The sequence below is a fragment of the Harpia harpyja genome, chromosome 3 (assembly GCF_026419915.1).
Source record: "Harpia harpyja isolate bHarHar1 chromosome 3, bHarHar1 primary haplotype, whole genome shotgun sequence".
NCBI classification, from domain to species: Eukaryota; Metazoa; Chordata; class Aves; order Accipitriformes; family Accipitridae; genus Harpia; species Harpia harpyja.
Genome location: NC_068942.1, coordinates 27,473,014 through 27,716,806, shown reverse-complemented (window position 1 = coordinate 27,716,806; position 243,793 = coordinate 27,473,014). Strand labels below are relative to the sequence as shown.

Here is a 243,793-nt window from a genome sequence, read left to right as displayed (position 1 = left end):
GGCAGCTCCCCGCACCGGCCTGCCGAGCCTCGCCGAGCCCCGCCGGCTGCCCCGGGGGCTCCGCGCCCAGGCCGGGGCAGAGGGTGCCGCGGGGCGCCCCGAGCCGCCGGCGGGAAAGAGGGAGGCCTCCTCCGCCTTCCAGCGTGCGCCATGATGGGGGCTCTGAGGAGAACGGGGCGGCGGGTGGGAGATACCCAAGGGGCGAAGCCCGGGGTGGGTCACGTCCCTCCCGCCGAGCCGCAGGAGGAGCCCGACCCGCGGCCGGGCCCGGCGGGGCGGCAGGGGGAGCAAGAGCCCGAGGCGGGCGCAGCAGCGGGGCGAGCCGGGGGGCTGCGGCCGCCAGCTAGCCGCCTCGGAACCGCGGAAAGCCCGCCGCACGCAGCCGGGGATGCGGCGGCGGCCGCCGGCGGCCTCTGCCTAGCCGCGGGCGCGGCAACGCTCCCCCCCCTTCCTCCTCCTCCTCCCCCCTCCATCTCCGCCCGCCCCCGGCGGCAGCTGCGAGGCTGCGGCAGCTGCCAGGCTCCGGCACCCGCCAGGCTCCAGCACCCGCCGCCCCTCGGCGCCGGGGAGCAGGAAGCGGCGTTCGGCCGGCTCCCAGCGTCCAACCCCCCCACCCCCGCTCGCTCCCTCCCTCCCTTCCCGCTCCCCGCCCAGCGCAGAGCGGGCGCCGGCGGCACGGGCCGCCGCGGGAGCAGCAGGCGCTGGCCTCGGATGCCTGCGCTACGCCATCCCGGTGCTGCCGCGGCCTGGACTCCGCGGGGAACGCGGGCGAGGAGGAGGCGGCGGCCAGCGGCGGCCGCTGCTTTTGTGTCCCAGGTCGGTGCCGGGGAGCGGCGAGGGGACGCGGGGCGGTGGCGAGGCGGGTCAGGGGGCTTGTTTGTGTCGGGCCGACCCCTCACCCCCCCACCCGGCTTCTTCTCCACCCCCCCCCTCAAACCCCCGTCCGGGGGTCGGCTTGTGGCTGGGGAAGTTTTCTGGCCGGGCAGCGTTTGGCCACCGTTGTTGATTGTTTATCGCTGTGAGGCGGCGCCGAAAATAGGTCAGAAATCATGTCCACCCCGTCCTCCGCCGTGGAGTGCCCGCCCGAGTACCGGCCGGGGTGCTGGGGCAGTCGGAGGCGTTGCTGCCCTTCTCCCTCGTTGCCTTCCTGAGAAATAACCGGGTTCTCCCTGGGTTTGAAAACGCCGTTTGGGGTCGGTTTGCTTGCTTGTTTAATTTATTTAGTATTTTGTTTGTCGTGCGGGGTGGAAAGTTGCTGGCCGAGCGGTAGGAATAGCTCCCAGCTATTTCCTGGTGCGCGGAGGGCGGCACTGGCGGCTGCCCCTGCCCGGGGGGGCCCGGCCGGGCTCCGCTCTCCCCCCCGCGGCGTCCGAGCGGGGAAAAAGCCCGTTCTCCCCCCCGAGGCCGGCCGTGCGTTGCAGGGTGTACGGCAGGGCATTGCAGTCGGGTGCTGCTCACTCCTGTTTCCATCCCTAGGATGTCTTTAGGGGTGGATTAACCTTGGGACGCTGACGGCAGAATGCGCACGGTCAGTAGGCGCTCCCGTGGAAATCATCTTTCCTTTCTGTCGTGTGTTATTTTAAGCAAAACTTTCCACAGAACTTGTTCGAAAACTGTATTTAATGATTATATGTTGCAGACGTGCCACTTTGGAGAGAAATTGCATAGCGTAACGGATTTTAAAAAATTATAATTGGGGGGGGGGGGGTGATTTACGGTCATGTTGCTATTACAGCTAAAGAGGTATTAGTCCCAAAGTGTTTAAGCCCACTTCCCCTTTTTCCTGGTCGGAGTAGATCTTTCTGATTGAAAGGTAAACAGACTTCTGTTTGAAGTCTTACATTTTATCAAGTAAGTGGGCGTAAATGTCTGTTTTGTTTTACGGGGTTCTGCTTTGTTTTTTAAGGAATTCAGTCAACTAGCTTAATGTGGTCTTATACGTGGGCAAAGCCTGAACTGAAATCCACACACACATACCACCTTTTAGTTTGCTGGGCCGATAACAAGTAGAGAATGCTACTGGTGTGATCTTTATTACTCTGGAAGGGAATGTATTACGTTTTCATCCATAAAATATCTCTTACTTAGCGTTTTGATTGCGAAGAAAAAAACTACTTGGCCCTTGCTAAAGGATAACTGCCAGAGTCCAAACCTGGTTCAGTAAAGCGGTGTTTTGCTGGAAACGGCTTTTTCAGGGTGAAAGAATTCTGCGTTCATGGAGGAGCAAATTAAGTACTTCGGCATAGTTTTTATTATTCCATTCAACAATTCATTGCCCATTAGAACGGAAAATACTGCTTCGTAGGAAGTGAACAATAATCCAAGCTCTGGCTGGATCTTTGTAAATACTTTAAATGAATGAAACACAGGATCGTCATCTTGCTCTGTTTCTTCCATACGACTGTGCCAGTAGTCACAGTCTGAGTACCTGCATTTGGTATGTCAGAGCACAGCTATAAATCTTAGTCTATGTTTTCCTTGGATGGACCAACTTGTTTTTCTTTTCCTGCCTCTCATTTTTTTCCCCCTGTAAGTAGCATAAGTCAATTCTTCGGCTTTCCTTCAGTAATCAATAAAAAATCACAGAATATGAATTCGAGCTCATTCTTTGGAATGGTTTAAATTTCCCTTATGTGAAATACAATCCTACAAAACTGGTAAGAGTTGACTGATATAATATGTGAAAATACTAGTTTTGTTCTTAAATTAACACTGTATTAATACAATTGATTTGTTACCTTCACTTTAAATTACAGTCGGGATGACTGGCCTGAGTAAGGTTTGGCATGAATAGTAATCAGTAATAGTAAAGCGCGCACAGCAACCGACATCTGTCTTCAAAAGTGTGGTTTTCAAAATGTGCCAGACAACCCAACACGTTTGTTGATTCAGTTTAATTCCATTGCTGTAGAATTTAGTTCTGTTTTGAGTTCAGCAAAACCTCAAAGATAACACCTTGGGTTCCGTTCAGGTTTTGGAAGAACTAAGCCCTGGTGTCTCTTCTGAAACCCCAGTGATGGGGGAGTGAAAGTGTTAGCTGGCACTCTAGGTTTGTGGTTTTAACATTTCCCTTGGAAGTACCTAGGTTCCACAGCTCGGTTCTAGGATTGTCTCTTCCATTTTTATCCCACATAGAAGAATTAGTGCATACAGTTCCCAAGCAGGGAGAGGTGTGAAAATCGAGATCCCTCGCTCTCTCTAGCGTTCCCTGTTGACTTTGCTAGTCAGTTCTCTGCTGAGGAAGACTCTGACAAAGTTCTGGTGGACTTGACTGTTGTGGTTTTAAGATGTGAGCACCCTGTGACAGGATGTTTCTGTCAGTATCTCACTCTCAACAGGTTACGGTCTGCTGTTTGGTGCGAGCTTCTCTTCGAAGGTGCTGGAAGTGATTAGGATGGGATACGTACGCCGCAGCCGTCTGGCTGGCTGTGGAAGTGGATAGGAAAGCAAGTTCTGCCAGAGGGGTGAGGCAGATTACTGTGGGTGGCAAGGTTTTGACTTACTGCAGGTAAAGATATGGGAGCCCTGTCTGAGCTCTGACCCTTGTACTGTTATTTTATTTCTTTGAAGAGAACCTACCTGTCTACACCAACCTAGGAGGCAGGTACATAAATGTTTATTAATGTAAGGCTGAGAGTACTGGTGCCTGTGTGTCTTTCTCTTGGCCTGGGTGCTGTCCTGAGCAATTGCGAAAGTTAAACTGGTACCAAAGATGGACCTCAGTGTGAGAATTCTAATAAATGGTTGTGAATTCTTGCTACTGTTGACCTTGTTTCAGTGTTTGAAGTTGTTATTGATACAGACCAGTGCTTCTCATCCTTGCTTGGTAAATGATTCATCTTTAATGCTTTGTGTTTTGTCTTGAAATCCTTTTGTTCTTTTTCAGCCCCCCAATCCCTACAGACTACGGGCTGTAGGGCTTGGCAGAATATACCCTCTCTTTAACCATGGAGGAAGAGTTGCATTTTTGTTGTGTGGGGTTTTCCCCCTCCCCTTTTCCTCCGTACGGAAAAATACAGTCTCTCTAGTGCTTTAAGCGTTATCATGACAGGATAGACGAGTAGCATCTGCGTGTTGACCAGCAATTGTTTGTGATGAATATTCATTTTGCCAGTTTACTGTTGTATGTCAGGTACCTCTGACAGGCCATTGGCTCAGAGAGCTTGTAGCCAAAATAAGTATTCGTGTGAAGAACCAGCACATTCAATTTCTCTTTTGGTTAATCTATGAGCATAATTTAAGAGTTTCTTGAATTACAAATTACTTAATCTTGCATTCATTTTCCCTCCTAGTGAAAAAGCTTGGAAAATGTGATTTTTTTTTTTTTTTAAATTTTTTTCTTTTTTATTTTTTAAATGTGAAGTTTGTTCATATAGCAACCTTCACATGCTTTATTCATAGGATATAGGATCCTATATAGGAACCTTCAAGTCACAATCTTGCTGTTTTAAATCAGGAGCGAGAGGACTGGGTTTGACTGGTTAAATCCGCTCAAAAGCCACTTTTTCTTGTCCCTGTGCGCTTCCTCCAATCTGACTATGTTTCAGAATAGCTACCTCTGTTTTTTCTGCCACAACTAGGCAAAACAGTAAAATATGTCCTTACACTCTGTCGACGTTCATGCACTGTGTGTTTTCTGTGTGGCAAGACACGTGCTTTTACGTTTGTTGAGCATCTGCTGATTTTAGCCTACTCTAACATTTTTACTAAGCACCTTTTGATCACGTTCATTCATGGGCTACATCTCATGAAGTATTGTGTATAGAAAACTACATCACTGTAGAAGTATGAACATAGCAGTTCAATGTTTATGCATTCATTTCTAGCAAAAGCAGTTGGTATGTTGGTAATGCGGTGTCGCTGATATTTGTAGAAGTCTGTCGTACAAATTGTCTTCCTCAAAGAACAATACATGGAACATTTGTGGTAACAAGAGTATACAACAAAGAGTATACAAAAAAAAAATATCTGAAAGGGAGGAAATAAGTTTGCCATAGTTTGGGGTCAGGGAGAAGTCAGGTGAGCAAATTGTGTTTACTTCAAGCAGGAAATCGGTGACAATGCTATTCTTGGAAAGAACAGGCAGAGAAATAAGGAACAGAATGAAACCTCACAGAGTTCAACTTACAAGCAGAACAAAAGTTGAAAACGCTAAAGCAGATTGAAATTACGTCAGTTCTACTTTTCGTTAGATGGTTTCAGTGCTATTTTTTTAAAATGGATTTTCTTTGGAGGTTTTGGAATTGGGAACATTTTCAGTGCTAAGAATCTTGAACTTTATATTTTGCAAGCAATTTTGTTGGAAACAAGATACAAAGTCTCCCTTATCAATATTTCTCACTAAAAATAAATTAAAATTTTCCTCATTTCTGAATTGCATGGCTTGTATCAGGAAAATTGAATGCATATACCTTTTACAATTTTTAATTTTCAAGTGAGAAGTTACAAATTTGTTACCTCTAATACTATATAATTATACATATATATATATGTATGTGTATAGTTAATCACAAACCTGCGCACGCCACACCCCCAAATTCCTAGAATTAAGAAGAAAAAATTTGCAGCATTCATCAGTTGTGCAGGAAGCCTTAAACTTGACTTCTGACATTTTGAAATAATAAACTGGCTTGTTTCTCAGATCTAGCTCTGCTTACTATAATCACAACCTTGCCCACGTGTTGCAACCTCATGAATCTATCCCTGTTACTGATCATGACATAGATCATTCATTACCTGTTGCACACAGGATGTCAAGCTAGATAATGCTTATCACGCTTTCTAGCTAGAAAAGAAATTGATTCTCTTTATGCTTTAGTTGATTTTCTAAAGTTAATAAGCAAGGTTTCCCTTTAAATTTTGGTATCAGAATAGCTTGCAGTATATCTTTTCTCTTCTTTCTATTTAAACTTACAAGAGAAATGTAATAGTATTTGCTCTTCTGCAGGTTTAAGAAGTATTACTCAAAGAAACTGTACTTTCTTCCCAGGCTGTCAGTTCAGTTGTCACTTGATGATTTTTCTGCATAATGATTGTATATTTCCATGTAAAAAAATTCCATCTAAATAGTCTAAGTAATGCTGGTGTCTTTTAGTAGTAGAGGTATTTGCATATCTAGTACTTTTAAACTACAGTATATATTGCTTGCCTGCCTATTTATATGTGGCCCATCTAGCTTTCTATAACTGCATATGTATATATTTTAAAGATTTTTCTGGGAAAATTCTGAGATTATACCAGCTATCAGATAATTCTAGGGCCTATGCTTTCATGCACCTCTGACCTTAAACCCCTCACCTCAGTGAAATAATTCAGATCAAAATGTGCCAAGGTATTGAGGATATTTTAAGTGCCAAAACAATGAGGCATAGGTAGTAGAAAACATACATTTTACTGCTTTAGATGTAAAACAGCGTAGAGGAGAAAACCTTAAAACGGTTGAGGTCAATACTAGACCTATGAGTGGAAGTCAAGACTCAGATCTCCAAGTTCGCGGCCATTCTGTCAGGCTGGACTTCTTTTTCTAATGAAAGCCCTTCCTGCTGGAGCAGAAGCTCTGAGCCATCGGGTTTTACCTGATGCTAATTTTACTTTGTGTATTCTTCAGATACGACCTCTTCTGTGGAAAGTACGTTGTATGGCTCTCAAATTAATTTGAATGCCAGCCAGCGCTACAAACGTTTGGTCTGAATTTGGGCCGGTGACTAGAACCTCTAGCAGATGGGTACCTGCCTTTTGACTGGTGAAAGGTGTAAAAACTGACGGAGTTTAGGTGGAAAGATGAATTTTCACAGCCAGTCAATATGGTCAGCTGTTGGTTTGTCCTTCTCGGGTAGGACAGGAGGGAACAAGGACCTGTTTGAAAACAAACCAGCTACGCTATCGGCAGCGTAGGGAAAGCCTCCGATGGCTTTGGTTCCTGGTTGTTGGACCTTTTCCCCCTGGACGTGCTATGTTGTATTTAGTAGGTGTTTTTGCTTGTTCTAGTTGTAGCAAATTTGAATGCAGCGTATAAGGGATTTAATGATTACAAAACGTTGTTACAAGAATTTCTGACTAAATATGACAAGTAAATGGTAGGAGAAAAGGAGCGAACAGAAACTGTTCCATATAAAACATTGTCAAAAATTGTTTAAATAGCATTGGTGACGGTTCAGCCTAATTCAAAAATCAGTTTACTGCTTTGTTTTGATGTAACCCTTCAAGTCTACCTGCTGAAGCTACTGAAGGTGATCATTAGACTTATGTTATTTTGAATGCATTATTTCAGAAACAGAGCGATGCCATTTTAGGTTTGTGTCAGTTTTTTTAGCAGCTTCTCACCCATCAGTGTTGCTCTGTCAGTTAAATGCCACATGGGGAGGGGGAGGCAAGAGGGGCAATAAAGCCTTCAAGCTGCAAAATAAACAAAAGCAAAACTTGAATTTGATAAGGCTGCTACATTTGTCTGTTTAGTAGGGACTCTCTAACTTTTATTTTAGCACTGTAGCGAGGGGGGAAGCAACGCCAGCGCTGTGAGGTTGCAGCTCGGGGGGGTGCCGGGCTGGAGCAGGCTGTGGTGACCAGGGTGGCCCTGTCCCTCTCCTCCTCCGTGACAGGGAGTGGAAGAGCCTTCTTCAGCAAAAATTGTTCCTGTCCCCCGACGCCAGATCTGTTGGTCGAGCGGAGCGTGTTTCTGGGCCTGTTGGGACAAAGCCGCTGGAAGCTGCTTGGCTTTCCAGCCTCCTGTGCCTCCTTCGGGAAAGAAATACCCCCGGTCCGGGTGGCCGGGGAGGGTTCCTAGGTGAGCGGTTGTCTCCCTGGGAAGCCAGGCCTGTGAGGAGGGAGGAGGACACGCCGTGCCGAGCCGGGGAGAGGTTGGCCTGGGCTGGCACTTGGGCTCTGGGGCTGTGTCCTTCCCGGGGGGGGGGCAGGAGTGCTGTCTCCTTCCTCTTCCAACTTTCGAAGTGAATATAAGGGAGGAACGGAGCGTATTTTACCTCAGGAATGGCCGTGAGAAAGGGGCAGTTTCTCTCGCTCTGCCACTTAAACCTGTTCGCTTTGCCGCGCCTGGGCCGTGGCTTACGGAGGTGGGCGCGCTGAGGGGACAGCTAGCCAGAGGAACCGCTGTGTCGGGCCGCCGCTCACCTTCCCTTCCCGTCACTGCGACGGCACTGCTATTTGTGGAGCTGTGCTTTGAAACAGGATAAGGAAGTGCTCTGATCAAGCCCTGCAAAAATAGATTATTCTAAAATGGTAACTAATTCATTTTAAAATGCTGTCCCACGAGCGCTGTGTTGGCAGTGTTGCGGGGGCGATGTACTGATGCTGTGAAGATGGGAATGAGCACCTGGGGCAGAAACTTCTGAAGCTGTTGCTGGTGTGGAAGACTTTGTGTAGTTTCACGGGCAAAGTTGGCTTAAATTCTTGGCATGTCCTTGCTCACTTCTGCAGGGTTAGGTACTAATATTGGCGTACTCTTTCAGATGTATCAGTGCAGCTGTTTGTGGAGCTGTGCTGTATTTAAATCAGTGAAGTGCTGCAGTTTAAATAAAAAAAAAACAAACCCCCAAAACTTAACAAAGTAACCTCCAAAATACCTGTAAAGGTTTGTTTTGGTGGTGGTAGGTTTTTTTCCCCCCTGCAACTGCCAGCACAATTGCAGAGGTAGCTGTTTGTGGGGTGGGTGGGAGCAAGTCCCCAGAGGTATTGGAGGGAAATCCTTTAAAGACTTTGCTGCTGATAATATAGAATGTGCTATTTTCTCATGGTGCTTACTGACGTCCATTCTTTCTATAGCATATATGCTGAGCTCTGCTCAGTTTGTTCAAGCTGCCATCAGTTGTCCACCACTACTGATCAGCGTCTTCTTTACTTGACGCTTGTTTCTTCAGAAACTTCTCGTGCTGAGCATTTGTCAATCAAAAAGCACACACAGTACTCTATGTACTGTGTTTAGTCCCTATTCTTCTAAAGCAGATAAAGGAAAGCAGGGAGTGATTTTAATTTTATTTTGGGTTTGGGGGGGGGGGGGGGGGGCTGTTTGTTTTGGGGTTGGTTTTTTTTCTGCTAGTAGCTATTGGGTCAGCTCTGGTTTGCTCCAGGCTTCAATGGTAGAAAATAGAGTAGGGGACATCAAGGATAGAGCATTAAAATCGGTGCTTGACTGGTTTTGGAAATAGCTGAGTAAACTTAAAGGGTTAGATATGTTTCAACTTAACTGCTCTTAGATTTGGAGACGAGCAGGAAATAAGTTGCTGGAGGTGCTACCTGAGGTTGCAGAGAAAAGTATGGCTCTTCCTCACCAGGTCAGTATGAAGATAAGCAAGCAGCAAGAGCTTAAAGTCTTAGACCAAACTGACATGCAGATGTTTGTTTGCTACAATATGTTTTTGAAAAGCTTTAATGGACATTCTGAAATACTTTCCCATGACCACATTAGGTTGTTGCTTGCAATGGCAATCTGCTTAATTGTCCTTCAAATTTACGCTTGTGTCATAAAACAATAACTAAATTGCACTTTGTACTAGAATAGTACAGATTTGACTGTAAAATTAATGCATGTTTTGCGTAACAGAAGAGTTGCAGGGAGGGTCTTAGAAGACCTGTGGTCAGAAAATCAATAAAGGAAGAACAAAATAAGAATCTGTGACATTTCTCTGGTGGGTATTGAATAAAGGCAGTGGACAGAAATTACAAGATAAAAACAATGTTTTATATTTCCAGAGTTTTTAGATTTTTTTTTTGGCATTGAAAAGCAAAGAATCAAACTTTTAACCTAAATTTATGTGCTATAATGCTTGTCCTGATTTGTTTTGTTAAAGTGGTAGGAAACTGGAAGCCAAACCACAAGGAAAAAAAGTGAAATAAAGGATTATGTTTTTAAAGACGTACTGTAAAACCAGCCCCAAATCAGCTGACTTTATATTAGGTTATTAACATTAGGTGTTGAAAAATAAAACAGGCTTTGGTACAGTACTGCCATGCGTTTCTAAGCTAGTATCTGTATGAAAGTCCTAGCAGAGTCACTGTTTTTCCATGTTGGCCCACCCAGCCTATCACCACAGATGATATTAGTGTAGGAACTACCAAGGAAGTGGTTTTGTGACCACTGATCCTGGATCAGATTTACTATCAGATTATGTCCTAATGTAACTTTCATCAGGCAGGCAAACTATCACGTTTCTTAAGTTAATAAAGAGTACGCAATGTATCATTTGCGCTGACTTAATGCCTACTGTGGGAGGAAAGACAGTAACTATTTGGCATAAAGCCTTCCAATACAAAATCAACCGGTCAAATCTAAACTGTATTTATTGTCTTATCAAACCATGACCTCAGAGCAGATATTGGAACAATGACTCAACTCTGTAAATTGTGCTCTGTTTTATTTACAGAAGACAATAATATGGAATTATTACCTATTAAAAATAATTTACTGAGCATGTACAGTTAGATTTATTTTTATTTCTCTTGAAATCAAAGCTTTATTTTTTTGACAATAAGTTTACTTGAGGTGGGTGAGAGAGAAGTTGCAACAACTTCTTTTGGACACACTTCTGATTCATAAAATATGCTAGAGTAATGACATTAACAGTCATTGCAGACATTTTAATGCCAAATTCATCCGTCCGTGTGAGAGTTATTTTTCATTTAATGACATTGCTTGGGCCGTGGAATTCAAAGAGGTATCACTTTCTTCCTTTGTGTAAGTAGGAAAATGAAGTATGTTTTAAGTACACTCCTTAATATTTTATGAAGAACCTATTCACTTGGGCAGAATCATATTATTTTAGTAAGCTTCCCTCTCCTACTTTATTAATTCTTAGCTAGTGCGTCCTTCATAAATTCTTGAGATTATGAGAAGGTGGATGTATTAAGCTATGCAATTTGTTCTTTAAGCCGAAATACTACAGCTTGCAATTTATATTTTTTCAGTTTACTTTAAGATGATTATATACTTTTTACGTAAAGTTCCAGAAGACTTTTAATTAAGTATTTAGAGTAAGCACTTCATTTTTCTTGTTTTGGGTTCGATATGAGAAGAATGTTGACTCTATCCCAGCTGAAACCAGGACACCCCTATATTGCTCTTCTGAAGAGATTGTTAGGAAAAGATTGATGGCATTAATTGAAAATTATAAGCAAAGCAATTGATTTACAGATGTATTTCTAGATACATTACTTCTGCTTTAGTTAGAAGTATTTATTTTCATCACTGTTGTTGAGGTAGCTTGATGGCGAATGGACAGCTTAACTGCTGATTTACACTGTCCACTCTCCTTGGTTCTTAGCATGAGAGTGTAGTAGTATTCGGTTCTTTTTTCTTCCTCAGCCAGTATGCAGCACTGAAGTGGGACAAAGGGCTGGCTTAATGTGGTAGCACATACCCTGAACTGCCACTGCTTTTCATCAAAATGCTGCAGTTTGCTGGTTCTGTCTCAGACAGTCACATTTGTGCCAGTTATTTAATACCCTTTTAATCATAACTTTTAAAATGTGGGTTTTCTTTTTAGGGGAAGTCTTTGTAAACAGCAAATAAAACATTCAGTTTGGTTTGCTCATGTTCTGTTTCCTCTTTCTTCACAAATTAGTGTTGAAACCATTGCTCAATTCAGCCTAATGTGGAAGAGGAGAAGGGACCTCGGAGGTGATGAAGTTTTTGTGTAGTGTGAATTGGTGACTGAAGAGAGAAGACACTGAAGTTAGTGCCCATACTGGAGGGAGGAAAATACAGAAAGTCAGCTAGCATGAGGTCTGTTTTGCAGCAGCTGGCCAGTCGCTGTGGATATAGCTTCACTGTACCTGCGGGATGTGTGATTTTTTGCCTAGTCAAGGGGCCATTAAAGGTAGGAGGTTATCGTGGTGGAGGGAGGAGGACACATCGGTAGGAAAGCAAGCTTTTAACTGTGCTGCTCACAGAACTTTTCCTGTTAAACTTTTTAATGAGGAAGCTTAGAAATAACATGTCATTTGTCAGACAGACAAAGACCAATGCTAGGCTAGAAGGGAATAAGCCTAATAAATGTTCAAGATGAATTACTGTATCACATACGTGATCTATTAGTAGGGGAGAAGAAAAGAAATAAATGCAACATATTAATGAATTCCATGCTCAGTGGGAATAATCAAGTTGTCAGCTCAAAGTAGTGACTATGTTGTTTTTATCAGTGTGCTGCATAGAGGACCAGATATTGGTGCTAAATTTAAAGCAAAAAGTAGGAAAATTTGAATTTTAATGCTTGATTAAGCTGGTTGTTTATCTAGCCCATTAAAATGTCATAGATATCTTGCATTAGCTTTGTTAGAAATGGTGAATCAAACCTTGTAATGGCTGTCTGGGAAGTAATGTAGGCTTAGAGAACCAGGCAAGAAGAAAATTGTAATAGTTGAGTTTTGCCCTGAGCCCATGAAATTAGGGCATTGTTTAACTATATTTAAGTAACTGTGGTTATTTACATTCATATAATTATTTATAACTGTGAAGCTTTAAAAAGAATTTAATGAATAAATCCTGACATAAAGCAGTCTATTCTGTTGTCTTTTTCTGAGTGATGGTCATGTTACCTTTTTAAGATGGGGATAACAATTTGAATAAGGTATCCTAGATACCTCCACTTAAGCAGATTTTTTGTTTGTTTGTTTCCTTGTTTTACAATGTGATGATTATGCAATCCAAAACTAAGTTAGCACTTCTTTTCCTACCCCATCACCTTTTTAATTATGGACAGCCAGGGTTTATTTGTAGTGCTGGGAAGCTCCAGTCTTCAACCAGAACACTGTGATACCGGGTGCCGCACAGCTGCGAAAGGATTTCAAAGGAAGACAAGAAGGTTACACTTGATGCAGTAGTCCAGGCTCTCTCTGCAGGGGATGCAGAGAGAGAGGTGACATGATCAAAATAACAGGCTGGTTCTTTGCAGCACCATGCTGAACTAATACATGCAGTGAATTATGCTTTTTCAGCCTCACAGTAATTAAAACAGAAGAGGATATTAGCTTGGATGAGTTTTGGCTGTATGGATAGATGGGACGTATTTCTAATCACATGCAGAAAAATTTGGCAGGTCTTGTTCATAGGCTTGCCAAAGTCTATGAGAACCCAGAGAAAACTAAATGAAAAATACTGTCTGAGTTTACAGTCAGATTATGCTATTGTGCACGCTCAGAAAGTAGGTATTAGGAATAGCCTTGCAGGTCAGGTCAGGAACTCTCTGTTTTCACCACATTGTGTTTCAGCTGAAGGCTGTGTCCAAGAAACAGCTAAAATTGGAATTGAAGACAGTTCTCAGGTGGGGGGACAAACCTGTGAGTCATCAGCACAGAGATAGATGGTGGCTGAATTTGTGTTGGCAGGTGCTGGATCTCTGAGCATAAAGGAGAAGAGGACAGGGAAAAAAAGGTCAGGGATGGAGGTGTACAAAGCTCCTACAGCAACTTAGAAGAAGAAAATTATCTGAAGACTGTATTAAATGAGCAGCTAGAAGAAAAGTGGAGGAAAATAAACATTTTGTTCTATTTTCATTTGTAGGATTCTGTATTTTTGCTTCTGACTTCCACTGAATATAAAATACTAAATCTAAGGCTAGAACAAGTTCAAGAACTTAGTCCTTGTTAAAAGAGAATTGATATGACACAGGCTGTATTGCATTGTTAAACAAATGGAATAAATGTCGGTGCCATTCTGATGCAGCATTATGGTATCAGGATTTTACCAGTGCATTATTGATAAGTTGTGGTATCAAAGACGTAGTATCACACATGATGTGCACAAGTGATTTCTATTTTAAAAAATTCCAGATAATGTATTTTTTATGCTCCACTTTCTCAGTTTTCTTCTCTCTGAAGCTAAGGCAAAACCAGTTTAGTTTCATGGCTTGCCTGCACAAGCTGTGATAGATTTTGTGTTTGTATTTCTCTGAAACATAGGAACGGAAAGGATGCAAAGTTCCTCTAAGAAGGGATAACTAAACATTCTCTTTTCTTTTGTGTCCGAAATCTAAAGGTCATCAGATAAAAGGGAGACTTTGGTTATTTTTTAGGGTATTTTTTTAAATACCCTAATGGTTTAAGAATACAGGGGAGATAGACTGATTCTTAGCAAACACTTTTAAGGTAGTGGTTTAGCAGGAGCTTCAAGGAGAGTTTCAGAATATTAGGTGGCACTGACCTACCTGTAACGTTTGCTCTTAGGAAGTGGGTTCTTAGTCTTAGGGCTCTCCCCCTTTTCCCCTGAATTTTGTCTCCTGAGAAGGGGGGACATGAGATTTAGCAGGAGAATTTCATCTGACCTATTCTTGTAAGTTGTCTCCTCCCTGGTAGCTATGTAGGACTGCGTGGGGGCATGAGCTGTATTTGATGACTCAGGCCAGAATATCCTCCCACCTCCTCCTTGCTATGTTGCTGGTGGTGAGCTGAGAGCCTCTCTGGAGATTGGGGAGGCTGTGGGGTGGCTGTGGGTGTACTGGAGTCCTCCGGGAGCTGGATTTTAGAATTCCTTGGTGAAGACAGGCATAGTTTGGCTGAACATGGCAGTGTCAGCTTTGCCAGAGCGTGGGCTTCGTGAGAAGTTCTATTTATTTACTTTATTTTGGAAAAATAGGTATCAGACTGCTACACTTGCAGAAAGCTGAAAACTGCAGTGCAGGAACCAAGGGCAGATTGGAGAATGCTGGTAGGTGGTACATGTATGATTGTTGGAGAGGACGGGATAGGGGCTGTTATTCAGATGCAGGAAAAGAGAATGAAGAACATGAGTACTGAAAAGTTCTAGAGATACTGCTCTTAGTAAAACATTTTTGTTTGTTTGTTTTTTAGTTCAAGCAGTATGTTTTTGACAGCAATAGTGAAGAACTGGAAGACTGGTTAATTAACATACTAAAATGGAGTATTTACCAGTGGAGGTAAGACATTCTTTGAACGTACTGCGGTTTTGTTTCTTAGCATTGTCTTGCAGTTCCCAATACAAGTAGCTAGATTAATGGCACTGTTACACAAGCATTTCTCTGAGAACAAAGCTGGTTTATGAGGTTTCTGTACACCCCCATCTGTCTTTTCATTGCACTCTCAGGTACTCTGATGCAGCAGCTGTAAAGTATCACTAAAATGATCAATTTAGAAAAAAACAGAATCAAGAAACATTTTTTCCTTCTGATGGTCTTTTAAAATCTCATATCCTGTGATCCATTTTGTATTGTGGCCTCAGAAAAGCTTGGTTTGGATAACTGAAGACATGGTGAGCTAGTGTGGGGACAGCATCAACTGGCTAGGATATGTAGGAGACTTTCTAACTTAAGAAAATAGATAAACCCCCAGAAGTGTGAAGAAAAGTAAAGTTTTGGACCTCAGTATAGGATCAAGTGGCTTTAACTGACATTTTAACTATTGGAGATGTTCAGTCTCAGTGCTTAAGTATTTTTGAATATGGAAGTGCTGTTTTGATTGCAAGTGTTAAGTAACTACCAAAAGTTACGAAACCCTCTGTTCTAACCTGTGTATTGGGGTGGTATTCTCATTTATTATCAGATCTTCTGATACATGTTTATATGCTGCATTAACCTCTGTTGCTCATAGGTAGAGAGCTCCTGCTGAAGGATTCTTCTGCTTCTTACAGGCAGACAGAGCAAACGTGCAGTTCAGTAGCTCAGTTTCTGAATGCTAATTATATACTTTAAAATACAACAATAAACTCACTAAGTATTGAAATGAGTTGTGAACATTTATTGTCATTGAAGTTAGTGAAGTTTAGCTGTAAATTTAAATGGAATCTCTACAAATAAATACTTCTACATGAGTTTAACTTTTTTTGTTGGCTTTTATATGATTAGCGTACAAAAATTAAAGACATTGTCCAAGTTTGAGTTTCTCCTTTAAAATATTTAATCACTGCATAACACTTTCTATTATATAGTTCAAAGAACACTGTTTTCCTTTGCACTGATATGAAGGACTTTGACAGAAAAGTAGTGATTTGGTTTATGTCAGCCCAGGGCAGTGAATGCTCCCCTTCACCCAGGTTAAGATGCATGTGGAACAAGCTGATGCTTGGCAAAGAAAAAGCCATCCTCAAAGGTCCGCTGATAGACTGCAATCCCGGCTACCTGTGGTGGCATGCAGCATTGCTTTCTGGATGCACCATTTTGTGAACTGTAGCTCAATATTTCTTACTAGTTTTGCAGTTGATACTGAAGCAAGGCATGGGTGCCACTTTTCCAAATACTGTTGGTAGCTGAGCAAGGACTGTATTACTGGATTAAAACACATGGTGCTGTGTTGTGCAGGACCCTGTGTTTGCTCTGCAGGGATCGCCTGCCTAGGCAATTATTAGTGGGCTGGCTTGGTATACTAAGTCAGCTCGACAAAGGAGGGAGGGAGTGGCCCCAGCTATAGCCCTGTTAGACACAATAGAAATACCACAAGTTCACTGGACAGCCCTTTTGGCAGTAATGCAAGATGTAGCTCTCCTAGCTTTTTTTGTTGCATTAACTCATTCATAAAATGGACCTTTGAACTTGTCTAACTGGGCTAGTTCTGGATTGTTCTGAGTTTTCCTACTGGGGACTTGAGGGATCCTGAAGCATTTGGGAGTGACTGCTTGGCCCAACAACTGCTGCAGGAAGAGTTTTCCCTTCTCTTAGTGGAGGCAAACTGTTCAGGGATGTAGACAGTGCTGCTTGTTGTGCTGTGGAGTCAGAGGGGTGTGATGTCTTCCTCCCTTGAAAATGTAGTTTCATCAAAATGCAGGCTGGAGGAGACTGCCCCATGGCTTCCTTTGTCTAAGTCCTTTTGCTTTTTTCCTGAGTGTTTTAACGTGGGCTCCTTTCTGAGGCATTGGACAGTTTCGTCACAGGTTTTATGCACAGCCCACAAGGTTTGTTGCTCAGTGGCCAAGTGTCATGACAGGTCTTGGATCTCTGCTCAGTGGCAGGTCAGGTTCCATTTACAGAAGATACGCTTGCATTTTGGTAGGTGGTGCACATGTGATAATGCAGTATGGCAGCCCCAGAGAATTAGAGTGCAGAACTTCTTGATTCTAGCTTTAAAGACCACTGAGGACATCCCTACACAATCCTATAGACAAAGCAGTGGAAGAGGGAGCTGTTGCAAAGCCTGTAGGTTATCAGTGACAGTCCTAACGCTGCATACTGTAGCAAAACTTGTGGCATCATTCAATTAATCTGTTCAAGTCCCTTGATTGAAATTTGAATGATGACAGGATTTTTAGACAAGCTGGGTTAATAGCGTCATCTAGATGCTGTAGTTTTGATCTTGCAGTAAGGGCCCTTGATCTGAGTTCTTCATATTGTCCTAACTCAGCTTCAGAAGCAAAATTCCTCTTACCCTGTCACCTGTTACTTCACTAGCATATGCTTCTGTGTTTTTGTAAAGTGCTTGCAGAGTCCTTGTATTGGCTGTTAAACCAAGGTCAGAATTAACTTCTTGTTTATAGTTAAAAATCTAGACCTGTGCTATGGTGCTTGAAACTTTCCAGCTCCTCTAGAGTGAGTACAGAAAGGTAAATCTTATCTTGAGTCATATGCCAAGATAATATACTTAGTAGGCTAGAGGTAGTCCCTAAAGGCACCTTTGCTTTCAGGTGAGTGATAGCTGCTGTGGTGATGACTTTTTTTGCCAGCTACTCTGTTTCAGTCTTGATAGTACTGCCTGCTGCTTCACAAACACCCAAATGCATGTTCAAAATTTTGGAAACAAAAAAACCCCATAATCCATTCAAGCTCCAGCCAGGCTAGCTTTTTTATGTTTACTGCTTCTGCATTAAACCCAGAAGATGGACTAATGTGCACGAAGGATAGTCTGGTTTAGGTATTTTGGTTTGCTTTTTCCTCAAACCAGACAGTGCTTGCAGGAACTGGGAAGTTTGAAGACAAGTGTTTGCAGAAGTGTTGTCTATTTTATTAATCTGGTTGATATTGTTGGAGGAAAAACAGTGGAACTTGGTGAAGTCTTGTTGTGGTTTAACCCCAGCCAGCAACTAAGCACCACGCAGCCACTCTTATCACTCCCCCTCCTCAACTGGACAGGGGAGAGAAAATACAACAAAAGGGTCATGGGTCGAGATAAGGACAGGGAGAGATCACTCAACCAATTACCATCACGGGCACAACAGACTCAACTTGGGGAAAATTAACTTAATTTATTGCCAATCAAACCAGAGTAGGGTAATGAGAAATAAAACCAAATCTCAAAATACCTTCCCTCCACCCTTCCCTTCTTCCCGGGCTCAACTTCACTCCTGGTTCTCTCTCCCCCCTCCCCTCTAGCAGCGCAGGGGAATGGGGAATGGGGGTTGGGATCAGTTCATCACAGGTTGTCTCTGCCGCTTCATCCTCTTCAGGGACAGGACTCCTCACACTCTTCCTCTGCTCCAGCATGGGGTCCTTCCCATGGGAGACAGTCCTCCACGAACTGCTCCAGCGTGGGTCCCCCGTGGGGTCACAAGCCCTGCCAGCAAACCTGCTCCAGCGTGGGCTCTTCTCTCCACGGGGCCACAGGTCCTGCCAGGAGCCTGCTCCAGCGTGGGCTTCCCACGGGGTCACAGCCTCCTTTGGGCATCCCTCTGCTCTGGCATTTGCCGCGCAAACCCAATACAAGTCTGTAGGATTTTAATATAAGTATCAGCAGGCAGTTGTAAATTAGCAGGAAGGTGCCAGTCTGTGACTGTGAAGAAGGCAGTGAGAATTAACACTTTAGTGCTAACAAAGACTGACTGAAAATGGGCATGTTGCCCTCCTTAACTCCTGCCTTCCCTCTAGGATCTCTCCATCTAAAGCCCTACATGACCTGGTCTGGCACTTTTTCTGCACTGTTTGGCCACACTGTAATTCAGCTGTGCCTGTCCTCATGTAGAGTTGAGGCACTGCTGCCTGCACAGTCATTCTGCTTCAACGAGAGCTGGAAGCAGACTATGCTCTTTTTCTCCTTGTCGGCAGTATTTTTCCCTCTCCAGCCAAGTGCCAGAGCAGAGCTGCAGTACATAGGTATCAGTAAGTGCCAGGATTGTATTATGCTGATGGTGTGTTGTGATACTTCTCTGATAACATTTGATTCCTTCACAACAAAGATAGAAGTTATTGTGGGCCAGATTTGGTACATCCTATATTCTTGTTTACCTCAGGGCCTGTATATTTAAGGAAGCTGCACAAAATTGTGTATAGCGTTGTCCTTTTTAAGGACCAGGTAGGCATTATCCCCAGCTTGTGTTCTAAAAAGTTTGTTTTCTGTTTGTTTTCAGTAACTAAGGTGCTGACAAGTTTTGACTTCTTCATCCTCATAAACATGAGTGAAGTTCAGGCTATGGTAGAATTCTCCGTGGAGCTCCACAAATTCTTCAATGTGGATTTGTTTCAAAGAGGGTAGGTAGTGCGTTCTTTCAAACTTAACTGTGATGGATGGCTGATGTTTGAAAGACTTTAATGGGTACTGTCATGTAGCGTTGCTTCATGTATTATTGACTATTTCTATAGTGATTTGAAAAATTTTTATTCGTTATTGGAAAGGCATATATTTTCTAGGAATTAAAATTAAATACTCAAATAATTTGGCCTAAAACTTAAGTTGTAATAAAACATTTTTTGTCTAATTGGTGAGGAGGGGAAGCTCTGTCGATTTGGAGGGTAGATTATATTCTTACCCAAGCCTTTACCCTTTCATATCTTAATTTCTGTAATCCCTTTTGTTTGAAATACGATAGGTGTTTTTCTTGAATCTTAAAAATGTTGCTGCCCCAATGAACTTATTCATTTATCAGTTTGGCAGTGGAGAACTTCACCAGCTTCTCTCCTCTTCACACTGTGCTGTGCCTCCACAGTTATAGAAGACTCCATACTGCCTCATTAGACTCTCCTGACCTCTTCTTACTGCACCTGGTCTCTGTAGAAGGCTTTTTCACATTCCTGTCATTATTACCCGATATTACCTGATTGTCCCCAGATTATGTTCTAAGGTCCTCCTTTCCCATGGCTATGTAGGAAATAATCCTTTGTAACTTATTTTCAAGTTATTAAAGATTATTTGTCATCATGTTGTGGTGGTACATTGCCCTTCTGTCAATCTTCTAACGGACTACTGTAAAAATACATGTCAGTGTTGCAGTTCCTATGATGTTTGTTTTAGATAAATCTGGTTGAGGCTGTGTCAGTGTTTACAGACAGGGAACAATATATATCATTGTTGATTTATAATAGCTCATTTTTCCAAAACATTGTAGAATAACTTTCCTTGGAAACATTTTAGTAATAGGAAAATACATTGTTTTTTTTAACCTTGTCATAATTCAAGGCAGGTGGGGGTGGTTATTGGTTTTGGTAGGGCTGGGTTTTTTTGGTTGGTTGTGGGGTTTTTTTGACAGGGTGAGTTGATGAAGGTAAAGTAACAGGAAAATTTCATTGCTTTGGGATGCACATAGTTCCTCCACCTTGCATTAACCCTCTGAGGTGCATATTTTGGGGAAGAGTAATATAAAAAAAAAGGTGGGATTGGGAAGGAGCTCAGCAGAGAGAGGCATAAAATACTGTTATAAAACATATCTTGGCTAGCTAGCCTCTATCTTTGCCATGTTACTGTTAGTTTTCATCTATATTTTATAAAAGCTAGCTTTTCTCTGAATTTGACCTGAAGCTGGTACTGACAGAAGTGATTACCCATTACGCTTGCTACTGTTTGCAGTCAAAGAATATGCAAAAAACTGTCTATGTGCTCTTTTTAGGGAAAATTGTAATTTCACTCTTTATTGGAAGAGGAAGATTAAGGAAGGCTTAAGAGGTCTGGGAAAACGCTGAGAATATTCTAATTACTTCAACAAAAAAGCACAGTCTGTTGAACTGTAGCCTTTTTTAATCTCTGAAATCGATGGGGAAGGAGAGGGTAGACTATGGCAGCATGTTAACTCTAACAGAGAAGAGCCTGAAGAGAAGAAAGTCTTTGGGTTGTCTTAACCTTACAATTCAAACAAGTCCTCAGAAAGGCAGTTGAAAAGCAAAGCACAGCAGTATAATTAGCAGTGCTCTACTTGGCATGTTTCTTTTTAGCTTACTGTTTAAAAAGCAGTGAATTCACAGGGCAAGTTCAGAGAGGTGGAAAGCTGACATAATGTGGAAAGCTGACATAATGTGGAAAGCTGACATAATGTGGAAAGTGACATGAGCAGATACTACCTCTCTGGTTTCAAGCTGAACCTTTAACTCTGGACACGTTCCCTTAGAAAACAATGTTGGGAAGGAGAGGGAGCTTCCAGAATAATTTGAAAGAGTGTGTAATGTGACTATGGAAATAATTTCTGTCAACTTGGGTAAGTTCTAGTATTTTTCTAGGGAACTGTCTTTGTATTTATTGGAGACAGGATGTAATATTTACATTGCTGGAGGAGCTCTTGGATGATGGATTGAATCAGCAGAACAGGAAATCTTTAGTTTCATTGTTAGCCTCCTATTTTTGAGCTACCACTGTGTTTAGCATGGTTTCTCTCACCAGAAGTCAGGTGTAGAATTGATTGTATTCTGGGTTTGTTTAGGATTGTGTGCATTCAAGCCTACCCAACTTAGCATGCCTGTCTCATGGTGTTAGAAGCATAATGACCTTCTGAATTGTTTAAAATAAAATGTCGGCTATCACAAGTAACCACATCAAGCTGATCAAGCTCCTTCTTAAAACTTTGCAGATTTCTATCCAAACTGTTTGGCTGGAGAGTGAGTCCAGATTCTTACTCTTCTGATTATTGGAGACAGCATAATTTCCAGCCTAAATTTCCTTCTGTTCAGTTTTTAGTTGTTTTTCTTAACAGCTTTGTCCTATGCTTTGAATTACTCTTATCAGTCTGAGTGTTCACCCTGATGTATTTTTAGATGTCAGTCTTTTGTCTCTTTCATTAAATATGAACTAAGTCAGTTTTGTCATTTGAATTTGTGGCACATTCCCCCCCCCCCCCCCCCCTTTCTGTAGAGTCCACATATCCCAATAGCCAATCAAAACCATTATTATCTCTTCACGGTTTTATAACTATCTGAAGAAATGTGCCAGCTATGGCATCCTGGGTTTGTATCTGTAGTGACACTATTGCCAGAAGCACTTATGAATGTGTTTACATTAACAATTAATTTGGTACTTTAGGAATTAATTACTAGAAGCAGTGTTGACATCCCTATATCTATGTGGTTCCAGGGTTACTTCAGACTAGATTTAATCTCATCCTCTGGACCAGATGTTTTGCATCGTGAGTGTATTTTGAAGTTGTTCATACCAGTAATTGGTTCAGACCTTTTTGTCCCCTGGGGGTTGAAGTGCATTTTGTGACATGTACGTCAGAGCCTGTGGTTTAGCTTTCTCCAGGAGACATCTAGGTTATATACACGGAAAGCTCTCAGTGAAATGGACCAGCATGCAGCAAGCCGGGATCATTGGGGAAAGTGCCTCAAAATGACTCTGCTGATCTAAACCAATCAGTAGTGTGGACTCAGCCAAAATTTCTCATAGTATTTCACTTAAGGGCAAATTTACCTGAAAGGTCCTCTAACGAACTCAGTTATAACCATGTTGTTCTCCTAACTGACCCTTTAAAGCAGACTCTTTATTTTCTTTACTTTTAGATAACTGTTGTTATTCTAAGTGGAGGAGAAATACACAGAGCAGACACTTCATTCTAATACATGAGACTTGTCTGTATGTGTGGCTCCCTGCTTCTCGTCTAGTTCAAGAAAGGTTGTTCCTATGTCTGTGGTGAGTCTGGTGGTTAGCTTCTTCTGAAAGTTGCTCTGTAGCTGTAAGTTGCAGAAGTATGTGGTATAGTTAAGTAGTATCCTTATCTAATACAGCTATTTCATTACATTTTCTTACAACGCTATGGCACTTCCTTAAAACCCAGCTTGTTCCAGGTAGCTCTGTTGGTTTATTTTAATCTGTTGTTACATTCAGATAAGGCTTCACATAATTCTCCTTTTTGAACTAGTGGGATGGGAATTTTTTCCCAAACAGTGATTGATATGTGAGTATTGTGTGACAAAATGAATAAAAGAAATGCAGTTGTTTGGGACCTGTGAGAATGATGGTCTGAGATAGCGAGGCTTCAGGCTATTTTGTCATCTTAGCTCATAAAAGCTGCAGTTAAATTTGGGCTCCGTAGTGCTGACCTTTTATAAATACAAAGGGAAACGTAACATAGCTTGAGTGAGATGTGGACTGCAGAAGTGGAGAATGAGTTGAGAGGAAAACTGGTTGGATGATTGGGCTCAAAGAGTTGTCAGTGGTGCAAAGTCCAACTTGCAGGTGATGACTGATGACATCCCTGATGGATAGATACTGAGTCATCAGTTTAGTGTTTTGATTAACAACCTAGACAGAGTGCCTTTTCAGCAAGTTTTTGAATGATAACAGATTGCGGGGAATGGTTAGATACCCTGGAGAACAGAGCTGCTCTTTGGAGGGATCTAGCCAAACTGGAGAAATGAGCTCATAGGAATCTCATGAAGTTAAGGGCAAATGCAAAGTCCTCCAGATGGGGTTGAATAACCCTATATGTCAGTGCAGGCTGGGTATCAGCTGGCTAGAAAGCACCTTTGAAAAAACAAACAAACAAACACCTGGGGGTCCTGGCAGACAACGGGTTAACCATGAACCAGTAGGGTGTTGTGGCAGAAGGCCAATTGCATCCTGAGCTGTAATAGCCAGAGTGTAGCAGCAGTCATAGTTTGGAAAAGCAAGGTCTCCATCCTTCCTGTGTTTTACTGCCTGACTCCTACCAGCAGCTTAGCAGTACTGTCAGGCTGTATTTCCCACTTAATCAATTTTCAAAGCAGGATACTTGTCTCTCCGTACTGATTTTCCTCTTTGAAAAATCTGCAAAATAGATACTCAATACGTTTGTATTTTTTGCAAAAATATTGTCACATACGATTGAGAACTATTAGAGATACAGGGTTTCTCTGTGCTGAGACCAGAATCTGGGATTTCTGGACACGTATGATCAGTTTAATATTACTTTCTGTGCTGGAGATGGGGAAGAGTTTGGGGTTTTTTTTTTTCTGTTTGGCCAGTATCTTTGGACACAAGCTGTTTCCTGAAATAGTTTTCTGCCACACTGACAAATACTGTGTCTGTGTTACTGTGCTTCCCTATTTATATTTCCATTCACATGTTGTCTCTTATTTCTGTAAGTCCTTTAGCATAAGGACTCTTCTCTGTTTGCACAACAGACAGCTAGTTAATTTATTAGTTCATTACTGAAAGGCCTATACTACCTACTTATAATAATCATTAATAAGAATAACCTTTTAATACTTTGTCGACAAGCTTGTTCCAGGGAACTGAAATGAAAATCAGTTTTGGACGTAGAACAGATGACAATGTTCTCTTGAAACATTTTCATATGCACTTAAGAGCATTGCATGCGTGTTTTTTGTAGCGGTGATGTTATCAGCTCTAGATGGACAGTTAGAATATATGATGTCCTGGTAATGTGATTTTCACCTGTATTTTCCTGATGTTTAAAAGTTTGTGTGGGTAGGAGGTTGGGGGACACCAGTGGCAATTTTAGCACTGTTTGTAACAGAAGTTTGGGAAACTTACTTCCTACTTAACCTCCTGCCACTGCCTCCTGATGATTATGAATGTTATTTACAATGCTGTTCTTCAAAGATGTTACTGTAAGAGCAAGTTGTCTCTTACTCATTTTTCTGTTGTAGACTGTGGGTGCTTACCCTCCACATTTACATGCGTGTTTTGTATGTGTCAGCATCCTAAACAGAGATGTAAATATATTGAGCATTTCTGAATTCAAACAACTGGTTATTGAAAGTGCCACAGTACTTTGTAGTGCTCAGTTTAAATTGCAGTGTTCCACCACCCAATGATGAATTGTGATGTCTAACTTGGAATAGTTACACCTTTCTTGTGGCTAGCAAGAGAAGTTTCCTGGTAACCCTCAATTGTGAGAAGATGAGGTTTTCATTTCTCTGGAGCTGTGTGTTGCTTTTTCGCCTGTGAAATGGCAAATCCAAAGAGCTAAAGAAACTTAGCTGATGATTTGTAATTTAGCATTGCGCACACATTGCTGCAAGATCTGCTTTGAAAACAGCTTTAGTCTACATTTTCCCTCTCTCTCTGCATTCTTATAATCCCAATGTTAAATTCTTACTTTGTCACTAATCATTTGTTATTTTGTCAGTAATATACATGTACACAACTGGCCAAAGCTGGATTTAGACAATTTTCAATATTAATGTCTCTATGTATGTGCTTTGTCTTTATTTTTTGTAGCGGTTTTCTTTATGAAGTAGAATATCTGCTGTTTCATTGTGGGTTTCAGGAGCAGAACTTGGTGATGGTTATTTCAGCTAAGTGTGAATTTGTTGTTAATTCAAGTAGACTATGAACGGTGCAAGTAAAATAAAGTATTGACAGTAGCTCTTTATTATAGCGGCAGGTTTACATTCGTGCTCTCAGTGTGTCTAGTTTAATCTGTTATTCGACTTTGTTTTGGGTTAAAAGATTCTTGCAAAAGCATATGAAGAATTTACATTAGTAATGTAAGTCTACCACACTTTTTAAAGTGTTTTTGCTTTATAAGTACTGGTTAACAGATGGAAGAAGAATATTAAATACCTTCCACAGAAAAGACTTTAGCAGATTCTAACATAAACCACATTTTGGAGGCGTATGATACCTGAAATTAGGTTATTGGTAAGATTTCAGTAGCACTAAGTTGCTTGTGAACCTAAGTCCCACTGGAAGTAAAAGGAATTTAAGCTTCAGAGACTACTGGAAATTTAGTCTTATGGTATTCTTCCGTTCCATAGATTTATGTTTTTTCCATGTGCAGATACTTACTGATAATGTCTGAGAAGCATTGACATTTTATGCTTCCATGTGTGGTTGCGTAATATAGCGTAAAAGAAAATACGCTCAATCAGAGTATGAATTTTAATTAATCTTAATATGATTACACAGTAATTTCATGAGAAATAATGCACTATATGAAAAGTTGTATTTTTTTCTAGATCCAGTGAGTTGTCTACATTAGTTTTATAATTTGTTAACAGGAAATTAACATTTGAAGAGTACCCTTATAGTAGAATCACTTTTCTTTCTTCTGGCTACATGAGGAATGAAAAGGTTTTGTCCTTAAATAAAGAAGTAGCCTCTGCTAATGTTTTGTGTTGTTAGCATATTATCAAATAACAAACTCTTAATGGACAAGGAACATTCAGGCTCACCTGTTTGGTTTTCTTTTTAATTCATACTGCCCAGTCATACTTTTACTTTCAAACTACGTTTCTGTATGACATAGCTTTCTGGAGATAAGTGGTGTGAATTGCCTCCTGACATGTAGCTTATCTTCTGAAGTATTGTACTGTGATCTTTACGTAATACAGTCTTTACGAAGGGAGAAGCAAGCTGTCAAATTTGTCTTAACAGTTGCAAGATGAGCTCTGTTCTTCAGCTTATGGTTTTACAATCATACAAATAGCAGTAATACAGGTTTAAGATTTGGAGGGCTGGGCTGTAAACTCAAGGGAGTAGTCTGTCTAGGAAAAATAATGCAAATACTTTTCTTTTGGTTTTATTTTTATTTTTTAAAAGTGGATCAGTTTCTGATTTCAGTTCAACAGTGGATGCACACACACAGGTCCTGCTTGCTTCGAGGCAGGAGTGTGTAAGACTGGGAATGAGCAGTGGGGAAGCCATATTTTAAGTTGGCATTGCTTCAGAAGTTAAAAGTTAGTATCATCAAATATCCCATTCGCCCTTCTTGTGCAGGATGTCTGAGAGACCAGTGGCATGGTCTGGTCCCAAAGCGCAATAACAATTTGAAGTACCATATGATGGTACTTCAGAATCTTGTCTTCTAAAATAAAAAGCCTTGTATTTGTTGAGAATAGGAGTTGGAAAAGTAAGTGGAAAATTAAGCACTGCTTCCTTTCAGTTAGCTGATAAATTAAGGCTTTTGAAGTATACTCTGCCTTAGCTATGTGAGTGGAACTGAAAACATGGGGAGGTTGTACTGCTTGTCTGCAGATATCTGAGTACAACGTCTGTATTAGGAGACTTTTAGCCACGCAGGGAAGCTTATCTAGGGGTCACCTAGAGCCCTTGTAAATTGGGCTTCTACTCTGAAGCCTAGAGAATTCCCACCCCTCCCCACCATGTTAATTCCTAGAAGACTAGCCTCCACCTTAAGAAACTAGATCAGATCCTGAAGCTACCTGTTTTAGGTATGTATTCTGATGTGTAAAGATGATGGTACAGGTGCTTTCTTCAATCATTATTCATAGATGTATAGCTAACAGTTGGTAATTGTAGTTGTCCTGGAGGTATGTTTTACAAAAACTTAGGTGGTTTGGGTTTTTTTCCTGCATCCCCCCCATATTAGTTCAAAAAATAACCTTAAATTTTGTCAAATGTTGATGGGTACTCATTGCATATTCTAGACTTCTCAGATATTGGGTACGAATTCCAAATCACCTGAATTTTGTTCAGATTTTAGCTCTTAGACCCATGTAGTACTTTTGGAAATTTTATGGCCCACCGTTAGCACCATGAACCTGAACCTGTTGTGAAACAGCGTTCTCATCTATGGATTTGTAATTGGCTTGAGCCAGTACAACTGCATGTATCTGCCAAAAGGTGTGACATGCATGGTCTTCTCCTGTTTTGTTTGCTCTTGCAGTCGTGCAGTTCTGTGGTCAGTAAGACAGGCTTGCTTTTGGCAGCAGTGTAGTCGGAGAGTGGGCTTAGGCTGGCAGGAACACTGGGCCAAGGGTGTAGTAGATGTTACAGGTAGGGAGATCTGTTGGATAGCAGCTGCCTGAACAAGGTGGTCCTGCTTCTAGTGCTTCTTGTGTGCCTCCAGTAATGCTCTTCTACCTTATGGTTGGTCAGCTCAAGACGATAAGCCAGCAGAAAAATAAAAAAAACACAGAATATGATTCTGGTTTTGCCAGTTTTATCTCCCTGGCCCACATCAGGATCAGATATTCTGTCAGTGCTGGTGCAGGAGGAATATGAAATACACAGGAGGAATGGGATCCCTACTTCTGTTACCAACTAGCTTTTGGGTTGGTTTAACTGTAATGCGGGACTGCATGCTGAGAGAAATGTCCGTAAAAGTTCCAACTCCTGTGTTAGGAAGACATCTCTTGAACAGGAGAGGCCATTATGTCAGTATGATCTGCTGAGTGAGAGCAGCCCAGCGATTAGTATGTTTTGAAACAAAACCTCTGTTTGAACTTCTGCCTTCATCTCGGTTGGCATCCCCGCCCGTAGGATACAGAGTTATGACAGACGTCAGGTATGTCAATTCTAATTTCCCTAAGCTCTCATGTAGAGATACAGAGCTTGCCTGGCAATGCCAGTTTGCAGAGTTTCTGCCTTCTTTGCTGCTGGCTGCTTCGTGCCTCTGCAGTGCACTGCCCTATCGGTTGTGCTGGCTGAGCCGCTGTAGCGGCCTGCTGTAAGTTGAGCTGCTGAATCGGTCCAATTTGCAGAATTGCTCTGCAAGTAGTGCATTGGTGTAATTGAGAAAGGTGGCAATGTATTGCAGCAGAGGGGCAAGAGTGAGTGCCTGGGAGGACAGTGCAGAGGAAAAGGGGAAAACAGAACTCCTTAAACTTGATTTTTTTCAAAAATCCTTATATTGTAAAGTATTGTAAATATTTTAAATCCTTATATTGTCATTTTCAAGACATTATTCTTGGTATTTCTTTATTATGAGGAGGGGCAGGATTTCCCAGATGCCAGCTTGCATGAGTTACAAAGAGAAGGACTCGGACAACTGCAGAAGACAGAGGGACCCACCCCTGATATTTGCTGGGAAAAGGCCCTAATCACCCCCAGAATGCCAAATCCCTTTCTGTAGGTCAGCTCTGAAAGGAGGAAGGAGGAGAAGATAGAAAGGTGAGTCTGCAGGCATCCAGAGCAGCAGAGACCCCTCAGCTTCCAACTCCCCAAGGAGAACTTGGATTCTTCTTCAGTGGGTTTTACAGATCCCAGCTTAGAGGGAGCAGTGGTGGGAGGTCAGCCTCGTAAGGGGAACACAAGGTTTCAGATACCCATCCCCATGGAAAGATTGAGGCTCCTCAGTGTACGTATACAGTAAATCATACTATCGCCTTGATGATCATCTCTGCACTTCAATCCTATTACTGTGGTTAGTGCTTCTTCTATGGACTTTTTACCTTTTCCCCATCATACTGTTCTGCCCTTCTCAATTTTCATCTCGTAGTATTTTTGCATGCCTAACCTTCAGCAATTTGTTTCCTACCTTTCCTGAATACGTTCGTACATATAACTTATTTCAAACTATTTTGGATACCAAGTTTTCTGCAATGCTCATTACAGTTTTCTCAAAATAAAAGCCTTAGACAAACTGTAGACTTTAGAAAAATAATTATGTTGTTTTGTTTGCTTGTTTCATTTTTCAGACTCGTTGAGCAGGTTCAGTGGGCACTGCGTGTCTTTGGGGTATCCAGCTTGTGCAACCTGGTAGGAGAAAAAGGGGTTTGGCTACTTAGTCTCTTTGTGCCCATGTAATTTGTTTAGTTTATTTAAACTGGCATCAGAAGATTAACTCTTTTGAGTTCAGATTTTTAACTTTGTTCTTCTAAGGATATATTTGCTGTCGTGTACTAGATGGGGTAGGTGTTCGGAGATCGAAGGTATTTTTGTTGTAGGAGGTGGCTCTACCGTCTGTTCAAGAACACCAACTTTTTCCTTTTCATGAAGGGGTAAGAAGTGGAGTGTTTGGGAGTCTCTTGCTTTCAAATCTTGAATGCTCACCTTACTCTTTGACATTCATGAGCTTTTAGGATCATCTTAATAAGAATGTTAATTTTGGAATTTAGAGAAACAGGTCTTGACTTCTGCTGCTAACTTTTCATAGCATGCTTGTAACATTATTCTCCTAATATTTTTTGAGATTATTCCTTAAGAATTATGTTAATAGTGAATGCATAAATACAGTACACAGTGAGCAGATCTGCTTCTCGCAGTCTTTTTAAACTCTTGAAGTTGAGGAAAAAAATAATTTACAGGAAGTGGCAGTACAATTTCAAATTATTTCTGAACATGGAGTCCCTCCAGTAGCTCAACCTGACCTAAGCCCGTGTCATGTCACTGAAGGGAATGGTCCCACTTTCTTCCCTGGCTGTGCGGTCCTGCCTTCTCTAATAGCCCCTACTGGATTCTTTTTCTCCCTTTCCAGGTGGATGAGTGTGTTGATCTGATTTACTGTACAGTTGCTGGAACGTCAAAACTTGTTTGAGGAGGGGCAAAAACATATAAAAGGGGGTTTGGACTGCAAATTGCTCCTACTGGTGGCAGCACTGTCTTAAGCTGACTTAAAAGAATCATGAAACTGCGTCTTGCTTGAAGGAAAAAAGATAGATGCTTCTGATTCTGAAAGACAATTTTTCTTTCTTAGTGTCCTAATAACATCCCAGAGCAGTATGTTATATTTGAAACTATAGTGATTCAATTTAAAAAATTGAACTAGAGGAGCTAATGTTACTTCCTTGAATGACGTAGCTTTCTATAGGGGAAAAGATGAAGATGTTGTTAAGGGATAAGAGTGATGACCTTTATTTGATGTATCTTGCATAAGACACAACAGTTCACATGGGCTTTTTTGTCATGATTTTTTGCAACAGTTTTCTTTGTCGTACCTGAATTTGCATCTCTGGTTAAGTGTAGGATGTATTTGCTCTTAAAACAGAGATCACCTTTCATTAAAATAAGCTTTAAAGTGAATTGTAAGGCTTGTATACGTGATTACTGACAGATGAGAGGAACAGAATTGCACAGCTGCAAAACTTAAAAAATTGGAAAGACCAGTAAATGCCAGAAAATGAGTTGTCAGACTTGTCTTCTGGTCTCCCATCTGTTGTGTTTGCTAAACCTTGATTTCAAAGTTAACATGTTATGATGTGTCTGAGTATAAACTGCTGCCTGTTTGCAAGAGGTGGGACTTTGAAAAATTGTGACCCTGGTTACCAGGAAAACCTAATGTCCCATACCTTTGTCCCCAGAAAACTGAAATGTTCAAGCCACTCAGTGGTTAAACGCTTGTGATACGTCATTTGCTAGTGTGCTGAATCAAAAAGTCAAATGAAAAATACTTTCAAGCTAAATAAATAGAGCTTAAAAGTTGTCATTTAAGAGAATATGGGAAATGATTAACCCTGAAGATGAGTTTCACAGAGCTGTTATCATTTAAAGATGCAAGGTAATTTAGTATGATTTCTTTCTTGTTCCCTTCAGTAATAACAGGAAATAAAAGAGAAGCTAAAACTATAAACATAGACTAATATAAGTTAAGATATATTTGATTAAGTAAGAGCTAATCTAGTATTGTATGTTTATATGGCTCTTTAAAAAAAGCAATACTTATTTGAGAGTATTCCCCTTTCAAGTTTTTAAATAAATGTTCATAACCACTGCAGGAGTTCTGCCTGAGCGTGCCTGTCGTAAGAACATGGAGAAAAGGCTTTTGTAATAATAAGGCAAAATCCCCAGCTGCATTTACTTTCCCCTCTCTCCTGCCTTATGTACTTAATACTGTTTCATAACAAGCTGCAGTGACTTATTTGAGGTATTAGTCTCCCAAATAATTCCCATCGAACTTTTGGTCTAATAACTCTTTTGGTTATATATATCTTTAATTGTCAGAAGTAATGTGTGCCATAGACATGTGAGGTACTTTTGAAAAGTAATTCACTTTCAAGAAAACTTGCTTTCAAATAAATAGGAACCTTTTATCTATTTCCTCTAAGTTTGCCCAGTGTTTTATTTATCTTAATAAAAATATGTTAGCCAGCTGGGAAATACCTGCATTTTTCATAGAAGGGAGTGATAGAAGATCTTAAAGTCTTTTGGGCATGATAATTTTCCTGCTGCTCGAGTATCTGAATTAGAATTTGTTAAATGAGATAAACCCCACAATTATAGCCAAGTGTAATCTCACATTGGTCCATATTAGAAGTACTTATTACAAAGTGATTGCAAGATAAGAATCTTTTTGTGTGTTCTATACCTGTGCTAAATAATTCCTTGTCTAGATAAGCCCTGTAACTAGTTTGGTGGCCATTTGGTAGTCTGTGGGCTCCAACTGGGTTTGGTAGGATTAAATTTTTATAGATGACTCTGCATTCCTCCTGGTGGGGAAAATTAAGGAACAAGTCTAACCAATTATCTTCTCTTTTTACATTTGTTGCTTTGAGAATCAGCATTTCCTTGTCTGTGCTTTATTCTGTGTCTTCTTATATTCTCTTATTTCTGTTCCCTTACACCTTATTTTACTCCCTTTCTGATTTTCCTCTTTGCCCCTTATTTGTGTGCCTTTGCCTGGATTGCCTTTTTGCATAATACTTATGAGGTTACAAAAAAACTCTGACAAATTTGTGGTAATGTTTAAAATAGAGTATTTGTGTTCCACAATCATTTGAAATGCTTGAAACATCAGAATGATACTCAGATTGCCTTGAAAAGTGCATGGATGCTGGCATTTGTTGGTACAGGCTTGTGACTGGTTGTGTGAAATGCTGAATATCTTTACTGCTTTTAAGATGGATTTTTATAAATCCGTGAAAGAATTACTAATGTAGCGTCTCTGCAGTAGCAAGGGGCTTAGCTTGTAGGAGAGAGGGATGTTGCACAGAAATAAAAGAACGTTCTCTCTCATTGGATACTTTCAATATTTTGCTGACTCAACCTCTCACCGCAGCAGGAGTTTCTGTTAGTACATGTTTGCTTCTGTGGGAAGAGGTGTGATCTGTCAAAGATCTGTAGAAGACACAGCTCTGCCAGGATCAGTCTGACACAGCCATTACAATGGCATTGCTGCCTCCAGAGCTGCCTCTTCCTCAAGAGACTCACTCCTCTGTTTTTCTCGCGGTTCCTCATTTCAGTGCCACATTCTGTATTTACAAAGCAGTGCTGCATCCCCAGCTCTGTTTCTTCGTGCGCCAAGTGAAGCATGCTTGCATGAGCCGCTGCTCACCTTGGAAAAAGGAAGAGAGAAGTCTTACTGGTGGTCTGCAGCAGAAGGTGTGTTTTCAATGGGGCCTTGCATTCAGTAGATCCCAAGAGCTCTCCTGGGGTTTTGCCTATGCAGGGTCACAGCTGTTCGTTGATTTGGTGACCTGATAAATTTAGAAGCCGCCCTGCAGGTGACCCAATGTGCCTGTGAATTTTGCAATCCACCATGTTCAACGCTTGCTCTTGTTAATGGGACTAGAGCGTATTTTAAGTGTGCAGTGAGTGCAGTGGGATTCAGGGAAGAGGAAAGGTCAGACTCTGCTGTGTGCGCTTCTACCTTTCCTCTGCCTGGCAAGAGGAACTGCAAAAAGTTTCACCTCAACGATGAATTATATTATGAAGCTTTTTCAGGGCATACATTTCCCTTGGAATGTACTTTAGCTGGCAAAGTAAGTGGTTTTTCAAGTAAATGCTCACGCAGCTATCTGTAAAAGCACATATGCTTTTTTAATGCATGAGATTTATTTTTTTTTAATAATGGTTATCCTTTATGACTGCATTTACACACATTACTATCTGTGGTTTCATGTGAGAGCATTAAAAATTCAAATAACCACTACTTCCTACATTTCCTTTTTTGTTGGTAGCAAGATACATTCCGGTTATTGATAAACCTACTTCTTACTCAGATTATAAATTATGTTTTTCAACAAATGTGATGAAAAAACTTACTTATGACCATCTAAATGATGATCCCAGTTTAAAAAGAAACCTGTCAATTTTCCTGTGTGGGAAAGCATTTTCTGGCACATGTCAGATTTTGAATCTTCAAGATTTTAAGGCAGCTCAATGGAAAAGATTTAATCCTTCATACAAGACAGACAGTAGAGGTCTCCTCTGCCTACAGGAGAGCAGTAATTCTAACTACCTTTTTCAGAAGACCTTTTCCTACAAGGTCTGTAGGAAGGACGCTAAGCTCCAGATATCCTTGAACCTTTTAATAGCGTGGTTATGGATTTGCATGTGATTATATCGGGGACCAAATGAGATAAATGGACATCAGCAAGTACACGCATTTATTTACTGAAGAAAGACTGCATAGACTAGGGTTGGCAGAAATCTCCTGGATATTTATAAGCTTTCCACTGGTGACTTCAGCTTTGCTTGTGTATGCTGTCTCAGTAAACATCTCAACTATTTAGGCTATCTCGCACATTGTGAAGCAAATGCAAAGGTACCTCTTGGGGGATGGATGTGCAACTGTTGCAGGACAAAGCTTTTAAGCAGTGCGACCAGAGCAAGAGATCTGGTGTTCATCCTCAACCTTGTGTCTGTGGCCAAGATAAGTAAGGGTAAATGCTGGAAGCATTTAGAGCAGAAGAGGTTGGCAAATTTTCAGAGGTAGTGTTGTAGATTGTCTTTTTTTTTCCTCAAGTCTATGACATTGGAAATTTGATAGGAACTGGAAGATGCTGCCTTTCAGAGAAGCAAGCAAATCAGCTGTTGCGAAGTAACTTGCCTGTGTACACACAGGAATGTCTTCCCAAGTTTAGACTTGGAAAAGCCAGGAGCTGGAATATGCTCTGTTCACAGATGTGTCTCCAACTTGTTTGGTGTACCAGCTCCCAACCATATGCGCTTCTTGCTGCGTTGGCCTTTGGTCATCGTGTTGTAAATTGCTGAACCCTGTTTTATAGGTTTCCTTTAACCTCTGGGATCACAGACTGATTCAGAGTGGAAGGGATAGTAATATGTCATATCATCTACCCTCATCCTGAAATCAGGGTCAGCACTCAATCCAAACCATGTTGCTTGGACCTCTGTCCCCTCAGGTCTTGAAATCTTGCATGGGTGGAGATTCCACAGCTTATCTGGACAACCTGTTCCAATGCTTAAGTATCCTTAAGGCTGTTTCAAGTCTCACTTTACTCAGTCTCCCTTTGGAGACTGTACTTCAAATCACTCTTGCATCAGCAACATGAACATCAAGCAGTTGCAACCTGCTCATTGTCTTGACAAAATAGTGCTAAAGACTCACTCAAAATCTTTTCATTGTGTGGTGTCAGACCTTCATCCAAATGTCAGTCTGCTGGTTGTCTGAAAGCTGTTCTCTGCACTGCCCGTACTGCAGTGACTCACGTTAAGACTTTACTTCATTAGCTGCCATTGTAGCCTAGGCTTATAAAATGCCTGATTAGGTCTGCACATGCCACCCCTTGGAACGTGCTGGACTGGGGTTTGAAAGCGTTGGTAGACCCAAGCTACTTCCATCTGTTTGGGCACATTTGCTGTACGATTGGTGGCATGTTCTTTAGCATTGTTATTGTCTGGGATTTTCCACTACTCAGGATACCTGCATTCTCTCATTACATAAGATAATGGAGAGTTCATTGTATTCAGATCTTATTTATGGAGTATTATAAGGATATTAGGGATAATTGAATGTGATAGGTGAGTGACAAGTCCTTGATACTGAATTGTTATGTGGAGGCCCAAGCAGATACAATAGAATAGATCAGGTTTATGGGCCAGTTATTGTGTATATGAGAACTAAACAGTGTTTATGGTACAGCTGGGAAGTAGTTGAAAGTGACTTGGTTCTGGTTTGGGGGTTTTTTTTTAAATAGAAAAGGACACATTGCAACATAAATTGATCAATGAGTTGAACCAGAGATGGAAGGAAGATGAGGAAGTCAGGACTTGGGGGAAAGAGTGTGATGAGGCTCGATGCCTTTTTTTTTTTTGACATTTCTTTTAAAATTTGCTGTCAAATGAGGAATGTGTATCTTAACCTCAGCAAGCATTTGCTTATTTTATGTATTACAAATGTAATTCCTTTGTGAATAAAGTACTCTGTTTCAGTATCATAGCTCTTCATTTGCAGATAGATCCTTAATATATACAGTGTTTTAAGATGAGTGACAGTGAATAATTTGGGTAAATACTGTGTAGGAGGTTGTTTTTCTTATTTAAATATCTTGATGCAGTTAAATAATTGTTTCAAAGATCTAGACACAAGATTTTGAATTAATGTTTACATATTTGCCCTGAGCTGAACTTCTACAGGATTTTATTCAGATTAACAGGTGAACATTTTATGTTATAAACTGCTTAAAGTATAAATCTGCTGAAAATCAAGCCACCTGTCTCAAACTAGCGAACAGTACACCTTTATCTCCCCATTACCTGAGTTAAAATATATCGGGCAGGTGAAAGGTTTACTGGATAAAGGGTAGAATAGTCTGCTTTTGATTAATTGCTAGCAAGTAATAATAGGAAAAGGAAGGATGTCCTAACAGCCTTTTGGTTTCACAAATTACATTCTAAGCACGAATAATTCTATTGATTGCTTTCTTTGAGGCCCAGATTGTAAATAGTCAGTTAATAGCATCTTTAGGGCAAACGAGTCTTATTGCATTAAGTAATAGGAATATCATATTGCATGTTTTTTCTGTTCAAGTGCTCAGGGGGTTTTTTTTGCCTTTGCCTTTCATTTTACCTTGTTACAGTCCTAATTCATTAATCTATCCACATTCGGTAAAGTTGTTAAGCCTTAGTTAAATTTATGCTCTGTAGAGCTGTCACGTGGTTCTAAACGTGAACTGAGAATTATGCAGATTTTGGATATTTTAAAGTCTTATAAAGCGACCCAGTTTGGTAAGTTAGGGTGAGATGAAGTAAAATATCTGGCATGATATCTCTGAACTACTGAGACATAATAGTTAGTATAAACCGTACCAACGATTTTGCATTCTTTTCTTAATGCCTTAAGTAACAAGCAGTATGCTCTGCCAGGGCAGGCTGGTCATTTGGATCACGGGAAGATGCAGCTTGTAGTGGTAGGGTGTTAGGCTCTTGATAAATGTTTACTGTGGATCCAGAAATGACACTGTGAAACTGGGGCTGGTGGAAAGTATCTCCTTGCTGAGGCTATTATACATTATAGTGGACTGTGTGTCCTCAGTATAGGTGAAATGAGGAACTAATTGAATCATGGAAATCACATCTGACCCAGAGAAAAGGAGTAATCAGTGTACTAGATTGCATCCTCCTGGATTAATGTTGAGAGGGCTGTGTTAATCTCCTCAATTCCTTACACTCTTGGAGAAGATGACTGTGAAAGCTTAATCATAGAATCATAGAATCATTTCGGTTGGAAAAGACCTTCAAGATCATCGAGTCCAACCATTAACCATGCCCCCTAAACCATGCCCTGGAGTACCCTGTCCACTCGCTTTTTGAATACCTCCAGGGATGGTGACTCAACCACTTCCCTGGGCAGCCCATTCCAATGTTTGACAGCCCTCTCAGTAAAAAAATTTTTCCTAATATCTAACCTAAATCTCCCTTGCCTCAACTTGAGGCCATTTCCTCTTGTCCTATCTCCAGACACCTGACAGAAGAGACCAACACCCACCTCCAATACAAAATGGATTCATTTACTGTTTATGAATCAGTTAAGTGTATATGGAATCATGTTTGACCTGTGGGTTTCTAAAAACAAAATATGTAATTATTAGTTTGCAGTAGGTTAAGTTTTATTCAATTTGTAAAAGGTAGGATTCATTTTGCTGTCATCTCTTATCTCTAGCAATATCACTGGTTCATTAAGTATCTTCGATTATAAAGCATCCTTTGATATATAGTTTTGACCAGGCTAAAGTTGACTTTTTAATTTTGTGGAAGGATCAAATTAAAAATTTTTTTATTTGTTGATTGTTAGGCTAGTACACGTTTGCATCAGTTGCTAGCAAAGTCCTGGATGGTCAGCTTTAGGTGAAGTGTTAGAAGCCAAAATCAGAACAACACAATAGATTAGAGTAGTTTGGATTTGGATAGTGGGGGTGATAAAAATGAACCATAAGACCATGAGTGGGTGTACACCATGAGTGGAATACAAAGGGCAAATTGCATACTCGTAAGAGCATTTAGGACCATGCTTCTGCCTAAAAAGGTGTTTTTGTCTTCCTACTCTCTACTTGTGAATGTTCTTGCTCCCTCTCTTTCGTTGGTGTTAGTGGAGTTGTGTGGTGGGTATGGTAGGTCACGGCAGCTCACTGAGGAGCTGAAGCTAACCCCTTCAAACAAAAATCAATGATCTGATATGGGATGAGACGAAGAGAATGTGTCACCTAAGTGTATTTATAGGTGCTTGTGTTATGTAAAGACTTCCATAAAATCAGTATGGGTGACAATTAGGGATTTTTCATAGATGAAAATCAAAGTTGGAAACAGTATGGAGCTGTATAAGATTAAAAACTGTTTAAAGATGGGGGCAGAGACCCAAAAGACTTTTGTGTTGCCTTTTTAATTTTAGCCTTTAAGCCTGCAGTTCCTGCCTTTGATAGCATAAAGGCAATAGTACTGTGTCTTAACACTGCAAGTACTGTCATATTTTGTCTAGCGTGATCCTTAATTTGCACTTTTTAATATCTGGTGGCCACAAGCAATGTAGAGAGTGTCTGGTAAGCAGTGTGTTTTCTGGGGATCCTGGGGGGGTGGGATTGGGAGGGGGGGTGGGCAGGCATGTTGCAGTTTCACAAATAGCTCCTTCAGCCACAAAACTGGCTACAGCAGCCCTGTAGATGTGCTACATGGTAGATCCTTCTGAGACGGTTGTAGTGCAGCGCCAATCCTGATTTTTCATGTGTATCAGTTCTCCAGTGTAGTTTACCACGTATCTCCATAAATATTTGCCCTAGCACTGTGCGGCATGGAAAGACTAGCTCTGTGTTGAAGCTTCCTTCTTTTATTCACATTTGGCTGCCGCTCTAATTAATGATTAAGAAAAAAACCCAACAGGATGAAGAGTCAAAATAAGACCATTTTAAGCTTTGTAGACTTCCTTGCGCTGCTCCTCCTTCCCACTCTCCATTCCTGCCTTTGTCATTGTACGTATCTGTATATGGTAAATGAGATGTATGCATGTGTTGCAAACCACTGTCTTTTGCTTTAGCTTTTACCAGATTCGTGCATCCATGAAAATCCCTCCAAGAATTCCACACAAATTAGAAGCTAGCTTGTTACATGCAACTGGTAAGTGCAAAAACTTTTAGTGAATGAGGTCATTATCTTGCCTTGCTGATTACAGGAGCGTGCTTTTTGTCTTATATTGTTATAACTAATATAAAAGTGTTTCTAATTTTGTTATTAACACAATAAAAATATAAGTTGTTTCATGATGACCTGCTGAAAAACTAGCTTGTTCTTAGCAATGAGGTTTAAAAGTTGATTACAGAATTTGTGTTACTGTTTTTCCTCTGTTAGTTCCCTTTGCTGGTAGCAAAACATGGTGATTCCTTTATATTAGTGTCTTCTGTTTTTTCCACTGATCTGCTCAGCCTTCTCCATGTTTCAGGCTAAGATGACCATGGGCAGATCTCATTTAAGTAGATACCTCAAAGCAGTGGAGGACTTCAGATACAGGCTCTTACACAGATTGCTAAGCCCATTTTTTTTCCCAAAAGGCAACTTTGAAAGGATCCAGTCTTGCTGTTTTCAAACTTGCTCTCTTGCTTTCTGATGGTAACGTTGAAAATTGATTTAACCTCCTGAATAGAATTACCCACTCCCTCATCTTTTTTTCTGTTTTTAACCTAGCGCTCACTTTTGGTTTCTTTGTCCAGGCAAACTGAACCTGGAGAAACCTGTTAGTGCTCTCCTAATTCTGTGAAGCCCATACCTCAGCATGCTGCAAAAATGTGAAAAGCAAAAAATGAATTAAGTTTCAAATGTCAGGTGGAATTCTTGGAATTGCAAGGAAGAAAAACCTACTACAGTCTGAGAAAATGTGATACGAGATTACTGAAACCTGAATTTTTGAGGCTATTTTAAAAGTAACTCTGAGTAGATCAACAATGTAGATACTGAATTTTAGTCAAGCTTCCTGAATATTTCTTGGATTTGTGTGAAATAAATAAATTACTCCAAAGGCAAAGTTTAGTGTGGTTTAGGGAATTTAGCTCTGCTAAACTGATCCTTTAGTAAAACATACTTTTTTGATAGTGTCACTGAATGATATGTTTAATATTGCTGAAAAAAAAGTTTTTCCATTTCATGGTATATTTTAGAATGGTCTTCAGTTATTTTTTCAGAAAGCTGCAATCTTGGTAGTAAATTGTGACATACGTGTTAGCTTTTTCGTCTTTTGTTTCTAGGCATAAAGGATGTAAACATTTAAGACTGCAATTTGAGGTCCTGTGGTAATTTAAATCCAGTTTTCTTCCATTTCTATTTCCCACGTCCTTTAGTAGTTCACTAGAAGCGCTCAGGACCCAGAACAAGTGTCATTACAGAAGTGATACAGCAAGCCGCTTGCTTCAGCTCCAGCCTTGTGAAGGTCTCCTGGCCTACATTCTTGTAATTTGAAGGGAGATGTAGTCATGCTCTAGAAAGTTAAAAGAAAAACGTGTGTAATTCTAGCCTGTATGAGGTTGTTTCAGATTTAAGGCTGTTCTGAATTCCTCCTCTTACCAGAAACTCATGGCCGGTTTTCGGAAAAAAACCCGAAACAAAACAAAGCCCCAAAAAAGCAGGCTAGGAACGAGGTGTCCGTTTTTACGATGCAAGAATAAACTAATTCAACACTATTTTTTCCCCTCTGTTGTTGAGATGGCTTTTTGTGCGGATAGAAGCCTAGCAATAGTCTTGGCTAGTCGGTGTGTAGTTGACTTAAAAAATAGTAGTTCTGCCTTGTTGACTTCACGTTTGTGAGACCTCGCTTCCCACGTAGATGTGGCTCAGCCTGTTCCTGGCGTCAGCTTTTCCTCTCCGACTCCTCTCTCTCGCTTCTGAGGGTGCCGTTTCACGTTACACTGAAGTCAGCAGAACCGAGGGCTGTAACTCAGAGTTGGACACGGCATAGGAAGTGGGACCTCGGCCACGTGTCTCCATTACTTCTTTTGTGTCAGACTGGAGTGGGAGATCCCTTTTGCTGATGCTGTGCGGTTGTTTCAGATTACGTGTCATGTGAAACCATACCCGCTCTGCCCTTCACCTGTAACAGATGACACGGGTGGATATAAGCTGAAAGTGGCATTATACATAGGGGAATTACACTTTAATGATTCAGCCTTTGTAAGCATTTTGTCCAGGACACCTAAATTGATGATATGTATGAAAGCACTTCAGCAAAACCCAGTATTTTTTACTTGTTTCTAGTTTCTGAAGGGAAGATGAACTAAGATGTTCTGAAGACTATAGAGTGAGAATGTTTGTTAGGTGCAGTGATTTTCTATCAGAGGCCTGCAGACCCCAAATCTGTAAAGGGCAAACTTTGCAGATTTTTTTTTTTTTTCCTCTTCTTTTGTGGATTCCTTTGAAGTAATCTATTAAGAAGAATCAAAAGAATTTTAAAAAATCTTTTGCACCCCCATTTACACAATTTCTAAGACTTTGTATTTTGGAAGAGGTTAATGTTATTGAGCCTGCTTGTAGAGGAGTGATAAGAAAGTGTTGGTATTTCTGTTACTTCTGTTCTTCCAAATTCCAACATCTTCCTGTTGTTTCACAGGATAGTGCCTGTCATGGTATTTCCTGTGTGGTAAACCCTTGCTTTTATGCAAAATACTTCCTCAGAAACTGTTTTAAACCATGCCCTTTCTCATTTCTTCTACAAGTCTTTTAACCTTTTTGGCAAAGGATTCCCCAGCCATTTATCCCACTTTTCTGAACTCTTTTTAATGAGCAGGGTCTGGACTGAAAGCAGAAGTGTCGTATTGAATGAGAAATGTAAGGTTCAGGTGATACGCTTGGAACTGGTCTGGCCAGAGTAGTATGCAAAGATCTGGAAGGAAAGAAGGAACCACCTTTGTTCTTGATTAATTCAGTGGAATGGTATATGTCATTTAACCTCTTTGCCTCATCTGTAGGTAATTAAGAGCTCTCAGTGTGGTTAAACCTTGCAAATCAACATGAATGCTGGATGAAACAAGACAGGTTTCAGGATTTTTATTAGAATTTTTGATGCCTAGAATGTCTTACTGCAATTTGGAACAAAGCAAAAATTCTTCAGTCCAGAACTTACATTAAAAGCAAATTACATTAAAAATATTGATACAGTATTTCTTTGAAACAAAATGCACTTCTTCAAACAGTTGCTGACTGAAACGGGAACTGCTGACATTGTTGGTGTTACAGTTTTAATAGTGGTCATGAAACTGATAGGAACGATAGTTCCACTTATTAGCTGCTCTGGGGTTTCCAAATTCTAGGCCAATTATATTAATACTTGTTTCTCTTTTCAGGTGCAGATCTTGCCTTTCCTGCTTCAATCCATGACAATATAGTTTGCAGTAAAACATTTCAGATTCTTTACAAAAATGAGGAAGTTTCTGTGAATGACGTGATGATTTTCAAAATAAAAATGCTGTTAGATGAGAGGAAGGTAATCTATCATTCAACTTTACTGTATTCAGATAATTAAGTCTTCGTTGTGTACAGTTTGGATTAGTATAAACAAGGGACCTGAAAAGATTTCATGCTTCTACAATTTCTTTTTAGATTGAGGAGTCTCTTAATGAAATGAATTTTCTGCTAACATTAGATCTACATTTCACGGATACAGACTATTCGTAAGTTTATATATAGAAGATTTTATTAAAGCAATGATATAAGTTAACTCTTTAAACTGATTAAATCTGTATTGTATATAGGCATAGTGTGATCATATTAGACATATGTGAGAGTAAAAAAGAAATCCAATGCTGAAGTCTGTTAAGATTTCATAACTGGTTTGTCTCTTTGATGTTTTTTTTTTTCTTCTTCCTGGGGGAGATGTCATTGCATTCCAAAGTATAGACAGACCTATGCTAAATTGCTACCTTGCACTTTAAATATGATTGTTCTAATTGTATGTTGTTTTGTTTTAATTTCTTTTTAGACCCGATGACCTGAGCACACTACAGCCAATTAGTAGCCGAACTTTAAAGTTGCACTTTAACTTACACCGGGGCCTTCATCATTACGTCAATGTTATGTTTGATTACTTCCACCTTTCTGTCATATCAGTTATAGTCCATGCTTCTTTGGTTGCTCTGCATCAGCCATTGATAAGGTAATCTCTTGTTAATAAAATACAGATAAATTATTGAGTGTCCAAATGGAAATGTTATAAAAATAGAATACTTGGGAAGGAGTTAAATCTATGGGCAATATAGTTTTCTTTATGATGATATTGGAATTCAGGGCCCAGAGGGATGAGAAACTTCTTGTTTCAAAGTTACCTGGGACAAATTTTGAGTTTGTTTTTGTTACAAATAAGAGCATGTAGCGTAGAAGAATAATACCCAAGACCAGAGAAGAGGAGGAGTGTATAAATATCTGTATTTATACATTTATATTTATATGTATAAATACTTATACATTTTCTTAATCAGGAAGATCTGCTGCTCACTCTAGTTAGTGACTGAAATAGGTGCCATTAATACAACAAATAGGGCATCTACTGTTAGCTATCCTCACAGTGTTCAGTTACTACTGTAATGGCAATGATGTCTGCAAATGATGCACTTAGCAATTTCTGAAGTAAATGGAACTGGAGAATTTAATTTTCTTTTTAAAATAGCTTTTGCTTAATTTTTACTGAAGCCTTTTTATTTCATTCACTTGTGTCACCCTTTGCAATCTCTGTTTACCTCCCTTCTCTATCTCAGAAGTAAGTGTGAAAAAGGGCCATACAGTCAGTCACACATATGAAGTGTTCTTTGCACAGCTTTTTCTTTAGCATATCCATCTTTGCCTTCTTTCATGGTCTTCAAATACTCCATGCTACTTCCCCCAGGTTTCTTCATATTCAAATTCAGTCCAAACTTTTAGCCCACTGCTTGTCCCTGTCTTCATATCATGGAAAGCTATGTCTCTATGTATGTTAGACGGCTGTTCTGTGCAGTAGGACTGTGCTGGTTTGGAGGATTCAACTGGCTTTTTTTCTTTTTTGTCTTTTTTTCCCCTCCAAGTTGGATTGTTTTGGTGATGTGTTTTAGGCATGGTTATATAGTAACTGAACCGGCACATCTGAAGGGATGGCGCAGCATTATTTGGGAGAGGAACAAGTACTGAGGAGGTGGGAATTATCTTAAGCTAGTATTGTTGTTGAAGACTTCATCTGATAAAATAATGCAGTTAAAGTAGCAGCATGTATGTAAAGCGTAAGTTGTCACACTGTACCACAAGTGAAATTCAGGCGTTTCACCTGTATTGATCCCATAGCTGTAGAGTTGAACTTCCCTTCATTGTCAAAAAACCAAAAACCAGGTTTTGTTACTAACTATCAGTCAGAAATGTTTTTGTCCCTGCTGACTTTTTAAAAGGTTGCAGAAAAACTGAGGGTTTTCACACATTTCTTTTTCCTGTTTCTGGCTTTTCAAGTGATGATACAATAAGGTTATTTAATTTTAAACCTCAACTTGACATAGCTTGTGTAAGGAGATACTGAAACAAAATAGCAACTTCCATGCTGCTTCTGTTATCTTTAGAGTAGAATGTTACTGGTGTCCACAAAATTATTTTAAGGATCCACATTGTCCTTTGAATCAGTTTGAGGTGTGGGGAGAGGAAGAAACCTCCAAATTTACAGTGTTTCATTTCAGCTGAGCTACCCCATATTGTAATATTTAGCAAATACTTTATAGTTGCCTTATCCATATCTGGCTTGCTTTTCTGGAGCACCTCTTTCTGAAAAACCTGAACGTTGCAGACTTCACTCCACTTTGTCCTTTGGGCTTTCCTGGGTGACAGTTTGCTCCTTTGTTTGGGTCATGCTCACATTATTGGCACCCCTTCCTTTCCTAGGGGGTTACTTTTTGAGTGTTTTCATTTTCAGAGTAGCATCCAGGTTCACCACCTCTTGGGAACAGCCAGTATTAACGCCTTCCTTGAAAGAGAGGAGATAATTCCACTTGGTTACAGCCCTGGAGTCCTGTACAATCTACTCTTTTTATTAACCTGTCATTGCTTATTTCTGCCCATTACTTAAAAGCCTGTGCTTTCCGCGTTCATTCATCTTTCGTTCATTTTTCCTGGTTCTTTCTTCTCACAAGGCTACTATTGCAGGATGCTCTGTTCTCCCAGGGGTTCAGGATGGGCTCTCCTCCTCAGTAGCCAGAGGTCAGGCATCCCTTAGGAAAAGAGCAATGGCAGTTTGTGTGACAGCTTTCCAGGTGCTTGCTACTGCTTCTGCAGCACAGTTGGCAGAAAATGAATGCTTCTTACCTGTTAAAGTTCAAAATTTGTCTCTATGGCTTAAACTTTCAGGAATATTGTTTAAATTAGTTGAGGTTTGCATTGGAAATAATGAGGAAGAGGTTCCACAATCTCCTGGCACAGTCTGCTGACCTTCATGGTGAGAGATGGCAACAGAACAGCTGAGGGTAATAATTTCTTAAATTTCTCCAACTAGCTGGAGACATGCTTTGAAGAGAACTGCTTTAGAAGCACTGCTCCCCTAGCACAGCACCAGAAACTTAACTGAGGTATCTGGGCCATCCTGAGGGGTTTTAAAAAAGCAGCCCACCGTGCTAGGAACTTCCAGGATCTTACTGAGGGTCCTTGTCTCTACTGCTTTTCAAGAAAAATCAAGAATTTGTTTTAACTATGATAGTTTTGTGACATATGGTATGTTCAAATTATCAGTTCATTTGTGCTTTTTGCAGTTTTCCTCGCCCAGTGAAGAATACATGGTTGAACAGGAATGCACCAGCACAAAACAGGGACTCTGTGATTCCTTCTCTTGAAAGTGTGGTCTTTGGCAATAACTACACAAAACAGTTATCAGCAGATGTAAGAATATATCAGTTTAAGATTTTATTTGTATTTTGTTGGGCAGTGCAAATTTTATCTTTTCTGCAGAAAAAGATAAAGAATGAACTCTGTTAGAGTTACTTTGGTGTGCCACGTGAAACAGGAAATGAGAAAAATTGTTCCAAAAGGCTATGTTACATGCTTGAGGAACATGCAGATGGAAAGCTTACAATATTAAGTGTTTAACTTTCTTTTTTAATATATTGCAATCCATTGAAAATCGCAAAAATACAGATGAGGTTTGTGAAAAGAGGCAATTTGCTTATCTGTCTTTTTAGTTATTTAGTGTTAACACTTCATTTAGTGTACAAAATTAATATGTGCCTCATCTTTTTTCCTTTTTTTTAGGGTTGCAGTTTTGTTGTTTCAGAGTCTTTCCTCAGCCATGCCTATAATTTCCACTACACTCTCTGTGCCAGTTTGCTGCTTGCTTTCAAAGGGTTACATAGCTATTTCATTATGATAACAAAGGAGCTCCCCTCTTCTCACCGAATCGAACTGGGTATGTTGAATTTAATAAAATGTATCACTTTCCTGTCGATGTTTATTAAGCTTACCCCTCTTCTAGACTAAACTAGCACTGATTTCATACATCTTGTATATCTAAAATCTTTTTGCTCGAACTGAGCTGGAATTTAATAACTCACAAAAAAAAGAAACAAGTACTGTCACGTTACTAATAAAATGAGGAGATAACAGACTGAATTTATGGAAATATATTTTTTCTTGTTGGTCTTGATTTGCCCTGTTATTTCAAATCACTGTGTTTAGTGGTGAGAAAATTAGAGAAACTCTTAATCCAAGTAACATGCTGCACTTGTTTGTTTGTTATAAGGAAACATTGTATATTTGTATAGAAATTGGAACTCTGTAAGCTTTGATTTAAGAAGAATATTACAATGGAAACTTACCTGAAAAAAGACCTACAAGAAGAAATTGCTGCTGGCTCAGTTCATAGTGTAGCTTTTTAAACAGACTTAGTTACCTAAGAATTAGGAAATTATCTGAATAGGCAAGAACTGTTTCTATAAAACTGAGCAGCTAAAATAGGCTTTCAGAGAAGCTATGTCTTTACTAAAGTTAAAATTAAACTCTTACAGGACAGTCTTATAGAAAGAAATTTAAGTTCTATGGCAGTGAAGACTTCCACTAGCTACATCTGATAAAAGTCACTGTGAAAATATTACATGAAATGTAATGTATGGAAATGTACGTTACATTTCTGTAGAATGCAGGTATATTAGAGAGCCTAGCCTGAACTTGTGAAGTAGGAAAGCAGTGGAAGTAAAAAAGGAAAATACATTGGCATTATAAAGGATGATTTAGACTTTTTCCTCATCCAGCATATACCTTTTAATCATGTAAAGTTCTATTTAAATGCAAAAAATAGATCTTTTGGAATTTACATTGCTTGTAGACAGCATTTACTGATTTTTTTATTGTTTAATTTTACCAATGTTAAAACTAAGCATTATGAAAGAATAAGGTTGGAATTTGAGATATGAAAGCTATTTTAGAAATGTGATGTGGTCAATTAGTGATTCAAACAAAGAAAGTTTCACTTGTATATTACAAAATACGAAGCTACTTTTTGAAAAAAAATTTTTTTTTTTGAGGGGGAGAGTGCATTACAAATCTGTGCATAGAAAAATACCAGAAACTGAGGCTTTTTCTTTATAGAAGCAAAAATACTGCTACAGTTATGGTGCAAAGAATATTTCTGTGTCAGTTATCTTAATCTTGATATGGAGGGGAACACCCTACTAAAGGAATGACTCAACTCTTAGTCTTCCTTTTAAGGACAAAATGTGCTTTTTTCCCAAACGCAATCTGTTGGCACTATTGTTGTAAGGGCAGGCTTAGACTAAATCATGATGCTTAAATGTTTCAGATAGGACATTAAATTCCCCTAAAGCATTGCTACAAAATATATATGTAATAGAAAAAAGCCAGCCATTGAGTTGCATAGTTGGGTTGTATCTTTCAAACATGATTGAAGTCACCAAAAGCATTTTCATAAGCTTCAGTGGAACTTGAGTTAGACCTTTTGTCATTTCTGTGGGTAATTTAGCTTACCTTTAGGAATGCAAGCTTGAACAGAAACGGTCAAAATAAGTATATGAAGAGAAAATTACTACTTACATTTAGCATTCATTGTACATATTCTGCTGACGGTTTGTTTTCTGTGGGGTTTTTTTGTTATTTTTTAAGTCTCTGCTAGAATTACTTTGTTTTCTTGTTTGTAAATCTTTTTTTTTTATTTATTTCAGTTATTTTGTATATACATTGATTGGGACAATGATATAATAAAAAGGACTAATGCTACTATTACTCACCTTTTGCTCTTGAAAAATAACTAATGCCTACCATTAACGCTAATTTTTCTAAAATCCATCAACAGTAAAAAAAAAAGCTGTGTTTCTGTGATGTCTGTAAAGAGATTGAACCTCTTTGGACTTTACGAAGTACACAATTGTTATTTGCATTTATTTTTAATTTTTGAAGTAAATGAACTGTTTTATAGTGGAGATTTTATGTGTGAAGTTTAAATGGCCATTGCAGAAGAGAATCTCAAGTCCTGTTTGAATCCCAGAATCGTCACTTTTTTGTTTTAAATGAAATTATGATATCTTTAATTTTGTTTCTTCTGTTTGCTTTGCTATTGCTCTGTCATATGATTTTAAGGCAAGACAGTGATTTTGCAGAAGCATGTGCAGACAACTGTTGGACTCAATAACTGTAATTGAGCATTTAAGCGTTATTGGTTTCAGGAAATAAAAAATACTAGCTTAATGTATATCATGAGTGATATCTAATCTGGAAACTACACTAAAATTATATGCTTTCATGTACTGATCTAACTGCACTAATTGCTAGGCTAGCAATAAGCTTTTTTACTAACTTTAAGGCAAATAATAAATCACAGATGGAAAAAAGGAGTGTAGTAACTAGTCATGTGTGTGCAATCCCTATAACTAGCCAAGGCCAGCATGCAGGTCCTTTATGAACGCCTTCTCAGAAGAAAATATCCACGAACCCAGAGAGACGCCTACCTAGGTATGTTATCAAAGCAGGTGATATAACCCCTCAGATTTTTATTAATAATATAAAATATTATATTCTTATTAATAATACAAAATATTACATTCTTTTGTAAACAGGATCACTATTTCACTATTCAGGCATAGTGAACCTATGTTGAACTCTGATGAAGTCTGCAGAATTAAGCTACTTATTTCTAGGCTGAATATAGATAATAAAATGAGAAATCATTACTGTTTTTTGGTTTAGTGTTGTTCTACTCTACTAAAGAAAAATGATTGAAGAGTTCAGTCAGTTGTCACCATTTAAATAAAATAGCTAAAAATTATAGTTTCATTTAATTCATCACAGACTCTATTTTTTAGATAGTTAAAGACTAATACCTTTTCTTCCTGAGAAATCTTCAGGTTGCTTCTGGTATCTCAAGGCTTGATTCTTCTAAACACTACACAAGACTTTCTCAAAGCTTAATGTGCATTTGTCCATATCTAAATGGCCAGTTCTCCCTTCGGAGAGTGTCAGTGTTGGCCTGATGCTGGACAAAAGACGACAGTGCTGTTTAAGCCCAAGGAAGTTTGTGATGGGAAAAGAATGAAAAGGCAGTTCAGTCTCATAGTAGGTCATCAGCTTAATCATCTATAACTGCATTTTGGTTTTGTTTTAAAAAGAAAACAAAACTGTTTTTTAGCAGAGCCTGCAAAATTACATCAGATGTTTGCTGGGTTAATGTTATTGCTGTAGAATGTTAGTATTTAATTTCCTTTTGTCTCGTATTGTCTCTTCTGTCTTTTTTTTTTTTTTAAGTATAACATTGTAATTTGGGATTTTCCCTAATGATTTTAGACTTCAGAGTTTTCAATGTTGTTCAAAGCCTATTCTCAATTGCAGTGTGACAAATAAGATAAATAATCAGTATTGTGTTTCATAAGTAAACCATTTAATTTTTTCACTAAGGACAAAATTTGTGTGGCCACAAACACACCAAAAGTAGTACCATATCTTAAACTGTTTTCATATATTTTCGGAATACTTATCATAAAGTACTGTTTAGCTAACACAGGTGTATGTAGTTTCTTTCAAAAACATTTCCAAACTTGTTTCTGAGAACTTCATGCATTTCTGCAATTTGCATATTTTCTCAGAACTTTGAGTTGTGTGAGTTAATTTGTTTGGCATTAAGTTTAAACCTAAGTATAATGGATGCAATTAGTTGAAAACCAATATATGTTTACCAAATCTAGGTGGTATCGTTTGAAGACAAGTTGAGTAAACACTGTTGCCATTGTAAACCTATGTTCATTACCCCTATCCTAAATGTATTTTTGTGGGTTTCAAGGCATGTTTGGTTGGTGTATGTTTTCAAGAACATTGTAGGTTTTTTCCTTAATACTGTGTTTCAAAAATGGATTTAAATATAAATACTTGTTACAGACAATTTTAGGGTTTATAAATTGTTCCCTTATTACCGGTACCTCAGATGTAGAAGAAATCAAAACATAGATCAGATTCCCTTAAGTAGACTACGAATGATTAACGAGGAAAAACATTGTACATGAAGGAATAAATCTGTTTTCATTATAAGTCATTCAAGGTTCGCATCCAGTTTAAGCTGCCATACCATGAAAGACTGATTTGCTCTTAACGTTGAGCTATTGAAAGATCAATTGAACAACAGTTTTATTTTAGTCAAAATCTAATTTCTCAGACAATTAAGGAATTGTATTTATACTCATGTAGCTTGCAAATCAGGTAAATAATATATCTGTAGAAAAATGATATTGGAATAACATATCTCTGGAAAATCTGATGTAGAAGAGGAATTGTATTACCTTGGTTGTGAACGATGACATTGCTGCTGAATAGCTGAGCAGCTGTCAATGGATAATCTGCAAACTGTATCATCTAAATTACAGTATTTTCAAGTATAATTCTGAATGGAAAATTGGTATCCTTGATACTCAATTGCAAAACTTTTTTTTATTAGTCGTGCCCTGTCCTCAGTCTCAGAAATTACTAAGAAATTATTTTAGTAGGAGTTTATAATTTACTTGATTTAAAGTTGACTGTGGCACTTAATATGGCTTCAAGTTTTATTTGGTGGGTTCTTTTTTGTGTTTTAAAATTGTTCTGTGATATAACTGGTTTTACTCTGCAACTTGGAAAGTACATTTTTCATGAATATGTCCTCTCATCTTTCCAGAAAACATAGATGTAGAAGTTCGTCTTGCAGAATTGTGTGAAGAAGTAAAGGTACAATATTTCCATGTATTTATTAAGTGAAATAACTATAGAAGTTCAGTATGCTCATTTCATATGCTACTTGGGAATAAACTGTTTCAGTGATAACATCCTGTATGGGGTTTGCCAACACTTATTTCAACTCTTCCTCATTCAAAGAGAAATTGCTCAACTGACTCCAAAACTTAACTATTGATCTGGTGGCTTGGCATGTCAGAAGTAGCCATGGTAACTTTTGTATGTCATGAAACTGAAGATTATAGAAAGGTGGATTACTTGTATTAAAATCACATTTTGAATTTTCTGCATTTATAATTTGAATTATTTGTTTTTTATGGTATCAAATAACAATGTTAGAAGATCAAGCAGTAGTAGTAAGTTGTACAAAAGCAGATTCTCCAAGTCATCCCCTCATCTGGAAGGACTTGTCCTGATGCTGTCTCCTTCTCCTGTTTTCCCTACATTCTCAAGGAAACACTGTCTACTTCAGATTCTTTAAAATTTGTCTCCCCAACTCTCTCCTTAGTCAGAACTAGCCCCAGCTGAATAGCTAATTTCCTTGTCACAGCTAAGTTTAAAGCACAGGTTAAAACTTTTTTTAAAGATTGTCCATGTTTTGCTGTGGAGTGGGCCATCTGACCAACTTTTGAAGAACAGTAGGCTTACCTTTCATTACTGTAGTAGTAGTATAACTGCAAGGAAATGTAACACTGGCTTTAAAAGGATATCATTTGTATAACTGGAGACAAAGCCAGCACAGTTAGCTCTCTATGGGCAACTAATAATCTTACTTTATATATCAGAATTTTTTTTACGTTTGCATAGGTTCTGTGAATTCTTTAGTTTCTCCCTTAGCTTGCTAAAGTATATTTGTATTTTTTCCATTTTCTCCTTTCTGTTCTTCTGTTCAGTTCCTCTATATCCACTCTCGCCTGTTAAGTTGGTGTTTCAGTATTTGCAATCCTTTTTTCTACTTGCTCTTTAGTATTGCTGGAGTTGTGTCTTTACTATCTTTGCTTTTTAAACCCTTTGGCTCAGTGCCTTATGTGCCTGCAATGAGTTTCTGAAAAACTATTTTTTTTTCTATAATGGCAGAGAACATAAGCCTAGCAGTCTAGAGTTGGCTGGCGTGGGACTATATCACAGGATTACAGTACATTGTTAAGAAATAAAAACTTGTTTCGCACTGAATTTGTCTTGGTGTGATCTGGTTCTAGGAAACCTATACTGTAACACTGCTTCCTGATTATGCTTAAGGTGTATGTAGATATATAGCATCATATAAATGTTATTGTGAGTTGTGGATATTCTGAAATGGAGATGTCTTTATTAAATTTTTACGACTGTATCAAAGTTGGACTAACATAGCGAGTATTGATTTTCTGTTTCCTGATTCCTTTCAGGCACACTGTATTTTTTTGCATGTTAGAAAATATAACATTTGCAACTCAGTTATTGTTGCCATAAATGGAATTGTTGCTTTAATTTAAGCTTAGGAGTCCTAATTCTAAAAGACAACTGGATAATATTTAAAGCAACATAAAATAATCTATTAGCGTTGTAACATAGATTAATTCAATTCTGATACTTAGACAAAACAGTTCTCATTTGGAAGTTACTTTTTAAATTAAAATTCTCACTAAGATAAAGTACACTTTTTTTTATTCTTGTCTGTACATTACAGTCTCATCTGTTAATCATGTAAATATTTTTTCCTGACTTCAGAAAATGGAAAATCCTGATGAACTGGCAGAACTTATAAATATGAATCTTGCTCAGCTTTGCTCACTTCTTATGGCTCTCTGGGGGCAATTTCTGGAGGTCATTACCTTACAAGAGGAGGTCACAGCATTGCTAGCACAAGAGCATCACACGTTAAGAGTAAGTATTGACTGTGGCTTTAGGAACTCTGGCACGTTCGTACTTTTACTGGGACACATTGTTATGGAAATGTGTATCAAAATGAGACTCCAGGTTCTAATTTTTCTAGTTTTATTTGGGAAAGTTAGTTGGAATCATAAAGGGAGCAGCTGTATGGCATTTGTTAGCTTGTGTATTGTATTGTTAGAGCTTATTCTTGGAATATAATACATAAAATATGTTATTTATGTTTATGAACCAACAAATTCATTGATCTTTTGAACAAGAAATGCAGTTCAGAAGGCAAATTGCAGTCTGTGGAATAAGGTGTATTTGTGCAGAATGATGTATTTTTCTGCAGGAGCCAAGCCTAGTGCCCACCTTGCATTTTACTTCCCTCCTGCACTTAGGCTGCCTGCTTACATCATGAACCAAAGTGTACTTTCCTTCTGAATTAAGAGTTTATAATGTTCATAACCTTTGAAAAGTCTCTTAAGTGGGATTTTTAAAAAAGAAGAGATGTATTGGAAATTATCTGGCATGTGAGTATGTGTATATATGTATAAATATATATATAGTGAGTGTCTACACAGACAGTTGATCTGTATATGTGTATACACAGTTGCTGTGGACTTCCTACGCGCAAAACTACAGCAATGCTGGTTCCCATAGTGAAATATTCTCAAGTATGAACTAAAGCATTACCCTTACTTTCTACTAAAGATATTTTTCCCTCCTGTCTTTTGTGGCCAAGGATTTGAAGAAACCTAGCATTTTAAAGTTTTCAGAGTAAGATTCATTAAAACAAAAACAAATAAACAATGACACCCACCACCCCTACTCATCAAACACAGCATGATCTTCAGCTGGCCTGGCATCTTTACTGTCTGCCATCACCATCTGTGTATTTATCTCACGCACATTATAGAATAGGTCATTTTAAGAGATTATCTGGAGGCGCTTCTTGTACAACCATTTACAGAGAGCTTGTTAGAAGGTCTGGTTAATGTGAATACATGTTAGTAGTGCTTTGTAATAGTCACAATCCAAAACAAAGTCTGTTTTAAGGCTTTAGTTCTCAGGAAATTGATCTGTCTCACCAGCATTTCTGTCACTTGCATCAAAACCATTTCTCTTTTGGTTCTGGAGGGGAAACCTGTGAAGGATACTTGGGCTGTGGTCTTATGTACAGACTTGATAAATCACATTGTTTGATGAAGGAATCATGGTTGTGGAAGTGGCCTATTCTGGAGAATAAATGGAATCTTTCAGAAATAGCGCAAGGCTTATTTGTTAGACGTGCTAGCTGTAGGAAAGTGTGATCATTTTACTGGCTATCTATGAATCTTACTTAGCTTTCTGTGCTTTTCGTATGAATTCTGGAATCCTTCAAGTTAACTGGTGGAAGGTATGAAACGAGAATACTGTTTCACTTAACCTGCACTTCCATTCAACTGCTGGTATGTTAGTGTTTGTACCAGTATATATTTAATAAAACCAAAAGAAGTATGAATATTTTTACTTTTACTGCTCCAATGTTTTAAATGAAAGAAAAGATACTGCTAATGATTATGTATTTAGCTGCTTAAATGTGGTTCTTTTTAAAATCTGTGATGTAAGTAATTCTCTCTCTCTCTCAAATACCTTAATTATTGAATTTTACTGCAGTTATTTTAGGGGGTATAAATCAAAGTAGTTAATTACACTATGTGAATTGAGATACCATGCATATTAGAAGTATTTCTGTGATGCTTTCCAGTTTGCACAACATTCAAATAGGAGTTCCCTTCCTCCCTTCTTAAAAAAAACCAAAAGTATCATTTGATTTCATGTCTGCATTTTTTTCCCTTTTGAGTTGCTGTTATGCCCACTTCTTTTGTAATACGTCACTATGCATAAATAAACTTCTTTAAGTTGAGCTCAGAGGTAACCCTTCTTATAATTGAAACAGTTGAGCTTATTTTATTTCTGAAAGAAGTGGCTAATTGCTATTTCTTATTGAGTTCTGCAGTTACTGGATACTTCATTATGTACCCAAACATCAAAGACTGAAAAGAAGATGCAAGACATGGGTAATCTTAAACTTACCTTTTTATTTAGGGCCTGATAGCGAAGAGCAAGCAGGCTGATTCTTTAAGAATCGAGTAATATGGCATCAGGAAGGAAATTCTACCTGAGCCAAATTACAGACAACCAGCAATGTGATGTTACTTAATTTTGCAAACACTAATTTGCAAATGTGATACTTGACTTCTGTACTCCAAGATGTGAAGAGCTTATGTGAATATTTTGCAAATATAGGTAATTAAAATATAAATTAGAAACCATAGCTCCACTGGGCTTCCCACATGGCAATAGAGCAGGAGCCAGCAATCCATAAATTCAGTAAACCTTTAAATTAAGAAGAGATGGTAAATTTGAGCCTTGACATTTCTAAGAGCGTTTTTGGTTGTTGATTTTGGATCCTGTTTTGTAGTGCTTAGTATAATAATTTGTAATTTGTCTTAATAATCTCTTGAGAATTTATATTCTGAGGGTTTGTATAAACTTCTTTTGGGAAACCTACAATGATCATGTTTCACTAGAGGCGTTATCTGCACATACGAAATGATGCAGGCTTTCTGGTTACTGAATTTAGTTGAGATTTGAGAGATGACCTACTAATTCTCCTCTTGAGAGAATATCTGTCCTTTCTGGAGTAAAATTTTTGTACTAGACAAAATTCCATTCTTTTAAATAATTGTTTCTATTTTGGAAATCGATACTCTGATATGTTCGCAACTGGATTTTAACTTTTCATCTTGCTATATTTACAGACTATACCCTCCATGGGAAATTCATCCCTGGGAAAGTTTAGTATTAATCTAAGATAAATGAACTCTTTTAGAGAGTCAATAATCTGACTGGTTTAGATATTTGTGTTAAAATACCCCCTAGAAATGCCTGTCATCTGTATTTGGTCAAAGGACTTTCACCCTCTTTGTGTAGATGCTTATGAAACAGGTATTTCTGCTGAATTGTTGTTAGAAAATAAGGTTATAATGAAATAATACATTTTTAAGTATTTAAAATTATTATTTTAATAATTTTACTTATTTTTTACTTTGTTTACTTAAGTATTTAAATATTTAACTATTTTCAAATACTTTGAATATTAAGCTACATAAAAGAATCAGGAACACTTAGGTATACTAGAACATCCATCAACTACATTATAACACTGATAAGGTTTACAACTGCGTTTTATTGAAAAAAATGCTTAGAATATGTTATTTGATATTACAAAAAGTTTGCACACTGAACTAATTAACCTCTTTGTTCCATAGTGACATCTTCTGGTAGGTCCAAAATTCTTTCTTTCAGTTTGATTAGTCCTAAAATATGAGAACTAAGAACTAAGATCTCAGACTGCTACTCATAAATGGGCAGGGACTCAATATATATTCCGTGGCAGTTTTTCTGTCTGATTTTTCCTCCACTTCTGTTTACATTGGGAGGACCATAAAAACGTAATTTTGGGAAGTGTGTAGGGACTAGGAGTAGCTGATAAAATTTCCTCCTGCAAAGTCATTGTAGGGTCGGCCCAAGTCGGTACCGCCGGAGTCCCTGGCACCAACCGGTAGTCATTCTGGTTCTGCAGAGCCTGTTTAGCAGCATCCTAGCAAATGTCGTGGTCCTTCCATAAGTTAAGCACTGATTAAACATAATAAACTACTGTTGGCTTGGGTTTTTTTCTCTCCTTAATATTGATTTATGTGGGCTTTCGGAGCTTGCTTTGAACTAGTTTTATACTGTTGCTGTTATGCTAAAAGCTGTCTGGAGCTGGTAATCAGATTTTCTTCAAAAGCACTAGAATTACTTAAACAATTACAAACGGGATTTATTGCAAACAAAAAAAGCCTTCCTTTTCTATTTGAGAGAGTGGCAGAATTCTAAAGATCTGTTCTCCATGTAACAGCAGTTACCTTACGTGGTAAAGTGATTGCTTGCATCTGAAGTCAAAACCACCTTGCTTGCCTCCTGGGAAACAGCTTTATGCTCTCTTCTTGACTTGAATGACAGACATCTACTAATTGGGCAATATTTCTGTTACTGTTTTATTTCCTATTACCTGATTGATTAGGTTCTAATTCATTTTTTAATTGCTTAGTTTAGAACAATAACCAGTCCACTCTTCATGATCAATTGTTCTAAAATCTAGTTTTTAACCTGTAAAATTGTCTCTAAGTCTATTTTATAACAGTCTTCTCCCTTTCTGGGGGAGAGGTTGGGGATTAGCTCTGACAAAATCATGTATTTGGAAGGTAGAAGTCTGTTTAGGAAAGCCAGCTGGGAAAACGCAGAGGACTACTTAGGAACACTGATTCTAATCCCACACGTGTATGCATGAATTCCTAACATAATTTCTGAAGGAAAGCAGGTAGGTCTTTTGTGTGTGTGTCTGGTCACTGCTGAGACTGGAAGTTGCATTTACAAGAAAGTATCAAATTTAGTGTTTTCTTTATACTTCAAAACAGTGTCCATGACTATTCACGGATGATGTTATGACTGAGATTAATTTCCTATAATACAGTAAAATGAATTCTGGGAGGTTGGGACAGAACTTTCAGCTTCTAGTCCAGGTTAGAGAGAGATTGGGGGTTTAATGTTTGTGATTTGGGGTTGGTTTTTTTTCTTGGAGCAATTTTTTCCCAGTTTTTGATGTATTAAAAGAAAAAAAAAGAAGTAGAAGCTACAGAACATAAAACTTCATCCAAACGGTACTCTCTAAAAGTATACTGGGCAGTGTATCGGGAGGGGAAGCTAACTCCCCTGCAAGTGCTTATCTCTGAAAAAAAAGTTAATGTGGTCCTGAGAGTCCGATGTTTGCCAGCTAATACACAGGATTTTCCTAGTGCCATGTCTCTGCTCGGGGTGGATGCGGATGCTGGCCGCAGCTCTGAGTGAAGTGAAAGAGCTGAGGGAACTGAACTAGGTCTGATGTCTGCTCCACCAGCTGCACTGCAAACTCGCACGGTCTGTTTGGGGAATTAGACAACTTAAGAGGAAGACACAGGGTATACTGAAGAATTAAAGGAGTAGGGGGCCAGGAAGTGGTTGGTAAATAAATGGTTGATTAAGTAGATTAGCCACATACGTGGTCTCTAAGTGGGATAGAAATTTTATTTTAATTGATATAAACAAATTGATGTTTATGCCCTTTAATGCACAAACAGTTGCCAACAGCCACTGTACAGCACATTCTCTTTTTTTGGATGTCTTGTTACAACAAACGAGATACTATCATACTGCATTGAATTGCTTTTTTTTTTTTTTTTGATGCAGGTAATTGGGCGGTTGCAAAAATGAATGTTCTAAAAATGCATCTAGATTGAATTAATATTTTTATAATACTGGAAATGTGAGAAATCTCATCTTGCAAAATCTTGACTTTGGGTCTTCTAGATACTGCATTTTCAATACATTGATTATGTTTTTATTTGTAGTAGATTGCTGTATAGTTCACACTATTTCCACACTATCTATTTGATGATAAAAAAATATGCTCCCCTATGTTATAAAATACCATTTTAGTATTGTATGGTTTATTGACTTCAGGCATACAATTAAGTCTTGAATACGGTGCTTCTAATTAGCATAGATTTTTTTATTGTCTTTGTCATTTGCAGTCAAGGTCTTTGCAAACACTTTTTTGCACGGTAGTTTACTGTGAGCTAAAGAGTATTCATGGAAAGTTTGAAACACATACTTCTCTGTATTTTGAGACTGCAGAATATCTAATGGGTTTCTACTTCTGAAAGTAATCCTCAAGCACGTTCAGGAGTGTCCATCAAACAGTCATTGCCTTTCTTCTCATTGAAATTTCTCATAATATTTTTGTGTGTTATTGTTTCAGGTGAGCCTGATTTGGATGATTGATTTCTTGGTAATCAAGTTTTTAGCAGGCAGTTGAATCTAATGTAATTCCCCTCAGTCATCCAGTGCAGAAATTAAAATTCTCATTTCAGTCGCTAGTCTTGTCTGTGGCATCCTTTTCCCTCCCACTCAGACTGAACATTTAAAAAAAAAAAGTATGTCTCTCTATAAGACATAAAAGTTAATAACATTGCTGTGTAGGAATGCTTGTGGATTTTCAAAAATTGTATATAATATAAAATAAGCTCTAACTTTATTTGGATCTTGCAGGTGCGCAGATTTGCAGAAGCATTCTTTTGTCTTGAGCATCCTAGGCAAGCTGCCCTTGCCTATCAAGAACTACAGTGAGTAGCCTTTTGAAGTGCACAGTATGTAGCATGTAGAACTATTATTCTATACCTTAAGTTGTGTAGAAGTACTGTCTTGCAAAAATACTTGCATAACAAGTTCAAGAGAAACATACGTTCTAAATATAGATTTGAAGTTTTTTAATGGAAGTTTAAGAAGTTATTAAATAACTATTAAAGCTATTAAATAACTAATTAGTAGAACAGCTTCTACTAAAGTGAATTAAACTACTGCTGATTTCTGTTAATATAAAAATGAAAAGTTCTATTTTTTTCATGTAGGACTACTTCCTTTTTTTCAGTGCTCAAAGTCATCTACAGATGTGTGCAGCTATCAAAAACACTTCCTTCTGCAGTTCTCTTCCACCCCTCCCTATTGAATGCAGTGAACTAGATGGAGATATGAACTCCTTGCCTATAATCTTTGAAGATCGATATTTAGATTCGATTACTGAAGGTAAACACACTTCACAGTGCAGTTTCCTTTTTGCAGAAATGAACAAAAATTATGTAAAACCTGAGTATTTTTCTTTACATTTCTTGCTGGCTTTAAAGGAGTGCGTTTATTTTCTAGGAAATGTTTCTTTAGTTTGAGTTTTGAGGATGTGTCAAGGGGAGGGTCCAGAGAAGGGCCACAAAGATGATCAAAGGACTGGGAAGCCTGCCATATGAGGAAAGGCTGAGAGAGCTGGGTTTGTTCAGCCTTGAGAAGAGAAGGCTTAAGGGAGACCTTATCGCCATGTTCTAGTATTTAAAGGGTGGCTAGAAAGAAGATGGAGACTCCCTTTTTACAAGGAGTCACATGGAAAAGATGTGAGATTCCGATTGGACACGAGGAAAATTTTTCACAATGAGAACAATTGGCCGTTGGAATAATCTCCCCAGGGAAGTGGTGGATTCCCCAACATTGGATGCTTTTAAGATGCAGCTGGACAGGGTGCTGGGCTATCTTGTCTAGACCGTGCTTTTGCCAGGGAAGGTTGGACCAGACGATCCTTGAGGTCCCTTCCAACCTGGTGTTCTATGATTACTAGTGTTTTATAGCTTCAGTTACATGCATAATCTTGTTGTAAACAATCCTTTTTTTTTTTTTCCCCCACGCCCCCATCCCTTTTTTGGTGAAAGAACTGGATGTACCCTGGTTGGTAGTTCAGAGTCTTCCAAGGTCAGAGTCTAATAAACTGGATAAATTTGAAGCTGAAGAAGGTTTTGTAGCTGGTTTTACTAGCCCGGAACTGAAAATAAGACCTGCAGGTGCCTCCAACCTTTGGCATTCAGAAAGTGAAAAGATGCTAACAAAAACTTTGAAAGGGAAAAATGAAGATGCAAATAAATCCAAAGTTAAGGTTACTAAGCTCATGAAAACGATGAAACCTGAAAACACAAAAAAAGTCGTAAAACAGAACTCTAAGGACTCTGTGGTCTTAGTAGGCTACAAATGTTTGAAAAGTGCACCACTGGAAGATGCCTCTAGAAGCTCAGAAGGCAGGCCTTCAAACAATGCTAACGAAGGGCTGGACCCTATATTAGGTGGATTTCCTTGTGATACAAAGACCTGCACCAGGCAAATAAGTCAAAGAGAACTTCTATTTTTGCCATCTGGAACTGAGGAAAAGACTGCCAAGATTGAAGGTGTCCAGCCAGGTCCGGGTAGCCCCGTGCACTATGAAAATGCGGCTATTTTTGGTAGACTGACTATCTCCCAGACAGGTTCTGGAACTGTACACGCAGATAGTGGTCTACAGCCCAGAGGTACACTTGAAGGGTGTCATGGCGGTCAACCAGCTTCCTCAGGAGTCAGGACAATTGAGGTCAAACCAAGTAATAAGAATCCCTATGAAGGGGAGAAAGTAACTGTTCACATTGGATCGTGGGCTGAGTTTCCGCAAGATGGAGTGCAAGGAGAGAATCTGCAGACACCCAATATTCAGTCTTCAGAATCTGGAAATAAGTTGAATTCAGGAGAACAGGAACCAGTGCTCGAAAAGGAAGATGTCCACGAAAGAAACTTCCGACATACCAGTGACATCTTGACAAAAATGAAAAGTAATCAGCCCACTCTTTCTGCAAAAGAAAGTCAACTTTCTGCAAGTGGAGACATGACTAAATTACCAGATGTTAGCATGACATATGCCTCTTCTAGGTTTTCAGATTCCGGTGTAGAAAGTGAACCAAGTTCTTTTGCAACTCACCCCAACCCTGATCAGGTTTTTGAAAATGTTCAAGGGCAAAGTGCATACAATGGTGAAAGAGTATTTCCTCAGCTCTTACTAAAACCGGACTGTGCTATAAAAAATGCAATAGAAAGCCACTGCACTGAGAGTACCAGCGCTGTAAGTGAAATACAGTCATCCCTGACATCCATAAATTCTCTGCCTTCAGATGATGATGAGCTGTCACCTGATGAGAATTCAAAGATATCTATTGTACCTGAATGCCAGCTAAGTGACAGTAAAACGGTATTGGATCTTGGAGCAATTGACTTGCCAAAATGTGATGACAGTAAAAAATCAAACACCACTTTGCAGCAACAGTGTGTTATATTTTCAGGGCACTTGGATAACAAAACTCTGTCTATACATTCTTCGCTCTCAGGAACAAAAGATCTTTTACACTTAGTTGTTTCAGATGAGGATACATCTACTGATGTGAAAAGTTACAGCCCACAGGCAGGCCTTGGCACAACCTGCAAGGACTCTCAGGACCTTGAAAGGCATCTTAACACTACAGAAGAAACAGTTAAATTGCGTTTGGAAATTGCTTGTGTGGGTGAGCCATCTGTTGTTTCAGGTTCTTCATCTGTAAATGCAGTGTATGAGGTTGAAAAAACAAATGAAGGAAAACATAATGAGCCTTTAGAACTAAAGGAGACAACTGAAGAACTGTCAGTAGCTAAAAGTGAAACTGGTACAGATAATCCTTCCCCAACCAGTAGTACTGACATGGTAAAGCAAGGGCTTGTCGAAAACTATTTTGGCTCTCGAAGCAGCACAGATATTTCAGATATTTGGCCTATGGACAACAGCAATCCTGTTAGCCCTCAAAGGGAAACATATGAAAAACAAATTATTTGCTCTTCCCAGCAAGATGAGGAAGAAGAGGAGGATCAAGAAATGATTGAAAACGGGTATTATGAAGAAACAGACTATAGTATATTGGATGGAGCTTCCAGTGCTGACCAGGATCATGGCTCAGCAGAAGAGAGAGCCCTGAGATCTGAAAGGATTGATAGTGGGCATCTGCGAGACGGAATGACTGTGCCTCCTGTCTGTACTCCTGGTTGTCTGTCTTTTCCTTCTTCTCTGAGAGACTCTCCTTGCAATGTTATCTGTTCTTCAAGGAATAAATATGATGCAATTACACAACAGCCAGGCAGCGCATCCTACAGCTCATCTTCATTTGTTTCGTGGTATGAAAGCTCCCCAAAACCTCAGATGTTAGCGTAAGTGATTGTTTTAAAATAAAATTTTTTACTTTTAGAAATTATGTTAATGTAGTATTAGAAGGGGGAAAAGAAGCATGGTTAGGCTCTAGAATGCCCCAGAACTGTGGCTTGTGGATTCTGCATGTTCAAGTAACATCACATTTTAGATGTTCAGATAGAAAGTGTGTTAGCACTGAATTCCTTCTATCTTGTAATTTCATGTGGTTTGACAAAATTCAAGCAAAACACAATTTTTTTGTTTCTCTAATATGTTGCTTTTTAAAATAATAAACATTAGGCTGAAAAGTGATGTCATAATGGCTACTGAGCATAAAAATGGTGTTTTATGAAATGCAAGCTGTTAAAATAGCAAGCATAGGAAAGTATGCTTTGAGTTTAAACACATAAAACCAAAAACATTCTGTAACTGGTTGTCCGTCTACTTAACTAAGTGAAGGAGATGTGCAATGCAGGCCAAGGTGATGGCCTTATTTTTCAATCTGAACTTCAAATATCCAAAACGTAACACCTCAGAGACCACAGTGCTCTAAGGGATCCCAGATTGCACCTTCTTTTGCTGTAAACATAGGAGACCCTGGTAACCCCCTGCTGCTAACTGAACATGGGAAGCAGCAGCTTAATGTGTCGTATTGGAGGTAAAAAGTTGCTATCAGAAAGCTTAGAAGAGAAGTAGAAACAAGGAGAATGCCAAGCAGGCAGGAGAGGTAAAGGGCAGTTGAGAACAAGAGGAAGGATTGAGCAGTGGTGGAGGAAAACAGGTTAGAAGTGGATAGAAAAGTAGCTTCTGAAATACTGGAGAGTGGGTACTGGAGCGGGAGGGGTGAAAAGCAGAGACTATTTAGCGTGTTCTGTAACAACAAAAGAAAGAGGGAGCTTAGACTAAAATCAAGGACTTGTCCTTGGGGAAGGCAGGGTCTCCCAGAGTGTGGGATAACTGGGATTCCAGAGGGCACGATCTGCTCTGTAGAGAGCCAGCCTTGGTACATTCAGTTCAGAAAACATGCGTTGAGTACCAGCTAAGTAACTGCTGCTGCAGAGTGATAAGACCAACCGCCTGCAGTGCTTTCTGTTTAGGCTGACTTCCTTGAGGCTTGCTCTTGCCAGTTAGTGAGGAATGAGCTAAAGATAAAGCTGGGAAAACAGAGAACAAAAAGTAGAATGGGAGGAAAACGGTGAGCAGGCGGAAGAGGATGGGATGCAGCGTGACGCTGTGAGGGATCACGCAGAACAGACGGATTAAGGAGGGAAAGAAGCATAAGGAAACATAAAGCTTGAAGTGCCGCAGGGAAACTGATATGCTATTAATTAGGTAGGAAGGTCATACATAAAAAACTAAGGGAAGGGGAAGAAAGGGAGGAACGCAAAGGAACTCCTAGCATGTGGGGAGCTCAGCTATTAGAAACTGTATAGCGTGTGCCTTCATATAATACGTAAAAGATAGAAGTCTGGATCACCAGAGGGGCTTTCTGGTGAGCAATTACAGCACTGCCTCCAGCTCTCTGCTGACCTAGGAAATAGGCTTGAAGTTTGGCAACAATCATCAAAAGGCAGTGGAAATCTTTAACTTGAGTTCTGATTGGTAATAATTCCTGTAATTTTGTTACTGCATTTAAACAAAGCTGTTGCTTGCTCAAGACCAGAACTAACCCAGCATCTTCAGAAATACTTCAGAGTTTGCGGAGACGTTCAAAGGAGAGAAGAGAGTAGAGCTTGGGATATGGATTTTGTTACACAGGGGCTGTAGGAAGCTGCAATGAAAAATATTTTGAGGAACTGGCTTGTTTTGTGAAGATAGTAATTGGATAAATATAGTTTCCTTGATATCAGTTACATAGAAGACAAAGTGAAAAGACAGTAGAAGACTGTATCCTAGGAGACCTTATGTTTGTTTGGCAATAGTAAATGTTGCTTTATCATAAATACGGTTTCGTTCCAGTTTCCTACAGGCTAAAGAAGAATTGAAGCAACTTAAACTTCCTGGATTTATGTATAGTGATGTTTTCAAACTGGCTTCTTCAATACCTTATTTCAGTATGGAAGAGGATGACTGTTCAGAAGAAGGAATACATCTTATAGTCTGCGTTCATGGCCTAGATGGTATGCTGGGAAATGTGATACTGAATGAGATAGCAGTTCACGTTACCGGTCAGGTTTAGCTTTTGTCATTTGAACTGTGAACTGAATGCTTCTGAAGTAGGTTCACTGGAGGGAGATGGGAATCTGACATTGTACTGCTACATTTGACAATGTGTTCCACAGAATTGTTTAAATTAAGAATTTTATCTATGTGTGGTTTAACCCCAGCCAATAACTAAGCACTACCCAGCTGCTCGCTCACTCCCCCTCCAGTGGGATGGGGGAGAGAATCAGAAGGGTAAAAGTGAGAAAACTCGTGGGCTGAGATAAAGACAGTTTAATAGGGAAAGCAAAAGCCACGCATGCAAGCAAAGCAAAACAAGGAATCCATTCCCCACTTCCCACGGGCAGGCAGGTATTCAGCCATCTCCAGGACAGCAGGGCTCCAGCACGCCGAGCGGTCCCTTGGGAAGACAAACGCCATCACTCCCAACGTCCCCCCTGCCGCCTTCTTCCCCCAGCTTTACACGCCGAGCATGACGTCCTCTGGTGTGGGATGTCCCGGGGGTCAGTCGGGGTCAGCTGTCCCGGCTGTGTCCCCTCCCGACTCCTTGTGCCCCCCCAGCCTCCTCGCTGGTGGGGTGGGGGGAGAAGCAGAACAGCCCTTGGCTCTGGGCAAGCCCTGCTCAGCAGGAACCAAAACGTCCCTGGGTTATCAGCACTGTTTCCAGCACAAATCCAAACCACAGCCCCATACCAGCTACTATGAGAAAATTGACTCTATCCCAGCCAAAACCAGCACAATGTAACATTTGCGTTTAGTAAAACTTTCATGCACATAAACCCATTTTATGCCATAGTTCACATTAGATACATCTTCTATTTTTTTATGTCATACAGGTATTTGTCCGTATCGTGGTAATAGAATGGAGTTACTAACAAAACAGTTTTGTTTAGGATTTGTAATGTTACGTTGTCAAGGGAAATATGTGTATCTCGTTAGGAAAAAAATAGTATCTGTACAATGCAGTCGAGTGTTTATAAGGTTCTAAAAGGTTAGATTGCTGAATCACAGAATGGTTGAAGTTGGAAGGAATCTCTGGAGATTGTCTAGTCCAACTCCCCTGCTCAAAGCGGGGTCACCTACAGCAGGTTATCCAGGACCCAACCCACTTGGGTTTTTGAATATTTCCAAGGACAGAGACTCTATTGTAGTAGAGAAGATCTCTTGGTAATTGAAAGGATCGGAAAGTTTAAATAGGTTGAATATATTCACTTGCTTTTAGTTCAAAGCATAGGTGCATGTTAAGAAATAATGTCCCCTCTAGGTAAGGTATTCAGAGCTTTCTGCCATCAAATATTTTTGTCTTTTTTTTGAGAAACTTCTTAAATTAACAATGTCAGGAAATACAAGAAGGCAGTAGGATAGAATATTGGACTGGACCAACACTGCACAGCCTTCTTGTTCATTTTTCAGATTTCTAAGTTAAAAAAAAATTAAAATAATAGAATAGCTTTCCTTTCTTCCTCTGGGCAGAAAGCAGCCTTTGTTAAACGCTTTTAAAACAACTCAGAAGTATTCCTTCTTACTAGCGTAGATGTTCAAGTGCTGTTGCGTGCCTAGAATTGACAAAAAAGTTGGCCAAAAAACCTGTTGTTAAAAAAATGTCTTTGAAGCCTTAGAAAAATCCATATAGTTAGAATTTTCTTATGAAATGGCGAGTTCATACAAGTTCTTTCCTGTTAATAACAGATTTAAACAAAAACCTTGTTCTCTAATTAAGGCAGAAAGGGTACTCTTTCTTCAAAAGCATACATGATCATTAATATAGAGAAATCTTCAGGATGCTAGTTAAACTAACATTTGTAGCCTTGGGTACCAGTCTAAATGTATCTTTATCTGCTAACAGTCCACTCTGCCTTTTTATTCTATGAAAATGTTTACGACTTGCCCTTATTCCTTGCTCCTTCACTGAATTCTTTAAGCTAGCTCTGAGTTCTTTAATTGACTTTTATCAAAATTAATTAGGTTTTCAAGAATGTAATACTCACAGTGCTATGTATCTGTTGGATGCCAAGACAAAATCAAACATGACTTCCTAAATCCTTGCCTTTTTAAAATGGTGTCTGCATTGAATGTCATTTTTACAGACTGTTTTGTCACTGCATTTTTTGCATTGCAGTTTATCTTCCCAAGTCTTACTGAATTTTAATCAGGGCTGAGAATATTGTTAGCTGTGTTTAAATATAAAGTTGTGCCGTAGGTTCATTTCAGTATTCTAAGTGCTTTTATTGCAAGTTAACTTTGCATTATCTAATCTCTTGATTGTTTTTCCTTTTAAGGTAACAGCGCAGATCTAAGATTAGTGAAGACTTACATTGAGCTAGGGCTGCCTGGAGGGAGAATAGATTTTCTTATGTCCGAAAGGAATCAGGTATTTGCCAACAAAAAAAGAATTTTTGTAAAGCAATAAACAGTGTACAACTTCAGACATGTTTACTTAATGGCACTATCGTGTTGCAGTTTACCACATTTGGTATATTTTCATTGTATTCTCACGGAATCCATTATTTGATCTGTGGCTTGCGTTAAAGTAATTACACAACCTGGTATGATATTGAAGGTAGATACATAAAGAGTAATGTTTGCTGCTACCATTTTGTTGCATGTACTGATATCTCCTAAGTTCTCAGCGTAATCAGTTAGGATTGTAGATAAAATACCCTTGACATTAATGGTAAAAATGGTGATAGTGAAAACCGTTGTGGCAAGCAGGGAGATGTGTTATTTCACAGGATCTGAGAAATACAAAATACCTGTCTCTTGTTCTTTTGTCAGTGTACTGTGAGGTCCGCATCATGGCACTGAACCAATATCAAATTACCTCTGTTAAACTTTTGTGAATTTTATTATTTTCAGAGGAAGTAAACTTGGCACAGCACAGAAGACCAATTTTTACTTTTTTTGTGTGTTACATATTGTATTAGACATATTTCAGGGATGAATTAGAACAAAGAGTCTCTTCAATGGCTCAAACGAAAGGTTCGTTTAGTGCAGTAGTGTTTTTCTGGCGATAGCTGCTGGGATGCTTTGCGAAGCAGGCTGGACAGGCACCAAGCCATGCTTCCTCTTCTCTAGCCCTATAGGTTTTGGCAGTCAGCAGTTCTGAAACTTTCTGATTTGGGAATTCCATTGAGACCACTGAGCCTAGTAGCTACTGACGGACTTTTCTCCTTAATGTTTGCTGATTCTTTTTGAATGTTTTTACTTCCAGTTCCCACAGCATACAGTTGAGATTAATTCTATGGTTCATGTACATTACTAGTTCAGTTGCAAACAAGGAAATTTAAACAAATCCCCCTACAGCTTGTTTTGGGAAAAAAATGGTCAATAATCATTCCCCATTTTCTGCTTCAGTTAATTAACTATTTTATAAACAAGTATAATTTCTCCCTCAGGAGGCAACTGAAGAGACTTAGTCTATTCAGTATTTCTCAGGATCACATGTGAAACAGTTTCTGGTCATCCATGATACTCTTCCCTGCCCACTTTCAAACTTCTTGTCATTTAAAATAGGATGATCAGAACTAGACAGACCATTTAAGATGCTTGTGCGCTATGGACTTACAAAATGCGATGGTGATATTTTCTGTTCTCTCCTTGCTTTCCTAATGTAGCTGATTATATAGAATACAGATGTATAGATTATTATTAGCATATATGTTTAGGGCTTTTTTTCCCTATGTAACACTGTTTTGCATTTCTTGTCGTTTTATCGTCCAGGCGTGCAGTACTATAAGATTCTTCTGAAATTCTGGTCGGTTCTAGATTTGACTATCCTGGATATTTGGTTTTGTCTACAAACTCTGACATCTCATCTCCTTCTTCCCTTTCCCAGATCATTTATCAATATGTTGAACACTACAGATTCTAGCACAGATCCTTTGGAACTTGTGTTGAAAAGTTCTAGGCAGCCTTTGTCTACCTCTTTTTTAATTTCTTACTGCTAATCATTGTAGAGAATCGGCTATGAACTGATCCTCTATGAATAAGGCTTTAAGGATTTTTTTTTGTTTTGTTTTGAATAAACAGTACTAATGTAGACTCTGCTGTTGCAGTAATTGTCTCATTTCTATTTCATGGGCAGTGTGATTTAGTTCTGAATATGCAGTTTGGTCTTCTGTTTCACTACAGATAAGATTATGTGTAGGGGAAGGCTTAGAAGTAAGGCTGGCTGTGTAATGTTAAGATTTGTTTTGGTGTATTAGAAGAAAGTAGTGTTACAGTAAAATGCGTATCACTTTATTCCATGTTACAAGAAAAAAAATTTGAAATAATTATAATAACTAGCTGTAGTGTTTGTATTCAAAGTTAATATGGATGCTTTTGTTTGTGTGCTGTTGATCAAAACACTGGGGAATAAGAATTCAGACTGAATGCAGAATGTATATTGCTGCATTAGAAAATACAGTTATTATTTTTTATTTCTTTTATTTTACAGAATGATACCTTTGCTGATTTTGATTCCATGACAGATCGCCTTTTAGATGAAATTATACAGTATATACAAATTTATAATCTAACCCTTTCAAAAATCAGGTAATATCTGTTCTATACTATTTATAGACATAAACTTAAAACTAGAGCCCTGTGTTGTTCTGAACTGTGATGCTCAGGAGCAGGCCAAAAGAGAGATGGGAAAGAGAAATTCAGGGAGGGGGAGGAGTAGGGGAAAGGAGGACAAAGGAGAGAGAGGGAATTCCTGGCTGAAAGAAGACTGAACAGTGTTGTAAGCTCACCTGTTGGTGGGTTTATGGCAGAGTTAAGCATTACATTTAAGGAACTGCTGTCCTGTGCTTCCTCAGATCCTGCATGGTAGGGTTCTGCAGAAAAACAGATAATATTTTGAGAAAGTCGAAGGAAACTGCAATAGCGCTATGTCAAGATAAAGTTAGCTTTCTTCTGATTTAATACTCTCTCCACCAAGTATGACATAGCAGACTGTCTAGCTTGTCATTCCTACAGGGAAATTCCATCTTATCTGTGATGTTGAAAGGCAGCTGCATGAAAAAAATTTTTCATCATTTTGACATTTTCTGATTGTTTCATCTGCTAAAAAGCATGTTTTACATCTTATAAGAAGGCTCACCCCAGTCTACGCATTCCTGTTTCCTTTTTCAGTTACTTCCAGGGAATACCTGTTCCATTTATTTTCTCAAAGTAGAGTACACCGTTTAGGCAGACTACCTTACTAACTCAGCTGTGTTGCTGGAGTTAGCTCATCGATAGATGAAAGGAGCAAATTCAAGCCTGACTTCATCCATTTGTTTAGGGATCCTCAAATTATGCACCTGGAGGGTTTCTTTGACTTGCTAGTCACATGCATTTCCTACAAGTTTCTGCATACTCATGTGTTTGGTAGGCCTTACTCAGCTAGAGAAAACATCTAACATGTTTAAACATAATCTCACTTTTTAAACAAATGTTTCTATTTTGAGCTAGGTGAGATTTGACATGGATAATTTTGTCTAATTCAATGATTTAAAAAAAAAAAAAAAGGGCACTGTGTGATCGTATTTGTGTTACGCAGACTGCACATTAGCACCCTCGGTACAGGAGAGGGGAGTTCTGTAACCCACCAGCACACACTGGTATCTTCTCTCCCATGCTGTGGTCTGAAGGCTGTAAAGAGCAAACCCACCCAGTTACCTTCTCGATATTCATACCTGAGAATTGAATTTTGGTTTGCTTCTCTCATAAGACTTTTAATTTGTAAATATTTTTTCAGTTTTATTTATTACTTGTCCTTGAAAGAAAAAAGAAATTACCCATTTTTATTTTAGTTTCCTTTTCAAGGTGTATACTTGTCTTTGGCCCTGCCGAAGCAGAAGTTTCCATCTCTGAACTTTAGCTTTTCTTATGAGAAAATGAAACCTATCAGCAAATCCTGCAGCTGTTTCCTGGTAGCTGCACGAGAGAGCTCTCAGAAAGAGGTGTGCTTTTATGCAAGTCCTTGAAGGGATGATCCAGAAAGCCCAGGAAAGTACTATTGAAAAATCCTCTCTGTTCAAGCAGCCGATGCATTCCTACCTCATTTTGGCTGTCCCACTGTAAAGAAAGCGGACTTTGTGCTAGTTAGCCGTGCTCACCTGAATGATGCTAGTTTCTCCTCATAAAATCTCCCTGTCTGCTAAAGGAAATGTTCTCTGTACAAGTGCTGTACAAGTGAGTCAAATTAGAAATCAGTTGCCAGACCTATAATGATTTTGTATGGCAAAAAAGCCGACAGCATTGTGTGTTGGAAATACCTGTTCGTTCCCTCTTTTACACTCAAAGTCTTGTTACAGGCAAAAGGGGACACACTTCATATGCAGGCCTAAGAATTTATTGTTAGCCCAATTAGTGTTTTAATAATCTCATTAAAAATGCAGCAAAGAATTACTATTAGGCTAGTTACAGTACTACTAAAATTCATAGTCTGAATTAATGCAGAAAAGTCCCATTATTAATATTTCTAAAATTGTTATACAGAAACTTTCTAGTATCTTTTCTCAGGTGGTAGGCTCCCCTTCCAGCAGCTATCTAGGTCCTAAGATTGGTGGTTTCCGTCTTCCTTAAGCAGTGGGATATCAGCATCCTGGGGCTTCAGTGGAAGGAGAATGATGTTCACGGTGGGGGTTTCTGCCTCCTTCACCTTAGGTCTGCCTGGATTTATTTTCATACTTTCATATTTTCAGTCTGCCCACGTGCTCTTTCTTTTGTTTCCCGTTTACTCTCTGTTATCCCTAATACTGGCTTTCTTTCCTGAGTTGTGCTTCTGCAGTGACCATTAAAAGACTTTTGGGGACCTCTGGCATATGATGCCCATGTCTGCGCTCTTCCACACCACGCTTTATTCTAGCGATACACAGTTTAAGCCACACAGAATAACTTCTTGTTATTAATAGAAGCTATAGTGAAACTAAAGCAACTTTAGGCGTGACTTGTTACTTCACTGCCAGATGATTGTTGTCATAGCTAAAACAAAGTAAAATTGGCTCAGGCCAAGACAAGTCAAGAGAAGTTCTGAGATTCCGCTCTGTCAGGTCAATGCACAGCCTCGTGCCTTCAAGTAATGGCAAAATCCTATTTATTGTGCTACATTCTTGTACAGAGGTAAGAAAAGGCACTCCCTGTACCATCAGAACCCAGAGCCATACTATAGCGTCAACTTCAGCAAACCAGCATTTTTGGTACTGCCAAAGCTAATACCAGTTATTGCACCAGTACGCTACCCAATGTGTGTTAATCTCCTCTGAACAAAATCTTTGTGCTCACTACAAGTGTGTAGCAAGCATGAACTGGAAGCTTGATTCAAACCAACAGCAATTTGTCTATAAAGCAACTGTTTGGTAAAGAATCACAGAATACTTTAGGTTGAGAGGACCGCTGGAGGTCATCTGGACCAGTTACCCACTCATACCAGTGCCAGCTTCAAAGTTAGTGCAACCTTGAAGCAAGTCAAATTGCTCAGTCATACTTGTTCAAGTTTGGAGTATCTGTGGGGATGGAAGCCTTTCCAGGTCATCACATAGCTAGGAAATAAACCACATGCTCTTACAGTGTAGTTTCAGAAACCATTTTCCTCATGTCAGGTCTTACATAAATTTCTGATGACCTGTATTGGACTTTAACCTCAGTTGGATTATTCAGCTTGTCTTCCTCTTCCCTAAGTAACATTGGCTCACAAAAAAAAAAAAGCAATTTTTAATGCTATGCATATATTAAAACATCTGTTCGTTGTTTCAGCACCTTTTTGATTATGGCTTTTGATGGATTTTTTTTTTTTTTCCTGTCATAAATTTTTATAGTTGGGCAGGATTTTTCATTTGTAAGCACCGAATAATGAGGTTTTGCTCTGCCTAATTTTCCAGTAAGATCTGAATTGGTAGACTTGTGCCATAAAGTGCATATAAATACTACAGTATAATTCTATCATTTCAGCGTGTTGAGTTAATGATACCTTGTATTCAAAAGACGATAGTATTGCCACCTACTGTTCAGAAATGCATTGGTTTTGCAGAGCATCCCACAGTTGCAGGTATCTGAAACAATGAGTAGGATGGGTTACATTTTTGTCTTACACTTTCTAAACCCTTTTTGAAGGGTTCTCCTTTTCCTCCCCTTTCCTTTTTGAACTGAACAAATCCTTAAACCCTTCTCTATTAGAAAATAATATTAAAGGCTTATTACATGTTCACCTAAACATCTAAATTTGAACACAATATATTACTATAACCTTTGTTGGTTTTGTAAGTCTTTCCAAATCAAGAATAAATGTTTAATCTTTGAGGTACATTCACATAGGTAATTGTGAGCACCTTTTTTCCCTCAAATGGATCTTTCATGTTTCTGAAATTTTGGTTCAGGTATGCCCATATTTTTGAGGATGATAGGATTGATGGAGGAGGGTTGATCGAGGGATCACTGTTTTTTTCCAGTGGTGAAATTGTCATTTGTTGTGGTGCAACGTAAGAGTTTCTCATCCCTTTATGATGTTTAGTAAATAGTGGATGAACAGTCAGAGAACTGTCAAGAGAACATCTCTGCTAATGTTTAGATCTTCTTTAGAAAATAATCTCTTTTACTCAAGAGCAATTATGTCATGCAGATCACCTTCAGGATAAACTCACTGAATTTCTGTGGACATTTTCTTCTTCCTAAAGAGTCTATGGTTTTGTTTTTCTTGTGTGGACTTTATGATGTACTCTGAGAGAATGGTTTTAAATTTTAGTATTCAAGAGAGTTTGGCAGCTCAATATTTTGTTTCGCAAATGCACTGCTGTTGTGCTGACAGCACAGAGGAGATGTATCTTTCATTTCTAAATTAGTTAGGCAAACATAGCAAGCTGTGGCAAAGAATTTCTGATATTGTAGCAATTTTGAAAATGTAGTAGTAAAAGTAAATGGGAAGAATATACATACATGTTTAAACTGTGTATTTGTAAGGAACAAATAGCCTATTCTGTCACAGAAATGTATAATTATGTCAGAGTTTAGGAGTTCAGGGGTGGCTCTGCCATTCTATAACCCAATGTTTGAATTTTTTCACTTAGCTTTAAATTAAAATTTTCAGAGTCAATTCTTGCTTGGGAAGCAATTAAATAGTCAAGTAATTTTTTAGCGCTGTATTTTACAGATATTACTGCTAGCTTTGTTTTAGCTATTTTTGTTGACGAATGTAGTGATACAGAGCAAACGGGAAGGATGATCTTATGGGTATAATGTTGTGGCGCATATATGATCCAGCCACGATACTTCTACTATATATTTTTGGATGGTTGTCTGTTCTTTCCATGTCCTGAGATTACATTTGTAAAATGGGAAGGCACTTTTTCCTTCTAATTTTGTGAGTCTTGTCTCTACCATATCCTCTTTAAGTCAGTGCCTAGGATGGTGCGGTCCCTACCTCAGCAGTGATCTGTAAGCATAACTGCGTAATAACTAGAATTGCTTTATTTTGTAGTGTTCCTTCTAAAGAAATGCTTTATACAGACTTGTGGATATGACAGTAGGCACCTCAGATTAATTAATAATTAATTAATAATTATTCTTAGATACATGAAGCTGAAGAGTCCCATCCATCTTTCTCCTAACTCACTTAACCAGGGAACCAACTAAGTGTAATATTCTCCTGGCAGACAGATATTCTTCAATTGCCTCACTCAAGCTGATAATCACTTATTTTGGTCCAACTGCTAAGCCAATTTGAGATGTTGCTTACATTTTAAAATAATCAGATTCAGTTAAGTAATGGTTTTCCCCTTTATAGGAGTACTGTTGGAATCCTGCTCCTCTAGGTTGTCTCAGTAACTCTCATGCATTTATCATATTGAATGCCATCACATGCCAAAGTAGTGATTTATTCAGTCATGCACAGCTCATAAAATATTTTCTGAATACTTGGTGCTAAGGGAAATACACCCAGAAATAATCTTAGTTTTGAGTGGGAGATGCTGGTGGAAGGATAGTTTGTTTTCACTAGATTTTTCAAAAGCAACGTATAAAATAATTCCAGAGGAGCTCAGAACATGTTTGTTATGAGTTTGTGCAGCTTGGGAGATTTGGACAAGCTATTTTTTCTGTGTTACCTAAAATACAGACTTCTGAATGGAAACTTTTAATTAATTTTTTCCCTGTGCTCTTTCAGCATTTTATGACACCAGTTTTTATTTTTCTCTGTTTAAAAGACAAACAGATTGCCATCAAATTCTATGTTATACTGTTTTTTCTTTTTAAACAGCTTTATTGGACACTCACTGGGTAATTTAATAATCCGTTCAGTGCTTACGAGACCTCGATTTAAATATTACCTCAACAAACTTCATACCTTCCTGTCTCTGTCTGGACCACATCTTGGTACCCTCTACAACAGCAGTGCTCTTGTTAATACAGGTAAAGTATTATTTTCAGTAGTATAAGTTTAGGGGAGATTTTTGTCTTTGAAATGCACTTAGCAGTTTCATGTGGGGTGCACATTTCTGCATTACTTTGTTTATGAGAAAGTGCACGTTTCACTGTCACAAGAAGAGAGAAGGGTTATAAAAATAAAGTGTCAATAGAAGAGATGTGCAAGAGGTGATTCACATAAGTATTTCCCGGTATGTTTGATTCAGGTTTTCTATTACACCATAAATAAACTCCAGTTTTACTGTGTTGAGCTCAATTTATTATAAATTGAATTTTAATCTACTTAATCTGCAAAACAAGTAGGTAAGATGCATTAAAAGAATTCTGAACTACTAGTAGTGTCTTTTCTCTCTCAAAAATGTCTTACAGCCTGCAGTGCGTTTCTGCAGATGTGTTTGTACCTTATGAATGTCTGTTTTTCTAAAGATTAAATGTAGCTCTAGGAGAACTTGTAGAAACTGCTGACTTTTGAAATAAATGTTAGAAAATATTTTCAGGTAGCATCAAATGAAAACTTCTTTCTGAGATTACTACCTACCTTGGAGAGCCCAAACCCCAAATGAGTAACACTTTCACTAAATAGAAACATGCTCATTAAACTCTTTAGAAACACTCTAAAAATCATGAATTACTTTGTTGAGTGCCAGTTTGTTTCTTGATTGTTTTATTATTTTCTTTCATACAAAAATTAACTCACATGCGTTGAGCTTAAGGGAAGTGGACAGGAATTGGTGGCTAACTGGAGTTATTGTTGGAGTTTATAGAAGCAGGGGCAACATGAGAGCTGTTTGAATTTGGTTTAAATGGTACCGTTTATAGCCCTCAATATGCTACCAGTGAGGTTCACTTCAGGATTAAGACATTGACGATATAATTTGCTATGGGCACCTACTGGGCGTTTAACCTAGTATATCTGAGGACAGTTTCTTTCAAGTATTTTAATCTGTAACTGATTCTCACCCAAATCACCCAAAAGCATTAGTATTACTTTGCTTTTAGAAATTGCAGTTTCCCAGGATGCAAAGAGGCAGGGCTGTTTGCTTATTTATATAATCACCAGCAAATGACTTTCAGTTAACTAAGGTTAAAGTTATCAAAGTATAATCCAGAATATATTCACTGAAAAAATAAGGATTTCTAGAATATTTAATCTCTTTTATAGTCGAAGACTGTACAAAATGCCCTTTTCATATAATAGTCTTCCTCTACATTTCACACTCTCTAAGATTTTGGAAAATACCAAGATAATAATAAGTAATGGGTATTGAAGTCTAAATGACAATAGTGTATGTATACATTATTAACTGCCAATAAATTGCTATTTAAAAGATAACTATTTCTCTGAAATTTGAATCAACACATAAAGACATTCTTGAGGCTATGAAGGCTTGGTGTTGCCTGCTCTTCTTTTGCTTGGCGAGGGAGGTAAGATTTCCTGAAAAGCCAGTTAGCCAACTGGCTCATTGGCTAATAAAGAGGGTTCAGCATCATAGAAAATCTTATACTATGGTATTCCTCTGAGAAAATTCTGCTTTCTTTTTTCAAGTTATATTTAATTAATTTGATGGTTCTATAAAGTTACTTTTAGAAATCTGAGAAGTAATGCTTGTTGTTTAGTGCTACATATTTGAACATCAAAATGTTTTAATATTCTGGAAATTATTGAAATAGAGCTTGTATATTGCCTCATAGCTAACATATTCATGTGTTCTCACTTTTTGCAAGTATAGTTATTTTTTGTAGGCAGGCATGTACATAAGTGGAAATAACAGCCTTCATGCTTTATTATATATATAGACAGGAAATAATAATCAGCAAAAATTTAAACTTTTTCTGGACATGACAATGCTGACATGAAAAATAAAATTAACATCTGAGAGGCTGAATTTATGGACTTTACATGTTTTACTTATGTTAATTAGTTTTCATATGTTATTGTGGATCTATACTCATGTTGTACCTAACAATGCAGGACTGTGGTTTATGCAGAAATGGAAGAAGTCTGGTTCTTTATTGCAATTGACATGTCGAGACCATTCGGATCCACGACAAACATTCTTATACAAACTTAGTAAAAAAGCAGGTAAGCTTTGTTAATACTTACTGACTTTTAAAGGCCACTGTATCTAAATGTGAATAGGAAACCTAAAAAAAAAAAATTGTTTCCAACAAGCTCTTGGTTAAGTTTATTTAAGATTTACTTTGGCTTTAGTCCTGTATTCTTCAAGTAAAATAAACAGTAAACCATTTTTATTGCAGAGGTGGACCGTTACTTTGAGACTTTCCTTCCTAACTAATGAGCAGAAGTTCTGAGTGCAGCCACTATACTGATACATATATGTACATATATCGGCTACCTCTTGAGCCACTGAAGCTAGTGATTTCAGTGTGATGAGTCAAGTACATATACATTCATTTAGGATTACCTGTTTCTGTGTCTTTCTTATCTATTCTATAAATGTAAAATTCTGCTTTAAAGGTTTTGCTAACTAGTAGTTTATTACGTCATTAAGATGGTCAGGGAAAACAAAACCTCATTTTGATAAAGGAAGGAGAAGTTGTACTTAGCATGATAGCTAAAAACCAGGTTGGATTACTCACATGATATCATTCATATACAGTTTTCTCTGGTTTGAATATTTTTATTTCAGCTGTTGGCTGAGTGCCAGTTTTGCCAGTGGATAATGTGCCTGTTGGGGGTAGTTTCCATTAGGTGTTATAAAGTTATTGAGGATTCATCTGACAGGTATTTCTAAACACGTCAGCCAAGCAGTTGTGGAGCCAGAGATGCTCATGCTGTTTTGTGAAAAATCCAAGCACGTTTGTCCATCAAAATATTTGTAGGTTGTCACAGCTGAAATTTTGTTGAGAGCAAAGCAGTGCAAAGATACAGGCAGGAAAAGACTGACATCAAGCTCTTGAGATGTTTGAATATAAAACTTACAGGACTTGGAAGATGCAGAAGAGAATAAGGAGCAAAAAGAAGAAACATGGATAAGATATGAATGTTGATCAAAAACTGATTTTAGGAAAATTTGAGACTTTTTTTCCCCTTCTGTTCAAAATCTACTATCACAAAGTGATTTTGTTGCTGATAAGGTAGTATGTAATGCTGAACTGGTATTCAAAGGTGAACTGCGAAATTAAAAATTACTGGAGCAACTGGACCACCATCAACTGAAGTGCTCTCAATCTAGCTTTGCAGTCTTTTAAATAAATGTTTGATCCTAAACAGAAGTTACAAGCTTCTGGGAAGTTACACAATGGATGGCTGGGTAAGACTGTGGGACCTGTGTTACGGAGATAATCAGATTAATTTATCAGTTGGCTTTAAAGAACTTGGTATTCCTTGTTTTTATGTATATATATCTCAGCATGACTAGAGACACTGTTATTTGAGTATTGTTGGCTATTCTAGAAATATGACATATTTTCTTATGACAGGCCTCTATACGACAGGCTTTTTGAAAGACCTGTATAGCATTGTCTTAAGACTCACGACATGTGTTTCAGTCTTAGTTCCCCATAAACTGTAGAAGGAGCCTAAAAGTCATAGGGCTCAGTTTCCTCTTTCTACCTTCTTACTGAAGAGATGGAAAAAGCTGTATCCTGGGCCACAGCCTTATACGCTGTCTTGTTTCCAGGTCCTTCAGTGAGCTTGGTGCAAGGGAGGAGGAAAGGTTGGGGGAGAAGGAGAAAAAGATGTGAAAACTTGATGATTTTATTTAAGGAGAAAAGAAAAGCAAGGTTTACACTTCCCTAAAAGGGAAGGAAGAAGGTTTTCCTTTGAGGGGTGAGTTACTATACTGTATGTACACTGTAGGTGTTGATGTCTTTAATTCTTGATATCTGTACAAGGCATGCTTCTGTCATGCCATCTCTTTGTTCATTCAGTGGGCATACAGTATTGGCTGTGCTTGACTCTCAAACACCAGATCAGAGGAGTTTGGGATTCCCCTAACTGTACAGTTTCTCTTGTCAGATTTTCGATGCAGAGAATTTGCAGACTGTTCTCTACAGGGATTCTAAACATAGGCCTCTCCAGAAACCGCTTTATCCCAGGCTATATGCAAGAGATTGACAGCACTGTATATATAAGTATATAAGCATAGCCCTGATTTTGCAACTTCTGTTGATTTTTCTAATCCTATAGGAAAATAAGAGTCTAAGATGCAGAAACATCTGTTGCTGCTTAATGTGGTGTCGTCTTCAGATGCTGGCTTTGCAGCTGGGAAAATCCCTAAGGCAGCAAAACTTGCTGCTATTTCAACTCTGCTGTGGTCTAGTTGGTTTCCAGATCATCCCTAAAACTGGCTGTGGGTCCAGCAGGTGATGTTTTGAGGGTCTAGGTCTCAGCCGCATTGTTGTATGGTGGTTTGTGGCTCTAGTTCTCAAATTTGCCAGAGAACATACCTGTTAAACACATCGTCTTGTTGCTTAACCCCAAAAAGGATGAAGTTCCTACTTCCTGTCAACGATTGTAGGCGAAAGTACAGTTGAGCGTCTCCTCTTCCACCCTCTAAAAGAAGCTCTAGTAAGTACTGATGCTTAGCGCCGTTCAGAAACAAGAGATTATTGCTTGTATCTGTTCTCTGTTCTGAATCCTGGAGCAGTACCAGTTGACACCAGAAATTTTGCAAGCACAAACGCACTTCTGATAACTCCTTTTCAGTGCTGCTTCTGTCACAGCAATGCATCTAGGAGGCTTTATGATAAACATTTTTACCAGTCTTGCTTTTTCCTCCAAGTTTGGGGCCACGTCGGGCTTCACGGCTGGACATCGTCTCAGGCTCTTGGGTCTCATAGTCAGAAGCAGCACTAGTTAGCTTCTCTGCCACTCCCAAAATTTCTGGACTCTTTCTCTTCCCAGAGATCTTTCTCAAAAGAATCTGTTCTGGAAGGACTTTTAATGCTTCAATGCTGAGGGTTTACAAAATACTCTTATCAGGAGAAGCAGGTTTTGTATGTGACACTGCAAAAAGAAGAACTGTGAGTCTTCCGAGCATATGCAAAATTCTCACCTAACAATAGTTTAAGACTTTAAAAGAACCTTTGCAACTGAAAAATGAAACTGAAAAATGATAAATCTATCATGAATAAATCCCTCCCATCTATATCATGCAACTCTTCCTTTGTACAGTCTAAGTCAGTCTGTCGTTACTTGCGAAGGAGTGGTTACCCAGAACTTGTTCTTTTCAGTTTCTTTAAGTTCTCTACCTCATTTTTCCTGTACTGTAAAAATCTTTGCATAGGATTTTTTTTGAAGCAGACAGTAAGAAACAAATAGGTTTACCTAACAGTTAACAGTTGTTACAGTGCTGCTATTTGTGTATTGTAGTTCATCCTTTGACAGGAGTGAATGATAATTATCCAGTTCTGAAATAAAAGCTGAAAGTGGGAGATATATGTGGTTCGTACTCAAACAGTAGATGCTTGTTATCATTAGTCGTGATCTGATTATTTTTTGTTTGTTTGCTTGCTTGTTTGTTTTAAAAGTAGCTGGTATCAACTCGAGTTTGTTATTTGCCAGAAAACTTGGTGTGAATTGGTTAACATTATGTTGTGCCTGGTAAATACAACTGTAGGCAGGAACAGTGATTCATCTACGTGACAAAACTTGTGTTACAAAGTTGTTGTTGTCATTAATGTTGTTAGTATCCTTAAATTAAAAGGGAATATGTTCACTGCAACATAGGTGTCTATGATTTAGAATGTGTTCATTGGATTGTTCTTTCAGAAGTATATCCAGATAAGAGTTTTGTTTGCAGAATTTCCTTAGATCTAGTATTGGAGATACAGTTAGCTCTCATTTAGCAAGTGAACTCTAGGAACGTTTCAGTTTAATTTTCAATTAATTTGTCAAGGCAGGATGATAGATAACTTATTTTAACAATTCTCCTTATCTGCTTCTGGTGTATAAATAGGAATTGATTCTTAAAATTTTAAATGCCTTTTGAAATGATTGATTCGATAAATTACAGCAAATGACAAGTGATGATGATGGTTAACTAAGCGTCTCCTTTTCTAAGTCTCTTTTTCTGTAGCATTGTATGTGGTTTGTCTGTCAAACTACTTTTGCTTTTATTTACTTAATAGAGTGTTACAGTTGTAAAGTGTTTTTTAAAAGTCAAGCACAACTCTTTCATTGCCCGGGTATCAAGCTTGTTAAAGCAGAAAGAGTGACCTTAAAAAGTTAACTTGCTAAAGCAACTTTAAAAAGCCCAGTTATATATTATCTTCAAGTTCAGAATTATGAAAACAAAATAATTTTTCAGGTCATGTAATAGGTTACCTTATGAAGATAAATCTTTACTTCAGAGAATAATAGCAGGTAGTGGGAAGAAATTGAGACTTAAATATTTGCCATTTCTGATTGGATTGTTTTTTTAAATAAAAAACAATCTGGATGTTGTCTTTCTGGACTTGACCGTTCAAAATTCTAGTATGTTAGAGCTATTTTCTCTCTTACAATGATCATCATTGCTAATTGCTGATAAGGAGCAAAATCTGACCTTATTTGCTTATAAGGAGCAAAAGGTAATAGGATTATTTATTCAAAATGAAGCAAGTTAAAGTTCATGCTGTTCCTTGAATTTGAAGTTATTTTAAGCACTGGTCACTTTATGTTGGCAGTTGAGGCATTTATACCATCTTTAACCCAGGGGAAAACTTAGTTTTCTGATGTTGCTTCTTCATAATGATAATATTTAGAATTGTGTTCTTGGACAATAATCTCCTTGAAATCTGCTTGTCATGTCTTCAGCAGCCTCAATCTGTCTGGTAATTTCTGGGTGTCTTGGAAATTACTGTTAATTTCATACTGTGAAAAGAAATTACACCAGGTTGTCAGCTATAAAGACATGTGTTCAATACAAACACAACTGTAGTTGCACAGATGAAAAAATACATGACAATTTCTGTGTTATGTGTAAATAGTGTTTCATATTGTAGTATTATGGATTCAACAAAAAAGAGTTTAATTATTTGAAATTTACTTAGAGAAATAAAAAATATATAGTCCTCTATTTTATACTTGCTTCACTTTCAGACATTAGAATGGTCTATCCACTTAGCAGAAATGAGTACTTTTTGTAACCGAACAGTTGACATTTGCTGTAAAACTTAGAAAATGGTAATTATGCAGACCTGTCCTTAAAGGGATGACTGGGAATGAGTTCAGTATTATTTGAATTATTTGAAACCAGTGCATTGTGCAGCATAGTACCATGTAGGGATTCAGTGACAAGTTCTGGAATTTGCACACCTCCTGATTTCTGTTTCCACTTAATCTATTGGTTATGCTTAAATATTTTCTACAAGCGATAACTGCACCTTCATGTTTACTTTCTAACATCAAATGTAAAAATCAGATAGCTTATGAAATGCCAACTGATTTTTTGGCACATCACCAAAACAATAATAATCCGAAGTTTTTTCTTTTAAGAGATTAAGAAAGGATACGCATTTGATCAGTGTATTCAAATACCTAATTGATTCCAGTTGGAGCACATTGTAATTTTTGTCTGCGGAAGCAGAAAGGCAGTAGCTCCAGTGAAACTGAAGATGCTTTCAAGTGTAACTTGAGCACTGTCCCAAGCACTTCTCCCAGTTTCCTTAATTTACTTTGTTTTCTGCAAGGTAAACAAGAGAAGCTCTTTTTTTTCTCTCTCTCTCTTCAAGTATTTAGTTTCTTACTTTATTTACATTTTACACTCAGCTAGTTACATTTTTTCATAAAAATTAACATATTCCAGGGAGTCCAGGAAAATAAACTGTAAATTCGTGATTTGTAGCCATTGCCACCCACCAAATCTGCACTTTCTTGTTATGGTACTTCCGGTGGTCATTTTTGATGAATTCAGAGACCCTGCCTTATGTGTTAAGAAATTAGCAGTGAGAGAACAGTTTCATTAATATGTAGGCTGGTTTTGATGTTCTGAATCATCTAAGAAAAATGTCAGTGACATGTGACATTTGACTTTAGTTTGGTTTCAGACAAGACTTTGGTGTGTGAATACCTTGTTTAGAATACCAATACACTGGTCAGGACAAGCATTAAAAACAGAGTCCAGTTCCATCAGTTAGTCTTTGCCTGCAGAAACTTGAGCTTGTCAGTCACCTGAAACAACATTAACTGAAGACTCTGGACGTAGATCCCAATTTGATATAAATTGTGATTGATCATTTGCAATTAAGAACTTGGTGAGTAGACTGACTCCGAAACTTTGAACAGAACTTGTTCTCCTATAATGAATAATGATGTGTGTCAGAAGCATGGCTTACTGAGATGGGCTTCCATAAAGCAAACCTCAAAATGCTGTTTTCTGTCCCGGTTGTGAATTGTTCACTCACTGGTGAGAGTGCTTCCTGCAACAAATTTTGGGCCTGCAAGTTTTTCTGCCTCAGCTTTAGTTCTGAGCTTTTTTTTAGGTCCCATTTCTCAGCTCTGGAACGCGCCCACATTAGCACTCAGGAATGCATTCAGAAGCAAGTCTCTTCATGATCCCTGTTTACTTCAGAACACAATGAATGAGCTTTAGCAGCGAATGCACGTTGCATCCACAGGATCAGACTAGAGCTAGTCCAAAGTAAACTCTCCTGAAAATGGCATTATGATGGATGAGGGATTCTTAATACCAATGGGTTTGCTCTGCAGTTCTGTTCCTCTTATGCCAGAGTTCACAAATGTGAATGTACAGCCATAGTCTCTTCCAGGATGGTTTTGTACTTACATAGGTAGGCTTAGATTCATATCTCTTAGTACTTCCACAGGTCTTGATTAGCGGAATTCTGATGTACTTGTTTATTGCCTTATCTCCCCCCTTTAAAAATGTGCATTTTCCTAATCTCTGAAAGGAGGAAAAGGCATTAATTTTGGGTTTTGTTTACGTCTGTGTTAACAGCAGATCAGCAGTGAATAAGCATGGTTGACATTTTGTTCTTTGAGATGTCTTTTATGTACAGGATGTCATCTTAGCTTGCTTGGTGCTGTTTGGCTTTGTGGAGGGAAAAAGCATTTCAGCTCTTGACGTGAGGGAGTGCCTGTTTATAACTCATGATGAGGATGAGACTAGAATTGAAATAGCATCCCTATTGGTAGCATGGCATGGAGACTAACCTAATCAGTTCTGCTAAGAGGAAGGACTTCCCAGCCCTCAGTAGCTCTGTTCCAACAATGTTGGAAGAATCTGGTAGGTTCTATAGCATCTGGAGCCAAGTTCTTTAAAGTAAAATCTTCAAGGTGGAGTTTGAGCTGACATGAAAGTCTTGAGTTGATGTAAATCTGGCTCCCTAATCAGTCTTCTTGTAGGACTGCAGCTGAAAGTCTGAGCTTCCTTGCATCTGTATTGTAGCATCTTAATGTGAGACCTCAGCTGACTCAGGATCTCAGTGTTTGAATTTTGGCTCTGTATGTGATGTGTTAACTTCACAAAGCAGTGTGGAAGACCAACTGCAGGAGATGGCTGCCTTCCAGGGCATAATTTTTGAAGTCCTTATTTCCAGATTGCTTTTATGCCGAAGCTTCCAGATCCCTATTTCCAAACAAGTATGTAAATGGACAGAATTGTAGAAGACGTTGGGAGTATTGTACCTGGACAAAACTGAGACGTTGCCTTCAAGTGAAAGCAACCAGGTATGACCCTGACCTACCTGATCTAACGTCAAAGTTGGCCCTGCTTTGAGCAAGTGGGTAGGATCAGATGATCTCCAAAGGTCCCTTCCAACATAAAACACTCTATTCTAGTATTCTGAGAGTAGTATATTCCTAAGGAAAATGGCAGCTTACTAATGGAGTCAGATTGTTGTACTCTTTAATAAGTGATTTTGATGTGATTATGCTCAAGAATTCTGTGGTATCCACAGTGAATACTGTCCATTGCAAATAATTGAAGCCTTGTTTTGAATTAAAGGGGGTGGTATGGAATTTTGTCATCCTTTTTGTCATACAAGTCTCAGAGAGTATCAGCAGCCCATTGTACCAGTCGCTCCATCTCACATTCCCTACTTGGATGTTGGCTATAGCTAGAGGACAGACTTAACCTCTGATTCTGGTGCCTGAATGTATACAAAAAATATTCTTCTGTGATTGCAGTTAGTTATGAGTTACCAGGTCTCTACACCTGCTGTTCCAGACAGATTTTTCCACTTGACATACTATTTGGAAAAATTGTTCATGAATTTATAGATACCACTAATTCAATAATGACTAATGCTGTTATTCAGAATTCGCTGATGGACATGAATGGCACAATGGTTAAATGATAGCAATTGTGCTCTCTGTGTATGCTTAAATTCACTTTGAATGAGATTGAAGTTCCATTAGGGGATAAGGATCATCATAAAAATTTGGAAAGCCCATTAAAGGTTGTTACTACAGGAAAGAATGTTCTGTTATATGGGACAAAGCTTGTTATTTCAGCAGTGATCTTTCACTTGGATTGTTCTTTTCTAAGCTATCTCAAGTCCTGTTGAAAAATTTAATCAATACTTTCTAGTTAATGACAAAATCAGTGTTTTTTGTAGAGCTCTGCAAAATTGAGTGATCTATTCAGTAGATGATGTGATGAGTTCAAATGTATTTTGTTCTGATAGAATTAGGTTTTAATATTCCAGCATTTTTGCCTAGCTACAACAATCTGGAAATGTTTGCCTGATTAGATTTTGGAGTTGGTTTCTTAATTCAGCAGCTGAAAATCTTGCTGCACAAGAAAAAATGGTTCATTAATTACTTAGACTAATTTTAAGCTTGGGATTTTTTTTTTTTAATACTTACAGTATGCGTGACAGATCTTGTATTATGTGTGGTGTGGGAAAACAAAGATGTGGATCATAGGAATTAACTGAGCTGTATCCTTGTTCACAGTTTATTCCTGAATTTTTAATTTAATTAAAGGCAGAATGTATTTAAAGTCTAGGAACTAAGTGAAAGAACAACGTGTAAAGATGACTGGTGGGCCAGTTTTTACTGCTATATGAAAGATTGTGATAAGTTGCTGCTTTGTCCACAAGTACACTTAATTTAGGCAGCACAGTTTAGCACTGCACACTTCCGTGTTAGAGATCACTCTCTGCCTGTGTCCTGGGTAGTCCTGTAGCCTGTCTGGAGAGCAGAAAGGATGCTGTTGAACACCATGCAGTTCCTTCTCATTGACAAATGGTTTGAGTTATCTCATGTTGTAGAAATCCAAGGGGTTGCTAGGCTCTGTACATTTATATACACCATTTTGACTCCTCTCTTTCCCATCCATATAGTCATATGTGGTCTATATATATCACCTGAACCATGTCAGAATAAACAACTTCAAGACATAAGACTTGGACTTTTTTCTTCAAAATAGGCACAAAGAGCCGTCCAGAGAAAAACTACCCAAGAATAGTTAAACAATAAAACTCATGCTTATTAAATACCCTGTATGCCGCCGTTGCACTGACTGAAGAGTTCCCTCAAACACTTTTCTGTAACGAAATATTCCTGATATTTATCATGCCTAAAATGAAGGGAAGCCCAAGACGTTATTTTATGAACCAGAACATAAAGCATAAAAATGACTCACTGTGACCAAAAGGGGATGCCTAATTTATTAGACTGTCATGTCCTAAGCCTGTTTTTTTGGGGTTTTGGTTTGTTTGGGGTTTTGTTATATAGCATATGAGGATGAAGAGAGTCTATTTAAATGTTGATTGATATAGACTGATGTTCCTCTAAAGATTCCCCAGGATATCTCTTCCTTCTTCAGGTTGATTAAAAGACCTAGGCAGTCCACTTCCTTTGTACCTTTTACATGAATGCTAATGGATATTTCTCTAGGGGAAGTGCATATCAAAAAAAACTTAATACAAGATAGACAGAGTCCCAAGGAATTTACAAAACTGTTACAGATTAGCCTGCAGAGAATTCCTGTCCTTGATTTATTCCAAATGCATTGTTTTCAACTCAGTACAAAGTTTTGGAACTGGCATCTGCATCTTCATGTAATATTTGCTGCAGTCACTTTTCATCAAATGTCAAATAAAATACTCCAGTGATTTAGCTGATCTTTGGAGACAGTGTTGTTTTTCAGTGGGCACAGGCAAAAAAATAAAGAAAAGCCAAACAGATTTTCTATTTGAAGAGGACTGGAACCAGGATCTAGTTTGGATGCACTGTATGTTTTTATAGATTTACAGAATTTTTTTTGTTTTTCAATTTTCCTGTGAAATCTGGGAAGATACATTTACTTTTTCACATGCTAAAGTTTTCCAGCATTGTTTCTGTAACTGACTTGATTTGGAGATGTAGCCTTCATCACATGGAGTGTACAAAATATTGAAAACTAGGAAACAACCTCTGAAAAAAGGAAAGATTTTTCACTTTGGGCTCCACTGATGGCTTTAGGAACAGGTATATATTAATACTTAGTATGTATTCAGTCTGAACAGAACAGGGAAACTAAATCCAGAACTTTGTCCTGGCAGTATAGCAAATAATTTCTTTTTCCTACACAATCGGATCTCTTTTTTTTTTTTTTTTTTTAATGAAAGAGAAGTTTGATTTGTGGAGGTTGACACAGAAAATGTTTGCTGCAGATTCCAGAAGCACCTTTGAAGAATGGCTTTGTTTGCAGTATTTCTGTAATTCTCAGAATGGACTAACGACATTCCGTAAATTAAAACCCAACAGTTAGAGGATCTGACCATTATTCTCTGGAAATGAAAAGTCAGGCTAATAGCACCAGTGCAAAACTCATTAGCACCAGTGCAAAAAGTTGGATCAAATCTACCAGTGATAAGATGTAAGCACCTGACACCTAGGAGATTGCCAGAGAGCCATTCGGGCTGCTTTTCAGTATAGCTTACCTTTACATACACCTAAACTGTTCGAGCATTTTCTGGTTTTGCCTAACAGTTGCCTTTGTATTTAACTGCAGATGGCTATGATATTCAGAAGGGGCTCTACTAAGGCAAAGGCAACCTATTTTCCTAAAAATGCTCCATTGTATTCGGCCTAAAGCAGGTGGGCACCATCAGAAATCTGCTGAAGCTTTTTCGAGAAAACGTAACAATTAAATGTCTTAAGGACTGTAACTCCGTCATTACTGGGGGTTCCTACCTTTGCATCATCTTACTATTAAAGAGCTTCTCCAAGAAAGAGGAAGTCTGGGTTTAATTATAAAGGTTTAACTATATTTGGGGAGTTGTGTTGGGTGGACCTCGCACCTGTGCTTGAGCTGGCCAAACTTTACAGGGAGGCGGTGCCTAATACAGACACCTACACTAGGTGGGTTATATTGGGTACTTGTTGGTGCTAGGCATTAATCCTGGTGCAGCTGGGCTGTTGACAGACGCATCAGTGAAGACAAGGCACCATCCATCTTCAGGTTTCTTTAAGCAATGCGGAAGCTTTACTCCCTTCTGTCAGGCAGAAACCAATCACTTTATTCACAAGAGGCAAGACAAAGGTTTGAACCAAGCTCTGTTTAAATGGGAAACATCACAATTGGGTCAAGCCCATATGTATTAAAATATGTACAGAGGAAAGGCTGGTACCCAACATCTCATTATTCTGTAGCACTACCTATTGTAATTGATTTTTCTGCCTTTTTGTGCAAGATCTTGTAATAGATTGGTGCCGAATTTCAGCTGTAAAATGTTTAATTGTTCTGTAGTAATTTCCAAGGGATTGGTTATAATAGGTACCTTTTTCTCTTTTCCTGTAGGTCTTCATTACTTCAAAAACATTGTGTTAGTAGGATCTCTGCAGGATCGTTATGTTCCTTATCACTCCGCTCGCATTGAGATGTGTAAAACAGCTTTAAAGGATAAACAATCAGGTAATAAATATCCTGCAAAATAAGCAGATCACTCAGGTTAAACTTCACAGGTCTCAGATTCATCCCATTTAATTTTGGGTGCTTAGCTGCGGCACCTCTGTTACTCCTTTAGACACTCTGGGCTTACTTTGTAGTAACTGAGAGAGAAAATCCATGTGGGAGCTGAATTGCTTTCTGGATCTGTCCTGTTCTATGACATGCAGAAGGAGATGAGACTGAATAAATTTCTAGCTTACAGACTTTGCTGAAGGTTAGCTGGGATGAACACAGACCCTGATGTGTTACTCCATGAAGAGGGAGGACAAATAGCTTTGATTTTTGAGGACATCAAGCTGCAGCATCGAGCACATGGGCTGTATTTAGTCGAGGCTTAATATTAGCACTGAAAGAAAAGGTAGTTTTCCCATTTTCAGTGATGGTTGGTAGTTGTATTTACTGTTGAGACATCCCAGCACAATTGCATTCTAGCATTGTATATTGACAAATAAATACCTTTTATGTAGTGCCATTACATAAACTAATACTGATGAGCACATTCTGACTATAAACGTACAAATACTAAAATGCATAGCTTAAAATTATTTTTCCAATGTTTCTGGGGAAAATAAACTTCCTGTACATTCTGTCTTCACAGAACAACAGCATAACACATATCATTACCTCTCTTATTCTGAAACGTATTAGTTTTGAGTTCAAGGTCAAAGAACTCTATTTGTTTCTGGTGATTCACACAGTACAACTTTTCTTTTCCTCTACAGGACCAATTTATGCTGAAATGATCCAGAACCTGCTTCTGCCAGTTCTTCAAAATAAGGAATGTAATTTGGTTCGTTATAATGTAATTAATGCATTACCCAATACAGCAGATTCTCTGATCGGGAGAGCTGCACACATTGCTGTTCTTGATTCAGAAATATTTTTAGAAAAATTCTTTCTTGTTGCTGCCCTAAAATATTTTCAGTAGAGAAAAGCATTGTAAGAAACTTGGTTATTACCTCATTAACAGAAGAATCAAATAATGTGTGGTATTAAAGTATAGCTGCAGCTGTATTTTAAGAGATATTTATACTTTTTATATGGAAGATAATTTATATCATCCACACTTAGGGCTTTTTAACATCAACTTTACTTTCTAGGTAATGTGGCTGTGCAATATTTTTTTATTTTGTTCTTTTTACTTTTCTATTACTTTTTCTTAATTTTGGGTACCTAATTATTTGGAGATTAAAGCACAGTGCGTACTTTTGGTTCGTTTATTATTGACTCAGACTACAGAAGTCAATGTTACTTGGCTACATTTTAAAAGCGGCTTTAGATGCCAAAATAAATTGGATTTTAAAATTCTAATAAGGTCTTACATGTTCAGTTGTCGTATTTTAGCACTGTAGGAAGTTTAACTGGAAACACAAAGAGCTGCTAAAATACTGGATATTTGGAAATTACTCTATCTGTGGGTCTCGCAAAGACCGTTCCCGAGTTGTCTGTTCTACAGCTTAAGAGTTTTCTACAAAATCATTATCATCATTGTTAAATATGTTATGCCTGTGGGAATATATTTTCTACTGATCTCAAAAACATGTTAGTTTACATACTCAATTTTATTACTGGAACTTTAGTTTTCAGAAGCAAATGGCAACTAAGGATTTTTGAATGTTTAATGATAGCTGCCTTCAAATAATTGGGGTTTTGCAAACTGTATTAAAATTGCTCCTTACTCTGTCAGTTCTTCAGATGAACGTGGACAGTTTTACATGGACTTCCTTGTACGTACGTAAAATAAGTAAATGTTATAAATTTCTGCAATACTTTTATGAATTTAAGCAATTTTTAAATATTGTTAAAATGTTTTATTGACTACAAAGTATTGTAAATATAAATCAATCCATCTTCAAATGGGACAATATTGTAAACTTTACCTGTTTAGTGATACGGATAAAACGTTTTTGATATACAGGAATGTTAAAGGTCTATTGACTTTCTACTGGTGCTGAATAGCATTAAGTTTGGTTTCTCCTTCCTTCCCTTTTCTCTGTTTCAAACAATAATTCACTAAAGGTGTGGGGGGGGAGAGTTACATGTGCATTCACTAATTGTAATGAACATTTTTTGAAAAATATGAATTTGTTGTATAATGCATGTTTATTTTTAGCATTGTGTTATTGCATCTGGTGTTAATAAAATGAACAAATGACTCTAATGGAAGCAATTAAAGAAACCGAAATGTTCTGCTAATTATGAAAATTCTGGGGAGGCTTTTTTGTATATAATTAATAATTTTGTATTATTTGAAATGAATATAGCAATAATAGTTCATAATGAAGTGATTTTGCATTTGTTGTATAATACAGTCTTTGTAATATTTTTTTTTCTTTAGAGCTTACAAGATGCTCAAATGAGCATCTACAGTTTGACAATGTACACACTTGAAAGTATTTTATCAAAGTTGTGTTAGGCAAGTCCTTATGACACAAAGATATCTTAAATACATTCCCACTATAACAATGTCTACTTTTATTAATAATTTTTTATTATGGTGCTACTAAGTTCTAAATATTTAAATTATGTTCTGACATCTCAACTGTCTTTTATTTAACAGTGTTACAGTAGTTGGCCAGTGGCTGAATTTTGAATATCAGTTTAGGGAGGTAGGTCTACAAAATTTTCCTTGATTCACAATGAGGAAGTTAAACTACTCTCAGTACATAAGTATTTAGATGTTTCTGTCACTATTGAAAGATGTCTGTCTTGTTGTGTCTCTCTGGAAATCTGACAGTGTAAAGCATGCTTTTGTGATTAGCAAAGCAGAAATATCCTGGCAGAAATAGCCAGATGATTCTCTTTTTTTATAGTAGATCACATCCAGTTAAGGAGGCTTGAATTTGGTTTGTGCTTTGAGGAAAATGGATGGTGCAGGAAATCATGTGATATTTACATGTAAGTTTATCAAGGAACAGGGCAAATTAAGAGAACGTTAAATTCATTTTCTCCTCGCTAATGTGTATTGCCCAGTGCAGTGCCTATGTGGTCTGGTAGCCCTCGAAGCCCCAAAGGAATGAGCTGTAAGACAGTAGTGAGTGGCATGATGATCCCAACATGTCCTTGAAGCATATGAAGTTCCTATTTGCACTTGCAGACTGCGTGGTACACTTGCAGTTGCTCTGTGAACAACACATGCCATCTTGGATGTTTTGGACAACTGTGCTTGTGTTGCATGGCGTACTCTCCCTACTCCCACCTATTTCTGCCTTCTATTTACTAGGTAGAAATACGGACTTTTACATATGTAATTCAATGTCATCTGATGCGGTGGCAGCTATGAAGTGCTCCATCTCACCCCTTTTCTGTTTGAATCAGGGCTTCATCTTCCTGTAGTGATAGTGACCTCTCTTTCATGCAGGTATCCTGCAGCTGCTTGAAAGAGAATTAAGCTGCTTACAGAACAAGAGATAAAAATTAAGGTCTTAACATTCCTTTAGAAAGCTGCCAGTCTCTTGTTTCCCTGAAGGCAGTAGGCTGCTACTGTTATTTCACAAAGGTCTCAGTGATATTATTAGGAGGTCACTGCATAAAATGAGATAGTGTCTAAACTTCTGTTTGCACATAGTGTATATAAATTAATTCCATGGTTTGTTTGAATCTTCCATCAAAATTAAACTTTCTGATCCTATAGCTCTAGAAATTGCTACTAATTTGGAAAAAGAGCTCATGTTCTACTGTGGAAATCACCAGGCTTTGCAGCAGAGCCAAGAGATTTCACATTGGGGGAAAACTTACTCTGTAACTACAGAACACCCTTTGTTCCAAGCCAATCTTATTTGCACAGCCCTGACCAGGTGTGTTGTTCAGATAACCAAGCTGCTTGACATGGTCAGAGAGGAAGAGGGGGCATTTAGGCAGAAGCAGCATGCTTGCTGCCTGGGGCAGTGCTGGTTGTGGTACTCTCCACATAGCCTCCATGGCCAGCTTACGTTCGGCTCAACTGAACTGACCTCCTGCAGAGTTTGTGCTAGCTCCACGTCTTTTATTCCCTGCTTTTTAGAGCAGCAAAGCAAAGTACAGTATCGTCTGAGTCCTCCTCGCAAGGTAAGCTGCAGTGTAAGAGATAAATGATCAGTAAACAGAGGGAGGAAAACAAAAAAAGAAAACATTGCATTTAGTCACAAAGTGGAAAACTCCTGTGGCGTGTGCTACATTTGTATTTACCAATGTTCAGATTTATTACCTCCTCAGCCACAAGATCTAGAAATACATAATTCAGGAGTTAAAAGTGAATTTTGCGTTTTTATAGCACTACAATAAATGAAGACTAGGGAAAAAAAGTTTTGAAGACCTCAGCTTACTTTTAGGTGGAAGCCCAGTTCCTGATTAATCTTACATTGCTATTTCACCCTTACCATTTGAGGTTGCACATAAGCACGATTTTTCATGGATTGTGTTAAGCTGTTTAGGAACAGAGCTTACTGTTACTTGGTCTCTGCAGACAGCTTGGTATGAGTATTTTTAAGGTAAGGATTTCTTGATAGTTTTTACTGTATTGAGCACGTGCATGATAGGTTCTTGAACTTGGCATAGATCTGGTTATTTTTCTCACTGCTTTTGGGCAGAAGAATGTTTTTTCTGCATGAGCCACCAATATTCCTTTTTATTCTCTCTGATCTAGGGGCCTGGCATCTTGCTGCTAGAATAAAGAAAAGGGTTTCCCATTTTTTTCGGCCTCTAACGTCCAATTAACCATGTTATAAAAAGCTGATTGAGAAAATGTCACACATAAGGCAGTCAGTTAAATTTAATCACTCTCAGTGTGTAGGCATTGCCAGATGTAGTGCAATAAACTCAACGGAGCATTGCTGCTGTTAATTTACCGAGGAGATTTACTTTCTTAAACTCTTCAGCTGTGAACACAAAATGCTATTTTAGACTCTGATCTCCAAGAACAGCTGAGTGAAAGTTATCTTCTGCAGTTTAGTATCTGTGGACAGAGTGTTTTGAATTCTGTTTTACAGAAGAGCAAGGTTAGCTGGAGCAGTTTGAGGAGTGACAAAAAGCAAATGTTGCCATATTCAAAACATTAACTGGAGCTAATTAACTGGAGCTCCACCCCATGAGCCCAGGTGTTAACTTATCCCAGGGCTAGGTTTATACTGAGAGAGAGTAGAGAGTGTTAAAAGCACCTTCACGGGGTAAACTGGGAAACTGAAAAGATGCATTCTGAAGTCCTCTGTTTCAGCACTTGGGTTTGGTTGCTCGGTTTCTTGCTGCTTTCTTCCTGGGGGGTTGTGAATAATGCCTGTTCAAGTGCAGAAAGGGCAACAGCAGGGGTATAGGACTGAGAGGGATAAAGTTTATTATTTAATAAATAATTAAGATATTTAAATAATTTTCTGGTAACTTTGAAGTTATACAGCGTTTAGTTTGGAAGGGCAAACACTGGGTCTGTACCTCACTATGGCATCAGCCTAAATTCTTTCATGTTGTAAGTAGTCTTTGTGTATTATTTCAACAATTTTTTTCATTATTTAAAAAAAAAAAAAAGGCTAGCGGGGCTGCACCACACATTGGGGAAAAAAAAATAGGTCTTTTCAGCGGTAAACTTCACTGCAGGGAAAAGCCGAAGACGCCTTTGCTCCAGGTTTGGGGAGGGGGGGGGAAAGAGGGGAGTTGTAGCTTATTTCTCCAGCACTTCGAAAAGCCCGGAGGCACCTTCATCAACAACTTGGTTCCTAAGGCGCCGTTCGTCGGAGACGGAGAGCGGTGCGGGGGAATGGGTTTTGGTTTTAAGGCCGGTGTGAGCTGTCCTGCCCGAAACCGCCGCCCTGACTAAAACCGCGTTTCCCGCCGCTTTTCCCTCAGGCGAGCGAGCGGAGGCGGGGCTCGCCCGCCCCGCCGCTGGCGGTTGGCGCCTGCGCAGTAGCCGCCTCACGCGTCCCGGCTCGGTGCCGTTATGGCTCTGCGGCTGCTGCGCGGCGCGCCGAGGGCAGCGAGTAAGAGGCGGGCGGAGGGCGGGAAGGGGGCCTGGCTTTACCGCTGAGGGGTTCCCCCAGACTCTCCTCCCGTTTCTCATTCAGGGGAGTTAGGACGGACGGAGAGAGGGGAGGTTACCGGCCGGGACTGTCGGCGCTGGGGTTGCTGAGGGGTGCCTAAGATGGCGGTGGGTGATGGAGGCCGTGCGCCGCCCGCGGTGAGACCCCCCCGCCTCTGCAGCCCACGGCATCTGTTAGAAGCGGTGGGGTGTCAGAGCTTTTGCCCCCCCTAGTTCTCTACAGGTTTCCTGCTTTTTTTTTTTTTCTTCCCCTCTAGATAGTAATATTCTCCCCTATATTGCAAGCCTACTGCTATCGGGGCTCACTATCTGTTCCGAAGATTTTCTTCCCTGTCGTTGCTGCGAACTTTTAAACGGTAGTAAAATATTAAGCTGTGGTTTAATATTTGTAGAATAGCCGGTGGGAACTTAACTGTGGCCTTGAAAGTTACTGGTCTGTGGCGTTTACATGAGGAGACTCAGGTGGTTTGTTTATGGAGAAACCTGGGCTGGAGAACAAATAAGGTAGCCTGCATAACAGTGTCTGTCCCCACAAGCATGCTCAGCTTAGGCTGTTCTGTAGGGCTGCAGGTCAGGCCATGCTTCCTTCCCCATCCAGAGTTGAGATTTCTGTGAGCTTGTTGATGGAATGTTCCTGAAACAGACCGGTACGGTATATGTTAATAGAAGAGCCAGGAAAAAATGTTGTTAGATTGTGGTCCCTCCTAGGCTCTATTTGGCTGTTAGGTTCATGGTGATATTTGGCTGATGCTTCTATCCCCTCAGCATCCTGATGAGTGCCCAGCTCCCACTGCACGAATGGCTTTATTATGCTAAATCACGGTCTGTGGGCCACTTCAAAAGACTGGATGTTGCAGATGTTGGCTGTGCAGCAACTTTAAAGACTCAGGATTTTCAACTTCTTTTCAAATTCAGCTATATAATTAATTAATTGGATGGCTTTGTAACTGCCCATAAAGGATGAGGGAATCAAAGATCAATTTGTAGAATATGGTTTACTGATAAAGTTGATTCTTCATTTCATGTTTTTCAGAGGCACTTAATAGTGAGCTTCTGTCATCTCTGTGTTAAGAATAATGCATTTTGGTCAACAATGTCAAGTATTGCAAATAGGAAAATAGATTTTGCTTCTTGTCTGCTGACTGAGATAATCAATTTCATTTCAGTACCTTAATCTGACTTATTTGAACTTGGGCTAGAATATCAGCTTTAATTTAATTTTCTAGCTAGCTTCTCTTTCAGCTTGCTGAAGAATGACAGGATGTTTGCAAGGAGTGGAAAGATCCAATGTTTGCAGAAGGATTAGATTCTTCACTGTTGGTAGTCCCTTATGTCATGCTTAAAGCAAAAAATAAAAAAAAAAATATTCCTTTGGGGCACTGGCAACAGTTGGCAGGCATAATACAGTTTATTTGACTGTAGGGTTTAATCTTAAGGCTGTGGTATTTTAAGATGAATGAATATGCTGATTCTGGGAATACAGGTGGATTGTTGGTTGGTGTATATATGGGTGAGTTTAATCCACGTTGCTTGAGAAGGTTTCCTGATACAGTCTCTTCAGTGAGATAGAATAATGGTTCTTCCCAGTACTTTGCTCCCAATCTGGTACAGGGAGGATTTCTGTTTGAATCTTCCTTCTGAAGAAAAGTCAGAGCTGCTTTAGGCACATGTCTTAGCTAAATATAATATCTAAAATATTTTTAGAGGGTAGTTTATGCTTACTGTGGACATTTGGCTTTTTAACCAAATGCAGAATTATCAGTCATTTTAAGAGATTTTCATAAGTAATTTTTGACTAGTTTGACTCTTGAATTATTTATGACTTCTGATATCTGTGCACCTCCATTTTTATACTGCTTGAAAGAACTGTAGGTATGGGTATTAATAGGCTTTCTCCTACATTTATGTTAAAAAAACGTTAGTGGAACTTTAAAGGAAAAAAGTTTATGCTTTTAATGAAAGCATTTGCATGCAGTTACACAATTGAACTTGAAAGTGCTCAAAGTTTGTCCTGCTTTTGACTACCAGCTGAATTATTTTACCATCATGAGGGAAGCCCAACTATTCTCTACCAACATTCTGGAAAACCTGTTACTAAGGGAACAACGTTTTATTTTTTAAAACTTTCCTTTGGGAAAGCAGAAGGTTTTTCTGACTCAAAAGCTGCTGGAAATGAGCCAAGACCTGGAAATCAGCAGGTTTCTTGGGGGAGGTTAGGACTTCTCCAGGAAAACAGAATGTACTGGTCTATGTTAGCATAATTACTATTTAGAGTCTAAAATACAAGAAGATAACAGTGAAGATAAGTTCGAGCAGTTTAAAATACACTGTTTATGTGAACTAAGTTATACAACTAACACAGTTTTGCCTCCATATGTTTCTAGGGCCAAAAATAATTATCTGTGCTGATTTCTTAGGTGTTCGTGAGTTGAATGTTAAACTAATATTTGGAGTTTGTTTTCCTGTCCCCCGCTCCCTAGTTTCTGAAGGGAGGGTTTTTTCAGAGGTGCTCTGAACAGTCACAGAGCTACTCAGTATTAAACTCTCACATTTATGCTACACATATCTGTTTGTTTGATAGAATCATCGCTGCTTTGCAGCTCTCTGAGGAGCACCAGCTCTAAGATGGGAGGAAGATCTGAACCTGCTAAGCAGTCACTTAAGAAACCAAAGTTACCAGTAGGTCGATTTGATGAACCAGAGGAGTCCAGCATAGAGAGGGAGCCCCTGGAAAGTAAGTCATGTTTTACAAAATTGAAAGCCATGTTTTAAAGGCAAGACCCTGAGATGCAGTGCTGATGTCAGTTTAAGAAGAGGTGTAGGCATTCAGCACTTCAGAATCACTTTCTAAGCTTACTGGTTCTGAAAAAAACAAGAGAGGCAGCGCAGCGGGCACAAGTTACAGCAAATGGTGCATGGGGAAAAAGTCTTCAGAACAAGGGTGGTCAAACACTGTAACAAGTCACCCAGTGGATCTGTGATCCCTCTCCTCTTGGAGATACTCCAGTTTGCCTGGATGTCCTGACCTAACACCAGCCTTTTGAGCAGGGTTGGGGCCAGGTGTCTGCCAAAGGTGCCTTCCACCGTAAACCATTGCATGATTCTGAGAAATGTAGCTGGTACTGGTCTATTAAGTACAGCTATAAATGGTGGTAGTAAACTCATGAGGGCACCAGCTACTTTTAATTATCTAAAAAGCCTGTTCTATTCCTTAGTCCACAAAAGATTTCTGATTCATGCTGTATTCTGTGGTCAGTCTTTCTCTCAGTCTTGCAGGTAGTGTTTTGGAAAGCAGCAACAGATAATGAGTTTGCTGAGCCACTTGGTGGGGTCCAGGGAGACCTAATGAACTGCTGTTGGTGTTGCGTTCCAGTGACCTTAGTGGGCTGCATTTAGAGGACCTGACAAGATTGAGGCACAGATATATTGCTGCTGAAGTCACTAGGAACGTATACTTTTTTTATCGGAGAGGAGAAAGACAGAATCTCTTTTCTTCCTTTTTTTTAATTGGCCATCTTCTCTTAACTAGAAGTGCTAGTCGTGCTTTATCTTATTCACCATAGTGTGATATTCTGCTACTGTTTACCAGTAGTGATAACCATGTTTATCTATTTCAAGGTCTCTAGGACAAGCTTTTTTAATATATCAATAGATTACTATGACTATCCAGATGACAAAATGACTGAAAAATTATAGTATCATCTCTGAAATGGTTGCAGGCAATTTCAGGTTGTGACTCACTTGAGAACTGACTCAGAGTTGGAGTTACTGTATAAGCAGCTATTTAATTCTTGTCCTTTATTCCCAAGAAAATAAATGCCATCACTGCTTCATTTAGAACAAATGCATAATTATTATCTTTTGCTTTTTGCTTGGGTGTTCTAGGTTTAGAGCAAGACTCAAGGTTTCTTTTGGCTTCAAATATAGTTGTATATTCTTCACATGTAACACCAGCAATAGTTTGTTAGACTGCTGACTGCCCATTGTGTTGTTAGGAAAAAACGTAAGAGTTTAAGCTGGCTATTTGAATTCCCGCTGCTGTGTAGCTATTGTGGAGAAATCTTCTGAGCTTCTGCATCCACTGTCAGCACATCAGTAGTGCTTGGATATTGGGATGGTGACACTGACAATATTAGATCCATTTGCACTCCTTCTACTGCCAGAGGTGCTCAAATAGTGACATTTCCTATCCTGGTCTGCATGAATTTTTAAATAGGCATCCCAATATGTCATTCTGTATAGCCTGTAGCTACGTGAGTCTCCCTCCATCACTGTCCTTTTTCTCTGCTCTCCAGGGTTTCTGTTGTTGTCTTTCCTCATTTTCAGCCCTGCTCCTCATTACTTGTGTTGCCCACCAGGGCTGAAGTAGGGATACGACTGAGGGAGCCCTGAGTTACACGTATATATGGGAGGCCCTGTAGAATCAGCGTGTCAAGGGGATGTGTGGGGTACAGTGAGCTTCAGGGATACCTGCAGTCCAGTGCAGGGTGAGAAAACACTCGGCCTCGGATGCTGCCGTGCCAAAACATACTTCGTGGCTTGGCGATGCCCAGTGGGATGGCCGTTGTGCAGCATGGGTGGCCGGAGTTACTAGTCTTAAGAGACGGCCCTGAGTAAGGGAGCACTGAGTAGCACAAGGATGTTGACTGTGAGGTGCAGAAAACTCTGTGGTGTTCGAGTAGGCAGCATAAGCTAGTAGGGTGCTGGGAACAAAAGAAGCACTGCTAATGTGTAGGCTTAGCACGTCACTTAACAGAGCGAGCTGAAAGTCCAATCCATACCCCGCTTAGGAGGAGTTTCCCTCTCCTGAAGGGGTGTCACAGTGACTTAGTGAGCTTAACTTGAGCTTTAGAAGGTGAAAAGTCTAATTTTAGCTATTCAGGATGTTATAGTACTTCCTGTGACTGTGTTATCTAGTCTGGTGTTGATGAATATCAACATGCTACTTCTTGAAAAACATACCAGTATCCGTGAAAACATGGTGTTTTAAATACAAGAATAATAGAATCTTAACTAAAATTCAAGCTAAAAATTAAAAACCTGACTGCTTAAAATTAGAGACGTAAACAAACACAGAAAGTGACCTGGTGTTTTCAATATAGTGAACGTATGTACAGCATACCTGAATGACACAAGTTCTCACTAGGAATTGATGAGAAACTGTGGTGCTTTGGTGCCTTTGGGCATTGAGTTGCTTTTTTATTTGCATAACTGGATATGATCATACATATTGCTGCCTGTAGTCGAAACACTCTCTGAAATTACTTTTGGATGACTCTGGGAAATGTTTAACTCCAGGTTGTCTTTAAAAACAAAAGAGAATTGATTTTGTATTTGAAAATAGTCTAAGAGGCAAACATTGTAGATGGTGACATCTTTGTGTTTGTCAACATTATAGGCATTTTAATGAACTTTCCCTGTCATTTTAGAATTCCCTGATGGAATCAATCCTGCTACAAAAGAGAGGGGTGGACCTAGAGGCCCTGAACCTACGCGTTTCGGAGACTGGGAGAGAAAAGGACGTTGTATAGATTTTTAATGCGTAAATGTGTCTGTATTGCTAATATTTCTAGTTGTTAAAAAAATATAATGTACAGAAAAATCTTGCCTGGATTTGTTGTGAAGCTTCTTGTTTCTGTCATGCTTGTGATGAACTTTCTGAGAGATATTATGTAAACAAACATAATGCTGCAACTCAAATTTTGGAGCTGTTATTTGCTCAGTGTAGACCTGATCTGTAATGCTGTTTGCCCTATCCAAGTATAAATGCAAGTATAGTGATGTGAAATGGATAGTTGGGATCTTACTGAGATGTACAATGGCTTGGATTTCTTTGTGTATTTAAGCATCTATGTAGTGTCTTAAAAGTGCTGAAAGAGCTTTGCAGTTCATGAACCTTGACACTGTTCATCCAAAGTACAGCCTCCGAGGAGGAGGAGGAGGAGATCGGTATGTGGCTGATCTTAGCACAGTGGGTCATTGGTAAAAGTCCCCTTAATCAAGAACCATCCCCTCTGCCTCCATTAGAGTGGGTTGGGGTTCCTTTCCTGTTTGTGGAGAGGGGATGGAAATGCCGTTTTATCTCGTCTCAGGCTGACAGCTGTAAATGGCATGATAGAAATGCAGGCTTAATTCCGAGAGGGTCAGCCCGTGATTGCAAGTAGCGTTGGGGTGCTCAGTATGCAGTTTTAGAATACTGTTCGTTATAACCTAGCTTATTACATGCTATTTGCATTATCTTTTCCTTGATTCATGGAGATGCCTGTTTGAAAACTGGCTAAATGCTGCTTGGGGAAAAATAACATTACTTTCTGACACCTTATGGTCAAAAGGAGACTGATTACATTAGATGATCTAATATTGCAGGTCTTAAAACTAAGTTATCTGGCACTGAACTAAGTATCTTTCAGTCAGACTGAGCTCAGTTCTTCATTCAAGAATTTGCCTAGTTGTAAATAACTGTAGCAGAGTGCAAATCTACCACCTGTGGGGGTACTTATTAATAAGAATAAGCTGTCATTATTAAAATGAATGAACATATGGTCTGTTTCTGTGCAAGTTCTTTTTGATAGCCTAAACAAATGGATCTTCTCCAGTCTTCAACTGTAAATGTTTTCTTCATCCCTTTGTGTTTCCTTCCTCGTGTTTTGCTGTTTTTTAACCTCTTCTCTTTTATTCTAAGTGCTCCGGCTTCTGTATTCACAGTTCCTATTAGCTGCTTTTGCTGGAGCACCACAGTGGGCATTAAGATGGAACAAAAGTTTCTTGGAGAGCCCAGGACAGTCTCCCATTTTATCGCCTACATTTCTTTTTCCTCTATGGCTATTTTTGCCTTTTGCTATGCCAAAGCAGATTGTACCCAAATGAAAGTCAGCTTTACTTCATGATTTCTGTTGCTTTGCATTACTCTGGCTCTGTGTAAGAACGCATGGCTTTGCCCAGCTTTGCCTTTTGCATGGTTTTATTAGAGCCTTAAAGTGTGTTAGTCCTATCGCAAATCTGTACAACCTCCCAAAAACTCACCTGACTTGCAGCCAGTGGGAGAGCTCCTCACTGAGATCTGCCAGTTTGTGTACCCAGCGTGTGTTTTACTGACATAGTATCACGCTAGTTGTGAGTTAAGATGTTTGACTCGCTGCGATGATGCCCTGCAGAAGTATTAAGACTGTTCAGTTAGGTTTATCAACCAGGTACCTTGCTGAAGAGCAAAATGAGGTTTACTAAAGCCTGGTTTTGATGAAAGATGTTAAGTGGTGGTAATTATGTTTTGAACCTTTAATCTTCTATAAATTTAAACTGCAGCATGGTTTGGATATTGGAAAACTGATCTGTATTTATACCCAATTCATTCTAGTTTCCCTCCTGTAGTGCGACACTTGAGTTTTCCCAAAATCTATTGGCATTTTCAGTTACCAAAAGATATGCTGGGTCAGCTATCTTTAATGTATGCTGCTTATTAAAATACTTATTTCTAGTAATGCTTTGCCTCCTTGGTTGCTAGTGGGTTGGAAGATCTTTCATCACACAATACACCACCTTTTCTAATAGGAAGCAGGAGTTTTAATTGGAAACTTGCCTTTTCTGCATCATTATTAATAGGCTTAACATCTTAATTAGTGAAGAGGCAGTAACGCTACCATGGTTACTTTATTTTTGAATTCCAATTCTTACTCTCCTTATCCATGGATTGTTGCATGAGTTTGTTATCTTCTCTTACCAGGTTTTACCCTTCCCAGCGCGCGCTCCATGAATGGTTACCCAGTTCCACTTCTTGGCATTCCTGATTTTCCATTCTGATTGCTCCCTTCAGCATAGACTGCCCCTGCAGTCCTCCCTGGCTGCTGAATTGCACCTTTTTGATTTGGCATATAAGGAACTGGTCTCGCTTTTCCATGGTTTTCTTTATGTTTCGGTTAGTTACCTTCAGTCTCCCCCTGCTTTGTGTTGAAGGGCTGACCCAAGCGCTGTCCAGGCCCCTGCCTCTGCTTTCGTGCAGGTGATGACTGCTGCTGTTGGAGCCACAGGCAGTCGTTCCGGCCTGAGCTCGGGCAGGTCCCTGCCCATATCTATGGAGGACCTGGGTTTGAAAGATAGCTCAGAGAGTGCTGTCTGTACCGACAAGACAGAGTGCCTCGTGAAGGCAGGGATTTTGCTTTCTTCCAAAAAATAAAATGGCTCTTGCTAACCAGTGTTGTAAATAGCTGTCAAGGAGTTGGCACTCAGGAAACAGAGGATACCACTTCCGTCCTGAGGAGCTTCAGGCCCTTTTTACCACCTCCCAGGCCACTGCCAGTAACGACCAAGTACCTGCTTAATTTGGTTAGGGAATATGTCAGGAAGAGATAAGAAACTGAACATTTGGGCAAAATAACACGTAGCAGCCAAAGAGTGAGTGCCAAAGGGCGTTTCTGTGGGGTCTGCCCATTTGGCATTTACCAAAAAGAGGAGCCCTAGGCTCCGGTAATGTGGTGCTGCAAAATCACTTGTGGTACCTGTCAAAACCAATCATGGTTTGAATGCAACAACCAATACAATGATATTGTAGGGCATAAACTATCATTTCTGTTTTGTTTTTTTGCACTGTCTGCAGTTAGGAAGGAAGCACTTCAGCACTTTTTCAGTGCTGTCTTCCTGCTCTTCCCAGATGATTAATATTAGCAATTCACTGGGATATAGCATTAGGGTAAAGCGATGGCTTGTGGCAGTAGCCATTAGATTAGCTACAGGTATGTTTTTATCATAAATACTGATTGAATCTATTTTTGTAGCTCTTTCAGTTAGCAAAACAGTGTAAAGCAGCAGGGGTTGTACCCATTTTCTCCTAAATTTCTGGGAGACAAAGGAAAATTGTTCTGCCTGTGTAAGCAAATTCTTGTAGTACTGGAGGATGCTTGCTCCATTTTCTTTACTAAAAAGCTCTATGTTGTGTTTCTGTAGTAGGTTTTCTCTTTTAAAGTTAAACTTGTTTCTGCTAGCTTGCATAGATACATTTGGTACATTATTAAAATTACGAAGCATTTATTGTTTGAAGGAACTGCTCTGTAATTACTTTATTACAAAACCTATAAAGTTGCACTCTACAGTTGAAGAAGAAGTTTGCTATTTATTGCCTTGTTTGGAAAGTGTGTATTTCAGTGCCGATTTTACTATGTTAAAATACAAGGTTTATTATATAGTTGAATCAGAGTAAAATTACCCTTTGGTAGCAGATGTTTGTAAAGGACCATAACGTTGTTATAAAACTTTACTACTACTTCAGTTGACTGCAATAAATGATCACAAATTCCAGCGATCTGTAGTGACAGATGTGTTACATGTCTTTTTATGACACTTATTTTGGTATTGTTATTTAAAAAGGACCACAACACCTTGTTCTGAAGTGTCAGGAAAATAGCAAAACTGTGTATCATTTATAAGAGAAGAGGATTTGGAAGTTCTGTGGGTTTTGTAATTGTTCATCAGTCACTAACACAGCATCAAGCGTATCAAAGCATAAGGAAATGATGTGAGATGTGTTTCTGTGTGCTGACCATGATGAAAATTTGTGGTCACTTTTATAACACACAATATGAAAATACCTTGACTTAGCTGGTGGTTGGTGTTTCATGTCAGACCAGCTGAGATGTGCAGCCTACATTCTAATGTCAGTATGGCTGTGCTCCCTCTTACATCTTTGTAACTGGTGGTAGGGGGGAGTCGTGTAATTTTCCCAAGGACTTTTGTTGCAGAAAGGGTAGCACAGTAGAAAATGAATCATAGTTATAAAATTAGGTTTTGGCAAATCCTGAGAAAAGAGCTCTATTTAAAACAAGTGCTGTGAAGAGCGGAACTAATGAAGTCCTGTTTCCTATTAATGTCTTACACCTCCAGTAGATCCAGTGTCTTTCTCCATGTTCCCTTGTTGGGAAGAGAAGAGGGCAAGAGAGAGGGCATCTTTCTGCCCATCATTTCGCCCCTGGGGGCATTATTTGGACCTCTTTCCCAGCCACTGATTTTCACAGAGCTTGCAAGAACTTAATTGCCTTGGAAACTCCTCTCTCCTTGACACCTTTTCAGAATAGGTTGAAGTTACTCACTGGCTTCTGAAGTCATGAGGCTGCACAGATATTGGCCTCCCATCCTTTGGAAATCAGCTGATGAATAACTTCGACCCTATATATTTTCTTCAGAAATATTCAGCATCTCTCTGCATTTTTCTACTGTAAGAATGGAGGGGTTTTTTTCCCCTCAAAGAACATCAAAAGTGCCAATTAAAGCTTACAGCAGTAAGACTTTGACATTCATTTTCCAGGCATTAAGTCTCCCAGTCAGCTATAGTCTTGGGCCTGTAAAAAATCACATTTTTTAATGTTGCCATTTTTAGAATGAGAATGTTCAAAGCAGCTCTTTAAGGTCCTTACTTAACAAATTAATTCATAATAAAGCTGACATACCTGGCCATCAAAATGCAGTTCAAATCAATGTTAGTCTTTGACAAAATTAGGCGAGTTATGAAATGAACTGGTGGTCAGGTTAGTTCTACAAGCCAGATATGGAACTATTATTTACACTGGGACTCTCTCCTAATCAGCTGCTTTAAAATTAACTGACTTACCTAGCCGTCTGTGCTTGCTTCGTAATTAGTTGCAATGGAGGGAGGTGCCTCTAAAAAATAGCCTGTCTTAGTAGGGGGAGATTAATTCTTCAGTACAGATGGTGAATGGGAGGAAGTTTTAAGTGTGTCCTCTCCATTAACTTTCAAGGCTGTGTAAATAAATGGCTGTCCTAAGTGAGATACCATTAGATAGATGTCAGCTTCCTGGTGCTGACAGCAGAGAAGCTGCGGTGTCGGTGACCATGAGGTGTAAACTACTTGCTTCCTTCTCAGAGGACCTGCAGTGCTTTTGCTGCCTGTGCCCTTCCCAGACGCTGCTGGCAGCGAAGGGGACGTTCAGGGCCAGCTCTTAAGTGCCTTGTAAAAGGGAGTTTGCTTCCCTTAAAGTGAGAGGAAGAAGGCTGAAGCGAAGACTTTAAATTCCTTCTGTCTAGCAACCTCCCAAACATGCCTTTGATGCTCCCTAAAGCATCATATAGCCAAGAGGGTAACACTGGATATATTTATATCAGGTGACAGCAAGTATCTCAGACCTAGGAATTTGTGGGGTTTTCTTCCCTAACAAGGAAAGGGTGAAGTGCGTCAAACTAACAACTGTCTTCATCCAATGCGCTGCTGAAAGAGGGAGCCAGTATCAAGATAAAACTGGCTGACTAGAAAAAAATTAACACATTTGCTCAGCAAACCCTCAGTCTGTGTGACTTCCTCGTGAGAGCTTAAAGAACAGAGGATGGTGTGTTTCCAGTTTCCATTTGAAAGCTGGGGAAAATTTCACTGTCTCCTAGAAGATACGTGAACAAATGTTGCTTAGCTCAGGGAGCATCCTGCTTCTCGCCTCTTTTTTTTTCCCCCCAGGGCTTTCACTTGGAAGTTCTACAGTGTGTATGTGTGATACTTAGATTTTTTTCCAGATGTTTTTCTTGAAATAGGACTGCAGTATAATGACAGGTAACTGTTTGGTCTGGCAGGCATATTGCTTCATCCTCCCTGTATATGGTGATGTCATTTTTTTCTGCCTCATAATGACAGCTATAGCTCTATTATTATTAAATTGTATATTATTTAATCCTGCTTTTAATTCTTGCCATGCTTGAAGCTATTTTTTGATAGGTACCCATAGTTTCTTTGGGGTAGTAACACGATACGTCACAAAATTAATTACAAATTGCAGATGTTTCTCCCTCTCCCTCCTTTCTCTGAAGGAAATCTTTTGATAATTTGTGTTTTGTATGTGAAGATCTTGTTGACAGTCAAATAAAAAAGGTAATCCCTGTGGACTGGAACTCCTCCATCCCTGAGTTGCATCTGACTCTCACATTCAGGTTCATTATTCTAGTAAAATGTAGCTCTTGTGGGAAGTCAAGGATGCAAAGAGGGAGAAAGAGATGCCTCTAACAAGCAGCACCAGTCTCCCTGAAAGTTTTACACATAAACCCAAACTCATTTTAAGGCCTCCTTTAATTGGGCATTGTTGAAGGTGGCTTAGCTGTTACAGTTATTTTATTAAAACATTTTTTCAGAGCACGTGGCTGTGGTCCAGTCTGTCCAGTACAGACACACAGGTATGTCGGGGCAGTTCTGAAACAAGTCATTTAGGTGGTTTTTAGAGGTTGATGGCTTAGTTTGCACAGAGAAACCCAGTGCTAAGGTAGTACAGATCTGACTGGCAGGTACATTGTTGGCTCACCTGTGAATGGCTGTGGGTAGAAACGTCTCTTAAATGGCACAGAGCTTCGGGTAAATGGACTTCCCAGAACATAGTGACATCATCAGTGATGCGCATGCCTGCTATGCGTGATGTCGGCTCAGATGCTGGACCTGACCTTTCCATTTGAGCAGCGATGCAGTTGCTTGGAATAACACGAGGTTGATCTCTGAGCTAGGCAGTTACCTTCTGGTCCTATACATCGCCTCCATTTTGAAGATAAGCTGGGATTTTTTCCTCCTTAAGAACAGAGATCTCGGAGAGGCATCTGTGCCTGCCGCTGTTCCGGGAGATGTGCTGCGTCCTCTCGTCCCCTCGCTCAGGAGGACCTCTGGTGGGAGAGCACCTGGCAGGAAAAGGCTGAATTACACACTGAACAGGTGGAGGAGGGCAAGCAAATGCGCATTTGGGCAGCTGACGACCAGATGGTCCTTCCTGTAAAACTATTTGTAGTGAAGTGTGGGTAATACCAGCCGTATCGCAGAGGCCTGCTGTGCTCCGCAAACCCTGTGCGAGGAGAAAAAATGGAATACTCTAAGCAGGGTTCGCGCAGCGATTTGGTACTTTGCAGGAAGCCAGAAAGCACAACAGTACAGGGATGCAAGGGAATAAAAAGTATTTAATTTCCCCATATTATTGAAAACAAGGGGGGGGAATGAGATGACCGGAGCGTTACGTTAGCGTGCTGTGTCACTACACCTCGTTGAGGTAACCCTCTGTCTGTGTATTACTAACCAGTTGTTACATATTGCAATACTTGTGTCTTAAAATGCCTCATTTTGTGTTTTCTGGCCCGCAGCCTCATATACTTTGGGGCTGAAGAGAAGAAGAATGTTTGGATTTTTGCCACCAGCGGCAGCTTAGTTGTGCTGGGGCAGACGGGCACCGGAGCAGGGAGTGGTGGGTGCCCAGGAAGCGGTCACCACCATTCACCAAAGGAGTACTGTGGGAGCACCTCTGCTGCCGGCCCTGCGTGCACAGCGCTGAGGTCCACGAGCACTTTCACCAGCGGGTGGGCTAACCTTTGCCAGCAGGTGCTGGCTGCAGGCATGGAGGGAGGGGAGGCAGGAGTAGGTTTCCACATCCAAACTGGCACCAGGATTTTCCCCGTCACAGCAGTGCATGTGTTTTTTCTTTCGGTTTATGGGAACAAAAAAGGGTTATGTCCTTTCAACCGATGGCAGAGCAGCATTAATGACGGTGCTGGCATTATTTTAGACCACAGTGGCACCAGAAAACATGACATTGGTTTGTTAGCCCTCAGCAGAGGAAAGAATAATTGCGCCTGGTCTTTGGGAGAAAACTTGCTTCATCATCTGCTGATTGCTGGGAGAGAAATGACAAGGTATGGAATGACATGATGAGTGGGGGTGGGGAAATTTGGCAAGAAACCCCTCTGACATTTTGGGCTTCCTGGTCTGTAGGAAATTCTCGTACAACCTAATTTGGGAATAGCAGCCCAAATTTCACTTTGTAGTCCACAGAACCCTTTCCATCTGCTCTACTTCAACAGCCAGACATTCATAAAACTTCAGAAGTGGTCTGGATGTCGTACTGTTCCTGGACACACAACAGACTTCTCCTAAGCCTGTATTTGTGTTGCTCGCCTTTTTTTTTTTTTTTTTTTTTTTAAATTAGGCTGTCTCCAAGGAAGTTGGCATATCAGAGCCAGTTTTAGCATGACTATGCTGCTTTGCTAGACTCAAGGACAAGAGGCCTGGATTTACCATGGATTCTAGGAAGAGTTCAGTGTACTGGAGACTGGCCACTGATGCCTTGGTAATTTGCTGACATTGATTGGCACGCAGGGGTTATTTTTACTTTGTACATGAGCAACGGAATGTACTACAGTGCATCACTGGTGGCATACATCAAGAGCAAGTTCTGTGGGAAGCCAGTCAGCTTAGTTTCCTGTGAACAGTAAGAAATCATAGAATCATTTAGGTTGGAAAAGACCTTTAAGATCATCAAGTCCAACCATCAACTTAACACTGCCAAGTCTACCACTAAACCATGTCCCTAAGTGCCACATCTACATGTCTTTTAAATACCTCCAGGATTGGTGACTCAACCACTTCCCTGGGCAGCCTGTTCCAATGCTTGACAACCCTTTCGGTGAAGAAATTTTTCCTAATATCCAACCTAAATCTCCCCATGTGCAAGCTGCCCTCTGAACTACCTCAGCCACCACATAGCTAGCAGTCTGGACTCATAGCATTTCCTGCTGAGTACCAGACCTCTGGTCTTCTCTGGCAAGACAAAATGTGTATGTTGTTGCTCTCCATGGAAGGAAATTATTTCAATAACAGCCTCCCACGCAGAGCAGAAACTGAAAAACTGTAACTGTTTCTAGAACATGAATATCTACATACATTTGCATATCCTTATTCACATATATATATATACACATCTAATACAGAAGTGTTTGCAGATTTCATCCCTGTGTGGGAGGTTGGCGCTTCATGAAACCATTTCACAATGCATCAAAACTTGATAGATAACAAAATATTTTATGTAGTAAAACTACAGCTAATAGTGTTTCTTCTGGAGTTCGGTTAGTTTATAAATATTTTATATCATTTTGAAAACTGAAAAAGTTACAGGCAGATCAAGACTAGTGTAAAAAGCAAATGCTAATGTCTCATGTCCACTACGGAGAAGCTGTTTAGCAAATGCACATTTTTTGTGGTCATGAAAGAGGAATCCTGATGGGATGCACCAAACTGTTAAAGAACTGTTAGTACCTGCTGGAACTATACACAAAATCCAGCTAGGCCAGTATCCTTCACCTGACAGAGGTACCACCCAGTGCTTTGGTAAAAGTCCCCTCATAGCAGGCACTGTGGAACAATGGTGGGACAATTTTCTGTTTCAGTCTTCCATTATCTCTTACCATGGTCTTACAGTTTAGCTTTTAAGCATATGGAGTTTTGCAGTACAGTTCTCTTTCAGGCCCTGTGTTTCTCAAGCAGTCGTATGTCTTGTACACAAAATAAATTGGCAAGAGACAGAACTAATATACAAAGGTATAAATTAGCTTTGGAAACAATTTAAGGAGCATTTGATCAGCTTATCCTCTGAAATTGTTTCTTACAGTTGATTTTTTAATGCTCTGATTAGTCAAGAGGACTTGTAGTGTTTCCTAAGTGGAAAAAGATAGTTAATAAAAAGACAAACATCATTAAAGAAAGTAATATAGAGAATAAATTTAAGATACTAGAGACCTGATAAACTGTAACATTTCTACTGACTTTAACGTATGTGAGACTGAATCCAATGTGAATAAAGATTTTTTTTTTTCCTCATTGCAGATATTCAGCTGAAGCCATGTTGGGTATTTCCCACTTGTAATAACAATGTCATTACGCTTTTAGAGTAATGGGAGAAGAAAATTTGAAATGCTGTCAGATGCAGTTATATTTCTCAGTGGAGAAATCTCTCTTGAGTATATCAGTCTTTTGCTTAGTTCTGTTTTCAAAATTTACACTCATAGGTGAATCCTTGCTTTTGCCTATTCATACAGCATTCAATCCTATTCATATATGTTATTTTTTACGACTTTTATTTCCACCTGAAATTCAAATAGGAACAGCGTCTAATTTCCATCATCTGTATCCCACCCTCTAATTGCATGTGCCAAACAAGAGGTTGGAGGCCTACGTCATTCTTAGTTTCTCCCCAGCTATGCACAGTTTGCTGTATCCCTGACATTAAAAACAATTCCTGGCCAAATATAGCCCATATTTCTTAGTCGTCTTATCCAGCTGAGGCTTGTGCAGCCTCTGTGCCTCATGGTGTTTGCTCTTCTACTTGTAGGCTGTATTGTTGTTCTGCAACAGTCACAGAACTGGCACAAAATGCTTCCTTTGCATCATCAGTAAACAGTGGGAAGAATTTGGAAAATACGTAGAGCCTAATACTTGGTAATCAACATTCTCTGTTTATGGTCAACAGTGCTCAGAGGGCTGTGTCATATGAACTAAACCACGTCAGTGGTAGCTGAAGTGTGTTTAAGAACAAGAAAAACAAGGAAGAGTGCAAGAACAATGAAGACTGTGTATGAAGGGATTTATTATAGTTGGCTGATGGTGGGGAATGCCAGTTACTGCATGGAGTACGGCATCAGGGTCTGCAGAGGACAATAGTAGTTAAAAATTTCTTTGGAAATATGCTTGTACATATACCCCTTACATACTTCTTGACTAAGAATCAACCCAAATGCGATATATTCACATAGTTTACCTCTCTAACAAAGTGTACAGGTATTGATACTCTTGGACACCAATCTGAGATATTTTTGAAGGCAAAGAAACGTGGATACTGTGTGCAGCCTGAGAAAGTATCAGAGCAAAGACTAAGTGCTGAGGTCCCATTCTGCTCTCCAGGCTGCTGACACTATTGCTGTGGGTTCATTGTTGGATTAACATGTGTCCCTCCTCTCCCTCAATGAAGAAATAGGTATCAGCAGAATTTTGGAGAAATTATTGATCTAAACCCTTACAGTAAGAAGAAAGGATTATTTTCATTGCACATACAAGACAATGCAAGCTGAAATACACGAAGAGAATCAATGAGGAACACAAGCATCCGGGCCAGGATGACACGTAACATCAACAGTTTGCACAACTGGAGACATCTGAACAAAATCTGAGATAACACCATTCAGCCAGGTGAAGGTCAACCTGTTTGTGAAGGAGTCCGTTTCTCAGACTCCCTAGCAGTCAACATCTGCAGGCTGTTTCATACAGCATGGGGGCACATGTCAGAAAAAGCTACGTAACTGGGCTCCGCTGGAGGCCACACAGGAGGAGAGAGAAATGGGAGAAGACTCATAAGCTTCATCTATCAGTTAGAGTGTGGTGAAAACAAACACACACTGTCCTCAAGCAAGTGACCTCTTGGTTTTAACACACTAAACCACGTGTGTCACATTCAGTCTCTCTTACAGTGTGTGGATGTGGATACTTTGTCAGTTCTTGGGCATCTTCCTCAGAACAAGTATGTCTGCATGTGACCGGAATAAAACTTCTTTTCAAAAGGAGCAATCTCATCCGTGCTTGTGCAACACCTTAGGCTCTTTTAACCACTTTAAAACAGTTCTTTTCCTGTAGCAGTCAATACTTTTTCTCAGTTTTTACCCTTCCTGGAGATCTCTTTTTTTTGTCAGGGTTTCATTAACATTAAAATCAGGTTAGTTGAAGGAAGAGAAATCCCATTTCTTCTTAATTTCAATTTACTATCAAGTTCTTCACTTTTCTAATAACAGCCAATATTTTTTCATAGTGTTTATGCTAAAAGTGCAATTTAAACAAATTGCATCTATGGAAGTTGTTTATCTTTGAAATTTTAAAAGAAAACAGTAGGACTCCTCACATCAATCATTCACTAATAACAAAGCTTCACATTCTACCAACCATGCAGATTACATCTGATATATTTTTCAATGTTTTCCTTCATCCACATTTGAATTAATAAAAGTAAAAATACTTTAAAAAAATTTGTTCTCTATTTTTAGTTTACTAAAGAGGGGCTTTTCCACAGCAGAAAATATGACCTTTTGGTTCTGACCACAGATGAAAGAAGGTAGCTTTAGGACTAAAACAGAAGGCACCTCCACATATGTAAGTCCCACAGCTAAAGCAAGGCATATAGAGCACCCAGTGCATGCATTTTCAAGCCCAGCTGGTACCCACCAGCTGGGCACCTCTCAGCTGGAGACAGCTCTGCAGGCTCTGCAGTCTTCACCCTGGTTTTATGAGCGGCAAGAACTTCCCAAACTTCATGAAATACTGCTGGCTGCAAACTGGCTTTAGCTGTAGCTTAGGGTCCCGCAGCCTCCTCCCAGATATTTACCTCAGAGTCTTGGGGACTCGCAAAGCCTCTTACTGTAGATCTCCTGCTTGAGCTGGCCAAACTGTCCATGTATCATCAGGCAGTAGTAGCATTTTTCTATCATCTGCTATTTCTCATACTGATGGCTCTTGTAGTATTTCTCACAGACAAAGTACTCTAGAAATACGCATCAGGCTGTTTTCTAATGCCCCCAAACTGATTTGTGAATTAGGTACATTAAGAGTACTAGTCTAGATACAGAATCTAAGACACATGGGCTATTTTAGTCTCAGCCAGAAATGGGGTCAGATGTGGGAAAACCTGCTTACCTTCCAATTCTGCTCCCCCGATGTATCTTCTTGGGAGCTGCGATTCCAGGATGAGTCATGCCAGAAACTCTCCTGTATCTGAGACAGCTTGATGCTGTAAAGGGTCAACAAGGTGAGATAGCTGCTCTCCAGTGCAGGAAGCAACTGTTTCCTTGAACCTCAAAATCCATGCCATCTTCTAAAAATAAATACAAAGCAGATAGATATTTCAGGAAGAACAAATGAGCACAAGGCAAATGCCTTCACCTTAATCCAAGCTCCAGGGATGCAGGACTTGATAATAAAATGTTCTTTAGCAGCACTTCACCTCTATAAATCTGATACCACTTTAAAAAGGAGGCCAGTACCTTATCTTCATCTTATAGTTGGGGAAACTAAGCCCTTGGAGATGGAACGACTTAGTCAAAACCAGACGTGGGTCTGCCTGTATTGGATTAGACCCATTTCATCCAGACAAAAATGCTACCTCTACCACCAGACACAGCACAGGAAAGTACAAGAAAACCCACATTACAAGTGTTGACACATCTGCCTGTGTGGTGCAGAAGTGAGGCTGATGCAATTGGGTAGTTAGATCTTCAGTCCAAAAAAAGCCAGCGGAAATTATTTTTTCTTTCCTTTTATACAATACAAGTAGGTTATGGAAATGTGTGCTACAAAAAAGATGAAAAAGCTCAGAATTGTAGTTTTAAATGACGCCATCAATGTCACGCAAACCACCCCGAAATTAGATAGCCACTTAAAAAGCTTAGTTAATCTGTCATGTCTCTGAATGCTGCAACTTGAAGGACATGAAACCTTGTCTTTAACTACTGAAATGCAAAGAGGGAAAGTCACAGAGAAAATGAGGAACTTGTATAACACTGACATGGATAAATTTCAATACTGGTTTGACACCCAGGGGAATTTTCTCCTTGGTTATCTGAGGCGCAGGCAGGGAGATTCAGCTGAAACCAGAGGAAGCTGTGAATTGCTTGCAGTGTTTTGACTTACAGGGGACTTCAGAATCATCAGGGAGACAGAAAAACCCACTGCTGATCTTGAGAGATTTCATGGAAAACAGACACAAACTAGAAATGAAACTAAATATTTATTAACATCCAAGTCTAATCAAACTAAAAAACACGCTCTCCCATGGAAATAGCAGAGGAAGACACCTGTCCAACACCCTTCCCTCAGATGCAATTTTAATCCATTTTTATTTTGTATTTTTCCATTGGTTAAAAGTCATACTATCATCATAAGTCTTCCCTGAGTGAGTTGAAGGGGTTCAGCAGTCCATCTTAGCACTCCAATTAGGATTTCTACTAAATAGTGTGTCAAAAGGATGACATTTTACGTAGCTGCACGATTATCAGAATTTAAGAACTGTTGTAGTTAGGTAAGATCTAAGATCTGTTAGAACTATAAATTGAGCTGGCCAAACTGTCCATGTATCATCAGGCAGCAGTAGCATTTTTCTATCATCTGCTATTTGACACCACTTAGAAGTACACAATGATTTTATTTTAATCTTAACTATTGTTAATTCACTTATTAAGAGCCTTCTGCTAAGGCTGCCCACTTGTACTTCATAATAAAGAGAACACCAAAAGTCTTATCTGGCATTAAAAAGCTGTCACGGACATGAATGCTTTACATGTGGATATTCAAGACAATTCCTATCAGACTATATGATAGTAAGAATACATAGAGATAATGGCTGACCTTGGGTGTGTCATTTAAACTGAAGATTCAGAGGTGATCTCACATCATCAGAGTTGTAAGGACAACATTGCTCATTACAAATTATCCTTTAGAGAACAAGTGATTATGTCCTGCCTAGCACTAGACTATTATTAAATGTGCTGTATTAACACAACAGCATTTAAATAGAGCTCTGAGTCTAAATTATCCTGACAAGTGTTACACTGGACACCTGATTTCAATAATCTGCATGTTCCAGGTCATTCCTGCAACTGGTCCAATTAAGAAAGGCCCCTTCTGCACAGCGTCCAAGGATGTGAGCAGGGTCTAGCAATATACTAAAGCTATTTGTATGAAGCAGCAGTGGTTACAGCATGACTTAAAAGTTTTTCTTGCCTTTCCTGCAATAGGAAAGGTACTTAGCACTCCATACTGTGGGCTCTGGCCTGCACTTGCTGAGGAACAGAAACCGTCAGTTCTATTGCTCCATGCACTTACTCCTGTCTTCACAGAATCAAGTACGGAAATTTAAAAAAAAGCAGTGCTTGTTAAATAATGATCCTCTTTAGTAGACTCAACATGACATACAAGATACACTTACATCTACTTTTTTTTTTTTAGCCTAGAATCTCTCTGCTTTCTTTTTTATTCATTATTTTATAGTACTCGGTAACATGCTTCATATTTTTCAGGAGACAAATCCCTCCCTCAAAGACTTGCAGCGCATACTGGAACTCTGCATGGGAGTAAAGCCTGAAAATAGACCATCCTTCTGCACTTCAAAGGCCCTAGAATAATCTGACAGACAAGTGACATTAAAGAACACAAAATGAAGATTCAGAAGAAAGAAATGAGTTATGGAAAGTAGATCTTGATCTTGCAGTCAAACAAATGGACATTGTGTAGATTGTTTTTAGAAATGAGACATAGGATTTGTCTTGGAGTCTCTAGCAGTCTTTTTTATTACTACAAACTGTTTTTAAATCTGCGCTGTGATTTTTATGTGATTAATCTTTTCCTTTTTCATCTCTCTAACTTCTGCACCCATTAGCTAGCTGGACTTTTTGTTCTATAACCTTCTCCTTTTACTTTCTAAGTAAAAAGATTGTTTCATATTCAGTAAATTAAACACATGGCTTTCAACGTACGTCTCAGGACAGTACACTTTTCTTCAAGAAAAAGAAATACGGTTTCCAGATAAAACATCAGAATGAAATAAACACAGAAACAATATGCCTTTGGGGAGTAAGAAAACACTCCAGGGCTGGTTATATTTGCCAGAACGTTGAACATGGACTCATCAGATTGATTAAGTCTGTCATAACAGCAAATCATTAAGCCATAAAAGAGAAAATTCAATATACTTTCTAGAGAGAGAAGTCTATTTTTAAATAATCAAAATAATATGGCTTTTAGAAAATCCCCATTGCTTTACTGTACTAGTATTTTGAGCAGGACTTTGATGTCAAAGATGCTATAGTAATAAAAGCACAGACATTGCAATGTTAATTTTTCTTTTTTTATTACATGACATACCTATCTGGGCCCATGTCAGTAAAGACAAACATGCCAGGTCAGGCATAACCAGTACCATACAGCACAACAGGGGAAGGAAACAGCTGAGGAGCAAAGGACCAACATAGATTCTGTACAGAGAGAAAAACACTTGTTGAAAAGCAATGCAGTTACAAGGGGGTTTCCACAAAAACTTCCCTATTCTGTGAAAACCTGATCTAGAGGGAATTCCAGCATCAGCCTAAAGCGAGGCAGGAAAAAGGTGAAGCAAGCTAGCGAGCTGGAGGGAATCCCAGATAGTGAGATGCTTGTCCAGAGAGATCCTGTTCTCTTGCACGCACTGCGCAGGGCCATGCAGCTCTTCAAGAACTGCAAATTCTTGGTGTCAGAGCTCATATTCTCCTGACATCCCACTTCCTGTGCAGTATGACTGCAAGTTTTGTACACAAAACAAGGAAAACATCACAGCAACCATCACTGATTTCATGCTTCAGGAGGCAGCCACCCAGAAGATTTTTTTAGCTGCCAGATGTAGCCACTGCCCTGTGAACATATTGAAGTATGTTTCTCCTCAGGTGATTGATCACAGAAGGGCTGAAGGAAGAGATTTTTTTTTTTCTTTTTAACAGCAAATCACTTTTCTCATTTCTTGAGTAGCCAGTGGCTGAGGAGAAACATGTTCTCCTGCAGATATGAGCTCAGCTTGTGAGTGCTATGGACATTCTTTTATTGATAAAAGACTCACTACTCACTAAAAATATCCAGCTTTTGAAGTAGAAATGATCCTTCTTCAGCATCTCAGGACTTCAGAGAAACTCAGAAGCCAGTATGATTTGCTATGACCCCACCCCCTCAGTCTCCCCTAGTATGAAATGATCTTGAAGGAGAAAAGATAAAATCAAAGTGTTTAAAACGTTTCTCCTCAACATTTCCACGTCTCTGAGGAAGATTCTACTAAGACAAAAATAGGTAGCATTGGCAGGACCACTGCAGACTTTCAAACAGGCAAGATCTAACATGCAATTATTAGTTGCTCCTTATCATAAGGGGCATTGAAAAGATACACACTGATTTATTTACACTAGTATTTAAACAGTACTCCAGAAAAGAGAAGGAAAAACACACTGTTACAGAGGAAAAACCATCTCAAAAGCTATGTATATATAAATTCTCTTCTGTCTGCAACAGTCTGAAGCTTGCAATTCATCAGCTAGTCTTTAACCTGCACTCTCTGTAAGTTCATGATTTCATTGGGGTGAAAAAATGGGCTAAATGAATCACAGTTCCTATTGTTGAAGAGCTAAAATTAAGATTTGTTCCATGTGAAGCCAAGATCAAACACTGTCCTAGCTTTAGTGTCTATCCTGTCGTTTACCCCATCAACAAAACACTTTAAGCTTCAAAGACTACCTTTTGCACAGTAGCACATGAAACAGTAATAATGATGGAGCTCAGCTGTCCCTCGTTGTATTTTCTTTCCATATTTCTCCCTAATCTTTCAAATTTATGATTTTGCAACTGATTTTACATCTGATTATTGCTCTTCTTCTTGGCTAGATATCAAGGACTACCGATACCTAAGGCTTATTCTTATCCTCAAAGCCTGAGTAAGCCAAATGCATGACTCACAAAGTTCCATCTAACAGTCTCTCTGTTCAAAAAGCCCAATCTTAGAATGAGATAAATTGAAATGAAAAGATTCAGGCTGAAACATACACATAGCCTTAAATAGCTGAAAATACGCCGTGAGCTTGGAAAGTGCAAAGCATTTAATTTTTAAGATCTCTTCCATGCTTCCATTGGAACCATATGGAGCTTCCATTTCCTTATATTCTACACCTACACTATCCTACACTATAATCCACACTAGAATATAGTGGCCAAATACATGCAGTAGTTTAAAACATAATTGTATATATGCATATTAGCTCTACAGTATGGTATTTTTTTTCTGAGCTTACACAATTATGACTGACAGCAAAGCTCATTGAAATGTATTTAGTCATTTGCATCCATCGGTTTAATTTATAGTCACCTCCCAGGTGCTAATTTGTATTTACAATTACAATGCAGATTTACTAATAACTCTCAAGAAAACAAGATTGTTGGTGAAGCATCATCATGTGCTGGGATGTCACTAGATGATGCCACTTCATAAAAGATGGAGATCCCTTTCTAGTTTCAAGAATTTCTGTCTTAATTTTCAGGAGTGCAAACACACTGCAATCTTTCGATTTCAGTGTATTTCAAATGCTCAGCACCTATAGAAATTCAGCTGCATTATCTGGCATGTCATAGTGTCGATAATTCATTGAATACCAGGTGCTCAGACTCTGCATAGAAGTAAAGGAAGGACCAAGAAACTGGAAGAAAAATTTAATACCTCTAATATCTCTCCAGTCAAGCTGCTGTACAGAAACTAGAAGAAGTCATTGAAAACGCAGCCTCGCCTATAAATCTTGTTCCTTTTATACTTTTTAACCATCTCGGCGCTGACACTGTAACTGTTTGCTTCACTGGCCAGGCAGTTAAGTGCTCAAACTGTAAGAATACATGACTCATGCCACTCTTGGAGCAAGCCCATGACGGTTATCGATCAGACTTCCAATTGCAGTGACCCTACAAGGCTGTCAAAGATTTAATACCCATTTTGGGGATGATGAGATAAAATCTTGTTACTCCTATGTATCGTAGTATTTTCAACTATGGTTTAGACAGTCTCGTCCCTAACAACTTTTGCATCGCGTAAGGATTCTTTTTATAGTATCAATACATTCTGTCCTGTATAGTTTAAGTTTTGTAAAGCATAAATTAATGTAAGTATTACGTTCAAATATACACATAGTTTGTATATTAACATTAAAAAGGTTTATCAAAGCAGACTTAAAATTGAGCTTTGAAAACTAAACTTTCTGATTTTCAAAGGCTGGGGCTTTTTTGTAAAAATATTGTGGTTTTTAACACTTTGTTGAATTTGTTTGTGAGGCTGGATTCTTCTTTTTAAGCAAAGAATAAAAATATGAGGAAACCTTTGGTATAGTTTTAGATTCCCTGATACAGATGCTTTTTCATGTAATGTCAAGTTACTATAGCTTCCTCTCTTTTTTTTTGATGGAAAATACCAGAACTAGAGCTGGGCAGGAATTTTCCTACACAAAGTACATTGCTGAAAAATTCTCATTAATTAAAAACAACACTGAGAATTAATTTCTTAAATGTCTAACTTTTGTACGCTCAGGTAAGAGGCGGTCACCCTCTCTACCCTTTAGAGTCAATGAGGAGACACAAACGATCCAGAAAGTGATTCACCTCCTTCTAACACTGGCCCTTCCAGATGGTAATTCAGCTCACCCCAGTCAGTCAGACACCTGTCTGAGAACAAGACAAACTACCTCCAGGAATGTCTGTTTCCCTCCACTGGCTATCAAGGGTAGACAGGGTGACTGGCTCATAGCTCAAGATTTTCTTAAGTCTGTGATAGAAATTCCATCTAAAGTGTTAGCTGAAATACAGTGGTTAAGGCTAACTTTTCAGGTTCTGCCGTTCTCTGCCAGCCAAGGACTGCAGGTACCACGTTATCTGACCCCATGGGCTGCCCAGACTCCACGGCCTGGAGAGCCAACTCGAAGAGTTGAGTTTCAGGAACATTATTGAAAAGTCCATTTCCCAGGAATTTTTATATATATGTATATTTATTTGTTTGTTTGTTTTCTTAAGAGCATGAAAACATCTGAAGCACCAAGGCTTCTTATGAATCAGAAATTCTCGAACACAACAACTCTAACTGGAACCCTGTTTATTTCTGGACTTCGATATTTGAGGATGAGGTGTTAGAAAAACACAGCTATTTTAACACCTGGTTTCAATCCAGTTAATAACTTTGCACCTGATACATTCTCCCCCATTAAGTCAAATTTATGCTAATACTGTCCTGATTAGCAAATACTATTTAAAGCTGGTTTATGGGATGATTTCTGAATAAGGTAGGTGTCTAGTTGCAGCGAATTTCAGCCAGGAAGATTATATTCAGTGGATTTCAGCTATCAGATTGTAAGACAACATGAACTTCACAAATTATCTATAGGTATCCCTGCAAAACAGTGGAATAGCGTACAGGATAACAAGTAGTGACAGCTAGGAAGAAGTCTTTTTCACGCTGGGTAAATCTGTGCTTTTACCGAACACAACACAATCTCTAGTATTGGAAACTGCAGAACTCCCGTATTTAAGTTACTTTATGGAAAATTCAGTTAGCCACATGAATCTCACTCGATTCTGAAGATACAGGTCTTGAAACACAAGAGTATGTACTTAAACAATTCCAAAACTGGACTGTATAGGCTGTCTCTGCAGGGCTTAATGAAAGGTGAAGCAAAGGGCACCAAGCTGACAGGCTCAGCACGACAACTGTGTATCTTCTTCTGAAGGAGCCTTAGGTGGTGACATCTCTGGCCTCTCTGCACTGTATTTCACGGCATGGTGTGGGCAGACCTTAACCCATTCTATAAATCATACTGTATCCTGAAAGACATCTTCTTTTTTTTTCTCCCTCTGAAAAATGCTTCAGGCAATAACTTCTCAACTACAACACTATTTCTCTTTAGGATCTAGAAAAAGCAGCAAAGGCACAGAAAGGATACATTTTTGTCTTCCTTAGATTCATTTGAGTTCTCAGGGAAATACCTAATAATGCATTTATAGCATGCTGTTTTCAAAGCACTTTCTATTAAAATATTAATAAGCTATTCATCTCAGCCCTATAGTGAAGCAGGTGATTTCATATTTCTACTACTTTACAGAAGCACAGATAAGTACTTCGAAGGAAAGGATAATTTTCAGAGCTGAACAGAAGCAGCACATCATGCTCGACAGTTAGAAGAGGATATCCCATATCAATCCACCCAAGCACGCGCACAAAGCGGGAGTTAGACCCAGGAAATAGGCAATCAGGACATCTAGTTTTAAGGCACTAAGGGCCAAAGCACACACCAAACAATACACTTACTCTGCACTTGCGTAGGTTTTTTCAAGCACAGGAACTGGATCAATAGCCACTTTCCATGGCTGTATTAATTTTAGAATCAGAGAAACTGATGCACATTAAATTAAACAATTGCTCAAAGCTATTTGATACCTTCTGGCAATATGGTAGAGAGTTTCAGACTACATGTAATTTACACATCAAGTCTGTCACAACATGCAAAAGCAACTACTGTTTTCTTCTAAAATGGCAGTGCTGCTGCTTACCTAGTGTATGAGGGGCAAGTTCACCTACTTTTCTCTCTCAGAGAATTCCTACCCACAGCTCTTGCCTTTCTGAAAAGCATTGTGTTCCTTAGAGCCCTAGGATGATGGCAAGGAGTAGAGGTATTTGCTGCTCTTCTAGCTGAAACTAGTTTTTTCTACAAAAGATCCAGTAATTAAAACCACTTTGGGCTAGAAAAGGAAAACAATTGTATGCTTGTAGGTATTCAGCTAGAAGAAGTCAGTCCTGTTTAATGTCATGTTTAAGCAGCCAGGACTTCTGTGCTCCAATAATTGAGTCCCTAGCCAAGTATGGCTAATATCAGTCTACATTAACATTTCGTTTTACACTCCTTCTGGTGCAGTAAGTCTTTGGAATTAGGCACGATGGTCAGGCAGCTGCAGCTCAACTTTGTTATGACACTCTGTATTTTTAGTTTTAACCCTTAATGCCCACCTCCAAGTAGGATGCTAAGCCATCTCTTGGAATTATGCATCAATACCACATCCTCATTTTGCAACCTCATACCCAATAACTCACTGGCCAGGACACTCTCAGCCTATGGGCAGACCTTAACTCCCTACTTTATTTGAGGGAGATCTAAACACATTCTCCCATGTTAGATGCTAGATTAACTACTAATTAACTTGATGTGCAGTATTCTCAGTTCTTTCCGTTATAACTCTTCCAAACTTAGGGGATAATTAGTTCACCATTGGATCTGAGAAAAAGAAAGATAGAGAGAATGATTCAGTAATTTAATGGCTGAGAGCAAAAAGACCTGAATTTCCATCTGCCTCACTTAAGTATTTTATAGGCTATATATAGGCTTCAGCTCTTTCCAGAAGGGTTGGATTAGAGGGAAAAAAACTAAAGCAAGCTAGAATTGAGCTGACAAAAAGGATGTTACTGGTGAACAGACTGAAAAGAGTACTCGGCAGAGGCAAAAGGACCTAATACAAAATGGAGAAAGGGGAGACTAGAGACACGGTACTTAAGAGGGGGAAAGCGTAGAGGCGCGCAGCCTCGGCCGCAGAAAATCAGCCTGGGCTACGCCTTCGGCAGGTACTTTGGGTCCAACTCACAGAGCAGCCCCAGGATCCAACTCCGCCTTCCTCAGAGCCTCACACCACCTCAGCGGGGGTGAAAAAGCCCCGGTCTCCTTATTGCAAAGTCTCTGCTGCCCATAATGGTTTTTTACAGATGGAAACACGTACTCTCGCAGAAAGTTCAGAGGACAAATTAATGCTATGGCAGTGCCCATTCAATCAAGAGGCTGTAACAGCTTTTTTTTTCCCTCCCCAGCACTGGTGTGGGGAAGGAGACGCCTGCCCCAAGGACACAGGACTACCTCATACCACCGACACTGGCCGATTTGGGGTATTTACCACCTGCGGGTTCCCACCTGGAGAGGGACGGACTACCGCTACCTCGTAGTCCAAAGGTAAAACAATTGCTTAAAACAGCAGGAGGTACAGATCCACCTTCCCACAGACGGAGCCTAGGCTGACCACACCGAGGAGCCCTACCCAGGCAGGTCTTCCCGCCTGGCGTTCCCCACCGGGGTGAGGCGAAGACGGGCGGGCTTGAGGCCGGCAGGGCCCGAGGACAGCGGCCCCGGCCCTCACGGCGAGCCCCGGGACTACGAGAAAGGCCCCGGCGCCCCAACCGCCGCGTACGGCACAAGGGCAGGAACAACACAGCCACCCGGGGAGGAACAGCCCAGCCCCGGCCGCCAGCCGTGAGGCGCGACGCCCCGTCCCTCAGGCCTCCCTCGGGGCGGGGCCGCCCCGCCCCACACAGGTGCTACCTGGAGGGCGGGGTCACCCGCCGGCGGACGGATATCGGTTTCTCTCGCGAGGTGACCCTTCATTCCAGGTTAATCCCTCTGTGCCGCTTCCAAAGCCGAGCCAGGGCGGAGCGGCGCCTCGCCCCCGCTATTCCTCTTGGGAAAGCCCCGCGAGGAAGGGCGGCGTGTCGGCGCGGCGTTAGGACCCGGAGGACTATTTTTTTCACTCCCCCCACACACACTCTTCGGCGAGAGGGGGCACGAGCGAGTCAGTCAGTCAGTCAGTCAGTCAATCAGCGAGCGGGGGAGGCGGATGCATCTGCGGCCGTAAGTAGTTCCGGTTGAGGAAGTCGGCGCTGGTGGCCGCCGGTTCCCGTGGCTGCGCCAGGGCAGGAGCGACGCGTCCCCAGCGGTGCCGAGACCGGCCCGGCCCCCGGCCCCGCTCCAGCCCCGCCGCCATGGCCACCCGCTCCTGCCGGGAGAAGGCGCAGAAGCAGAACGAGCAGCACCAGGCCATCCTGGCCAAGCTGCTGCGGGAGGAGGACAACAAGTACTGCGCGGACTGCGAGGCCAAGGGTACGGCGGGGCGGGGGGAGGCCGGAGGCGGGAGGCGGGAGGGCCGCCTCCTTCCCCCCCCCCCCCCACACCTCAGCTCGGGGTCCCGGCTCGGGGAGCGGGGGTTCGGCAGCGAGGCCCGGGCAAGGGCCGCCGCCCGGCTCCACGTCCGCAGGGGCGGCGGCGGCGACCGGCCCCTCTCCCGCAGGGGCGGCGGCAGGGAGCTGCGCGGCCGGGGGAGAGCGGAGGGGGAAGGCAGGGAAACCTCGGAATTGGCTGCGAACCCATTCCCGCCTGTCCGCCCTCAAGCCGGGAGCCCCTCGCGGCTGAGGGTCCGTGCGGCGGCTGGCCTAGCCCTTTTTTTTTCCTGAAGTTTGACGGCCGAGTGTTCCTCCCGCCCTGGCAGGTGTCGATCAGGAGCGGGCCGTGCCGATGCGAGGGGCAGGTGCCAGAAGAGTTGGATGTTGAGCGTCCGAAGCATTGCCCTTCGGTGTTGACTCAGTCCCGTAAGCGCCAGGCTCTTTGAGTCTGGATGTTAATTGTGTCGGAGATCCAGCTTTGGTGATGAATGGAATTTTAAAGGTCATATCGCCGTCAAATCTTAACCTCGGGTTGGTCTGATAATTCTGTTCTGCACCAAAGTACATCTGTATTTGCGTTTGTATTTGCCTTGGGTTCTGTGGCTTTGAAATGGAAAAAATGTAGCGCATCCCTCTTTCATCTAGGGTTGATTCATTAAGATGTTACCCTCAACAAGATGATTGCACAGTAAGTTATTGTTTTAAGTGTAATACTTCCTGAACAACAACTGGGTGTTCGCACTGTATGATTAGCTCCACAGTTGCCTTGTTCAGTCCTTCTCCGCCTCAACGGGAGGTTAGCTATGGTGAGCTAGTTTGAGCAACCAGAAATGGTACTATGTAATGTCCCTTTCCAATCTGTGCACGCTACTTTTTTCGCCACAGACATAAATCGTGCAGTGCCTTGCACAATGCTGTTATCTCATACACCAGAAACGCAGAAATAAGACTTGGTTTTCCTAGTATGTAGCCCTAAGAAGTATATAATAGGGATTACACCAAAGATAATAAATCTTTATATTTTGCAAGTAACTCTTCTTAATAATTTTCTAGCACAGCTGTTCTTGTCCCCAGACTTGTGGTTACTGTGTAAAAGGGTCGTAACCGGTGGTTTTCTGGAAAAATCATGCTTGTATGTTTTGTGCATTTTTGGCACTTGAGATTTCCATGCTGAATGCTGCTCTGAGTTGCTTGCTGATGGAATTCCATACGTGTGTTGTTCATAGCATGGGCCTTGGAGCTGGGTTGCTCAATAGCAGAGTCTGGAATTCTCCAACTAATTTTTGTCCTGTCTTCTGAGTTCCCTCTTTCTAATCATCGCCTGGTCAAAGTATCATTTGTAAGTCTCTGTAGTCCTTGGTATCTTTTGCCACTTCAGTTCAGCAATGCTGACACTCTGAGCTTCCTCCTTCTTATATTTGTATTATTGAGTATCTTTATCCACTGTTCTTTTCTTTGATACTTTCATACCTCTCTTCTGTCACAAGAGCTTTCTTTCATAAGTTCAAGCTTTGATGTATCTTGAGTTTGGGTTTTTTTCTGTTCAGGTTCTGGAGGACCTGCCAATCTCTTGACCAGGCTGTCTTTTGCTAGTACCTGTAATTCAGGTTCCATCTTTCTAGTAAATTATTTCACTTAGCCACCTTACTGAAATCTGACTGCACTTCTGAGGAATTCCATTTTCTCTTTTGCTCAACACCACATCTCCCTTGCTGTCTCTCTGTATGCCAGAGGCATGGCTTGCTTTCACCCTGTCCCTCAGGAAGGCTGACATGAAAATACCGTGTGATGTGATGTGAGCTTACAATGTTGAGGGAATTGTGTGTTTTTTGGTTTTATTTTTATTTTCTTTCTCCCTTCAAGTTTAATTTGCACTTGTCTCATCCTGTTCTGGCAGTTCTTAAGTCTTGTGTTGTATTAGCTTTGTAATGCCGTCTGCCTTTGCCTGTACTCCTGTAGTTAAGTGTATGGTTTTCTTATAGTTGGAGGGGAGAGTGTGGAATGATGAACTTATTTTAGTTTCAGCTGGTCTAGAGGTACTTGACTTAGAGGTGGTCACATATGGACACTCTGTGTAGATTCCTTTCCTTCTAGGAAGGAGAGTTGTGTGAACAATCTTTAGATGCCTCTGTTATACCCTGAAGTCTAGATTTATGTATACTTCCAGAAGACATGTGGCTCAGAAGAAAAAACATGATCAGTTGTTTAGTTGAAAATCAAGCTTGCCATGAGCATGTAATGCCACTGTTGAACTCTTCCTTCTTTTATCAGTCTTTGTTGAAACTTCCTGTTGACTAAAAGAAAAGGAAAAGTGAAGGATACTTCTTTCAATTGCAGCCAGCTGTTTTTTCCTAATATGTTTCACACTTAATCCGCGGTGGTTGAGTGCTCATGACTTGCTGGTGTCTGGCAAAGTTGTAGTTTTGCTAGTCCTGGTATGCAGTGAGGCAGCAATTTTTAACATGGCTCTATTAGCTAACCAGAGTCTGTGAGCTGTCTGCATGGCTTTCCCCAGACTGTGACAGTCTCCTTCACCTCTTGCACCACTAACAGCATCCATTTCATCTCTGGTCATGTTTGTCATTAGTCTGGAGTTCCCTATTGCCAGTTCCACTAGAGATTCTCTTCATCCTGGGTTCTACAGACATGAGCATGAAACTGTTCATGACAAAATATTTAGGAATTCTCTGGTGTCAGTCCTACTTCAGAACATATGTTTAGGACATATGTTTTTCCTTTTGTTCATGTAGTTGATTCTTTTTTTTTTTTTTTTTGAAATGCTGTCCACTTCAGTTTCTGTTACTTTCGTCTTTTGTGTGAGCTTTGCTTCTTTGTCTGTCATCCTCCTTTCTGTTGTGCAGTAGGAACCCCTGAGTTCTATTTTTTGCTTTAATCCTGTTCACCTAATTGTTGGGTAACATTATCTTTGTGATTAACTCTGGTTGTGTTAACTGATTTGCAGTTTTATCTTGGGTCTTATTCTGGCAATATTTAAAGCCGTTGTTTTCAGTATGGTCTTTCAGATAGCTGGCAATTCAGCATGGGTTCTTAACCAAAGCTAAGAGGCTATCATTGCTAATTCCTTCCTCTCACCATAGATGTTGTAGTCCATCTTAAACCTCAGGTATTATATTTACCCTAAGCTTCTGTTCAGATAGTCACATCCAAGGGATGTTGAAACCTTGCAGATTGTACTTGTCTATCTGTTTTAACTGCTATTCTTTGAGGATCTGGGAATTCTTAGGTAGCTAGATATCATTTAAAATCTTATAAACATCCTTTTGACCCTAAAAAACTTAATGTGGTCCTATTTGCATATTTATTACTTACTGCTTTGATTGTATCTACTGTAAAGCCACTGTTGAACTCTTCCTTCATATCATTAAAGCTTCTCTGCTGGCTTTTACTTCTCGCATCAAAAAGAAGCTCATCAGAACTTAGTGCTGTCCTACTGCTGATTCAGTCTTACATTACTGAATTAGTTCTCCTTGCTCTCAGCATATGACCACTGTCTGCATTGCTTGTGAGAAATAGGAAAGGTGCATGCTTGAAACTATTATTGCATGCTTGCTTTGTGTAAGAATTAAAAAAGCTACCTCTTGGTCTTCCTCAAAATAATCTTGCTGTTGTTATTAGTGGTCTTGTATCAAGAGCAAATCCATCCTTTGGTTTCTGGCCTACTTTTTCAGGTATGAGGTATGCAGATACATTAGACAGCTTTGTTCTGCAAGTCTTTTGGAAGGTGGAGACCACAGCTGAGGACACATCTGCCAGAGTAAGCATTAAGCAATAATTAGGATTGCTGACTTTGGCAACAGTTTCTGGTAGTGCTTTTTATTCTGTATTTGCCTTTTTAACTGTTGAAATAGCTGCTGTGAATCTGACTGTCACTGCTAAAATGTTGGAAACTACCTGCTGTAGTTGCCAGATGTCATCTTCGAAGTGTAAGTCTTGCAGCTACCAGAAAGACTAGATGGCATCTCTGTGGGGAAGAAGCCTAAAAATCAAAGGTTCTGGAACTGTCTTTGCAATCACTGAGATTTTTGGAAGAGTGATGAAGTTGGAATGACGTTTGACAAGGCAGGGCTTGTCTGTGTACTGACTGTTCTTTACATCCCTATCTGAACAGCCATCTACATAAGGCAGTAGATGTCTTCCCAGTGTTGTACTACTGAGATGTAGTTATACTACTGTTTCTAATGTTTGTAGGAAATAGTAAGGCATGTTGGCAGTAACTTAAGTCATCCTGAATTTTTGAAAGAGGTAAATAACTGAAATTCCTTTGTGCTCCTTCTGTGTGTGTAACTAGGTAAAGCTAGCAAGAATTGGAAGGATCTGGGAGAAAGAAATAGCTATAGATTTGTCCATCTGTCTTGTCTGTAGACGATGCTGAAAGCTATTGTAAAGCATGTGACTTTTTTTTTTTTTTTCCCCCCTTTCACTGTGGAGGGAGACTAAAGGCATTTTTATTGTTGTTCTAAAGCTGATATTTGAATCTCTTAAGCAGTAATGCCTCTTAGAGATTTGTCAAATGCAGCCAAAATCAAAAACTGTTAATTTCAATCAGCAACCCTTTGACTATAGGGGCTATAACTGGCTATTTCTATGTACTTAGTATCTAGTTATAACGTGCCAGAAGTCTCCTAGGCCTGTGTTACTGCTTGGCAGCAAGGCTGGTATTATTTGGGCGCTGATAGTAAACAATACTGAATCAACTACTTGGAAGTTGAAGAGTGTGATGAAGCACAAAATGACATGTTTTTTCTTAGAAGGGGACAAGATATTCAGCAGTATCAAAGGACTAGCCATTTAAGCAAGTAGGCTTGTAAAGTAAACTGAAGGCAATCAATCTTGGTCTAGTGTGACCGTCTTTGCAAATGTAAAGGGCCGTAAGACTCATATTGCTGTTTCTAATGATGTTTGAACAAAAGAGGTGTGTTCAAAACCAGTGTGACTGTTGTCTAATGTACCTTTTCTGTTATGCTTGCATTTGGATGTTGTTCAGTACAAATAGATTGACTACTGAAGTCTGCTTGTAAATTCATCTCTCTGTCAAGAAGGCAATTACCCGAGTTGTCAACTGCTTTAGATTTTTTTTTTTAAAAAACTGTAACAAAGTTAAAATAACATAATTGGAAGCTTGCAGACCTTTGTATAGACAATTGCAGATGTCTTGGGCATTCAGAAATGGTGAATAAATTTCTGTATCAGAGGAGGTGCTCTGGTTTTTTTTGTTTGGTGGTTTTTTTTTTTTTTTTAATGTTTACTTACTTCATGCCTGGTAGTGCTTGAAGCCTAGTTAAATTATCTCTCACCAGAATCCTAGTACAAAAACTCACATTGACACTGTTGTTCAACCAGATTAAAATTGACTTACTCTGATTATAATATTAATGAAAATACTTTCCAATATTTATAGTTGTACTATACAATTCTTGGATATCTGTATATGACTGAAGACTTGAAGACTTGGTCTTTTCTGTCTGAAGAGTAGCAGGTATGGGGTCTTAGGAGTGTGGGGAGAGGCTGAACAGGAAAGATTGCAGTGTTGAAATTTGCGTAGCCAGAACTAATTATTACAGTTTTGGCTCCAAATAAACCTAACTTTAACTTCCCTAGCAACTTGCCAATCTCAAACACAAAGTCTCTTAGCAGTGAGGGAGAAAAAAAGTCTAGTTTAAATTGAAATGGGCAAACTAGCTATTGAAACAAACCTGAAATATTCCATGGATGTTAATAGCTGTTCAGACTCAGGTTTTTTTTGTAGACAGTAGAGTCTTGCATATGATCTTTTCTGTGGCTGGGAGACCACCTTAAATGTCTATGAACATCACTTTTTGTGAAGCTGCTTTTGGTGTTACTTGTTTTGATGGCTGGTCTTCTCACTGTGTTAATCTTGCCTGTATACTTTAATAAATAGTGTACTTCTTCCTCAGGAATTAACGTAAAGCAAACGGACGACTCTTATAGCCCACTGCCTTCAGCCTGTGCAAGGCTTCAGCTTTTGCCTCTGACTGTCAGTGTAAGAGTGCTTCGGGTCAGCTCATCAACAGTATTAGCTTGCTCTAGGACAAGGCACTGGCTGCTGTACCTCCCCAGGTGAAGACCTTCCCTGTCTTCCTCCTAAGGTGGAGAAACTGCTGAAGTAGCACGCCAGGGGAAATGGAACACAGTGGGATTATGTTGGAGGTCAGTTCTACACATCAGCTCAAGTGCAGCTTCTAGCCCTATGCTCAAGTTCAAACACAGAGTAGTAACCAACCAGTAGCTGATAACTGCTCTATGGATTTTTTGTACCAGTGAATATAGTTGCAAATATCAGATGTGACTTCAGGTTCTTTGGATCAAGAAATTGCTAGTACTTCTCTGTGTGATTCTGTTGCAGGGTTGGTATTGCTGCTGTGAGATCAGATTCGTAAAGATCATATGAACATAACAGACTAGAATATGAATGGACAGGTACAACAACTGGAGGCTTCTAGCTGTCTGCTGAGGCTTTGCGATATCCTTCCACAAGGAATAATGAAGGCAAACCGCTTTGATTCAGGGTGGGTCTTGCTTAAGCTTAGCAACTGGAATGATATATCTTGACCTGTAATAACAGTAAGAAGCTGTGTCACTAGAAATCCTAGTGATTGTTTTGTATTTACACTGTTATTTTTCTGGCCTCTTTGTGAAGGATGGCACCTTCAAAGACCATAAGGGACCAGAAACTCCCTTCAGTCTCTCTCGGCACTGTGTCACCAGGACTTTTTTCCTGCTTCCCTGCTAATAAATAAAACTACCCCAATGCTTTGTTTTTGTACTATACCCTTTTACCTGTTGCTGATGCTGGTTGCATGAGACTGAAGCTTTGTTAGGAATTAGTTGCTGTTGTGGCCCTAAGAACTACAATTAATTTTCTCACCCAAGAAAAGAGCTCTTCACCTCTCTTGCTGGGAGGATGTGGCATCTTTAGCTTAAAACTTGTAAGTGGGCAGGGTGTTGCAGTACTGGGTGACTCTAGTGGTGGTTTTTTTGCCTTAAGGAAGGGATTTGTTTCCTGCCTCTTGTAGTGCAGAAAAATATTCTGAAATAAGTCACAGGAAATCTATTTAGCTTGTAATATAACAAGGTTGTTTGCAAATACAGGTTCCTGCTGTTGAAATTTTGTGCACAGCCTGCAGGCTTTTTACCAAAGCCCTTAAAATGGTATTTGTGGGTGCAATCTCCATTCTTCAGGACTTAACTGAACTTGATTGGATGAGACCCAAGGTGGCATGATGTTAGCTTTGAAGTTAGCATTGCCTTGACAGGAGGCTGGGCTAGATGACCTCTGGAGGTCCCTTTCAACCTAAATTTTTCTGTGACCACTATTCAAAATATTAGTGGGACTTGGGTGTTTGTTTTTTTTTTTATTATGTTGTAATTTTTTAGGCTCTCTGCGGTGGATTATACAGATGCAGAAATCCTTACATCCTTTAGCTTGTTGCCCTGTGTTCAGAAGTATAGGCCTTGGTGATATAAACTGTTTCCTTTGTGTGAACCATAAAGGTGGGACAGTTCCTGAAAAGGTATTATTAGTATTGATGAGACCATGTTCTTGCCTTTTGAAGTGTGACACACCCTAGTTCTTTTGGTCAGCGGCTACTGGTGTGTGTCTCCTAATGGTACCTAAGCTGTGGTTCTGCCACTCCTTAGTGAGATAAAAAGATGTCCCTGCAGGATGCCATTGGTACTAGCTGTTGATCTTTGCTTTGTTCCTAAATCTCCTTTTGTGGAACTGAAACATGCTGTCTTGTGAATCTGCCCCTCTTTGGTCTGAACGCTGTAAAGAGAACAACTGTGCTGCAGCCTTAAGAAGTCCTTGTCAACAATACAGAGGAAGCAATTAGATATGTGTATGCGATAAGCAGACTTTTAGGGATGTACCTTTTTCCTGGAGGGGTGACTCCCTCTTTAATCCATGTTCCCTATAGGATTTAAGAAAGAGTCAGTTACCAGCCATTACTCAGGGAGTAGTCAGCAGTTGGTTTAGCTCAGGTGTGATGTTGTCCTAGACTGGCTCACTAAGGTTCATTTGAGCATGATTCAGCTTTACACTAGGAACTTGGATGCTTGTATTGTTCTCTTGTGGCCACAACTAAATTCCCCAAGATTTAATGACTTTGCCTTGTGAACAGGTAAAGTTGTTCAGTGATATTCTCACATTGAGGTTCTTGAAGAGTAACACTGTTGAATCCATCTTCACTGTTCAGGTATTATGGAAGAGTGGAAATGAGTTAAGACTGAGCTATGATTTTTATTGGCATCACAGAGTGGGATAGCTTGCACAACTGGAGGACTGCAATAGATAGGTACAGGCGCTTTAGGAAGGGCAGGTGGGGATGGTGATAAGGGGAAGTTGCCATTTTTTGTGAGAGCAGTGGGGCTGCATGCAGCTTTGCCCAGAGATGGCTGGTGAGCCAGTTGAGAGCTTATGGGTTGGGATTAGAGGGCAGACCGTCATTGGTGATGGTGTGGGTATCTGCTTCAGACCACCTGATCAGGAAGAAGTAGTAATGAGGCCTTCCTCAGACAACTCAAGCTTAATATTCACAGACTGTGGTGCTCATGGGGGGCTTTAGCCAGCCTGATACTTGCTGGAGGGACAGCACAGAAGGGAACAAGAAATCTAGGAGGCTTCTGGTGTGCATTGATGATCACTTATCAACACAAGTGGCTGAGGACAAAGGAAGATGCTCAGATGGACCTGATGGACCTGTTCCTCACAAACAAGGAAGGACAGGCTGAGTGTGTAAAGGTTAGGAGTAGTCTTGGCTGCAGTGACTGTGAGATGGAAGAGCTCAGGATCTGGAGAGGAGGGAACAAAGTGGAGTAGAATCACAACCATAATCTTTAGGAGAGAAGACTTTGGTCTGTTCAGGGATCTGCTTGGAAGAATCATTTGGGAGATGGTTCTAGAGAATAGAGAGGTCCAGGAGAACTGATTGATTATTTTTTCCGCAAGGGTCGCTCTTTTAAGCTCTTGGGTGGCACATCCTGATGAGCAGGAAATTGCACAAAGGCAGCAGGGGGCCTGCTTAAATGAACAAGGAGCTCCTGACAAAACTCACATAAAATGGAAGCATATGTGGTGGAAGCAGAGACAGGTGACCTGCGAGGAACATGGAGACACTGTCCAGGCGTGCGTTTAGGTAAGAAAGACAACGTCCATATGGAGTTGAATCTGACAAGGGATATGTGAATGGCAACAAGAAGAGCTTTTACAGATAATTGGCAGCAAAAAGAAGACTGGAGAAAATGTGGACCTGCTGCTAAATGGAGCAGGGGACCTGGTGATAAGGGATGTGGAAAAGGCTGAGGAGTTCCATGCCGCCTTCACCTTGGTCTTCACTAGTAAGACTTGTGTTCAGGAATTCCAGGTCCCTGAGACCAGTGGACAGTCTGGAGCAAGGAGGGCTTACTCTTAGTAGTAGAGGAGGATCAGGTTTGGGAGTGCTTACAGAAACTGGATGTACGCAAGTCTGGGCTCTGATGAGATGCACCCACGAGTGCAGACAGAGCTGGCCAATGTCATTTTGAGGCCACTCAAAATAACTGTAGAGTCATGGTGACTAGGGGAGGGACTTGAGGACTGGAAGAAAGCAAATGTCATTCCCATTTCTGAAAAGGGCAAGAAGGAACATTTAGGGAACCACAGGCCAGTCAGCTTTCCTCGGTCCCTGGGAAGGTGACAGAGCAAACAATCCTGAAAACATATGAAGGAGAAGATGCATGGGAATAGTTAGCATGGATTTACAAAGGGGGGTGTCATGCCTGACTGCCCTGATAGCCTTCTACAATGACCGATGCACCAAGCCAGTCCCCTGGCTGAGAACAATGGGTATTTTTTACCTTGACTCTAGTGAGGCTTTTGAAACTGTCATGTAACATGCTCACTGATAACTTGATGAAGTGCAGTCTGGATAAACAGACAGTGAGGTGGATTGAAAATGGCTGGAATGCCGGTCTCAGTTGTGATCAGCAGCTTAAAGTTGAGCTGGAGGCCAGTCTCTACCTCAGGGGTTGATACCGAGGCCAACATTTGTTAACTTCTTCATTAATGACCTATGTGGCAGGACAGACTGCACCCTCGGCAAGCTTGAGGTGAGGTAATACTGGGAGGAGTGGTTCATGTACTAGATGCATGTTCTGCTACTCAGCAGAAAAATTGACAGGCTGGAGAAATGGGCCAACAGAAACTGCGTGAAGGGCAACAAAGGGCAATGCAAAGCCCTACCCCTGGGGAGGGGGTGCTGGGGGTGCAGAAGAGGTGCCGAGGGTCTTGTGGATCACAAATTGGTCATGAGCTAGTAATGCACCCTTGCCACAAAGGCGGCCAATGTCTTGGACTGAATTTCAGGAAGAGCATCGTTAGTGGCTGGAGGGAGGTAATCCTTCTCCTATCCTCAGTACTGGTGAGACTGCATCTATAGTAATGTGTCCAGTTCTGGGCTCCACAGTACAAGGGAAACATGGGCAGACTGGAGCAGTCCAGCAAAGGGGCACAAAAATGAAGAGGTTGGTGCATCTGGCATACAAGGAGAGGGTGAGAGAATTGGGATTGTTTAGCCTGGAGGAGAAAAGGCTGTTGGGGAGATCTTATCAATGTGTATAAATACTTGGTGACAGGGAGCAAAAATGGCTGAGGCAGACTTGTCTGTGGTATCTAATGATGGGACTAAGCGGCAATGAACACAAATTGAAACACAGGAAATTCTGCTGAAACATAAGAATTTTTTTTTACTCTAGGAGAGGTTGAATATTGGAGCAGGTTACCCAGAGAGGATGTGGAGTCTCCCATCTCTGGAGATACTCAAAACATGACTGGAAACAGCCCTAAGCAGCCTGCTGTAGTTTGTTCTGAGCAGGGGTTTGGGCTAGATGATCTCCAGGGGCCCCTTCTAATTTCAGCTACTTCAGATCCATTTCGCTTATGAGCCAGTATGGAGGCCCACTGCAGATACCACTCAAGTTTTTATTTTTCTCCAGTGCAAGTGTCTGCATACATAGATAAAAAATAGATTCTTTGTTTGAAGTTGAGGTCCTTTATGAGAAAGGGAAGTGATTAAACAGCAGTAAATACAAGCTGTAGTAGAGTCTTGACTTTTCTTGAAGTAGCTGATATAGAAGTCTTGCTGAGGTAAAAAGAACCAAATCTGGCCATTTGAAGCAAGTGGAAATTGAGTGGCTACATAGAAAGGTTACTGACATCTTTTGACTGAAATGCTGTTTAAATCTAGCTGTGAGAATACCTTCATAACTTAAACTGCCTCCTAGAGCTGGTAGAAGGTTGCTTGGAACTGGAGTCTCTTGTGTCAGAAATCTCCTTGTATCTTAAAAATGCTGGTTGAAGCTCTGTATTACAACTATGAATTATGTCCCCTGGAAGGCTGGGGCAAAACAAACTACTACAGATTTCTGTTCTCCTCTCATTCTGACCTCTTATCTGATTAATATCTGCTGAGGGCTTGAGCAATATTACCCTTTTTACATTTTTTCTCTTGAAATGCTTCACAAAAAACCATTCACACACAACTTACATTTTCTTTGTGAAAACTTGGCAAATAGATTTGAATGGATACCTGTTTCGTATTCATCTTGTTTACAGTAGACTCCGATTACATGGTATAATGCTAACCCTTGTTTATCCTCCACTCTCTTGTCTTGATCACTTGTTGCTTTCCAGTAGGTGATAAATGTATATGTCTGAGTATATACTGTCATGGAGTTCCTGCTTGGCGTTATGATACTTGACCCGCTCTGAAGAACCTGAATTTCTGCTTTGTTTCCAGCTTATCTGAAATACTTATGAGTAGATCTGTGTTCCTCTGACTAGAGGAGCTAGATGCTTTTGTGTTCTGGGATTGCAGCCTGAAGAGGAGGAAGAACTTGGAGGTTCAGAGAATCTCCTGATGCTGCAAGCCTGTGGTAGATGTGGATATAGAGAGCGCTAATTCTGTAGCTTACAGAGATGGTGAGAAGTTTTATGGGGGAAGTGAAAACTGCACAGGTCGATGTACTGCCGATCTCAGTGAACCTAGACTGTCAGTTGCCCTCTCTCTTGAGGAAAGGTATTTACTTCTGGCTGACCATGGAGGAAAAAGAGGTAGAGACTGTAGCTCAGTCCCTGTCAGAGTGGAGCTGGGGACAGCCATGTGTGATTCTTGGAGGCAATGTTGCCAAGCAACTAACTTTGCAGCTGTGATTTGGTAAAAGAGCAGTTCTGTTTCTCAAAGCTGTGCCTGGCTCTGATTTTGTGTAATAAAATGGATATATTGACAAGGAGTGGGGAACTGTCCCTCTTGCATGGATGAGAAGAGGAATGTGATATTCCACGTTTGGCTAGTGATTGCCAAATTCTTCTTGTGTACTACCTCCTCTTTAAGGAGGAGGGAACAAGAATCTGTAATGCAATTTTACTGAAGTGCTTGAATGAAAATGGATAAAGCTTCATAGTACAGGACTTCATTAGTAGGATTAAAGGCAGTAGTAGTCCTATAAGAATTTCTGCAAAAGAAGATGGAAGTGATTCATTGTGCGTAACCTATTATTCTTGAATGCAGCTGAACTTGCAGGATTCAAAACATGGCAGAGAGTGGCAATTGTGAGTGATTATTTTAAATAAGCTCCTTGTAATGTGTGTTCAAGTCATTTGTGTTTAAATTTGTCATTCACAACAATTTCTAGAAATAACCAGTGTATCAACAAGTAACGATGCTTTTAAGTATAGGGACTGATTTTCCCATTAGAGTGTGTACTTATGGGATATTTATTCAGTTGCCTGTTATCTGTAGATGATGACAAAAACATCCCTTTCTTCAAACATGGCAAATGCCATACTTAATGTTCACCTTTACGTCTTCATTAGAAACGTGCTCGTGCATTTGAGCTCCCCTCCTAAGCAGTGGTTAAACTGAAGAGACATGCCAATAACACATTGAGTGTAGGCTTTCTGGTCTGTGTTCTCATTGCCAAGTGATGCCTAGGTGAGTTATTTTCAACTTTAAATGTACTGAACTGCTGTATTGGGTCTGCCTGGGATGGAGTTAACTTTAACTTCCCCATAGCAGCCCTCAGAGTGCTGTGCTTTGTATTTGTAGCTAGAATGGTGTTGATAACACACCAGTGTTTTGGCTGTTGCTGAGCAGTGCTCACACAGCATCAAGGCTGTCTCTCCAACCTCCCCCCAAAGGCCTCTGGGCTGGGGGTGGTGGGCAAGAGCTTGGGGGGGGGACACAGCCAGGACAGCTGACCCAAACTGACCAAAGGGATGTTCCAGACAATGTGATGTTGTGCTCAGCAATAAAAGCTAAGAGAAAGGGGGTTGGGGAGGCCATTCGTTGTTAAGGTGTTTGTCTTCCAGAGCAATCGCTGTGTGTACTGAGGCCCTACTTCCCAGGAAGTGGACGTTGGGACATTGCCTGCTGATATGAAGTAGAGAATAAATCTTTGCTTTCTTTTGGTTCTGCACGTGGCCTTTGCTTTTCTTTATTAAATTGCCTTTATCTTGACCCATGAGTTTTTTCATCTTTTCTCCCCCTTGGTGGGCATGTGGCAGCCAGCCAAGGTTAACCCAGCACAACTGCTGAGGGTGTCTTGTGTGTTCTAAGTGAAAAGTAACTATCATTCCCTTTAGTAAAGGTTCTGAAGCCTTGGCTCACTTTTCTGGGTGTTTTGTAGCCCATAGCAAGCAGCCTCTGAAAGAAGCGATGCTAAATGCCCCTTCACATGTGTCTTGTTCACTGCCATTTCCATGGAGTTTGGATGTTCACGGAGTTCCTGTTTAAAAAGGTTACTCCAAAAATATGTTTATACAGCGAAATGATTCTGTCAAGTGTTTGGTCTTAAATAAGGCTTCAAAAAATACAACAGATCCAAGGTCACATGCTAGAGGATTCTGCAAAGTTTTGGGAGTCCTTTTTGAGAACTGGTACTTCTCAAGCAACCTTAATTCCACTCTGAACACTTAGTCACAATTCTGTATGCCAGACTAAATGCAGCTGAGTACTTTGGTATTGTATTCAGTTTCTCTTCCTGTTTCTGAAGAAAATGGTATTTTGAGGAAAAATATTTTACAGCCACAACTTCTGCAATCATTTTGGAAAAATAACTTTCAAAAAAAGGGAGAGCAAGGGTTTTCTTTGTGTAACACAAATCTAGTTAAAACAGCTGTGAAGAACACTGCTTAAAAGTAAATTTGTTTCTTCCTTTCCCAGGTGCATGTAGCTGATAGAATGGCATATGATGTCTGAGTGTTGATGATTGTCTGTCATGCTGAAATGCTTAACTGTGTTAATTTGAATTATATTTAATTTAGTATCATCTCAGAGAAGACTGCCATAGTTTTAGTAAGCAAGAAGATGCCTTTAGAAAAATGCAAAGCACATTTCAGCCTTGTGTGGCATGATGCATTGTGATTGGATATAAAGAAGTTTTCTTTTTTTTAAACCATGAAGTGGTCAAATACTGGACCAAGTTTTCCTCAGAGAGGTGGTGGAACATGTCTTGAATACCTCTAAGGTAACTGAACAAAGCCCTGAGCAGATTGGTCTAATTAGACCTGATTTGGAGCATCAGGTTAGCCTAAATGATCTCAGGAAGTCCATTCACACCTAAATTATTTTATAGTTTTTATTCGCTGGCTGAGGAAATACAGTAGCTGTATTTTTTAAATAGCAGATGTTGAACATCTCACTGAGCACATACCTTGTGTTTTGTGGATTGGCCCAAACCCAGCTATGAGGATCGGTATTCAAGCACTCCAAGGTCTGAGCTGTTTGCTGAGACTTTGGGAGAGTACAGTATTGGGGCGCAGCTAGGCTGGCATGCAAGTCCTGGGGACTCGTGGAAAGGATTTATGTCCATGCCACTGGAGTTTGAAGTGGGGGAAAGGCTTGATTCTGTCTGTCCTCTTCAGCCTGTTCTTTCCCACGGTCTTTTGTTAAGTTAATACTCTGAGGTCCACAGAAAGTGCAGCTCTGAAGATTAATAATGTTGTTACAGTAAAACTCGGGGATCGTCCAAGAATGGGGTTGCATTTGCATGGTAGGCTGTTCCGTGCCTGAGAACTGCAATATATTAGTGTTTGGGGGTGGGCAGATAGGCTCTCTGTAGGCAAGAGGGGTGAATAGTGCAGCATAAAAATCTACTCAGTCTGGTCTCTTTAACCCACAAAGGAAGTGAGGGAAGACAGCATGTAGGGGAGGAGAGTAGGCGAGTAAGCCTGCAGCGAACATGGATGTTGTGGCTTAATCCCAGCAAGCAATTAAGCACCACACAGCCGCTTACTTTCTCCCCCCCCGCTAGTGGGATGGGGGAGAGAATCAGAAGGGCAAAAGTGAAAAAACTCATGGGTCAAGATAAAGACAGCTTAATAGGTAAAGCAAAAGCCATGCACACAAGCAAAGCAAAACAAGGAATTCATTCCGCACTTCCCATGGGCAGGCAGGTGTTTGGCCATCTCCAGGGAAGCAGGGCTCCATCACGCCTAACGGTGACTTGGTAAGAGAAACACCGTCACGCTGAATGTCCCCCCTTCCTCCTTCTTCCTCCATCTTTTATTGCTGAACGCGATGTCGTATGGTATGGGATGTCCCTTTGGTCAGTGGGGTCAGCTGTCCCAGCTGTGTCCCCTCCCAGACTCTTACCCACCCCCAGCCTACTTGCTGGCAGGGCAATAGCTCAGCAATAGCTAAAACATAGGTGTGTTACCAATGCTGTTTTGGTCACAGATCCAAAACACAGGGCCATATGGGCTCCTCTGAAGAAAATAAACTCTACCCCAGCACAAACCAGCATAGCAGAGAAGGTTGGTACAAGAAACTAACTGGCCTGTCTTTACAGATGGTTTCGGTGTATTTCTACAGTCCAGAGCCTGAAATTTGGCACTCTGCTGCTTGTCTACAGACTTGGATCTCTGGTTTCTCTCTCTGGATCTTTTTCAAACATAGGTTCACGTGGGAGAGGTCATGGAGGTGCATGTACCTGCTTTGTAATACAGAATGTACAAGGGAGGGCATCTCTCAAGTCACTGAGGGCTGCACAGAGGTTGTATAGTTTGGGGAGTGTTTACTTAAGAATCTCTTAGGTTGTATTTGAGTAAAAATGGTAAAAGGAAGCTGACTAATGCAATTACTTAGGTAACTTGTCTCTGATGGAGAAGGGTAACCTTTCATTCTTGTTTATGGCAAACAGGCTATATTATAAACCCATCTTGCAAACAAATTTTATTTCTGAGGTTTTTGTCATCATAAAAGGAAGAAATTCAGTTGCTGGCTGAAGACTTTTTTTTGCAGTGGATGCTTCTATAACTTTTATCCTGTGCCTGGCTATGCAGGGGGGCTCTTGCTACATCCCAACAGAGTAGCAAAGATCTACACATTTTTTCTGTTATCAGTGATGCTTTTACTTGATGCTTAGCTATCAACTTAAGAAAACATTTTGTAAGAGCTTACTGTTCCCCAATTTTCCTTTTATTTCTGCATATAAAAGGAATATAAATTGTACACTTAAAACAGTAAGCCTTTTAGCAGTTCCTTGCTGACAAGGGAAAAATTGCAGTCAAGACCAGCTCCAGAAGCTTCCTACTAATACTGTAATACACTATATAAGCTTGTCTTTTTTTAGAAAGTACCAAGTGCTGCTAACAGGACATGATGCTATTGAAGCAAATGGATCAGTAAGCTGAAGGAATAATTGAAACTGGTTGATACATACTTCTCTCTGACTTGTAGAGGTGGGACAGGTTGTGTAGGGGAAGAGTTTTATTCAGAATATTTCTACACAGCCTCTTTGGAGTTATGAGTAGGACTGAGCTTAATGGATTTGTTGATGACTTTTTCATGAAAAACGGTTATCCAGATAGAAAAGACTAACTTGGAGGAATTCTGTCCCTGAAACTCTGTACCACTTATCAGACACTGGCTAAAAATAGCCAAGTGATGCTTCTAAGGCTTGTCTTCCCACTGTTCTTGCAATATCCCTTGAACCACACATCTCAGCTGTTGTCAAGCTGGGCTCTGGAACAGTGTGTTTAGTTGCTTCAATTGTCTGCCTTCAGTGCAACTTCATGCTGTTGAGTTTGATTTTATTTATAGCTACTAAAATAGCCCCTCTTGGTTGAACTCCTCCCCCACTTTTTTTTTAATGTGGCAAATTTTAAGTTCTCAAATTCTGGCCTTGACTATAAAAACACAGGCTTACTAAGCCAGCTGTGAGAGACTTCTAAAGACTAGAGATACGTTTAAGCTATGGCCTTTTGTTGCCTTTGCAGCAAAATACTGTTTTATATAAACATACTTAGACTTTGACATCTGAAAAGCACGTGAGGACTGCAATTGCGTGGTTTTCCTAGTCTTTGGGTGTGGATGTAAAGCAAGGAAGCCTGTTCTACTGTAGAGGAGAAGAAATCAAGCTTAATGGGGAATAGATGTGACACAAGAATGTGCTTCAGGCTGTTTGTTTTGCTTAATCGGAAACTAATACAGTGGATCAAGTGATGGGTAAATAGTCCCATATCAGTAGTCTCAAAAGACTAAAGGTTCAAGGACCTGGAAGAACGTTTTATTTGAGAATAAAGATTCTTGTGCTGTGGTTCTTGCAGTTTCCTTTGCTTCAAGATCTCTATGCAAGATCTGCAAGATCTTTTATTCTTTCTAAGAAGATTTGTTCTTTAATTCACAAACTCTAATTCAGTGGACATGACTAACATTGCAGTTAAGCCTTTTGTGTTGGGGGGGGTGTTTTCTTGGATTTTTTTTTTTTTTTTTTTCCCCCCACCCCGCCAAGAGTCTGTGAAAAATGGTTGGAGATGATGGATGTGATTCTACCTTTCAGGGGGAGAACTAAGCAGCCTTTGACAAAGTTAGTAAGAGGTGGTCTTTGAAGCAGCAGGATTAGACTAAAAATGGATGATAGTAATTGTATTGCTTTTGAGCATTTTAGTATCACCCTGACTTAATCCCTGTCTCTAGTGCATTATGTTTCAAGGAGAGAAACTCAGAGGAGTCACTATAGTTCTGCCTTGTTCTTTTGTTCTTCCCTGGGTAGCTACTGGAGGAGGGACTGTGTTACTTAGCTCTTCTTGTGTTGAATTACACAAAATACAACTGCTGCTTGCTCATTTTCCATCTTTTCTGTGTATCTGATGTACAAGAGTGCTTGTCTTCTCTTCGTGATCTTTATCTGTATCTCAGCTTGTAGGAATTACAGATGTTTCTGGAAAATATTCATTGATAACCTGGTTGAAATCTTGAGTAGCAGAACACTTGTGCAGTATGAATTGCATGGGGGAGTAATGCAGAGAGAGTGAGCACTGCATGGGCATGCTTGTACTGATGCAACCACTAGGGCTTTTTGGTAAGTCTTTGGCCAAAAAGTGATAGTTTTTAGGAACTGGCTAGCAACCACTCAGGATGAGTCAGAAGAGACGTGTAGATTTTCTTGCAGTTAATTCTCTGTTCCACAAGATGGAGCCAGTTATTTGACAAATAAAGTCTGTCAACCAGCAGCAGAATTTGGAGAAACAGAAGAGAATTAAAATTACTTCACTGTGCTTTATGGTCAGAGGACAGGCAGGGTGCAGTTGAGTGAAAGGAAGAACTGTAGTCAGTCAGAAGTCTTTGAAGATGTTGGCCCAAGATAAGTTTGCTACAGACTATATTGAAATGCAAAGCAGTTAGTGCTCTGTTATATGTAATACTTGGCTTCCTTCCTTGTAGAATTGCTAATTGGTAACTGCAAGAATGTAAAGTGAAAACTAACTTTGTTTTTATGTGCCTCTGTAATACAAAACTTATTTAAACTTAGGCTTGACAAGCTTTCTTCATTTAAAACTTTGTCTCAAACTTATTAGTCTCTTGGCTAACTGGTTTTATGCACGTAGTGAAAGGGTTCAGAGTAGTTTGCAGAGGTGTAAAAGAGTCACCCTTCCCTTTGATGGCAAATATGAAATTGAAAGGCTGTGTGCTTGCTCTTTTTACCCCAATTCTGACCTCTGTTTGCTCTCTGTAAGTTGAGATGTTTAGTAAGAGTGGGTACCACCTGTGCTGCAGCAAAAGGAAGTGTTTTGGTATTAACCCACAGTTACAGGAAGCTGAACAGATGGTAGTGGAGTGATGGAGGGAAGGAAACTCTGAATTGCTGTGGTAAGGGAGGCAACCACCATAATTTTCCTACTTTGTAGTCATATCTGCAATAATCTTATACTTGCTCCTTTGTGGACATCTCCCAATTCGGTCATATCCCAGTACTTTTGTTTCCTTTTCCCTCTTTTTACTTTGTGCTGCTCTCCACTGCCTGTTTTGTGTTGTGGGTTTTTTTGTTTTGTTTATTTTTTTTTTAACTTGTTTGTGTGACAGGTACTGCTACTCCTGCCCAGTCTGGTAGTGTATAACCTCTCTCACTAATTTCTTACTGCAGGTAGAAGCTGAGTAGGGGATGGAATGTTGACTGAGAAGTTTAAAGCAGTTAAAGGATTTTTATACAAACTAATCAAATAGAAAGCTAAAGCAATGTTTCACACTGTATTGACTGCTTGGATTCATATACAGTTAGTATATGAGGCTTCCATGTTTTTTGTAATGCAGGTAAAAGTACCTTTTTCTCAGTATTTTAAATGAGCACTATCATGTAAGCCTTGTTTTGTACATGGTACAAGACTGCATCCACTGAATCAAAATAAAATTTGAGCAGTTTGGAATAAAACTTAAACCTTGGACTTCTAAAAACTAATGTGTTTTATCTTGTGTTTCCTTTGGAAATGCACTATTCTAGTTTCAGCATTACCATTCCTTTCATTATTCTTGCCCGAAGATCTATATCAGCTGTACCCACAAAAAGTTGGTTTTATCAGCTCTAATTAAATTAGCAGGGTGTGTCAGCAATGCTGTGAACATTTATTGCAGCATCTTCTTACTTGCAGTGTCAGCTTTCTAATATAATGGAGTAGAACATATGGCCCAAACTGAGTTATGTGGATGGGGAATAAAGGGATATAAAGGAGTATATGCACACACTTTAAGCACATGCAAGGTACTAGTCCAGTTTAAATAATATGGAGGAGAAATACCTCATCAAAAATGATATCCTGAAGAGGGGAAGTGTGGGAAAATTTTTGAAATACATTGGGACAAAAGCTTTCATCTCACTAGAGAGTATGTAAAAATGATACCTTTTTCACAAAATTCACACTTTGAAGTGCATTTTAGAATAAAAGAATGTCATGTGAAGATGGATAACTTTTTCAGCAATTTAAAAGTTGGCTTGAAATCGACTTATGTGAAGACTTGTATCTAAAATTATGTAAATGATTTTCAAGCTCTTCATTGCTTAAGCTTTAAACAGCTGAAGTCAGTTTTTGAAATGTTCTAGGATATTTTAGTAGCTGTAGATGTTTCTGCAAGTAGGGAGAATGTTTGTTCTGTACAATAGCTATACTGGCATGGAAGTCTACTGTAACTGGAAAAAGCTCTCTTCGGGTCGTTACTTAAATTTACAAGTTACCTAGCAATTCTAAAAACTTAAAGACATACTGGGAAATGTTGTCTTGTGGCTACATATTTCTTTCATTCTTAGAGTCCAGATTGTCTTTAATAAAGGACTCCTTAAATACTCTAAATGTGTCACAATTGGTGCTGTTTCTGAGAGTTTAATTGAATTCTAGTTTCCATTCCAAACTTGGTGTACAGTTCCTGAACGCAAACTAATGTAGTAGCAGATGTGGTGGGCTGACCCCAGTGAGCAGCCAAACGCCCACCCTACCTCTTGTGCGTTCTCCTTTCCTGTGGAATGGGAGAAAATAGAAGGAAGGTGGAAAGACTTGTGGCTTGACATCATGACAGTTTAATAAGGAAAGCAATAGCTGCACACACAAGTGAAGCGTAAAGAAAAAGCCATTCACTCTTTCTTATCAGCAGGCAGATGTCCACCTATGTCCTGGAAGGCAGGGTCTTGGCATGTGTAATGGTTGTCTTTGGGTTGCTGAAGTTTTTTCCTTGGTTCATCCAGACAGTGTTTCAGGGACTTCACAGTATCCTAGTATATATTCTAGTATAAGCATTGGTCATTTTCAGGACAGCACAAGTCCTATTGCTTTTTTCCTTAAATTAACTTTAGCAAAGGATGAAAGAGGCTGAAAATATTTTTAAGCAGTGAAATTATTCATATCTTAAATGACTGAAGAAATTACTTGAAGTGTATTTTTATATCAGAGTGGTGCATTGATAGCGGTGCATCAAGCTGCTGAAGTGCAGCTCAGCTCTTCTAGTAGAAAGTTTGTATTCAGATGGCTTTCAAAAGAATAACATTACAATTGCATTAAAATTCATGTCAAGCAGTATTTCATGTTAATATTGGCTGATTGGAGTTGCACTGTATAATGCAGTTCTTGATAGGTAGGCATTACTACTGACATGTAAAGGTGTCTTAAATAGCATAAAACAGCAGTCATCAACATTCTTAACATCCAGTCTTCATTTCTGAAGCCAAATGTCTGTCTTCTTAATTGGCTAGCAAAATACATCCAGCAGATTAAAATTTACAAAAGTAACCTAGTTTAAGAAGAAAAACAAATGTATCTTTAAGGACCCAACGAGAAGAAATGTGAATATTCCTATTAAGTGCAAAATATTTCCTGTGTACAGAAATAAGGATCCTGACTTCATACAGAATTGAGATAACTGCAAATTGTGTATTGAATCAGTCCAAATTACTGTTAAACATTTCTCACACAGGATGGTTTACAGACTAAGCTTTAGTTGACTGGTTAAGTGAAGCGCAGCTGCTTTGATGCCCACACAGAAAACATTTTGTAACTTTTTGCATACTGCTTAACTGTGGCTGTAATTGATTTGTATTAATTAAAACATTTTTCATTTGAAGTGTTTAATGTTGCGTATTGTCATTAGTCTGAAATAAATTCAGAGATTACAAGTGAACATTTTTTTTCTGGCCTCAGGTTTGTTTGTTACTCCACTGCTTAATTTGTTACTTTATTGCTTAAATATATTTGATTTCCCTATGTTATTTCAGAAATAAGCACAAAATAATGAAATCTGAGCTTCTGGGAAAATACGAAACTGTTCTTTTCCAGGAGAAAACCAGCTAATTCACAAGTTGTGTTATGATCTTTCTTCTTGTTAACAAAATTCTAAGTTAAAATATTAAACGACAGAGTTAATGATCTCCCTCTTCATTTATTAAGATAGTCTTCAGTCATGTCAAGCCCTCATTCCAGTCTTGTCTCATTAATGTAGAACTTGCCTATCTGGCATGTCATAGCTGAGGAAGAACCTGAAGAATAGGAAGATCACGTGTAGTTGTACAAACTCTGTTGTGGTAAAAACTTTATAGTGGCTGTGTAAACACCCAATAGGATAAAAATATGGACAGCATATAGATACTACAGGTAAACACCTCCTGTCCCTATAGTAACCTGACCAAAACTGGCTTCCTTGTTTAGAAGGCACATCCCTGGGTTGGGTAGTTCGGGGGAAAACTGGAGCAGCTGTTGGGAACACAAGACCTTGCCTTATCGTTTTGTTTCTAAACCATCATGGCTACATTAAACGATTGCATAAGGTGAGGTACTTTATCTACAATGGAGTGGCTAAGGAGGTTTTTTGGTTAAGTTTCTTCTGGTGTGCTACTTTAGCTGAAACTTAGTATGTTGAGGCAAATGGCCTGCAAAACTCTATCCTGGAGCACTAAAACTTAAAGCAGTATAAATTGTACATGGGATCTTCCTGTACTATAGATCTACACAGACTGTAAGGACAGGGTGACTATTTTGTGTTTGTAGTGTTTCATAGTGGAAAACAAAAAGGCAGGTCAACAGGTTGCTAGCTGTTGAACTGTTTTAAGACACATTGCAAACAGCTTCACTGTTTATTCTTGCCTGACAAGTAGTAGTTTTAATGTAGAAGTGCCGTGTGGGAAATGATGTGTTAGTTTCAATGAGTAACTGTTAGAGCTCTTGACCCCTGAAATCTAATCTTATGATGGTAGCACTTATTTTGAGAACTGCCAGTCATCTTAATCATTTTGGTCTTAAAGGTCAAGCAATAGGCATCAAGTGGTCTGACTTTTTGAGATCTTGTTCAAGACAAATTAAAAGCAAGGTGGCTACCCAAAACATAGACAGTATTTCCACTAGTAAGGGGAAGGCTTCTTGCAACAAATCCTGGGAGCTGTGAATGTGTCTTGGGATTTTTGAATACCAATTCAAAAGAATAGAGTCTAACTGAAAGGATTTCTCCTGCTTCTTTGTTTGGGCTATTGCTGGACAGTACTTGCACATTATCAGGGCTTTTTTTTTTTTTCTGTTCTGCACACCCCCCTGCAGATAAGTAGGCTAGGGGTGGGTGGGCAAGAAATTGGGACGAGACATGGCTGGGATAGCTAGTGACTCTGACCATTCCATACCACATGATGATGTGCTTAGCAATAAATGCTCAAGGAAGGGAGGAGGGAGAACATTCTTGGTTATGGTGTTATCTTCTAAAGCAAGTTGTGTGTGCTGAGGCCCAGCTTTCTAGGAAGTGGCTGGACACCTGCCTGATGATGGGAAGTAATGAAGAAATACTTTTTTTTTTTTTTCTTTGCTTGTGTGGAGTTTTTGCTTAACTTATTAAAACTGTTATCTCAGTCTGCAAGTCTTCTCGCCTTCCTTCTCTTTTCACCCTGTCCTGCAGGAGAGGAGAGTGAGCAAGCAGCTCTGTGGATGTTTGGCTGGGGTCAACCCAACACAGTCCTAAGCTAAAGATCAGAAGAGAGAGGCATGAAATTCTTTTCTAGGCTCCAGGAAAGTGTTTGTACAGTATATTAATATCGGAATGCAAACTGCTGCAGTTGCATGAGTGGTCTAGATGCGCATCTGTCGTACAAAGTTGGAAAATAATTGCTCAAAATGTTTTCCAACTCTTCAATGCGCCTTCTTGCTTTTGACAGTTAAGTATTACTTAACCATCAAAACTTAACTCCTTAGAGCTCAGAACTAGATGGACTTTAAAGCAGTGCCTTTAATAGTGGTGGTGTACAGAGCTGGAATAAAATTATATAAATGTGTTTAATTTGAGACTCTGTAGTAAGTTCAAGTCAAACATCCCAAGTGTCACAGTGGGAGTTCAGGCCAGCATACTTTAGGTCTGTCAACATGCCAACACAGATGAGAAACAATGGTAATGTTCATAAATCAACCCGATTCTTTGAGAAAAATCATTGGGCTGTGAATGGCAACTCATGCTGTAGTTTAGTAATCAAGGGTACTGAACGTATTCAGTTTTCTACCATTCTTAGTCATGGATATTTTCATCAGTTGGTTTTGTAAATCTTTGTATCATCATTCTGTAAGAGTTTGTATGCTACTGTTGTAAAGTCTGTGCTGTATGAGGTATTAAAGGATTTGTTGTGTTAATGTAAGCTTGTCCTGCATTTAATTTCAAGTTAAGTACAGATGCATGTCTTAGGAAGCTTCCTAATTGTAGAAAAAGGGGCAACTTCTACTGATTTCTGTTGATGCTTGCATCTGATACATAGCTGTAAGGATTATTCAAGATGTAAGCAAAATCTTGTTGTTAGTAGTAAGCCAACTTTCTAAAGTTTGTTTGGGTTTTTTGGGGGGAGATGGGGGAAGTGGGAGGCGGAGGCCAGCGGACACAACATATGACTTCCTACCTCAATCTGGCTGACTCTAATGTTATGTGACATCACTTAGAAGTAGAAAGCCGTAAATAAAATTGCTAACAATGGAGACTGTTAGAAGTAATAGATATCCTAGACAAAGAGCTGTGAGCCTTTATTCAGACTTCTTTATTCCTGTTGTCAGTATAGAATTATGCCAAAGAAAATCTTCACAGCATATGGAATTTTGAAAATAACTAATTTATTTCCCCATTCCCCTTAGGTCCAAGATGGGCCTCTTGGAACACCGGTGTTTTTATTTGCATCAGATGTGCTGGAATACATCGAAATCTTGGGGTCCATATATCAAGGGTCAAGTCTGTCAACTTGGACCAATGGACACCAGAGCAAATACAGGTAAAATATCCTAAAACATGTTTTCAATTTAGAGGGAATGCCAGGAGTCCTTTTGAAAAGATTTGAGTTTATCATGATGCCCCAACTTAAACGTTTTACAATCAAAGTAGTTCTTAATGTGTTATATTTCTACTGTAATGAGTTTAAGTTCTGAAAACTCACTTCAGAAATTGGTTTAGCTATCTTTTCTTTATATTTTAGATGTATTGTACCTTGCCATGGGGACTCTGAAAACTGCTGCTTTGTTGTATCTGTAGAAAACATGTTGTAAGCCTTTTCCTTTTCCATAGGTGACAGTAAGGTAGTGTTCACGCATCTGATTCTTGATTACATTCTTTTAGTGTACCAAGTAGTGACTTTTCCAGGTATGCTCCAGTCTGAAGCCTCTTTCTGCTACCAGATAAATTTTCTTACTCCTATTCCTCCTGGTCTGAAGAGCCAGCCTGAGAGATTAAAGTTTATCTTTCACTGGATGGGTTAGTTTATACTGTAAACAGCATCTATGTTGTTAGCTTTTGTCCAGCAAGTCTTGGCAGGCAGCCCTCCTGTCATGTGTGAGCATCTCCCAAGACATAGGGCAGCAGAGCGGTCTCCAAGTTAAAAACTTGCAGTGTCATTTAAGCACACCAATAGCATTCTGACTGTTTCAGGATTTAAAGTATTGATGGACATGAACTAACTGTTTTCTACTACTTTCCTTTAGTGCATGCAGGAAATGGGAAATACTAAAGCAAGACTACTCTATGAAGCTAATCTACCAGAGAACTTCCGAAGACCTCAAACAGATCAGTATCCTTTTTGTTTTAGCTTTCACATTGAAATGACTTTTAATGCAATTTAGATGTTATGACTGTTTCAAGGAACTGGTACATTTGGCAGCTCACCTTATTTATTTCATTGATATTGTTGTATAAGAAATGATGGTGGAAGTTGGAAACGGTTCAGAAAAGGTTTAAATTACTTCAGTTATAGCAAATCTACTTTGTAATGAGATTTGGCAAGACCCATTTATTTTTGCTTTCAGAACAGGTGACTTCATAAATTCCCTGTATGTAGGAAGTTAGAGTGATACTAGAGAGCTTTTGAATATTCTGTCTTTATCTTGAATAACTGCCAGCTGAAGTTAGAAGTATTTGAACAGGAAATAATGAGCTGAATGGTGAAGTAAAATAAGCCACTGAATCTTACTCAAGTGAAGTATGGATTTTTTCCTCTAGATTAACTGTTCTGTAATCTTTTGGAGTTGAAGTGTATACATTCTATGAAGTGGGTGAGCAAAGACGTCTAGCATGGGAATATCTAAATAAACCAAACCTTCCTGACGGCCACCACTTGTGTTGGTGTGTGGTTATCACCATGTACCTGGAAGGAGAGAGTTGGAAGAAGAATTGTCTACTGCCAATAAATAGCTTTCCTCAAAAAATACCTTTTTTGAATGTACTGAATCATTAGGATAATGTTTAATGGCATTAATTTAGATTTGTATTAGCTCCTGATTTAGTGAAGTTACTCCACAGGTAGGATTTGCTTCACCTGATCTTACTGGAACTCTTTAACTGTAATGAGATCCTAAACACCTACTGTTAAGTGAGCTGAATCTTTCCCCAACTCTCTTAGCCTGATGATGATACAGGCTATGGAGGCTGACAAATGGACTTAGTCGTAACTGGATCTGAATTTTCCTTTTCTGTATCCAAAAGTGATTTTGGTTCTTCTGTTTATTAGATACTATGCTCAATATGCTATGCGCAGAAGATTTTTTTTTTTTAAGGGTTAGACTCCTCATTATAAAATGCACTTGAGAAAAACAGATATGTTTTTTCATATTGCAGTAGCTTTTTAAATTAAACATACATATGCATAAGAACAAAGTAACTGGAACCAGATAGCACTGTAATATTCCAGCTGTAATATTCTAGAACTTTTTCAGCCATAAGACTGAAATACTTTGACTAAAACTTATTCAAAAGTGGATCTTGAAGATGTATATTTTGTTCTTACTGCAGCTAACTTGAATTCACTGGTGCTATTGCAGGAGAAGCAATAATGCTTTACTCTAAGCTTTTCTTGTCAGATCAGAACAAAAGTCTCATTTTTAGACTTTCAGAATAATTCCTTTGTTGACACTGTATACCTTGAAATAATTATATAGCTTTTTGAACAGTTGTCAGTTTCTAAGTAGTGGACTTGGTCAGTTGAATATATTCCATTACATGTGTTTTCTTTATTAAAAATACAGTGCCAGGAGAGAGGATGCCAACATTTTTTGTTTCATTTCTCAATTTCCCCATAACTTTGGCAGCTACTTACCTGCTTGACATTCATGACAAGCTGTTGTGTTATGGGCTTTTTTGCCTTTCCTCTTTGCCCTTTGTATCACTACAAAATCAGCATTGTGTCTCATCAATATTCTGGTTATGAATATTCTCAATATTCTGAATATTCTTTTGGATGAACTCTGAAACCTCTTTGCATGTAATGATCACTTGTGTATATGTTCTTCTACATTAGCGCTTAACTTCCTGTAGCGCTGTAAGATACTTATTTCTGGGTTTTGGATAGTAGAATGGAGGCACAGGAGAAACGTGTATGTGGGATCTGCCCAAAATCTCTTGCTAAAGGTCCCCCATCACTTCTGCTTCTTAATCACAAGATTGACCTTTCTGGGCATTTTTTTTTTATTCTTCCCTTGTACTTCACAGGGATGCTGTGGTGTAGAAGCTAACTTTGAGGATCATCTTGATGGTTTTTTGTATGGCAGCTTTAGCTTCCTGTTTGAAAGTGTTTTTTTCCAAGAGTACAGTGAATCATTTTTTTGTCTCTTCATTTTACTCACTTCTTAAAACGGTTTTGGCATGTGTTGAGGTTGTTTTAAATTCTGTTGTTAACAAGAACATGGTAGGTTATTGATCTAAAGAAACTTATGTGGTCAAAAAATTCGTGCATATTGAAATGGGGTAACTTGAATAAAGTGGATATTTTTCAAAATGCACAACTTAATACCCCAGTGTAATAGCATCCTGAAAAACTAAACTCTATGAAATTTAAATACTTATGGTTCTGTGTTAATAATTTTCAAATTAAAACTTTCTAATTGTCTGAAATATCAAGTGTACATTCTGGGAAACTGCTAAAAATAGGGAAATATTTATGCAAAAGAACTAAAATATCTAACACCAAAATCTGAGCAACCAAAGCTTAGAACACTTGACAAAATAAATGTGCCATCTGAAAATGTTAATTTTGGCAAATAACTAAGATTTTTTATTTGAAGAAAGGATAGGTTGTTCTAAGGTATTTTATAACAATCAAGTTTTGAATCTTTTCTGTTTACGTCTAAATTAGTTATAATTTAATACAGTTATCCAGTTACAGCCCAAAAGCATGGGAAAAAATTAAATTCACTTTCTCTGTCTCTTCCCCCAACTTAGATTATATAGCACAGTAATTTGTACTGCAAGTTGAAAATAAACTTTCTGAGGGAATCCTGTTTAGTCTTTGCTAAATTTCAAAAGTTGTGGGAGTTGCATATTATACAAGTTCCATTCATCTGTAATTTGATAATATACATCGATTTTTTGGCAAAATGACAGTCCTTTGGTATGTGTAAGGAATAATGCAGTATTAGTACTGAGATAGTTGCATGTTCAAAGTGCTCAAGATGCCCTTGAGAATGTAGATATATTTGGAAAGAGATAGAAAAGAATGTTTTGGGTTTTGCACCTTTTACGAAGCAGTGTCTTCACGTGACATTTGCATACAATTTGAAACTAAATGTGATTGTCGATGATATAATTTGGTGCACAGAATGAAGGAACTGAGTGCTCCGAGTTCAGTGTTAATCTTAAGAGACAGTACGTGGAGCTAAGGTATCTTTCCATTGATTGAGGAAAAATTGCTATGGAAGTTTAAGATGCAATGACTCAGAGGTTCCACAGTTGCAACTTCAATTTCTGAATGGATAATCACATTGCCGAACAAATTAGTTAAAATTTATTCTACAGGTACCAGAGAATCAGCTTTACTAAAGTTAAAAGTATTCACACTGCTTTGGAAGAGCTGCTTTATGAAGCTGAGAGAATAATTGAGGAAAACAACCAGTTGTTCTTTTTGTGTTTGAGCTAGTGAGTTGTCAGTTCTGGTCTTCTACATCAGTATGCTTGCTGCTATTTCCACCTTTGCTTCAATATCTTTTTATCACGAGTGTTTTAGTTTTCTTTCCCTTCCACAGAGATGTTTGTTAGAATAGCAGACTCTCATGGAGGACTTAATGTTCTCAGAGAACTGTTTATGATCAGCTTTTGATGCATGATATAATTTGTGCAAATCAGAGAACATGTACATACATTTCACCTTTTATCTGAAGAGAAAGTGTTTTTTCCCCAAGTTATGATGGATAACTATACTTTAATTATTTACCATATATGAATACCTTTGTTCAAGTATTTGCAGTACTGCAGCCCTGTATCTTATAAATACCAAGTGAAAATATCCTAACTGGAACACTGAGTTACTTCTAGTATATCTTTCACATATTGTTTCATCAAGAGATTAAACTGCTTAATTCTCTGTAGTAAAAATAAGCTCTTTTTGGATACTGCAGTAGCAATTTTTCTGTGTAGAGCACTTTTTGTTGTTTTAAAACTACAAAATGAGATGGAGCAAGAATCTGGTGCAATTCTTTAATTTGAATAACCTGTCAGCTTTTTAGGTTAATGTTGCTATTTATCTGAATGTGTATTTTCCTTAAACTAGCTACTTCCAGAGCTGTGGAATTTTTCATCAGGGATAAATACGAAAAGAAGAAGTATTATGATAAAAATGCAATTAATGCCTTCAATGTAAGTAAACAGTTTCACCAAGAATTCTGTCACTTTTCTTTTTTGAAAGCTACATAAGAGAAATGTAGAAAACATTATGTGTGTTAGAATGTCTTTTACAGTCAAAACCTTTTTGATACAGAACTAAATGCTTTCTTTTGTATCTCTTGAAAGCTATCGCTAGTTCTGTAAGTTCAACATACATTGTCTATTACATACATAACAGGAAAGCGTTATGATCCAAAAAATAGCTTGCTTCCGACTCTTTATATTGTGTTTTTCTCTTTCAGTGATGGGTAGTTCTTCAACAGTATACTTTGAGTCCTTTCTGAGTATATTTTTCTGTGTTACAGGGGTAAGATAGTTACTGTTTCTGGTGACCTTCCTTCATTCTCTGTAATAACTTGATGAGAAGTCCTAGGGTGTGTTGGGTCCCTCTTTCTGAGGGTCTTATTGCTCTGCTGAATTCCAGACTGTTGCTTGCAGTGAGGTGCAGTATAGTAGCAAACCCAGGCAGTATGGCAAACCAGCTGTTTAATCATGTAGCTATGTGTTCACTACAGTAAGTTGGTGAGTGCTTTTCTGGCAAAGCAGTTTTGAGAATGTCAGCCTTTACTGAAGTTCATAGCCTTGTTTGGTTTTTGGGATACAGCAATTTCTGGGGCATACAATCTACTTTATATATTTTTATTTATATAGCTGTATTTATGCTTAAACACACACTCCTCTATACCTGCATTATTTAAGTATGGCCTAACATGTAACTTACTACTCCGTCTTACTAGGCAGTGAACTTCAACAGGGAAACGAGTGCAAGGGTGGGCGTGAAGAGTAAGAGTTTATGCTGCCTTTCCCATCTGAGAAAATGGATCTTTGAACGATAGTTTCATTTTAGAAGGAAAAAACCCCAAACCTGGAAACTAGAGAAGTGTTGCATTCATTAAGCATTGTTGAAGTAGGGGGAAAATTGCTTCACTTAAGAGGTAAAATACAATTGTGGTTTGAATTACACTGTCCGTTACCCTTCTTTTATTCCAAAGTAGAAAATAGGAAGAATTGTTTAAAATTATACTTCTTTTAAAAGTTCAAAATATTCCCAAGATCTTTGTAAACAGAGAGCCTAGGTGTCTAATATAGTAGTCCACTGCTGCCTTAATATGTTTGAAGGAGTAATCAGATTTTGCTTTATTGTATTTCAGACTAATATGAATTGCTTACCTGTCATAGCGGCAAGGATAGGATCCAGACAAGCTGAAGAGATGCTTATTACTGCTCAGGAGAGGGAACACCATTTTATTTCTTCCTACTTGGGGTTTTCTTTCATTGACTAATGTAAATGGCATAATCTCTCTGAGATAGGAACAAAATTCGATCATGAAATATTTTAGTGATAGTAACTCATGCACACTCACATTCTCCTGCATTTCTTCAAGGCCACCAAACATCAGGTTTGAGGTAGGCAATCTGAAATCACAGTTATGGCAAAATCCTAAAAGTCCTAGTCTGCCGCTTGAACTGGGTTACCCTCCTTGGCTCTGGCACCAGCCCAGCTCACATCCACATGTAGTGCTGTGACTGGTATTCAGCGATCATCTTTCGAGTGGGCCCGAGACTGACAGGGCGGAGGAAGAAAAGGGGAAACGGAGCCTCCATTCTGCGTGTCCGGTACACTGCTTTTCTGCTCCTGGCTACTGTTGGCAGGCAAGAGGGGATGTTACCCTACACTTCAAGCACCTGGAGGTCTGTGGGGAGTTTGGGAAGATCGGGGTGAGGAAGGGAATTCTGTGGAGGTATGCATTTCTGTGCCCCTGTGCAGGGGGTGGTGACGGTTTCTAAAGCTTTCCTTTTGCAGTCCTGATGACATTTGAGACACCTTCCCTCTTCCCACCCTGCCAGGAGGTGGCTAAGATTCCCTGGGAACTGAGGGGCGGCTGTGGACTTTCAGCCCTCTGCCAAGTGTTTTGGTAGCATCAGAGCACTTGCTAGCACGATACTTCCATGAGTAATGGTCTTGTGAACTGTTTGGGTGGGGTGTCTGTGCTACGTCATGGCAAGCTCTTTTCTTCTGGAAAATTTCTTTACCGTGCTTACTTTTGCAGAGAGCACCGTGTCCTATTTTTAATCGAAATCAGCATTGTTGGGGTGACCTGTGAGCTTTTTAGCACACTTAAGTTTTGTTATCACCTTTGAAATAGCAATGCCTTCTGCTTGGGTTAGGACCAGTTTAACTTGGAGATGCATATGTATGTTGTCATTTGGTAAAATGAATCCCTCCTGGGTATGAGCAGGTAATACAGAAGTGCAGAAACAGGCTTGCTATGCCCTAAGGGTTGCTTTCCTTAACCAGGTAATTTCACTGAGGTGGCATTTAAAAATTTAAGGGTCTTTCCCAGATTTTGTCCACTGTTACAAGTTGCTTGTGGTAAAAGCTTCCTGTATCAGAAAAGTTGTTTTCAATAGATTCTCTTAAAACATGCAGTACGCTATTTCTCTTAGCTTAATTTTGGCATGATCATAAGCTTTTCAAGTTTGTCTAACAGTACAACATCTGTGTTAATGTATTCTGTCTGTTGGAGCCCAAGAGTGTATGTCAAGGTTCAGTTCTTGGTTCTGTGATGCTTAGGATTCATGTATCTTTTCTTTTGTTACAAATTTTTTATTTATAATTGTTAATTCTATGAGATGTTTTGTGTTCTGACAAGACTGTTGTATTACTAAATTTGGCTTTTAGAGATACACACTATAATAACAAAATTAGCCAGTGCAGAGACCAGTACTGCCATCAAACACGCAGACTAAAAATAGGCAAATATGAAAAATTAAATTTTTTTTTTCATGGTTGTCGTGGTTTAACCCCAGCCAGCAACTAAACACCACGCAGCCGCTCACTCACTCCCCCCCCACCCAGTGGGATGGGGGAGAAAATTGGGAAAAGAAGCAAAACCCGTGGGTTGAGATAAGAACGGTTTAATAGAACAGAAAAGAAGAAACTAATAATGATAATGATAACACTAATAAAATGACAACAGCAATAATGAAAGGATTGGAATGTACAAATGATACGCAGTGCAATTGCTCACCACCCGCCGACCGACACCCAGCCAGTCCCCCGAGCGGCGAATCCCTGCCCCCCCACTTCCCCGTTTCTGTACTGGATGGGACGTCACATGGTATGGAATACCCCGTTGGCCAGTTTGGGTCAGGTGCCCTGGCTGTGTCCTGTGCCAACTCCTTGTGCCCCTCCAGCTTTCTCACTGGCTGGGCATGAGAAGCTGAAAAATCCTTGACATTAGTCTAAACACTACTGAGCAACAACTGAAAACATCAGTGTTACCAACATTCTTCGCTCTGAACTCAAAACATAGCACTGTACCAGCTACTAGGAAGACAGTTAACTCTATCCCAGCTGAAACCAGGACAATGGTTCACTGAAAAGCAATGCAGGATAAAGTTATGGGCAAAAAAAGCATTTGTGGTTTTAATGGCTAGTTACATTTTAAATAGAATAATGCATTTAAGTAGAAATCAGATATACATTAGAAAAATCTAATGCTGACTGAAAGCATTATGCAGCAAAATGCTGACTTTAAAAAATATTTAAAATCTATTAAAATGCATAGATCTCAGTTTTCTGATCCGTCATTATTGGGAAAATGTGAAATGCTGGTTCTGTATCACTGCTCAGGACTAAATGAGTGGTACAATTTACTCAGCTATTATAAGTGGGTTATCAGTAAATACTTACTCTTGTTTTCTTGCTCAAACTCAGTGCAGGCTTGTGACTTCTTTTATAGAAAGACCTGAGAGGCTGACACCCTTCAACAGTGGTATATTTGGTTTTTTGTTTTGGGTTGTTTTTTGGTTTTTTCTTTGTTTGGTTTTTTTGTGGTTTTGTTTTGTTTGGTACTGGGAAACACTCTGGTATCAGTTAGGCCTAATTCTTTACCACAATCTTGGGCTTTAGCCTTGAGAAAAATCTTCTGAATGTAGCAGGAGTGGTAGCCCCAGGTAGGCAAACTACGGTGCTCTGGGTCAAGTTAGATGTAGGTAGGGAATTTATCAAAGTGATCACACTATGCTTGTCCCTTCTTTTCACAGATGTACTTCACATGTACTTTAGGTGAAACAAAAAGCAGGAGCTCCAATTCAGAATAAACAACATAGCTGGGGGGGGGGGAAGCCTGGGAAAAAATATCAGTGGAAATTATGTATTCCTTGTTTTTTACCAACACTGATAATACAGTTAAAATCAATCTGATATTTTAAGGAATATGTTAATGTGGATGAGTTTTATGGGTGCCTTTCAGGTTTTTTGGAATATTTATACTTTTTTAGATCTTAATGGGAACAGAAACCTTTTTGTAATCATTAGAAAAATTTTTAACAGTTACGTATGCATTTGCTGCTTCATTTCTTGTAAGACAAGAAGAAAAAGTTTTAGAAAAATGTCTAACAATGCATTTGTAGAAATACTTTATTTCCAGAGTACTGGAATATCGCCATTTAAAAAAATTTTTTTCCATTTAACTGCTGTTAAAGTACCAGTATTTACTTTTAATTTTTATCCTGATCAATGTAAAGAAGAGAATTTTGAATAAATTAGCCTACGTAGGGAGGCAAACTGATTTTTTTTTTTTTTTTTTTTTTTGTACTCCATGGAAATACCCTCAGATGCATGTCAGCTCTTTGAAAAACTCTTATAGTTGAAATGATCTGTAAATGCTTAGATACAGTTGTAGGGTTGTCATGACTGAAACTGTGAAGACAACTGTATGGTATTTATGATATTTAGGAAAATGTATCCTTATTATCAAAGTATATTCCATTTAAGCAGTGTAGCCGATGACAGAGTTAGAAGTAGTATTTCTCAAGCCACTGCCTGCCATAATTCTTTCCCAACATTAACAAGAGTCACACCGTTATAAAAGATAACACTTCCTTTCTCAGAAAGTAGTTCATAGTCCTACTGTGGTGAGACCTTGGTTTGTCGAGACTTCTAAAGACCGGCTGCTTGAGAAACCCAAGTCTCTTGATCTGGCCAGCTGCTTTCCTGTTTTCCTTTGGTATGATGTAATTTTGAAACATTCAGGACTTCATGGTTTTTTATGCTTTTTATGTATGCTTAAATTTAAAAAGAGGAATAGTACAAGTGAAAACACTTGAAGCTGACAGGATGTTACTTGGAAATATATATATATATATATTTGCTCTGTGAATAACACGTGATTTGGTACTGTTAACAGCAGGAACTTTTTATGCTCTTTGAGTAATCAACTTAGGAGCAGCAGTAGCTGTTAGTAAAATCAACTTGTTTTAAATATCCTCAGCATAATACTGTCCTAGAATTAATTTACTGCCAAACTCTCTTCTCGATTTTTAGGCATACATAAGCTGTGAATGATGCAAAGTATAGCATGGAGTCTAATAAAACAAACTTCACATAGTAGTGAAACGTTTAGGGCATCTCTATAAATGTGATGCATCTAAGATACGGTAGCATGAGCAATTTGCTGTGCAATATGCTATGCTGTTTGACTTGATTTATCCCTGATAGCTTGTACAATGCAATTGAGAGCTTGCATCACATCTATAGTTAACTGCAGACAGTTACTATAGGTCAAATCGTGTGAGGTAATTTTGCATGTTGAAACTCTTCTTCAGGTGGGTGCTGACATGAAACTGTTCAGGAATATCTTTCCACTTCGGACTTGTACCTGATTATCACTTTCAAGCATATGCAAATCCTTTTATATTCATCATAGGGTTTTTTTGTACACAACAATCCTAGAACTGAAGGGTAAAGCATGCAAAGCAGTTTCTCCTCTAACAATCTTAGTCCTGAAAGACTGTTGCTTATTAAATCTTTTGTTTGCTTTGGACTCTCATTAAGCTCTTTGTGCTCCTTTTGTTTACTATCTCCTGGAGCACTCTTAGAAGAGAACAGCTTGCAATTATACAAACACCTTTCCCCAAGAATCTGAACTTGTGTGCTTAAATAAATGACTTGAAGAACTTTTTCAGAATTGTTGCAGTAAATACAAGTGGAGCAAATATGAGCCTTGTTGGAGACAGACTTTGGGATGTTTGTTTTTATGGAAGTAATGTCTGAAGAGAGCATTCATTTTGACTGATGATCTCTGTATTGAGTCCCAAATACTTGTAATCAAAGCTATGCAACTGGTAAGGTGGAGGGACAGCTGTTAATGAGGCTCATGATCTTAGATGCAGTGGCCAAGAGCAATAGTAAACGTTGCTCGTTTTACGTTTTTGGGAGTTGGTAAGAATCTCCCAAAATTACTAGTTAGAGGAAGTAAGCTTTGAAGTAGATGATTACATAGTTTACCAATAAGCCAAGAGAAAATGTGTGATCTTTAGAACTAAGGTTCCAGAAAGAATAAAATCTGTCTAAAATATGCTATTGAGTAACAGCTGCTGGGGTGATTGTTTCAGACACAGGACTGCACTAATGAAGGGGTTCCTGCTACCCAATCCAAATCATTTAATTTGACTGTACATGCTGCTAAGTTACAAGTGCACTAAAGTTGCCCAGAGGTTCAGGAAATCGTTTGAAGCAATCGTGTTTTCCACATTTTTTAAAAACTTAACACCTCCTCTTTGATGTAAAATAAAAACTGTAAAAAGACAATCTCTCTTAAACTATTGTATATTTTTGTATCTAATACAATGACCCTTAAGCCATACAAGTAATAAGGAGCAGCAGTGAGGTCATTGTGTTGAGTGTAGATAAAGATTAGCTGTGTAGGTATTATCACAAACAATCTCCGCAGCTTTTAATATAAATAAGTGTATAGGAGAAGAAAGCACAACTTCTCAGAATGCATATGGAAATTGCCTTGTTCAGGGTGGATGGTGAATCAACTTAAGCAGATTTCAGATACTTTCAGTCTCAAAAATTATGAACTGGCACAATCTATTCCACTACATGAAGTGGGAATATATTATCATGTCCTGAAAATGGTTAGAGACTAGTAAACAAAGTTTCTATATTTAAGAAAGGGTGTGAATTATGTATGGAGCAGAAGTTTCGTGTAACTCAGGTTCACTGAAGGAAAACAGTAATGGGTCTACATTTTCCATGCTTTCCTAAGACATTGTGTATAATTCAAGACGTATGAATTTAAGACAAGCAATTGGATAAAATGTGATGTGAATTTAGAGATTGTGATGGCACATTTTCCAGAAAGTTATCTTAAAGGAGATTAAATCCATAATACATTTACCACACTAAAATATGTCACTTGGGCACCTTAAGATGGATAAATTGGGGTATGATAGGGTACATGAACAGTAAGTTTATAGTAGCTAGCATTCAGAAGCATTCAGTCATTGGCCTGGAGAGAGGTTACCAGTTACCCTTCCCAATATTGCAAGAACCATAGCGAGTTTTTTTTAGTGGTGTGTGAATAATTTGTGAATCAAGTGATACGAAGTATTTTTGAAAGATGCTAATGAAGATAGGCATCAGTAGGAAGCACTGAAATACCATACAGGAATTATGACTTGAAGGCAGGGATAGTGAAAGTGCGATAAATTATTTTGTAAGATCATGCTGTTAGAATGGGTTGAATTATAGAATCACAGAATAGCTCAGCCTGGAGGGGACCCTTGGAGATCATCCAGTTCTCCCTGCTCAATGTGGGGTCAACTAGAACAGGTTGCCTGGAGCCATGTCCAGTTGGCTTTTGAATATCTCTGGAGTTTGGAGACTCCGCAACCTCTCTGGGTAACCTGTTCCAGTATTCAACCACTCCAACAGTAAAAAAAAAAAAAAAAAAAAAAAAAAAAAATTGTTCCATTTCAGTGGAATTTCTTGTGTTTCAATTTATGTTCAGTGTCTCTTGGTCCTGGTTCTGGATACCAGAGGCAACAGTCTGCCTCACTCTTTGTTCCCTGCCACCAGGTATTTTTATACACGTTAGTAAGACTTCTTCCTGCCCCCTTAGCTTTCTCTCCTCCAGGCTAAACAATCTCAACCCACTAAACCTCTCCTTGTCTGAAAGGTGCTCCAGTCCTTTAATCATCTTAGTGTCCCTTTGCTGGACTTGCTCCAGTCTGCCCATGTCTCTCTTGTACTTGTGAGCCCAGAAGTGGCCATGCTGCTAGCTCATGTCCACCTTGACCTCCAGGTCCTCTTCTGCAAATCTACTTTTCCAGCCAGTTGACACCCAGCCTGTACTGGTGCGTGGGGTTATTCCTCCCCAGGTGCAGGACGTGGCGCTTCCCTTTGAACTTCGTGTGGTCCCTGTTGGCTCAGGCTGTCAGTAGTGCTCTGAATCGCAGCACACCTACCTAGTGTATCAGCCACTCCTGCAAACTTGCTGATGATGTACTCTGTCCCATCGCATGGGTCATTAGTGAAGAAGTTAAATACTTTTGGCCCCAATATCAATGCCTGGGTATACCGCTAGTGACTGCCGTTGAGCTGGACTTTGCCCAGCAATGGTTAAATGAATGAGTTAGAGAAGCCAGGGTGTGGATTTTCAGTATGCTGGCTGCATTCCCAGTAGCTCCCACGTTGCAGGGTCTTGTTTTCCCCGCTTCTATAAGTACTTTCCTTTGAGGAGTAGTTCACACAGCTGGACTGCCTAGCTAGCTACAAGTCACTATGTCCAAGTAAACAAAACTTCTGCCAAAGCTGAAATCTGTAGTGACTGCATTGCCAGTTTAACCTGGATCATGAAAATCTAAACGAACCTACATGCAGCAGGGCAAGCCACTTAGTAGAAAAAAAAGTATTGTTCTGAAGTGTTGGGAAGCACTCGCTAAAGATAGTTTTCCCTGGAACAAACACAGAAAACATCGGTTAGGTTGGACAGGGGAAATGGAGGGCACTCCAGTAAGTAAGATTAAAAGCATCTGTTCTGTTTATCCCGTGTCAGCCTTTAATTAAGCCATGGTGACTCTCCATAATATCTCAAGAGGTGGTTATCTAAAGGAGAAGCTAAATAATCTAAAAAAAAAAATGTGGGCAACAATAGGTATGGATGCTCTTGGTTACTTGGAAAAAATATTTTGTGCTCAAGTCTAATACTATTAAATATATCTGTATTTCCCAGAACATTGAGTAATTGCATCTCTGCTTGATGTAAATTTTATGAACGTCTATAGCTCTGCACACATACAAAACTACAGCTAGCTTGTGCACAAGCTTCACTGTATTCCTGTAACGAGATATGGGCACTCTGAAGGGATGGAGGAGTGGTGAGTGTGTTCAGAATATTGACGGAAGAGCAGTACTGGCTTCTTTGAAAAGCCAGGTACTGCTGTGTTTTGTGAAACATGGGACACAATCTTTTTTATGCGGTGTACAGCAGTTAGAACACTGAATAGGGGAGACATTTTAGTAACTTTAAAAAAAGCCGTGCCAGTTAGCCTAAAGAACTTCCGCAGAATTTCATAGATAAGTGTTATTAATAGTACATTAGTATTCTTACACTCCTTTCAGTATTTCAAGAATAGGCCTCTCTAAAAAATGGCAAGCAATCGGTTGTGTGTTTATATGCATCTAATAGCAGTCTGTAATCGCTACTGCTTTAAAATAAAATACTAATTTTAGTGTTGTCAACATTTGTTAGAGATGTACAGTAATAAAGTCAAAAGTCTGCTGAAATAAGAAAAATGTATGTAGTAGCTGAATTTAAAACCTGTCAGATGAGTGTAGAGTAGTCCTCTTCATTTAGGTTATTTCCCTATATATTGTGTGCATATAAAATGGCCACTCGAGGGCACCTTTGTATTTGGTTCAGCTGCTAATTTCCTGAATACATTGACATGGTGTGATAATGCACTCATTTTTTAATCTCTTGAGTGTTCTGAGTGATAGCACCCTGAATTTCATATTTAAATGGAAGCTTAATATAGGTTTTTTAAAGCTTTAACTTGAATCCTTTTTAATAAAAGGCTAAATAATAACATGCATTACATAAAGAGCAGGATTTTGGAAAAACTACAAATAAAAGTTGGTGAAAACTTTGTTTAGTACATTGACCTTAATGACCAGTAGTGTTTGTATGACTCTTATCTACCATCAGAAATATGTTAGTACAAACCGAAGTAAAATCATTCTGAGATTTTGTATCTTTTATTCTCTGATAGCTTCATTTAATGCTGCTTTTAAGCTTGCTTTTTTCACTTGAAATAGTAGTCTGGTGCCCAGACTACATCGAAGCTATTGAGCCAAATACTGTTTGTATTGATGCTTTTACATGAAGTATTAATATAGTGCGTATTTGGATAATGCCACTACTAAGTAATAACTTAATAAATACTACAGAAGTTTTTAATGGAGAAAATGGGGACAGGTAACACATTGCCATGTAAGAGGGGCAGGGAACTGGAGTAATATTGTAAACCTGCAGATCCTTTCTTTTCGGAACTTATATTTTTTGTGAACCAAAGAGTCTCTCTCAGAGCATAGGTGAAAATGAATTTTACAGTACTAATGCACGTGTATGTATTTTCTTGCTCAGCACTGGACATACATGATGCTTTAAAGACAGTATAGAGTTTCGTTATGCAAAATGGTTATTTTTACTTTATCAGCTTTGTAAGAAGGAGTCCCAAAACACAAACAATGGAAAGAGATTCAAGAATTGCTAAAAATGAAACAATTACAAGTCTTTTGGTCTGAAATGCAATTGAAATTTTGTAGACATAGGAGTATAAATGTGGACATTTAAGAAACAGCTCCTTGCTTTCATTCCCTCTTCTAGGCAATCCTAAATTCACTTCTTAATCAAAAGACCCAACTACTCTTAAGTTACAACTAAAATGAAATATTCAGATGCTTGTTGTCAGTTTGCAGTACATTCTTAGTGCACACAAGCATGTCAACTTTATTCTTTTTCTAGCAGCATGTATGGCTGGTTGCAAGGTTTGCCATTGGTTTTGTCTGGTACTTTAAAGCTCCAATAATCAAGGATGTCTTCGTTCCAGAGCGTAGTGCTAACATACGTTCTCAGAGTAGATCAGTGTGTGCTTCTTTACTTAAATTCTGGAAGATGGCTGGAAGTTTCTTTTTGGATTTTGATGTAGAAATTTAGATTCATTTATTGCTTTACACGTGGCTAAAAGTGGGGGAGGTTTTGGTCGCTTGTCTTTTAGTGGTTGTGATGACAAATATTACTCTTAGTACCTACTTGCTCAAATGTCTTTTTCCATTGGATCTAAATTAAACAAAGATATTTTCTACCTTTCCTGCTGTCTGCTCTTCAAACTTCATAATTGGCCAGTTTTTCTAGAAACTGATACTTTAGCTTTTTTCTCTTTGTTTCCACTGGAATATAACAATTGCATTAAAACTGACAGATGAGAAAAGTGTTAACAGAAGACAATTATAGCTGTGGAATAGTGGTTTTTTTGCAAACCAGATTTTTTTTTTTTTTTTTTTTTTTTTTTTGCTACACTAAAGAGGGGATGTCTGCTTGTAAACAACTTTTAGGTACTCGGACTTGGACCCAAGCATGGAGTAGATCTTCCTTTACTGATGCTTCTGATTAGTCTTACAGAAAGAAGTCGTCGTTAGTAAAGGCTGATAAATACCCAATAGAAAACCCATATGTTACTTTGTGGGATTACATAGTGCTGCTTTTCAGTGATCTTGGTCTCCTAAAAAACAGTTTTTAAATTATTATTAAAACCTTGCTTGGCAATCCTAAGTGGTGATTAGGGTTCTGCTATAAATATTTAAAGTGCATTTGTGACTTTCAACTAATTAAAGGCAGTTTCCCCAGGACTGAGTGCAGCACTTACTCTTGGAGAGTTGGATGCACATACCTGTCATGGGTGAGTGGTTTGATCTGGGAGTTAGTCTACTGCTGGCCACGAATGTAGAAATAGGTCACTGAGCAGATGTTTTCTCGTTTGCCATTTGCTGGCGAGCTAATGAATCTCTTTTGGCTACAAATGGGAACAGCTTTATGAGCCGCTTTATCACTGCAGGAGTTTTGAAAACAAAGATTTACTGGAAATATAAGCCAGCAGCGCACAACTTGTTGTCAACTGTTGTTCCTTACCAGTGTTTCATCTGTTCAATAACTAATATTCCCCATAGCTAATGGTACGTCTGCACTGCAAACAGGACGTAGAAGGTATTAATACTAACTTTGAATGGTCTAACCTGGGCTTTGGCAACAAAGTCATCAGAATAGCATCAAAGTTGTTAAGGGTTGATTTATGCTAATGAGAAGGATTATTTGTTGAGGTTTTTGCTATACATTACACCTGTAAAGCGTGCTGCAGTTTGAAAATATGAACATACCACAACCTTTCAAAGTAAGAGTTGGGGGACGGTACAAGAGAAAACAAAATCTGTGAGGTTTTACTGACACCTCAGAATATCAGGCAACTTCACTGATTTGCTAAAATATGGGGTTAGTTTGGGTTAAAAAGGAGCATTTTGAAATCTCCTGAAAACCAAGAACTTAATGACTAAGGTGTTTGTTTTCTCTTCATGCTCGAAGAGAGTATTAGCATCCACAATAATGACTTGGATATTAGTGAAAATGCAGTCTTCTAACTGAAAAAATCCCAAGATAACAAAAGAATACCCTTACATTGCAGCGTTATTCTAGTTTTTAGTTTTACTTGGTGCTAGTTCTGGTATATGGACATGACACAGTATGACACCCGAGCACGGACAAGGAGCGGAATAGTTGGCGCAGCGTGGGCCGTGCTGCATCGCTCCGAGGGCAGGAGGCAGCCGGTTCAGTGCCAGCTGGGAACCTTAACAGGGTTAACAGGTCGGCTGTCCCTTAAGCATCAGTTTGTCCCAGTGGCAAGTCTTTTTCCAGGCTTCTCTGGTACCCTGGTCAGCTCTTGATGCTCTGACTGCTTAACCAGTTGCCAGAACGGACTGCACCAGCCTCTTTTAATCTGGTTTTATATTCAGCTTTATCCAGCCACTCAGTTTGACTTGATCGGATTTTTTCGTTCAGATTTCCTTATCTGGTGCAGCATGGTAGATAAGATATTTAACATGACGCAGTGGTGATAAAGCTGTTCAGCAGCCCAAACTCAGGCTACTGCTTTCATTATATAAACTTAATCAGTTCTTTATACGTTGTAATGTGTCTTCTCTTAAAGATTAGCTTCAGTCATATGCCTTTTGTACTCTTGATTAGTTGAATATTTGCATATGTGAAGTGTGGTTTCAAGTGCTGTTTTTTAGCCTGAAGTGAATGTAGTGTTGCTGTTTGTCTTTAAACATTACGCTTGGGCAATTCTCAACTTGCAAATCCTGTTCCATATTCCAGGCTAGGCAGCAACTGCTTTTCACTGTCTCCTGCTTATAGCTTGCATGACGCTTCTCTGTAGATTCTATGATTCCACTACTTGATTGGCAAAACTATAATAATTACTTTCAGGCTTTCATAGGATTACTTTATCCTAGGTTAGATAATCCCTTAATTTATGAAGATGATATGCAGATTGATAAGAACTGTTATGGGAGGATGGAAATGTGACGGAAACATCTATAGTGCTGATTTCCCCCCAGCCCCCAAATGAAATTCTGTTTATCTGCTTCTGTGTGGTGAGTAGCTGTTACCTGCTGTTCACCTGTGAGAGCTATCAAGCTTAAATTCTCTTAAAACCTAAAACATACCAAAAAAAAAAGAAAAAAAAAAAACAAACCACAAAAATCCCACTTTATCTTTAGAAACTTGAAAGTATTCCTAAGATGTTCCATTATCACAATTTCACACATTTGCATTTAATTGAAATCTTAGTAAGGAACATAGTGTTAGAGCCCATAGTTTAATATATGTAGTTACCAACTCATTTTTCTGACATCTTTATTTGGTTACATTGTGGTGTCATCGGAATAAACAGGATCCCTGTGTTCCTATAGCAACAGAATGCTACAGTTTGAGAAACTGCTTCATTGCAGCAGATGTATCTGTAACTCTTCTAATAACCTGAGGATTTTAAAACAGTAAATTTAAAAATGAGGATCTGTTTCATATTTCTGCAGGTAAAATTTGGTTTAAAAATTAAACCTTATAAATATCTTCCCTGAAGCTCTACACCACCTTCCAGGACATGCATAGTTTCTGAGTTTGTAATAATACTGAATATATATATTCTATGAATATTCCAGCTATATAAACTATGGTACTGGTAGGATTTTCTGTAAGAAATACGGGGTATTTAGACATGAGGTAGGGGGTTTTATGCAGCTTTCAGTTTCCGTTTAGTGTAAGCTGTTTTTTTTAAACTAAATAAAAACATGTCGTCTAAATTGGATATTTTGATCCAACATAATGACCTGCTCTGTAATAGCTTCATTTATTTTTAAATTTTCTTTGTAGATAGTAGAGGTAATACAGGACAGTGTAGAAGTGTCAGCCTCATAGCTCTGAAGATCTTCTACACGTTTGGTAAATGTAATCCAGCTGCATTTTTGTAGTAAGGGAAATAGAAAGATAATGTTTCCATTAAAGTGATCAGCTATGCATAAAGAAGTAGGATAGGAAGATGTATGAAAATGCATTTAGAGAGATCCTATTTTCTTGAGCAGACTGCATCTGTTGCATATATAACTTAGACCTTTTGGATAATTCTAGAAGTGCTGGAAGTCTGGTGGTGCCAATAGCAATTTTACATACTGATTCCTAGGAAAGAAATGTCACCTGTCTGGAAGGTCTGGCACCTACTGCTAGAATGTGGCTTTATATTAACCCTAAGCTCTTTACTCCTTTGGAGTGCTCTTAGAGAGGAGTTAATTAGAACTTTAATTAACGTATAACTTTCAGAGTTATTTTGCATTCGTCTTAATAAAAATACTCTGTTACAGTGAGCAAGAACAAAGGCACTCTCTTCTCTCCCCCTCCTCTGGGACAGTGTGCCTTCGTGCTTCAGGACATTAATATTTCAATAGTCACATGGGATAAAATTGAACAATGGATGAAACCTAATTATTTTTCTTAGGCCTGTGATATGATCTTATCTAGGTTCATTTTCTTATATTCTATTCTAGTGAATTTCATTATAAGTCCCTTATTCCTACCTGACAGATTTCCTTTAAAAATCATACTGATAAAAAGCAAAGGAAAAAAAAAAAAGAAATACTTTGTCTCCTCTTTTTGTTTCTTCTATGTTGTGTTTTTTTTCCCCACCTCCAAAATTATTGAAAAAAAGAATGAAAATCATATGTCTCAGCTGCCTCTGCCCCCTCCCTTCCCAGCTGTTCTTGCTTATTTTCTTTCTCATTTCTTTCCTCTGTTTTGTACAGATATCCTCTTCTGATGCTGCTCAGCCTTTGGCATCCTCTCCTTCTCTGCAAGCTGCTGCTGAGAAGAGCAAAGCAGAGGTATATTGTTTTTGGGTGTAACTCTTGTCAGGTTGCTGCTTTGCACAAATGTTTATGTTTCTATAGAGTAATTTCACTGAGTTACCTAGAGAATTTGAATGGTAATCTTTCAGGCATTTAAAATACTTCTCTCCCTGCTTCCTGGACTAGATAAATGAAAAGAACCGATACACCGGGATAAAGCATATGCATGATTGTTACCTCTTGGTGTTTATATGTCAAAATTCTGGTTCTGCTCTGCTTTAGTGTCACAAAACTGTGGAAACACCATTTCATTTCCAGCTAATGGGCATGAGTGACATTGTCCTGTCTACTCAGGAATAATTTTTGGTATCTTTTTTAATACTACTTGCTTGTTTCAGAATCTAAATTATCAGTACTGTTCCAGCCATTTATTTCAGTCTCCTTGCTGATAAATACAGAATTAATTCAGTGACACTTCTGTTAATTCATACTGGGTTTAATATCCTTCTAGCTGGGATATATGTGTATGTGCTGATGTTACATTTACTGTTTAGAAGGGCCTTTGAAAAACTTAATGCACAAACAAATAGTAGATGAGGCATCGTTTATATGAACTTCCAGTAAATGTCACAATTTGCAACAATAATGAAATACGTTTTTTTAGAATGTGAATGCTCAATGTTAGGCTCTTTTGGGTACTCAACTCTAAATTGAGACTGTATACAGTATATGAAATAACTTACGATCTAAACATAAATCATATTTTTTCTTCTAAATACAGAAAATGTGGACAGATGTTATAAATTATTTAAACATTAATTAAAATTAATATGACAGTGTCATGGACTGGACCACAGGCCTTGGTGAATTTGACATGTTTTTTAAGTTGTACCAGGAATAGCCGCAGCCGCTTACAATGAAACTCGCCTTTCCTTTCTTACCTGCCTCTTTTGATGCATTCAAATTTGAAAGTTCCTCTGTGTAACTGGTATGCCATGTTGTTTGAAATGAATCTTTGGGGAAAAAAAACTGAATAATTTTTCCTTAGAATTTAAGACCAGTATAAAGCCAATTTAATTTTATTATCTTCATAGTGCTTTTTTGACTGCTTTTGCAAGTAATGAAACACTTGAGTTGAAGTTCTGGCATGAATACAGTATCAGAGAAATGTTTTTATTTAGTCTGAATTCATTTTTATCTAATGGAGCTGAAGCAGAAAGCTTGCATATTGAAATAGTGAAGTATGAAGATGAAGGACTTGTGGGTTTGCAAGTCGACAGTGAAAATGAAGTGAATGAAAATAAAGTCTCTGGGAATCAAGAGAGTTCCTGTAGGCTTTGTGAGGTGCGGAGGCAGAAACACCCGTGAACAGTTTAAGTCTTCGTATACTCACTGTGAGGCTGTCAGGGATTTGTTAAGGGCAATGAGAGGCATTTATTTATACTTGGTCACCTGTATGGAGTGTTTGCCGTATGAAACTTACTGCAAGCCCTCCTCATTCTTGAAGTCCTGAAGAATAAAAGTTTCCAGATACTTTTTTTTCTCTAGAAGCGAGGTTTCTCTAACAAAACATATTTTAAAAAACTGTTGAAGTCAAACTGGAAATCCGGACATCCTGAAGATGATCATATGCAAAAACTTGAACTCTGCTTTCACTTAAAAATGTTCAAGTAAACTTAAGGTACTGTGTTTGAAAAGTAGGTGTACTGTTATGAGACTTCCAACCACCTTTCCCAGGAGGAAAGGAAACAGATCGCAGTTGTCTAAGATGTAGAAAAGCTTCCACAGGAGAATAGATTAGGTTTATTTGAATTATTCAACTTGGGAAGGTTGGAGTGGGGAGTGGGGACAGCGAATGAAAGGCTTTTGGAAAAGTTACTGCTCTGACGGTGTATTTGTGTGCAGTACATGATTAAGGTCACAGGATTTTGGCAGTCTTTAGAATGCAGGCTGGTACTAGGAGCTGTGAGACAGTAATGGAAGAAAGGCTAAGCTTCACTTGAAAGGCATGGCTATGCATTTGTAATCTTAGTTCAGTAAGCTTGCAAGTCTCAGGTTATTACGATGGCCTCAAAATAAAACACTGCTCTATACTTGTCCCAGTCATACAAACTTTTTCTTGAACACCTGGCATTGCCACAGGTGAGATACAGTGTTGGCTGGACCTCTGGTTTGGACTACTATGCTTATTTTTGTGTTCTTAATGTTCACTAAAATCTAAGTTGGTCTCTGTTTCTTTTCTTCAAAACAGACATTCCAAATTCCCCTTTACTGCAGTTGCAATGACTGTGGTCGTTGTTTTCTGTTGCTTGAGTGGCACCCACATTTAAGCAGGTGCTTGGTGCGATAGTCTCACTTTCCAGGACCTGAGTGTTCAGGCGAATGCCTGATGAAATAATTCACAGGGGTTAGCTGGGACTTGAGTAACCTCAATTGAGTAACCCCAATCCATCTGGTAAATATGGTGAAAGTTTTGAAAATTGATTATTTAAGGTTGTAAAGAATGTGTTACTTGGGTCCCCCCATGCCCAGTCCCCCCCCCCAAAAAAAAACGGAAAAAAACCCCTTCATCTTAGTATTAGAACTATTTTAACCAAATGTCAAGTTACACAGATTTTAAAATCACATATATTGGATATTAAAAAGAAAAAAAACCCCAATCCTTATTGACAGAAACCTATAGCCTAGTAAGCTGTTTTATTTTTAATACTGGAGCTGCATGGACAGTTATCTAACCTCTCAGTCTAACCTCTCAACCTTCCTCCTAATATTGGGAAACTTGCTAATAGTGTCTTGTGGAACAAAGCTGTTTCGAAGCTTTGAACAAAGGGATCCAAGTCTAATGACTGAAAGAACATTTAGGAGCTACTGTCTCATTCCTTTTTTACAGATGGTAAACTCTTGTTCCATCCATTTAATGTTCAAGTATACTCACTAGTACTATACTGTAGTTGTACAAGGTAAATGCAGGCAGATTACTGGATCTAAAAATCACTATTAACACTGTGTCAAAGCAATTGCTGGCCTAAAAAGTCTGTATCTTCTGTATGTTATGATGCCTTAAGGAATATTTTATGCTTTTCTTCAGTGAGACTGGGTCTGAAATATTGCCCCATTTATTCATTCAAAACTAAAATGAAAAAACTTCTGTAGTGTCATTATAATGCATTCAAAGTTAATGGATCCCTTATGTTTTCTCTTTCTGGAGCAACTTAATGTCTTATGACTCAGTGGGTCTGTCACATGGCCCAAGTCAACATTTTACATTCAGTATTTTTTTTTTTTTAAGACTACTAGATTAGCTTTTAAAAATTAGTAACTCTCTGCAGAAAGCTGCATGCAAATTACCTTACTATAGTTCTTTGGTCAAAGAGACTGACGTGTGTCCTAACAACACTGGTTATCAGAGTTAATGGAGTACTTGTAGATGTTTTTTTCTTTTCAGATCTGCTTAACTTAGGACAAGCAACACCGGTTCTTTTTTCCTTCTGCTTATAAGAGGAAATGCAGATGAGCAGGTGAAATAGTGAATTTCTTGAATTCTCGGAGTTGCAATATTTTTCATAGTACTATTTGAGCAAAATGAGTCACTTCTGGAAGCAGAGCAGATAGAAGCATAAACTCTGAATTGAAAGGGAGTGACTGAAGATCTCTGTTTATATTCTATATGACTGTGGACATTCAATATATTTGCAAATGCATTGTTATTGAGTACTAGCAAAATGCCTTTTTTTTTTCAGAAGGAAAAAGAAAAAAAGAAAGAAGAGAAAAAGAGGGAGAGAGAATCAGAAAAACCATCAAAACAATTAGCAGTTGAAAAGGTAAGAACAGTTTATTTTTTCCAGTTATTTAAAAATTATGGTATTTATATGCACAAAGATTTGAAAAAAACAAAAAAATGTGTGTGTTTGTCTATGTGTGTATATATATACACACGTGTGTGTATGTATGAATAGTAATCCGGATAATCCACATGAATGGTTTACTTGTGCTGTTGCTTGCATACAGAGGTTGGTTGACCGTATGATGAGGAATGTGTTTGGGGGAAGAGGAAAGTGAGTTAAGATTTGTTAAGATTTAAGCTCAGGTAATTAAGGGTTTTAAGGCGTACCATTGCTATTCTCGCACAGAAAATTTTCAACTTTGAGCGCAGTATGGTCACTTAATACTGTCTTTCATAAATGAATCCATTTTAAACCTAAGTGTGTAATTTATAGAATTGAATTAATAACTCTAGTCTAGCTAACTTGGAAATATTCAACGAGATTATGTCACAAAACATGACAGACAAACCAGTTAAGGTGCTTCCTTATGCAGCAATATTAAAGCATAATGAGCAGCCTTAGCAACATAGGTACAATTAAATCACGTACACTTCTGTATAGAGTTAATATTAAACAAAAATTGAATGGGTAATTTAAGTATTAAATGCAATAATTCCTTCTAAGACAGATGTCCTCTCTCAGATGATGTGAATCCATTAGTATGTTCTGATCTGCAGTGTAGTGCACAGAACGCATTGGAGTCTCCATCTGTCAGTTTATTCCCCAATAGTGCTGTGTTACAATTATGAAAAATGTTGTGTATTCATACATTATGATTGCAGATGTATTTCTAGTTCAGTTTTCAAATAGAAGTTGTTTATTTTGCATAATAAAACAAGATGCAAATATATGTGCACACATGGAGGGAAAAAAAGCCCCTCCCCAAACCAAATGTCTGTCTTCTGAAATTGGAAAGCAGTTTTGGAATAAGTGCAGAAGCAAACTTTGTTATGACAATTTGTGTAGCTTCACTGAGCTACTGGAAAAGGATATCCTTATTCATATGGTAGGAGGTTAAAGCATATGTATGGATGACAATAAAAATATTTAAATTGTTGATTATTGAAGTTTTACAAGGGCATCCAGTCAAATGTTTTATTCTGGTCCTTAGAACAATGTACTTTAGTTATAAAGGCTAAAAACATTGCTGTGGTTTGGAAGTCTTAACTTTCTAAAGCCCAAAGGTCTAGTTTTGGTCTGGGGGAGAGAGGGTTTCCCTTTGCAAGGATGGCTGAACCTTGTCACATGGCTGGGAATACTTGGTTAGGTGATGAGAAAAGATGACAGTTCATAGTTACAGCTGAGGGACTACCCTAATACTTGAAATAAAAACCAATTCAAATGCTACTGATTAGATTTACATCTGAAATGTCATTAGATTACCAGTTAATGATTAAGCAAGTAAAAAGAAGTATTTTGATTTTAAATGCTTGTACTACAAAATGTGGAATTTGGTAAATATGTCTGCATTAAATAATAGTGCTGTTGTAACAGCTGCAAAATGTTTGAAATACTGCAGCATATTTTATTTCATTATTAATGTGTCAGCACTGATGGCTCAAATGGAACTCATCTATGTGTCATCTTTTTAATTTAAGAGATTCTTTAAGCTCAGGCTTTTCAAGGCTTTTAAAGATCATTCAAAATGAACTATTTTTAGACACAGCCTGTAAACTTTACATATTTTTAAATCGCAGTCACTTTCTAGAATCCAAAGGAAAGAGACCTATATCAAATGCTCACATTTTCATTGCAAAGTGCTGGTGAGATAGAGGACCAAAAGATTTTATTTTTATGTATGTAATAAAACATTGCTGCTTTTGTGGTGTGATTCTGCTTCAGGGAGCTGATAAACATTAATATTCTTCTTAGTTTGACTAATAATGATATACTTCACATCCGGTTAGAGACTGTCTATAGGATATTTTAAATATTGTATGTTGAATCAGTAAGGGAATGCTGGCATCTTGACCGTAGAATCATGGTTTAAGCAACTACATCAAGCAGTAGATGGCTCTTTATCCCTGTTCTCAGCTTTCTGAAAAAGGAAACAGAATATGAGAATTCTTTGGAGACTTCATATGTGAAGTCACTGGTCGCCTTTATTGCAGGCATGGTATATCTCCAGTCTAGACATGCCGGGCTTGGGAAGCTAATGAATTAAAAATACATGACCAAGCTATTGGCAGTTCTGCTACAATTTTGAGACTTCTCTTGATTAAGGTAATTCAAGCAATGTTTTAGCCATCCTGTAGAGTAGATGGAGTCAGTAAAGATGGAAAAAATGACAGGCTTTAAATTAGTAAAAAGTTGAAAATGAAGCTATAGAGGACTTCAGATCTCTTTACAAGTGTCATGTACTCCCTACAAGTCTTAGGTTTCTAGTGTTGTCATTTTTATATCTTATATTGAGTTTAAGTTTCTTAACTCTTAAAACAAGAACATGCATCCTAAAAAATTAAAATGTTCACGTTTGGTTCTCATGTTCTGATCTCTGCTTCGTAGAACTGACTAATCTGTTCCTACATCTGTGTAAGAGCCTTTCTCCAGTGACTAACTGATCTTTAGCCTTTAACAAGCTGAATGTCTAGCATGATTTCTGTTGCATTTTCTGATATTGCTGAAAGCTTGTAGCATTGATTTAGTAAACTGCGTTATTCTAATATTGCATTAATGTGTCAGGTAATTATGGCATAAAAGATACTTTGTTGATTAGCATGCTTTTATAAGTAAAAAGAACAGAAAATCACCTTTTAACTGATTTAACAATAGCAGGCTTTCTTACTGAAATTGCTTTTCAGTAAGAATCATCATGTCCTTAAAGCGGGTTTCATGGGAAATGCTTTTTATGAACATTCGAGTTGGAGGCAGTGATTTCAGATGTAGAGTAGAATTTCCTCAAGATCAGAGAGGTCTACTGCAGAACAGTGAGTAGCAAGGATACTTGTTTAACTCTGTTTTTCTGGGCTGTTCCACTTTCTGTGACAAAATTACTGGGTAATTTTTAATATAACAAGATTTTACTATGTCAGCTACAGACTGAGTCTCGTCCAGTGATTAGTGTTTTATTGGAAGCAGCCAACAGTGTGATGTACCACATCAGATCTGCAGTATTCTTTAATAAAATAAGTGACATGGCAAAACTACTGGCAGCTCTAATGGTTTTTTCAGTCTAATTGAAGAAAGTCGAGAAACTTGGATAACCTACCCAGGGTCCTTCCTCCACCTCTCCCTGTGCCATTTCTACAGTTACAGACCTCAAGTTTCCTTAGTGCTCATGCTTAAAATAACCTTATCCTTACAGTTACTTTGGAGGAAAAAAAACACAAATTGGAAGAAAAGTGCTGGAACAGTTATTACACAGTTCTTCATGACATGGAAACTGGGGCCAGGTACTTGGAGCTAAGATGTCCAGTCAAAGCCCAGCTTGTTTGCAAGCAACAGAAATGCCAATTTTAGCAATATAAAATGTGGTGAATTGCAAGAATAAATAATCAAACTGAGCTGATTGCATGCTTCTTAATCATTCTTATGAGCCAATAGCAAGAATAATAGCACAAGGCAGACTGTCATGCAATGAAAGCAATTTTTAGATGTTCTGTATACCCAATTAAGACTAAGAGAATCTAAATTGGCTAAAAAAATAAATCCGATACTTTAAAAGCCCATTTCAATAGTGGGGAGGGAAGAAGGTTGGTAGTTTGACCACCAATCTTACCTGTTTTGTTGATGGTAACACATAAAAATTTTTAATTTGTAGGTGAGAAGAACCAGCTAGGCTTTTAATAGCTGTTTTTTATACTTCATCATCCTGCCCACCCTTTCATCAGCTGCTGACAAGCTTTTCCTTCTTATTAATTTCTCCTTTGCAGAGCTGAAGTTGGTGAAATTTCCCAAATCAGCCATGATTTTCTGGTTTTTTCTTTCTTTTCTGCCTAAGCTGGCTGAACAAGTTCTCCATTTGGGAACAGAGCAAAACACTGAACTCCTTTTCATTTCTAGTATGTCTACTGAGTAGGATTTTTGTTCATCCTTTGGTAATTGAGTGTGCTCAATTTACAGTCATTTGGTGACTTTAAAAAGAGTATGTAGCCTACTTATTCTGCTGGTGTGTGAGGGAGTTACTGAAGCCTCATAGTAGTTTTCTGAATTAAAATTTAAACTGTGCAGCCATATTAGGTAGAGTTTCTGTTCGTAGCACAGAGGAGCACTTTAGGTCAGCTCCGTGCTGCTGCTTCACGCAGCATGTTGGAGCAGGGGCTGTGTGCGCTCCATCCACCTTGTACCTGTTTTTTCCTGAAAGAAAGCATAGAAGGGAAGGAGATGGGGTGCAGTCCCGTCGTCTGGGCTGGAGGATCAGGACTAGAAGGGAAATGGCCGGCGTGTGAGCTGTGGAGTTTGGGTGCCCCAAGGATCAATGAGGCCATTAGAGCTGCAAAGAATGGAGTGAGGAAGACTGTGTGTGCAGGCAATCAAATGGTATGCTCTTTACGGAATGGACAGGAAACTCTTCATGCATTTGGCAAAACTGCTAATAAAAGCGGGTTGCATTAAGTACTTCATTTAGTAAAGGACCTCCATTGCACAATATTTGATTTAGAACAGAGAACTTGGATTGAGTTGTATGAATGAGACTTCATGAATTTCAGAGCAACTAGGACAATTCTGGTTTTGGTTGTTTTTTGTTCCCCCCCCCACCACCACCTTTTTTTATGTCCATCTGCAGTACAAATACAGATTAAAAAAGGCATAACTAGGTATGACCTATTGAGGCTTTGGCATGCTCCAAAAGTAAAGGGGGAGAGAATTCATATGCCTAAAATTTTCAGATTTTTGTAGGGTTCAACTTTTTTATATAGTTTTAATTTTTAAATAAAGAAAATCTTGACGTGCTTCAGTGCTAGCAATCCAGAATTAAGCCAGAAGTGTTTTGGAAAACTGTCCCTGGAAAACTTGACAAGTATTTCTGATATCCAAAATGGTAAAGTTCAGCTAAGTCTATGGCACTGAAGGCTTTGACAGTGCTTGGATTTAGCACTGTGTAGCTTTCTGTGGTGTTTATTTTAGAGGTTTTGCATCAGTTGAAGACTTTCGTGAAAGCATTGTGATGGTTTCACTGTAAAATACTGCATATTGAGGGCCGTAGTTATTGTGAAACTGCATCTAACTTATTGAAAGTAAGCCCTTTTAAGACAGATTGTGTTGTATTGGGACAGTAAAGTTAAATGGTTAGGATGTAAAGAACAAACTATTTTTTCTTCACAAACTACTTGTGCTTTTGCAAGCTAATATTGACGTTTAAAGTTAAGACTTTTTTCATTCTGCTGAACATATCATGATGATGAATGTTTCTGAAGGATCGCAGCACTTAAACTTGATTAACTGAAGTACTATTTGACACCATAAGTTTAGTTTGTTTTATTATATTGCATTTTGAGTTTGAAATTGGCTCTTTTTTCTGTGTAGAGTTGATTTAAGTGACAAGAATGGGTCAGTTAGAGGTTATCTTTCAATGGTAGTATATCAAATGCTGTTGATTTCCCCCAAACTGGAGACTGAATTGCCAGCTTAAACTCAGCAATAAAAGTGAACTGCTGCCTCTCACTCACCTGGTACCAACCAGCACCAGATAGCCTGCATTACGGAGGTACTGGCGTAAGTTTGTTTGCATTTAAAAAAGTGCTAGAGAACCCCCCAAATACAGGTGAGGGCAAATCATATTAGCAGCTTTCTCCCTTCATATAGGAAAAACAATGTGTCCAAATACTCATTTAACCAAGTAGGAAGAAGGTAATGTAGCCTATTAGGGCGTTTGTTTGTTTTGCCCCAAAGACAGCTAAAACTCCCACAAAAATCAACCTGTCTGGGCAAGTGAGACAAGAGGAACCATTAGTCCCAATTAGTTCTCTGGGGTTGTTTTTTACTTACCCAAAGTACTCCAAATTATCTTCCTAACCATTTTGTACAAGGAGAAATGAGTTGGAGCAAATAGTGCTGTAGTGTTCTTCGCTTCTTTAAAACTGAGTAGCATTGTGAGAATGCGTGGGAGAATGAAAGCCCTCAACGTTTTTGGTGTCCACTTAAACACCAGTTTCGTGGAAGTGATATATTTAGGTGTTTACTTTTAAGTTGTAGGAATAAGTTGACTCACAAATATTGACCCGATTGATAATTTAAATACAGAATTGCATTATAAATATTCAAAATGTTTTCTTTATTTTTGATACCATATTGGTTATATATCATTTGAATAGTTGTTGATAATATGCTTCCCTAGACTTCTGAACATTATTTGCCTTTCTGAGTGATTTCATTTTTAAATTTTTTCTTTGTATTTTTATATAAAATGTAATATAAATTTGAATTATAATATATAAGCAATCAAGTGTTTATCACAGGAACAGAAAAATAGAAACCTGGTTTGCCCTCTGGTTGAATACAGTGTTATACTCTCAGTCCTTGTTTTCACAAATTCAGACTAAGTAGATATGAGTTAATGCTCAGGATTTAGGAGTATGTGGTAAGATGTAGGACAACCTGTTTCCCTGTGTCCTACCCCCACAGAGGGTGAAGGATTCTACGGCTTCTTGTTCTCTCAGTCTGCTTTTTATGGACCTGTTCCAGCCTGGTTTTACATTTCTAATCATACCTTTTCAGTCTTACGGAAAAGATCAGATTATTTTGGGTTCTCTGGTTGCTTCTAATGCTAATCTGAAGAAAGGTAAATCAAATTAGATTCTTCCCGAAACTGTGCGATTCATTCCTTTTGCAGGCAACAAAGGACTCCTTATGTTTGAGGACTGCCTTGAAAAATAGTCTTACTTAATGGAATTAATCTGTCACGGCTCTTATTACGTATTGGGAGTCGTAGACAAAGAAATTAAGAAATAGATATTGCAGGTAGAAGCAATTGAAAGAAAACCCTTTTTCTGTCAGATGGGAAGAAGGGTATTTGTCTTTTTAGTGTTGGAAAAGGAGTCAACCTACGGGAAGGGTATCACGTGTTTTTTCCTCAGCCCAGTGTGTGTTCTCTGCATCGGCTTGATCCTCTCAACTCTGGTTTGCAGCAGAACAGTATTTTAATGTGGGGGGTTTTTTTGGTTTTGTTTTTGTCTTTAAATTCTATAGAAATGAAATCTTAAAACTATGAGAACAAGCTTGGGTTTGGGCTGCTTTGGTTAAATTGGCCTTTGTTTAACTTCCCAAACTATTTTTAACAAAAAGATATTGTTTGTGTTTAGTTCTAATTGATCCTCAGTTATATTTTTGCTCCATGCAGGGTCAAAACCTAAAACTTCCCTGGGTTTTCAGTTGATAATATAAATTAACAGATAGCATTTTCAGGTTTTTCCTGCATGCTTGTGATAAGCTTCACCCTTTTTCCTGGTGACTTTGAGACAATTAGGAAGGCAACACCTACATATACTTATGTGTATATTGGACAAAAAAAAAGTGGGCACATTTAAATAAGTGTGAACTAAATCGGCCTTATTCATGGATGGATGCTATCTTTAGATAAAAACATCTATATGACCAAGACGTACTCATTCTGAGACATTTGAAACCACAGCATGCATGATTGAAAGTGCAAATATACAATCTCATCTAAAAAGTTTTATAAAAATTATAGTACTAGTTAGGAGATTGTGTACAATCAATCAAATGTGCAAGAACAAAAAGCATGACATTTTTACAGAAGTTGTACTGATAACATAGAACTGAATGTAAAGAAGGGTAAGGCTTGGATGAGATGAAGTTGATAACAGCAAAAAGACATTTAATTTAAATAATGTCATTCAAAATAATAATCTTATCTTGTTTTGAATAATAGGCTTCCTTTGTTTTCCTAAAATAATGCAAGTATTGGAGCATGAGCAAAGCAATCAAGTGTCTTTGTGTGTTCTGTTTCATTTTACTGTGCTTAAGCTAGAACATGCTTAAACTCCTCAGGGCAGAGATCTCACTCCAGTGTGTGACCCATCGAGATAGGGCAGTGGGGTAGTGGGAGGCACTGTCAGATGTGCAAATCTTACTTGACAGTAAAGATAGTAACTCTCTTTTCCATAAAAAATAATTTTAGATGCCACTGACAATATTAAAAGCTCCAACATTAGCTTAAGCTTTAAATTGCTTAAAAAAAAAAAAAAAAAAAGCCATAAGAGGTTTCAACAAGCTTCCAAACACTGTCATGCAACTTTCAGTGTCTTCCAGTTTAAATCTGTATTAATTAAATTATTTATTAATTAAAATAAAGCCCTAATTCAGAGGCGGCTTATATGAAACAATATGAAGTGTGATGCTGTAGGACTATGTGACTAAAACATAAAGACTGCAAGAATCAGAGGAACGGCAATGGGGTGGAGAACCGGAGTAACCTAGTGAGTAAAAACAGAGCACAGTGATCTGCTTCTCCTAGGTCCAGCAAAGGAGAGTGGTGAGGTGGGTCAAGGAAAGAGGTTCTCTCCTAGGAACCCCAGGCAAGTAAGGGGTGATTGCATATTAGGCTATGGGACTTATTATGGGATGCAGAACGAAAAGAATTCGGGGATAGGGCAGAGAATATTGTGTGAACGTCAGTATGGGATGTTTAGGTGACAGACTAAAAGCAGGGAAACAGAGGAATCAAGGTGGATTGGGGTGGAACAAGCATGAGGAAGCAGTGGAGAAGGGGATAAAAAGGGGCAGTCACGTATGTGCAGGTTGCTGGGCAGTATGCTTGTCTGAGCCCTGCACTTGATCACTGCAGGCTACCCTATATTCTTGCCAAATTCTGTTTGCAACCGTGTTGGGTGTGTGTGCGTTGTCTCCGCTGCGTCTGTGTGCGAACACTAGCAAACTTTCGGTTGGACTACCAGACAAGTAGGGTAAGAGGTTGGTGTCGGCCACTGGAAGGAGACTGCAGCTCCGAGGAACCTAAGGGTCGGCAGCTGCAGAGACCAGCACCTAGAAGCCAACTATTGCAAAGGTAGCATGTCTAAGACCAGATACTGGAGACACCCATATTGTGCTCACGCACATGTGTAACAGCTACCAAATTTCATGCTGGACTAGCCAGTGATATCAGGATATCAGCATCTAGAGAGATCCAGGGTCTGAGCTGGTGACTGGCTAAGGGTATAGGGTCTTGATATTGGATGACGTTAAGTTTCATGCAAAAAGCATTTTTCAGCAAAAAGCACTTTTGTTATAGTTAAGGAAAAGATTGCAAAGCATACCTTCATGAATAGGGATGGAAAGCTGTGCTTGTATTGAGGGTTTTTTTCCACTATGAGCTCAGTCAGTTGCCATGCCTGAAACAGCTCATTCTTGTCTGGAGATGTATGAAGAAGGAATTACAAATACATACCCCTTAGTTCTGATTGGGTATGCTGATGTTGTATTATGTATGACTCAAATGGTTTTTAGAAGGAAAGTTACAAAAGAAAACAGTTTAATGAGGAACTGGAACTAATATAGCTGCATTATTGTAATCTTGCCCAGGCTAATGAGGTCAATAGAAATGGAGTAGAAATATGTAAGCTGAGTTCATGTAACCATAATACGTGGTTCTAAAACTGAAGATGTATTTAAAACAGCTTATAAAAATAAAAACCCATGTTTATTGCATTTCACAGCTTGCAAACTGAGATGCATTAAAACACTTTGGCCCTAATCCAATTTATGGATATTGTAATGGGACACTGGATCAGCTGCAGCTTTAAGATGGATCTGTCTAGATTTTCTACTTCATAATGATTTATTCTAAAAGAGTAAAAGAAACAGGTTTTATTGGATTAAAAGTAGAATGCTTGTGTTTTATCTAAATCAAATTCCATGACAAGATAATACAAAATAGGAAAAGGGTTGATAAACAGCTTTTCCCTCTGCTTTCTGTGTCCTTGTAAACAGGTCCTGGCTTCTGGGGTCAAACACAATCATTTCAAAGATTTAGAGATGCGGCAAACTCTGCTCAAATCCTTGCCCCCAGAATCCCTAGAAAACTATGGTACCTCTTTACTCAGACTGCGTGCCTATCCTTCTCTGCAGTCTTGCCATCTCTAGCTCGGCTTCAGGTTCCTACTTCTTGTTGTGACTGTTACCTAGCAATCATCTTGCAGTCTTTTGACACTTTTCTTCAAGTTCCAAACTTAGGAGAAAGAGCTTGCCCTCTTTTTTCAGACCCTATTCTGAACTCGTCAGCTTTAAGAACAAAATATATTTGAAAATGAATGCATACAACTAGTATTTCAAATATGGTTGTTATAGTATAGATTTAATACATGAAATACAAGAATTTAAAGGGAAAGATTTAAACTTTGATATTTTGCCCTAGTCTCAGCACTAAGTATAAAAAGAAAGACAACTTCATTTTAGGAAATGATGCTTCTGTAGTTGCATACCTTGTTTTGAGCAAGGTAAAAGGGCCTCTGAGAATGTCTGATGCATTAGAAAGGAGCTAAACTGATTCAGCTAAGTACGACACATGAAAGGTTTTAAGCCTTCTTGGAATACATTGACTAAAGTAAATGAGATCTGAGCTAATATTTCAAATTCAGTTAAAATGATAGTACTGGGTAGTCAATAAGTAATAACAAAGGAATAGTCTTAATCCACTTTCCATAGAAATTATTAGCATATTAGCCTAGACCCAGGTAAAATCATATTAATGGATAAGATTATGGTGCAGCTGTCTGTTAGTTCTACTATGAAGTTTTTAGTTCAAATGACTAAAGATATAACACATTTTACATAATCTTGTAGAAGAACCTTGCCCTAACTGTGAAAATCTAATGAAAACCATACACCCAGGTTTTAAAAGTGGAGTTGTAGATCATAGAATCATAGAATCATTTCAGTTGGAAAAGACCTTCAAGATCATCAAGTCCAACCATTAACCATGCCCCCTAAACCATGCCCTGGAGTACCCTGTCCACTCGCTTTTTGAATACCTCCAGGGATGGTGACTCAACCACTTCCCTGGGCAGCCCATTCCAATGTTTGACAACCCTCTCAGTAAAGAAATTTTTCCTAATATCTAACCTAAATCTCCCTTGCCTCAACTTGAGGCCGTTTCCTCTTGTCCTATCTCCAGCCACCTGTCAGAAGAGACCAACACCCTCCTCACTGCAACCCCCTTTCAGATAGTTGTAGAGAGCGATAAGGTCTCCCCTCAGCCTCCTCTTTTCTAGACTGAACAACCCCAGATCCCTCAGCCGCTCCTCATAAGACTTGTGCTCCAGGCCCCTCACCAACTTGGTTGCCCTTCTCTGGACACGCTCAAGCAGCTCAATGTCTTTCCTGTAGTGAGGGGCCCAAAACTGAACACAGGACTCGAGGTGCGGCCTCACCAGTGCCCAGTACAGGGGAACAACCACCTCCCTGTTCCTGCTGGCCACACTGTTCCTGATACAGGCCAGGATGCGATTGGCCTTCATGGCCACCTGGGCACACTGCTGGCTCATATTCAGCCGGCTGTCAACCAGCACGCCCAGGTCTTTCTCTGCCGGGCAGCTTTCCAGCCACTCTTCCCCAAGCCTGTAGCGCTGCATGGGGTTGCCGTGACCGAAGTGCAGGACCCGGCACTTGGCCGTGTTAAACTTCATACAATTGGCCTCAGCCCATCGATCCAGCCTGTCCAGATCTCTTTGTAGAGCCTCCCTACCCTCAAGCAGATCGACCCTGCCTCCCAACTTGGTGTCGTCTGCAAACTTGCTGAGGGTGCACTCAATCCCCTCATCCAAATCATCAATAAAGATATTAAACAGAACAGGGCCCAACACCGAGCCCTGGGGAACACCACTCGTGACCCGCCGCCAGCTGGATTTCACCCCATTCACCACGACCCTCTGGGCTCAGCCATCCAGCCAGTTTTTCACCCAGTGAATAGTGCACTTATCCAGGCCACAAGATGCCAGCTTCTCCAGGAGTATGCCATGAAAGACAGTATCAAAGGCCTTGCTGAAGTCTAGGAAAATAACATCGACAGCCTTTCCCTCAAGGACCACTTAAAAATGCTTTCCTTTAGGAGTGTGTTTCAACTGAATGACCTTCATGTGTACAGAATCCTATTTAACAACAACAACAACAGGCAATTTGGTTTTGTTGATTTGCTTGGTATAAATGGCTTAAATTAGCTTACCCACATCAGTGTGAGTAGTTCAGTGTCTGAGAGTGATTCATTGGAATAATCACAACAGACTCTTGAATAATAAACTTACATTTTCCCCTTGGGTTAGGTGTTTGTTTGAGGTAATTCTAGTTTTATAAATAAGAGTGCAGCTTTTTTCCTTGGTTGACATGCAGTTTTTTCTCTTGATTAGAAATGCATCAGAGTTTGCTTGCAGAGTCGCTGCAGTCTGTACAACTTCATAATGCTACCACTGTAGTACATCTTGCGATTCAATATAGTATACTTGTTTTCTGGCTTTTTTGCTAGTTAGGCAAAATAGAAGTTCATGACTGGCTAGAAGTATCCTAAGTTTTGCAGAGTTAGTCTGATATCTGAGTTTCTTCATATTTAGTTGCAAGTCTGAAAAGAAAATGCTGGTATCTTATAGGAGATACCTGTAACAGAATAACACGTTTCATTTTTAACGTGATTTAAATTCAGTATTATGAAAGCATTAGTTTTTACCTCTTTACGTCAGATATGAAAACTGTAAAAATGTTCTTTAAAAATTCTAGGATACCTACGTGAGTAATGCTTTAAATAGGTACGGGCTAAACTAACTTGTATAGTAGAAGTATATGAGCTGTCAGGAAAAATTGTATCTACAAACCTGTTGCAAGCTTATAGTAAATTACTAACATTATTTTCTCATATGGGAATTCTCAAATGTTCATGCTGTCTTGCAAGTTTTATTGCAAGCAGGTAATAAAGAGGGAAGGAATCTGATTACTTTATGCACAAGGCATACAATTCCTCCCTAATAAGAGCAAAGGAAGACTTTTGTTCAGTAACCACAGAAGCGTCTATGAGCTCTAGTGAGTAAACTGGAAATTGCTTTTAAGTAAGTTAGAAGTGCTTTTCACTAAATTATTTGATGGATCTTCAGCTTTCATAAAGCTTCTTGTAGTTAAGGTAGAGTGTACAAATAAGAAATGCATGGCTAGTCAGATGTATATGAAACAGACTGAATTCTAGATTCATATGAATTTTTCACTGAAGTAGAAAATTGAGGAAAATGTGCAGAGAAGTATTATTTGTGTGTAATATTAAAGTATGAAAGAAAATAGGAGCAGATCACTGGACTGGACAGCTGATGGATCAGATTTTTGACAGTGACTGATATCTTGCTTCAGAGTAGGAGAGATATTTACAGTAGTAACTTATGACTGCTCTGACTGAAGAGTTTTTCTACTTCAGAGCTATTAGTCATGTGGCTTACGTCTTGCACCATGTATGCTACCCCTTGTAATACTCTCAGGTAATGTAAATGAGAATAAAGTCAATGTTAATCCTAAATGCTGGTGTTGAAGCTTGCTAAATTATTTACACAAATATCTTGTAGTAGTGAATTCAGCAAAAGTTCTGCTTGTTTTTAAAGTGTTTGCACTTCTGTTGGGTGTCATACGTCTTTTAGTACTGTTAAACCCTTAAAGTTTGTACATATGAAGATAATTGGCATAAGGTAACAGAAGCAGAAAGTGGAAACTTGAATTACCTAACACTATTCTTTTTTCCCAAAGTCACTCATTTATAATGAAAAATAACCACAGTATTTTCACTGTATGCTGGCACTTTTGAACCAGGCTTTGCCAAACAAATTTGTTTCACCATTGTCAATTCCAATGCAAAATGCCCTCAGCTGCCTCTGTCAGAGGAGAGTAATCTAGTGAACAGGGATGTGCAGAAGAGTAGCCCATAAATGCAGAGTTTAGACTGACCATAGGCTCTGAAGTGTGTGATCATGTTAAAAAAATGTTCTGAAAGGATGGCAGTGTCCTTAGTCATTTCACAAACTTGGATTATTTTCTGATTTTGCTACAATAGTAATTAAAAACAGAGAATGGGTTAATTGCAGAGCAATGTAGTTGCTGCTAGATCTGGATATTCTTTTTTTTTTCTCCTTCAAAGTCTAACACGTATCAGAAGACCTCACGTATGTTGTCTGTTCGGTCAACCAAGCAAGCTGGTGTAAAGCTTTCCACTCCCTCTTGTCTTCCCCTACCTGTCTTCTACCCCTAGTAGCCAGACATGCGTATGGGCACTGTGCTGAGAGTTGGGAAAAGACAAGCTGTTGTTCTGCAGAAAGGGAGCATCGGTAACACCAGCAACAGACCTCATAGCATCCTGTTATGTGTGTGAATGTAATAGGTCTGTGACTGTCAGTCACGGCGGTACTGACCCTCTTTTTTGTCTTGCCCATGAGATAACCATATCCCTTGTAGACAACATCATAGGTGCTGTACTGTAATCTTTGTACAAAGGAAGGAGGAGGGTTGACTTGGCAATGCTTTCCTTATTTTTCTTTTCTCTGAAGCAGAATGAATTACTCATTTAATGGTTATCTCCAAAAATAGCTGGCTGAACAAACTCTGATGAAATGCCTAACTGAGACACTGGACTTCCTACAGTATGCCACTTACGCTTCAGGTGTTAGTTAATGTTCATCACAATCCCATCTCCTGCAGACTTGCTGTCTAAGTCTCTGAGAAAACATAGCTGCCTGTTCCAGGGAGTGGGAGTTTACCTCTGGATGAGTCTGCTGCAAAACTGTGATGCTCAGATTCAGGGCTTTGAGGCTTGTGTACACTAAGCTTCAATGGGAAGACAGAACTTGGGAATTCACTGTGGTTTGTAGGGCAAGTTCCATGTATAGGTTGATTCACTTCACTAATGTGCTGATTGTATCTGCTTGGCAAAATCTATGGAATGCTAGAGAAAGGGAAGAGAAGGTGGTTATGAAGAAAATGGACCAACAGTGGAGAAGTATTGCTGGCTCTATGTGTATATGTATGTGCGTGTGCATATATAGTCCTTGAATTTATTAAACAAGGTGCTTAGAGGTTGGCTTGCTTTAATTAGCAAAACAAGAAATATGGTTGTGCAAAACTAAAATTATACAGTTATCAAAAGTATTAAATCAATATGCCATGTGATGATGGGGCGAAGTTTAGAGGGCACAACATCATATGGCATGGAATATCCCTTTGGTCAGTTCAGGTCAGCTGTCCTGGCTATGTCTCCTCCCAACTTCTTATTCACCCCAAGCCTACTTGCTGCGGATGCAGAGTGGGGAAAAAGAAAATTCTTGATGCTGTGCAAGCACTACTCATCAATAGCCAAAACACTGGTGTGTTATCAACAGTGTTTTAGCCACAAATCCAAAACATAGCACCATACCTGTTGCTGTGAAGAAAGTTAACTCCATCCCAAACAGACCCACAGAGGCAATTCGTTTGCAAAATATATGGTATAAAGCAGATATCAATCCTCTCGTCCTTGTCAAAGAAACGTCCTTATTTACTAGATAATTTGCTTTAGAGTAACATGTAAGAGAGAAAAACAAGCCTGTAAAATCAAGTCTAGAACTTAATGTGTCAATAGAGTAATTAACACTGTTACTTACTGATTTGTTTTATTTAACTCAAGAAAAGTGTTTCACATGGATTAGGTTGAACTAGAATGGTGTCACTAGTGGTATATTGAGAGCAATGCATTGTGAGAGTTCAGTAAAAGGTAATATTGGTTTGTATAAAACTGAACTTTGTTTTTTAAATTGAGACCTAGTAGGGACAAAAAAAACCTTTTTTTTTTTTTTTTTGCTGGCCTAAACTAGTGTTCTTACCCTATTTTTTAAATTAAGGCTCAGATAACTTTTATTGTTGCACAAAATGACTAAAAAAAGAATAAAGGGAGGGGGCACAGTAATGGTAATGCAACATTAAATGCAGGTTGCTGAATTAAAAGATACTCTTTCACGATGGAATGGAAAACTCACTTTATGTAAATTGGGAAGTTTTCTACAATTATGTTCTTTCGATCTTTAAGGATGTAGTCAGAATTTGAGCAAAATAAAACTGAAAACTTTGGTACCAATTTTTGTAACTTTTCCACCAAAACCTGATAGACTGGAAGTTACTTTAAATCACAGAAGTCATTCAGAAGTGACAGAAGAGTATACTTAAGTAAAAGGTTAAGAGGACAGCATTGGAAAAAAAAACCCCAAACAATAAAGGGTTACTGTATCCCAGTTACCCGTCATCTATGTGATTGCAAAAATTTATGATGCCCATACTGGATCTGAATAATGAGTGTGTCCCTGCTTGTCTACAGAAGAGATGTTCTTTACAGGTGAAAATATTTGTAAGAGGTTGCAAGTTTAATTCTTTATTTGCCTCCTTAAGTTGGCAGAAGTACCTAATACCTGCTGAACAAGGGATGACTTAAGTGGGTTATTGTGGCTCTTTTCAAAACAGGGGCTCAGTTTTTCTTAAGGCAGAAAATCCCAAGTCATGCTAGATAATAAGCTGATCATGTGGAGGATGCAAAAGAAAGGACTCCCTAGAAGCTTGTTTTGGCCTCGGTTTCTTTCAGTGATATTTGCAAATAAACTGTTTTCAGTAATCTCAGAATAATTTAAGGCAGAGGACATTGCTTGCTTTCAACAGGTACTCCCAACATGAGAACAACCTTGAAGAATAGTCTAGTGGCCATTAGTGACAACTGTGAAAAATGGCAATGTAAGGCTGCATATCAAAGGTGTTCTGATGCTCTGCTGTTGACGAGGACAGTGTTTCAGAAGAATGTACTAGTACCATAAAGATGATTTTGAATGAGAAGCTGTTAATATACGACCCAAAGTAAATATATCTAGGAATTGCTATAACCATGTACTTCACTTAATAAAACCACATATGTTGCTAAGCCAACCTTGAATGTTGTAAAAAAATAGTAGCCCCAGTAACCTTGAAGGCTCCGCTTGAAAATGAATGCACAAAATCATGTACCGGTTCCCTTCTACTTGGCTTGTTCCTAGCAGATTTTTAATGCTATTTTTAGTTTATTTAATGCTGCTTAGTCTCCTGTTTTTATGCAGCCTTTTCCAAAGGACTTGACAAAGAATAGTTTATCTAGTACTGGTGTCAATACTTAAAAATAATTGCTGTGGGAGTCAAGCAGGCTAGTAATAGAAACAGATGAATCCTAGTGCAGCAGGATTCCCAAGCATTTGTCATGCTATATTGCACCTCTACAAAATGCAGTAATTTTTAGATGAAGCACAACACTAAATTAAACATTAAGTTTAAGAAATGTCAGTGCCTTGTTATGCAGGTTTTTGCCTGTTGCACACTTCTGTGCTTACTGTGTGCTTTAACATCTCAAAAGACCACTCTCTACTTAAAGCTTAGTTATGTATGAGTCCTGTTGGAGCAAAACTACTAAAAAGAAATTAAACATCACATTTCTCTTTATGATTTGGAATAAAATTTTCGAGTGGCTCCAGTGTGTCTTCCCTTTTTGTTCTTTTCTGAAAGTTTCAACACCTTGTTTATGCCAGAATTATATAGGCTGGAAGGGACCTCTGGAGGTCCTTTGGTCCAGACCCAGAAATATGGCATGATCTCTGCTATAGAATGCTTTAGTAAGGCATTGCCTTTTCATTATACTGTCTTCAAGTGGACCACAGTACAGACAGGTAGCCCAAGATTCATGGGGCTAAAGAGAGAACAAGACTGTCTTAAGAAGCAGCATGGTAAAAGGGGGTTATTTAGGTATTCTTAAATTAACAATAATTGCATGCATGCAAGTTTCTTGTTCTAACTCATCCCATTAGTGCCTGCCTTGCTTAATTTATGCCTAAGTGTAGTTGGCTTTAGAGAAGTCCATGTCCATCTCTGAATCATGGCAGACCTTAAACACCAAACCAGTGTCTTCTGAATTTGCACAAAAGCCCTCCCTCATATGTGGCATGAAACATCTTAACCAGAAATAAAGGCATACCAAATTTTAAAATTGTTTGAAGTCTCAGACAGGAGGATAGGAAATTCCAGCAACTGGGTTTTGTTACGGTGAGAGAATGGGGGGAACAACATAGTATTGCAGGTAAAATTAAGGGTAAGAGGAAGGGGTGTTGTTCCAGATAGCTGCTGAATATTGCTTTGTGTGACCACTGTTGTACAGATGAAGTATTGGTAAATTGTTAGGTGACTAATAGCTGCTTTTTGTTTTTCAGACCAAAGGTTAGTATGTTGGTGAAAACTGTGTAGCTGTAAAGGAGCTGAATAGTGCTTTAAGGAGAAAATCTCCATCAGGGAAACGAATGCAGTCTTAATGTCTAGAAATATTTGCTGTACTAACAAGCTTGAAAATAATTTTGCAGTCTTTCTTAAAGTAACTATGAAGTAACCTTAAAGCCTATTAGTTTATGTACTGGCAAGGAAGCAAAATGGGAAAGAAACTGCTGATAAAGAAATATAGTAATGATATTGGAAAAGAGTATCTTAAAGGATCTTGTTTTTATAGAAATTCATATTTTTATACCTTGTGTCTTCATTGCCGTTCTTAGAGAGTGATGAAACAGAAATAAGCATTTAATAATTACTGAAAATGTTCATTTGACAAAGCAGAGGATTTAAGTAGATTTTTCCTACTATATTTTTAAGTTTTTAGTTTAGGTAATGAGATTAATTTCCTGCAGTAATAAGTAAGAGAGTGCTATTTGAACTCTGTTTAGTTCTTACTAATGTATGCAAAAGTGTTTTGGTTTCTGTGAACAGTTCGCATTCTAAACTAACTCTGCCAAGGTTTAATTTATTTCAAACCTGTGCTTTTAGGTAGTTACCATAAATCTAATCTGGAGTAATGAAAATTTACACATTTAATATAATTCTAACAGTTTTGCTTTTCAGTTTAAATAAGTTGTTGTTCTATATTCAGAATTGTTAGGCTGTTTAAGCAAAAAAAAAAAGTCAGTTTCATGAAATCAAGCAACATGTCAGAAATGCTTCTTTTTACAGCTTCTGTGACCTGTGGTGTTCCTTACAGAGTTGGAGAAGAACCAAAAGTGCAAATTTTTATGATAAATTCTGTTCTGAAATACTCAGTTAATTCTGATTGATGTTCATAATAATTTAAGTTTTATGGCACAGTTACTGAGGTATGGTCAGTTGTAGAAAACTTTATTTTGAACGGTCACTTTTAAAAAATTCTTGATATGCAAAAATTTACTTTCAAAAACCATACTTTTTTTTCATACCAAATACAAGCTTTTTTCTCTGCAATACTGAGTAGCATTTGGAATCAGTGTGCTATTCTTCAGATCACATACTCAAAGATGAAAGTTGTAATACAATACAGAATCAGGGAATCCATGGAATATTTTTCCAGCAGGTGGTTTTCCGAACAATTTTGGTCTTGAACAAGGTATGTGAAGTCAACATAAGGATTTTTGGCAAGAGGAAGCAAGTATTTCTCTGAGACATTAGCAGAGATCAGTTTGAATGGGAAGTTACCTGTTCCCTGTAGCTGCAGAAGTGGAGTTCAGTTCATTGCAGCTCTTTTCTGGAGGTTTTCAGTGGGGGCTTGCTCATGAAAGAGGAGCGTCAGTAGGATGGTAGGCTTCTGTTCACTTGGGCCATCTTTGAATACTCTTGAGTTTCCTCACTGGTCTTCATAAACATCAAGCTCCTTACTCTTTATCCCCAGTTTGCAGGAGAGGAAAGTAAAAGATTACCTAAATGAGAACTTCATACCCATGTGTTGAACTATAAAGTTCTCCTAATACTAAATACTAAGATTTAAGGACTTCAGCAACCTCAGGAGCCTCGGTGACTCTGTCAAAGCCATGTAATGGGAGTGATAAAGGTGGGAGCGAAGTAGGTTCTGTTGGTGTCAGCCCGGTGCCCGGCCTTACAGTGCTCTACCGCCGTTATTCGGTAATCTGTTGTAGTTAAAGGTTGTACTCATTGATAAACCAATCCACTTCATGTTTTTGTGATAAGTACGGAGCAAATGCATATTAAATGCATGCAAGAGAATGCATTTGTCGTGTCATTACTACAAACCAGTTTGTATTCATTTTAAAAATTGATGTTTTGATGGATTCAGGTGATAAGCCTGATATTGGTATGGGAAGAACTATAAACAGATTTATGAAATAATTTTCATAATCAAATTTCATGTCAATACTATCTTACATTTTGAAGTCTCTAAGCAAGAAAAGACTAGGAGCTACCTTTTCCAAAGGAAAAGAATGCTGTTATTTGCCTTCAGGTTTACAAAGGAAAAGATCACGAACGCAGATTGTGCGCATTGGTGCTTAGCATCTACAAAGACTGCATGTTCTGCAGATGCTCTTTTCAGGAAGGCTAAATAATGTCATTAGTCTGCTTCTAATTTTTAAATTCAAGCTTTTAAAAACGTGAAGATTTTTCTCTTTAATGCTGCAGAACTGTATAGTTTGGATGATTAATTTAGTTGATAAATCAAATTACAGAGAGCTTTTTGCCTAGTGCGTGATATATGGTGGTTCAGTTTAAGATTTCAGCTTATTTTTAACCTATCCTGGAACTTGGGTTTATTTAAAAATTGATTACATACCAGTGAAGGTATAAGGATAATTTTTTACAGTCATGTTCCATGTCCCTTATGACCATAACTGCAGCTTACTTCCTTACAAATCAAATTCATTATGGTAAACAAATATAGAAAAGGGCTTGTAGTTCTGATACTGGAACAGCATCTTTAATGAGAATTTGTTAAGCACTGTATCTTTTTCAAAAAGGTTACTTGTGTTTTGGTTTTTTTTTTTTCCTTTAAAGCCACAGAAGAAAGAGGATCAGCAATCAGAAGCTAAAGCAAGTCCAAAAAAGTCATCAGAACCCACTATTGACCTTTTAGGACTTGGTAAGCAATACATAATTACCTGTTTTTAAATCAAACACAGATAACGTCATTTTAAATTTTAATAGATATACTTTTATTTTCTCTGTGCTTACTGATAGTTAGATGAATTTGAAAACCATAAGGTTGAGTCTATGAATTTGAAACTATAAAGGAAAATGCCATGGGGATCTGGGTATATCAATACTTGTGTTTTGCTAAGGAGAGTAATGAGCTCCTGTGGGAAGGGGAAGTTATCAAAGTGATCTTCAAAGGGCTTGTGGATTGTGGTATTTCAATGTTTAAGGTACAAGTGTACTTTTTAATGAAAATGCTGAGGTCATCTGAATTGTATACCCGTAAAATACCTTATATCACAAAATTCCTATATTAGTTAAAGGAACACTAAACTGTCTGACTGCAGCTGACTAGTATCTTGTAAAACTTAAAACACTGGGCATTTCAGTGTTGTGTACTGACTGTGACCATCATTCCTTTTTATCTAATATACCTTTTCGTTTTCTGACTGCAGGTGACTCTGTATTTGTCTTGTAAATAAACTGGTTTGGACCCAAATCATTGAATTTGCACTGTCTGGCTATACTGTTGTGGTTTTATGCTTTTTCTCTGCTTGTTGAAGGCCATATTCATAAAAATCTGTCTTTCATTTATCTAGTGTTACTGCAAGTGTGTTTTTTCCATTCGATAGAATCTTAAAATGGAACTGGAAGAATGAAATATTACAGTAACTATTTTTATTTCCTTTTGTTGATCAGTGTTAGGAAAATTTTCTAAGAGTTGTGAGTGGATATTAAGAGTATTCAATTTATATCAATATAATGATTATTATTAAATTTCTGCATAATTTTTACAGGATATTGGATGAGGCTGATCAGTTCTAAATGTCATTATTCTAAAAACTTGAACTTGTAGAAAAATGCTTTGTTGTTTTTTAATTTTTGGGTTTAAGGTACAAATAATCTTGCAACAAAACAATAAACGTCTTCTCTGGTTTAGAATTCACACTGTCATTCAAAATGCATGTTATTTTCCCTCTGGATGTAGAGTAGCTGTAAAATACTATTTTTGTACTGGTTATGTATGTGTTGTGGTCCATATCGCATTCCAAGTAATCCGGTACCGTAGGCAAGCAAATCTTATTTAACACAGTAGAAGTTAGATTATGGCTGTAGAATGAGCCTATTAAAAAAAAAAAAAAAGGTAATTTAGACTTCATGGAAAGCTGATTCTCCTTTATTTTCCTTTAGTAGACCAACAACCTAATTAAGAACTAAAATTTAATCAATATGTGGTTTTGAGATTGCTAGGCTTCTGTATCCTTTTAGTCATCATTTGAAAAGAATCTTGGTAGCACTGTTTTATGATATGATAATGAACTCAGATTGCATAGGCTAACTTGGGATGTAATATGCAATAGAAAGTATTCTAATTGGTGTTCAACAGCTGTGTTTCTTCAGTGAGATACACAAAGGGCAAAGTTTATAATTTGTATGTTAAACCGCATAATTTTAGAGGAGGGAGTGTTTAAAGATCTTTTAAATAACAAATTGAAAGGCAGTGTAATAAGCTAGTAGCACTTGGAATCCACTGAGCTGCAAATGAGATAGGTATGTGTTAATGAGAGCAGACCTGCATATTTCATTTGGAGAGTTGTCCTTTAATTAATACCTGCAGTAGACTGCTTCAGATAGTATTAGAAGAAAGATCACTTCAACTCAATATATCATAGAACCATAGAATACCCCAGGTTGGAAGGCAGCTCAGAAGACCATCTGGTCCAACCCGTGGGAAGGGGAGCCTGGATGAGATTCTCTAGCATCCTGTCCAAGAGCATCTTCAAAACCTCCCACGATGGGGACTCTACCACACCCGTGGGGAGGTTGTTCCAGTAATTCATCTCACTCTAAAAAATTTCGTTCTTAAGTTGAGATGAAACCTCTCCTGGCGCAACTTGTACCTGTTGCCCATTGTCTTCTCCGTGTGGCTCCTTGTGAAGAGAGAGCCTCTGCCCTCTTTGTAGCTGCCCTTTAAGTACTGCCATAGCGGGATGAGGTCCCCCCTGAGCCTTCTCTTCTCCAGGGAGAAAAGACCTGACTCCTTCAGCCTTTCCTCAGAGGGCAGGTTCTCCAGCCCTTTGACCATCTCCATGGCCCTCCTTCGGACCCTCTCCAGTCTGTCCACCTCTTTCTTGAATTGTGGGGACCAAAACGGGGCACAGACTCCAGGTGCGGCTGGACAATGCTGAGTAAAGTAGGATGATCACATCTCTGCCTCTGCTAGTAATGCCCCAGCGGATGCAGCCAGAATCCCATTTGCCTTTGTCACTGCGGCAGCGCACTGCTGATTAAAATGTTTTTTATGCCATATCAAACAATACTAAAATGGGTATGATTGCATAGCTCATTCTTCTTACTGAGTGGATGTGTTTCTAATGAGAATTCATCCTCTTAGGACTTCATTTCTGTAAACGAAGAACAGTAGTAGCTTTTACTAGGGCAGATCAGAATCGCTTGTGATAGCAGATTAAGTAATTTTAATGGATGACAATTCATGCTAGAACAATTTTGGCTTTCAAAACAGCTTCTTGCAAAGTATTTTCCTGAGTAAGCCTCAGTGCTAGCTTTGGGTGTGGGGTTAACCTCTGGGTCATTGCTCTTTTTGTCTCAGTTGAGTTTGTAATAGTGACTTCATCAGAAGGTAAACATCCTGCGAGATAGGACTTACCCAGTGACAATTGTAGCTAGACAAGATAATCTTCTAATAATAAATTGGTTTTTGTTTTTCTTTGCAAATTGCAAAATTTTCAAGATAATATGCCTAGGCAAATTGTATCTTTAAATCTTATAATAGTAGAAGAGGTATAATATCCTCAGTGACTATACTATCATGTTTGTGTTTCTTCTGAGCCTTTTTAAATAGATTCATGTGGTTCCCTCGAGTTCTTGTTCGGGGGTTTATTATTGAGATGCTGTTTGGATATTCACTTTTTGATGATCCAACGACGTTTGTGGCTTTTGGCCTTCTGATTCAGAGTAGTAGATTTTAGTCCAGTACTCCATACACACAAAGGTGGGGAAATGGACACGTACAAGCTAAATATTCTTATGTTCTCCACAAGCAATAGTGTTAGTGTTCTTGCCATGCAACCCCCAATTCATTCCCTCTCTTCCCAAGCTGTGAGAAATCACAGCCTATTTCTGTAGGATAAAACTGAAGCTGCTTTTTTAGTGATCTCTACAATTGTTTGGATCTTGTCCACACTGAAAGAGTGCCCTATTGAATATGTGGAGACTTAAAAATGATGCTAAAATCAATAATAATGGGATTTTATAACATTAATTTTAATAGGAGAATTATAGGAAACATTTTTCAGTTTGAAAGTTACAGTGTGTAAACCACAGTTCTTCAGCACTTAAGTTATTGGCAGTGCTGTATTTTCATCTCTTTGGTGTTAACCTTGTGCTCTGTGCTCCTTTTTGGGGTTTTGTCTTATAAGGTAGATGTCTCCACTTATGCCAGATTGATGTAAATACAGTTTTTTTAAAATACTTGTAAAGAAACTGTATGATATCTATGTACGATAGTGGGAATCTTTTCTTGGAATATTACACAGGCAGTTTTGGATTATTCTGTTTGTCAAGGTATGTCACTTAGAAATTATTTCAACATACAGAAAAAGATGAAAGATTACTATTTTTAAACTATATTACCTTACAGAATTGCCAGTAAGAAGGAAAGTGCATTTTATATATTCTGCATCATTTACCCTGTTTAGATGGGCCCTTCATAAAATAGACAATTGCACATTCTGGAATAACCATTGTAGTAAGTTACAATGAATGACCAGAAGAAAAGAGATTTATTGTGTTGTTACTATTAACTGAATGTGATGTGTGGGGCATTCATCCAGCATGGTTGGAGGTAAAGTATGATACGCTAAATGCTGCTTATCTGCTTGTGTGTAGGAAATGTTCTCTGAAGGAATTCTGTGAAGTTTTGAGAGCTTAATCATGGTATGAAACATAGCTGGATGTTGCTTAACTGAGAAACGTACTTTTGTCGGTACTGTTTGGTAAATACCAGAGCAGCATGGTTGGTCATAAGTTGGAAAGCTGCATTTAAGAAATAATAAAGATGCATTTTTAAGTACGTAAGTATCATATGTGCATATATAGAGATCATAGACTCGTAGAATCATAGAATAGTTTGATTGGAAGGGACCTTTAAAGCTCATCTAGTCCAACTCCCTGCAGTGAGCAGGGACATCTTCAGCTCGATCAGGTTGCTCAGAGCCCCGTCCAGCCTGACCCTGAACGTTTCCAGGGATGGGGCATCTGCCACCTCTCTGGGCAACCTGGGCCAGGGTTTCACCACCCTCATTGTAAAAAATGTCTTCCTTATATGTACTCTAAATCTTTTAGTTTAAAACCATTTCCCCTCGTCCTATTGCTACAGGCCCTACTAAAAACTTTGTCCGCATCTTTCTTATAAAGCCCCCTTTAAGTACTGGCAGGCTGCTATAAGGTCTCCCTGGAACCTTCTCTCTTCTCCGGGCTGAACAACCCCACCTCTCTCAGCCTGTCTTCACAGGAGAGGTGCTCCAGCCCTCTGATCATGTTCGTGTCCCTCCTCTGGACCCGCTCCAACAGGTCCGTGTCTTTCCTGTGCTGAGGACCCCAGAGCTGAAGGCAATATTCCAGGTGGGGTCTCACCAGAGCAGAGCAGAGGGGGACAATCCCCTCCCTCGACCTGCTGGTCACGCTGCTTTTGATGGAAATGGCCTCCCTATGAATGCTTTTTCACTTCTGCAAAGGTTTTAGCAGTAAATAAAATTTTACTAATGCAGTAAATTCCACAATAATTTCAGACAGACGTACCTTGTTTGTATCTTTGCTCCAGATTTTGTTTAAAGTATTGAACTATTTCTCCCAGTTCTGCCTTTCTAGTAATTTGATGTAATAATCATATGCATATTCTCCCTCTATTGCATGTGTTGGTATGGCTGTCATAAATGATGATATATATAAGAATACATGGCAGCTTAGTAACAAAGTTCTTGTAAATAGTTTGCCCCATAGAAAATGAGTTTCAGAAATGTAATGCAAAATTTAAGAGCAGATCTTTCTTGCCGTTTCCTTTTCTTGCTGTCCCTTTGAAGCTCTTCCGCTGGTCATTCTCACTGTTGGTGCAGATAAATATACCAAGGATTCATGGTGTATATGAAAGCTTTCATAACAAAAGGCAGCACTGAATTGGAAATTATCATGTCAGGCATTAATAAAATATGTACAGAAAAGCACTGTAAAGGTAAACTTCACTGGAACCCTTCACTTACTAAATATATCCTGGCAAATAGCTTTTGTTTCTGATACCAAATTTAAACAAGACTTCCTAATCTGAAATCAGAAGCAGCATCTGCTGTTGCACAGCATGGTAGACAGCAGTCGGATATTATCTGTCATATTGTCATAAATGGGAGAAGAGAAGTTTGGGGACCACAGCTAGGAGGAATGGTGCAGAACCACATCTATTGACTTCCCACGTTACCTTCCCTGAGGGAGGGTGGAAGCTCTGCCTTGCCTCCGCTCTCCCTGCAGTGGCTTCTGCCACATCTGCTACGTCGTTCCTGGCTACAGATGTGTTCTCCAGAAAAGTGATGGAAGTACTCTTGATTAACAGTTAGTTGTTTCAAAGTAATTCTGTGATGATTGAAGCTATAAATTTCTCAAAATATTCAGACAGCCCTGTATAACTTAATCTGATTTTTACCTGTTCCCTGGAAAGACTACAGCCATGTTTCATTCTGTCAAATACACGCTACCTCTTCTAATCAGTTTGTAATGGTAGGCGGCACAATTGAATGAAAAGTAATATACTTAGAATAATTTAGAACTCAGAATTCCACTGGAGTATCTATGTTATACTACAGAAATATTTTAAAATTAGGAGGGACAGGAGGAAATGCTTCCTAATCCATGACCTGGTGCCTTGAAGTTGAGAATATCTGTAATCTCTATATAAGAAGTGTGAACTATTATGTTGAAATACAAGTCTGTGTATGCCTGTGTGTGTGTGTATAGATAAATATTTAAATGAAGATACTAATATTGCTACAAGTAATAAACAGGAGTGAAAACACTGTTAGGTTTCTTCTCTATTCTGAAATTTAGTTCTTTATGGAATCTTTCAGGTTCCATCCAGGGGGCTGGGGAGGGCACAGAATGTTTTCAGAGTCGCTTTTTAATGGATATGAGTATTCCAACTACTACATTTTTGAGAAATCAGTAAGATAGGACCATCTGTTAATACTATTCATACAGGCTTAAAACCGTGTTGTAAACAGTAATTCAAAATGTCTGGTTTCTGCACTGATACAGACAGGGTAATATTTATTTTTAGTGTAAAATTCAGTAAGAGATGAAAGGTATGTACATTACCAAATAACACTCTTACAGAAGTGATCTAGCAAAAAACTGTTTTTTTCATAGAATTACTTTATAAGCAGCATATTAAATACTTGAAAAATAGTTTGTTCTTGCAAATGTGTTCTCCCATGAATGTTCTAAATATGTGAAATGCTTGTTTTAGTAAATGATTACATTTAAATTTTCAGTCTTAGATGTTAAACTTTTTTATATTTAGTGAAACTGAACCGCTTTGGAATATGACAAGAGAGGTATTTTTTTAATACATGTGCCTCCCTGAGAAAATGAGAACATTAAATTATTAATTCCACACACTCCTTTTGCATGAAAATTATGCATGGTTCATTCCTAAATTTATCTGAAACAGTGAACCTTTGGGGAGATGTTTTTGGAACTGTCTGTCTGCAGAACGACCTCAAAAGCAGCTTGTTACTTAACTTGGCGGTATATTTATACATACACATCTTAAAGTCCTGGTGTGGATGGAATGGTGGAGCAGATTATACATATGGTCATTTTGCTGTCCACTGACTTCCATTCATCAGAACAGAAATAAGGGAAGGAGGAGACCTTTGTGCTAAGATGTAAGTAGCTTTTTCATAATCATAGATGAGTTTGTAACTTCACTTTTCAGAACTGTTGGAATTGCAATCCTCCCAGCAAAGTCAAATCATGACATAGTAATAAAATTGGCTGAGGTGGCTGCTTCACTCCTATGGTCATTGTTCAAGCTACTCACTGTTTACTCAGCACAGAAAATCCAATATTGCCAAGCCATTCCCATGGCTATTTTGCCTTTGTGGAGCTGTTGGATCTTTCTTAGTCCTTGCAGACAGCACAGTTATCCTCACGAACTTTGCACAAGTTTGGGCAATAAATATACTTGCTGAGATTCAGTTTCTTGCAAATGCCACTCACTTTGTCCTTCTCATATCCCTGCCTTCAAGGTATTTTGGTCCTTGTTATTGGGTCTGCTTGCCATTGCTAGCATGCACAATTTGGTCTCAATTTCCCCTTGACATGAACTGGATTTGAGAATTAGCAAATACCAAGCTATTAAATGTTCATGTTTGATACTAAATTAGAGAATAAAATAATTTGTGTATCTGAAGTAGTCACAAAAGCAAGCATATAACTCCTAAAGAATTCCAAACCAGCACCCTTCTGCTTGGTTGTTTCATAATTCCCTGTATGAAAAAGGTGCAGTAAGTGCTTAAAAAATACACTGGGGACTTTACATATACTGAAGGCAGTTCAAAGTTGTGGTTTCTGTAGCAGCTATAGCTGTGCCACATTTCCTATATGTACTGAGGCATAAAGGTTAGCATCTCTACAGTAAGACTGAATTCAGATATGCATGGATGGTGGTAGCTTCTGACGTGTTCCACGTTGTTGGATTTTGACATTCATGACTTCTGTGTCAAGTTTTCAGATGTATGGCAGTATCTTTAAAATAAAAACTTTCATGCAAGTCAGTAAAGGGGAGCCACCTTCCATTGGAGTTGGAAGGCAGACAGAAATGAGGAAGCATCTCTGAGCGGTGATCTTCTGAACGGATTGTTTCAGAATGCATTGCTGCCTTGTAGGAGTTAACAGCCAAAAATCTTGTTGGTTTTCTGTGATAGTTTCCTCAGCTGAGTGATTTCCAGGCTGGTGAAGTGACTGGTGCTTCTTACTGTTTCTGCTATTTTGTTCCAACTTGTCGATGTGCTGGGCTACCAGGAAGGTTAGTCTCCAACTGCAGTGAGTTTGCATGTGGCAGAACAAAGTAATGAAAAATTATAATATTTGATGTGCAGGGAGACAAGTCTTGCTATAGTCTGCCAATTATTTGTCTTGTCAAATAAAAAAGTAGAGGAGAGCAAAGAGAGACCTTCTTTCTAAGTAATAGACTTACTCTTTTGTTCAGTTATGTCTTTTTTCTTAGAAAAATAAAATACCAATTCTTTTGTGATTATTCTTCAGCAAATGGGAAAGAATGTTGCAATTACGTGAGAGATGGCATTGTATTATTTTAAGTAAGTGTTGGAAGCTTCCTGTGATTTAATTTTAATTAAATAATACATCTTGACCATGCTCTTTACTAATTGGACCACTTCTCTGTCCGCATTAGAGTTCTAGAAACTTTAAAGTGCTTAAAACTCTCATCTGCCTTCAGCCTTATGTGTTTCTGTGGGGTAGTAAGACAGATGTTTCATGTGGTATCACTACACTGCTAATGCTGATATTCCCATGATTGACCTCTGCTCTTGAAATGGATCTTTTCACTCAAGTAGATAACTGTCGTGGGTGCAGGACACTGGAAAATAACTTCTTACAGTTTAGTAAAAGGAGGAATTGACTTTTTCTGAAATATATAGCAACTGGTTTTTTATGTCCTTGATGCATTTTGAAGTTTAAAGGTGGCAATCTGTATTCTGTTGTGTTTAAGATTTGGAATATATTGCTATGTTGGTTTGTAAATGTATGTCTGAAGTTTCGGATGGATATATTTGAAGTTAGCTACCTGTGTGTAATTGTGTGACTTTAAAAACAAACAAACAAAACCTTTAATTAGGATGTTAGATAAGTTAAAATTTGCTTTACAGAAACTTACTCTGAATAATGAGAACAGTGGATACAACACATGCAGCTAGAAGGACGTTTGGTCTTTAAACGTGCCAAAGCATCAGGTAGAAATTGTTTTATGATGTTAGTATTAGTTTTTTCAGTGTAATGTAATCTAGGGATTTTAGAATACTGATCCTCCCATGATATATAAACAGTCGTGCCAGTTGTCATGGCGGTGTTTCGTTTGGAGAGAAAGTTTTGACTTAGTTCAGCTAGTTTGTTCTGCCAGAGAAGCCTGACTTCCACAGTGAGTATTGGATACTTTGAGACTTAACTTCCTATTTTGCCTAAAAAAGCTTTCTTAAATATGCTGTTAACACTATGCAGTCATCATAGTGTTCATCAGAATCTAGAGTCACCTTTGTGTTTGTTGAGCTCTGTGTAATGGCAACTCACTTGTGATATACTTTAGGAATAAAATTTATTAGCCAATTCTTTCTACTTGTTCTCAGACAGCTTAAAATCAAAGGAGAAATGGTTGCTCTATTCCTTAAAAACATTTTGTGATATTTTTGACCCTACATCTTTTGAAGTATTTTCTTGCAGTTCTTCTTAAAGCATAATTCTTCGGCCCTTTTTTGTCCTGCACATACCCACTTTCACCTAGATCACTAAATGTATTCCTGTGTTAAGTGGTTACAAGCACCAAGGCTGCAGAAGGTTAACTCTATACAGCGCAAGAGCCGTAGGTTCTTAGGGATAATTAGCCCAGTGTGCCTGGCAGGAGTGTTCATGTGGAGCTATAGAATAAAGTCAGTGCAAAGTACTTTTGAAAAAGGGGGAAGGATGGACTTTTTTCCTCATGCAAAGTTTAATTATGTACCCTTGAGTAAATTAGCATATCAAGAATAACTGTATGGATTCTAAAATACAAATTTTAATTCAAGAGCACAGATCAGTGTATTTTGATATGTGGCTACCATGTTTGGGCCTTCTCAGTAAGACATCTGTTTAAATTCTCACTAAAAACGTTCGTGTGCTTGAAAAAGACACTTGAAAAATGATTAATGTGTACTAGTAAGTTGGCGTGGCTGTCCTTAGGGAAGTCTTTTAAGTGTTTTGATTGGTTGTTGTTGCTTTTTTTTCTGAAGCACACTAGTATACCATCTTTTTAGGTAAAGAAGTCCTTAAAAAATCTGAACAGTATCACAGTTTAAAAGATGTCTTATCTCAGAAATTGAATACATCTTTGATGGGGGCAGGGTAGGAGGGAATCGGCAGCTTTAATTATTCTCATGTTGTTAAGATCTTAACAATTTTCACTTAAATGTGATTGTCTTGTCTTTTTAAGATGGTCCAGCTGAAGCATCTGTTACAAATGGAGGCACTGCTGCTGTCACAGCGCTGAATGATGACCTGGATATCTTTGGTCCAATGATCTCTAATCCTTTACCAGCAGCTGCTGTACCTCCTGCTCAGGTAACATTTATTTAGTTATATGTGTGTGTAAATATGTGCGTGCACGTGCATATTTTCCTTCAGGGAATTGTTCATTCACACAGAAGGACGGTATGCTTCTCGACACTCGTGGCTGGAGACTCTAGCTGCAATGGCTATATTTTTCTCACCTCTTCAAGCTTCCATACTCCTTGGATACAGAATTAGGAGATAGTGTGGTCTTCCCTTCTGATTCCCCCTGGTTATCCAGCTAAATTGGGTTCTGTCTTACCCTAGTGATGGTAGTCATGTTTTCTTTTTAATTTATGTTCTTTTGTCTTGTTCTTTTTTTAATAGGTATTGCTGAATATATTTTTACTTACCTGTTCTCAGGTTATTGGGCTTTAAGTCATACTTTTTAAGACCTCTTACTGCTTTGTGGTGCTGATATTTAGGAAAGGCTACAGCAGATACTTCTGTCTCAGAGCTGCTAAAAAATTGGGGTCTCAAGCTTCATACTCAAAATCAAGAATGGATATCAAGAAAAACTGATATTGCTACCTGGGCCAATCTGTCTCTTGTCTCATCTTGGAACTTGTATGCCTTTCTTTCCTCAAGGAAGGGTAGCATAACCCCTGCACCCAGCCTGCTCCCTCTCTTACAGCCATGATAGTTTGGAAGCGACCCCATTGCTGTGCCTGTTGTAGCTGAGAAAGGCAGCTTTGGGGGACATGGAGAAACTGCTTAAAGCTGCAGGTCTCTTAAAGTAGCCTCAAAGAACAAGGTGTTGGTGGTGAATGTGGCTGGTGCAGATCAGAATGCACATGTGCAGGCTTCCTTATCCAGACTGGCTTCTGAGAGGGAGGCTTTGGAAGAGTACTCACCGAGCTAACCTCCCCATCTGTGGGGCCCTTTTAAGGTAATTCAGAAGCTTATTTTTACAGAATACCTTCTGTCTCACTCAGCTGAACCAGAAAGAAGTGTATGTATTCTTGAATTTATGGTTTGAGACCTGTGATCTGTACTTGTTTCTCTTTATCCAGTAGTTTTCATAATATATAAAATGGAAGGGATGATGATGGAAGGGAGTTCTGATTGAACTGGCATATTGTAATTTTGTTTCCAAATGTTCTGTTCATCATTGTGGTCATCTCAAAGCATATCCATGTTGTTCAGCAGATTTGATTGTAATTTTTATTCTTCAGTCTTTACTCTCCCTTCGCCTACTTGTTGCTGAGGACTGACTTTGTGCAACATGCTAGGTAGGGTTGTAGAGACTGAAATCACATTTCTTTTTAAACATAAAACTACCAATAGTGCAAGCTTCCCACCATGCCTTAAGCCACCCATAAATGGTGAGGGAAATGAGCTGTATACAGGCATTTAGGTTTGGATGTGTTAGCTAGAATTGCAAAGGAAAGTGTTGGTATAGATTTTCTCATCTCTTGTGGAAGTCTCTGTTGAAAGTACCAGAAGGAACAGTATCTGAGTGCTTGTTATCTGCTATTCTACTGCCTTATGTCAAAATTGATCTAGATGAACCTACCTGTAGAGCTAGATGTGAAAAGCAGTAGCCCACTTCCAGCTTCACTGAGTTTTTTTAATGTATCCAGTTTGGGTGTGTAGATTGAGTAAATTGAAATCTAGAATTGTGAAGTTTCCGCTTGGCCCTAAAATAAACTGGCCAGTGGTAGTAACACTCGTAATGGGTAGGGTTGAATTCTGTTTTTCACCCTTTCCTGCCTTTCTGAAGCTGGAAGTGATGACTTCTGTATGTAGTTACTCTCTGCTCAGGAGAAGAGAGCAGCCTGAGAAACAAGAGAAAAGCCGCCTCTTGTTTCTGTTCCATGAACAAGTGACGTGACCTGCTGGTTAAACGAGTGATTTAGCTGTAGAATACAGGAAATCCAAAAGAAGGCTAAATATTTAAGACTGAGAAAAAGCAAAGTGAAGGGTGATTCCCTGGATGGTGATGATTGGTAAAGGGTTAAATAATGGAGTGGCTGTTAAAGCATATTGAATTACATGTGTTAGCAATTAAAGAACTTAGATCATTTAAAGTGCATTTCTATGATAAAGATTTGGTCACTGGACCTTCTGTGAGAGAAGTGTTTTGAAATGTAGTTTATCTTTTATTGTGCTATTTCTAGACCAAGTATGGCACTAACTAAATGGATTAAAAAGTGGTAGAAAGGATAATATTATTCTCGATATCTGGGAAGTATCACCTTGTTTGTATACTAGAAAGCATGAATATATTTACTTGCTGTTAACAAACCAGCCCAGATTTTTAGTGACATTTTGCATTTCTTTGAGTGCCATAATCAGGAGCAGCAAACAGAGCTTTTATCAAACATGTGGTCCTTACGGTGTATTGCAAGATTTAATTCTTGGTTTTCCTCCATTTTTAATCAGTAATCTCAAGGAAAATGTAATATAATCAGATCATTTCCCCAGATAAGAGACAGGGACATGGTTAGGTAGCAGAAGATAGGTTTCTGATGCTGATTACGTGGGTTGCTTGGTGAACTGGGGCAAAGGAAACGCTCTGTTTTGCTTTAGGATTAACAAGGCCTCGCAGACCTTGCGTTTCAGGACGGTGGTGTCTAGTCTGGGAACTGGTGCTGGACAGGAGTTGAGGGTGCCTCTCCTTTGGCAGTGGTATGAGTATTTTGTAAGATCTTTCCGCTTGTAATATGGATAAAAGTTGTATGGAATTCAGAGAAGAGTCAGGAGAATATCGGGAGACTGGAAAGGGTGCTTCATAATGAGAGATTTTAAGGACTCAGCCTGTTTAATTTCTTGAAATAAAAAAGTGATGTGATTATGTTGTGTCATTATTTTGTGCAAGACTGCAAATGGGAAAGTGGGCATAAACTAGGACTCAGTCCAGCAGTCGAGTAACCCTAACATTCGGTTCCTACATTTGAAACTGGAAAATGTAGAGCAGAAATCCATGGCCAATTCTTAAGTTGAGATGAGTAGCACTTGTTTGAGTATCTATTAACAGAATACATTGAAATTTAAAAAATTAAGTAGAAGAAGGGATCAAATGTGGAATAGTGTGGCTTGCTTTCTCACTCGGAGATACTTGACCACGATGTTCTGCATAGTAGGTGCTTCTAAGATACCACAGTGGGATTTGTGAATGTCGAAAGAGAAGGGAATTTAATGGTGCTCCTCAAACTGATTTGTGAAGCAATGTATGATTGTTGATCTTTTACAGGATTGCTTTTCTTTTCCAGCTTAACCTGAAAGGCAGCATTTAGTACTAAATGCACATGTTTTTATGGCACTGTGGAGCACAGAAATGTCTGTTTGAATGTTTTATTATGAGACTGAAACAACACAATGTCTGCAAACTGTAGGATTTATGACCATTGACATAGCCAAGACATGATTTTCAAATGAAAACAAAAGCATCTGTTTTTCCTTTTTCAAATGTGACTTGAGCATTCAGGATCATATGCACTTTTACTCTGCTTTCAGATATGTGTCTTTACTACAGTTTTCAGAACCACTTAGAATATTTCTTCTTACTATTCTGTATAGCTGGATGCTAATAAAAACTGTTGAATTTGGAAAGGACTGGTAAAGAACAATATGTGAATGAGTAACTTTTTTTCTAGAATTTTGCCTATTAGCAAACTCGGGAAGGTTTAAGAAGAGTTAACTGCTCTACTGTGAAGTGAGATAAAAGGCATATGCTATAAATTTACCCATTATGCAGTATTCATGGACAGAAAAAAGGAAAACAAAGGCATTTTGTATGTTTAGTGATGCTTCTTCATGTGACGTGAACATAGCTAAATCATAGCTATTAGAACAGGGTTTTTTGTTGCCAAACATTGTGTAGGAACTGAGCAAAGGTCTTAGCTATACTTAAAACAATTTCCTAAATTGTTTTAGCCAGATTTTAATTTCAGACTTTGTATGGGTATGTCTTCTAGCAAACGTGTGTTCTTCATTCTTCACTGAAACTTGTAGGGAGGGAGAGAAGGGGAGAATGTGAAGTTTGAAAGTATTAATTCACTGAAACATTTAATGTAAGTCTTTCTCCAAGCAGGACACTAAAATCCAGTCAACTTAAACTTTTTTGGATTTTGTGTGTGTGTGTGTGTGTATGCCTGATTTGAATTGTATTGTATTGGGAGCTGAGAATTGGCTCAGTGGCTACAAAACTATGTTTTTATAGAGATGGTATATGTTCTGCATGATTCGTGTCTGAAAAAAATCTCATGTAAAGTAATAGTATGTTTTAGATAACTAGATGTTTCCAGCCTAAATGATTCTATGATTCTATGTTCTTTAAATACTCATTTTCCCCTGAGGCCAAGTGTGTGTACCTAGTGTGGTTGCCACAGATCAGCAGACAAGCTTCAACTTGCTAACAAATTGTGGTGATGGTAATGTGTCAAAGTCCTCAGTTTTTATGTAAAAATAAGTTATTTCAGAAGTTTGCTTTATTGTGAATGTTAACTTAAGCAGGATCTCACTGGAGAGCTATTTAGTCCTATGCTAATATGATCCATTGAACTGTTTGTAGCTTCTGCTTATGTTTATTTTGAGGTATCTGAAAGCTAAAGTTTAATTCCTTCATTTGGGTCAGAGCAATCCCAAACATGCATACAGGCTGGGCGATGAGTGGATTGAGAACAGCCCTGCAGAGAAGGACTTGGGGGTCTTGGTTGACAAGAAGCTCAGTATGAGCTGGCAATGTGCCCTTCCAGCCCAGAAAGCCAACCGTATCCCGGGCTGCATCCAAAGCAGCGTGGCCAGCAGGTCGAGGGAGGGGATTGTCCCCCTCTGCTCTGCTCTGGTGAGACCCCACCTGGAATATTGCCTTCAGCTCTGGGGCCCCCAACATAAGAAGGACATGGACCTGTTGGAGCGGGTCCAGAGGAGGGCCGCAAAGATGATCAGGGGGCTGGAGCACCTCTCCTGTGAAGACAGGCTGAGAGAGGTGGGGTTGTTCAGCCTGGAGAAGAGAAGGCTCCGGGGAGACCTTATTGTGTCCCTTCAATACTTAAAGGGGGCTTATAAGAAAGATGGGGAGGGACTCTTTGTCAGGGAATGTAGTGATAGGACAAAGGGTAACGGTTTTAAACTGAAAGAGGGTAGGTTTAGATTAGATGTAAGGAAGAAGTTCTTCACTGTGAGGGTGGTGAGGCACTGGAACAGGTTGCCCAGAGAAGTTGTGGCTGCCTGTCGTGGTTTAACCCCAGCCAGCAACTAAACACCACGCAGCCGCTCACTCACTCCCCCCCACCCAGTGGGATGGGGGAGAAAATCAGGAAAAGAAGCAAAACCCGTGGGTTGAGATAAGAACGGTTTAATAGAACAGAAAAAGAAGAAACTAATAATGATAATGATAACACTAATAAAATGACAACAGAAATAATGAAAGGATTGGAATGTACAAATGATGCGCAGTGCAATTGCTCACCACCCGCCGACCGACACCCAGCCAGTCCCCGAGCGGCGAATCCCTGCTACCACTTCCCCGTTCCTATACTGGATGGGACGTCACATGGTATGGAATACCCCGTTGGCCAGTTTGGGTCAGGTGCCCTGGCTGTGTCCTGTGCCAACTTCTTGTGCCCCTCCAGCTTTCTCACTGGCTGGGCATGAGAAGCTGAAAAATCCTTGACATTAGTCTAAACACTACTGAGCAACAACTGAAAACATCAGTGTTATCAACATTCTTCACATACTGAACTCAAAACACAGCACTGTACCAGCTACTAGGAAGACAGTTAACTCTATCCCAGCTGAAACCAGGACACTGCCCCATCCGTGGAAGCATCCAAGGCCAGGTTGGATGGGGCTTTGAGCAACCTGGTCTGGTGGAAGGTGTCCCTGCCCATGGCAGGGGGGCTGGAACCAGATGATCTTTAAGGTCCCTTCCAACCCAAACCATTCTATGGTTCTATGATTATCCTCTCTTTGGTGCTGGAAATGCCATAGGTGGAGCAGAGTGGAAGAGCAGGCATCATACTTCAGAACCAGAAGGGAGCAGCTGGACAGAGTCTAGAGGGAAGGAAAAATATTTTAACTTCTAGAGAAGGGAAATCTGAAGAAAGAGTTAGAAGTGAGACTGCAGGGGAGATAAATGTCTTCAAGCCTAGAAAAGGTTGATTGCAAAGAAAAGGCTACATTGTTTGCTGTGAGTACTGGACATACAGCAAGAAATAAATCTGAATTTTTAATCTTACTGTAAGGATAATTATGTTCTTGTATATCGCCTGAGACAGTGATGGAAATCTTCATCTGACTTTTTCAGGTATTGCAGATAATTCCTTAAAGCAAGAGAACAGATAAGATTTCTTAGTGTTTTTCTTTGATTCTGTGGACTGAATATAGCCGAGTGCTTGTTTCCTCATCGGTTATTACCAGGAAATAACAGTTGATGTTTTTTAGTGGAACTGTCTAGATGCCTAAAAACAAAATATGCAAAATCAAAACCAGGAAGAGTTGAAATAACCAGCAAGTCCATTGACAGTGGAAAGATAAAAAGGATAAGAATTGTACACAGAATTTAAGACCTTAATAGTGTACCGCCTTACTTGCTTCCATAAGAATAATGATGCACTAGGCTGTGTTTTCCCTGCTTCCCTGGAATGCAGGTAGCTTTTGCAGTCAGCAGGGAGAAATTGAAAATGTTGTGTGGGGCCATTATTTATCACCATATAAATGAGAAACAGTAAAGGCCTGGCTTGGCTACAGCCCGTCCCTGCTTACCCACAAGATACCAGCCAGTGCCAGAGACCTGCAGGTAGCAGGAAAGTGCCCGTGTGCCATTTTCTCTTAACTCCACGTGTCCCACCGTCCTCTTCACCTCTTTCGTTTCCACTGCGGCCACCTCTCTTTTGATTTACGGGTGTCAGAGCAGCTGTCCCTGCCAGGGCAGAGGCTTCGACCCAGACAGAGCTTCGCATGATGGATGCAGCCCTGCAGGTCACAGGCTGCGGGGAGTGCCTGGAGCCTCTCCGTGAGGCCACGAGAGGAGATCTTCTCACCTGCAGGAGACGTGCTGTTCTTCAAGAGCTGTGTCAGCCGGTGGAGGAGTTACGGCAGGAGGTGAGAGAGAGGATGAGAGACAGACAGGATCTTCTCAGAGATGCAGCAGCTTCGGGAGCGCCGGACCCCAACCACAGTGGAGACACCAGCAGAGTCTGCTCCTGCCAGAGCGGTAAGTGCAAGCTCTGGGGAAGGCGAAGAATGGAAGCTGGTGACTTCTGGCACTGAGAAGGTGGCTCCAGCTCCACCTGAAGACTTGCAACTGCAGAACTGGTTCGCGGCCCTCCAAGCCGAAGAGGTGCTTTCAAGTGAAGCACCTGAGGCAACTGATGCTGAGCCATGCAAGGCCACCAGGATGAAGCAGCAAGTGATAGTAGTGGGCAACTCCCTGCTGAGGGGGACAGGCACCCGTCTGCTGACCTGACCTGAGCTGTTGTCTAGAGAATGTTGCTGCCTGCCAGGGGCTTGGATCTGGGACGTTGTGAGGGGAGTGCTGAAGCTTGTCCAGCCCTCTGTTACCCCTGGCTTTTCTTCCATGTGGGCACTGCCAGGGATAATCTGGAGGGAAGAGTTGACTGCAGAGCTCTGGGGGTGGTTAGTGAGGGGTACAGGGGCCCAGGTCGTGTGCTCCTCAATCATGCCAGTGAAGGGAAAGAGTGTGAAGAGGAGAGCACTGATGCTGCGTGTCAACCATTGCTTGTAGAGCTGGCAAGAGGGTTTGAGTTTCTCTGACTGCGGGACCCTGTTTGAGGATTAGCATCTGCTTGGGAGAAACGGGATCCACCTCACCAAACAGGGAAAAGCTGTCTTTGCCAGCAGGATGGCTGGCCTGGGTAAGGAGGGCTTTAAACTAGGGGAATGGATGATGAGCCAGCTGAGAGCTTATAGGTAAGGACTTCAGAGCAGACAGGGATGGGTGACATTGTATTGGGTGTCTGCTATAGGTTACCTGACCAGGAGGAGCAAGCAGATGAGGTCTTCTGCAGACAGCTAGGAGCAGCCTCACACTTGCAGGCCCTGGTCCTCATCGGGGACTTCAGCCACCCCAGTATCTGTTGGAGGGGCAACACAGCAGGACATAAGCAATCCAGAAAGTTCCTGGAGAGCATCAGTGACAACTTCCTGACCCAAGTGATAGAGGAGCCAACGAAGAGGGGTGCTCTGCTCGACCTCATACTCACAAACAAGAAAGGGCTCATTGGGGATGTGAAAGTCGAAGGCCGCCTTGGTTGCAGTGACCACGAGATGGTGGATTTGAGGATCATCAGAGAAGACCACAAGCGAGATCACAAGCTTGGACTTCAGGAGAGCAGACTTTGGCCTCTTCAGGGATCTGCTTGAAAGAGTCTGATGGGATAAGGCCCTGGAGGGAAGAGGGACTCAAGAAAGCTGGTTGATATTCAAGGATCACCTCTTCCAAGCTCAAGAGCGGTCCATCCTAATGAGCAGGAAGTCAGACAAATGATGCCAGGAGGCCTGCATGGATGAACAAGGAGCTCCTGCCAAACTCAAACACAAAAAGGAAGCCTACAGAAGGTGGAAGCAGGAAGAGGTAACCTGGAAGGAATACAGAGACACTATCCGAGCATGCAGGGATGGGGTTAGGAAAGCCACAGCCCAACTGGAGTGGAATCTGGTCAGGGATGTCAAAGGCAACAGAAGGACTTAGAAGTACACAGGTGACAAAAGGAAGAGCAGGGAAAATGTGGGCCCATTTCTGAAAGGGGCAGGGGCCCTGGTGACAACAGGACATGTAAACGTGAAGACTGAGGTACTGAATGTCACCTTCGCCTCAGTCTTTACTGGCAAGACCAGCCTTCAGGAGTCCCAGGCCCAAGAGACCAGGGGGAAAGGCTGGAGCGAGGAAGACATACCCTTGGAGGAAGAGGATCGGGTCAGGCAATACTTAAGCAAACTGGACATAGATCAAGGCCCTGATGGGATGCACCCACAAGTGCAGAGGGAGCTGGCTGATGTCTTTATGAAGCCACTCTTGATAATCTTTGAATCATCATGGTGATTGGGAGAGGTGCCTGAGGGTTGGAAGAAAGCAAATGTCACTCCTATCTCCAAGAAGGACCAGAAGGCACCTACAGGCCAGTGAGCCTCACCTCGATCCCTGCGTGCTGTGTCCAGTTCTGGGCTGCCCAGTACAAGAGCCATGGACGTACTGGAGAGGGTCCAACAAAGGGCCGCTAAGATGATGAAGGGACTGGAGTATCTCTCCTATGAGGAGAGGCTGAGAGAGCTGGCACTGTTCAGCCTGGAGGCTCAGGGGCATCTCATTAATGTATATAAATGCCTGATGGGAGGATACAAAGAGGACGGAGCCAGGCTCTTTCCAGCAGTGCCCAGTGACAGGACCACAGGCAATGGACAAAAGCCATCTGGACTGCTACAGCTGTCAGACCAACTTAAAATATTGAGGATGTCATGATCTTTACCTGCTGTTTTGCAGTTTTGGCAATTAAAAGCCAAAATGAAAATACTTATTTTTAGTCTCATGCCTTAATCTAAACTTCTTGTCAGCCACGTGCTGTTTGTGTGGTCAGATGGCAAGTGTGAAGTGATGGATTCAGCTCCCATATTTGTGATCCTGACACATCTGACCAATATTTCACAGTGGAAACTTCCTTTGGATAGGTATTACCTTTTATGGGTAATACATAAGCTATTGCTGACAAAAATTATTTATGTTTAAACATGAAGCATATTGGAGATGATTTCCAGTAGTTCTGAAAAACTGTTACACTAACATCGTGAAACCGCTCAGCAGTATGTTCCCGAACCACCTGACAAGCGTTTAGTTTTGGTATAATGACTGGTTGAGAGCACTACGTGTAGCCTTTCTTAAAGGAAAACTATTATACGTATGCCAGGTGTGTGCTTTTACGGGGGTCTCGGATAGTGTGAGAATGTTAGATACGTGAAAATCATGTCAATGTTTTTTGGTTTTTGTTTTTGCTTGAATGCCACCTGCTGTTTTCTTGCCATGTATTTTGCATTACCTTCCATTTATTAGCTGATGAATACTTCAGGGAGTGCTTGTTCAGTGCTTTGGCTCCTCTCAGAATCTTCCAAAAACAAACTGAATGAAGAGACGTTAAGTGAATATTTATCTCATGACATAAATGTAATAGATGATCAGTCCTCTGGGTCTTTGGCTCTCCCTTCCCTTCTGTGCACACATAGTGATTTGCTTTATTTTGTTAAAGCACCTATAGTAACAGTATTTCATAGATTTGGAGACACTTCAAACTGTGGTTCATCCCAGATGAAAGCAGTTTCTTTGATGCTGTTATTTATTTAAAAAAAAAACCAACCAAAAACCAAACCAAACCAACAACAAACCCAGCAGACATGTCTGCTCTTCTCCCTTCTAGAGGAAAACAAACCCCTTCCCTGCTGAAACCGCCTCTGTTAACTGGCTTCCCCTGCTTACGTGTACTTCTCCAGTCCGCTGAGCACGGCTGTCGTACAGAGGCTGTCTGAGGCAGATGCCGCGGTAGGAGGACCATGTCAGTGTGGAATAATTCAATATTGGGACTTCCTGGGTACATGCACAGTAAAACAAATACCGCTATTTAGGAGGGGCTTTTACCTGAATGTATCATTGAATCCAACTCTGGTATTTTTAAAGACTGGTTATGCCACACGGACAAAGAGTTGTCTCAAATGGAGAGGGCTTCCTACTACCCATTAAAAAACGTCAATTTTGCTTTGCAACCAGAAATTTTTGTTAGTAATGAGCAAGAGGCAGTAGCTTTTATAATAGGTACGTAAGGACGTTGGTATTTTAAGTGTACCTTGGCCAGAGAGAAGGTGTCACAGGAGCTGAACAATTCCTGGTTCTGTCTGCTTTCCCTTTGTAGTGCCATCACCCTCCCTTTTGTTGCTTACTGCGGTCTAGTGACCTTGGTCCACATCAGCTGTTGTACAAATGCAGGGTTTTCAGTTGCCACCGAGTTTCCATTTCTTGTTCTTTTTCTCTTCCCTTTCCACAGCAGTTTTAGAGATTTTTCACCATCAACCATGTGAACCTGCACTCCTGATGGTTTCTGGCCAATTTACTTGGTACCGGAATTGTTTTGCAGGTTTTTTTTTTCCCCTCCAATTTATAACACTGAGCTTTTTAGCTTTTTCGAGAGCTTTTTAGCACTTCAGGAGTCCAATGTGTTTTCTGAAGCTGCATATTGAATGTTTGTGTCGTGGTGTTTGTACAAACCCAGTGTGACCGTAGTGGACTTCTCAGCGCCTAGTCAGCAGCCTGCCAGCAAAACCAGGAAAGGTTTGGAGGTTGTTGCTTTAGGCAACAATATAGGTGTGTTACCATATCTGCGTATGTCGTGGTGGCTTCTTGTCTGTCTGACAAACTTTGGTATGCGACGACAGCAAACGGAGGGACCTGGTTGCAGATCCAGTCCGTTCACGGTGGTAGAGCAAGGAGGATTTTCCTTCAGTGCAGGAAAGAGTCGAAACCCAGAGGTGCTGTGGGATTAGGCAGGTGTATGCTAAGCAGTTGGGCAGCATTTAGCTGGACTAAAATAAGGCCATAATTTAGCTATGCATTGCGATCCTGGCTCTTTTTCAATGCCTATACAGTTGATTCGCATCGAAAGTTCCCACTGGTAACAGGATGAGTTGTGTATTTTAAGAAATACAACGAGAATGCAGCGTGTTGGCTAGTACCCTAGGCAAGCGCCCATCTGGAGCTGTAAGTGCATGAGCAGCAAAGCAACAGCACTGAAAGACACCTGGATGTTTACCCAACATTCCGGTGCAAGAGCAGTAAAAAGCCTGACAGTCTGGGTGCATTTTAGTTTTTCAGTTGTAGGCTACAGTAAGTTTTAGATAATTGCACTTTCTCAATAAATGAAATGTGCTTAAAGAACTCTAAGCCAGTTACAAACAATGTATTTTAGAAATGTTACTGCTTTAAGTAATCAACTGAAATTTTACTTTTGCCTTTTCTCCAAAAAACCTGTTCATCTTAGTTGTAGTAGTATATTCCAGAGCACTTAATCTTTTGTTTTCGCTCTCCTCTAATCTATTCTGCCTATGAGAGGGTTAATGAGATGTGAATTGTAATCTCCTTATTGATTTCCTAATTATTTTTCATAATCTAACCACAGCTCATGATTTACACTTCTCACTGATGAAAAATGTAGGAGGAATGGCAGTGGATAATCTGTATGTGTGCACCCTGGAGCTGGTTGGGGTTTTAGTTTTGTGTGTTTTGTAACCTCCGTCTGGTCTTCTTTCCATACCATATGTACTGCTTTTTTGTCTTTGGTCATACCACAGCTTTTTAAATCCTCATTTACTTCAAGTTAATTTCTGTAAATGAACTGGTTTTTATTTGGTTCAGGAGTGAGGATGTGCAGTAAATATTGAACGTAACATCTTCTGCCGGTTTCATTCAGTAGTCTGTCCTGACCTTTATTTCCCAGAGCACTTCCACTAAACCAGCAGCTGCCGCCTTGTCTGCGGCATCCGGGGATCTTGATCTATTCACTGAGCAAACAACAAAATCTGAAGAATCAGCAAAGAAACAACTCTCCAAAGACTCCATCTTATCACTGTATGGCACAGGAACCATGCAGCAGCAAAATGCTCCAGGTAAATAATTTTGTAAAGATTTCTGTGCAGTCCTGTTTTAAGCTTTACCTAGAAGAGTTTTGTCCTACAAGTATAAAATGTAAGGTTGGTTACCCCGCTGCCTATATTCAAGCGAAGATTTTTATTTTTATTATTTGTAAAAATGAGAAAATTACTGAAATGTAATACAGAAGCTCAAAAAAAAAATAGTATGCGATTTTAATTTGTTTATAGCTGTTCAAATTATCAAGTATACGATTTCCTGAAAGATTTGTGAATTCAGCTTCTGCCGTCTAATTCATCGCTCGAGGTCTGGGTCTCTGCTGTGCCAACAGGAGGCTGGCCGGATCAGCACAGAGCTGTCGTACCTTCACTTTAGCTATGTTTGTGTGAAAACAAAAACCTCCAATACCGCGACTAAAAGACTCTGGTTCACTGCAGGGATTTGCCAAACTCTTTTTGGCAGTTAATGTCTGGCAGTGAGTCCCTTTCCTTTGAGAGCTGTTAAGCCATTTTTTACTTTCACCAGAGACTAAATTAACAGCACTGACGTACAACTGGATAGAGTTACCCTTTAAAATTCTTTTGGTGCGCTTCTGACTTACGGGGATGGGGGAGAAAAATGACAAAACGCTTTTGCTGAAGTTTTCCCTTCTCTGGTTCAGGTATGTTCATGGGGTCATCCTCTATGCCATTTACCACACAACCATCCACTCATTTTCAAGGCTTTCCAGCCATGGGAGTTCCTGTGCCTGCAGCAACTGGGATGATGGGAAACGTGATGGGACAGTCGGTGCCAGTCATGGGACAGAGCACAGGTGTGATGGTAGGAATGGGAATGCCCAATGGATTTACTGGTGCTACACAAACTGGTGTGATGGGACTTCCTCAAAATGTCGTTGGACCTCAAGGTGGAATGGTGGGACAGATGGTCACGCCACAAAAGTACGGATTGCAACAAAGCCAACAAGCTCCATGGAACCTCTCTCAGGTAAAGACTTGCTATTATTCCAGACAAGAGTGCTTTAGAAAAGCTGCTGCTTTTCAGACACAAAATGTTTGGCTGTAGTTGCGGTGTAGCCACATTACAGACTGCTGGACTATGAACTGCTCAGAGGCACTGGGAAAAAAACCCAGTGAATAATTCAATTAGATATAACTAATACATAAGCAGAGAATAAATTTTGCCAAGGTAGACCAGTTCTCTGCTTCTGTAGCTGCTCTCATCCTGGCATCTGAGCTAGCCAGGTAAAAAGCTAGCTTAGCTATAGTTACAGGATACCGAGATGTAAACACAGCCTTATAACTAAAAGCAGAATTTAACTGCTTGAGGATAGCTCTTAACAATTAATACTTTTGTTTACAGACTTCAGGATAAATTTCAGTGGAATGTGCCATGCTTTGCACTCGTAACATTCTCCTGTAGATAACTTGCTCAGGCTAATCTGTTATTTATCTGTAGCATTTCCGTGCTACTTACAAATTTCTTAAACATGTTTAAAAGGTTCTCTAAAAGTGTTCGTGTAGACTTAGTGCTGTATTTGTACATTATCCAATGAAACACCTTAATCTGGTACTTGAGAGGTTACTGGGGGGGCGATGACAAACCTAAGTGATTCCCTTGGAGTTCAGTATGGATGATAGCAACTTTTTTTCATGCTATTATTTGAATTATAAGAACAATATAATAATTCCATGCTGCTTACTGTAGTAACTCAGGAGGTGAACCTTAGTGTCGTACTTAATTGGATTATATTAATTTTTACTGTTCTGCTCAGTCCTGTGGTGTAAACACTGATGAAGGTAAGCAGCATTTCTTACATGGATAAAACAGCCCCAATTAGAAAATACAGGCTATAATTCTGCCTTGAAAAGTAATTTTTAAACGGTGGGAATTTCAAAATGTCAAACCAGAAAAATCTGTGGATTTACTGCAAACAGTCTTTTTCTAGGTATCTAACTTTCAAAAGACCCGTATCAGCTTTGAAATTAAAATTGTGCTTCTTATCAAGTGTATAGTAAAAGCTGGCTCATAGAACAAGCCTTTAACGTGTTGCTGTACGCCTTGCACATCAGATGTCACCAGCGTGCTGACGTTCCACAGTTTGTAGGGGAACTGTGATCTCATCTCTGGCTCCAGTCGAAAGGGGGAGAGCTTGCTTTACTTACCAGAATAGCGTGCTTTATATAGTCTGCTTCCTAAGAATTCTACTCCAGAAGAGATTAACAGCTAGGTAAAGCATGTGTTCGTTAGCTTTTTTGAAATTTCCACAGTCAGTGGTGGGTTGTTTTTGCAGATACACATGTGAAAGCACACAGTACTGAATTTTACCCTGAAATACTAGTTTGCAACTTAACAATTTTTTTCACCATTTTTGCTTTGCAAGCCGGTATTGTTGGCTCATGCTTATGTGAACTCTGATTTTTGCCTAATGCTGTCTCTAACCTGGATCTAATGTTGCTGATACAACATCCCTATTCACCAGCTCTGGTTATTGATTGCTCCAAGTGCTCTTTTGCTCTTGGACTCATGAGAGGGGATCTCTTTACTCTGTCTGTGCAGCTAGGTTTTTGGCTTGTCAGTAAGCGTTCATTTTTCGGAAGGCAAGGGAGAGTAACCTGAAGAACGTTTTTACATTGCGCACCGAAAATCACAGTGGCTAGATAATATTTGTAGAGAGTAGAAATATTTTTGCACCGTGCCTGAAGTGAATGTGCTGAATTTTGAACTCTTTCCCACCTTTAACTAGACATTGTGTTTAGTTTCATGTGAATGATTTCACCTGTTTCTAACAAATTATGGTATCTTGAGTAGATTCTTTAGCAAGAATAGTTAGATTTAGGTAATCCCCAGGTTACAAATCCACCTCATTCTTTGTTGATTGCCACCTAAATGGACAATTTCTATAAAAACTTGTGTATTCAAGATCTTGAGGTCACCAAAGAAATATTGCTGGAACAAAAAGCATCATGAGTTGCAAATGCAGACAAGGCTATATTATTTGGTGTTCCTTTGTCGCGGTTGCCACAATTTTGTTGGTCAGCTTTGAAACTGTTAAACTCTTACTAACTGAGACACATGGGGCTCCTTCGTCACACGCTCTGTAAATCCACTAGTGGAGTGTTGATTTGGACTTGACCAAGTGCTACAGCCAGTCAGCTGATGGATAATGGCGACTGAACGGTTCCAGAAAAGCCGCTGTCTTAAAAAATGCTGAGAAACTTACACTGAGTCAATATTTTTATTTAATGAGAAATATTAATTTTAGGGAAACGTACTATAACTGGGTTGCTAGTTGGGGGCGTGACTGCTTTTTGGCTAGCAGCGTGTTGTGTTTCGGCACCAGTGCTAACTAGGCTCGTGTGTATGCCCCACAGATGAATCAGCAAATGGCTGGAATGAATCTCAGCAGCTCCAGCAACGTGATGGGCTTCGGCCAGCCCCCCAGCACAGCGGCAGGGTGGACGGGAAGCTCCTCTGGTCAGACTCTCAGCACACAGCTGTGGAAATGAAAGTTGCAATAGAAGTCTCGCCCAGAACGGCCACCTAACATTCCTTGTTCAAATGCATTTACTTTCGCTGTTCCTTCCATGTACATACTCTTTTTCTTCTTCCCCATCTGTTCAGATTAAGAATATAACTGACTGACCGTGTTGTGGTCTATATTGATTTAAATTTGATGTAGTGAAAAGCAGATCAAGAATACATTTATACATCCTTGGCAGCGTTTTCATACAATGCATATGATTTCATAGGCCATATATTTAAGAAGCTGCTTAACCACATATTGATTTTTTTTTCCCTCAAAATTCTAGATCAAATGTTTGCATATAAGGGATGTAGCTATCATGTTAGTAATATCCAAAAATATGAACCCTGACCCCCCAAAATCACCCAGTAATCCTGTAGAAGGTACTGTATGAACAAATGTTTAATCATATATAAATAGAATGTAAATGTATCACTGAGCAATGTTTTCTAGTGTATCAAACAAATTTTGTTTCATCATACATTTCACTGTGATGTTATTATGGTGTGCATAACAGGGAATACGGTTATTGAGAGAAAGATAAACCTGGATGTTGCTGTAGTTCTACAAATCAATAGTTTATTCTTTTAAAAATGAGCATTTGATCCATTTGAGGTCGCTGTGATAAAGTATCCAATCTGGCGCTCAAGGCACGTACACAGTATTAATGCCGAGAACTACTGGCACAGTATGTATACAAGGGAACTCAATGTGAACAGATCTATTTTTCCTTGCAGAGATATCCAGGTTTATGACAGTGATTGTGTTTACATTTTATGGTGCCTCGTAATGATAAAATGTTATTTCCCTATATTAAAAGGATAAATCCATAAATGGTTGTTGGTTTTTATTTCATTATCATATGACCTATTTGACTGCTGTTTCTTCAAGAACTCTGCTTTTAATGAAGGAAAACATGTTCAGTTTGGAGGATCCATTTATGCAAATATTTAGATCAACAGTTCGTGATTTAAAATCAGTTTATAATTACACCATTAAGCTGGATAAATACAAAAAGTATATACATAAATGATGATTTTGAAAATACTCCATTGCAGCCATGTTTCTCGTGATTATTTTTACTATGTGGAAACAGCCTTAAAACAAAGGTAAGTGTCAGTTAAGACGAGAGTTCAGACATGCATGCAAACAAGTTAGAACAAAGCACACCCACTTGATTTCCTTATTAGAGTATCTGACAAGTTCCTTTTGTTTCCACAGAAGTCCATCAGATGACTATTAAAAGGTCTCAGGCAGAAGTAGGCTTTTTTAACTGGCTGAACTTGAACACCTTCTGACACAGCTGTTGCGCTGTACTTCCTGTGTAACTGTGTCTCCAGATCATACCTCGATACTGACCGTGTCCAGATGGTATTTTGGCTCATTAGCTAGGTTTACTTTTTCTGTTCGCGTGTGCCATACAAGAACCTATAAAACAACATTTGCGTTAGTACAGTCATCTATGGAGGTGATACGAAAGCGTTTTAGTAAGTGTGGAAATCAATACCTTTGTGCAGTTGTTTGCTTTTGGCTCCAGTTCCTCCACTGTTGTTATCTGTTTCAGAAAATCAGATTCTTGCATTCCTGGTTGAGAACCACGGCGCTTGAATACGGCTTTCGGATGCGACAGAATCACTTGAAGACTCACAGCAAATCCTTGGAGAGAGGGAGCAAAAAAAAATGCTAAGAAAAACCTTCAGGCTTTACATTTTCATGCAAGTCACACTTAAGCTTAGAAATCTCTCATCCTCTTCTTAAAAAGGTGTAAATTTGATTATACGGATAGACGATATATTTGGTAGGTTTGTACATCCTATCTTGTTTTGTTTTGCCCTGAAGGTGCAATTGCATTTTTTTAATTGCACTGTATTTTCAATGTGTTTAATCCATTTCCCATCGTGCAGAGAATATATGCTTTTTTGCCTGAAAAGTCAGGTATTGCTAAGATCTCAGACTATCCTTTCAAGGAAACTGAATTTTAGGTAAAATAGTGTATAAAATTTGTATTGTACAAAAACTTCTAAGTTTAAAGGTGAGAGTCAGAAAAAAAGGTTAAAATATGTTGCTTAGATGTAACAACTGTGGTCTTTAGCGATTTTTTTAGCCTTTAGAGAGTTCTGACGTTATTGTTGCTGAAAGACAAGTCATAGTCATGTTTTGCCTCATACACCGTGTAGTTATTGTGGACTTGCGAATCGTTTTCATCAGCGGCAGTCTGCAGGACAGCCTGCAGCTGAGCTGTGTGTTGCACAGCGCGACTGGAAGGGCTTCATCAGTGCACATGCCTCTCTGCAATGCGTTCCTCTAATAACATATGTCAGGTCCCTCAAAGGGAGATTGCAAACTGAGAAATCATTAGTTTGAACAAACTCGCCCTCTCTGAAGCAGCTCTCATGAGTCTCCAACTTGCCATTATTTATAGAACTCTCCAGTTTTCATTCAGCAAGGTTCAGTCGCATGTATGCTGCTTTAAGTATGACTCAAAACTCAACTGATACACTTGTAAAGAAAAATTATGTTTGTGACTCCTCATGTCTAACTGCCAAGCCTACCAAAGAAATCCTTTTTTTCGTCAGTTCAGAGTGGTTCCAGCTGTCCCTTTATGACAGCAGTAGTAACAGTTTTGACATCTGTTCTGGAAAACTGTAAGAACATTTAATTCCAAAGCCAGTATTAAAATTTTCTCATTTAAAAATGAGTATAACTTTCTCTAGTGGAATATAAATCTATCCCCTTTTTTACTAGAATAACCTTGCTGCTCTATTTTCCTTGAATGTATCTATGGCTTTTATGGGAGCCTTTTAGAGAGGAAAATACAAGGAAGTAATTACTACATCACATGTAAAGGCAGCACACTGAAACCACTTTTTATCTTAACTATTGTGCTCTTGCTTGTAGCAAAGCACAGGAACATACCAGAAAGTGATTTTTTTTTTTTAACATAAAGATTTGGACACTGCAGATGAAGACTACAGATTGGATGTAAACTGAGGTCCCAATTCACTGACAGACACAGTTGAAGAAAACACATTTCAGTTTATACATTATATCCTGCCTAAGATAAAGAAGAATAGGTGTCTAGAGGGAAAGGGCTTATCCACACCTTGCAGAGTACTCTAGTGAGTACAAGTCTTCAGGAGGTGTGAGATTTTGGCTGTAGCCTGTCCTCACTCTGTGTGGTTAAGCTCTGCAGCCTGCACCACCTGCTAGCAGCAATGCTGGGATCCAGCTGTTCTCTGCTGCAGCTGCTGGGTTTAGGCAAGGGGTACCAGGCAAAAGAATGGCAGTTTGGACTTTTCTTCCCAGGTAGGTGTTTGTCTTCAGCCAGCGACAGGCCTTTCTTGCTCCCTGTGACTTGTAGCCTGGCTGTGAGGGAGCACAAGGTGGGCTCCATCCCAGGGCTGTTCGTAGCCAAGTGTAATCATTTGTGAAGAGCTGAGGTTGAGAGTTTAAACTCCCTCAGCAACAGACAGCTGCGGCGCATACAGCCAGCTTTCTGCACTTTGAAAGATGACCATAGACTTACCACTGATGAACAAATTGGCCTGGTTCAGTTCAGTATTTTTGGTTAGGGGTTGTTTGGGTTTTTTTTTTTTTCCTCAGTATAAATTTTTGGTGCAATTGGGCTTTAGTATGGTTGGTATTTTGGGCTCCTCAAACAAATGTTTGCTTTGCAAGGGAAGGCATTGTTGGAGCCCTGATCAGCTGTGTGAGCTGCTGTTTCTTTTTAAAGAGATTCAAGATGTAGTTTTTAAGATTTAAGCTGGTCATCCATAAAGGAGAAAATGAAGTAAACACCAAAGTTAATGTAGTGCCCTAGTTTTTAGAGTGGAGAAGGAATCCCATTCTAAGCAGAAGAGACACACAGATTTTCTGCTGCTTATCTTGGTGTATCTCAGCTTGGCTCCCTCACCCCCATAGCCCATATGTTAATTTCTCCCAGGTTCTGGTGTTGCAAAGCTTGCTCCTCTGTTGAGAAGATTGGATTCAGTTCTGAGGGTAGATTTCTGCTATGCACAGATCTTCAGATGTGGCATGCCCCCCGCATGTAACATGTGCCCTTGCTACCATGCTATTACAAACTGCCATTTTAGGGTGCTATCAAAAATCCCCCAACACACAGGGCAATTTCATAGCCGGAGTATGAAGAGGTGTTTTGGGTTTTTTGTGTTTAATGTAGGGCTGTAAATTAAATCTAATTGGCTGAAGAGCCACTTAGATAAAAATTAATTTGTTGGAGGACAAGATACCTGGGAGACACGGCAAAGATTACATCTGTGCTTCTGTCTACGGAAGCTGTTTCTGTCTATTCACACCTTGACTTCTGCTAGACCAATGGCTTCTGTTAAAAGGCAGAACCATTTTTCTTCAGCCGGTTAGACTGAGCCAGCCCTTAAAGATTTTGTTGCCATGATTAATGCCTTTGTTTCTTGAATGCTCTAGATAGGATACTAGCTGAAGGCAAGCTAGAAACTGAGAGCATTATCATTTCCAGAGTGTGTAAATGCTAAAGCTGCTGATGTTGAAATGGATATACTGGTTTCCACATAGTTCAAGGTACTACCTTTGGCTTGTTGAACATGCCATGGCTTGGGATCCAATTCTTTCAAGTTAGTTATCTTCTCCCTGTGACATACTATGTATGTGGGTTGCAATAAGGCAGAGATGCTCAACCAGGAGTTTTTGTAGTTCACAACAAAGGCATCTGCTGACAGTTAATTCACCATGAAAGAGGCTCTCAATTTCAAACTCAGAATTTAAAATAGTTGTTACCCTTTGATGGAGGGGTGGTTGGGGTTTTGGGTTGGGGGGGGGGTGGGTGTTGAGTGTGGTGTCTGCCATAGCCACTAGCCACTCAAAATTTTTTTTGTTTGTACTTGTGACTTCCTGCAGTGGCTCTTTCAGACTAAATATGCTGTTTTGCAGTATCATTAATAGACTAGCTTTTTTTCTCAGGGAACCATAAGAAAGATGCACTACAGATCTCATAACTGTAGCAAAATCCAAAAAAAAGGGTGGTTGCTCAGGCCCTAGCAGAGGAACTTGGGGCACAGTGAATGAGCTCTGGACCACAAGTCCAAAGTCTGCTTGCCCAGTGATTCACAGGCATGGATTCATCTCTATGACTGAAGTAGCTGCTGGAATGCTAATGTAAAACATTCATTTGTTTTCCTGGAACAATCTTGACATTAGGAGAATCACAATCTCACTTGTTCTCATGAGTGGCCAAAAACTCTGACACTGGGAACAAGCCAAAAATAAATCACTGACGGCATCATTTAACATAGAAGGTCTATAATAAACAACACAGTGCCTACCTCAGAATCAAGTCACTTTTTGCTTACAACACCCAGTTCTCTCTCACTTTTCTTCCCTGAGGGTAAGGAAGTCTGTGTCAAACTCTAGAACTCACCTACAGTTAAAACTGAGACGGAACTTAAAAACCACCAGAACTAATTCATATGGCATGTTGGTTGCCAGACAAGAAGCAACACAGGGAACAGCTACTCTGCTTTCTGAATGCAATTTAGCATTGGAGAATAGCAGTGTCATCCACAAACTTCTCAAAAGAAATAACCAATGTTCACTGAACTGATCTAATGGGATTGCCATGTGTGAGTACATTTCAAAGAAGAAACTAGGGAAGTTGGCCAGCTAGGTAGGGTCTTTGAGCTGATCCCAACGAAATCAGCAGGACTGGCCTCCACTTGCAGTAGGCAATTTGGCCCTGTATTTTGAAGTCTAGAATAACAAGTTTATGTGCTTAAAAGCAAGGATGCGCTTCCTCTGAACAGACACAAGTTAAATCAGTGGTCCCAAACCTTTTAAAAAGTCATTCTTTTCACATCCAGCCTCATGATCAAATTCTTGTGAAAATCACCAGAAAAGATAGTTCCATAAACCAAAGGGAGCCTCCTTACCAATGTCTTGGGAATCAGAACATTAATTATAAACAGCTGTAGACAGCTGAGCAGTTTAATATATGCACCTATTTTTTTTTTTTTCCATGGTAGTATTTTCAAGAGAGAACCTTGATCCTCCTTATGTGCAGCATATGGTATAACCTAGACTGCTTGTATATTTGGTGCCAGCAGATAGCAGAATGCCAGTTATGTACTACAGCATGGAGTTAGGTTTGTTAGCAAGTCAAGTCCTCCAGGTCCCCAGGGATTGTGTTGGGGAGTCGGGGTGGCAAGGGTGGAAAACAGAGCGTTAACACATCATCCTGTAGACTGCACCTGTTCAGACACCTATGCAGTTCTGGATTTACAGGTTCTGTTCTGTTTGTCTGTGCCCTTCCACCGTATTCCTGAGGGAAATGAAGATGCAAACTTAACATAACTTTTTACCAGCCTACACAGCATCCATTTCTCTCCTTGCTGAAATTAAAAATGTAATTTAATTTCTTCAGGGTTTTTTTTGAAGGCTAATAAAAGTTCTCTCACAAAGTAGCAACTCCTTGTTCGTGGATCTGTAATAACTCCTACACTCTCAACGCTTGTATCTTTGTCTCTATAACCCTCCCTTCCATGGCTTCAGTAAAAGTCCGAGCAGGTAATGCTGCTAATGGAGCTGCTATTCCCTCATGCCAGTGTTTCAGCCAGCAACTGCAAAGCGTAAACAACAACTTAAGAACTTTCCACATATCCCTCCGTGTCTGGGTTAGAGTCCCTCGGCTTTTTGCCTGCTGCTAATGAATTATGAACCATGCTATCATCTTTATAATGCCCGTAAGTAACCACTTCTACAGCATAGTATCAGTATGTATCTATATATCCACAGGCAGAGACTGTTAAAATGCACAGCTGCAGTCCTCAACAGGCTGCACAGGTTTGGGGATTGACATACATACTTCTCCCCTGAGGAATGCCTCTACCTGGACACTCAAGTATTTATTTTCATGCCAGGTGATACTATTAACTTCAAATGCTTCTACAGTGCAGAAAAGTTCACCTGTTCATGTTTCTATCTTTGAGGTGTTAACTATTAGTTCTCCTTTACTCTTTTTAACCAATTGTACTGTAAGTAGTGTATATATTTTTCATCAAACATTTCAATCCATATAAAAATATTCTGTTGAGATGAGAAAGCACTGTCCTTTTCCCTCCCCCAAAACATACAGGTATCGGAAAACAGAAAATGGCTGGCTATTTCTACCCTGTTCTTGCCCTTATATTCCTACTTTTCCCCTTCCCTCTCCTTCCTGAATACAGAAGATGCTTAAATGCAAATATCTTATCATTTGCTGGGAAACCAGCTGCTGCTACATCAGAAATTGGACTTCTGCACAGTGGTGATTCATGTGGCAGTTGTGAATATATACAAAAGATTGTCTAAGCCTGGACTGACAGCAAGACAGAGCTATGTGGTGTGCTAACTTCACAGCAGAAGATTGATTAGATCCATTTTGAAGCTTTTCTGCCTTCATCTACTAGGCTATAGCTGTCAGTGATTTTTCCCCTAAGCTCAGTGTTTCAAACTATATCCATCTACAGTTATCACCGTCATTCCAAATAACCAATAAAAAATGAGTAATTTCATGATAAAGTAGCATTTTGCAACACAAGGTCTAAGAAGGGTCTGCATTTATACTGCCTGGTGTAGATTGATGACACAATGAAAGGCAGGGCTCCTTGCAAAAATTAATTGGATGAATTAATTTACAATTAACTTGTTTCAGACAAACAATTTATACAACATAAAAGCCAAGTTGCCACATAAAATTAAAAACAAGTGAAAGTAAGTTCAGATATCACCAAGCAGCAACTTGATTAGACGAGATGGGCAAGCTAAGACTTCAGGATATTTAGTGCTGAAGGGCTACATACAATGGATGTGCTTCAGAAGTTTAAAAGCTGCCTACACCGAGACATCTGTTTCTGTCCCACTCATAAAAAATGTAGGAACAGTTATTATGAGAAACAGTCATGTATCATGAAACCTGGTACTTACCTGCCATGTCAATAGCGAAGGGCCTGTCAGCTCTCCAGCCAGTGTACCAGCCAACAACTTTGCCATTTTCCACAACTGGGCGCTCGTACCGTCGTCCTCCTACCAGTCCCACGGGCCAGACCGATACTTTGCGGGTTGTACGCATCTGCAAGAGGCAGGCACAGCATGACTGCATGCACATTTTCCTAGTAGGCTTTTTTTGTAGATGTTGGTGGAAAGCCTACACATTAATCATCAAGACTAGGTATTTAAAAGCAATTCTAGCTTACAGATTTCAGCCGAGTAAGTATTTGAAAGCTGCATGTGCCCACTCATTTTCTGTGAAATCTCCAGCTCTCTAGCCCAGAGGCACCTCAATTCTACTGAAAACATCCTATTCATATTATTTTTTTATAACAAAAACTTTAAAAGCCATGAAAAAACAGTATTTGTTTTCTTGTTTGTTTGGGTTTTCAAAGGTGTAGTAGATCTTTTTCGTCTGCAAGACTATAGCATTCTTGCAGTAGGCTTATTTCTATAGATTGCTGACGTATCATACAAGCCCAGCAAGTGAGAATATTACAATAATGATTAACAAATACACACTTCATTAAGACAAGTACAATTAGTTTGAGACTGGTAACAAATACACTGAGTACAGGAAATTGTGACACACAACTCCTACCTGCAACATACCAGATTAGTACAACAGATGCAGCTCAGATCTATTAAAGGCTCACAAAAAAAAAAGATTAAGTTTGGGCTAAGCCTTCTTAACTTCTACATTTTCTCTTGAAAAGCTCTGCTAAGTTTCTGAGAAGGACGGAAAGCAGGTCGGGCAGGATGCTTCTGGTAGTTTGCCATTAGTAACGGGAGTTTTTCCCAATGGTGTAACTGTAACTAAATGCAATTCTGGAAACGTGATCCTCATCTAACCTAGAGGAATCTACAAATACTAAAAAATTACTCTAGCAAAAAGCATGCATGACTGGGAGTCAGTGAATCCAGTTCACTGGTTAGTAGACCATTTTCTTCAGTAAACGGGAGATAACATGACATGAACCCTGATGTGCTGATCCCTGTGGGAAAACAACTGACAGTCTGGCATGAGAACTTGAGAAGACAAGTGCACAGACACAGCAACTTGCACAATTTAACAACACTGATTCAAAAGCTACTGTTTTAACTACTGTGTTTAAATATGCTCCTATTTAAGCAAGTATTAAACTATTTCAGCATAACGTGGGCTTAATTTGATCGATTTTTAAAACAATCTCTTGTCTTCATTGTAATTGAGGCCTATTCCTTAGGGAAAGGTTATCCCTTTCTCCTTCCAAGCACTCCTCTTAGCAAAAACAAACACAGTTTTACATATTTGTAACTGCAGTCCCCTATCGATAGATGTTGAAGTAAAAGACAACCTTGGTTAAATATTAAACACTTCCCTCTCTTTCTGCCAAGGTGAAAGATTTATCATGCATATCATCTAGACTCCCAGAAGATGCACCAGAAAAAACAAAGACATCACGTCACTCTTGTTCACATTTCTAAGCTAGAAACATCAGCAGATTCTTAGGAGACCCTTCACATAGGGAAGGCATACAATACTTATTTAAAAATCCACGAACTTGTATGCGCACACAGAAGGAGAGGCATGCACCTTCTCCCTTTATGTACCTCTAAATTTGTTTAGCAAAATTTTCTCACTTCCACCCTAGTAACTGTTGCAGCAAGCCAGACCCTCTCACTCAGCAGCAGCAGTCCATACTGTGTAAGAACAGGGTATGTATACAATTGGCAATATAGGGATTTCTCGTGATAAGGATTCTATCCAAACCATTGACTATTTAATTGCCAGTGAGACACTGCCATGAATCTCTCTACAGATTATTGTTAAATGTGTTTGTCTGTAACTGTTCTCCCTGCTTAAGATTATTTTTCCAATCTCTCCCACTCCTCCATTTAGGAAATGCAGAGTTAGCAATTAACTGCTTGGATATGGAAATCGGTCAAACCTCCTCATGAAGAGCTTTTAACTGTGGCTTGAATGATACATTCATTTTGCAAATTTTTCTAACGGTGATTTATATTAACATCCAAACACATCAGACATGGACACAGGGCATCACCTTGTCAGGCTTGTCTACACAGGCAAGTTTCCAATAGGTTTTCAAGGGCATGTTCAAGCCACACACACACCCAACTGTGCTACACCAATATTAACCGCAGGACGAACACAAATGCCCACTAACTTTTTTGTGTTGCCTTTAATACTTTCTGGAGGGTATGGATACCTGAACAAATTACTACTGTACTGATTTACAGCATTTAGCTACCCCATGCCAACTGCCTGTACCCACGGTAAAAATAAAACGCCGCAAGACAAGAGCAGGCATGCTCTGACTACAAGAAGGTAGCTAATGCGCGGTAAGCCCATACCCTGCCTTTTCGCACAGTAACCATTTGGGCAGCTGTGCTGCAAAATGAGCCAGATCACAGGAGACTTCTGAACTGGGTCAATAGCAGCCACAGCATTTATGCTAGGAGAATCAGGCTGATTTACAGTAATACTTTACCATACACAATGTGTAGGAAAATCTTGTCAAGGAAAAGTATCTCACTGACCTCATGAAACCAGCATGAAATGACCCAGAAAGTTTTAATTATTACAGTCTTGGGTCCATCTCGGTGTCTACGAGTTAAGTCAGTAAAGCCACCACACATCAGAGGGAAGTAAGTAACCCTTTACAGAGCTCTGTATTTTGTCCTTGGGTTTCTTTATTCTCACAGGTTACATTTCTGGAGAATGAAATAAGTGGGTGTCAAGAATACAGCAATCCCTTTAAGTAAAAACTGAACGAGCACATCTAGACCAGTATTTATGCTAATTCTGAAATACCTTACAGCTGCAGGATATGCTAGGCAGATGAAAGTAGGAATATTTCTTTTAATCTTCTGAGAATAGCATTACTGCAGTTAACATACTGATGCATTAAGGCTGTATTTATGTATGATGGGAAGAAAGCTATTATTTGGATTAAAAGGCCAGCTTGCATCTGGAATTTGATGCTGCTAATCATTGGGACACAAAAAGGTGATTCAAAAACAGGTTAATTCTAAATAGCTTTATTGCTGTGGGTTAAACAACTGCCAAAATCCTATAACTTACAAACAGCTTCCTAAATTACTCTTCCATCTGTCATTTTAATGTGCAGTAGCACATGCTGTCTTAATACGCAGCATTTTAAGCCCTAGTAGCTTACCTGAATGGTTATTCATCTTACTTACACTTAACTCTCTGTAAGTTAAGCATCTGGTCTATCCTAGTTAGACTTCTATAGTTAACAAACAGAGATAGGAACCTACTGATGTGATTCATCCTGCCTGGCTTAGAGAGCTATCTTAAGATAGGATGAATATCCCTCTGGCAATGCTTTTGTCCTCTTATTTACTTTGTGGTTATTTGAAAGGGGATCTTGGGCATAGAAGAAGAGTGATGTACTGGATGGAGGAAGATGAGAAAAGGACTCTGTAAGATGGTAGAACAAACCCAAATGAAGCAGGGGGGGACACGATTGGTAAGAAGCGGGCAAGGAAATGACAGGAGAGAGGAGTAACAACTGACCAAAGAAATCCCAGTGAGGTGATGGGCATGTAACAGTAAATACAGTAGCAACAGAGGAACCACTAAAGAATAACAAATGAAAATGCGGAAAATGTAGCTGAGCAATAAAAGACAGTGATAAAAGCATTGCCAAAAATAGCATCTCATTAGTCAATCAAGAAAAGCTGCTTAATGGGATGCGCCAGACTGATGGATAGGGAAGATACCAAGCCAGTAACAAAATATAAAAGCCCAAGGGGAACAAAGGCAAATGACAAACAGAAGGAAACATGACCATACTTCCTACAGTGAAAAGGCTTCCAGACTGGAACAACCACCCTAGTGTTTTTGCAGCATGATGTTGATGCGTTTCTATTTGGGATTCAAAGCTCTCAGCAAATGCAAACCTGGCTGCCACACCCAGTAAGTTTTTTTTCTCTCCCCATTCTCTATCACTTCAACCCCTGTGTAATTTGTGATCTGCACTGGTCAGGCTACAGGTTATCGTCCAGGCTCACCCCCCCACTCCCCAGCACCACAGGACTCACACACATTTCTATGCAAAATTCCAATTTATTATTACCAGAGATGGGATCTAGAGCTCCTTCACTACAACCCTTCCACAGGGGAAAATGTTATGGGTTAAAGCACAAGCACAGCCAGGTTCCCTGTCAGTTCTCACACAGGCATCCTGCATTACTCACAGGTTATTTAAAGCCAAATTCTGCTTCAACAAAACTTACGTGACTGCACTACAAGACAGAGGAATAGCTCAGCTGCAACAACGCTATGCCCATTTACTTAGGCATTAACTGGAGCTTCTGCCCCTACTTACCATTACTTCAAAGGAGGTACTGAGTCACATAAAATCTGTACCAGTGGTTTTTGTGGTCCAGGGACTGTGATGCTTAGGGGATAGTAACTTCAAAAAGCAAGTTTGTTGTCAGTGCACTTGACTGTAAAAGGTATGTCTCCATGGGAAAACTTGTAGAAAGGGTCTACAAATCAAAAAAATTATCAATCATTGATTTAGCCTGCTCTGCAACCCTCACAGGTGATCTGATTTAGTGCTTCACCATCCTCACTATTAGAAAGCTTTTTTCCAAACATCTGCCTTAAACCTCCTCTGCTGACTCGTAACCAAATCTACACTGCAGAGGGAGGATACATTAACTCCCCCTTCTCTCAAGCAACATTTTACATATCGGATACAAGGATTAATGCTTCTAAATTATACCAGCATCCTTGGGCACAAATGTCAATATTGCTTCCTTACAGGAGAAAACTGTACTAAATTTAACTAAAGCAGTTAGTTAGGAGCCAATTTCTCTGGATTGGGAAGACTTCCAAAACATTTGCTATTCATGTTTCCTTTTGGCCCTTCTACTTACCAATTCTTTTTCTCATCCTACTTTCTGTTATTCTACTAGGTTGTGTTCACTGTACCTCCGAACAGCCGCTGACCATTCGTAATTAATTTCACAGTAACAGTATCAGTTTCACAGGTAAGAAAAAGACTGCTGTCAAAGTGCAGAAACAGAGAGTGCTTGGTATTTTGTAACCCAGAGTCCTTCGCTTGGATAAATCTGTTTCAAACAGATTTTTCTGTCACTGTTTCCTCTCATTTTTAAGCTGTTCCATTGTTTCTCTACCAGTCTTTTCTAATCCAGCCTCTTTAGCATAGGTATTACATGTCTACGTGGAAGGGGAATGTCAGTGTGCATTTAAAATCTGTCATGTATTCTTAAATCATTTATATACTAGAAAGGTATTTAATGCACTGCTAACTCATATTTAGATCCTTTTTTATTATGAAGAAAATAACTAATGACTGCCAGCTAATATTAAATTCTGTCTAGACTACTGTTATTTTAAGACTCCAGCAAAAACTTGATTTTTCCAACCAGCTCCAAGAGATACGATGAAAGTTCTCCATGTTTTCAAAGATGAACAGATTCACTTATACTACTTCTAAATCTTTTACATAAATATATCCATTAAAAAAACCACAGAAGTTAGCTTAATACAGTGTATAAAGATTAGGACAGTTATGTAAAAATTATTAAAGGAGAACTCACCCTTCCCTGGTCAAAGCTGGAATAAATAGTAAATATTCACCTTTTCTGTAGTATCTTTTTTTAGTTGCTCTCAAAATATTTTACAAAGACGATCATGGGGAAACTGAAGCCTGCGTGACATGTAACGCCCACAAGTATTTCTGTTCTATTTTTAATAACAAAGAATTTTTTTTCGGGCTACAAACTGTTAAGAGCCATTAGAATATCTGCTACCTTCATACACACCTTTTGGGAGAGCAAAGGGCAGGGACATAAGAAAATGTTTTCAGTCCGAATCACTCACACAACTTGCCCTCTGCTCTGCAGTGCCACTGTGAAAATTACCAGAGTTGGACAGCCCTAACCTTCAATGAGGTGGTCACATCCATTAGCCAAGACAAAAAGTTTCCTATTTTCCCCTCAGTTCTTCATGAATCTTTGTTTCCCATCTGGCTGATTTGAGGATGATCCTACCTGGACAATTTAGGCCACTACATAAGCAATAGCATACCTTCAAAATATTAGGGAATTTTTGTTTAATTTGATGTTTAAGTTACTCCTGTGCAGAGCAATCCAGCTGACTGTCCTCTTCACCGATCATATTCTTACCTTCTCTGTGGCTCCATGAATCTTGAGTTACCTGCAAAGACTACCTCAACTTCAGGAGCAGGGGTTGAGCTCTCTCTCCTCCTACCTCCTTTCCAGCTTCAACTCTACCATCATAGTCAGGGCATTCTTGTGCAGGCAACAGCTACAGCAAATTGCATTCTGGCCCCCAACTCAGTGGGCAACAGGGCTAACTGCTAAGCTCTTAAAACAAAAGTTTGTGGGTTTTTTCCCTTAGAAATGACAATTCACGCTGCAAGGCTGTATTCAAATTACACCTTATAGTGTGGGTTCCTCTAAGGAGACTCAGTCTGCAAACCCTTGCCTTGCACTCAGACCAGATAGTGGTATATGTCACACTTGCATGCTCTAGGCACCCAGCAAATCTTGTTATGAAATTTTAGACACCAATGACCAAAGGGCTAGGGGTGGCAGTGAGGGAGATCATAGTTTTAAATACGAGCATTTTAATTTCACATACATCTCAGTTTAGGTGTCTGAGCAAAATACAAGCAAAGGTGACAGATATAACCTAGGCAGGAATCTCTAAAAATCAATCCATTTCTGAATGCAGCAAGCTCGCTTTCTCACACATGTTGAAGACCTCTACTCCTGTTCTTTGTACTCCTTACACAGCTCACCCCTCACCCTCAAAAGCTTCAGGAGAGTCTGCACAATCAACAGCAGCGTGGACCTCCAACACTAATTCCTCCAACTTGCATATGCATCCATACACAGACCAAGGAAGTGGTGGCCTTTGGCCAACTACTCGAAATACGGAAAGGGCAGAGAAAATACCTGACATGTAGAAACGCATGAATGATGTGAAGAATTAAGGGAAATGGAACTTGACTATGTCTATCGTCAGTTTCAAGCACTTAGGCTAATCTTGTTTTTAAAATTTCTCTATGAAGGTGGAATGCCAGCTTTCTGTAAGGTTTTCTTTCTGGCAGTCTAAAAATATGAAATTGGCAGTTGCTAGGCATCAGTCACAATATTACAATAACTTGTATTCAGGAATAAGATGAAGCACAAACGCAACAGAAACTGTAACAGAGTCACTCCAAAAAGAACAGCCTATAGTAAAAAATAGAAGTTATGACGATTAATGTAGAAACATCTGTAAGGCATATCAAATACAGTAGTTGGGATTTCAGGCCTCTCAGTGGTTTTTTTATGAACACAGGCTGATGTTCAACTGATAAAAGATACTTTCAGAAAGCAGACTGTTGTTTTTGATGGAGAGATGCAGATGGACCCCTCCAAGTGAACAGGTCATACCTGAGCAGAAAAAACAGAAATCATTTTTGAGGCCTGGATCCCAAAATAATAAATAACAAAATACAATATGCCAGAACCACCAGCATTGAAGTAAAAGCACCGTTTTTCACCTGACCACCATTATACTCTCAAGCGGAAACAACTGGGAATAACTTAAAAGGCCACACCTCCACTCCTGGAAATATTTCTTCATGGTTGCTGCAGCCTCACTTAGTACTCTAAAGAATTGCACAATCACTAAACAAATTGGTCCTTTCCCTGAAGCCTTTCCAGGGAAGGTGAGCCTTTCCTAACAAAATGCTCAGCTGAGCCAATGCTGAATACACTGTAGCAGCAGAGAGACAAACCAGGCTCTCCACCTTACTCTAGAAAAGACAACTAAACCTGCCCACACCCTGCCCAGTTCCACTTTGAAGACACAGTTTTTCCAGTCAAAAATTAAGCTATACGCCCATATGCCATTGTACGTCTTAGGAAAAAAATTATAAACAGCACCAGGGGTTCCAGATGTACTACAGATGGTGACATTTTCCAGCAAAACACTACTGTAAACTGTTTTTTTTTTTTCCCCTGATTTCCATGAAACACATTTTGCCCAGGTGTATTGGGCCCAGCTCATTCCATATCAAATATAAGTTACTCATTCCTGTAAGTACCAGACAAAAGTACTTTGGACAGAGATTAGAATTTCCTCATCAAAAACTCTCAGAAGTATCCCATGGCATTTCATGTCAAAGCACACTCCTTTTTGATCATGCCCTTACGGTTTATACACCTCCACTCACGATAAAGCCTTTGCTGATTTTGCTTTGTTAAAAAGGTTCCGTTTTCTGTAAGGGCACTAGGGAAACCCACAGCAAAGGAGCTGCCTTAAACATAATCCTTCACTGACATGCAGTTCCCTGGCACGCCTTCTGCTCCATAGTCATGCTTTTTTGACCTCTGAGCGAAACACGCCCCTAACACCCATGCTTCTGTCATGTTGGTTTTACAGTCCTAACTAGCCTTGGTTCCCACCTTCCCAAGCCCTCACTGCTGTTACTGAAACCAACTTTGACGCAGAAGAGAGCCATTACAAACAAGACAGACCTACTATTTCATAAGCCAGCAAATGTACATAACTACTTGTGGGCAGATGCTAGCAGACATTGCTGCTGGCAGTTTGGGACCCACACGTCCCCAGGCCCATGTTAGTGACACGCTGAAGGTGAGCCAGCCAGCACAGGACGGCGGTAGGACCAGAATTCAGAGCTCCTGTCTCGTCCCTCTACGTTTATACTACCCTCCCCAGTGAGCAGACTACAGTTTATCAGACCTCCTTTGGGATTACATGACTGCAGGTCTGGAGAATTGTTCCTGGCAGGGTAACAAACTGAAAAGAAAAATCCCTCTCAGGTATTGTTACCACCGCTTTCATGACAGGAATTACTACCAGTTTTCATCTGCACACCTCACGTTCTGAAGCTGTTCTCTTCATGCTTGGAGAAGACAAGCATAGTTCACCCTCATAAATCAATCAATTCCGGAAGGAGAGATCAGGATTTACTACAGACCCATCAAGCCGGAATCCATAAAGACAGAGAAGTTTTTTTAACAAGAAAAAACCAAACAACCCTCAAGCAGTGCCTTGACTGAAAACGAGACTACTGGTTCCCTCCAAACACAACCTCCCACGCGTCGTAAGGGCGCATCCCGTTGGCAAAGCCTGCCAAGGGACTTCCCTTAACTTTGCCAGATCGACAAGGCATTCCCGGTGTTACTACCAGCGGCATCCCAGAGACCTTGCGTACAGCTCGTTAGTGACCCCAGAAAACAGTCACGAGAACTTGCAGTGGTAACTGAAGCAAAAGCTCCTTCTCCACTCCTCCAACAGAGCCACCTTCCAACCACCACTTTTCACAGGGAAAACTCATTCATGCACCTGTGTTTGCCTGCAAACACAAGGCTCAGAATAAACACCTCTTCCCCAGCAGCTGAACCCTGGTGAAAGAGAAGCCTTAGGACTGCGGAGCTTCGTGCTGGAGGTTACCGTTCTTCTTAGCAAAAGGAAACACAGATTGCCTGTTGTGCTTGCAATTTTCAAGGTTAACCCTTCAGACAGATTTATCCCCTTGCTCTCCCGCATTTTCTAGCCGATTAGAGAGGCAATTTGTACTTTTTTGTTTCATCACTCACAGCAATTAGAAGAATAATACAGGAAACGATAAAAGAATAAACCTGACTGAAACCCCTTTCAGTAGCTGTGGGTCACAAGTGATATGCTTGCCGATACTGTTCCTTTAGCTTGTCCCTAATGTTGGTACTCCAAAAAAAAAAAAAAACCCCAAACCCCAAAACAAAAGTAGAGATTTGTCTCCAAATATCTTTTGTCCCACACTACTCATTGTGGCAAAGTGTATTTTCTGCATCAATTTACAGACTCCCTAAGAGTGAATCATATTACTTCTACATCCCCAAACAGAGGTGGACACTCCCATCACATCAAAGACAGGTACATGGAATTACTCTTCATTATAATGCGCTAAGCACAGCCATGAGATTTTAAGAAAATCAATTACAACAAAGGTTTAGCCTCCAGGCAAAGGTCTTCAAATTAGCAGTTTCAATGCTGAATGCCAAATGGGCAAAGGAAGTAGAGGATTCCTGCTGAGCAGGGACCCTGCACCTGCCCACATACTGGAAACTGAAAGGGACGCATTACAAATCTAAACACAAACAAACATAAGCATTTCTAAAATAACTTGCTCTAGGGAATTTCACATGCTTCACATTTCTGTGCATCGTGTTCATATTAACCTACCAACTGTAATGCATGTGAGGAAGCACAATGCTTCCAAACTGCAGAATATGGGTGTACACCACTGAACACAGTACTGTCCACCACCGGAAGACATGGACCGCAGTTTATCTGAAGTCCTGTAGGTTTCCTAGCTGCAGCCAGTCTACTTTTCCGTTTCCCTCCCTCGTTTCCCTGCCAAGGTTACTCTTCTAGCTGTCACAGAGGATGTACACGATCTTTCTTCTGCTGTTTTATGTCCACTTATTAAACACCCCTCCTTCCTGTCAGGGGGAACTCAAAGAAAGCTGGATATCCTCTCGTCCCGAGTGCTTGCCAATTCCCACCGAAAAGGAGCAAAGCCCTTCTCCAGGGGGCTGCAATAAAGACCAAACCAGGTCCCTTCACAAAAGAGACTCCTGAAAGGGTGTTTAGTTACTACACAAACGATTCGCTGCCTTTAAGAGCGAAAGGCTTCAAAAAGACGGGGCAACTCCACATGAAGGAGTCGGCTGTGGATTAATTCATTCGCGCCAAGGAAAAACTGCGAAGGATGGCAACTCTCGATGCGAGTTTGCCCTACCGGGAGAGGGACGCAGCCCGGAAAAAAAAAAAAAAAAAAAAAAAATCAAAGAGCGCTTTTCATCCTAGTTTTAACAAAACCGCAGGATCCCTTATAGCAACACTAAACTTGCCTCGCTCGGCAGGAAAGCGAGAAAACAGCAGTACAAAGTCGGCGGGGGGGGGGGGAGCGTGGAGGGGAGGGAGAAGAAACTCAAAATGAAGAGGGGTGGTCACACACAGGCCCCGCTGGGGAGCCCGGGTGAGGGACGGGGCGCTGCAAGGCGCCCGCGCCGGGAAGCAGGCTTGGCTCATCCCTGCTCGGCTTTTAGGCGAGGGGCACCGAGCGCTCCGCAAAGCGGGGACGGGGCACAGCCCCGAGCAGCGAGGCCGGACGGGCACTGAGGGGGGGCGAGGAGAGGCGGGAAACGGCGGGCGCCTGAGGAGACGCGAGGAGAGGCGGGAAACGGCGGGCGCCTGAGGAGACGCGAGGCGAGGCGCGCGCCTGAGGGGAGGGCGAAGAGAGGCGGGAAACGGCGGGCGCCTGAGGGGAGGCCGGCGGTGGAGCGTCGCGGCCGCGCCCGCCCACCCCCCCCCCGGTACGCACCTCCTGGAAGAGCTCCAGACTGTAGGTGTTGTCGTCGTCGGCGAAGAAGAGCACCCCGGGCTGCGGGGGGGGCAGGTGCTGGTGCCGCTGCCGCAGCCAGGCCAGGCCGGCGTTGCGCTGCTCGGTGGCGCGGGGCAGCCCCGGCCGCTTGTAGCGGCGCGGCGTGGGGACGTGGAGGTGCGTGCAGGGCAGGCCGGCGCCCGCCACGAAGCGGCTGACCAGCTCGCTGCGCGCCGCCGCGTCCTCCACCAGGATCCAGTGGAGCCGCGCCACCTGCCGGAAGGTGTTGGCCAGGCGGGTGAGCTCGGCCTTCTGCACCGGGCGGCTGTACGTGGGCGTGATGGCATAGATGGTGGGCAGCGCCGCCTCGGGCCGCCGCGGGGCGGGCGCCCGCGCCGCCGCCGGCCGGGCTCCCCCGCTACCACCACCACTGCCGCCGCCGCGGGGGGCCAGGGCGGGCAGCGGCGCCCGGCTGCTGTCGATGTCCAGCACGATGATGACGATGAGCACCCAGGGCAGCAGCAGGAGGAAGCGGCTGAAGAGCAGCGACTTCATACTTGCCCCCCCCCCCCCCCCGGCGCCCTCCCGCCGCGCCGCGCCGCCCCTCAGCGCCGCCCCATGGACGGGCGCGGCGGCGCTCAGCGCATGGCCGGCGGGGGGCGGCCGGGGGCTGCCCCTACGCTCGCCCGTCCGCGCTCCTCCGCGGGGCGGCGGCCGGGGAGCCCGGCGTTCCCTCCTGCGGCCGCGGGGTCCCCCGAGCGGGGCGGCTCGGGGCGCTCCGCGGTGCCCTGCGGCAGCCCGGCGGGGCAGGTGCCTGGCCCCGCTCCCGCCGCGCCTCTTATGCCGCGAGCGGCCGCCCTTCCTCCTCCTCTTCCTCCTTCTTCTTCTTGTTCTTCACCCTCAGCATCGCCGGGCCGGGCAGGGGTAGGGGTAGGGGGGGTGCCGCACCGCACCGTCGGAGCTCGGCGGGGGTGCTCTGGGGGGACGCTCCTTCTCCTCCGCTTCCCCGGGCGGCTCTGGCGGTGCGCGGGGGCGGGGAGGGGAGGGCGGGGAGGCGGGAGGGAGGGTCCCCGCGGGCGGGGGCCGGGGGTGTGTGGGGGGGGGGGAACTCCCGCTCCGCCCCGCTCCGGCTGCCGCCCCCGGGCGCCGCGGGGAGGGGGCGGCGGCGGGGTGGGGGGCTCCTTCCCTCGGCGGCGGGCGGCAACGTCGGCCGGGACGTCCTTCGGCGGGGACAGCGGCGGCCGCCCGACGGGCCGGGAGACGGAGGGGTGCGTGCCCGAGTACAGTGCCCCTCGTAGCGGCGGGCAGCGGTGCTTGCTTCGGTTTTGTTGTTCGGTTTTGGGGTTTGGGGTTTGTTTTGGTTTTTTTTTTTTTTTTAAAGGGGGAATATTTTTGAGCTCCGCAGGCGTAAGAAGTTGTAAATAAGGCGGCCGGTTTGTGCGGCTCCCCTCGTTTTCCTTCGGTGTCTCTCACTCGTTGTCGACCTCCCGGCGTGCCTCCGAACCGCGGTTTCCCCGTTTTTCTACCGTGCTGCTTCCCTGTAGATCAGACGGACTTGAGAGCTCCTTTTTAAAAAGCAGTCATATATGAGAATTTCGTGATAATCCACCTGTCTGTGTTTCGAGACAAAGGCATTCGTCAGGTGCCGCAACACACGTGAAATGCACAGTCTAAAACCTCTTACGAATCCTTTCCTACCGGGGAAGTTTCCGACGCATTTTTCAACGCTCCCTGCTGTCATAACTAAACACTTACTTAGAGCTTGAGTTACGCTTTTAAAACTTCCATGTTGCATAAAAACACAGAGGCACAGCGCTGGTATTCACAAATTACTGAATTCTCCATCATTCTCTGATTAAAACATTTACCCTTGTATAGATCAAACGATGGTCTCGCCCACTTGTGGACTACTTGAGATCAGAAATAGAGTGATTATTCATATACTGATACATTGACTTATTGGTAGGAATAGCGCGGGTTAGAGAAATCGGTCATAGTCTTCCCACCAGCCTCCTTGGCTTAAAAGTACTGCTTTCACTTCTGTTTTATACGCATCCTTCACATTTGCATGTGTATAACAAATGCAGATAATGTGGACACCATGTGTATCTATCATTCACATCTATCCGCAATCCATTTGTTATTCAAAAGGATGTATTAACCCAGAGGACTCACACACAGAAAGGATGCTGAAGTGATGTAATAGAAGCTGAAATCCATGTGAAAGTGAGGGTGACACATGACCAGGCACCCAACATCTAAATGAGGAAACATCTGTGTAGCAGAGAGCTAATTAGAGTTAGCATGTTTAGTGGAGGAGTGGAAGGGTTGTTATGTGATTAATGAAATAGTACGGAGGAACGCAGTGAGCATAAATAGTTCAATATATCCAAATCAAAAACATCTCGGACATGAAATTACAGTTGCCCGTTTTGTGCTGATGCAGTTTATCTAGAGGACAATCATCTAAACACCGTCTCTGTCCGATGGCTGAACATACCATTGTTTTCTCATTTACAGTACAATCCTATTTACAGAGATAATTCGTTCAAATAATGCAAACATATGTATCAAAGCAACATACCAAGAAGCTATTGCTTGTTCTCATTTGAAAGTCAGTAGTCATTTGGAAATGTTAATTCAAAGCTAGTCACTTCTAGATATTACATGACACCATGTCAGGACCCTGAAAAGCTACTGGGGCAGAACCCAGAAATGGAGGATTGCAAGTGGATGTGTTTGACATTCTTTATAGCCAAAAATATTATAATATTTAAAAATACTATTTTTAGCTTTATATCCTTTTCATCAAAAAATATTATCTCTAGTGGTCTTGCGTGTCGTATTCAGAGCTTAGCCTAGAAAGAATACTTAATAGTTTATGGCTATAAGACCTTAATAAAGCCAGCAATAAGAATAGCTGAACGTAATTGCAGCAGTTTAGGAAGGAGCACAAACACTAACTCAGCACCGGGAAGGTATCCCAATGAACTGTTTGGTGTTCTTCCATCTCTTTAATTGTGTTCCTGAAAGCTGGTAACTACATGTTTCTGTACACTTGCTAACATAGTATTTACTGCTTCTAACTGTACACAAGATCTGTAACGTTAACAATATGAGACACTTGGCTGTTCGATCACAAATCGCAATAACTACATTTTTACCCCAGAACCGTTGTAACGTGTTTTCACGTGCCGCAGAACAGACTCTGGAGGTCATGAGTCAGGTACATCAGGTGTGGTATCAAATAATGCAGCAGCATTTTCTGTTAGCTTTAGGTATAGATTATCTTAGATGGAAAGGTAAAAGATAATGAAGGCACTACATACAAGCCAAATGTTATTTATTAAACTGTTGTTTCTTGATAAGCAAAGCGAAATGTTCTTCCTTTGGAAACTGGAGGAACCCAGTCAAATAACCACTCCATTTGTGGGGACAAACTGTCTACAGAGATAGTTTTTTCTGCCAAACACCTTAGCACTGGTTATTATAAAAATTGTCAGATTTGATTTGAGGCCTCAGGTGCAACTCTGAAACAAAGGACGAGTTTCTAACTTGTGATGGATGGTACCAATCATTGTGTGACTCAGGCTGTTCCTATGGTTTCACACACAATGTGCAGTACAGTGCATATTCTGGGTTGTATCAGAGTGTGTGGGCAGGCTTTTCTTTT

General features: G+C 39.7%; 4 protein-coding genes and 1 long non-coding RNA gene across 13 annotated transcripts; 3 read left to right on the top strand and 2 right to left on the bottom strand.

The window, feature by feature from the left end:
- Positions 1 to 491: 491 nt before the first annotated feature.
- On the top strand, positions 492 to 116,636 carry FAM135A (family with sequence similarity 135 member A). Of its 8 annotated transcripts, none has more exons than XM_052781786.1 (25): positions 492 to 816; positions 14,797 to 14,882; positions 19,232 to 19,352; positions 38,915 to 38,994; positions 42,204 to 42,343; positions 42,460 to 42,530; positions 42,839 to 43,012; positions 45,609 to 45,735; positions 46,105 to 46,258; positions 48,736 to 48,813; positions 50,999 to 51,048; positions 52,762 to 52,917; positions 59,083 to 59,156; positions 59,462 to 59,616; positions 60,285 to 62,601; positions 64,541 to 64,701; positions 67,024 to 67,115; positions 69,183 to 69,280; positions 74,964 to 75,115; positions 77,103 to 77,213; positions 88,828 to 88,941; positions 89,700 to 91,586; positions 91,791 to 91,875; positions 97,563 to 97,715; positions 115,820 to 116,636. In XM_052781786.1, the coding sequence occupies exons 3-22, from the start codon at positions 19,276 to 19,278 to the stop codon at positions 89,903 to 89,905; spliced, it is 4,587 nt and encodes a 1,528-aa protein (XP_052637746.1). In that variant the 5' UTR covers positions 492 to 816; positions 14,797 to 14,882; positions 19,232 to 19,275; the 3' UTR covers positions 89,906 to 91,586; positions 91,791 to 91,875; positions 97,563 to 97,715; positions 115,820 to 116,636. The 8 variants fall into 8 exon arrangements, with proteins under 8 accessions (XP_052637746.1, XP_052637748.1, XP_052637749.1 ...); XM_052781787.1 differs by lacking the exon at positions 492 to 816 and adding an exon at positions 1,793 to 1,813; XM_052781788.1 differs by lacking the exon at positions 14,797 to 14,882.
- Positions 94,817 to 104,283, top strand: SDHAF4 (succinate dehydrogenase complex assembly factor 4). Its single transcript, XM_052781793.1, has 3 exons — positions 94,817 to 94,922; positions 97,563 to 97,715; positions 100,411 to 104,283. The coding sequence occupies exons 1-3, from the start codon at positions 94,883 to 94,885 to the stop codon at positions 100,518 to 100,520; spliced, it is 303 nt and encodes a 100-aa protein (XP_052637753.1). The 5' UTR covers positions 94,817 to 94,882; the 3' UTR covers positions 100,521 to 104,283.
- On the bottom strand, positions 107,016 to 123,955 carry LOC128139427 (uncharacterized). Its single transcript, XR_008234379.1, has 3 exons — positions 123,698 to 123,955; positions 113,442 to 113,619; positions 107,016 to 107,626 (listed from the first exon to the last, which is right to left on the bottom strand). It is a non-coding gene; the product is annotated as an uncharacterized LOC128139427 (long non-coding RNA).
- A 49-nt stretch (positions 123,956 to 124,004) lies between these two features.
- On the top strand, positions 124,005 to 221,530 carry SMAP1 (small ArfGAP 1). Of its 2 annotated transcripts, XM_052781781.1 has the most exons (11): positions 124,005 to 124,252; positions 149,237 to 149,370; positions 150,074 to 150,159; positions 154,136 to 154,211; positions 169,444 to 169,521; positions 173,226 to 173,306; positions 194,055 to 194,139; positions 204,463 to 204,590; positions 217,019 to 217,187; positions 217,832 to 218,157; positions 220,545 to 221,530. In XM_052781781.1, the coding sequence occupies exons 1-11, from the start codon at positions 124,135 to 124,137 to the stop codon at positions 220,677 to 220,679; spliced, it is 1,416 nt and encodes a 471-aa protein (XP_052637741.1). In that variant the 5' UTR covers positions 124,005 to 124,134; the 3' UTR covers positions 220,680 to 221,530. The 2 variants fall into 2 exon arrangements, with proteins under 2 accessions (XP_052637741.1, XP_052637742.1); XM_052781782.1 differs by lacking the exon at positions 169,444 to 169,521.
- Positions 221,254 to 241,059, bottom strand: B3GAT2 (beta-1,3-glucuronyltransferase 2). Its single transcript, XM_052781783.1, has 4 exons — positions 240,121 to 241,059; positions 228,650 to 228,794; positions 222,204 to 222,352; positions 221,254 to 222,124 (listed from the first exon to the last, which is right to left on the bottom strand). Exons 1-4 carry the CDS (start codon positions 240,673 to 240,675, stop codon positions 222,038 to 222,040), a joined length of 936 nt encoding a protein of 311 aa, XP_052637743.1. The 5' UTR covers positions 240,676 to 241,059; the 3' UTR covers positions 221,254 to 222,037.
- Positions 241,060 to 243,793: the final 2,734 nt, after the last annotated feature.

Excerpts from the sequence above, each read along its gene's own strand:
- FAM135A (XM_052781788.1), top strand. The coding sequence starts at position 19,276 with ATGAGTGAAGTTCAGGCTATGGTAGAATTCTCCGTGGAGCTCCACAAA. Across the intron at positions 62,602-64,540 it reads CCAAAACCTCAGATGTTAGC|TTTCCTACAGGCTAAAGAAG; the intron begins GTAAGTGATTGT and ends GTTTCGTTCCAG. Across the intron at positions 77,214-88,827 it reads CAAACTTAGTAAAAAAGCAG|GTCTTCATTACTTCAAAAAC; the intron begins GTAAGCTTTGTT and ends CTTTTCCTGTAG.
- SDHAF4 (XM_052781793.1), top strand. The coding sequence starts at position 94,883 with ATGGCTCTGCGGCTGCTGCGCGGCGCGCCGAGGGCAGCGA. Across the intron at positions 94,923-97,562 it reads CGGCGCGCCGAGGGCAGCGA|AATCATCGCTGCTTTGCAGC; the intron begins GTAAGAGGCGGG and ends TTTGTTTGATAG. Across the intron at positions 97,716-100,410 it reads AGAGAGGGAGCCCCTGGAAA|AATTCCCTGATGGAATCAAT; the intron begins GTAAGTCATGTT and ends CTGTCATTTTAG.
- SMAP1 (XM_052781781.1), top strand. The coding sequence starts at position 124,135 with ATGGCCACCCGCTCCTGCCGGGAGAAGGCGCAGAAGCAGAACGAGCAG. Across the intron at positions 149,371-150,073 it reads GGACACCAGAGCAAATACAG|TGCATGCAGGAAATGGGAAA; the intron begins GTAAAATATCCT and ends ACTTTCCTTTAG. Across the intron at positions 204,591-217,018 it reads CTGCTGTACCTCCTGCTCAG|AGCACTTCCACTAAACCAGC; the intron begins GTAACATTTATT and ends TTTATTTCCCAG.
- B3GAT2 (XM_052781783.1), bottom strand. The coding sequence starts at position 240,675 with ATGAAGTCGCTGCTCTTCAGCCGCTTCCTCCTGCTGCTGCCCTGGGTG. Across the intron at positions 228,795-240,120 it reads GTCTGGAGCTCTTCCAGGAG|ATGCGTACAACCCGCAAAGT; the intron begins GTGCGTACCGGG and ends TGCCTCTTGCAG. Across the intron at positions 222,353-228,649 it reads CTTCGCTATTGACATGGCAG|GATTTGCTGTGAGTCTTCAA; the intron begins GTAAGTACCAGG and ends CCTCTCTCCAAG.